Raw genomic sequence first — 231,162 nt, 5'->3', positions numbered from 1 at the left:
GTCATAGCTTTAATGTTTTCCTGATCCATGGTCTATTTACTCAAGAAATCTGAATGTTTTGGACGCTAAATTGAACACTCACTCACAGCCAGGAATATTAATTCGTCTATGTCATTAGAAAGCCATTTTACGTATGCTGTTAAGAGCATTAATTACGTTAACAGCATTTTGAATATTTTCTACGGCAGGCAAATGCATTAATAAAACTGTTAATTTCCATCCTGATGGCGAAGATAGAAAAAGCCATCTCCTTTTTCCTTATTTAATTAGCAGAATTCGAGTAAGATATTTGTAAAAAAAAAATAATTCAAACTACGTGAAAATGATGGCGCTTTACTTCTTGCCTTTTGACGGCTAGAAAAGAAATTACCGAAACAGGAATTGACTAATGAATGCCGCTTATCTAATTTGTGAATTGCATTTTTTGTGCGCATTTCTCTGGAAAAAGTTTGTCTTGAATTTTTCGACATAAGTTATTAGCGGAAAAATTCTTGAAATAAATCCATATTGTACTTATATTGTTCAAAATCATTTGTTGTTTTTATAGTACAAGAAAATAAGATGTAGTTACTGTACTCAAAGCGCAAATGAAAATCGTCAACTGTTTATATTAATGTTGAAATTAGAATTTTTTCCACGATTCAGAATGGAAAACTATAAATGGTGAAAAATAATTTCATAACTCAGCAATAAATTTTCATTCTCAGCATAAAATAATAATGACACAAAGAGATTCAAAGAATAGTAAATTATTAAGCATATATAATAAGTTGATGATATGAGAATATCCCCCTCACAAAATTTTAGATCCGGAGCACCCCTGCCTAAATATAATATGAAGTGAGCAAAGTAAAAGAATACATATTTTGAAATTACTTGAAGTTTTGGGAAGTAACGATTGTTTTTATTTTCATACGAGTAAACTATCTTGAAACGATACACATAACATAAAATCAGTGAAAATTATAATAGCAATGAAAAAATAGGATCGGAAAATGCAGATTTGTGGTAACTAAATATCTTCTAAAATTGTCTATCTAAATTTAAGCTGTATTTACATGAAAAAAATACATGTATTAGTTTCAAATGAAAGTAAGTCGTTTCATTTCGCTTTTTGTTTGTACGAAAAGGACGTAAATCGTATATATGCAATATACCGACAACCCCGTTATCATCCTTGTTATGAACTCATCAGTCTGGAAGAGGGAATAACCGAGATGGAGGAGGATGATATCTCATTGAAGCTGAGAGTGCCAACAAACTGGTAGATAAAGTAAATGTACCTCGCTAGCGACGAGAGTGCAATGACATAGTGCGGTTCAACTCGTAAATTGAAGTCAAAGCTTAGGCAAAGACTATCGTGTGAAATATCTTTGACTTAGGTATGAAGCTTAATACCGATGAAACTGCATTCTCTGGATGGGGAAAACCGAATTTTCAGTATCCTGCATCATTCTGCCTTATAGATGGTAACTTACTGCTTAGTAAGTCCCTTTATTTTTTCAAAAAACGGGTTAAGTCATTTTCCGTTTATTTATCTCTTATTAACTATACTGCCATGTTTTTTTTTAACCTTATAGTTTAGTGTTATTATCATCCACAGATTACAGGATAAAGTTATCATTTCTTTAATTGGGTCCGGGACACAAAAATTGTCAAATTTTGCTATTTTTTTTATCATTTAAAAAAGTTTCCGATTTTGTTTCTGCTTAGAAGGACGTTTCAATCTCGTTTCTATCTTAATTAGAACGAAAGGTATAATTATTTTCGTTGCACGCACATTAACTGATATTGTACTTGACTTTCAAACTTTAAACCCGATTTTCTCCATGATGCATTTTTTTCCCGATTTTTTGCATTCAAACTCTTATAAGGCAAGAGCTGATAAAGATAAAGTAATGAAATCTGGAGAGCATATCTTTTTCAAACAGTTTACTTTAATTTTTATTCGGCAAATTTGAAAAACGTTTTCTGCAAAAAATATGATTAAGAAAAGAAGTATTTTCGAATTTTTCGAAATTTTTCTTAAAAAAATTTCTGCTTTGTATTGAATAAATATTTTTTAAATCGCCGAATAAAAATTAAAGCTCAGATATATGTGCATAGTTTTTGAAAAAAAAAATGAAAATTGACCACGAAAACTTTGAGTTTTAGCAATTTAAAGCAATCCCATTTCAAAAAAAAAGTATAAAAAATATTTGAAAAATATTTTTGTCATGATTTTGCTTATTAAATAGATGGTGAATCAGTACAAAAAAATTCATAACTCTAAAACTGTTCAGTATATTTTTTTTTTCAAAATGTATCCCGGATTCCCTTAAATTCATAATAAATCTTGCCTAACAAAATCACGTTTTCTTAAGAAAGGGGAAAAAAGGACTTGACGATCTTCGGAAACTAGCTCTATATACAATATCCCCAGCCCTCCCCCCCCCCCCCGTCTAAAGCTACTATGTTTATATTTGTTCACATATTTTGGTACATCTAACACTCTATCTAGCAGAACATCAAGTTCTATTTTAATAAATAATTGTTCTTCTTTCATTTGCTCTTGCTCAAACTTAAAAATATATAATTTAACATAACCGGCATACAGAGATCTGAGACACAGGACAGGGATTATGACATACGCATTCAAAAATCGGTAGTTATGTATTTTTATCCGGAGAAGAAAGCACTGAAAACTGAACTGAATTTCAAGTTTAAACCGAATGGCTGTTAGAAGCATAACTAAAAATATCGTCTGCTTCTTGTTCTTTGAAATACATGTAATACATCATATTATGAGATACATGAAAGATGGGCTTCGTTTTTCTAAGATAAAGATAGATAACTTATTTCTGTCGCTGAAGTGAAACTATAATAAAACTGAACTGAATTTCAAGTTTAAACCGAAAGGCTGTTAGAAGCATAACTAAAAATATCGTCTGCTTCTTCTTCTTTGAAATACATGTAATACATCATATTATGAGATACATGAAAGATGGGTTTTGTTTTTCTAAGATAAAGATAGATAACTTATTTCTGTCGCTGAAGTGAAACTATAATAAAACTGAACTGAATTTCAAGTTTAAACCGAATGGCTGTTAGAAGCATAACTAAAAATATCGTCTGCTTCTTCTTCTTTGAAATACATGTAATACATCATAATATGAGATACATGAAAGATGGGTTTCGTTTTTTTAAGATAAAGATAGATAACTTATTTCTGTCGCTGAAGTGAAACTATAATTTTACCACAGAGACAAACATTAAAACATAATCAATTTGGTGAAATATATTCTCTTTATTCCAGGGATGCAAGTGAACGTAAGTAGCATTTTCTGAAAACAGTGGGAAATTTTCGGAAGGTTGACTCCCTCCTCCCCTGTGAAACCCTTTAAATATGCAAAAATCATTGAAATCATTGCAAAAACCATTTAAAAAAATTTTTCTATCTTATACATAATTTTTCAGTTTTGGAATGTTGTCACACCAAAGTTTTCGAAAACGGCAACCCAAAATTTTCGGAAATGTCGGAAATTTTGGATCATAAACACCTCTGCTTTATTCCTCCTTTCCTAAACTAATCTGTAAATTATTTTCACCTTAATTATTTGTTTCAGATACAGAAATATATATCCAAATTTATGACATGTGACATGGTTTCGAAACGATTGAATTCGTAAAACAACATGTTTGAATTTGCTTCATATTTGTATTTTATAAAGAAACTATCCGAAAAAAAAAATCACATGATATGGCTGTGACTATCTACACTAAATTCATTTCTGTGGCATTGAAAGAAAAAAAAAGTGGGAAAATTAATTTTTTTCTGAATGATCGGGGTGTTTTTTTCCCATATAAATTTTAAATCATAACATCCTTATTACATCTTTCTCGTAAAGAACTTTAGATTAACTATAGCAAAATTCAGTCGCTTTTCCTGATAAAATAAAAAAAAATTGAAAACATTAAAATCAAAATAGACTATTGTTATCGGAAAACTTAGCAGCATTCAACTCCTTGGAAAAAACGTCACAAAAATATTAGACGGATTTTCATTCTTACTGTCTTCAATGTTTTGGCTAGAAGAAAAAGAAAACTTCTTCAAAAGTAAATAAACTCACCTTGCTGCGGGGGGGGGGGGAGTGTTTTTATAGGTATTTTTCCCGTTATTAGAGGGGTCTTGTTTTGAGTGCTGTTTTGGTACAATCACTCCTAGGGGGAGGGCACTTCTGCCTCACTGTGTACAAATATGAATTTTTAACATTATCTCTCTTTCTCTGCCTACTTTGGCTTACGCTCTGACAATTAAAACAATCGTCACAAAACAAGTTTTATAGTTTTAAATGAAAATATCAACAAAATAAAACTTACAAATTGAAGTCAAATTCAGTTTCTCGAGATAAAAGAATATGTTTCAGAAAGTTTTTTAAATTATTAAAATTTTATATAGGAAACATTTGAAATCTAGGACACCATTTTTTTTCTTAGCAATCACACATGAGAAATAGGTAGAAAAACAAAATGTTGATGTGAATTACAGAAATTCTTTTCAGCACAAAATTCTTCAGCATTCTATGCTCAAAAATATACATTTGAAAGCGAGTTATTAAATTAACAGAGGCTCTTAATTTCAAGAATATTGTACTTGCAAAATCATTTATTTCATAACAAAAAAAAAAGAGAGAGAGAGATTGAAAATAGATAAGATATATATGAGGAAGTGAGAAGCAAAGGGGTGCAAGTGGACTAATTTAAGTTTCGTGTAAAACGCGTGTAAAGATCAGATCCTAGGCACACTGTTAAAAAAATGTATTCAAAAATGAAACTCTGAATGTATTCATTTTTTTTTTTGAATACAATTGATTCAAAAATGAGTAAATGTGGCATCAAATACAAACATACGAGAAATACGAGTCATGAAATGAGTACATGTGTTTCTCAAAATTGAACCTTATTGATTCGGAGCTATATTGAGTAATGAAAGTATTCAAAAATGAGTAAATTTTCATTATTTTTGAATACCCATTTTTAACAGAGCAGGCTTTCATTGAATATTTTTTTCTAATCTGGCAGCACCTACCTGAGCTATTAGTACAATCTCTTGCCCGAAGACAGAGAGACGTTCACCTACCATTTGTACTAGTTATCTCCAAAGTTTTAATTTTGCCACTTGCATCCTTTGCTTTTCACTACCTCAAAAAAAAAAAAAAAAAAAAATGTGTCTGTAATCATTTGCATCAGGAATAAAAATAGAAGCCTTTCAACTCGCGTGAAAAATAATGAGATTTAAATTTCTAAAATTGGCAAACTTAATCAGAGCATTAAATTAATCAATAACCTATATCAATGTTAATCCGTCGACGTTTTTTCTTTCGTTTTTACCTACAGCATTTTATTTTCTATTTCTTAGAACAAAAAGCAAAACACGTATTCATGTTACCTGTAGTTTCTCTGTGGTTTGATTTCTGGCATTATTAATTGTCGGTTACATGGATTGAAATTCTGCAGTAAACGTTAATGATCCAATTATTTTTACGTTATGCTAGTTTTATTTTATCAAATCAAAAGCCAGGTGGATTCAAACTAATTTCATTCTAAAAAGAATCCAAATTTTATATTAAAAACTTCATTTTTATTTAGTCTAACGTTAAGTACATTTTACCTTTTGAAAATTAAACGAAATAATATTGAAATAAAAAAGAAGCAAGGGAGTGAGGCTTCAACGGGAAAAATTTTCCTATTAAGACCACTATCTTCTAACAAATCTTATTGGGAGAGAATAGACTCAAAGGTTTCTAACGAGATAGCCCATACAACGGCGGGAGACGTCACTAGAATTTAGCAAAAAGTGATGCAGTATCATTACGTACAATGCTTTCTGTTTGCTAATTTTAGGCATTCATTCTATTTTTGCTACATCGACAAGACTCAAAAGCATCAGTGTTTATTTATGGCCTCTCGCAATTTGGCGACAACTGAAAAAAATGCCAAAAGTCTCAGTCTGAGTGCACTTTAGATCTCATATTTCTTGAGGTATATATAAAGGGACAGTATAATGAAAAAATAGTTGGTCATATAGTTCAGAGCGGAAATAGTCAATTTAAAATTCCAGCGCTTGTTTTTCTTCACAGGTCATGCATAATTTTGCATGTACTCTACAGAGCATTTTACACAAATCCAGTCTTTTTTTAAAGTTTCAAGCAGTATATGTCTATTTAAAGTTGACAAAATCACTCCACATTTTCCCAATTGCCTCTCGTGTGAACTAGAGGTGAGTAATGTCGTTCTTTTTAATGATCCGTTCCTCAGAGGATCCCATTCACTCTTTTGATCCGTTCATTGAACTCGTTCGGTTGAACGACTTCGTTCATTTAAAAATGTTACAGGGCGATTCTCGAAAAAATGTCCCGTGCGTAACGTTAAGTTTTTTATTTTATTCAAGTAACTAATTATTAAATATGGGATTAACTGTTATATTTTGATAGTATATTTAAGCATGTATTATTCTCCAACAGCATTATTTTTTAAAGGCTTTGGTTAGCTGGAAAAAATGAAAAACTTAGCGCTACGCACGGGACATTTTTTTGAGAATCGCCCGCAGGTGATCTCTCTGCATGACATACTCACGTACCTTCGAAATGTATCATTAGATCAGTAATATTCTTTAAAGGAAAAATCTCAAAAATTATCTAAAAGCAAGAAAATATATATGTCTATGAAAAAGTGATAAAAAAATATTTTTTTCGGGGTCAGGTGTAGAATGTTCAGATAAGCACAATTAAACTGCTTCTTCGTCAGTGGGTGGTAGCAGCATACCATAAAAAGTGCCTCACAGGTTTCGGAACACGTTGTCAGCAAGTAAACAAGGTTTCTTGGTATATTATAAAACAAATACTGTAGTACATTCAGAACTAATGTCCTTTGACGCAATTCAGAGTGTGATATGAAAAAAGACAGGATGATATTAATTTTTAAAGAATTAACGTAGTTACTGCTAATTTACTGTAAACTGGTTTAAAAACAAAGTTTTTTTTTTATTATTATTTAAAGTAAACATCTACTTTGTAAAACAAAACTGGTGTAAGTTGTCGAAACTGAACTTTTTTGACCCCGAATAAACATCTATCAACCCTGATATATACCCAAAAGCAAAAGGCACGTTCCTTGAAATATTTTTTCTAGCTACAGCTGTAAGTATTATCAATAGGCCATATTTAGCGAAAAAAGCAACAATAAATATATCGGTAGCTCAGATTGAGTCTCGAAATCTCAATTAAAAAAAAAAGATTCATCTGAATATTAGGGAGCTTCAAAATTATTCCGCGGTACGGATGGAAACAGTAATAAAAAGGAGGGGGGATGAATTAGACAGTAATAATCCTAATTAAAAATCTCTAGAGATTGAGTGTTAAATAAACAACTTGTAGGTTGCCAACCAAGTTAAAAATACAGCCAAATCTATACAGATGGTAGTTGATAGGGATATTATAGAAGACAAAAATATCGCCAGAAAATTTATAAAAGGGATTTTTAGAAATAATTTTGAACACAGAAAGTGTGAGAAGGATTTTAGCAGGTGCGTGGGATAGGAAGTGGAAAGCACAATCATTTTGTTAGTAGCACAAACAAGTTACACAAAACATTACTAATGGATACATTGGAAAATTACAAATGAACTGCAACGATTAAAGAAAAATGATTTTTAACCGTTGCAGATCATTTGTAATAAATAAAGCAGAAAGTAAAATGGTTCGAAATGAATATGTTGTACTGCACGGAGAAAAGTAAAATTTGAGATTGGATTGGAAGTTAAAAATTTGAAGATGAATGTAATGAGAAAAAAAAGTGCGGTTTTATGACAAGTGCATCAATATAACGTTCCAAACTGCTCACCGTTCAAAAGAACGCTCGTTCATTTTTTACATGAACGAACGGATCCGTTCATTTTAAGAATCGTTCTTTTTGACCCGTTTGTTCATAAACGACACATCCCTAGTGTGTACCCATTTTTCGTTTTCAAAAATTAAATGTGAACGTACGCAATGAAAATAATCCATAGACATTTTTAAAGGAATCCGTCTAATGAAGATGTACGATGAATAATTTGGCATTCAAAATCTATAAAATGCCATTAGATGTTGAAGAGCCTTCCTTACTATTATCTTTTTTTTTCTTTTGGACAAAGTGAACGACAACCTAAAAGTTGATCAAGCGTTCAATTTTCCTGAAAATTTTCTGGATATGCTAGTAGCATTGCGATGATAAAAAGTTCAGCTTCACCCCAAGGAAATCATTTAAACATGACTTCGAAGACTTTAAATGCGAGTTAAAGAAGAAGAGATCATCATGAAGAGATTAGAAAATCTAATTTTAGAAATGAGAGATTTTCAAGTATCTTAGAATGTTTCAACAAATTTAAGCCAAGAAGTACAATTGTTGCACTTAGACGTTAAAATGTTAACCTTTTTTATTACTTTATAATCTAGATAAAATGAAATCAAACTTCTGTCATTTGTTATAAAATACAATAGGACACTTTTTAATAGTCTGAAGTAAAATCTTTTTCTGAACTTCTTTTCAGGATAAGTCATCACACTGCAATTTCAACACATATTTAGTTTGAATGTTCTAATTTTGAAGAGTTAATTTAAAGCTCATTTTAGCATCTCTTTTTTGAATTTCCCAGTTTTTTTTAACTTTTTAATTTTTTTCGTACAAAGTGTTGTGTTTTAATAATCAAATATCATTATTTAGAAATATCTTAGGTGAATACAGCAAGACTTTTACCAACATTATCTCCGAAATTTTGTTAAATGATTCACCTAACTTGTTAAATGTATCTCGGAATACTAGCATTTGGTATATCTTAATGAAAGTCAACTGCCTTGCTAAACTAATCTTGATTCAAACATTTGCATTCGTCCTTTTGGTAATTTCTCTTGATTTCTCAATTTAAGTAATATTTTACCGTTTACATACCCATTAAACAAATCTTTTGATGCTGTCTTACTTTTAGCATTTGCATAAAAGGCTTTTCTGTTTGAACCATTTGCATTAAGATTACATGAATTATTTATATTAAGATATGAGATTTATAACGTCCCCAACATGCTATAATATTGGCACTTTATCCATTATTTTATTTCATTTTTCTTTTATTAGTATAAAAAGAGAAACAAAAAATTGCATTCCTCTTTTTTAAAAACCTGTAAAATGCATTCAAAGTAACAGTTCAAACATATGGAAATGACATTAAATATTTATAAGGTAAAATTCGTAAAATATACAAATGAATTCCACATATTTTAATATCACAATAACATTTAGCAATTCACGAATACGATAAATTTAAATTTTTTACATAAATATTCAAAGATCTTGAAGAGTTTTTCTCGCAAGCATAATGATTTTGTATTTGAACTAATGTTTAGTTATTGAGTGAGTTTTTTAAGTGGGGATTAGTTATGTTTGCGCAATGTTAAAATAAACGATTTTTTAATTTGATTGAATGCTGAAAAATTAAAATTGAAACTGCACACTTACTCAACACTTTTTTTGGATAAAATTGATTTGATGAGAGAAAGTGGTTTAAGAAAAGTAAAACGGGAGAAAAGGTTGGAAATCTAACAAGTTTTATACAAACCGCAGTGTCATGCAGAACGTTTAGAAATCACAGTTGCTAGTTAATGAGAAGATAGTTTCCCTTTATACAAATGTTATAATTTTTTAATGTGTTTTCAAAAGGATAAAATATTTTTCAATGTGTTGCTAAATATTTTTTGCTTTTGAATTTGTTGCATATGAATTGGATAGTGTTCGCGATACAGTCCAGTAATATTTTCTTTAAGAAAATTTGTTTTCTTTTTTTTTTGTGTCTGTTGGTTTGAGACTAAATGTTTGAAACTGTAAAATTTGTATCATGTGAATTGGATAATGTTTTGTCCAGAGTGCTTGAAAATTCGTTCTGTTCGCGCATCGATGTTACTTTTTCATGAAATGTGTAGCCATAAAACATTGGCTTTAAGAGTGTTTGTTTATTAGCTGTTTTTTAATTGAAAAAAACGTGATTAAATTATTTAATTTGACAAACATTCAGGATTTAAAAACAATATTCATTTGGTGTGATTCCCCATTAGTACTCTAAATTGAAACCCTTTTGATTTTTCTATCGAAACCAGTGCAGATTCGTAAATAATACGGACTTATTCATCCCCTACAGCCGATTATGAAAATAGTTGGGTCTATTTTCCGTGGAACATATCCATTTTAAATTATTGAATTCCCCTTTCAAATGTGTAGCTTTGTGTTGCCCATACCAATGGATTAGGGAAGAAGAATTATCATCTTTGATTGTTCTTTCAAAAGAAGTTGCCGCAACGTGAACAGTTGCAAACTTAATTTTCTGTTTCTGCCTGAGAAGATGAAAAGAATTCCCCCCTGAGCTATAATTTCTCCATTCTATGAGGCGTCATTTTTTCAGAACTTAGCTCAGTTTTCTGCTGGCTTGCTGTTGTTATTTGCATCGGGGTTGCGCATTGGCTCCTCATCGTTTATAGACTTAGTGCAATTATTTCTCCAAGACGGGCAACCATACTTTCATGTAGTACCACTATCGGTTTCACACCATTACCACGATACTTTTGAAGTCCAGTCACCCTTCAGATGGAGGCACAATCGAACTCGCTTGTTACGAGTGCAAAGGGACCGTGGTATTTGCTTGTAAAAAACGAGTTGGCGAAAACACTCACAAAAATTCACATATACTTGCCCTCTTTCTATACAGTAACAAAGAAGTTGGTCAACTTGCTAGGAACTGTTTTACTGTCTTGTGATCCTGTTATCGAGGAATACTCAGGGCCGAAGATTTCGACGTTGATTCGAGAAAAGACAGAAGCCATTGAGTATGTTGAGGGTGGCTCAGCTTCAAACTCTTCACATTTGTCGTTATAATCATCACTTTTGTTACTTTCTTCATCTGCATTAGCTCGAATCTGAGATACAACGTCCTCGGGAAAAACAACATTGGCATACACAAATATTTAGTTTTCAAATGCTTCTCTATCCTCCAAAATGAAAAAAAAAATGTGCCACTATCACTTGTTCTTAGGATTACTTTCGGTTGACTATTTTTTCTTAGAAGTGAGAGCTCAGTCGGAGGGCAATAAATTTTTTATAAATTACAAAAAGATTTCCTCGAAAAATTTATGTTCTCTTTAAATTAGGGCTCGTGATAAGAGAGTTTGACTTTACTGAGTTCTCAAGATCCGAAATTGCGCTAGGAGTTCAGTTGAGCTAAATGCCCAAGCCAAATAAGCACTCAAAAGATCTTTAATATACCGCATAAGAATGAGACACGAACACTGACGATTTTCCGCATCGGAAGAATTCACCCACTGGAATCGGGTTTGAGCCCCTGACATCTCACAGACAGGTTGCAAAGCAAGTGCATTTACGGCTTGGACGCAAAAGCCGGTTTTCGTTTCGCTAAATATCAGTTTATCTGCTCTGCACCAATCCTGATCTTTACGAATGCGCTTTGAATTCTACTGAAATCATAGTGCAAGGTTCCTCCAACAATTGGAGTTTTTGAAAATACTACACACTTCAGAATTCGTGTAACGTTACACCTGTTAATACGGGTAACCTTACACATTTGTTTTACAGTATACCACAAGTTTGACGGCTGGACTCTTCTTTAGATGCCAGTTTTTTAAATCAACGTTTTTCATTGTAATTATATCATCATATATTAGTATGTGTTTAGTTTTAAAACGTTTACGTGATAAGGTAACATTTAATTCAATTAGTTTTGATTCTAAAATTATGCATCAAAACATGGTACTACAAAACAATGTAACACATTTTTAATTATTATTCACACAATTAAGTTTGATAATAGCTTTCAATCTTTCCATATTTCTGAGCTCAGTGCTTCATTCTGCATGACGTTATAAATAACGGTCGAATGCAACTGATATTGCTTTCTTTTTTTTTTGCTTAATAAATCTGGAAATATACAATAAATATGACTTCATTTTTATCAAAACTATATGACATCCACTTTGCAATCCTATCGGAACCATATAACTGGTAAATGCAATTTATTGCAATGTGCATTTCTTTAAATTACTATAGTCAGTGCCGGCTGTATGGTAGCCCTCTTATAAGGTCACCGCCCTTATACGGTCAGTTTTTTTTAGATCCCATCTAACTTGATAATAAACATGTGCTGTTAAAGCACACCACTTACATAGTTACAGTTAACTCTCGACAGCTCGAAGTCCCAAGGGACCGGCTAAAACGTTCCGAGTTATCCGTAGTTCGAGAAGTTTCCACAACAATCTCAAGAGTTTGGGACCCAATAAAAATTTCGAAATAGAGGAATATTCGAGTTATAAGCTTCGAGTTATCGAGATTCGATTGTATTTTAATTTCTTGATTATCGGTTATATGGTCAATTATTTTAAAATTATTTGAAGGAGTTCATCCGCCTTTTTTATTTTCTTAAAACATTGTAATGTTGTAGTAGAATAAAGATCTCTCTACCAAAAGTAAAGCATCATTGCAAGATATTGTTTCCAAGGATACGAATCCAAAGGCAACGATGATGGGGATGACAGGGAATGTCAGAAGGAATTCGTATCAACCGCCAGATTTACTTAAAGCCATAGGTGACCAGAGATATTTTGTTTTTAACTTACTCCAAAGAAGTGTATAAACATGTAAAAGCTACTAGGGACTTCAAGAAAATAGAACTAACAACAAAGAAAAGAAAACAGTTTTGCATACTGACTCTTTTAAGTAAGTACTGGATGCACGTAAGTATATGTACTAGTGTGATGTAATCTAATAAATGTTACTAAAAGAATATTGCATATTTTGTGCTAGTTTTTACTTTTAGAATTTATTTTCGAAGTGTTCATGAAAGATTTGTTACATGTTTATGAGTACTAGGCTCTCACAGGTGAGTATCAAATCAATCCATAACTAAGTAGCGTCGGGTTATTCTGCATATATGACCACTAGGGTGTCCCAAAAAAATGAAAGTCGTTTTTTTAAAACGCATACCCTCTTATTTTTTTCCTTTTATATCAAAACCGTTGGAAAAAAAGTTCCATGCAATTTGGAGCACGGAAACCCGTGCCGACTTGCGCCTAAAGGCCTAAACGTGTAAATAGCACGTGTTTAGCGACGCAATACTTTGCGAAGCTCAAAGCAACTGTAAATAGTGCATAGAAAACAAATGAAAACGGAAAAACATTTGTTGGGGGGGGGGGGGGGGCTTATCCGTGGCAACTTGCAAACTGTCAAACGTGTCAGTACGAATTCACTCCGGTCAGCGAGTGCAGCATAGTTTTTACATAGTGAACGAAACATGGCAGTGGAATTGCAAAGTTCGAAAAAAGAGATATTTTTAATAGGAGTCGCGTAAAATACCAAATTACGGGCTTGAAACTTCCTTCTAACGGACAAGTTTTGTCTGTTTTGTTTTATGACATTCGAGAAGTAAATTTAACCATCAGTGAAAGTGCAAATCTCGCTATTCGGTAATGCATCCTCTTTTGGGAAAAGGCACGCATTCCCACTAAATCGTTGCCAAATTGTGTGAATAAACTTAAGAACTTGTATCAAATTTGGAGATACTTACAAAAAAATGGAAAGAAACTGCAAGAAGTATTCAGGCAGGACCAACAAGAATTTGAGAGAAATTTAAATAATTTATTCAATATTGCACATGCTGATGCACTTCGGTTAATCAAAATAGAGGCAGATGGGCTTTTCTTGCAACTCCAAAGAGAGCCCGGCCGACGTAGTCACTTTAGGTGGAGCGGATAAAAAACTGGCCGACAAAGAGGAAAGGGCTCGACTTTGAGTTGTCATAGAAGAAAACAGGCGCATCAAATACGATTCCGCTTCAACATCCTCGGCATTGTATGAACCTGTACAAGAAGATTCCTCTTCGAGCTTTAGTGAAAATATTAATTCGGAAGATTTCCCTGAAACATATAAATCAGTACCTGGAACAAGTTTATTAGAACCTGGAACAAGTATATCAGAACCTGGAACAAGTATTCCATAACCTGGAACAAGTATTATCAGAACCTGGAACAAGTATTATCAGAACCTGGAACAAGTAAATATGTAATGAGGAGCGATTTTATTACTCCAAAGTCAGTTGCTTCATTGGACAGGTGTCCAAAAGTACGAGATTATGTGCTTATTCTTGAAGCTACTATTGACGCACTTGGGTATAACATTGATTAATTTCCCATAGGTAAATCTTCAATTAAAAGAATTCGAACTGAAAAGCGGAAGGAGCACGGAGAAAGATTAAAAATAGGTTATCAGTCCGAGGTACCATATGTAGTGAATTTACCTTGGGATATGAAACCGTTGCCTGTTTTGGGTGCTCAAAAATCAAAAGAAGATCGCTTATCTATAGTTATTTCATATGGATGTGACGGAACAACTCATTGCTGAGTCTAAACTGGATAATTCTACAGGAAGAGAACAAACACAGGCTGTTTGAAAGGCAGTTTTAGATTGGAATCTCGAAGACAAAGTTAAAACTATTCATTGCATTTTGGCAAAGCACCCAAAAAAGATTTGTGCTTTTGAAACAAGTGTACGAAAATGTGGACTCAATTATCTCAAAAGCTGCTCTACAAAAATTCATCCAGCTTTTATGGTATGGTCAATAATATTTCATTCCTTGATGTGAAAAAGACTGTCTCAATGCTTAGAGCAGTAAACGATGCAGCTGAAAGAGCGTTAAAAATGATGCAGGACTTTCATGGTTTGCTAACAGCTGATGAGGAACAAAAACAATTTGTGTTACGTTGCATTCAGGAGCACCGGAAGCTCTATCCTGACTGCAAAAAGCAAACATTGAAATAAAAATATGTACAGTAATGTTTCTTGCAGTCTAATATTGTTGTAAATATCTGCTTTAAATAAATTGATGTTGCGTGTAGTAAGGAATTATACTGTTAGCAATCTTTCCACTATAGTCGCCGTACAGGATTTCAGGTCCAACTTTGACCTCAAGTCGGCACGGGTTCCCGTTATTTTATTGCAATAAAACTTTTTTTTCATGTTTCTGAGGTGGAATGGAAAAAATTTGGAGGGTATGCGTATTCGATTTCACAATTTTTTTTTTCGCCAGTATATCTTGGGACACCCTAATGACCACCCCGTTTATATGGTCCAACTTTTCTGGAACGTTGAACAGACCATATAGCCAACAATCACTGTACGTTAACAGATAAAGTACATTATTAATTAAATAAAAGATTTAGGAAACAGTTTTACTTTTTTACATTTTTATTTGTTAGAAAGAAATTCGTAGTGTTGAATTGCCTACAATAATCCCAACATACCTACAGTAATGTTATTATTCAATTTGAGCTCAATTCGAAATGTTTCCTTCTACGTAGAAAACAAAATCATATTTGGGCGCAATTCAAACCATGTATCTCTGCATTACAAATATATCTCTATCATTGATTTCGGCCCTCTTAACATTACTACAGGCATTGGCTTTTATCCTTGACTAAAGCTATTGTCTCAAAGTTACCGCACACACAATCCAACTCCTTCCTTTTCTTATAACCACAAGAGAATCATTTACTTTTATTCGATGTTTGTCTTGCAGTTTAATAGAGAACTGGATTACTTGTTTTTTCTTTACTTTCAGCTTTCCGCCAGTGATTCCTTAATTTTCTTTAAAGGTTTCTTATACGTTTACTCAATGAAAAATGTATTGAAAATTGTTTTATAGTATTCTATACAGTAGAACTGTTTTAAACATATGCAGTATTTCTTTTGATAATTTTGTTTTTTTTTTATATTAAAATATAATTTAAGTTTTTATTTTAAATAAAATTATATTTCATTCCTGTCAGCAAATATGGTTTGTTGGAAAAAATTAAAATAAGCAGTTCTCAGTAGGTTCTTGCCCTTCGTTTAGCACAGTACCTAATCACATAATTTCAAATGTTAAATAACACTTTGACTACAAATTACACACAGTTAAAATATAAATTTTAATTCCTGAAACTACCTGGAGAGAAATTAAGGGGTCTAAGGACCCTTAACCTTCAAAATGTTCGATTTTCTGGAAAAAATATATGTTATGGCTAATTTCATTCTGAACAATTTGATACCTTATTTATTACCATACGCAAAAAACTTTTCAAGTTATCGAAAAACTGCGTATACTTTCCCCATAGAGATTTATGTTAACAGCAGCTGTTTAAGCTTCTTTTTCTCGGGTTGCATTTTCTCAGGTTTCTCGTTTTGCGCGCATGATATATATATCTCAGAAAGTTTCTTATATATTTCTGTAAAACTTTTTGTGCATGCTTGTCTGGTTTAGTTTTATGATCTGAAGCTGAATTCGTTTATTTTTTTAAAATTATTTAATTTATTTTTGAAATTTTATAAGCTATCATCAAAATTTTCCAAAATTTTGGGGGAAAATATTTTTTTATTTTAATTTTAGCTTTTATTTTTAGTTAAAATTTAGGTTTAGATCATCAAAATAAACCAGACAAGCAGCCATGAAAAGTTTTGCGGAAATACACAAGAAACTTTCTAAGATATCATGCGCGCAAAACGAGAAACCGGCACTTGAGAAAAAGAGGCTTTAACTGATTCTGTTAACATAAATCTCTATGGGGAAAGTTTACACATTTTCACGGTAACTTGAAAAGTTTTTTACGTATGGTAATAAATAAGGTATCAAATTGTTCAGAATTAAATTATGCATAACATATATGTTTTCCATAAAATTGAAAATTTTGAAGGTTAAGGGTCCTTAGACCCCTTAAAGAATGGCACATAAGTAGTACTAAGTAAAGTGCGCAAGAAAGGACCCATCCTGTCTTACCTTCCTTAAGTCTGTGTACAGCTAAATGTTGACAACTTCTTATCCATTCCGGTGTCATGGGTATTTGCATTAGCATCTTTTACTGGAAATGTAGGTTCTCCTCAAATTATCTTTCGCGTTTGATGGGAACGAGTAGCCACCAATTGTTCTAAAGATTGAGCCTACTTTTATAGGCAATCCACTTGGTTTATTAAAGCTGTCGCAGATTTAGCAAATTGGAAGTTTTCTTGACATATTGGCAAATTTTTTAAACATTATTTTCAAAAAGCATCCTTTAAGATTCTTTACCGCGTCCTGGAATTTATTTCATTGATATCATCCCTTCTTGGTTGGGTTAGTCCGCCAATGTAGGACAAATTCATCATAGATTCTTTACTCTCTGTTTTTCCTGATTTTTTTCGTGGTTTTTATTTTTGTGATTCGCCGCTGAGGTTTTAATTGCAACGGAGATTTCGAAATTTGTCCTGTGTAATGCTTCGTTGAAATGATTAACGCGCCTTATTTTTTGTTAAGTTTCAGGCCTGTTCTGATTTAATTGCAATCCTCCTTTTTTCTACAATGAATGCCGCTGCTCAGGGAAGTGTGGTCATTTTTATGAATCCTTAGAGCTTTCCTTTTTTTCCTTATTGAAGCTGCAGATCGACATTTTTCAGGCATGTGTAAGACTGTCAATCATCGCAGGCCCACAAACATCACGATTGTTGACCTAATCCTAATCGGGATTTTAAGCAAAGTTTCCTTTTTTTCGGACGGTGAATTTTTTAGGACCATGGTCATTACTCAATTGCATTTTTTTTTTGGAAACTAATTTTTTTTCTCTCGTGGGAATTTTAGACAAACTATTGATATAATTTCGAAAAGTTTCGTTATTCTAAAGGACAGTTTTCCTTATCCTGGCGGGTATTTTAATGCAATTTTTTCAAGGACTTCTGGAGATTTCTCCTCTCTATAACTGGAATTTCTTAGTACTAATGTCGCTATTGTAATGTTCTTGGGGACTGTTGTCCTTATTCTAACGGAAATTTTAAAGATATTTTGCCTTCATTGTGAAGGGAATTTTTAGGGACTGCTGACCTTACAAAGTAACATCTGACTTCACTCTAACGATGAGTTATGGGGACTGTTGTCCTAACTTTAAATCTTTCCAGAAAAAATGTTGGTAAAGCTGGTAAAGTTGGAAAAGAAATTTTTTGCACGAGGGTCTGTGTTCGAATCCCGTTAAGCTAATGTATGTTATTGATAGGATACAGCAAATCCTACGATCATGCCCTAATTGTTCGGATCCCACTTGAAACTGGATATCTGCTAGTCATTCTTAGGTACACTTCGGGCTTGATCTGTGTAGCTAAAACAAAAAAAAAAAAAAAGCCCCATTTCATCGGTCTTTTAAGTAATAACCTCGATTCTAAAGTACCTTAGTTTAATAAGGATTTTTTAGGACTATTGTCCTTATTCGTATGGAGACTTTAAAGGAATTTTACTTTTGTTCCTATAAGAATTTTCAGAGAATGTTGACGTTATTCAAGAAAAGTTTTCCTCATTTTCAGATCAGTCTTAATTTTAGTGACGATTTTTAAGAGCTATTGTCTTTGTTATAATATGAACATTTTACTACATTTCACCTCTTCTATTTTGACCTAATAATTGAACATGTGTCGCACTACACCAGTTTTTGTTTCTGCACTCGTAAATGGCGCAGTATTCGAGACAGTCTACAACACTTCCTACAACACAGCCTATAATACAATATTTGTGTTCACGTGCAGTAATGCCACAATAATGTTGTAACAAGAAAACAAGTACAAATATCTCATTGACTTTACCCTTATTTATCTTTCTTCTTTGCCTTTTACAATTATTTTAGAATTTCATTTCTTAACGTTGGAATGAAGACGGTAGAAATGTACTTTTATTGTAGTTTATACGTAAAAAATTCAAATTCCATTAAATTTTACATGGATTATTTACATTTTATTTAGTTTAAAATTTTTAACATATTGCGATGCGTAACGAATATTAAATCATTATTTCTGCAATAATAAAATATTTATCATTTTTAAAGATTAAAAAAAAAGTTCTTTTAAGCTACAGTACTCTTTCTTTAGAAGTAATTAATCGACATTTTTACTCCGCTAGCATTTTTTGAAAGCATACGAGGGCAAGAAGTAATGAAACTTCACTTTAAATAAAAGGAACATCCTCGCATTCAACATGTAAATTCCGAGAACGTTTGTTTAACCAGTTCTTCATTATGAAATTTTTGAAACAAGAAAAAAATCTTTTTTTTTCCTTGGAAAAGAAGTCAGTCCTTTGGCATCTTTGCCAAGATTGTCAATTTGAATGTTTAAAAACTTCTTTTAAAACTTTAAAATTAATACACGGGAGAAAAGCAAACACTGTGATAATTTGTGGTAATAACTCTTATCTCTCTTGAACTAATTTAATTTAGGAAGAGGTTTCTTTTGAGCTTTTACCTTTAGGCATATACACTTACTTTAAAATACATAAATTGGCTTTTAAAACAAGTAGGGAAATTACACTCATTATTTTATACATTCTTTAATTACCAGGAGAGAATTCTTGCGTTTTGAGAGTTTTCTTTTCTTTCTATTTTGTCATACGTCATTTTTTGCGCATGCAATTTTAATAGACAAATCTTTATTTATGTGAAAGAAGTGTTTTTTTTTTTTTTTTTTTTTTTTTTTTTTTGTGGAGCATGAGCTTTCACCAAAATGAGTGACACCTGAGACATTCAATTAAAAATAGAATGCGTTCAATTTTTTTTTATAAAAAAAACTTCTAGTTATTAATTCTTCGTTACAAATTTCAGAATATTTTTTCTCCAGCTATCTGTTGTGTCTCATTTCTGGTACATTCATAGAGTTTATTCGTTTGTGAGGCATTTTTATTCATTTTTAAAATTTCTAAACATTCAACTTAAGCATAAAAATTAAAGTTAATTCTCATGAAACATTTTAAGTAAACTGAGAATCTTGATTTCTAGTGCAACTTTGGGTACATTTTGTATTGGAATGTATCGTATAGTGACATAGTTAAGATAAGTTACGTTTTTCAAGATGGACTCATTAGATTTTTTAAAAGCTATAGTGCATAAATAATAACGTATTTTATTACGGAGCTTGTTCTGAAATATTACTTTTTGTTATTTTTTTCCATGCTTGAGGTAAAGTGAAAAAGGAAAATATATTTCATTAAATGAATAACTTAAAGAATGAAATAAAAATTGAGTTTAAGAATGGATTAATGATTAAAAAATAAATAAATAATAAGCAAATACATGAATTCGAATAAACGAGTAAATACAAGAATATAAGAGGGGAAATGATGAAATATCTGTTTTTTCTAATGTTACTAACAAAAGAATGATGGGACTGTTTGCATGAACAAGCGAATGAATAAATAAAGGAATGAGTATTTAAATCAGAATGTTTGAATAAATGAGTTTATATAATAAAATAAGAAGTTAATGCATTTGTATGCGGCGCGTGTCCCGGGAAAATTATAGCCAAAACGAGAGAATTTAGTATACAGGTGTATCTTTTGCCAAATTTATTGATCTCGCTGCTGGATTTTTGTATCAAAAAGTTATTTTACATTTTAACCCACAGTCCTTGAACTAATTGCGTCAGAGAGATTTTATTTTAACCCGATTGTAGAAAACTAGGTATTAAACGTGATGAAAAAAAATGGAAATGGACAGATTTTATATTAGGATTTTTTAAAAGACCTTTCAAAACAAGAAGCTTATGAAATTCAATTTTAATTACCCATCTAGTGACAGTAAGTAAAAAGAAGCATATCTTGCATTACTTTCGTAACAAATAGATCGAAATATATATTTTATTTCTGCATCCCCCCCCCCCCACCAAAAATATCCAGTTTTTTTTGAGCAATCACGAATTGCTAATTGTACTCACTTGATTGAAGAATAATTTTCAAACACAGAAGAGGATTAAAATCTTGGTGTCTAACGGTCGGAAGAAGAAACCTGTTTCCATCTTGCTCAGATAGAAAAATGAAATCACACAAACTACCTTTACTTGTAACTTCTTAACAATACTTGGCATGGTAATTGCTACGATTCCGGTACTTTAGAGCAGCAGTAGCGGTTGGATTTTACTTAAAAAAAAAAAAAAAAATAGGTGGTCGATACTCGGGTGGTCAGAAGTAGTTCTGTTTTGTTTATGTTACAGTTATTTTAAACTATTTAAATCATTTTATAAGCGTTACAACGTCGTTGTTTTAACGTCGCTCTATTTTTGATAAATTAAGACAAAAATTGTATCTATGTTATTTTCAATAAATAGTTATTAAATCAATCTAATCTTAATTGCTCCATTAATTTTAAATTAAAAATGGTATAGTACTATTAATAATACTTGAGATAACTTACAAAATTATTTCTTCTGCTTAACCTCTCATTATTATTATTTATACGAACACATGTTTTTGTCGGTTTTAATAGCTCAATTATTTTTTTCATTGGAAATTACATTTTACTTTCAGTAAATCAGTAATTCAGTAAGACTTTGGTAAAAAATTTTAAGAAATCGCTGCATAAAAGCGGAATCACTTCCTAGTTTTATTAAGGAAACTGATCTGTTCTATAGAGATAGTTCGATATATAGAGATCGATAGGTACATTAGGTAACAAATAGATACGTAGACATTAGATGGCCAACACTTGCCTGTCGATTTAAACTTTTTGTTTGTTGCCTAAAGTGAACTATGTGATTTTAAGTAATTTATATGTGATAAATCCGAATTTGTTTTGGCGACATAGTTAATATATATTTACCTCAAAATTTCCTTCCTAAATTTTCAGATAAATATTTACAAAAGTAACATTTGAAGAATAATCTGTAAAATCTTTTTTAATTTTTATAAAGAAATAAGTCACTGACAGCAACTCTCCGTGGACGTCTCAAGACGAAAAAATTTTTAATAGCAGCGTCCCTCATAACTAATGATCATCATCTGATATTAGAAAATAGAAAACAAAATGTCTCTATTAGCTAATATGTTTCTGCAGGAAAAACCATATTTTTTAAAAAGAAATTTGAAGGCAATTTCAAAACAACCATGTTTTTAATTCTTGTGGTTACAAACCGGTATTTTCACTTCTTACGAGGGAACGGTACAGAGTTGTTTTTCCAGAAAACAATTTGAAACATGGTGCTTATTCACCGCGAGAGCGTTGAGATTTGTCCTTCTATGTATATGTGCAATTTTCTAGAAAACTGCAATTTCTTGTCCCAGGCTCATAGCAATCTTAGAAAAGTGTTTCCAATTTCTCCCTTTATTATTGTTTTTTTTACACCTTTTAACGAAGGTATTTTAAAGCTCCAAATATTACGTAGTTATGTAGAGGTTTAATATAAGTACCAAAATATCATTACATTCCACTGTCCCAAATCAGAATCTCTGTCCTTAATGGTCTGCCTAGAGAGCAAAAAAACTAAAATAGTTTTTTTACAATGCTTCAAGTACATGAAATACACCGCCAGCTCAGTCAATTCCAGCCGAGGACTGCAGTTTCGTGCTTATTAGCACCCATCAGCCCGGCATAGGATTGACTGAGCTGGAGGTAGGAAACCTGTTAAGGAAGCCAAGAGTGCCAACCAAACTGGTAGCTAATACCCGGCATAGGAATGACTGAGCTGGAGGTAGAAAACCTCTTAAGGAAGCCAAGAGTGCCAACCAAACTGGTAGCTAAAAAAGTATTAGCTACCAGTTCGGTTGGCACTCTTGGCTTCCTTAAGAGGTTTCCTACCTCCAGCTCAGTCAATACTATGCTGGGCGGATGAGTGCTAATAAGCACAAAACTGCAGTCCTCGGCTGGAACTGACTGAGCTCGTGGTGTTTTTCATGTATTTCTGCCTTAGCCCTGGCTATAGGTCAGTAACTTACTGAATAATGCTTCGCATATCCGAAGCATTTTGTAGGCTGGAATAATTTTACATGATTTTCATGAGCACTAGATGAATTGGCATTTCAAATAGCTTTCAGTTTTAGTAGCAGTCATCAGAAATTTGTTTATAAGATAAGAATTTTGAGTGTACAATTTGTATTCTTTCAGATTAAGTGCGAGTAGAATTTTTTTTCAGTAATCTGCGAAACAGATCAAAACCCTCAAAAGTCTTCAAGCTGAACAGACACAAAAATAAGATGCTAAACTTAAAAATTATAAGTTAATGCTTCCTGTGGATTATAATATGGAGCCCAGGAAATACAGTACAAATCTTCGTTCACCGAAATTTAAGATTATTTTTCTTGATAAATGTTAGTTCTTTTTTTCACCTCAACAAGAAATTGTCTGCAGTCGTTTTCAAGAACCGGGGACGCACGTCGCAGCGTCACCCTGTTTCTGTTGTATTAATCATCATAGTAAATTTTTAAAAAGGTACCGCTGTCATTACCTTTATTTCTCGCTTTGAGTTTCTTTTACCATTATAGGTCAGTTTTGCTCTTTTTTTGTTTATATTAAATGAACCTTTGTTCAAAACATGTAAAATTGTAACGAAGATAGAAATATGCTATGCCTTGTAAAGTAAAATACGTCAAAATGCCATTACCATCCAGCCCGAAAGTTACAAACATGTGCTTGGAAATGATAGCCTAAAGAAAAAATGAATGAGACTAAGTGCATCATTTCTAATATTTTAGACCTTCGATTTTTTTTAAAGTAAATTTTTTTAAGCATGGATGTTTTATCAGATAAGTTCAATTGAAACTCATTAGAAAAATTAGTTGACGATTATTAAAAAAACATTCAATACTTTTGCATTTTTAGTATTTTAATTCTGATTTTCGATCGTAAATGTAATGAAAAATTATATATATATAATAAATTAATTGATTAATTATTTAAAATTTAATTAAACTAAGACAAATGCTGCATAATAAAAACAAATGAAGATGTTTTGTGATTTTTTTGCAGTTAAAATAAATACATATCTTGCCTTTCTTTAAAAACGGAAATTACACCCCTTGTGAAAAGTTGAAAAACTGAAATGTTACAAGTGAAAAATAACACCTTTCAAAAGAACTTCCCATATATATATATATATATATATATATATATATATGTAGCTGAGTTTATAATAATAACGTGGAGCTTAGCTATTTATGTTTTACAAAAAAAAAAAAAAGATGCACAGCGGAAAAACATCGTAAAAAGACAGCTAGAAATCGATTTGGGGGAACTCCATACTTGGATAAATCGTTAGACTTGAAAAAGATTTAAGCACTTAGAACGAAAAAAAAAAAAGGGAAACGGAAAATGTCTGCTAACAAATTTCTCTGGCGTAGACCATTACAGAAATCTTGGGATGACATTTGGATGACTTTGGGAAGCCATGTCTGAACGTCTAGTCAATAAAAATAAATAAATAAAATTAGACCTAAGTTCAAAGAAGATTCAAGCAGCTGTCTGCGAAGTCATTAAATCTTTGAAAGCCGTAGATTGTAATCCTTTTCTTCGAGTCTAGTGGTGCTTGGGTAGTTACAAGAATGAACTTTGAAGTTAAATGAAGGTAATACTTAGCAACAAGAAAAAAATAATGAAATTGTATGTTCATGATAACTTTGGTGTTTTTATGTAAACAATGAATATGAACTATTTTCATAACAAAGTTAGTTCTCTAGCAAGGCACCATACTTATGAACATCGCCGTTTATAATTAATGCTGAAATGAGGTTAAAAAATTAGTACGAACAGATGTGTGCACTGCCGAGTGCAGGTAAATGCATCTTCAGCAATGAGTTTTCGAGATATTTGAAGAAATGTGTGTCGGATTCGATACTAACCGTAGGGAAATCTTGAAATCGGACTTTTATTTTCGCTCATTTTTTTAAGCAAAAACCAAATAAGCAAGCTTGTACAATAAAACTAACGTACAATAGATGACAAAAATGCAAATAAAAAATTATTAAATTAAAATAAAAAACCCGACTGCGTAAAAACCAAAAAAACTAAAAAGAAAAAATGTATAAATCCAGTAGTTTAGAATGTTATTAAGTACTACTGAATAACTACACCGTTGAAATAGTTTTATAACCGTACAAAGATAAGGCAAATCATAAATTCAAAAGCAGAATAGAAGGATCAACAGTCGGGGACCATTCCTTTCTGACTCAAAGAACCCCGTAAAATTTGAATGGTCCCCGACTGTTGATCTTTCTATTCTGCTTTTGAATTTATGATTTGCCTTATCTTTGTACGGTTATAAAACTATTTCAACGGTGTAGTTATTCAGTAGTACTTAATAACATTCTAAACTATTGGATTTATACATTTTTCTTTTTAGTTTTTTTCGTTTTTACGCAGTCGGGTTTTTTGTTTTTATTTAATATTTTTTTATTTTACATTTTTTAGTTAATTTTCCTTGACTTAGTTATAAGGATTATAAGACGGTACATTTCGCAAACTTGTCATTTCATTGGGAGAGTTGGTTTGTATCGTGAGGTTTATTAAGTAACTTGCGGTGGTCTAAACTACTGATAATTAGTCCCTCTAGGGACCTAACTCGAATTAAAGCTACATGGGCTTGACCTTCGGAAAAAATGCGCGAACTTAAGTCAACCACAACACAGCTATATAAACAGCCTGTATAACTCATGATGACGCGAAATCTGAAACGTCGTCAGTCAAGTCTTTCTCGCAAAACTAATAAAGCCTCTCAAGAAAGTACACGTCGCGAAACTCAGTCCCTTGAATCAAGGCAAAAACAAATGCAACATGTCAGAAATGAAAATCGAATTAGTAGACTCTCTTTCTTTTGCTGCTCATTGCACGGGTTTATTTTGATGAGGACTACAATCTGAGTGTCTTGCCTTCGTTACGCATAATATATTTTTTGTTACAGTACAGAATACATATAAAGAACACATGAAAGAATTTACATCAGAAAGAGGGGAAAGTACATCCGGAGCGAGGGTGTCCTGACCCGCCGCCTCAAGTGGGAGAAGCAATCGCTTAGACCACTCGGCCAATGAGACTCCAATTAGTAGATTTAGTAAACAAAAAATTTCCGGCAGCGAAAACTACCTGCGTGAGACACAGTTTGCAACAACCAACGTGCGCCGATACCAAACTGACAAAATATGGCAACTGGTTGTTGATATGGTGAATTTTGATTACTGTCAAGTGTTTAGTGACACTCCCAAGGTTAAGACAAATCAATTGACGTAAGAATTACCAAAATTTCCCAAGGCGTTTAGCCTGCAGAACGCCACATAGGAACAAACATACATACGTAGACTTATAAACACATTACCCTCCTTTGCTTCGCGCACGCACAGTCGGGTAAAAAATTCAGGCAGCGAAAACTACCTGCATTTGTAGCACGCATGTAGCGTGCGACACAGTGTGCGACACCCAGCGTGCGCCGATCCCAAACTGACAAAATGGCAACTGGTTTTTGAAATGGTACTTTTGATTACTGTCATGTGTTTAGCGACACTCCCAAGGTTGAGACAAATCGATTAACGTAAGAATTACGAAAATTGGCCAAGGCGTTTAGCCTGTAGAACACCACATAAAAACGGACATTCATACATAGACAGATAAACACATTACCCTCCTTTGCGTCGCGCACGCGCAGGCGTGTAAAAAATGAAAAATGAAAAATTTGTAGTTACTGCCCTTTACCTGCACACGGCAGTACAAACCATGAGTCGTGAGTTAAATTATTTTAACTGCATTTGTAGAACTATCGCTGCTTCAACGAGAAAGCTAGATTTTGTTGATTTATAATAGACGCACTATTTTAAAACAAGACTGTTTAAGAAATAACCCCCAATATGCAGCAAAACATTGTACTTTAATGTATCATAAGTTTTGATGCCGATTTGAAAATTTGCAATGAGGCAGCTAGAAACAGAGGTCACAATGTAAGTGACAAATTAAACGTTTTGATTGAAACATTAGCAAAGTTCATGTTATAGGTTGTCTTTCACCGGAAAGTTTTTTTAATTCATAACATATAGCAGCACCTACTGGTATCATCTTTAGTTATCCATTTGTTTTGGTTATCTCCAAATTTTATTTTTGGCACTTACACCCATTTACTTCTTAACTGCCTAGCATTACATACTAAAAAATGATAAAGTACTTACGGGGCGAATGTGAAAAGAGGGTGAAAACTTTTACTGGTGGCAGAACTTGACAAAACAAAGTACTTCCATCAGAACTTTTGGTGAAGGCGTCTATGGAGAAAATAGACAGGGCAAGTCGAATAACTGGACACTCATTTAAAAGTGTTTTATGGTAATATTTAAAAAAATCTTTACTATTTTTAAAAAGCATTTCACTTTTTTACATAGCTAAAATAAATACACTATCGATGCTAGCGATGCCCAAATTATCATGAAACAGCAAATGGCATTTTGGTTACTCTACAAAAGAGGGTACTTAATACATTAGAGAATCACAACCTTACAATTAAGCAATTGATATTTAGTAAAGCATTTTCAATTTATACACAGCTAAACATGTTTTTGTGCGGTGGACCACATAAAAAATGTCGGAGAAAAAAAAACACCCAAAATTTCACGAGTAGCTATAAAAAGTTGTTTTCGCAACGCAGCTAAGTGTTTTTTTTTTTTTTTTTAATGCGGTGGATAGGGACCGCATGAAAAAAGTTTCACATAGAAAATAACCCAAAAACTTAGGATATAATTAGGAATTGTTCTTTAAACGAAATCAAAATAAACCAAGTAATGATAATTTTGTGGAATAGTCGGACAGAATTTCCCGAATGAGGAAATATTTTGGAGGTCACAGTGACGTTACCATCGAAGTGCCCCTGTCGTAACTTGAAGATACTGCCTCGCATTCGTTTCATAAATGATTTCGTCAATTGAGTCCCAATCTAATTTTCATATACTGCACTAAAAGACCAAACAAATACAGGTTTGAGTGTATTTCAAATATTCAAGATTTTGTTCATCTCTCTCAGGTTTTAACTTTATTGCAGCATAATGAAAAATTCCTCCGTTTTTCTAATGTCAATTATATGCAAAAAAATTATAAAGCCTTTTACATAAAAGCTATATTTGTTGAAAGACATCTTACAGTTGGTTTAAAACCTAATGCAATGGGTGGAGTTTATCACGACATCAATTTACCACTTTACTTATATTCAGTAGATGGCCCTCTGGGACACAATGACGGAAGGAAAAAAAAATCTCTTTACCGAAAACTTGCACTCTGATTAATGTTTGTGAAGTCATTTTTATTGCTAGACTAACAAAACAGTAATTCTAAAAAATTTCTGATTAGCTCAATAATCATGAAATTTTATTTTTTTCATTTGGATGATCTAGCTTTCATTGATAATTTTTTACTCCATGATTAAAAGTTACGATTCAAATAATAGAATAAATCGGAATGCGCGCGGCATATTTGATGCAAAACTATTCATCACCGACAGTGATGATAACACAATATTGTCTTCATCCTTTGATTATTAAAACGTATTATCATTTCACCGCCTCATGAAGTTTAAAACTAGTCATGATGACTGACATCCCAGACGGCCATAGTTTAGGCTGAACGCGAGTTAAATTATTTGCTCGGCTCAACTTGAATATTTAGGAGAATTTTCGTGAAAATCTCATATTCTGAGTGGTAAAGGGAGACTTATAGTAATTCTACATTTTAGACAAAACGAAGTGTAGTACAGCAAAGCTTTAAAAGAACGTTTTACGTATCAATGTTGCTGTAAAGAAACATTTTCCCCAGCTTATTATAATCATAGCACAAATTATATTAACTATATCATTGGATTCAAAAAAAAAAAACTTTTCCAGAATTTGTAAAACGCGTCCTTATATTGACAGTGATTTAAATCGCCACTGTATTTCAACAGCAGAGTAGCAAAATCTTAAAACGTCAAACACATTTCTTCTTTGGGAATATGAACAAGTTTTAAGGGGTCTAAGGATCTTTAACCTTCAAAATTTTTGACTTTCTGGAAAAAAATATATGTTATGCATAATTTAATTCTGAACAATTTGGTACCTTATTTATTACCATACGCCAAAAACTTTTCAAGTAATCTTAAAAATGCGTAAACTTTCCCCATAGAGATTTATGTTAACAGCAGTCTTTAAGCCTCTTTTTCTCAGGTGCAGGTTTCTTGTTTTGCGCGCAATATAATTTCAGAAAGTTTCTTATATATATTTCCGTAAAACTTTTCCTGCATATTTGTCTGGTTTATTTTTATGATCTGAACCTAATTTTTAATTAAAAATAAAAGCTAATATTAAAAAAAAAATTTTGCCCAAATTTTTTTTAAAATTTTTATATTAACTTATAAAATTTCAAAAAAAAAATTAAAAATAAATAAATTTAGGTTCAGATCATAAAAATAAATCATAAAAACATGCATTAAAAGTTTTACAGAAACATATAAGAAACTTTCTGAGATATGCACGCAAAACGAGAAATCGGCGAAAAAGAGGCTTAAACAGCTGCTGTTAACATTAATCTCTATGGGAAAAGGTTACGCATTTTTACGATAACTTAAAAAGTTTTTTTGCGTATGGTAACAAATGAGGTATCAAATTTTTCAGAGTTAAATTATGCATAACATATATTTTTTCCAGAAAATCGTCAAATTTGAAGGTTAAAGGTCCTAAGACCCCTAAATTTTGCTTCATTTCAACAGTCGGACCCTCGTTTAACGTACCTCTCTTTAAGGAATGTTTTAACTTCTTCAACGAAATTGAAGGTAAAACCCACGTTTTAACCAAAAATTTAACATCGATGTAAAGAAATTTTTCGTGAAATCTTAAGCGGGGTTTTATTTTTTTCCCCTATAAAAGGAATTTGGCAACTGATTTTCCAGCAACGCATATTTTTTCAGGTTTCTGATTTTCTTTTCAGCTTGTTGCAGTATTAAAGGCCTAACGTTTTGACAAGCAGTTTTTGAATGAATTTTCTCAAAGAACAGCTCAAAATGGTTTGAGAAAGATAGATTTACCGTCGATTTTGAGAAATTGATGAAACTGAAGAAACTTCTGCTGAAAATGATTTAGAAGTCTTTTATGTATAAAATAGCTCCAGGGATAGAATTTTGACGATTATGTGAGGTGTGATAACCAGTTCCTTATCCACACTACAGATGTTGATGATGTAGGCTAGCAGACAGAATCAGTAGCTAGTGATCATGACACTGAAATCTAAACCTTTAATTTTTCCATCGCCTTATTTGACTTTGAAACAGTTATGAAATATTTAAGCAGCATGAGATAAATTATTCAGCATTTTTTCCCCTTGATAAAGTTTAAGTAACCGAATCAAGAATAAAAGAAAAGAGGAAGAGGGAAGGGGGGGGGGCAAACCTCAGTTCTCAAATATTTTATAATTTCCCTCATATAAGGAACGATTCTTTGTCTGAATTAAATGACATCATGATGAATAAAATTTTTCGTCCAAATCTTTAATGGATTATTACCCGTAGCACACGGGATTTGCCATTAAGATACATCAGCGGCTTACCTAATGGGTCTAGTGCGTCTGGAGGAATTTATGGACGATTTCCCCCTCCCCACACCATTTCGTATAAATTGAATAACAACAATAACATTAGCAGCTCATTATAAACATTAATAGTGTTCGTTCTTGAACCTAAGATAGGGCACATTTTTCAGTTCTATTTATAACAAAGTATGTTTTTCAAAAGGACATTAATTTTGACACGTTTGCTTATAAACACCAAAATGATTACAAGAAAACTAAATTTACACGTTTACTAAGAGGAAGAAAAAATAACTTTAGAAAATGCATAGTAAAATTTATAGCAGTAGAAATGTTCTAGTATGATTAGTTAGTTAAAACAAGTGTAAAAATTAAAGCTTTACTTCGGGCACTATTTCAAGTAGAGACGTCGGGAGGACAAAAAATAGCGTTTGTGTGTGTGGGAGCGGGCTGGGTGGTTATTTAGTTTTTTTCAAACGCATATATATGAAAAGAGAAGCAATGTTTTCACAGCTTTTGGTTTAGAAATTACATGCGAATCTTTGAGAGATTTAGATCAAAGTACTTGCAAAATGAAATTAATCTAAGTGAAATATTTACTCATAAATAGAGGGTCCGGGGTCTCTCCCTTAAAGGTTTTGGAGTTTTAGCTTCAAAAATGCAGTTTTAGACTCTCCCCTAGCAATTTTAAACTTTAACCACTCAATTGTTGTTTATCTTCAATGGTTCAAGGACGAATAGGATACGACAGATTTTCCGCAGAAAATTACTGAAATTATAGATCGAAAAACGAAGTCTTAGAAAACTTTAGATGGTGTAAGGAGGTGGAACAGTTCTCCTTAGACCTTCTCCAGAAACCCCGCGAAAATTTAATTTTAGTCAATCTTCGACGATGTTAGGAGGAATTTTAGGAGGCTCTCTCCTGAAAGATTTTCGAAATTGAAGTTAAAATTAGAAGGGGGTCGGGGGAGACGCTCCCCGGTAAAATTTTGAAGTTGTCACTTCAAAAACGCAGTTTTAGACGATCTTTGGTACTGTTGGTGGGAGGAGTTTTCTCCACTTTTAAATTGCAATAGATTTATTGTACACATTTATCTTACTTGAAACATGTTTGAAAATATTTCTTTTCCCAACGAGCGTTAAAATGCTTTGAAAAAAGGGGGATCATCGAGGCAGAAAGTCGGCCCTCACCCCTCTCAAATATCCCAATACTGTGTAGAAACATTGAGTTGACCCAGGGAATGGAAAATTCTTTTATTTTTCTTTGAACATTAGGAATTGTTTTTTTTCCTTCTAGCTCTATTCTTACCAATTCATTCATCGAAACAAATCATTAATGTGTTCCGCGTAAAAATTATAATATTTTTTGAAATAATCTTGGAAAATTGCCACCCCATTTACTGTTGCGTCCCTGACGAGAGCCACTCCTGCCAACCCCTAGGAATTCCACTCAGATACGATCGTGCATTCAAAAAATATCGTTTCGCTGTCCGCCCCGATTGTACGAAAAAACACGATTACACGAATTAATTCGTCGTTCCTGATAAATTTGTTGAGTTGAGATCCGACTGTATATGAGTTCTCTAAATCTTAAGTTTGAATCAAAGTTTTAACAAATTAACAACTACTAAGAATTTTCTGGCTGTTTTGCTTAGTTGTAAAAACATTTTCGCATACAATTACTGAGTGCATTTAAAGTGATACATCAAAGCTTAATTTTCCGTTTTTGAGTTATACTTTCCAAAGCCTTATTTTTCAAAACTTATTTCATCTAATAGAATATAAAGTCAGTTTTTTTTATTCCATGCATAGACATTTTATGCTTAAGATTTCTATTTATTTGTTTATTTTGAACGCAAAGTTGACAAATGACGATTTCAGTTACCTAAACTGCATTTCTAATGCATTCTAGCAGCAACTTTTCGGAGCATGTACGTTATCCACAACTTTTAGCGACAGTAAAATTTTCATCGAATTCCTTGAGTTAAACCTCAGAACAAACAGTAATAGCAAAGACTGTGCATTCCATCATTTAAAAGTCGAAACGAACTCTTAAAATGGAAGAAAATGTCGCAGTCGGCAAGGCATGTAGAAAGGAGTTTTGCATTTGGCGCCTTTATTGTTATAATGGTAAAGTTAAATTACTTCTGCACAACTAAATTTTAAGGAAACAATGTTCTAGAAAAACTGCTTGGGTGAGGGGTAGACCGTTCAATCGCCAAATGGTCACGTGATTGCGGTATGACATGTTTTCATGGTTATAGAATAAACGTAACTCTAGTGTGTAACCTAGTTGATATTTTTTTGGTGCTGGTTTAACTAGCGTACGTTTCTTGTCAGAAAACTTTCACACAAAGGGTTACATATTACAATAAAACTTTCAAAATAAAATGCCAAAGTATTTTCGGGAAAATCAATCATATATTTCTCAGTTTTTTTCTTTTTGTGAGTGCAGCATCATCAATATTTTATCAGGCTTCAAAAGTATAGTATTATTTTAAAGATTTCCCCCTAACCCTTGCTTTCGGCGAAAAGTCAACAAATAATTCAAATTTTGCCTATTAAAAAAAATTCCACTTAAAATTCTTTCAGCTAAATTGTAAACTTCGGATTGCAATGTTAAAAGGGAAAGCTGGATAGATCAGTCGTTAGAACGATAGGCTTCCATCCGAGTGGTTCAAGGATCGAGTCACGGTTTGAGTTGTCTGCCTTTGTAGAATTTTGAAAGAAAGCATTTTGCATCTAACACTGGAGTTACCTTAGTGCAGCGGGAATGCTGTTATTTCTTTTTCAATTCAAGAACTTTGGGTAATCTGATGCCGAGCTGAGCATAAAAGCCATAACTGTAGCTGAGTTCAAAATTAGCCACAGCTATTTAAAGTTTTACACCTCCATATATTTGATTATGATTCTTTTTTTTTTTTTTTCAAAAATAGTTTTAAATATTTCCCATCCAAAAATGATGACAAAATATTGTATATACGTAAAATATGTCATAAAGAACCACCTAGTGACAATAATCCAATTTCAATAAAAATTGTAAACACGACTTTCGTGCTTACCACGTCAATCAATATTATGAATTTTTAAGTCGATATTTCATTTCGTTCGTCAGTTATTAAGTCCGGTAATTTTTAACCTGGAGAATACGTTAGTTTTTACATGATATTCTTACAACAAAGCTACAAATTTCGAGCACGAATGCTTCGAACCGGTCAGTTAGTCGATTTTAATATAGATTTTTGCTCGACTAAAGGTATTTTTCCTTCTTTCAACACGTATATTCTCTCATTTTTCACGTATATTTTTGCCTTTTCAAACATAAACGAAGAAAAAGTTTTTTGCAATAGTCTGCAATGATTAAACTGCAACAGACACTATAATAGATGTGAAACAGAAGTTAGACCGAGAGACATTTAAAAGGTTTTTATTTTACGAATGTGTCATCACAAATGAGTAGTTTTCTCTATTGCATTTTACAAAATCTTCAACTAAAAGTGCTCATTATCTCAAAGAACGCGAAAGGGAAAAAATATCTTTTTTTTACGGAAAAGTAAGAAGACTTGAGCAAATATTTCAGTTATCTCAATATTCCAATGAAAAGAGAATTTATTCGACAGTTTTGTGACGCCATTTTTTCCGAGTGAAATATCTCTCTCAAAGTGTGTTTCCTTCAGTAAACAACTTTATCAAAAGTATTTTCTCAATTTTGCACTTGCTTTTTTCGCGTCTTCCTTGAAATTCCTCACAAATCATAATCTCTGCTATAAATGTGTGCAGCATACAGCCCTTTGAATCTTTTTCATTGATGCGGGGCTCGGAAGGTGGGTATTCATTTCGGACGTAATCTGCGGTAGTGTAGTTTTGCGTTTTTGGGAAACATTCCTCTTCATCACCAGTCCATCCCGATCCTTCAACCTTGACTTTTGCCTACGGTTGTGTTTCGCAGAAGACACTTTACCCAGATTTTATAGGCTGCCATAACCCTTGAAACAGTGGTTTTTGAAACACCCATAAGATTGGCTATTCTGGACACAGACGCTCCAGCGAGACGAGTTACAATTATCATGCCTCTTTTCACACCGGAATGTTTGGACATAATCATGCTTTGCTTAATACAGATTCTTTCCATGCAACCCTCACACTGCCAAATGCTTAATTGATACCTTCCATACCGCCGCCACTAGGTGGAAAACTATTGCATTGCGTGGCAGTTGCTTGTTGGACGGTCGAAGAAAAACTCAATTTTAACTTTATGTTCCTATTATTTTGTCTTATACCTGCATATTTATTAACACTATTTATAATTAGCTATCGATCACATAAACCGATCAGGAGACCGGTGTATGAACCTCAAAAGATTTGTACTTTCCTTCCAGTCACATTGGAATGAACTACTGCATTTTTAAAATCAGAGTAATAAAAGAGTCGAGTTTTTTTTTGTTACAGTGTTATTTTCTGTTATTATTACATTTATAAACCTTGACTGAAAATAATATATATGGTCTTTTAAAGTTCTAAATCTGGTAAATGTCGACATTAGCTGATGAGTATCATTTTTTCCATACCAAACACATCGGTGGAAGACCGAATATTTCCGATTAAGCACGGGTGAAAGTCGACACTTTCCAATTTCGGACTTTTATGGTAACATAAATAGGAGTGGAGGGGCGAGTTGACCATAATCCTTTTTTGGCTTGCTTCTGCCATGAATATTAACTCTTGTTTTTGACATAATTTCTACAGCATATCAGTGACTGATATTAGAAGATATATTTCCGAATACTAAGATTTGTTACTGAAATGAATATTGCATACAGCAATTCCAGTTAAATTTTCAGACGCGATTTTTATTTTTTGAACTCACTGTATTCTGTTTAAATTCAAGAACAATTCAAAATTCATTGAAACACACTTAAAAATATAAACGACAATTCATTTTTATCATGTCTGTGCCGAGAAAAGATTTTCCTTTCTATTAGTCAAATACACCAGAATTCTATACAAAAGCATTTAATTTCGATCAATATCGACTAAAACAAAAAATGAACTCAAGACTTGTCTTTACAATGGAAATTTAAAACGACTGAGTGGGATCGAAATGAAAACAAAAATGTGTAGAGAATCGGATGCTTAGTATTTCCGTATTCAAGTATTTCCTCAAATCGCCGGTTCTCGGAGTAATCCCGTTTCCATAGAAACATCTGATTTTGTCCATATCTAAAAATTGGAGGAGTCTTTTTGATGAAAAATACTGTTCCCTCAGTACTCAAAGCATTTCTTTCTATATTAAGTTACTTCAGCAGATTATAGGGCTTCATGAGTTCTTGCATGTGTTTATAGTATGAAATATTTATTTCTCGCGGGAAGTTGGGTATTATGTTATGCTTCGGTAGGAAATTACATTTGACAGAACGAAAGCTGAAATCTAAGCAGTTTAAACGAAATTAAGTATTATTGTTCTGAAGGAAAGTGAACTTTTATCGGTTTCGCAGATCTTTTCACAAGCAAGTAAATAAGTAACTTGAAAAAATAAATCTTTTCAGAAAGAAATTATGAAAAAGAAAGCATTTGTATTAACGTTTACATTATTTCCATAATTTTGAACGTTAAAATTATACAAAGCAATGCTTTTCAACCAGAAATGTTGCAACATAAGCAAATGTACTGTTGTAACAGCTGCAAACAACAAGACTTTCTTTCAATTGTTTTACAAAAGAATTTTATCGGGCCTTCTATTGTGGAAAAAAAAACAAGCAACTGTATGGAGAAAAATGTATAGTATCTTTGTTTTTATGCTCTAACTGTTGTCTTCAACTTTACTTTTCAAAACTACTTGTTTAATAGCTTGAAGTCAAGGGCGTCCATATAGGGGGGTAAGGGGGGCTCAAGCCCCCCCCCCCCCCTTTGAAATGAGAACTTCCTTCTTTCAGTACTTTTTTCTTTGCAAAAATGTAAAAACATTTCTTCTCTAGCAATTATTGAAATTTGACATTGTTAATAACCTATTCATTAACTCTAATCTGTACTAAAATCGGTTTCTATGGGGAAAATATCCTGCTAAACCACCGTGAAAATATCCGAGCCTCCCCCCCCCCTTAAAATTTTGCATACGGGCTTGAAGTATAAAAAAAAATCAATTGCAAAAAATTTAGTTGCCTGTATATTTGTTTGAGTTAAGGAACTGTTTTTTTTTATTAGTAATGAGAACAGCTATTTCTTGAGAGCTCAAATATCTCTTTTAAGAAAATTAAGTCTTGATTCCATACGTTATTTTGCTAAATTATAATGAAATTCTATTTTGAATCCGTTTTTATATTTCATCGATCATTAAATTATTTGTATTGATGTTCATCAAACATAATAAAACGCGCTACAGTGCTCAAATGGGGGGTTGTAGGGTTATAGAGGGTGTTCTAGTTTAATGTGCAAAACCTCTATTTTCGCAATCGTTAGTCCTAGATGCATACTTCCAATTGCAAAAATGTTCAAAATCAGATGCTGAGTAAAGATATTAAAAGTTTGAATTGGATACAAAAATGAGTCAAAAAATACAAAATTTAACTTTTTATACGGGCTATCTAACGATGGGATGTAGAAGCAATTTATAAATTGTTAACAGTTTATTCATAACAGCATCAAAAGTTTGGTCCCTGCATATATTTTTCGAAAATTAAACTTAACTTGTATACCTTGAGATGCGTTCAGTAAAATTATTTTTTAAAATTTGGTTCTTTATTTTTTTTAAGTTCGACTTAAATATTTTCAATCATTATTTCACAGAAAGTTGAAAATTCATTAAAAATATTTTTTGCATTACAAATTTTTCGGATAAGTTTTATTGGTGTGTGCTAGAATATTTTATCTGTATCCGTAGTTCTTAAGATGGAATACGAATCGAAAAAAATAAAAATGGTGTCAAAAATTGAATTTTCAAATACAGTCGAGCCCGCTTAATGGAATATCGGTTAAAAGAATATCCCGCCTAATTTAATACATATTCAATGTACCAAACCAATGTAATGTATTATTTTGATCCCACTTAATGGAATATCGGTTAAAAGAATATCCCGCCTAATGTAATACATATTCAATGTACCAAACCAATGTAATGTATTATTTTGATCCCACTTAATGGAATATCGGTTAAAAGAATATCCCGCCTAATGTAATACATATTCAATGTACCAAACCAATGTAATGTATTATTTTGATCCCGCTTAATGGAATATCCCGCTTATTAGAATATTGTTTCGTGACAAAATGGCTATTCCATTAAGCGGGTTCAACTGTCTTCTTTTTACTGAACTATAGGTCCATAGTTTCTAAATTGCGACTATCCCCCATGTTTTGGCCCTCGGAAACCAGAATTCGTCAAGAACTGTATGTCATTTCATAGAAAGTACCTTTTTTTGTGCTAAATGTTATAACTTAATTGATAGGTAGAACTTTTTTCATATTTTAAAGGTGTTTCTCGAACCAGGAAGTTAGGGCCTTTCGTACGTAAAAATACGATTAGTAGATAAAAAGCTATTCAGAGTAACATGTTTTCTTTTGGTTCCATTTGCACTGAGCAGTCATATATGCTGCAGAAATCTAATTAAATTAAAGGACTGTTTTCATGTCATGAATTTGAGTATTTTGTACTTAGTACGACTCTTAATTGCACTAAATTATTACTCTTTTTCTTACAATACTTAATTGGAACGGATTTTCCTGGTTGTATAACATGACATTTGCGTTATTTTTTTTCGCTTTAAGCAGTAAGAAATGTATCTTTTTCTTAAACAAGATTTTTTTTTTTAAATAAAATAAAGTTGGTAATATGTAAACTATAAGAAGTATGTAAATTCTTACACAAGATTTTCATCACAATTATGCTTCAGATTCATTAAATCTTTATCAATGCATTTTTTCAAAATTAATGCACGTCATTCCTGATTACATTTTTATATCTTTCTTTTTACTTGCAGAACTATATAATAAGTAAACTTACCACAAGAAAACGTAGGAATATATTTACTAATGTAGCGAAAATTAAAATACATTGTAGATTTGTATTCAAACTTACGTCTTACGCAGTTTAATAAGCAAATCTTATCATTAAATACACTATTTTATTTTCCAATTAATTTATTTTATTTTATTTATAAATATATACATCTTATAATCCCATAATTTGCATCACACTTCCCCTAGTTTTAAAAGTGGCAAAATATTGCGTTATAAATTTCAGTTTCGGATTTTAAAAAAAAAATGAAAAACTGGGTAGAATCTTCGAATCTTCTCCCCCCTTCCACAAGCGCCGACTAAGGTTGCCTGAAATCAGGTTTTTAATACTACAACTTCGAAATATGAAAGGAGGAAAGCCTGTGAACCCCTAGTTCTTAATTCACTCCAAGATACCCTATAACAACATCTCCAACTTCCAAATGTTTCCAATTCAGTCGCAGAGTTCTACAATCCCTGGTTCTACTATCAGGGTAACTACGACAGTAGAACTCTGCTGTCGGGTTGCCACCGCAAAGTCCTCGTTGTCAGTCATCCAGTCGATACAAGTTTCTGTCCCTTAAATCCCCCTCCCCAAAAGTCTCCAATAGAGACGTTTTTGTCAACATTTAATAAAAGCATATCAAAAATGTTTGCTAAAACTTTCATCGGGTTCTTATTTTTTTTTTCGATCATCGGTTTGCACGTGTTTTTATAAAAGTACCAATGTATTTTTTTCATAAAGTATTAAATTTTTAATCGACATTTTGAATAGAACATTACAGAAAAAAATGAAAATGTTCATTTTGATCGCGAACTGACTGATATTTTTAAAGCAAAACAGTACGTATTTTATAAGATTCAACGCAACATGGTACAAAAGATCTTTTCCCTTGGATTTATTGAATTTTTTAGGCTGAATTTAACGGCGTGAATGAATTCTCAAAATACATTTCAGGTGATTAAAAATAAATGTTAAAACATAGTATCTGACTGACATGCTACGTTTTAAATATCAGTCAGTTATCATGTGTTTAAAATTTATTTAAAAAACATCCTAAATGTATTTCAGAGATTCAATTAATACTATTAAATTAAACTTAAAATATTCAATAATACAGGAAAAAGATCGTTTGCTCAACGTTTATTCTGCGTTGGATGTTAAAAATACTAACTGATTTGCCTTTAAAATGTCAGTCAGTTATTTTGTCCTAAGAGGATTTTCAAAATAATAATAACAATGAATAAATAAATAAGTAATTAAAACTACTCAGCATTATCTTTTAAACCGAATCAATGACCTAACAATAGCATTAGATTTGGAACACGTTAACATTTATGTACTATCAGTGCTTTAATTGTAAAAAAAGATGATGATATACTGTATGTAAAATTAAAAATATGAGGGTATAAGCTGAAGCTTTAGAGGAAAGTTTATGTATAATACAGATTCAAATATGGAATCAAGCATTTATTTTTTTCTCAAATGCTTTTCATATAGCAGGGCCAGACGCATGTTCTGGCTATAGATTAGGACAAATTTTGAAAATGAAAAATAAACAGTGAGAAAACAATTAGAAAAATAAAGGTATTCCCATCAAATGTTGCTGGATGATATTTTTTGCGTTACTATTCGATCAAAAAAGCATTAAAATACCATAAAATATCAAATTCAATTAAAAGCAGAAAGTATACATTATTTCCTGAAACAAACCAGAACGTATTCGCTGTATAATACTGTCCTATACCCTTTAATACAGAATTGTATAGTACTTTATTTTAAACTAAGTTATTTAGATTCTTTCGCAACTTCAACAGTAACGTAAAATGGGGGAAATCGGAACACTTTTCAAAATCGAGCATAAACGAGTAATTTAGGATTTTTTACAATTGACTTTTTGTCTAGAAACTTTTGTCTTCTATTAATGTTGCAGTTTTAAGCAAAAACAAAACATTTTGAACAGTTTCTATTTATATATAAAAAATGTTCGCGGTGTTCCGATTCACCCCGCAAAAGGGAGTGAATCCGAATTCATATCAAATCTTTGTTTGAACGATTCAACCCTTAACAGAGTTAAAAAAATTAATTATGGGAAGGCGGAGAAAAGGAACAAGTAATTACCTTCAAATAAAATCTTTATTTTTAAGCAAGTAAATGTATGATTTGTCAAAAATTCGAAACCAAAAAAAAAATATTTATGTGTACAAATTGAGCTTCTAGAAGGACAAAACGTTTCTAATCTTTTTTACTGATTTTTTAACTCCTCATGGTATTATCTTCCTTCAAAGGAATTGGCAACGAAAAATACTCAACCGCACATTTATGGGGAATTTGTGTCTGATAGTCAATTTTTGTTCCGATTCACCTCATTTTACGGTAATATAAGTTTATCTCAAACAAATATGCTTAGCTCAGTAACATACAAGTGCAAAATTTCTCGCAAAGCGTGAAGAACATTATAAGAAGAATGTAACTTACCTTAAAAATGTTCCAAAACATGACGAAGATGATCACAGTTGACGCCATGAATAAACAATCACACGTGTAACCGTTGCCAAGTAGCTTAACAGAAATTAGTTAAAGCGTTTTCTATTCGACATGGCTGACGTGATAAAATAATCCGATTTCAAGTTTAATCGTGCATTCGCTCACTACGCGCTTTGCCCAGGTTCCCTTTAAAAACTAACGACTTTTTCTTCTGCGCATCATTCTTATTTGTATGCCGTTTGTCATCAGTCCCTTGATCCAGACAAAGGGGTGTGACGTACAAACCCCGTGTAAGACAGCCTCTTTCAATCATTTTTACGGAATTATTTATTTTTTAGATTTTTTTTATTCTTTGTTAAAAAATGAAAAAAAAAAAAAAAGAAGAAGATATCACAGCATAGAAAGTCTCCATGTCGATTTATATATCAGGACTTGCTGACAAAGTAGGATTATATATCAGGACTTATTTTCATTCGTTAAGTAATCTAAGATGCAAACAACTCTTATTTTCCGTTAAATTACTACTTCTGCAATAGATACCCTTAGTAAAGGAGTGTACGTCACAAAATCAAAAATTTGAAGACGTATAGTAAAAAAATAGGAAAAACTCTCGTAAGTTTTAGAGCAAGATATGGTGATAGAAGAATTAGAAGGAGCGGTTCTACAGTCGAGCCTGCTTGTTGGAATATCGATCCACTAATTCGAATACTTTTTCATGGCAAATTGGCTATTCCATTGAATGTGCTCGACTGTACAGTATGAATTAAGAACTTTTCATGCGAAAGCCTACTCGTTGTTCGAATTTTGAATGAGTTATACTCAAAACTTTAAAGAGAGCTAACCATTTGCTTCTCAGTGACTCACTTGAAACCGATTTATTTAAAGAACCTGTCTGTTGAAGAAGTTTTAAATTTGAGCTCAAGCAAGTTTGGAAAAAATTGTGGGCGTTGAAATAGGAAATGTCTCTTTTGGAACAAATGCGGTTCATTCTCCAATTATCAATGAAGAAAGATAAAACGTTTTTTGCTTATAATTGCTTTGGAAATTTTACTCCTTAGCGTAAAAGGGGACTCACAGGCTATAAATATCATATTTTGAAGTTTTAATGGAATACAAAAGGACAAAATTTTGAAATTGTTTTATTTTTTACTTTTCGCTAGTTATGATCGTTAACAATAGCAGAAAACGAGAATTTGATATTATTCATAACGTTAAAAAAATTGTAGTGTTTTCCATGATGTAAGATCACTCTTCCTTTATTTTTCTCTTCCATGTAGCTTCTAATGATGCATGAAGTGCCTTTGTAAAGCAGAATACTTCACAAAAACACTTTTTTTAAAAAGAAAATAGTGGTAAAGTCATATTCCTGGGCTCAATATTTTTTTTTTTTCGTTGATAATTTGAAAAAAAAAACATTGATATGAATTAATAAAATCTCCTAAAAAAATAAAAACTTCACATTTCTCTTGCATTTTGTTTAAAAAATAAAATGCACAAAAAAAAAGTTATGGCTATGCGTTGGGTTTTAAGTTGGGTGTGGTTAAGTTTAAAGATTTTTTTTTTTTCAAATTTTTACTCAATTTTTTTTTTTTTCTATATCTTGAAACAAAAAACAGAAAATGCATTTGGATCATATGCATTATTTTCGATTGTTAGATACTGAAAAAACTTCGGTGTTTGAAATTAAAATGTGTCAATTCATACAAACAAGTGTTTAAAGCCATTTGTGAATACACTTAATGTGATCAAATATGCGCTTTCTGAAGTGATTAAACACGACCGAAAGTTATGATTGAAAATATGTTTCAGCTCAGTAAAATGTTTATTTAAAAATAAAATAATTTTCAGGTTTATCCTTCAGGGGAAAAGTTTAAGCAGTTTGAATTTACTGAATTAATCAGCCACTTACCTTTGTCACTGTTAAGTGTACGGGGAAATGTATGAAATTTACACACACACACACACATATATATACATATATATATATATATATATATATATAACTTCGGTAAGTCGAACTTTGATGAGCCGAAAACTTCGACAAATCGAAGTGAATCTATAGTCCCGTCTAATGGAATGGAGAATTAATGTTATTTATTTTTAATAAACCGAATTTCGTTGATTCGAAGGTTTTGATAAACCGAATTTTATTTCATTCATAACCGTCGCCAGAGTTTTCTTGCTAACGCAACTCTGTAAGTAGAAATGGTCCCTTCCCCACCCTCAATAGTACGAACTATAAATTATTTTCAAACAAAAAAAGAACCAACATCAAAAAACAAAGATGAGCTAAAAAGTAAAAAATAATTGGTCATACTTACATACGATTTCCTACCCAAACGTATAAATTAAATTTATTTTACAATTCCAGTACAAAAATCAACTAAACTTAGCACCCGATTATAAAATAAACACTGATTTTAATTATTGTACGATGAATTATTTTAATACCTAACTAATTATATAGGATCTCTTAATTTTCAATAACCATTTGAAGTCGGGGCCTCCTATAAACTACTACCTAACGTAACTGAGTAGGCTTAGTTTTAAAGATTATCGCGTTTTTTAAAATTAATGTTTAACTCAGGATTTTGTGGGTTGTCAATTACGTTAGGTAGTAGTTTATAGGAGGCACCGATTTTAAATGGTTATTAAAAATTAAGAGATCGTATATAATTAGGTATTAAAATGATTCATCGAATAGTAATCAAAACCAGAGTTTATTTTATAATTGGGTGTTTAGTTTAGTTGATTTTTGTACTGGAACTGTAAACTAAATTTGATTTCTACGTTTGGGTAGGAAATCGTATGTAAGTATGACCAGTTATTTTTTACTTTTTAGCTCCTCTTTGTTTTTTGAAGTCGTTTCTTTTTTTTATTTGAAACTAATTTATTTTTTGCTTTTTAGTGGTGTAAAAGTTAAATAAGTACGCAGGGTAGAGTTATGTGGTACACTCCTTGCGTACATCTCGAGTGAGAAAGCGTCGCGCACAAGAGTCTGAAAACAGCTAAGACGAGCAAAAAAGAGAAAGAAATAGAGCACAGCGTCTCGGAGACTTCGGAAGACTGTAAAGAAAGGCTTTTTCAAATGCGCAATTATTTAAATTATTAATTAATTCAACTATTTTCGTAGCAAAATACATTTTATTTACTGATTTGCTACATGAGTAATAAATACATTAGTAAGACTACAATTAAAATTAACACTCGGTGCCGAGAAAATCAAACATCCCGTTGCGTGAGAACTAAATATTGTTCAAGACAAGATTCCTCCGTCGAAAAAATGCACCGTTCATGCCAAAACCACCCCTGACGTGTCGCGCAGCTGACGAAAGCTGGTCTATGTAGCCACAACGAATGAAATTTAAAGTTTCTTATATTTCTCCGAGATCCCTCATCAGATCCAGACAAAATTAACATGGGACCATCAGGAAACTATACTCTTTCAAACAAAAAAAGAATTTTTCAAATCGGTCCAGTATTCTTGGAGAAATACGAAAACATACATAAAAAACCGCAAAACGAAATCATAACCTCCTTTTTAAAGTCGGTTAAAAAAGAAGACACCGTCGCAATTGCATTAAAAGGTGTCTGGACGGAGTGAATCTAATTAGTGTCTGACATATATTTACAAGTTGAGTGAAGCTTTTTTACAAAAGAAAATGCACATTCAATCAAACACAGATTTTATGATTTTTTTTTTTTTTTTTTTGCAGTTGATGACAAACTTTACTTTATGATGAAGTGATTTTACCGAGCATATAGTAAAATAGCGGTAGCATTTCTTAACGAGGAGAAGAACATGAACAAGCGATAAAATCACAATAAGAAGAGCAGCAGATGTATTGCGCTTTTTCATATAATCTTGTCCGAATTTCACAACTCCTCGATTGATGCGTTAAAAGTATTTGAAGACTATTTACTGAAAGAAAATTTCTGCTCAGAAGCAATGTTTGGTTTTTATATTTAGTTCTGTGAGCAGGGTTATAGATTTTGGAAAAGCTATTTTCTTATCAGCACATAACTGAAAAAAATAATTTGACGCAGTAAAGGTGAAAAATCTTTCAATGCAATTGGTATATGTATAAATGCTTTACATTGTAGAACCTTTCTTTTAAATATGATGATTGTCCTTTTTTTTTCAATCTTGTTCATATGTGCAATAGGCTTATTCACGTGTGCCTCCTTCCTCCCCCCCCCCTACTGGAACATATGAGAACAGCTGAAGACATTTTTTTAAACAGCATAAAGTTGAAACCTCGAAAAACTCCGTAACACCTTGAAAAGGTGAAAACTATTCACATGTTCCTCCCTTTTCCCTGCACGAAAAAAGTTTAAACGCCTCTACAAGTGTATTTCACGTATAAAAAACCGCAAATATGAAATATAATTTTGGCAGGAGTATTTTCACACTGGGGCGTTTAAATAAATTTTAGCATTTTGTAAAATGAATAAAAAACAGAAAAAGCGAATTTTCCAAATTATTACATTTTAACGCTTTGTAATGCAAATTGTCGAATATTCTAAACGATAAAAATCAAAATGTGCAAATGTCTTCTTTCTCTCTCATCTTTTATTTCATCGTTCCTTCGGTATATGGAATTGATATCTATTATGCAGCCGTGGGAAAATAAAGGCAAATATCCCGGAAAGTTTTTTATTTTTTATTTTTTCATTTTTTTCATTTATCGTACTTTAGCTTTATTGCACAAACTTGCTTATTTGGTTTTGCAGAAACTGAAGCAAGAAGAAAGAATTCAACTACCCACATTTCCCTAGTGTTAGTATGGGATCCAGAACGAGTTTCTTCAAATATCCCGAAAGCTCACTTCTGCAGCTACAGCCCTTAACTTCCGCACGGCAGTATGGCGCTTCACTGCTTTTGTAAAATTTACTTAAAAATTTATTTCAAGTCTCTAAAATATATCAAGGAGTATTTTCACGCTTTGAAAAAAATCTTAGCAACATCTGTGTAAGTGAGTGCGCGTGTGTGTTATTAAAATCGAGTCTTCAATGATCAAAAATAAGTTAGCTGAGTATTTCCGGCTTTTAAAACTTAAGCAAGAGGTTATGTATATGAAGTATATGAATAAAATTATATTTAAAAGTATTTTTGGTCGAATTGTTAAATAACGAAAAATCTGATAAAACATTTACTGCATTATTAAATTGTTTTAAAGTTATTATTATCTGTTTAAAGCTTTTATCATGCAAGTTATAGTTGATATATCAAAATTAAGTCATTAGTTACAGCTTGCATTTCGCAAACGTTTTATTTTCTCTGGAAATATCTGCAACGAAATTCTATGTGCAAAATTCCTAGTACAGTAATCACCATTCCTAATTACAATCTAGTGCGTCAAATGCGTCAACAAAGAATCTCAAATCGAATTTCTTTTCTTGTTCCACGAACTGAAAATGTGAGGCGCTTCTAGATGGCCTGCTATTGGTGGATATCGATTGCGAAGGCGGAGCAAGACCATTTTAAAAGCGAGCGCCCGGAAGCCAAAACTTTCAGACGCGACGAAAATCCAAAAAGCCATGGCTGGAAGGAAGTTGATTCAACTGGTGGTCCTCATCTGTTTAGATGCCGCTTTTTCCATCAGCGAAAAGGTACCTTTTCATTTTTCAACTCAAAAGGTTTATTTGAAACTAAAAGCCTTTTGTTGAATAGTTTTTTAAAATTTATTAAGAATCTTATGATAATTTTATATGTATGTTTGGCGAAATTATTGATTTCCGTTCTATTTAACGATAACATTAAAAAATAAAAAAAAAACCACTCAACAATCGAAGTTGTCGAATTTTGAGTTGTGCGCAAAACATTCTTCTTGGAAAAATCCATCTTTTTAAGAGACTTGAAACATTACAAATCCTTCGAGTAGCTGGTGATGTTATGAATTTAAAATTTTTGTATTTAGTGGGTTCGTCTTTTCCCCCAATTTTATATATTTAAAAGGTTAAACCGTTGTCTTTTTTATCTTTCAACTGCTGGGGTAATTAAAGAGTCACTATTAAAAGTTTTAGAAAAAATCAATTATTTTTTCATAAAGAAAGACTTTTTATTTAAATTTATTTTTCTGTGTTTATCTTTATAAGATCAGTTTCATTTATTCTCTGAACTGTCGCACCGCATTCTAAGGAAAAGCAACGTAATAAAAGTTTACAGAAGTTGTTTTGAAAAATTTAAACTTTTTGACTAAATTCGAAAAATATTTTAGTGATAAAACATATGTTATTTTTTTCATTAAAAGAGTCACTTCTAAGTACCCTCATATAGTGTTAGTTAGGGAGTTAATAACTAGAAGGGTGGAAGTATATCAAATATTACGTGACAGCTTAGAATATGTTGTATTGGTTTCTTGAAATGTACTATTAACTTCACTCACCAAATAAAATTTGCTTTATATTAATAATATATATACTTTTCCTCCCAAAAACGTTCGGAAACCTATCATTTTTTGTGAAATAGGACTCGATCGATTAATTAAATTTGATTTTTCTGAATGGGTAAATAATAATCAGATCTACTAGCTATTTTTAACAAAACTGCATGAAATATTTAAATAAATAATAAAGTTTTATTTTTAACAAATCGGCAATCAAAAAGTACCAAACTTTATATCACAAAAGTGTTCGTACACTTTCAAAAAATGTCGACAACTTAATAAATGCTCGAATTTTTCGTTAATTGAATATTTTTTGGATGTTTTTTAGCATTCACAACAGCTTGTAAACGTCTCGAAATCGGTCTTTTTTGTCATTTTTAAGACAATGTTCAGTTACTCGACGACAGTATTACATTATGACATTAATGTTTTGGCTCTATTTTAATTTTAATGTCGAGTTTTCGTACTATAACAACCAGTTCTCTCCAAATATGTTCAAGTAGGTTTAAATTTTTTGACTGAAGTGGTATTATTAATGGAGAGGGGCAATGCTGTTATTTTAAATTGCTCCGCTTTTTAATTACTGCTTTTTTAATCACCCGTTCATTGGGCTCGTTCATTTGAACGACGTCGTTCACTTAAAAAAGGGGCGGGGAATCTCTCTGAGAGAGTTACTCACGTACATGGAAAATGTTTCATTCTATTGTTAGTACTCTTTTAAGTAAGCTCAACAGAAATGAGTGAAAAGTAAGGAAATATGTCGAAAAAATGTAATAAATATTTCATTTAGGTTTAAATCTGTAATGCAATGCAAGTATAGTACATTTTGTAAGATATTTAACGGTGCACGAGATATCTGATTTCCATTCCAAAAACCGCAGTTTGATTCTAGTTTACAAATTTAAATAAATACTATTTTATAAAAGAAAGTAAGCAAATAAAATGAAGTGGAGTTAGAATATCTTTAAATCGTTAGAAAAAAAAGGGAATACAGTCCACTGAAACATTTTCAATGCTACAAAAATTGTAATATTTTAGATTTTATTCTGTTTTAGACAATTCGATTCATTAAAGCGGTTGATTCAATTAACCACTGATTTAATTAACCGGCGTCTACTTCAATATCAAAAAGTAAATAAATAAGCTTATTAATTTTGAAATAAAATGAGAGAGAGAACACTAAAATAAATATATATATATATATCTTTCAAAAAAAAAAAAAAAAACGGTCGTCTTTTTTTAGAACATCGTATTGCACCGTTCATTTTCAGAAGTCGATCATTTAAACCCGTTTGTTCATAAAGAAAATAAAATATGAACTTACGTGAAGTTAATTCTACAACGTGCATTAGAATCTAAATCGAAATATCATACCTTCAAGTGTAGCATGGTCACAGGTGGAAAAAAAAAGTTTATTTTGAATGTGTAAAAAAACAGGTACAGTGGTCGCCGCTTATATGAATCACAGTTGTTCTAAGCAGCTTTAATTCCATAAAGCGGCTGATTCAATAAAGCTAGATTTTATTCTGTTTAAGACAATTTGATTCATTAAAGCGATTGATTCAATTAACCACTGATTTAATTAACCGGCGTCTACTTCAGCATCAAAAGCTAAATAAATAAGCTAATTAATTTTGAAATAAAATGAGAGAGAGAACACTAAAGTAAATATCTTTCAAAAAAAAAAAAGGTCGTCCTTGTTTTAGAACATCGTATTGCACCGTTCATTTTCAGAAGTCGATCATTTAAACCCGTTTGTTCATAAGCGAAATTAATTTTTCCTTAATTTTTAAACCTTGGGGACAATTACGGAGACGCCAGATGTGAATGTCGACTGTGTGCAATCGATCGTTATCTTGATAATAATAATAAAAAAAACAGGTTGCTTCCAATACCAAACTTTGAGCTGATAACTTTAAATTGCCGTTTAAAATATTTAAATAAACAACATGATTCGTTATTCCATTAATAAAAACCAAGCTTATAAGCCCTGATGTTGGCATGCACTCCCACACAATACAGTGGGGGTCAGATTTATAAGGACACCAAGAAAATTTCCCAGAAAAAAACATATGTCTGAAATAGTTTAGTAAAATTTAAGTACAAAAGGCCTTTTAAAGCTAGAAATCATTGTAGAATGCAGAACATTTGAAAATACAAAATATAAATGTTTTCCCGTGATTAATAAAAAAATGTCATAGTTAAAACTGGACAAAATTTTCAGACAACTAGCGTTATGTCCTGAAAAACCGTAGTAATCAATAATTACTCCCTTTTTTTTCAATCGCTTTTATCAGTCTTGATGTCATGGAAGTTGAAGAGCATTCTTGGAAATTTTTATCCTAGCTTTTTCGATTGACAAAATGAGTTCTTGCTTGTTTCGATATTGAATACCATTTTTTTCATACTTCTTGAGGCCAGAATGCTCCATGAAGCTTCCATTAAACTTAGATCGAGCCTTTTGTCCGACAGGTATAGTAATTTCACGAAAAAAGCATTAAGCAATGATTTTGAGATTTAGGAAACGTGTCATTAGGATTATCTTGCTGGAATAAAATGTTTAAACTCGTTATTAACGGTGTTTTGGGTTAAAAAAGACTGCTCAGTACATCAACATTACTCCCAGAATTCATTCTGCCCTGCCCAAAAAAATATTGGTATGGTTTCTGTCCGTTGTGAAACTTCCTCAGACCCATACTGAGCCGCCTCCAAACTTACGTTTTGAGATTTATTTTTCCGTTCACAGAGATCGTGCCAGAAGTAGCAAAAAACATCTTGTCCATCCTATTTAAACTTTTTCTCATAAGAAAAAAATGCATTATTCCACTTTTTACCGATAACAACGCATTTTTGGCAAGCTCAACTCTTGGTCTCTAATGAACTTTTTTAAGATTCGGTCATGACATTAGTTTCGCTTCATGAAACTTTTTCTCTTTGTCTAAAACATGTTGTATAGTTCGAGAACTGTATCGTAACTTGAATTCTCATCTAATATCACTTGATGAATTTTTTTTTTTTTTTTTTTTTTTTTTTTTTGGAGCAAAAGCTCGTCTTACAAACATTTGTTTCACACCTACAGAAACAGAAGAGATTTCCTTCCTGCTCGTCTTTGTGGTAATTAGTTGCCAGGATTTTTGAGAGATCGGTTATTTACTGCTCTCTATCTATTCAGATTTGTCGCTATTTGACGTTCAGTAAGTCGTGAAGTTTCTCAAGAACCACTTTCCGTTTGTTGAATTCTTTAAGTTTACTACCAAACGGTATGACTGTAAAAATTGAATATAACATCCCCAATCGCTTACTAAGCATTTATATCGTTATGTAGTGCAGTGTGCAGAACAAAAAACAAGCAAATTTTCTTTTTCAGAACACAAAAATCTAATTGTCCTCATAATTTTGTCCATGTAACACGAATGTTTAAATTCAAATTTTATTCTATGAATACGAAATTGCTATGTATTTCCAATATAAGTAATAAAAAACAGTTTGTTTTACCATTAAGTTCCAGCCAGAAATTTATATAACTTTCCGATCAAATGTAGAAAAGATTTGGAGATTTTTCCTTTGTCCTTATAAGTTTGACTACCACTGTAGCACCACATCCGAACCGCCGTCCTAACTTAATTCTTGGAATTAAGTCAATCAATTTTTTCTTCTTCTTTGCTCGTGCAACGGTACCAAAAATGTTAAATTTATTCCAATTTGCATATAAGACATTATTCCAGTATGTTTCAGGTTATTTTGCGATTGATTTTGTGAACTGAAGATGAAATTTTCTGTTTTTCCCATTAACAACAGAATTTCTGCTGGTAGAGCACCCATATCATCAAGCTGCTCCGAGAACTCTGCAAAACGTTTCAGGGTAAATTGAAATGGAAAAATTTTCATTTAACTATGCAGAAACTTTTACAAGAATGTAACGTGGATTTTTCACGAATTTACTAGTTTGAAATCTCTAATCACGCTTTGTTAACTTTGCCATTTCTCATTTCTTGTCTTGATTTCGAATCGATTATCTTCTTTAAACCGTTATATTAGGAACTGCAGTGTAGAATGTTATATATTAACTTATTTCGAGATGTTTCGAACTGGTTTACCGCTAATATGATGAAAAATAATCGTTTTCTGAATTCTGTTTGCTGTTTCTTTGCGGGAATACGAGTCACTTTTAAAAAATAAGTATACGAGTATTACTATTGCGGAGTAAACAAACAAATTAAAGCCAAACAAGTTCCTAAGAGTTCAATGCAAAGTTAAATAAATAAAAAAAAGAACAAATTTTAACTCTGAATTTATCTGAAAATATATCAGGGTACGATAACTTTTGAGGCTCATTCTTTCTGTCTCTTCGTTGTTTGTCCCATTTCAAAAAGGAACCCAGCTATTATCTTTACTACTAATAAAACTGAAAGTCTGGATGTCTAGATGTCTAAATCTCTGTGACGCGCATATCGCCTAGACCGTTCGCCCGATTTTCGTGAAATTTGGCACAAAACTAATTTGTAGCATAGGAGTGTGTACCTCGAAGCGATTTTTCGAAAATTCGATTTTGTTCTTTTTCTATTCCAATTTTAAGAACATTTTACAAGCAAATTATCATAACAAGGACGAGCAAATTACCATAACGTGGACGAGCAAACTACCATAACATGGGCTAGCAAATTGGCGATAAATTCATCATCCATCATTTGTAATTATACAGGCGAACCAAATGACCTTTCAATTTTCTACTACGGGCAAAGCCGTGCGGGTACCGCTAGTTTAAAAATAAAACTGTTGGGGTTTTACTTAAATTCACATAGAAATGACTTGAAAAAAATGGCCTTCATATTTGAATTCATTCCTGTGTGCCTTGTTTTTGCAACTCCATTTCGATATTGAAATCGCCTCCGGAAAAAAAGATCAAAAATGATTTGTACTGAAATATGATTAGCCTCTTGGAAGCATGAGCTTCTTTCGAAAATATTGGCAAGAAATGATCGATTTTTTTTTGAACACAAAAGGAATATATAGGTAAAGCGTAAGTTATTTTTTGCAATTTCAACTTGTGGGAGGAGGGGGTGATATAGGGAGTGTGAGTGAGATGCTCTACACCAAAGTACTACTTTACACAAGAAAATGTAGTTTACACAGGAAAAATTCTACATAATTGTGCCATTTATGGTAAATTCTTTCAATAATAGTTCAGGCTATCTGTTTTTACTGGAACGGAACTCAGACGTGCATTAGAAATAAAGAAACGCGAACTGGGAGAAAAAAAAAAACCGCCCGTGTCACCGTGTCTGACACGGGCATGCACAAATTTGACGATAACCTTAGTCCGTGTCATATACGGGAAAATACGTTAAGAGTATAAATGAAAAAGTAATGTGCATTTAGTGCATAACAAACTGTCAAGAAAGACAGAAAATAGTTATTTCTAGGCTACATTGGAGCCTCTTCATCAGTATAAAAGTGCTTACACACAACAGGTAATCACGTATGATCACCAATGACGTTCACTCATTGCCGTGTGTTGTGTGATGAGCACTTATGTACCGAAGTAACCTTTTCAAATCTCTATTTGCAACCTCTTCTTGCCAATTTGTACTTTATTCACTTTCTGTTTGGCATTTTGGTTTTATACACTAGATTATAGTTTAACTCAAAAAATAATTTTTTTTGGAGAAATTAACTCCATAACTATAGTTGCAAACGTTTAACATTGTGACCAATGTAACATGAAGAGCTAAACGTTATAAATACACCAATCTGCAATATGTGTTTCAGACACGTGTTTAGGCAATTAGAAGTTTTCGTATTGGAAAAGGAATTCTTTATAATCGCGCGAAACATGCGTCAGCAATCTGTTTTCAATTTTGTGTATCCTAACTAGTGCTGTATTGGATTGTATATGGCATATACCTTCAACTTCGTTTCGAAAAATAGTGTGTACCTCTTGCTTTTCAATCAATCTGCTGTTTAAATATAATTCCAATGATTTTTTTTTTAATGATAGCTTAAAAAAATCTCACAGAAATATCGGCGTAGATAGATATTTCTATAACGCTCGCTCAACCTTCAAAGACGAACAGAACCAACGATCGAACGATGACCGTGCGTGCTGACGTCACCAATGAAGATCGGTCGACTGTTGGGCGCCAACGGTCGACCTGGTTGTACCTGGTCGAGCGGTCGGCTGCAAACTGCTCTTCGAAATGGAACAATGATCAGGAAAACTAAACATACGAGTTAACACTACTACAAGAAAAATAAATTGACAGTAAAGAACCACCAATTGATCAAATTCATCCAAAAACAGTATAATATCAAGGTTAACAAATCCCTGTTCGGCAATGGATGCATAACAAAGAACAGAGTTAGAGCGAGCCGAACTTGAGTCTCTACAAGGGATGCATTTTCAGAAAAATTAAAAGTTGTTAGCACCAATTTTCTACATTTTAATCTAAGTCAACCACCATCTTCTCTATAAAGTTTCAGCGTATACCCTCTTATTATTTTATCTAAAAACATTACATCTTCTACTACTTTTACGACTACAGAACTGGTAATATTTCTTTTCTCTTTGACAAGAAACTAGTTAAAAAAAACATACCGCATTAATACAAGCAGAACAACTTAGATCAGTGAAACAATCTATGAGGATTTAAAACTTCGTTCATTATAATATTTTATCGTTATAAAATAGATATTTGTCACATTATTATTTTAACAGATATCATCCTAGTGCAAGGAATGGGGATATCGTGAATTTCTGCAGAAAAACTCGAATCTTATTCTATTAACCTAATTTTACTTTAAAGCTCCCGATAGATCAATATCTTTTAACAGAACTCAAAAAATGTCTACTCCGAAATATATTGTTCTTAGAAGCATTGATTTAAAATCAACAACTGAGTTTTCAGCACAAAACCGTCATAAATACGCAAATTAAAGCGGCTATCATAAGTTGACCCATGACCTTGACAATGTTCACTTCTTCTGTGGGTCATAGAAAAGGGTAATAGGAACCGAGTTGAGTTACTTTCGTAGTAAATTTGCAGAGGTGTTCCAACGGAAACCCATGTTAGCAACTCGTCCCTTTTTCACTGAACTCCTCAAAAAGAAGTGAACATTGTCAAGATCATAGCTCAACTTATCAGATCCACAATATACAACCGTTTCAAACCTCTATAAGAACGAGGTTTTCCTACATTCTGTATAGCATCGTAAATTAACAGTTTTGAGGCACCAATAAGATGGTGGATGTTAGTCCTTCAACCCATTTTGCAAACTAATATCGCTATATATTAGGAATAAAAAAAACACTACAATTTTTATGCAATATACAAATATACATACAACGTACAAAAGCATGACAAAATCAATCTGAACAGACATAGCTCCAAATACTTTGATGCCACTGCACAATAGTGCTAAAGTTTTACCACGGAAAGATGGCGAATGATCTTGAAGCGGAAACGTTATTCCCATCATTTGTAATAGTCTACCTATTATAAATGATGGGAATAACGTTTCCGCTTCAAGATCATTCGCCATCTTTCCGTGGTAAAACTTTAGCGCTATTGTGCAGTGGCATCAAAGTATTTGGAGCTATGTCTGTAGCGCCCAGTAGCAAGAGCCACGTTATCGCTGATCCCATTTATTAAAAAAAAAAAAAAAATACAAACAAAATATTTCAAATGATAGAAATGATTTTTCAGCTTCAAGGTCATCCACCATCTCTCAGTGATCAAACTTTATCAGAAATTTTCGAGAGTTATATTTAGAGGGTTATTTTATATCAGTTTTAAAATGGGTTTGACCCTATGAATCTTCCTTATTTACGCCCTGTTGCTTGAATAATAATTTTATTATCTGAGATCCAAACCTTCATCCACCACTACTTGCCATTTCGTTGATAGATTTTTTTTTAATCAGGGGCATAGAATTTAAAACATAGTTCAAAAACTCGTAGTTGTTTAAATTTTCTCGAAAGCATCACGATTTTAAATGTGAATCAAGAAAAAAGTTTAATGTAAATGGATATTGTGAAGTTGTATATTGTGTGCACAGCTTCGATTGCTTGTTGAAATTACATTCCTCTTTTAACAAAATCTTCATTCAAAAAAAAAAAAAAAAAATCATTAAAGAATTAGTTTAAGATGCATGATTTCTAACAGGTTTGCGTGATTTTACTCCCTTTATTAGGGTGGGCCGAAAAAAGGAAATTTTTGATAAGCAACTTGCAATGGCAAAAAAAAAAAGTTGTGTATTGCCATCCTAAACATGGGAAAAATAATTTAAAAAATTAATATTTATGTCTCCAGATCGCGCATTGGCAGCAAAATTTGAAAAAAAAAGGTAAAAAATGGTGAATTTTCAAATATTTTTCAAAAATCCAAATGTTCAAATTTTTTGCTGTAATCCCATTTAAATGCTTCTGTTTAATAATCTTTTAATATATCTTTGAAAATATTTACATTCCTTTACAGTTTTTAGTTCGCGCATAAGCCGCAAAGTTACGTAAAATCAACCCAAAATCGACTTTTTAAACTTATTTTGTACATTACAGTATTTCTTCTTTTAAATCCCAGTTGTATACATTTTTTACAGTAAATGTGCACGAAACAGCTCTTTGCTGGGACTGCAATTACATTATGTTGCATTAACAGCCCAGAACCCACCCCACTTTGGTGGTTGCACTTGCTGTTCCACTTGCAGTTCCCAAGTAGAATGGTCATTGACAGGACTCATACATTTGTAAAGTAACTTAAAATAATAATAACTATTTGGTATTAAACAAGTTCCTAAGTTTCGATAAAGGTTTGAAGTTGGACTTGTGTCTCAATTTTTGCATTGAGGATCGCGAGCATAAAGGTTTTCACATTAATCCATATCTTGTCTCATCCAAAAAAAAAAAAAAACACCCTACCTACCGACTCCATTAACCAGTTTAATAACCCATTCCACAGCCGGCGTGTAAAAAAGGAACATTTACTGATTTATGGGTAAAGCATCAACTATTTTTTTAAATTAAATATTATTAACTTAGAAAGTACTCGATCGGAAGAAACCGAAGTTTTGGAAACTGTCTTAAAAAGCAAGAAAAAGTATTTGATGGATATTGATATTGCAATACACAAAGGAAAATGTGACTCTGATCTCGCTTTCACAAAACTAAGACTTTTAGTCATTAGCTTTCGTTAATGTGTGCTAACGGAGTGCTGGAGCTGTATAACAAGGCGATAAAGGGCTTTCAGATGAGTAAAAATTGGTCAAACAAACGTTTTTTCATTCATTATATTTCTAAAAACTACACCTTTAGCTGAACCGTTTAAAAAAAAAAAAAAAAAACTGAATCGGTGGAAAACTGGCGAAGTTATGACACTTTTTGTGGGAGCCACGCCCCCTTTTTTTACTAAAAACTGCATACAAAAATGCATATAAGAAATGCATATAAAATGCATGAGTAAAAAAAAGCATATAATATTTAAATTTTTAATACTAATACCATTTCTAATGAATCATAAGACCTTATTTGTGGTGAATTAGTATTAAAAACTAAATTGTTTATTCAATTAAGTGATTCAATAAAATGCTTACTTAAAATATAAAGGAGTGGGATTATAGTACAGTATCTATATAACGCAAAAGACTACCAATCAAGAAATACTTCTATAGCTATAAGAAAAATTCTTCCATCAATATTAAGATTTCAAGCTTCGAACTACAGCAGTTAGTTTGACAGGTTAACGTGTTCACTTCAATGATGATGTTGAAAACAAGGATATTTTATCCTTTCTAGAAACTATGCATTTGTTTAAGTATGTAGTCTTAAAATTCCCATATCACACACGGGCAGTGGAATGCGTTGTGGAACTGTTCAGTGAATGTGCAGAAATTCATTTGAGGTATTAGACGGAAGAGATGGATTTATATGAAAACCTTTATATTTTTTAAACATCAGTGCCAAAACTGAGTCGTAAGTCCAACTTCAAACCTTTATCGAAACTTAGGAACTTGTTTAATACCAAATAGTTATTATTATTTTAAGTTACTTTACAAATGTATGAGTCCTGTCAATAACCATTCTACTTGGGAACTGCAAGTGGAACAGCAAGTGCAACCACCAAAGTGGGGTGGGTTCTGGGCTGTTAATGCAACATAATGTAATTGCAGTCCCAGCAAAGAGCTGTTTCGTGCACATTTACTGTAAAAATATATTTAACTGGGATCTAAAAGAAGAAATACTGCAATATGCAAAATAAGGTAAAAATGTCGATTTTGGGTTGATTTTGCGTAACTTTGCGGCTTATGCGCAAACTAAAAACTGTAAAGGAATTAAATATTTTAGAAGATAGATTCAAATACTATTAAAAGAAAGCATTAAACTGGATTAGAACAAACATCTTGAACATTTGGAGTTTTATAAAAAATATTTGAAAATTGGCATTTTTTTACCCTTTTTTCCAACTTTGCTGCCATTGCGCGATCTGAAGACATAAATATTAATTTTTTGAGCAATCACGATTGCTTATTGTTTTCACTTGACCATCCTTGGCGTTGTGGTTCCTTTTTCAGCTTGGTTCAGGAGCCGCTGCAGCACCACCGCCCACCGGACTCTGCAGGTGCGTCGGAATCCGCTTTTCCTGGTCGGAGACGTCCATGTCCTGTACACACACACACATACACGCCTACGTACATACACACAGGTCTACGCACACACACAAACCTACACATGCATGCAGGCGCGCCTACGCACACACACACAACTATACACACGTAATCGCCCAGGAGGAGGGGCAAGCTTTGGGGCTGGGAGGGGGACAGGAGGCGTTTCTAGAAATAATAACTCCAATGAGTAGGGTCCTGTTGAAACTCGTGATTGCGAAATACATAATTTGAATTCAAAGTGTCAGAATTCAAATTACTTTTTTTTGTTATTTTTCCCATGTTTAGGATGGTAATACACAACTTTTTCTTGCCGTTAGAAGTTGCTTCTCGAAAATATCCTTTTTTCAGTCCACCCTACCCTTTATCTCCTAAATAAATCAACTTTTAAAAATTTTAAATACTAAAATCTGCCGTACATCTTCGTTTTTCCGTCAACATCACGTTTTCAATAACCGGAACTTATCGCATATAATTCTGACATTTAGTTAATTCTGATTTTACACTCAGACTTGTTTTTAGGCTGCAGATAGGAACCGCATAAAAAAATCGTTCAAAACTTCACTAGTAGCTGTAAAAATTAATTTTCGCAACAAAAATTACAGCTAAATCGCACAAAAATAGGTTTTAGTGTACATCGATGTTTTATTTCCAAGCTCTAGTTACCACAAATCTTCAAATTGTTCAGACATACCCTAATGTTTCTTAACAACTGAGACACTTCCATAAAAATTGCGAAAATATGTGGAAAGGTTTACTATCGGATATCTAGTAAAGAATCAACGATGATTTTTGAATCAAATAGTGGACAAAAGAATGGTTTCTGGGAAGGTAGAAATACTTGCTATATTCCACTCTTGCTAAATGGTCATTGCGAGCTTGTGAGAGGACTCACAAAGAGAGTTAAGACTGCTGTTCTAAACTCTTTCTAGCTGTACTTTTGGATTCACTGTTAAAAATTTTCCTGAAAATTTACGGTAATTGTTACTGGCATCCATGTTGCCAGTAACTATTACCGTAAAAATAAAATGTTACTGTAAAATTTTACGGTTTCCTCGATAGACCACAGCAACCAATTGGAACTGAGATCGCTTATTTCTCCGGTATAAATTACCGTAAAAATCAGCGATGCTGTAAGTCCGCCATTTTACAGTAACAATTACCAGAAAATCATCCTGAATTTTTAACAGTGTTCAGAATGGATAGGTAACTTGAAGAATATATAAAGCTTATGCTACCTGAGTTTTAAGGATATTGCGTGTTTAGATAATACCTTAAAATAAATGATTAAACTTAACTGTTTAAGAATTTCATCAGAGTTATTAAAGAAAGACGTGGCTTTCGTCGGACTTTTAAAGATGCTATAGTTATTAAATGTGCCAGTGAAAATGTTTTGAAAAAGCAGGGGCTGTTTGATTTTTCGACGATGTTCCAGAGCCTCTTATTAATCTGAAGAATCAGAAGAAATTCCGCTTTTCTAGATGAATAAATAATAATACGTGCAACGTGGACTTTCAGTCTTCATGATATTTTCGAATAGCTTTGACTAACGGACGACATACATCTTAAAACAACAATTTTTCTTTTTCTTTTTTTTCAAACATACGGTTGTACTTCTTTTTTCTAGCCTACTACACACTATGATATTGTCTATATTTATGACATACTTAATTCCTGTTTTCTTCTAGTTTTAGTCTAAATTTTAAAGGTGTAATACATTCATGCCTCACTGTGTGTAATTATTATATTATTAATAGTTTCTTCTTGTCTTTAATTTACATATTAGTCTTTTTTAACGCTATAGGCCAGGACGTCAAATTTTAAATAAATAAGACTGTGGTTCAACGCTTTAAGACCTGCAATATCTATTGTTAGAAAATTTTAATTACCAAAAACACGGAATCATTCAAGCAAGAATAATTAAAGAAAGATCTGCTCACATACTTTGTATAGCGGGTTTACACTGAAAAAAAACTTGGATAAAACCTTAAGCCAATGAAAATGACATTGATGGTGCCTTTATATTCCTTTTAAAACTTTTTTTTTCCTTTAAGGTAAAGAGTTGTTTATATCTAATAAGAAAATATAATGAAACTTTTTTTTTAAAGAATATTTTATTTCTAAATGTCCATGTTAGAACTATTTGTAAAAAACTTCAAAATTTTAATTAATGTTTCTAAAAACAACGTGTGTGAACTAAAACCATCTCATTTTCAAACAAAGAGATTGTTTTCATTATTATTTTCTTTTTTCGCTTTTCTTGGCACAAGAGGATTCCACTCTCTAACTTTTATTATTATTATTCCTTCACTTGGTTTCAATTTTGGACAATTCCTATCGATTAACAAAATCGTTGAGAGACATCATTGTTCTTTTTTTTTAATTGTAATTTTTTTTTCTTAACATTCTCTAAACACATTTAGAACTGATATTACATATCACGTAATTTGATCATTTTGTTTAACATGAGGAACTATAATTAATATATATATATATATATATGTGTGTGTGTGTGTGTGTGTGTGTGTATACAGTCGAACCTGTCTATCTCTAATTTTACGGGAGCGAAGAAAAAATTCAAGATATGGAGGTTTCGAGGCACAGAGGTTTTGAAAAAAGTTCTAAAAATAAGAAATTGGAGCAATGACTCGAAAGTAAAACTTTGAAAGAAATTTTACTAATCAACAACGTCTCCTTCCTCTCAGTTTCCGAATGGATATAATAGCTGGAAAACTTGCTTCTTGTACATAAAGTTTTAATTCTGGAGCATTATGTGACTGCTAATATTAAGAAAAATGGTTTTTGTCTAAAAATTCCAGTTAATAAAGAGCGTTGGGGATCGAATTCAAGAAAGACACTTCAGTCGAAATTCGAGATATACAGTTTTTCAGAAAATTTCATTCGAGACAAACATTAGGGAAAACATTGAATTAATACTTTATGGTACAGGAAAAATGAAAAACTTTGACATAGAGAGGTTTGCGAGATAGGCAGGTTCGAGATAAACAGGTTCGACTGTATATATATATATATATATATATATATATATATATATATACAGAGAGAGAGAGAGAGATATAAAAGAGAGGAAATCAGTTGAATTCCACGCTGGAAGGTAATTCTGCGCGTAGAATAGGTCGCAAGTAACATGCAAGGTCCAGTAACAGACAGTCATATGTTTGGATTTAAATAATAAGCCTTTTAGGCGGGTAAAACTGATGTTGCTGTATCCCATGAATACCGTGCATACATCTAGTGTTATTAGATTGAATTTTATGAGCTAGTCGGTATTTACAAGGCAGTAGTGGGAGATTATGAACAGCTACCGCGAAGTCAACTGGTGTTTCATGTTCACTTGAAATTAAATAAGGCTTTAGTTCTAAAAGTAAAGAACTTTTGTACATTTTAAAGAGAAAATTAAATTTTGCATATTACTCATTCTTCGCTCATCCTATCTGTTGGTGGGTGTCATCAGATTTTTCGGTGTCTGTTACTGGGGGTCAGACCTTTTCTCGAAATTGGGCAAATAAAAATAGAATGAACTAATTCAAAGTATCCAGAAGCAGCTCAACGCTAGATGAGACGTTGTTGCATGAGAGAGAAATTGTTTTAAAAGTCTAAATACATTAAAAGGCTTAGAAAATTGAGTTAACCTGAGAGGGATGTTTCAAGCATGTCTGACTGGTGTCGTTATCTATGTATTTTTAACATCCCATAATACACTTGGACCTGCGTACGATACTACCGTTTTCAGAGAATCTTGAAGACTAACTGCAAAGAAGACGACGATATTATGCATGTTTATTTTACCTGGATGTCTGATATGTTTTTGCAGATTGTGTCTTATAACAATATACTTTTTAAAATTAAATATAACCGCTGAAACTCGATCGCTTTTTTTCTTTTTTTGCATTTAGTTCTTGACGTTTTGTGATTAGTTTTGCGTTTTCATAGCAAATATACTCGAATCGAAAACCTATTAAGCTGAATGGCAGCATATTAAAATGTCTGCCTTTGCAGATAATTCTGCGCAATATTTCTGGTGTAGTTCTGTGTAGTAAGAACTTGGCAAGATACACTCAGGGATATTGAAAATAGCGCCCGAAGAAAGAAGCATTGGATTGAAGTGAATTTTAATATACAGAATAATATGGGTGAGAGGTACACTTGATCCCCAAAATCAAGACAATTAAACAAATACAGGCTGAGAAATGAGATAAATACAGTGCTACTTCAATAGCGCGTTGGATCCCTTTTTACTGCAATACATGACGCAATACGGTCCGACATTGAACTAATTTACCGTCTGATGTTGTTCTAAGGCAGATGGGCCCCTAAATTTTGAACAGCCACTTCTAAATCTTACACAGAGTAGCACGGCGGCATCTGGCGTTTCAGCTGATCCCATACATGCTCCATAGGGGACAAGTCGATGGAGCGGTCTGGCGATGGAAGAGTACCAAAAGGACGTAAGTCTTATGCAACTCTAGCTGTATGTGAGCAAGCATTATCTTGCTGGAAATTTGCTCTGGGAGGGCCATTTAGGAACGGTCCTAGTTGTGGTTGCAGAATGCCATTAACATAACGCTGGTCCGTTAAGGTACCACGTACCACAACTAGAGTGGACCGGCTATCATAGACTATAGCCTCCCAAAGCAATTTGCCCGCTGTGCGGGTAGTGTGTCGTGCGATAGAATGGGTGGACTGGTATCTTTCTCTGGAGGGCTTCCACAGCCGTGCACGGATACCATCTGACCTTAAAACGAATCAGGAATCATTACTGAGCACCACCTTTTGCCAATCAGATCAGTGACATCCCACATCGCTCTGGCTTCGCACCATTGCAGACGCAGTTGCCATGTTTTCGTGTTAAAGGGAGTACACGAAAAGGGCCCTTGGACGGCAGATTTACTACCGCAAGACTTTTAGAAATGGTTGGATGAACAACTGCTACCCTTACGTCTGCTTGTATGGTGAAACGAGTCGCTATAGGATCCACGAGCGCTTGCCGCACGATCCTCCCATCCTCTCTCCTCCTGGTCTTCCCGGTCGCTCCAGACCCGTTTTTTTTTTTTTTTTTTTTTTTTTTTTTTTTTTTTTTTGCACGTGGGTACCATTTCCATTGTCCACTGCCTCCAATAGTTTTTAACGGAACACTCCGAACGATTCACCTAGGCAGCAACACGGCTCGTCGACCAGCCTGCAATTTTCATGCGATGATCAAATCTCTCTCAAACTCGCTTAACTGTGAGAAACGTGTTCTAACTCATCTACCTGGCATCCTTCACTCATTAAGGTTCTCCTACAATCCAGATGTAATCGTAACATTTACAAATCTTAAATTATGCACTGGTTTATATAGCACCTTTTTCCTGATGTCACCGATACTGTAGGGTAAACGGTAAGGCGCATTGACACTAAACTTGGATCATTTGCATATCAGATGTCACTCTTCTTATATGCAAAATTTCACAATTGTACCTTTCTTCTTTCTTGGGGCGCTATTTTCAATGTTCCTGAGTGTATTTAAACATTACCAAGACTAGTGTTTTTACTTTTGCGTTTTATGCTTTTTAGCCTACTTTCCCAGTAAAATTCAGTGACAAAAGGAAAACAAAGCATGAAAGAAGGCTTAATGCATCTTAAAAATATCGCGAAAAATAAAAAAAAGGCAAAAATAAATAAAATATTTTTAAAAAAAGTATAGAAAATTTAAAAATTTTAAACTAGGCTATTGAGATGGGGGGAAAATTTCTGTCGGTCTGTCTGTCTGTCCCCCACCTAATAACTTTTGAGTAAATAGTTCGATTCGAACAACTTTTTTTTTGTGTTCGAAAGATCTCGGCGAGGACACCTCATTCTGTATCTTTTTTTTTATTTGAACAATTAATTTTTCGTTCAATTTTGAACAGTTAAAAAACTTAACATTAGCACCTACGGGGAAATTCAAGACAAAAATAAAATTCTGAACTACAAACTTGTAGGAAAAAAACTTTTGATGAAGAACTTGTATGGAAAATATCTTTTTGATTTGAAGAACTTTCCAATCAATTTTGAACAGTTCAAATCCCTTAACATTAGCGCCTTCGAGGAAACTGAAAGGCAATATAGATTGAACTTAAAGGCGGATTTACTTGAAACAAATTTTGTTGGAAATAGCTCTTGACGACCAACTCTCTACTCCGACAATTTTGAGGTAGTTGACTCCGACTCTGACTTCTGTGCCCGAAAACTAGTCGGATTCCGTCTCTCTGACTTCGTAGCTTTGGCAAAAATTTATACACGGAGGAAAAATGACTGACTCATACTCTTGGAAATTCAACTCCGACTCCGAGCCCTTTGTCCCAAAATAAGTCCGACTCCGACTCTGCTAGCATTGGCAGAGTTGCTGACTTTGAGGGAAAATGACTGATTCCAACTCCGAGTCTTTGAATTAAAAACCATCGAGTCCCTAATCTGACTCTTTTATCCCAAAATGAGATTGACTCCAACTCTGACTCCGCCGCTGTGGTTTTTACTAAGAAATAATTATTTTTATTATAATTTGTTTTTATTTTCACTCTAAAATTTTAATTTATGCATTCTATTTTTGGCGGACATATTCGGAGTTCTTTATGTTTCTACATAAATATAAGCGCAGACTTGTTTTTCTTTTTTTTTTTCGACAATGAGGAATAAGATGTCAACTTAAAGAAATAATTATTTTATTTTTGAAAGTACATTTATTTATTTTTTAAATTATTTTTTGGAAAGAGGGGAAAAACAAACAAGTTTGTTTTTGATATGATGCGTTTATTTTAATGAGCCTATTAGTTTTAATTCTTTTTTTTTCTTCTTTTTGACAGTGGTTAAAGATTATTTTAGTGGAAAAAATGTATTCGCTTCTTCGTTTAAACGGTGCTGTCACTTTATTTGTTCATTTATTAATTGTTTACGCATTTAATTCTTTAGATGAGCGAGTCACATTTTATTTCTAGAAATCAGCTTAAAATATTAAAAAATTATGTTTGAAATAATTTGCGATTTTGGCTAATTTTGTGAATATTGATCAGATACTAGAAAGTCGGTATTGGTATACGGGAAAGTAGGTTCGTTTAGTTTTGGATGAAACCTCTTATACAATTTAATATCTAGTACAGTATACATTTTCAAAAATCGTTGATCACGTACATTTAACCCACAACTTATTTCTACAACAGTTTGTTCTTCTTAAGTTCATATTTCCAAGCGTGGGTATGTCTCCTTAGCGTCAATAAGAAGGTTCCTTTGGAACAGTTTATAACCATTTTAAGATTGTTTGGATACACGAGGTATACATTTTGATTGGCTACCTTTCCCTTTAAAACGAAGTTAGCTGCTTCAGATGAAGCAAATAGAATCACTCCATAGGATCGAGCCAAGCAATTTATAATGTGCAAAAATGCATTTTATGTGCATTAAAAAGAATACAGAGTTTTTAATAAATAATTGCAATTACATTCAAATTTCGCATCTTTCCTTCACATGCAAATTCGTTGCGCCGAATTATCCGATTAGGTAGAGTAGTTCTGCGCGCAGCACGTTTTCTATTTTAATATTTACTAAATTTATTTTAAAGAACTGAATAGCTATATATGATGCTTTTTGTAACAAATTTTGCATGTTGTTTCACTTGCATAAAAATTCAGAGGGGGTCGTGTTTATATTTAGGGTACAACAGCTTTAAAGTTAAGAGTGCAGAATTCGACAACTTTTCCCTATAAAGTACACAGCGAGTCCTTGTTTAACCTGCAAGACTTATTTTCGCAGCCAATGGTATAGATACAACCTTCCCATTGCAAAAAATCGTCATAATAAGATGTGGAGTTAAGTGTGGAGCCCCCAGTTTCCCTTTGTGTCTTTATTGAATGGTGGAACTGTTAAAAAAGAGATTCATATCGGAGAAAAAAAGTACGATGGCGGAGATCTATCAAACTAGTCTCAAAAGTTATGGGGCAGGGAATTAATAGCGGTATACCAACTGAAACATTTTATTCGTCTCAGAACTCTACTTTTTTTCTGCAAACGAAGAAAAAGATGCTTAGATAGCTGACTGCAATGCAATGCAATTTCGTATTCACGGCAAATTTGCCAAATGGATAACCAATTTTGCCCATATGGTAACTTCCATTGCATTGAAAGTATGGTTCTTCTTAATTCCCAAACACGGGTACATAATACTGCGCGACTTTAGTGCTTTATTAACGTTGTTTTCTATCAATTCACATTGCTCTATTTAGATTTTTGCAGTTATTTTTATTCCTTAGGGTTATTTTAATCGCTTTTTACTTCTTTATTATTTTTTTAAAATTTATTTGCTAGTTTTGTTTGTGTCCAGTATACAAGCTGGGCGCACGATTTCAACTCCACCAAATTTGAATCATGATGAAAAAAATAGTAGAATCATTATTTATCGCAATTTGCAAATATACTTCAGACGCGTGTTTTGCAGTTAACAGAGAATCTCTTTGTCGACGCAGAAAGTTGTGAGCGTTGGAGCATTCAGAAACCCAAGACAGATTTTTCTTCTAAAATTGTTTACTTCCTAAAATACGTATTTGTGTGCAATATGTTCGCTATTTGTACTTTCATTGTGTTGATTTTCTCATTTTTTACTTAACAACATTTGTAAATCAGAGTTCAGTTACACAGTGAAATCTCGTTACAACGAACTTCAGGGAATCACAAAATGTTGCGCGTTGTAACGGGAATTTCGCTGTAATGGAATTCAAGCAATTTAACAGAAATTAAATCGGGACTGAGAAATTATTTCACTGAAATGGATATTTCGTTGTATCGGTACTTGCTGTAACGGGTTTTTCTCTTGATATTTTGACTTTGTATGTACTATTTAGGATTTTGATTAAACCTCTTTTTTTTGTTGCAATTCTTATACCTTGTGATTGCAATTTTTGATCTTTTGTGTCTTGAGAGCTGAAAAAGGTATTATTGCAGTTGTCTATAAAAACAACGTCCCACACCAACCCGTTTCAAGTTTAGTGTGCTTAGTGTATGATGTTGTAGTCTCAACAGATCAAAAAGCAGATCCTCATAGGGTATTTTTTGATAATGTCTCGAATAAAATGCGTTGATAGTTTTGGAAAAAACTCAAAATCTAATATAGTGTTAATGAATTAAGGATGATCAAGAGAAGAAATGTCCCATCCATTTTTCTCCGTAACTCTTGACGATTGTAGTCTTGGCGGTAATTTTGATAATTAAACCAGAAAATTTGAGGAACATTAGAAATTTAAAAGTAAACAAACCTCATTCTTTTACTCGTTGATATTAGTTCTAAAATGTTAAAGGATTTTCTTCAGACGATATTCTTTCTAAAATTTCTTTTGTATGCACTAAGTAACAAGCTCTTGCTTAGCTGAAAAATAAAAAAAATCTGAAGATAAACTTGTAAAAAGAACAATTTGTTTTCATTAAACATTAGTGAAATTTGTAATTGATGCCCGGAGAAAGTATATATAATAAGTGCTTGCTCACATACTTTTGAAAATGTTGTTTTATTCTTCATCCCGGAGCACATTTTGTGTTTGGCAAGAGGCGAATTTAGGGCAACGTACTTATATTTCGCCATGTTTGATGTCTTCATAAAAACGTTTTTGGGTTATAGGATATCCCGCATCAACGTCTTTTACTCCAATCTTGATAAGGGACGAAAATAGGAAAACCATGTTTGCCACTATGGCTGCTTTCTGCTCTAAGTGAAACGGACTTAACATGGCAAAACGCTCAGATCATTCAGTTTGCTGCTTACCCTAATCAAATATGTCAAATACAGCTAAATGAACGCATTCTAATAAATAAAAAAGCATTTGCAATTAATATTATTGTAACTATAGTTTTCAAAAATTAGAATAAGTGCTCCCAAACGACAACGCAGCGGTCAAGACTCATCAAACTTCCACAAATAAACAGTGTTCTTTGCCGCAACCCGAAAAAAAAATATCACCGGTAGCGCCACCTAGTGTTAGAACAGAGAAACTTTCGGGGACGAAGTTGGACACGGGAACGAAATATGGCCTCTTTTGCATATTTATTTTTTTTTCTTCATTCCTAAATAGAAGATTTAAGGGTAAATACTTAGTGCTTTCATCTCAAATGCATAACAGAAAACTTTATTTTTTCGGATGAAATTTTGAAAATAAATTGTTCCGCAGCTATGAACTATTTTTAACATTTATTCACAAATCCGCTGTCGACATCGAAGGACGAATACTTTTGCAATGCTAGGGTTGCTATTGACGACAGAGCTGCCCCAGAAATGTAAAATATTTCAACCTGGAACTTTCAGCTAGTATATTTTAACTGTGCTAAAAGTGCTCAAATTTCAGAATTTTCAATGTCGTGGGTGCAAAAGATTTTAATTTATTTTTTAAAAGGAATTTAGCAAAATAGTGGTAACTTTTTGAGTATGTACAACACAGTTCAATCCTTTCCAATGTAGGCTAAAAAGAATTTTATAATCATAACCCTCATGTACCATCTCAAGGAAACGAAACATTATTCTATAGATTAAACGGGAACAAATTACTGTCCTTTTTCGAAAATTGATCTTATAGTTTATTTTCAATCCTCTTTTTGGTCATTCTTCGATTATTTCTACATACTAACTCACACGCTTTTTCTTTATTAAATTACTGATTATTTAGGTTACATGACGTAAACCTCTGTCACTCTTCATTTTTGCAAAACAAAGACTTTAATTAACTTCTTGTCTTGCATCGGGAATTAAGATCGTTAGAAAATAAGCTTTTCGCTTGTCTTTGTAAGACAAAAAAAATTTTTTTTAGATGTACAAAAATATTAAAAAGTTCATTGTTTTATGTGCAAAGCTAAAAAATGTGAAAACCTAAAGCCTTCATAAATTTAATTCATATTATCACTGAAATAATTTTGCCAGATTTTGTTTCAAAAGAAAGCTTTCGAAGATTTGCCCATTTGTTATATATTATTCGTAGTTTTTGCGTTAAGAAATAGCAATGTACGCGTATACGCCATCTGCTCTTTGATCATCAAATTTCAAGAAATAAATTGAGTGTTAAAATACAATAAGGTATTGGTTTTTTTCCAAAACTTGATCCGCGTCCCTAACTTAAAGCAATAATTTAAGAGTTGAATAGCTTCACGCAATCACTTTTGCGGGAAATGAAATCTTGTTGTGTTAATAAGTAAAAGATTAATTTATGTACGCAAAACAAACTACCGTAACATTGGGCGTTATGACAAAATACCTATTTACAAAGAGTTTTTGAAACAATTAGATATATGAGTTATCTCTTAAGGAAAAAACGCTGTCCGTACGTTTCCCGGTTTTCCACCACGATTCTTCAGTATCCGTGAAGAGCCTGATAGATCGCATGCAGAGCTTTTACAGTGTCATATAACATCACGATATTTCTTTCCACCTGCTTCCAAGAATATATATGGAACAATTCAATAATAATAATAATAATAATAATCCTAAATATTTTTACTGCAGTTTAAACTCGTTATCTCACTCCGATCAAGTATATTTATTTTCGTGCTGAAGATATGTTTTTGATTTTACTAATTGACAAAGTTGATTTTTTCAAGCAGCTTTTTAAAACTAATTTGCACTGATTATAGTTCCAGTCCTAGGAATATAATCAAAAAAAAAAGAGAAGTTTTGCTAACTAGTTGTGGTGTCGTGCGGCAAGTGCTGGTAAATTTTTCCTCTAAAAGGAAAATAAAACATTGATTTTTTGCCATCAAGGGAACACTCTTCTTCCTTTGCTTCTAATTAGTTCAAGGAACGTTCTTAAAATAATTTTCTGACATCGCACAGTATTTTCGAAAAAAAGGTTCGAAAAACAAACTTTGATTTTCGTAAAATATTTTAGGTCTTAAAATGTCAGCATATCTTTTGAATTTCTAAAGATGATTTTGATTGTTATATTACTATATTTTAACTACCGGAAGATGGTTTTGAATGATCTACAGATTTAAGTCATTATAAGTCGATAGAATTTCAGAGGATACTTTTCAGTTATTGATTAAGGCATGCATTCACTTTTGAACGTACTTTTTGTCTCTCATCGCTCGTGAAGACGACGAATTCAATTTTAATATGGTAATAAAAAATGAAGTATTTTTAAGAGGCAAACAAGTAGCAACAAAACAAGTCGTCATTTTGTCACTTTGCATCATTAACAATGGTTGTGAATGAATTAACTTTTCGCGGTATCCTCTGAGACCCATCTTTTTTAAAGTCTTTTAAAATTAATATGCCTCTCTTTTATTTTGAACATTCTTTCATCAGTAAGTGAAAAAAAACAATATAATGAGGGCAAAGTGAAATAGTTAAGATGACAGAGTTTTTCAAGAATAACAAATTGGAAATTTGTCTTGAAAATTATAGTACATACAGAAAGAACATTATATTTTACAACAAAACTTGCATTGAAGCATTTTTCTTTTTTTTTGGCAGAAAAATTGCGCCTTTAAAAGGAAATGGAAAATTTTCCATTTTTTTTCTTGCGGCAAAGTGAAAAATAAAATATTTTTTGAATGAAGTATTTTCTATTCGAGTGGGAAAATATTTTTTGAACAAGAAAATGAGTAAATAAAGGGACAATCAATAAATGAAAAGACAATGAAACAATAAACTAATTAATTTAATTATTTATTAATACATAAGGGAAAATAAATGAGTGAATAAAATAGTGAACGGTTAGAAAAGACGTGAAAGAAGGAATTAAAAAAAAAGAATAAAGGAATACGTAAGTGATTTAGTAAATGAATGAATGAGTAAACAAAATGAATTATTTCACTTTGCTACATCCACTTTTCCCCGCATGCACTTGCTAATTGTAAAACACATTAAAAACACAAATAAGCTAAATATTAGCTAAATAAATACTTGAACCGAAAATTAGAAGGTCCCAATCAATACTTAAAATATTAATAGGAATAATTTTATCTTTTGATAGTATAAATAATTTTGGAACTTACAACAAAGTATTACAATTTCAGTATCAATTTTTTTGAAAACTACTTGTGTTATCATATGTTTTGAATTTCAGAGGTAATTTTTTCTTGAGACCGGAAGAGACACTTATATTACTTCACGATTTAGGTAAGTGGTACATAAAGCGGAGTAAATGTTTTACCATTTCACGTTTTCCCGCTATTTCACCCCACATTCCCCTAGTTAAAGCAAAAATTATCAAAAAATGAACGACATACATTTCGGTCTTGCAAGAAAACCTTTTTTCATTGCATAAATTAGTGAGTTTTCTGTCTGGGACTCACATATTTGCAATATTCCTGCAATTTAACGTTAAAAACTTCTTCTTTCTCATTTATTGATTTTTCACTAAGGTACAAATTTGACATCTAACTTTCATCATCATTTTCATGTGCTTTAAATAGCTGAAAAATTTCTTCGACTGTTTTCCTGAAATATTAATATAAATGAAAACTAGAAACATAGTGCATATGAGCTTATACTCAAATTGGAATAAATATTTCCTAAGTGTTTCAAGTTTTTCCTCTGCTCAAAAGACTTTAAAAATGAATAAATACTACAAATGCAGATTTTTAAATTGTAAATTACGAAACATCGCTTTGGATCGCAATACAAATTCCCATTTATCTAACAAAATAAAAATTGTTTCTAAAATTGACTAAAAACATAAATATCATTGCCATGAGAATTGAGATAAATTCGGAATTTCTCAGAGATGGCAAAAGGAAAAACCATCAAAACAAATAAACGAGCCCGAGTGTGCAAAATATCAAAAGCAACGAGACTTAACTCTAATTTAATAATAGATTTCTACGCAATATGACGCATCTCAGGAAACAATATCTTCACTTTCAAAAATTTAATCTCAAACGTTATTATTTCAAGATATTAATCCCATTTTAATTATTTTCTCAACACATTATGTAGATAGCTTTGCTCTGAAAAATTTATAAAATAAACAATTAGAGCAGAATAATTAGAAAGCACTGAAATACAAACGCTGATTGGAGAAATTGAAGGTTTAGAGATTTTTTACTGAATTTTTATTGCAGTGTCAAGGATAATTAAAAATTATCATATATGAAATTTTAATGCAATTGACTAAGGTGGAATTCTAGATGGATTATTTCTTCAAATGCTGGAAGGTTTTCATTCGTTTCCAATTATTTTGTAAAGAATGGGAATGTGGGGCAAAGTGAAATGGCAAAATATTTACTCTGCTTTTTGCGCTACCCACCTAGAAATATATTGACTATGTAGTAATGAAATTTAGTCTATTGCAAAGAAGAAAAAATTATCTCTGAAAAATCAAAAAATATGATAATACAAGGTATTTTCAAAAATCGATATTCACATTGTAATATTTTGCTACAAGTAGAAATTTTTTTTTGTTAATATTAAATGATTAAAATCTTGTTATTAACATTTTAAAAAATAATTGTGACCGACTTATACTCTGTAAAGTATTTATTTGCTTAATATTAGGCTTACTGATACATTTGTAAGTATGTATGTATTATTTATATTAAATGCTTTTGCGCAGTTAGTCAAGTGCTTGCAGGGCAAAGTGAATATGGCACAGTGAAATAGTTATTTTATTTACTTACTCAATCCCTTAACAAATCACTTAGGTATTCAATCATTATTTAATTTACATTTCTTCATTTAGTAAGCCTCTTATTTATTCATTTACTTATTTTCTCATTCATTCACTATTTTATTCATTTGGTTGTTTTTTCTCGATATATTAACTTATTTATTTTTTTTTTTCTTTTCATTTATTCATTATTTTATTTACTAATTTTTTTGTTCAAAACTATCTTTACTAATTGAATAGAAAATACTTCCTTAGAAAACTATTTTACTTTTCCCCATGAGAAAAGAAGTGAAAAATTTCCACATTTTTTGAAGGTACAAATTTATTGCCAAACTTTAAAAATAATAATCCAATGCAAGTTTATTATAAAATATATTGTTCTTTCTTTATTTACCGTAATTTTCAGAATAAATTTCCAATTAGTTCCAAGTTGTCTTAACTATTTTATTATGCCGCACATTATTATTTAATGAAATAATACTATGGTGCCTGAAAGGTAAGTTGCGGTTTAAGAAGTTAGTTTTGAGGCTAAGAGGGCATAGATCTTTCGGGCTGAAAATTAACTAGTCGACACTGCACGTATAATTTTATATCACTTTTGAATTTTCACTCTGCTCTTTAATAAAAATGCATTCAAAATGTGCATTTTGGAAGTATAACTTTAATATCTGCTAAAAACGTTACAATGGGATCTCAAGCAATAGTAATTCATTTTACTGAGTTTTTTTTTTTTTTTTTGCTCGTGCACTATGTGTAAAAATGATTTTTTTCTTTCCAAAAGAGCTTCGTAAGAGGTCTACAGCCTTTTGCAAACCTAGTGCATTCCACTGCACAAATGATATGTATTGAAGCTATTGAAAAGAAAGTAAATAAAACATCAGGCAATGAAATATTGAAAGCAGAAGTTCCGCGACAGAATTTTTGCTGCCGCTGCTCCCGATCCGGAAACCTATTCAGTCATAATTTTATCATGATTAAAATCAAGACAGGCTCAAGACTCGAAGAAACAAAGCATTTTATTTTCAAATCTCAGTTTTGCTTTTTTTTTTTTTTTTTTTGACGCTGTTTGTTGAGCCGTTCGTTTTTACACACCTGATTCTTTCATATGCACACGTGTCTACTTTCGAGGATGTCAAATTAAGTTTAGATGTTACTCAATTCGTTTGGTAAAAAGTCCGATCATCAAAAGTGCAGTAATCACTTCGCAACACGTTAAGTGTTTGACCTTTTTCAGCATGTTTCAGATATATTGTTAATAATTGCATCACTTGAAGTGGCATAACTTTCTGCAGAACAGCTTAAAAACCACTTGAAATTTAATTCTGCCAAATTACTAGTCGCAAAAAAAAAAAAAAAAAAAAAAAAAAAAAAAAAAAAAAACCAGAGGAATCTTCTGGAAATCATTTACTTTGAGATTAATGTAAAGCTACATAGAATTAAAAACATAAAATCTACAGAGACTTTAAGAAAAGAGATTATGGAGAACTTAAAAGAAAAGAACAGATTTTTTGTGAAAAGACAGAATTACTTTGCAAAACTGCAATTTACCAACGAGATTCTTTAAACTAACCCAATACAAACACGTAAGGTTTCATAGCATTACAGGGATCCGTCCTCTAGCCGGAGCTTAGAAAGAACTACCAACAAGTAATAACCAGCTCCATTTTACAGAAATGCGAGGTCGGAATTTTCCGTATTAAGTTAGTATCAGTTTGGTCCAAGCCACAAAAATACTTACTTTCTTCCCTGTATTTTTGTATGAAGGATTTAAAATGCGGGAATAAAATTGTATTTATTGCATTTTTACAAGAAAAAAAATTGAATTTAAATCTTTTTTAAATGAGCTGATGTGTGCATCACATGACTTCCTTTTACTCAAATTTAATGTCATTTTCTCATTATTGGCAGTTTTAATGTGATTCAATAGTTTACTCTTTAAATATCACCAACAATGGCCAAATTGAAACAGATAAAAAAATCGCCAAATTTGTCGCCCAGTTGGCGACAAAACTTGGCGACCAAAAGACTGGCAATATAGCGCCAAGTGTCCGCCAAATTATAACACCACTTTATTACTTCCTTTTACAAAAAAGGAAGTATTGTATTCGCGAAAAAATTTTCACTCAAAAATCGCCCTTAATTTCCATTTTGCTCACCCCCAAATGAATGTTGAGTTTTTTTTTCGATTCGACCACATGCGGAAAAGTGCCTAAGAATGTATAGACACGCGAAATATCCATTTTGACCATCACCGAGGTAATTACAACGACTTTTCTCGTGACGTCTGTATGTATGTGCGTATGTGCGTATGTGCGTATGTATCTCGCATAACTCAAAAATGGTATGTCCTAGAAAGTTGAAATTTGGTACATAGACTCGTAGTGGGGTCTAGTTGTGCACCTCCCCTTTTGGTTGCTTTCGGATGTTCCTAAGGGGGTCTTTTGCACCTTTTTGGGGGGAAATCATTGTTAATTTCGATGTAAACTCAAGTGGCGTTATAATTTGTCGGACACTTGGCGATATATCGCCAGTCTTTTGGTCGCCAAGTTTTGTCGCCAACTTGGCGACAAATTTGGCGGAGTTTTTTTTTTTTTTTGGTTTCAATTTGGCCATTGTTGGTGATATTTAGAGAATAAATATTGAATCACATTAAAATAGCGAATAATGGGGAAATGACATTAAATTGGAGTAAAAGGAAGTCATGTGATGCACACATCAGCTCGTTTTACATTGAAACTAGCAATGATTTCCCCCCCAAAAAGGGGCAAAAGACCCCTTTGGAGCATCCGAATGCAACCAAAAAGGAAGGTGCACAACTAGACGACACTAGGAGTCTAAGTACCAAATTTCAACTTTCTAGGACATTCCGTTCTTGAGTTATGCGACATACACATACGCACATACATGCGTACATACAGAGTCACGAGAAAACTCGTTGTAATTAACTCGGGGATCGTCAAAATGGATATTTCGGGTGTCTGTACGTACCTAGGCATATATCCACGTGTGGTCGGGTTGAAAAATAAACTCAACATTCATTCGGGGGTGAGCAAAATGGAAATTAAGGCCGATTTTTGAGTGAAAATTTTTTCGCGAATACAATACTTCCTTTTTTGTAAAAGGAAGTAAAAATGAGGGAAAAGAACAAGTTTTCAGTAAAACCGTACCCACTTGAAACGCAGCGTTTGAAAGGTATCTTAACAGAGATTCTCGGCTTTCTTGCGTTATTTTTATAGAAATTATTCGCAGTTCAGCAAAGTTTCTTCTGTTTCCCTTCTACAATTTAAAGCCCAAGATGATGATTAGCATAATTAATTGAGTTTACTTTCTCCACTTCAGCATATTGATAAATCTATTCACAACGATATTAATCCGAACGCGTCAAATGACGGAACGTTCCACAAATTTCTCGGAAAAATAGTATTGTTTTAAAACATGAGACGTTATTTTAAATTCAATTATTCATTCACGCAATTTCGTTTAGTAGTTAGTGAATTAACTCAACCAATATTTCACTATTATGTCAAGATGCAATATCATGTGTCATCCCTTCCACCTGTTAAATTTTGATAGATTCAGTTATAAATGCATTAAGCGAAAACAATCGTGATTTTTTGGATATTAGGTAAGCGAATAGAGAAAAGAGGATAGCTGAATTGATAAAACCTGTACCTTAAAGCATATACAGTGGCTCCCAAAAGTGTTCGTACACCTTGAAATTTTGTAGTAAAACCAAAATAACGCGAAACTGAATTCGAATAGAGTCTAATATTTTTTCAAATAATTCCTATGCCATTCTAAATCAAACCCAGTAGTGTTTTCAAAATAGTGCCGGATTTTATTTTTGAAATTCGTCAAAAAACGAAGAGACAGAGAAATAATGAGCCACAAAAGGCATCGAACACGGAAATATTTTGGAATAAGTTAATGAATAAAGTTAGGGAAGGCTGGGGTAATGAGAGACAAAAGGTGTAATAATAGACAATTTTTTCTTAAATTTATAATAATATATCAAATAACTTGAAACAAATACCTCATATTAACTGAATTCAATTGAATCATCTTGATTTTTTAGGTGATTAACTTAAATATTTTGGTTAAAATAATGTTTAAAGTTTTCAATAAATTCTTGTCTCTAATAACCCCATGTGGGGTAATAAGAGACTAAGACTGCAACTCTCCATATATAGCAAGGTAAAATTATGTGGGGTATTGAGAGGTATCTGCAAACAATTCTGAATCCGTCAATATTTTTAAACTTTCGATATTTTCATCCGTTAAAAAAAATATTTTTTCTCAAAAATTAATGTTTACAAATGAGTTTGTGAAATTCATTTCTTATAATACTAGGTCCTAAATAATATTGTATTAGAGTTAATGATAGTTCTAAATAATGTACATAACCATCTTAATAATGTAAGGGATTGATCAAAAACATCAATACAATTTTTAAAGTTACCAAAAAAGTCAAAATTGTGTAAAAAAACTTGTCTTAGTAAAAGTGTTATTATGGATTTTTTCTAGTCCCTAAGTATAAATGAATTTAGGCTATTTATTATCTAATGAAGTATTAGTGACTTATTAGTAACTTACAGACATTATACGCATAAAATCATACATTTATAACATCTAAATATGGTCTACTCTGATGAGTATAACTGATTTTAAATTAAGGTTACGTTGAAAAAACGTTCTATGAATTTGCTAAGCTTAGACTAACCATTATACTCATTGTATTTTACCTAAAACAAACAAATTTGTTAGTATGGGGTAATAAGAGACACCTGTCTCTTATAACCCCCACAAAAAATGGGGTAATAAGAGACTGGCCCACAACCTGTAAATAAAGAAAGCTTTCAAGATTTCAGAAAATAGTGCATCAATAGTCGTAGTCTTGTTCAGAAGTTTACACATTAATAACTCTCAAACACCTCACACACAAACAGGCGCGGATCCAAAGGGGGGGCAATGGGGACAATTGCCCCTCCCTGGGAAAATCAAGGGCGCCAGTAGGAAGGGGGCGCCGAAGGCGTCCCAGGACGAATATTTAAATACCAAAAAGAAAGAACGAAAGATAGTTGGAAATTGTATTTGTCTCATTCACCAGTTCTTACCTGTATGACGTGGGGTGCTTCCGTGCCTCTCTAGGGGGGGGGGCAATATCCGCCAGTTATGAGCTTTCTTTCTGAATTTGGTAGGAAAATTTTGGATTTGGGTACAAAAGAAAGACATTTGGAAAATTTATTTGGTTCATTCACCAGTTCCCAATGTGTGGGGAGTAGGGCACGTCCCCTGGGGCGCAATATCCGCAAATAATGAGTTTTCCTTCTAAATATAGGGGTGGGGGAGTTTTGGAATTAGGACAAAAGAAAGAAATATACTTAGAAAATTTATTTGTCTCATTTACCGATTCTAAACCAATATCAAGTAGGGCGCTTCCACGCCCCTCTAGGGGTGCAATATTCGTAACTTAAAAAAATTCCCTCCAAATTTAGGGGGAAAGTTTTGAAATTGGGTACAGAAGAAAGACATCCAGAAAAGGTATTTGATTCATTCACCAGTTCTCAATCTGTGGGGAGCGGGGCGCGTCCCCCTAGAAGGCGCAATATCCGTAACTAACGAGTTCTTTGAAATTTGGAGAGGAAGTTTTGGAATTAAGTACAAAAGAAAGAAAGATACTTGGAAAATTTATGTGTCTCATTCATCGGTTCTCAACCTGCGGGAAACGGGCCGCTTCTGCGCGCCTCTAGGGGGCGCACTATTCGCAACTTATAAGTTTTGGCTCTACATTTAGGGGGAAAGTTTTGGAATTTGGTACAAAAGAAAGAAAGACATTTGGAAAATTTATTTGGTTCATCTACCGATTCTCAATTTGTGGGGCGCCCGCGCCCCCTAGGGGCGCAATATCTGCATTTTATGAGTGTCCCTCTAAATTTAGGGAAGTTTTGAAACTGGGTGCAAAAGAAAGACATTTTATTTATTTTTTTTTTTTTTAACTTCATTAACCGTTCCTCAGCCAGTGCGGAGAGGGGCGCAATATCATGAGAATTACCCGTTCTCAACAGCGGATACAGAAATTTTTCAAGTGAGGAGCGATTGATTTTAATCATTCAACCTTTACTACGTATCCTGGTTACATGTTAATAACACAGGTTTAGGTCTTCAATTCTGAAACATTTCCGCTTGAGATCTCTGACCCCCCACCCCCTTTCCCGATTATTATCGAAGATCATCTAAAATTGCGTTTTTTAACATTCAATAACAAAAAAAAAAAAAAAAAAAAAACTGCGGGGGAGCCTTTATCTTCCTAACATCAGGGAAGGGGCGAACCTCTCCCCTCTCTGCCATCACCGAAGATCCTCAAAAATTGCGTTTTTGAAACTTCAATTTCGAAAAATGTTCGGGAGTAAGTTCCAAATCCAAACAATTCCACTAACGCCTAACGTCATCAAAGAGATACTATGATTACGTCTTTAGAATTTTATTTTCGACAAAATTTCCAAAGGAGAGCCTCCTAACCTTTCTTTGCGAAGCATCATCGAAGATCGTCTGAAATTGAATTTCATAAAACTTTTTCAAAAAAATACACATAAATCTCATTCTTTCCTTCAACATTACAAAAGATAGTTTACAATTGCGTTTTTATGACTTAAGTTTTGAAAAATATCTAGAGGTAGGGTGTTTGGAGGTGAAAACACCCCTCAGAGCCATTGGTTTTAACATAAATGCCAATTCTAGTACAGTAGTTTATGCACATGAAAGAGCTGTTTTGAACAAAAAACCACCTTTAAAAGGTATTTTAGATCAAAAAATCCACTTCATCAAAAAAAAAACCCTCTCCTAAGGATATTTTTGATTAAAAAATAGTCCCTCCAGAAAATTTTTTTCATCGAAAAACCTCCTCCAGAAAGTATTTCTGGTTGCGCTAGTGCAGTCTTTACATTCTTCTTATGTGGTGCAACCAGAGGATGGGTCCACAGGACCCGTATCTACCCCAGAATGCCGAGTTGATTTTTTTTTCTTAAGAAGTATTCTTTCTTACTGAAAGGAAGAAAAGAACATGTCTCAGGGAAAAAAAAAGTTATTTTATCAAGGAAAAGAAATGTTAGGAAAAAACCTTAATTATTTTAAAAAGAAATCTTTAAATTAAAAACTTTTAACAGTTGCAGATTCTTGGTCAGCTAATTTGTTCCACCTCCCTTCTGAAAAGAAGAATACTGTGCGTGAAGCTCCCCCCCCCCCCCCCATCGAAAATTATTACAGGTAGTCTCAAATTTTGTTTCCTGGTCTTTAATTTTGTAGAGATTATTCAGGAGGAAGAGCTCCCGAACACCCCGTCATCTAACAACACCGAAGATCGTCCAAGTAGCGATTTTGAATCTTCAATTTCGAAAAATTACCAGGCTCTTAACCTTATCAAATATACCTACAAAAATGCCTACAACCGCATTTTTAAGAGTTCAATTTTGAAAAATTCCTGGGGAGTGACCCTTAAAATCCGTCCCTCTAATATCAATAAAGAATAACAAAAATTGTGTTTTAAAAGCTACAATTTTGCTAGTTTTAAGGGGTTGAATCTCTGAATTTTTCTCTCTAACATCATTGAAGAAAGTCTAAAAACCTTTGCTTTAAGGACATCAATTTCGAAAAACATCCAGATAAGAGTCCCCCCTGGAACTCCCCCTCTCCTTAATATCTTCAGATTGTCAAAAATTTCGTTTTTGGAGCTTCAATTTCGAAACATTGGCTAGAAGTGATAAATCGACTCAAAAAATCGGTATTCTAGTAGTTCAATAATTCTTGGCATTCTAGGACTTTTTTACCGTTTGATAATAACCTATTTGCATCGGTGACATTTCTTAAACCACAGTTCTTTCTTTAACATCTACAAGTGCAGTCTATAATCACGTTTTTAAGCCATAATTTTCAAAAAACTTCTGGAGAAGGCCCCGAACATTTGCTTCCTTTAACATTACCAAAGATCATCTCCTAGTCTTGACTTCCCAACGGTCCTGTTAGTTTTTGTATGTGTTTTATATATTACATATATACTATCTCTCTGGGGGAATTTTTTTAAGTGCTCCCCCCTTTTAAACGAAAAAGAAAAAACTCTTTTCAAGTTGTGCACCTGCTCTTCTTGGAACTTCAGATGGAATGCAATCGCGTTATTAAGACTACAATTTTGAATTATTTTTGAAGAATCCCCACCCTCCTTCCGCTAACTTCATCGAAGATCGACTGAAGTTGCGTTTATGGCAGGTGGACAATCCCTCAAATTATCACCCCCATCGCCTCTCCCTTGCATCCGTGCTTGCATTTTTGCATTTTGTTATTTAGGGCTATACTAAAACAATTGTTTCCACTGAAAACGTTATGCGTATCAATTACTTTTATTGCAATAACAAATCACAATACCTTGTTCTAAGTTTTTTTTTGTTGGGGCGAGTGAGGAGGGGAGGGGGGGGGGCACCACAAATTAACGTCCTAGGAGACATCCGTTCTGGGAACTCCACTATAAAACCCCATTATGTCCTACATTAGTTTATTTAAATTATTTTTCACTTCCAGTAGCAATGCATTTTTACATAATATTTTTTTTTCCTCTAGCGGGAGAATAGTTGAATGTTCAAAAGTAAAGACGATGTGGGTAACAAACAAAAATGTGATTTTTCCTCTTTATGAATTCATTTGGTGAGGGGGGCGCCAGGAGTGTGGGGGCGCCGAAATTGAAAATTAAAAAGTGCCCCCTCCTGAGCCGAATCCTGGATCCGCGCCTGCACACAAAATAAAAATAATAAAAACGTAAAAAAAGTCACGAACTTGTAAGGTAAGTACAACGTGAAGGTTTTTTTTATGTCATGAAAAAAACATTCAAAACATGTTATAAACTTTTAAATAAGTGTAGTGTAGTAATGTATACTTCTGGTACTTTATATTACATATTTTTAAAATTGTCTAAAAATATATTTTTTGGGATTTTTTGACTGCGTCTCTTATTATCCCAGTCTCTTATTACCCCGGCCTCCCCTATCACATGTTTTTTTTTTTTTTTTGCATTTTGTTGACACTGAATTCATTTCGCTTTAATTTTTTGTCTGCTTATTCCCAAATATTTCGCTTATTATTTTTAAATGGCTGGTATTCGTAAAAAACAACAAACACCATTCGAAATGGGATTCTTTTCCCTCACAGTAGCGATAAATTGGATTAGAATGTCTCTAAATTAGTTAATTTATACCATTCCACACTAAAGTGCGTAATAAAATGCGTTAAAGAAAAGGCAAAATCAAAAACAAGGTAAGAAAAGGTCAACTTGTAAAGTTAACAAAGCGTGATCGGAGATTTGCAGTTAAAATATTTATGAAAAATATACATTTGAGTGCTGTAAAAGTTTCTGCAGAATTTAATGAAAAATTTTACGTTTAATTTTCACCTAAGATTTTTCGCAAAGTTCTCTGAATAGCTGCATTAAATGGGACCTCTTCCCGCAGAAATTTTCTTGTTCTTGCGAAAAACAGAAAGCTTACGCTTTCCTTCGCAAATCAATGATAAATAAGCTCAAAACGTTTTGGAATAACGTCTTACTTAGCGATGAAAATAAATTCAACATTTTGGTTAAATTTTTGTATAATTGTAAATAGAAAAAAAAATGAGGAATTTAATCTTAAGAACTTAGTTGTATCATTTAATCAGGATGACGGTGAAGGTGTTCTTATGTGAGGGTACATATCAGCATCAGGACTTGGTAGTTTGGAATTTTTTGATGAAATAATGAATAATGATGTTCATTTAAATATTTTAGAATAATATTTTAAACTATTAGCCTAAAATTTGGTTATCGAAAACAACTTTGTTTTTTGACAAGATAACAATAAGAAGCACAAGGTTTTCAACGTTTGCGTCTGGGGCCTCAAAAATTGTCTATAAACTTAGAAATACCTCCTCAATTGCCAGATTTAAATTTAATGTAACATATTTAGGCACATCTGGAGACTAGATTACAAAAATGCAGCATTGAAACGAAAAGCGAACTGGGAACAGTTAGCGGTTCAACTCAAAGTGCGGTTGAACACTTACTCAGGAAAAGAAATAAAAAGCAATGAAATCTATTTCCAGACGTTTAAAACCTGTTGTTGATACTGTATGGTATTCTACTAAATAGTAACTTAATAAAAAGTTAGATTATTTACTATTTTTTGACATTTTTTTCAAAGGGTACGAATACTTTTGTGACAAAGTTTCTGGCACTTTTTGATCATTTATTTCTTAAAATTCAAGTTTTATAATGTTATTAAAAATTGTCATGTATTTTTGCTGAAAATAGATCATAGATCTTATAATTAAATACCTATTCCAAAATATTAATTTTAACCAATGGATAGGAGCGTATTTCATTGAAAATCATAAGTATATGAACACTTTTGGGAGCCACTGTATATGTTTTTAAAATTTGTATATGCTTGTTTCAGGGTTTAAGGAATATCATCTTTAAAGCAGGAAACATTTTTTCAAGTCAGCTTCTTGGTTAAGTCTGACATGCGCATTACATTAAAAAATAATTACATTCTATGTGCAAAAGGAAGAAAAATATCACATTAAAGAGCCTTAGTGTGAGTAGAGGAATTTAAGATCTCATACACTAAGAGGTAGTCAAAAAAATCAAAATTTAATATAGTCTTGATAGTAATGCGGAAAAGTTCGTAAAGATATTTTTTTCAAAAAGAACTTCATTAGCAAAAATTATCTCGAAGGTTCTCTCACGTCTTGAAATTAACTTTTTAACAAAACAGACAAATAAGACATTTTGTCACGCACGTGAGAGATCTATATTTAATTCCAAAACGTGCAAAGGGCATTTTTTTTTTTTTTTTGCCAAAAATGGGGGTGTCCCCCAGTCCTGCCCAAAATTTAATGAGACGTGTATGTGTGGTTTCTTAGGAGAAAAAATCTTGGTTTATTACATTTTTCAAAAATTCTTTTTGACATGAAATATAGAGTTGTCACGTGTGGGAAGAAATGTCGGATTTTCTTCGGAATGGCATACTATTTGTTTCTTTTTAAAACTAACAATAAAAAATAATTTGTAGGAAAACAATACATATATTTAACAAATTTGCATCAACAGATTCAAAAGGTTTATTGCCATAAATAACTCTAAAGCAGTTGCCAAAAGTGTGTCCCACACGTGACAGGTAAATTTCATTTAAAGAATAACAATTAAAAAAGAAATTAGAAAAATATCTTTTGTTTAACAAATCACGAGTCAAGTACTTGACCTTGGTCAACAAAGTTTTAACTTCCAGTCCATACGAATATGTAAGTGTATAGAACTAGAAGGAAAATTTTGTCCTGTCCCACCCGTGACCGTTGAATCGCCCAAAACCGAAAGGCGAAAAACGTTATAAGGATTTCGTCAACAGTCAGATTTTGATAAATGTGATGCAATAGTGCGTAAAAAATGACTTTTTGAGTAGATCACAAATAATGCAAAAGCATTTTAACGGAAAATTATATTTTAAATGTTCCACTTTTTGCGAGCCGAACTAGATTCGAGTCTTATAGAGATTGTTTGTTGAAATTAAGTCAGCGGTTTAACATCGGGGCTCTATCCATACTTCGCTAAATATTATCAATATTGTGGAGGTGAGACTAGTGTTGGCTTCACATTTTAGCTCAAAATTCAACAAAATACCGCCAAGTTGTCACCGTTGTAATTTTGTGACTTCCGCTTCATTATTTACGTTTTGTGATAAAATATTACCTTCTACGCGCCAAGCTAGCACGTAATATAAAAAATACCAATGCAAAAAAAGAATAAAAATACAATTTTTTCATTTTAATCATTATTTTTAAAAAAATCAATTTCTTTCGCTCTTTCATTTGCGGGAAAAGAAGAGCGCTTTCATTTCCATTCACTTTGTTTTCAATACTCAATCACTAAATTTCATTTATGATAAATCTAATTACATTGCGGCTTCTGATAATGACTTTTTCTATTTCTTTAGAAAAAAAACCTTAAATATGTTTTGCATGGTTCTCATACCTTTTAGTGTTGGTACTTTTTCAGTAAGAAGCCCTTAAATTCAACCGTAAATGCTAATGCAAATAATAATAATAAAAATAATAATAATAATCTTTTCAAATAATTAAGAAATACATTTATATACATGACCTATTTTAAAAGTTCTTTAATACTAAGTTTCAACAAAGAAGTTTCCAGCTTTTAGTAAAATTTTAACATTTTAAGGAACGAAAAAGTTCAACCCACAATAAATGAAACATTAGAATGAAGTATCCTGGCCGAGATTATTTCTACAAATACTGTTTTGTTCAAGCCAAGTTATTAATAAAGAAAAAAATATACAGACCGAAAGAAACACATTTTCCCTTGAATTATTAAAAAAGTTATAGATTTTATTTATTTGTTTCTATTTATTTGATATTTTAAATTTATTTATTTCAAAGTATTTACACTACATTAAGATTTCACCCTCACTTTATTAAAACAAAATACTGGAATGTAGGCACACAAGGACTAGGCTACATCTTCCGACTTAATCGCTATTCATAACATGATGAATACACAACTTTAAAATCTATTTTCTGTATATAGCTGTATGAGGAGTATGAAAATTAAAGAAATTGAAAGAATGCTGAAAGAAAACTCACTTTACGGCTTCAAAAAATTCTATTAACACTATATGTATTGGAAAACTGTTTCTAGCTTATGATGAAGTAATAAAGCATCTAAAAAGAGATTTAAAGGCCCAAATGTTTTGAGGAAAAAAACAGACTTGTTTGGAACGGAAAATGTTCAATCGATTATTTGAAGCCTCGTTTTGCAGAGGATAGTTTAGCCAAAATTCAATTATCTAAAGCAGAAACAAGCTAATGTGTATTAAGAATCGAATTATTAAATGAACTCCCGATAGTCAAAAATCAAGTTAGGTCTCATAGTTTTCAAAAAGCATTAATCCTATTAATTTCAAAACAAAATCCCATGCTTATTTTTATACATTTTATTTTCTTTTGTAAAGAACGTGTTTGAGAGAAGATCGAGATTAAAAATTAAATTTAATAGAGAACAGAATAGAAGTTCCAAAAATAAATAAATAAATTTGGAAAGGCTTTTAGTTTGTTCTTGTGTAATGTAGTTTTAAAATTTACTGTAAATTAGCCAAGAAAACTAGCATTTTTTTTCAGCTCCGATATTTTCAAACATACAGAATGATTCGGCCGTATTCAAATGCAGAGGGGAATTACATTCTTCAGCTTAATTAAATTTGGCTACCAATTACACAATAATAAAATGGTCTCTTTATATTATCGAAACATTCTTAGGGGTTTTTTGTTATGAAAAAGAGTAAACGAAGTAAAGATAATTGCAATAATGAGTAAAAATTTAAAAACTGGTCCTAATATATAACAACAAATGCTTTGTGTTTTGTACGAGAAGAATACTTATTTTTTATTGATACCCTTCAGATTACAACTAAAACGCATTTTAGCTCAAATAAAACACACAAATTTAGGAGTGTTGAAGCAGATTAATTAAAATAGTATGTGGAAAAACCTGTAATTAATTTATGATGTTCTTATGAAATCATGTTTTTTGCTTCTTACGGAAAAAAAACTACGGCAAAGGCAACATATTTCGTCTCCCTTAAGGCTTTTTGTGTCCTAAGTATCATATGTTTCAATTAACAAATCAAAAAAAAGTAAGTCCATTAGTTAAGTCTATACATAGTATCTTAGCTGAAGTACATAGAGAACAATTTGTTTTCCTTAAAAAAAATTAAAATACCTTTGCCAGAGTTGAAAATATAAGGTGCGTTCCATAAGTTTTACGACCAGATTGTTAAAACATCATTTATTGAATAAATTCGTACAAATAATCAAAATTCTTCAAAATAGCAACCTCTTGCGTCAATACATTTCTGGAGGCTGTGTTTACATGCCTAGAAGGTATTATGAAAGACATCTTCTGGAATGTCAGAAATATGGATGGATGACACCAACTGGATGTTTTCCATCGTGTCCCCATGTTTTTCTTTCATAGTTCCTATTAACTGAGGAAACAAAAAAAAGTTAGCGTGTGCCAGGTGAGGACTGTAGGAAGGCTGGGAAACCAATGGGGGTATGGGTCCTGGCCAGGAAGTCGTCGAGAATAAAGGTGCTATGACTCGGCGCATTGTCGTGATGAAGTTTCCACACGTCCTCCATGTCGCTTCGGCAGCGAACATCCCATATCCCAAGTTTAACCCAATATTTGATAACGAACCGTTGCTCCACAGAACGATCCATTGTGCTTTTGTAATTGGTTTTGGAATTTTGTTTAGAAACACTGTAATAGTCTTGAACAAAATTAATAAAATTCTTTGTTTTGTAATTGCACTGAAAATATTTTTGTCATCCTACTAGGTACACCCTACTACAAATACTAGAAGCACCCTTGCTTAAAATATATTTGCACGTTTGAGTTTTCTACAGTTTTAATGTCAGCATTGATTTGCTTAATGATAACGATTCTGTTGGATTACAATTTTTCTTCGAATGAAGACTATGAGTGTCAGTTATCATAATACAAGGAATGCAGCCATATTGAACAAAATCTACAATGAAAATTTTGCTCTGGAAATGAAACCGAAATAAAAAGAAAGTACTTTTATTGTTATTTATATCTGTTGTTATAAATATTATAAACTAATTATGCTTGCTATTGTCAATTATTCTCTTACGAAGGAGCTACCTCCCCCTGCTCGCTTACGCTCGACAACACCCGGAACAGCGTACGCAGTTCCTAAGGATCGCCTTGCGCTACGAGTTCACTAGGCTCGCGCACTGGTCACTAAAATATTACTCTAGATTTACTTGTATTATAAAGCATGTAGTGTTTTCCTTTTTTATGAATCTTTTAAGAATCATTTTTTATTTTCATACATTTAAAGGGGGATAACTACTTTTACATGCAACTAGTTCCTTTAATAGATCAGGGCGGTCATTCCAAGCTCGTCAGCTTGCGAGATCGAGATTTTCGCTCACGTGATCGGTTGTGATGTAGAAATGTCGTAAAGTAATATTCTAATCTACTCGAACTTAGCTTGCGGCTAGGTTCGAGTTGATTTGATTACTACTTTGCGACATTTCTACGTCACAACCGATCACGTGAGCGAAAATCTCGATCTCGCAAGCTGACGAGCTTGGAATGACCGCCCAGGAGTTTCCCCTAAGCGTGGTGAACGTACTTACCATCGTGACCGCATTTTTTGTATTTATTACTGGAGTTCAACTCATTTCTCCAGTAAAGTGCATGACAAAGATCAGAAAATTTCAGTCATCACTCCACTTGTTTCTATTTGAAAATTCACTCTATTTGCAATTTGTTGTTCGCCGCCTGCATTAGCGCGCCTAATCCTATCGGCAGCATTTCTAACCAATCTGCGTTCAGACCTTTCATCATCTTCGTAAATTATATTCAAGCGCTCTTAAAATACTCATTCTAAAATTAAAATCCTAATGAATATGTAAAAATCATGTGCTAGAAGCGAGTGAGCAAAGAACATAGACAACGGAATGGCCGAAGCCGAATGATCAGCGGAAAACCGAATGACGACGGTCGCCTAGATGTTTAATCGAAATTCGTAAATAAGCTAATCATTGTCGTCACAAAGAAACAAATACTCATTTTGTGATACGTTTAAGCGTTTTATATCGATAGATGTTAAATGTTTTAGAGGTTTAGACAACAAAAAAAAGAGGAGTAAATTTAATATATTTTGTACATGAACCTCTTTGAAATGTATTACACACGTTCATACGCTATTGTTAAATTTTACATTTTTTATACGCAGCCTTTTTGATATTTAATACAAATTTTTTTGCTCTAAAGAACTGTTTTAATCTTTCCTAACATGAATTTACTGTTAGGCAGAAAATTCACTATAATATTAAAATCTGTTCGCGTCCGTCTGTCTGTCTGAAGATCGATCTTCTCGAGAACCGCTGCGAATCGAGAGTCAAACGAGATACCGATCAATTCGAAATTTTCCAAAGAAAACAATAGGACCAATCTCGTAATTGTGCGACTTTAATTAGCGGATATATTAATTAAAACGTTAATTAACATAACGTTATTCAGGAATTTTTATTTCTTTCCTGTTGCCATTTTGCATATGGGTAAGCAAGTAAAATTCTAATAATTCTTTTAAAAGAGATTTAAATCTTAAAACAATGTTTCCATCTAGAATTTCATTTTAAATTAGTTTAAAATTGGTTGCACTATTCGGACATAGCCTTTATTTTATCGTCTGTCTTTTTTTCAATTTTTACATTCAACGTTCTTAACTCTTTTCAGCATAGGAAAGTTGTTTCTTTAGCTATGTTTATTGATTGTAGTGTAAGTTTATCGTTCACCGGTCTCATATTTTGGTACATTTAGGAAGTGTGACTAATTTTATGTTTATTTTGTTGGACCTTTTCCCGTCACATGGGTGAGTTTTCGAATTGTAATAACTTTCTTTTTCCTTCTTGTTTCTATTTTTGAAATACAGTTTGTATCGTTAAAAGAACATGTTAAATTAAGATTGTTTGGATTTCTTTAAATGAAACAGAGTTGAACAAAAAATATTGTTTAAAAGGATATTAACTAAAGCTAAATTGAATTCTGATGACTTTTAAATTAATGCTTATTGGTATTTATTTAGTCTTGATGCTTTAGTTTTACGTAATCAACCAAAAAGTGTGTGTCATTTTATGTAAAAAGCTGATTGTAAATGTACATAAATATTTCAGATATAGGCTATCAGATGTAATTCATTTTAACGTGAGCACAGATTATAGTTGATATTGCATATATTTTCATCTTTTGTGCTAATTGAAAATACTCATAACTTGTGTCATTGATAACTATGATTAACGTTAAAGAGATTTTTGCCAAAAATATGCTCTACTGGTGTTTTGCAAACCTTGCATTACGAGTATTTATTTACTCCTTAGCGCTTTAGAAACTGATGTCAGAGTAATACAAAAACATCAATTGGACATCTCTTTTATTTCTAAGTAGCCCGTGCAACGCCGGGCACGCAGCTAGTTTAATTAATAAAAATTGCATTGGGCACAAAATGCTAACCATCTTAATTACGTGTGTGTTTTTAAAATTTAACTGAAAATGTACAAGCGCTAAAACGTATGCATTATTAATCCTGAGCAGGACTTCTTTCGGAAATGTAATGCATCATAAAGAAAATTTAAAAAAAAAAATCTTCTCTTGAACTAAAAAAGCAAAAATTTTGAGATTTTCTTGAAATTAGCAATCATTGTTTCAAATAATCTTAAGCATCTTGCAAATGTTTTCCAGGAAAGAAAACAAAAGTTTAAGTAAGTGACATGGCGTAAAAGCATCCAGAAAGTGGTTGGAAAAAAAATGTTGATATTTGTTCTGCTATTATATTGAAGAATAAAAGAGAAGCTTCAAATTAATTAAAATCACAAATTTAATCAGAGTAGCAAGTGGTAAAAAAGCGAAAATTTAAACAAACAATTAACTGCTGTAAATTTAGGGCTATTGATTCTCTACTTTCAAGCAAAAGACTCAAAATCCTACTTAAATTCTTTTTGCTTCAATTGAAACACATAATTACCACTTATAATTGAGAACAAGACATTCTAATGAATGTTGCATTAAATCTTATGACAATAATTGCTTCTTTTGTTTATGAAACAAAGTTAAGTAGCATTTGAAATTTCCTAATTTCACGAACTGCAAAAATAGTGCACAGTAAGTTTCTACTTACGAAACAAGATTCCATATAATGTATTCCGCTTCAAAAACTATTTGAAGGAATCATGCTATTCATTCAGTCTCGGAAAATAGCTTTTCTTTGGAGGCAAACAAATTATGGACTTTTTCTGAGCTCGTAAGATGTGATGTGAATGCTGGTAGTAAAGTTAAGTAGAAAATTGTTAGAGAACTCGTCATGGTTTTTTTTTTTCATACCTCCCATTTTAAGGTACTGATGTTTATTTTTTCTGCCGATAGCAAAATATTTACTTTAGTTGAAAATTTGATTTATATTTAAAAAAAAAAGTTTTTTTCTATTGCTGTTCATATTGCTAAAGATTCTATATAATATACAAGCAAGTATCCAAATAAATCGTAAACCTATTTTCGGAGATATACTTTTCAAATTTAGTATATTTGATACTACTCTAACAGCCCTTACAAATTGATGCACTTATTCTGAAAGAAATGCTCAGTGACGTTCAGAAAAAAAAAGTCATATTGCAAAGCTGTTTATTACTACTACTCAAATGATGGCGTTAAAAGTAATGGAATTCTCAATTTATAGAAGTCTAAAGGCAATATTTTTTTTAATAAGTAAAAAATAATTTCGTATTTGGATTTATCATGAAAGAACAAACTACTAAGAAATAGACTTTCGAAATTTCAAGTAACTCTCAGACAAAATTAATTATAATAACGATTGGAAACAACATATTATTTACTGTCTGGTGCTTTTGATATTAAAAAATAAGAGATAATGTCAGAATTGTTCTTTAAGTTCAAATTATTGTTGAAATAGGTATTTTGTAATTGTACAGCATTGTAGAATGTCAACTGTTTTAATGTCAATTCACTCTTGATTAATGAGGATGTTTTATGTTATTTTGGAAAAATTTAATGCATTAGAAACAAGAGAGAAAAATAAAAAGACATTTTCTTTCATAATTCTGCATTTTTATTAGTTTTGAAATTTAAAAAACTTTTAATTTGAATTTTTGAAGTTTTTTACCAATCTGCTTTATCGAAAACATTTTCGTTCAGAACCATAAATGTACAAAATATTATTACTGTCTGAATGCAAAAATAATTATCTGAATCGTATTCACAGTATCGAAAAAAACTATTTCCTCTTTTTCAATTACTCGAAGATAGCGAACAAGAGTCTATCAAAAATGCAGAACACCCCCCTGGCTCACTGAATATTTCACAATTCGGTGCAATAATCACAATAAGATGCCACTAAAGCCTTTTATGAACTTTCACGGACGTGATACAGAATGATTGGTGTACCCTAGATGCAGTGTTTTTTTATTAGTTAAATCTAGGTATTATTGTGCACTTTTGCGTACACACAATAAATATGCAGTGCATCTATTTAACATTTGCTTATAGTTTGCAAAAAAACCTTTTTTACTTGTTTGCATTCTAGTGCGAACATATCACAGGAAGTGTCATGATTAGCATCCCTATTGCGAATTCTAAATCCAATAGGTGACGAAGGTATTTTTTAATTTTGTCTATCCGCTAGTTTCGAATTCCAATTTAGAGTAGTGAACGCTTCAATTCCTCAGACAATCTTCTCAGATTACGCATTTTAAATGTCATGACTTTGAGTAACGGCAACAGTAATAGACAGTCTTAAGTTTGGATTTAAATAATACACTGTAAAAAAATTCCGAAACGTTACTGGTTATTTCCGTGGAACGTCTCGGGATTTCACACGTTTTCATCTATTTTCCCGTAAAAACAAGTATCATCGCAAAAAAGTTTCCTGAATCGCTACAAGTTGCACGTGTGCCGACTTTTCACTGTTGTGGAAAATATTTTTAGCAACCAGTTCAAAGATTGAATGAGCGTGTTTATTAAGTGTATAGGCCTAAGGCTGCTTACGGCCTGTCCAGATTGACTAAGCTCCCAATGAGAGCGAAAATGTCAATGGATAGCTACAGCTTTGCAAGGCAGGAATTGCAGGCAAGAGATACGCTTGGCTCCTTCTTGCATAGCTTTGGCCGTGGTCGCTCTGATTTTTATGGAGCCTTCTTGGTTAAATTAGGAAAGTTCTAAATCAGTTACACTAAACCTACTTAATTTTTCTAGAAGGTTCTAGAAACATGACTGGCTTTAACAGGGCAGATTTCTTACGTCTTCATAAAGGTTACTGACTTTTAACGGAAAGCGTTCCTGGGTTTTCCAATATATGTTACTGGAAGAAATTGGGCACATCAGCTGCCCATTATTTTCCAGGAACGTTTCTGAATCGTTTTTACAGTGTAAGAATTTTAGGCGGGTAAAACTGATGTTGCAGCAACCCATGAATACGGTGCAACCATCTAGTGTTGTCAGATTGAATTTTATTAGCCAGTTGGTATTTACAAGGCAGTGGTGGAACGTTATTAACAGCCACCGAGTGGTCAGTCGGTGTTTCATGTCCATTTAAATTAATTAAGGTTTTAGGTCTAGAAATAAAGAACTTTTGCACATTTTGAAGAGAAAAGGGGAACTCTGTCCATTACTCATCATTTCCTCATCCTATGTGTTACTGGGTATCATTAGAACTGTCGGTGTGCTCTTTGATTCTCTGGGAATATCAAGACTTTTCCGGAGTGTCACTGGTGCTCTGCTGGAGAGGTTTCACCTGAGCACATTCTATCTTGTTTGGGTTTTACGAAGGACGAGGTCCTTAGTGACCCATTGCTGTTCTTGGATTTTTTGCAGATATTTGGATTCATGGGGGTTGTTTAGCATTGCTAAACATGCCCGAGATAAGTCAAAAAAAAAAAAAAAAAGAACTGTCGGTGTATGTTGCTGGGGGTGGGACCTATTTTCGAAATTGAGCAAATAAAAACAGAATTAGATAACTTAGTGGAGCCATAAGCAGCCAAACTTTAGACGAGATGTAGTTGCATGAGAGAAAAATAGTTTAAAAATTCTAAATACTTCAAAAGACTCAGAAAATTGAGCTAACCTGAGAGTTATTTCCTTAAGCATGTCTGTTACTGATGCCGTTATCCTATACCATTGAATAATATTGCATGGGAAAAATTATTACTTCAGTTTTTTGGCCAACTCCGAACGCTATTTCAAATATTTAACGCCACTATCATTCAATAAATTAGTTTGGTTTCTATTGCATATAAGTATACTTCGATCACTTTTAACAACACCTCTATTTCTTAGAAATTCATTGAGTTATCAGAAGTGATGTCGATAAGGCACCAGCGTGAACCCTGGTTAGATGTACTGATTTAAAAAACTCTTGTTAAACGAAATCTCGTGTTCCTTTTTACATCTAAGCGTTTTTTGTGCGTGCAAAATACAATTCATATAACTATAATTCATTCATAGGGCTGTTACGAATTCAACTCTTTTTTTTTCAGATCTAAGTATAAATCCAGTGCTTGAGCCCAGTTTTCTGCTTTGTGCATCTTCAATATTGACGATGTTTTGGAAATTCACATATGACAAGACTTAAATGCTAGTTTCTAATACATTATTTATCATCTTTTCTAAGTCAATCATTTCACCACAGATAATTCATCTGTAAAAGATCATTCGTAAACTTTACCATGTCTCTTAATGCCTCTTCGTATAACCATTAAAATTTTCAGGCACTTTATCTAGTGACAACGTGAATAAGTTTCATGATTACTTGCCCAACTTACATTTTCTCCTCAGAAAATGAATTTAAAGCACTACGAAGTCTTAAACTGGCGCTTGCTAGCACCCGCTTACGAGAATGACGCAATTTTTACGTCAATGGCCATGTTCAAATACAGTGACCAGTTAACTCGGGCGGTAAATTTTCCGTGACGTTTGATGACGTTAATGGTTAGTCCTGTGAGCGTCCATAGAATGTTTTCTTCAGCTAACCGGTAATATATTAGAACGTTTCTGCTTTGTCATCAATAAGCTAGAGTTAACCGGTCGCTGTATCCGAACACTGCCATTATAACGCCAATTTAACGAAAGTAAATGCAAAATCTCTTACATTGACTTTATCGATATAAATATAAATTATCAAAAACGTGAGCAAGAAAGCAAATCTGAGTTTAAAACGCTGCAAGTTTTTTACGAAAAAATGGTGCGTAACTTTTGATATTCCAGCAGTGCACACAATCGCAAAAAGGTGCTCATTATGTGTCACAACTCCTTTCGCATATTTTCCTTAAATCTTTGAAACACTATCTTTATATTTTCACAAACTAGATTCGCTTCGTTAAGATTTGAGGCACGTAAGAAATATTTTCATGCATTTCTGTAAATAGATTAGTATTTCCGAGTCCAATAGCCACTTGATTGAATAAATCAATAGAAGAAGTTTTCGTAGCCCTTTTTCGCTACACAAATTGTATATTCCGATATCTTTTTTCGAATTGCCACTTTATTTTATGCCAAAAGAGAGTCTTCAACACTTCTAGTAAAATGATTCGTTCGTTGAAATGTTTGAAATTGTAACAACATAGTTAATACCAAAACTCCAAGAATAATTGAGTTTTATTTGAGCGCTTCAATGTCCTTGAATAACATTTTTAATATTTAAAGCAATTCCAGAAATTTTTGTTAAAGCTGACATCTTAAATCATTTCAAAAGGAAAGCTTTGTATTTTCTCTGGGATCATTTCAATTATCAAAACACTTAGCAACAAAATTTTAACTTATATCAATGATGTTGAGTTAATCAGAGCATTGATTGTATTATTCAGAGGGGATTTGTAAATTTTTCTCCTCTAATTTACTGTCTCCATTTTTGTCACCGGGATCATTTTCTGGAATGTTTATTATGTTTTTGTAATTACATTAGAATTTGTAAAAATAATATTAAATTATGCGATTTTATATGACATCTTAGAAAAGTTCTTTGATTATTTTTCATGCAAATGTATTTTTCTTTTCGTAGGAAGTAAGTAATCTTTTGGGCCTCAATCGTCATTTGTCACTTATAAGATTATCAATTCTTACCAGAGGGAAGTTTATAATTCAATTCCCTGAGTAAGTTTACTTCCCATTTTTTTGCTTATAAATGGTATTACCAGACAGTAGATCAAGCTGTTAAGCTTTTTTTTTTATTATTTTACAGTATTATTTTGTAATGAACGACTTTTATTTTTACAGTTCGTCTAAAAATACTACTTTTTTTCTTTAATTTCTCGAAAAATATCTTACAAAGTTTCTTTATTTTTCTTTTATCAAATTAATAAATTGATGAATGTATAATAACTTTCAGCTGTACATTTAGTTGAGACCAGTTAAGTTTGAAACATCTACTTATAAGAATCAACGCCTTTATTTTAAAGTTTAATAAAAACAATATAAAAATGTTTAAGTTCATCTCTAGGAAAGAGAAAATGCCATCAATGAAATACAAACTAAATAAATGAATAAATAAGTCATCAAAGTTACAAGGACTACAAATTTTACATTCAAACGTTAACGGAATTACATAAAGTTCTTGAATGCTTATTATTTTCCAAAATGCTTTGAGAACACTAAAAGCAAATTTTCCTGATTATAATCTATGAAGCATTATGTAACTGCAAAAATCATGTGCTTTGAACGTTTTAAGTGATAATTTTGACAGTTTTCTCGCAGTAAAAGCTAACAGTCTTTCAAACGCTTCAAAATAATTTCGCAAAAAGTATTTTCCTTTTAGCTTGTATTGCATTATTTAATTGTAGATTTTTTTAAAATAATATTTTTCTCGTCTTAAAATTTTACTCTATTTAATTTTGTACCTGCATTTAATACTTATAAGAAGATACATTAAGAAGTGGGAATAATCTCTTTTTCAAGTCTTCCAAAATAGCTTCATTAAAACGTAAAAAATGACGTGTTTTCACGTCAGAAACATCAAGCTAAGCTATTGCCAAAAGTTTGATAAAAGAATAACTAATAAAAAAAAAAAGAAAGAAAATGTCACTGAAGTAATGAAAAATCGATTCTACGATGATTGCTGTGCTGTTCAACCTGAATTAAAAATTAGCAGAATGTTTTTTCCATACCACTTGCTGGCATAATTGAATTTAGTTTGGTAGATTTAACAAGTTTTTCCCTTCATTTGTCTATGGAGATAATTTTTTTCAAGTACCATTAGCACTAAACTTTGCGCTTAATATCTGTAACAAATTGAAAAAAGGAGAAACTTTTATTGAATAATTAGGCCTACGTTCAATGTGTACTTTGAATTGGTATGATTAAGGGCAATTGCGTTAACAAAACTTTGAATGGTAAAAAATGTGATAAAAGTATTTTCATCTTAAATTCGAATGTTCAATTATTATTTGCGTACCTTAATTTCATTTCCTTTTCGATACATACAAAAGTCACTATTTCGTGTTTAAATTTATTAATTTATTTATTCTTTTTTTAATTATGTTTATTTTGAATTGAAAATGTGAATGATTTTTAAAAACCTTTTGCTAATATTTCACGATTTCATTTGGAATGTAGGTGTTTAAATTCTTTCGCGATGTATTCATTCGATTCCACGCCCCATTTTCTCTATTTTTAGTTGCGTTACTCATATTTTAAAAGTGCTATTACATCCACTTACATAAAACTAGAGAAGAATTCCGAAAATATTGTACAGTCATCTAAAACTTCAAAAAATAATTTTTATAAAAACCATTAAAATTCCTAGTTAAAAATTATCCTGTCAATTAGGATAACTTTGAACCATGTGAGAAACGTGATTTGAATAAACTTTTATTTTAATGTAGGATAACTTTGAGCCGTGCGAGAAATGAGATAGGAATATATTTTTATTTTAATAAAAGTAGTGCAACTTCGAACCAAAAAAAATAAATAAATAAATAAAATTTCAAAATGTGTAAATTGTTTTTTTTTTAATTTTTACATCGTCACGAGATTTTTTTTAAATGTATGATTTTGCATAAAACAGTGGTGCTCACCCACTGGCGTTGGGTCACATATGGCCCGTTGTAATTTTCAATGTTACGAATCAAAAAGTATATTGTTTTGGCTAAATTTGGCGTTTATTCCATTAGTTTTCGTTTAAAATTAACTTAGTTCTTGAAACTTTACCTGTATGTTGCCATTGCTTGCTATGCAACATTTAACATTGCTTATGGGATTGGTGAGAAATTTAAGAGATACCGCCAAGTTGGCATCATTTTTTTCTGAAATAGCGTCAAATGTCGCCATGCTTGGTGATATTTAGAAACATTACGAACATTAACATGTAAATATTATTTTATTGCTAATAATGAATATACAATAGGGTGGGTCGGAAAAAAAAAGGATATTTTCGAAAAGCAACTTCTTATAGCAAAAAACAAGTTGGGTATTGCCATCCTAAACATAGGAAAAATAATTTTAAAAATTAATATTTATGTCTGCAAATCGTGCATCAGCAGCAAAATTTGAAAAAAGGGTAAAAAAATGGTCGATTTTCAAATATTGTTATAACACTCCCAATTTTCAAAATTCTTGTTAGAATACCGTTTAAATGCTTTCTTTTAATGCATTTTTCATAATTTTTGAAAATATTTACATTTCTTTGCAGTTTTCAGTTCGAGCATAAACCGCAAAGTTACGTGAAATTAACCAAAACTCGACGTTTTAAGCTTATTTTGTACATTGTAGTATTTCTACTTTTAAATTCCAGTTGTAAATTTTTCATACAATAAAAGTGCACTATACAACTCTTTGTTGGAAATGAAATTATATTTTATTGCATTAAAAACCCAGAACCCACCAAAATTATATATTTGCAAAACAATTTGCATTCACAAAAACTATACTGTTTTAAACGAGTTTCTACGTTTGGATCAAGTTTTAAAGTTAGATTTGTGACTCAGTATTCGCATTGATGATCGCGAGCATAAAGTTTTTCCCATTAATCTATGTATTGTCTCATCCCAACGTGTCCAACCTACCGACTCACTTGTCACTTTTAACAGCCGAAGTGTAAAAAAAGAACTGTTTTTGTAAAATTAAACATTATTAACTTAGAAAGAACTCGGTCGAAATAAGTCAAAGTTTTTAAAACTTACTCAAAAAGCGAAAAAAAGTACTAATTGATGGATATTATCTATGTAATACAGAAAGAAAAATGTGATACCGTCTCGCTCTCCCAAAACCAAGACCTTTCAGGCATTAGCATTTGTTAAGGCTTGCTAACGAAGTACTGGAGCTATATAGTTTTCAAACTAAACTAATAATGGAAAGAAGACACTCGTAAATTATATCTTTTAAAACTATGCTTCTACAGGTCGATAAAATTAAAATTTTAAGAAAAGAACAAATCCCCGTGAAACATGGACCTGTATTTTTATTTAAAGTTACAAAATTTACAAGTCAAGTGTCTGATGAATTTCTAAACATCGTGAATAAAATGATTCAAAGAAGTGCTTACTTTGCTGTTCTTGACTTAATAGGGAAGTTGCAACCTATTAAATGTTCACATTTTGGCTATTGGATATTGTTAATTGACCCTCAAAACTAAAAAATTCACCATCGCCGAATTTTAAAACACCGTGGTTGATTTTTAATGAATTTTTAAAAATCCACGCGCAAAAGTGCGCGCTTCTGAAACGTCACGAGCCTATGTCACAGGGCGCGAATGGGCAGCCTTCCGCCGAAGATCCCTTGTTTTCGCTAGGAACATTTTGAGCGCGCTGATATTTTTATTTTTTAGAAATTCAATAATCCTTTTGAACACACTATGGAGGCCGGATTCGTTAAAGCACAATCTAAATAATCTTCCTCAAGTAACACCAATGAGATATTCGAATATTTTCGAGAGGATGAGAGGTTTAATGTTCCAGAAACGCGAGGAGTTAAATGCGAGGAGAAAGCCTTTTACGTTTCGTCTTCGAAGTCGAATGCGTGACCTTCGCTTCTCCCTTATCGGAAGAGGGGATGACGTCACTTCCTATGCCATTTGACGTCACAAGAGCTTGAACTTTAAAAATCAATTTAAAAAAAAGTACTTATCGTATCGCAAATTTTTTTTCACCTATGATGTTCATACATGTTACTCTATCATATAAAAATAAAATTGAAAAATCGAAAACTTCCCTATTCTCTTAACGCATAGTGGCGCATGAGGCCGCTAGCGTGGCATTCCAACCCGACCGGTTTAATGCCGCCTCCCTGGCACACCCCCCAGCTTGGCCAACCAAAGGCATTTCTTTCTTGTATGGCCATCTGACGCCAGGTTAGTTTTGGACGCCCGCGCTTCCTCTTGCCATCAGGGGTCCACGAGAGATCAGTTCTTGTAGGGTCTATTGCCTGCATTCTGAGAACATGTCCTATCCATGACCATCTGTGCTTTTTTATCAGTGTTGTCATCGGCTTGCAATTTGTACAGGTCTGAATTCGATATTTTATTTGTCCAGTATATGTTTAATATTTTTCTCAGGCTTTTAGTTTGAAAGGCATCAAGCTCTTTTTCTTACTGTCTCATTAGCTTCCTTGTATTGCTGCCATAGAGTAGGACTGCTCTAACTGTTGAATTGAAAATTTGTATTGAGTTTCGTGTGTATGTTGTTAGATTTCCATATTTTATATAAATATTTAAAGGTGCATTGAGCGTTCTTAATTCTTATTAATATATCATTATTTGTACCTCCCTCAGATGAAACATATGTCCCGAGATAAATAAAATAGTCAACTGCATCTATTTCCTTTCCATTCATGCAAATTTTTTCATTTTTGTTACTTTTAATTTACGATGTCATCTGCATAATATAAATCTTCAAGATGATCATGCAAAGTCCATCTTATCCCAGTTTTACATTGTTTTAGGGTGTGTCTCATTGTCCAGTCAATTACTATGTTGAATAACAGTCAAGACAACACGCATCCCTGTCTTACTCCAGTTTTTATTTCAAAATTTTCTGAACTATTTCCATTAATTAAAACACTGCCCTTGCTTCCTTGGTATAAGTTTTCAATGATATTAACTATTTTCTTCGGCAGTCCGTACATCTTCAAAACTTTCCATAGACACTATTTATGCTGTCAAAAGCTTTAGCAAAATCAATAAAGATAAGATATAATGTTGAGTTGAACTCAATGCTTTGCTCTAATATATTTCGAAGTATGAAGATTTGATTCATTGTACTTCTACCGGCTCAAAATGCCTGCCTGTTTAATTCTTAACCTGCCTTCAATACTTTCCTTCATTCTGTTCATTATAATTCGAGAAAAGATCTTACAAGGAACCGATAGGAGACTAATTCCTCTCCAATTGCTACAGTTCGTAAGATCGCCTTTCTTAGGTATACACACAATCTGGGCATAGTTTCATTTTACCAGATGTAATTAAATAATTTGTGCAGCGTGTTTGCACTTGTATCGAGACCCACTTTAAAAACTTCTGCAGTTAAATTATCATTTCCGCTTGCTTTCCCATTCCTTTGCATTTTCATAGCTTTTTTGCTTTCTTCTTTTGTTATTTCATTTAAATCCAAGTCCAGTTCATCGATCTCCTCATCAAAAGACGAATCAATGTTCGAACCAGCCGAACCCTGATCCACATTCAAAAGTTCTTTGAAATGTTCTCTCCATCTGTCTTGTATTTCTTTGTCTTGTGTAAGAAGTTCACCGTTTTTTTTTTTTTTTTTTCACTCCACAGTCATTTTTTTAGAAAGCTTCCGCTTAACTGTTTAATAATTTTGTAAACCTCGCCAGTGTTACCAGCATCGTTAGCTCTCTGAGCCTCTTCCGCTAGTCTCTGGAAGTGGTTTCTCTACACTCTAAAAACAACTATTTCAAAAATGACGAAAAAGTACTCAAATTTGAACATATCGCGAGTCAAAATGGCTCCGACTACGTGCTATTCAAATTTGAAGCATTGAAATACTCATCAAATGCTCAAATCAACATGTGTGCTCATTTTTGAGTTATTTGTGCTCATTTTTGAATATGTAATAATTTCAAAACTGAGTATTATGTATTTATTTTTGAGTATGAAATAATTCAGCACACTATTTGAAAACATGGGTACTCATTTTTGAAACAAAAGGTTTCAAGAAAATTTGAAAGCATGAATGTACTTATTTTTGAAAACTTCATTTTTCTCAGTGTAGTCGCTTCTCGCAGAGTATTTTTCCTTACTGTGCATTTCCCAGTATTTCTTCTGATAGTCAACGCGCAACCTTTCCCAGATTTACAGTTATTAATCTTTCCCTTCAACTCTTCCTTCTTTCATCTATTAACTTCAAAGTATCTACAGTTATCCACTCCTTTTTAGCTGTTTTATCAGCTTTTCCAAGTATTTCCTTCGCAGTTGCATTATAGGTTTCACAGCAACTTTGCCACACTGATTCTATTTTGTTTTCTCTATCGGCCTCATCATTCAACTCTTCAAACACTGAAAACCTGATTTTTAGTTCAAGTACAAAATCCTTCCTATAATTACTTTCCTTCAGTTTTTGGATATTATATCCGATCTTCTCTTTTTTATTTTTTCTTACATTTCTTGCTAATTTGAGTTTGATCGGAGCTATTACAAGAAAATACTACATCAGCTCCTCTTTTAACTCTCACATCTTGTAAAGATCTTTTAAAAATTCCATTAATAGCAACATGGTCAATTTGATTCGTTGTTTTTCCATCTGGGATGGTCCACGTCACTTTATGTATTTCTTTGATATTAAAAAGCTACCTCCTATTATGAGGTTTTTCATCTCACAAAAAGATGCTAACAGCTCGCCGTTTTCATACTTTGCTATTCTTGGGAAATTGTAATTCGTCATGGCAGTGGTTTAGAGGCAAAATACAAAGAAATTAGCTTACAGTAGGGTATTATACAACGCAAAAGATTGCCCATCAAGAAACACTTCCATAGCTATCGGAGAATTTCTTCCACCAAAATTAAGATTTGAAGTTTCGAACTATAACAGTTGATTCATCAACGTGTTTACTTTCTTTCGCTTCAGTGATGATGCGAAAAACAAGGTTAATTTAACATTTCTAGAAACTATGCATTTGCATAAGTGTGTATTTTTAAAATTCTCATATCACACTCGGGCAGTTGAAAGGATTATGGAACTGGTCACTGAAATGGAGGAAATTCATTTGAAGTACTAGAAACACGAGATGGATTTACATGAAAAAACTTAATGCTCCCAAACATCAATGCCAAAACTGAGTCGTAAGTCCAACTTCAAAACGTAATCGAAACGCATAAACTTGTTTAAAATAACATAGTTATTTTGAATGCAAGCTATTTTACAGGCATTTAAGTCCTGCAAATAACTATTGTTCTTGGGAATTGCAGGGTGGAATACAGAGTGCAACAACCTACTTGTGGTGGATTCTGGGTTGTTAATGGAAATATATATATATATATATATATATATATATATATATATATATATATATATATATATATATATATATATATAATTGCATTTCGGACAAAGAGCTGTAGCGTATAGTGCACATTTATTGTAGTGTTTTTTTTTTTTTTTTTTTTTTTTTTTTTTTTTTTACTGGGATCTAAAATTAAGAATAACTGCAATGTGCAAAATAAGCTGAAAACGTCGAATTTCTGTTTCACGTAACTTTGCGGCTTACGCTCGGTCTAAAAACTGTAAAGGAATGTAAATATTTTCAAACATATAAAAAAAGGATTGAAAAAGAGCATGTAAACGATATTCAAACAAAAATTTTGAACATTGGGAGTGTTATTAAAATATTTGAAAATCGACCGTTTTTTGCCTTTTTTTTTTTTTTTTTTTCAAATTTTGCTGTCGATGCGCGATTCCGGAAGGCCAAATTATTATAATTTTTATTATTTTTGCTATGTTAAGGATGGCAATACACAATTTTTTTTCTATTAGAAGTTGGTTCTCGAAAATATCCTTTTTACGGTCCACCCTAATATATAACCCCCTATAACCACTTGAAAATACTAGAATATTTTATTACAAGAATATATCTGAATGAAAAATGCTAGAAGTTAATTCAATGCTTTATAAGAGAAGTCGCTCCAATTTAAGTCAGTCAGGTTTTTGTCTCAGAGAGCGTTCTTAGCTCTGTTATTGCAAAGCCTTTGCGCCGTGACTTTTATATTAGTGTTTTTGCGCATTTGGATGTAAATATGTGTTTTACCGTTTCGTTTACGGTGCTTGATGACATTTGCCGAATTGCTGCATATAATTCAGAAATTGTTTCCGATTTTGTACGTATTTATAAATAAATTTGATGCTCTTTCGCACTAACAGTGTCATCATTTAAAGAATTTCTTGAAGTGTGCCGAACAAGTAAAAATATACTGCGATTGTTTCTTTATATCAATTCGTGTTATACAAAACATTTTTGGATAAAAAACGATAGCTACTGTTTTAATATCATTGAACGTCAGACGCTACGGTATGCCATTTGAAAAACCAAAGACAAATCATCTTTCATGTCGGGAGCTGAGAACTCACCTTTGTCATTTCTATTGGAAGAAAAAGGGTTACTCGTGTGGATGGCAAGGTACTTTAAGGCTTCGCAGTAGAGCAGGAGGATAGGATAAAATGGTCCAGCTATATATTGAATTGACCAATGTGGTGTGTTCATTATTAAAAACTGCTCATCAGGGGCTTTTTTATGGTAACAAGAGCAAATGATGAGGCCTTCGAGGATCTGTGGTAGAAGCTTTGTTTCATATGCTAGAGGTCAAGGGGATTCTTATCAGTGCCCTGATTGTAATTTCCTGTCTTTGTGCTGCAAATCTTTCTCTTATAGTGTTACATGTAAATGAATAAAAAAGTCCAACCTTTCGAGGCAATGCACCTAATCTTTTCGTAAAGTTTATTAACTACAGACGTTAACAACAAGGAGACTACATGAGATCGATCATGTTTAGATCGAATAAAGGCATACATTTACTAATCCTTAGAAGCGATGAGATTTACTATTAAAACCTTTTGTGTATCATATTGACTTTAACATTACAGACATTCCAAAACCAGAAATTCTTAGATTTACTTTAGTTTTTGGAAGCATTTAAGTTCAGAATACACGAGTAACATGAAAATTAAAAGAGGGATACATTATGTATGTGCTTAAAGCAATTATTACACTATAATTACATTGTTTACCAAGATCTCGAAAACATGCAAAACACTTCAAAATCTCAAATGATTATTAAAGAAAAGTAATTCCTTTGGATTTTGATGAACAACTATCACCGTAAAGGGGCGACAGGGAATAGAATAATATGAAAAAATATAACTCACATCACCAAATCACAATTATATTGCACAGTGTAATAACGAAGCATAGTATAATGAGGTGCCGTACTCATCTACCTCATGGTTTTCGGTCACGTGAATTTCATGACGTAAGCATGTACGTCATAAGGCGCAAGAGCAAGATAAACTGTCTGTTGAAATGTAAGAAAATGTAACCAGTCTCACCCATTGTACAATTTTCACTTAAGTAATTGCTTTTTAGTGATTTTTGAAAGATCCGTTTGTTACGTATTTCTACATTTTTACAATTTATTATCTACAAAATTGGAGAATCATTTCAGTCGATCATATTTTTTAACAATGTTCATACAGGCTCAATATAAAAAAAGTTTAATAAGAGAGAAAACGTTAAAAACAGAATTTTTAAAATGGAGTTCGAATTAGTCTTAGCAATGCATTCTATACCAATGAGATTGAATGAAATTTATCTCTCATTTAAAATTATAAATGATTTGCGTGCTCAACTCTTCCTACTTACTTTAAGATACCTTGTTGGAATCTTGTGGATGAATATGATAAAAATTTTATTATTCAGAACAACTGATCAAAATACTTTCATTTTATCTTGATACGCAGGGATCACAAAATGCTTTATTCGAATGCTTTTGTTATTTCTGAGTGCCATTCTTTGCTAAATAAAACGCTGTAACTAATTGCCCACGTTGTAAATTTTCAAGATAAAATGACTCTTAATTTCTTTAATTCAAACTGTATACACGGTACCAGAATGGATGGACATTAAAAAGATATCTTTTTGTAAAGTTCTGAATCTAAAATTTGAAAAGGAAGAAAAGAATTTGCACTTGAAAAGTTTCAATTTACCGTTGATAAAGAAGCAAGATTATCCAAGCCCTCAGGGGAATAAATAGTGAATAAATGCAACCAACTCGGCGGAATGATTGGACGTATTCTTCCAAAGAGTTTATTTTCCTGTTAAAGCTCAACCATGAAAAGATTTAACTGAGAAGAATCGGGGAACTTAAGACTACACAATAAAAAATTAAATAACTGCATGTGTTGAATTTGCTAAGATGTACTTTTTGAGAACTTTTGCTTCGAAATGATTCAAATCCCACAGTTAGAGTTTAATTCAAAGTATAACAGTGTTAATGACGAAAAAAGAATATCTTTACTCTGTTTATTGTCAAAAATTGTTTTAAAAATTTAAGATGCAGTTTTCGTGCTGGAAAAATTATGACAGAGTTTAATACCGTATCGAAATAAGAAGTTCTTTTTGAGAAATAACTTTGGTATGCTTGCGAAATTATTATCTCTAGTAATTTTTTTCTTGTATTGTCATTGTTGTGCTACATTCTAAGAACAGATAGTGGAAATTGTAATACACGTATTGGTATGCATTATTTCGCTGTTGAACAATTTATGTATGCATGGAAAGTTCCAAGTACTCTGTTTTTAAAAGTTATAATATACGTTTTTCCAGTTTACTTTATTTCGCAGCTACGATGGATGCAATAGTAATCCATGATGTAATTAAAGATCTAAATTCACGCTAATAAACTTTTAAAGAATATAATCGAAAGTATTATTGAGGATCATTTCATGTAAGAAGGTTTTCAAGAACATTATGATGAAAAGGAATCAAGAAACATTACACTCTTCAGCTGCGAATGAATGATGCGAAAATAGTAAATCTACTTAATCTATGTTACATTTCAAAGAATAAATTTAAGTACAAATGTATTTCTTTAGTAAATCACGTGTATGGCTATTATGAACTCCCCAATCGCCATTATGGAAAAAAACATAATAGTACTATCGCGCTACATGCAATTCTGAGACCACAAGTTAAAATATGAAGATTCGTTGAGAAAAAAGATTTTGAAATTTTGTGCAACCAAAACGAAATATATACGAACAATTTAAACTGAAATATTTAAGATCATTACAAACTGTTGATGCAACTATTCTGCATATTTTTCAAGTACAGGTTAGAGCACTTAAATACATTTCTTCATGATTTTTTTTCCTCGATTCAATGCATAGACGTAGTCAAATTAATGAACCAACTATTTGTAAGATAACAGGAGAAACGATTGTTTTTAATCTTAGTAGACGATATTTTAAATCAGAGAAAAAGACTGTCTACGTGAGAGAAGTGGCAAAGTGGTCTTCTTAGAGAAGAACATTAAACTTTTATTTAAGTGGTACATCTACTGAAGAAGATGAATGAAGTGATTCTCTGATACTGATAATTAATTCGGAACACAGACACGCACACACATTATATATATATATATATGTATATATATATATATATATATATATATATATATATATATATATATATATATATATATATATATATATATATATATACAGTCGGATCCCGCTACAACGCGATCCGACTTACGCGAAGTGGCAATAACGCGAGTTCTTCATGAGCAATGATTTTTTTTTTTTTTTTTTTTTAGCAGACACAAATTGTTTTTCTGCGACAGGATTTTTTTTTTTTTTTTTGGAAAGAAGCGGTGGAGCGTTAGAATGGGTTACGTTGACACTAAATAATGGTTTTGTGAATGGACTTCCACTCCTTTAGCATCACTGAAAGCGGAAGTTCACACACTGTATTAGTCTAAACAACGCTTTGCTGTAGTTTATACAACTAATCGCTCCGATTCTGAACATTTTTTTCTTTTCATTTTACATATGAATGTTGATAAAATAGAATGACTCCCAAACGCGCTTTTTCATCTAAAGTTGGCGAAAATGGAAAGAGAAAGTTTCAGACTATTAAAGAAAAGGTCAAGATTCTCGATATGATTGAACAATTAAAAAGTGGATCGATGGTAGCACGACAGTTGGATATAAGTGAATCTTCGATACGTACAATTTAAAGTCATAAAAAGGAAATCCGTAAACTCCCAGAACTTAGTTTTAATGATGAAGCTTGTAAAATAGTGTGAGCAAAATGCAAACATCGTGAAAATGGAAGCTGCTCCTTCATTGTGGCTTAAAAAGGTCAGAAAGAGGGGTGTTCCTACACTGCCATAAACCATCATCTTCATCATTTTAAAAATTATAATTGATTTTACGATATATACTGTTCAGTGCTGTTATAATGACATTCATGTACTCAATGTAAGTACCGCTCTGCTTTAATTCATGCCTCTCATTGATCATTGATTTCGTACTTCACAACAATAATTAATGTTAAATAGTAACGCTTTTTCTAAAATACAGTAAAAAGTCAGTTCTTTATAAAAGATACGGTAATACAGGGTTTGTCCGGAAAGTAATAGGACTGATTTTTTTCCGCCGTGACTGTACTTCGGAGCGTGCACGTGCCGGCTGGATTCGGCAGAGGACGTTCCTAGCTAACGAACGAGCGGCTAGTCGATTGTCTCCGAGCACCTGGAGAGTCAGGGCAGGCATTTTCGCTCGACGTGTTTCTGTGAGTGGTGCAAGCCGAAAATGCAGCGTTCGTTAGAGCAGAGGTGCGCGATTAAATTCTGTCAAACTCGGTAAATCTGCGACAGAGACGTTTGATATGATCACGCAGGCTCACCTAGATGTTGCTTTAGCAAGAAGTGGTGTGTTTCGGTGGCACCAGGTCTTTTTGGCAGGCCGGGAAGAGGCCGCCGATGAAGATCGTGCTGGAAGACTCTCGACTTCGACAAACACCGACAATGTGACTCGTGTGCGCAAAGTTTTAAACTGAGACCGTCAACTAAGCATTCGTTTAATTGCCCAAACGTTAAATTTACCAAAATCTGAGGTTCATGGTTTTGTGACGGTGCATTTGAACATGCTCAAGGTGTGTGCGAAGTTGGTCCCAAAAGTGCTCACTGACGACGAACAGCTACCTGACCAAGGCCGGCATCGCAGCGCTTCCGTAGCCGCCCTACAACCCAGATGTGGTCCCCCGGACTTTTTTTTGTTCCCTCGCCTGAAAAGACCGATGAAAGGCAAGCATTTTGAGACGGCAGAGGGGATCCAAGCAGCATGCACCGCGGCTCTCAAGGCTATTCCGGAGAATGCCTACCGTAACGCCTTTAGTGCTCGGAAATCACGCTGACAGAGCTGCATCCGCGCAGAAGGAGCTTATTTTGAAAGTTTTTAAAGAATTGTAACAATTGCCTCAATAATTTGTTTTAATCGACTCAGTCCTATTACTTTCCGGACAAACCCTGTATATAGTTAAGAAATGGTTTGAAACAATTTGAGGGGTGTCAACACATGTCTGAAATAACTGGGTATGCTTATGAAAAAATTTTAAACATACGTTGTTCCACCACGTGATATTTCGACTTGCGCGAGGGGTCTTATAACGCATCCCTCGCGTAAGTCGGGATCTGACTGTACAATGAATAGAACCGCATAGTGGATTGTAATGATAAGTTACTACATATATAGTTACCACTGACTTTAATAATTATTAGTACTGTAGCCCAACAATAGTCTATCAAGATATAAACTTAAAACCATTTCCTAAAATTTGCTAATGCAATTCCAGGAACATCGATTTTCAAACCCGTTGAAAAGTCTCGAAAAACATCATTGCAATTATTTCAAGCATTTATTTCCACTTCGTTCAAAATTGCAAACACAACTCATGAGACAGGTCACGCAAATTGTCTTATTCGTACCCCTTCCTACGTTGCAAAATCATAAAGCTCCAAAAATCCATAAAAGCGTTAAAAAAGCAAAAACACGTTAGAAACAGCAGTAATTTCATTGTACCAAATTCCCGTAGTGGATATCTTTATGGGGCAGTATTCTTCTTTGTAGCAGTTAAATTTTCCCAAACTCGTCTCTAGTGGCTCTTTAATTTGTACTAGATATTTCTTATGACTCGTAGAAAACCCGGCACAGACAAAAAAACCCATTTAGTTTCATCATGTCCGGATACACTTTACGTAAATAGTTCACTCCGACAAAACGTGTAACTTTTATATATACTCGCTCTCTTAAAAGCGATGAAATGTTGCATACGATATACAGAAATGTTTATAGGATGAAGTCAAATTTCTTTAAATAATTTTGCATCGAAATGTTATTTGTTAGATGAATCAATATTTTTTCCGAATATGAATAAATATTTTGGCTATCAAAAATATACCTGAGAAATTCTTTCAGTAATGAAAGGTCAAACTGTGTAATGAAAGTATGTTTGTGATTTAGGAAGAATCTATGGCTTTGAAATTAAAGTTATTTTATTTTAACTGTTGTCAAAATGTACTTTTATTAATGACATTTATCTTCCCCCCTCCCATTGTATGCATAAAATGTTTCAATTATATATTTTTTATGAAATTAAATTGTATTGACTGCAAAAACGTAAGATCAAAGTTTCTGTACATAGGATGAAATCTTTTGCAGGATATATATATATATATATATATATAACATGAGATACATGAAATACACCGCCAGCTCAGTCAATTCCAGCCGAGGACTGGAGTTTCGTGCTTATTAGCACTCATCAGCCCGGCATAGGAGTGACCGAGCTGGAGGCGGAAAACCTCTTAAGGAAGCCTAGAGTGCCAAACAAACTGGTAGCTAATTCAGAATTAGCAATGTCCAGACGAGTGACCGAAACAATGGTTCGGTTCAACTCGAATATTGCAGGCAAGGCAAAGTATATTCAGTAAGTTAACGCCCTATAGCCAGGGCTAAGGCAGAAACACATGAAATACACCGCCAGCTCAGTCAATTCCAGCCGAGGACTGCAGTTTCGTGCTTATTAGCACTCATCAAATTATTACTACCAGTTTGTTTGGCACTCTAGGCTTCCTTAAGAGGTTTTCCGCCTCCAGCTCGGTCACTCCTATGCCGGGCTGATGAGTGCTAATAAGCACGAAACTGCAGTCCTCGGCTGGAATTGACTGAGCTGGCGGTGTATTTCATGTGTTTCTGCCTTAGCCCTGGCTATAGGGCTGTAACTTACTGAATATAACATGAGATGTTTTTGCTTCGTATTTTTAGTATGCCTTTTTACTTGATGCTCGGTAAATATTTACTCAAATTGAAAGGCGTGGCAGAGAGGAAGGTTCAGTTTTTGATATCGCTGTTCAGGTTGAACATTAACGTAACTGCAAAATTATTTGAAAATGAGTAATTGTCGTCCCTCGGGCGAAACGCGGTTACCCCATACGGAGGAACACTGACAGATTTTTTTTCTCAATGTTTACCCACCAGGGCAGTAACTCATCAATGTTTCATCGTAGGTTGTATGAGGTTGTTGCATGTACACTTGGTTCTACTGTAAAATTACACTTTTTGCAGTTGCATCAGTGTTAAACCGGAACACCGATATGCAAAAACAAGCATTCCTGAAAAGAAAGTACGTTGCACCTCCAAAATACGTGTATGCAATTGTAATTGATTACGTTTACAGTGTTTTCACTTCAATCTATAGAACATGTGTTCGAGTAGTCATTAAAGGAACAAAGAATCATTTTCCATTGGTATTTGATGTGACATACATTGCTACTCGAATTCAAAGCTTGCAGCTAAAGCTAACCGCAAAGCTAAACGGAAAGAGACGAACTGCTTAACTCTAATCAACTTTCTCATCGACGAACGTTCGAACGTATGCAATTCACAGCTTTTTTGCTTTGGTGGACCTTTTAATGTCAGCAAAGTAGTTTTGTCATTATAGATTTCTTGCTGTGTGGCAAATGCGGCAATAATGGTACCCACTAGTGATGACAATACTGGTATACCGAATACTGGTGTTTCGAGCAATTTTCGTAATACCGGTATTTGTTGAGGTAAAATATTGGTATTTTCGGTATTAACTGAAAACAATAGTTTTATTAAAAGAGTTTTCAATTTAAATTACTAAATAGCTACTTTTATTTAGAACTAGTGGTACCCGCACGGCTTTGCCCGTAGTTGAAAATTAAAAGGTCATTTGGTTCGTCTGTGTATTTACAAATAATGGATGACGAATTTCTGGCCAATTTGCTATGTTCATTTGCTCGCCAATGTTACGGTTCCACGTTATGATAATTTCGTAATTTACTCTTCCATGTTGTGATAATTTGCTAGGTAAAATTTTCTTAAAGCTGGAATAGAAAAAGAACAAAATCGAATTTCCGAAAAATCGCTTCAAGGTGCACACCCCCATGCTACAAACTAATTTTGTGCCAAACTTCATGAAAATCGGCTGAACGGTCTAGGCGCTGTACGCGTCACATACATCCAGACAGAGATCCAGACATCCAGACAGAGATTTTCAACTTTATTACTAGTAAAGATAATATAGACAGAACTACATGCAATACACCTATTATTATATTGCATGTCACTTTGCCTTAGCCCTGACTTAGGGGCGGTAACGTACTGCTAAATACCCAAGCTTTGCCTTCAATTCGCGACTTGAACCGCACCATGCTGCGGAAACTCGCTGACGAGATAAATTCACTTTATCTACCAGTTTGTTGGCATTGTCATCTTCAATGAGCTGACATCTGTCTCCAGCTCGGTTATTCACTATTCCTAACTGATGTGGTCCAATAACGAAACTGCAGTCTCAGGATGTGATAACCGGGCTGTCTGGTATATTGCATGTAGGTATAAATATGTTTCCTTATTTCCAAATTTAAACCAGTTCATTGCATTTCTTTTGTAAACGCGTTAAAAGGTCGCTTTTAGGTTGATCAAAAGCCGTGTCATACGCACCTCTAACGAACCCGTTTTTACTTAAGTAGGGAAGAATTATTATAGCCGAAACCGGTTCCGTAGAGCTAATCTGCTTTTAGTGTAGATACCTGCTTTTATTCGATACTTCAATTGCTTTTATAAACAACCTTTTCAATACAAAAATATGTCATGAGATCAGGAGAACTAAAACTAAACAGGCTACTACACATGAGGTCTTACAAAATATAAAGGCAGAAGAACCTTCTTAGATTTCTTTGAAATAGATCTATTGATAAACCCAAGCATTCTATTGGATTTGTTACTTGCAATGCTGCACTGTTGACTAAAGTTGAAGTCCTGATTTATTAATCCACCCATATCAATAACATTTGCTGCTTAAGTTACGACTGAACTCTATAAATAATAACTTCTACACTTATTTACATGGCTTAAGTGCAGCATTTGATATTTCTCAACATTAACTGCTGTACTTCATTTGCCCACTTAGTAATATGATCTAAATCCTCGTTCAGCTGTTTTACTTCTTCATTTTATGTAACCCCCATAACTTTGGTGTCATCAATTCATGTTTCTCATAGGCGGATTTAGGACTAAGTTCTTGGGGGGGGGGCAGTTTTTTTCTAAGCAGCATCTTTATCCCCCCCCCCCTCTCCTCTTCCATGTATTTTGTCTTTTTCTGGGATGCATAAGGCCATGTTTCTCATTTGTGTATATTGCTTGTTATTAATGTTTTACACGCTGTCCTTTTCGAATTGAAGTTTAAGAGGGGGATTGGTGTCAAGAGTGATATAAGGCTTCCTTTTAAGTGCGATATAGAATACTTCCAATTTTAAGGGGGTCCAGGGGTTTCTCTCCCAGTGGAAATTTTTCAAAAGGGGATATAAAATTCTGCATTTTGAAGCCTATTATAAGGTGTAGTTGAATAGACAAAAATCTAGGAAAAAATAGACAAATAAAATTTTTAAAAAGTTATATACTTTAAATGTGTTTTGTAATGTAAGTTAATGCTTTAAAAAAATGGTGGGAAGATTTAGAAAGTAGTTATCAAGAGAGTTAACATAGTTCCCATTTGAACAATTCATAATTTATATACTTGATAAGAAATAAAATTGAAGCACATTTTGCTTAGGAGTTTCAAGGACTTATTTAATTCTTTTCAAGGGAGTTTTTTTCCTTTGTTTTTAGTTTCTAATTTGTTTAAAAATTGTCGATTATTTTAGGTATTGCAGCTGAATGCATAGCTCGTTTAGCCTGCATTTTCATTTCTATGCTTCCTCAAACAGTTTTCAGTACAAAATAGTCATTTTAGACACATTTTCACTTCTAATAGTGTTTTTTTTTTCTCCTCCATCAGAAAAGGACGTTGGCTATTCTCTTAAATTTTCACTTCTCTGAACTATTCAAAAAAGATGATAAATAAAAAAATATGATTTTTATTTTAAGACTTTGGAAGTGTGTTGTTGATATGTATAAAGTCCTCCCAAAACTGGGGGGGGGGCATTGCCCCCCTTCGCCAAACCCCATAAATCCGCCCATGATGTTTCTAGAAATATGTTCACGAATACTTAATTTGACTTGAATTACTTGTTTTTGCAAAACAGTTAAGTGAATGATTAATTCTTAAGTGAATAATTAACAAATATTATACTCTAAATATATCCTCCGCGAAGTTGAATTTCTTAAATGTGAAAGACTATAAAGTTATTATTTTTTTAATTTTGCGAAGAAAATCTATTTAAATGAGCGGTAGCATGAAAGTTTTAATACTTTTTAACGATGCTCCATATGTATAGCTTTCTGAACCGCCCTAAACTCAGGGTAATGGTAAAGCTGATTCGACGCATGATTACAGTTTCTTTTTTAGTTTGCTCGTAGAAGAAACCACAATGATTAGCGGATTAATGATCTCGTTGGCTTTCGAAAGTATTATAAAAAGCACCCAATCATTTTCTGAAAAACCGTAACCCTCACTTACGCACGATATTCATTAATAACGGTTTATAATACGCTTTTGTTAGGTGCTTAGTTATAATTCCAGTTCTCACTTGTTGGAAAATTTATTGAAGAGCATAATGAAGCAAATATAGGGCTTTTATATAAAACATTGATTTTCTTTTGCCATTTATTTATCATATTCTCTTATATTCACCTTTAGCCTACTTTCCCGTAAATCTAAAAGAAAGTCGAAAAAGGCATGAAAATAGGCACTCATCTCAAAAAAAAAATAAATAAATAAATAAAATAAAATAAAATAATTAACTATAGGAAAATTTAAATTAGAAATCAGGGTATTGAGATGGGGAAAATGTGTGTCTGTTGGTCCGTCGTCAGTCTGTCTGTCTGTCCCGCTCCCACGTTTGGCGTTTGAATGAATAGTCTGATCCGAACAAACTTTTTTTATTCGAAAGATTTCGGCAAGAACTTCTCATTTCTACCGTTCCCTTTTTAATTTGAAAAACTTTTCGTTCAATTTTGAACAATTAAAAAATTTTAGCATTAGAGAAATTTAAGACAAATATAAATCTTGATCTTAAAAATGAATTTGCTTGAAACAAAAATTCGTTGGAAAAAGCTCTTGGTGAAAGAACATGCATAGAAAATATGTTTTCGATTTGAACAACTTTTCTTTCAGTTTTGAACAGTTCAAAAATCTTAACATTAGCGCCTACGGGGAAACTAAAAGTCAATCGAGATTCTGAACTTGAAAAGCGGATTAGCTTCAAACAAACATTGTAGGAAATAGCTCTGTATATGGCAGTTCTTTTATTATTATTATTTAGCTATTTTAAGGGTATTTTTTAGAACAATTCAAAATTTCTTAACATTAACTACAGTGTGAAAAAGTATTGATTGGCTCCAAAATATTGAAAATATTGTGTGTACTCTAACCATATTCTCAATTTTTGGTTTCAAGAAATAGAAAAAAAAATTAGCAATAAAAATCAAAATTCAATATTCCTTATTAGACTTAACATTGACGTGAATTAGAGATAAATATGACTGAATCAAAATAAAAGGAATTCACAGCGCAAATGTTTCTACCAGGGCTGTGGAGTCGATGAGAAAATAATGACCAAGTAACGACTCCTAGAGTTTAGGGAAAGTCGACTCCGACTCCTGTATTTCAAAGTTAGTGAGGTTCCGATTCCCCGACTCCAACTCCTAGAATTTTAGGACAGTCTCGACTCCGACTCCTGTATTACTAAATTAGTCGGGTTTCGATTCCCCGACTCTAATTCTGTCTCCGTTGCTTTGGCAGGAAATTAGACTCGGAGGGAAAATGACTGATTTAGACTCTCGGAATTTTCAAGTCTCCAACTCTCGACTCCGACTCCTTTATCCCAAAATCAGTCCGACTCCGACTCCACAGGCATTGGCAGAGTTGCGGATAGTGAGAGAAAATGACCGACTCCGACTCTTTTACCTCAAAATCATTGACTTCAACTCTACCGCCCTGGTTTTTACTGTGAAATATTTTTATTTTCACTGTAAAGTTTTAATTTATGTATTTTCTAAAATGAAGCGAAATTCAGGGTCCTATATGTTTTAACTTTAAGAGCTGCGCAGACGTTTTTTTTTTTTTTTTAATGCTGAAAATTAATCTTTAAGTGAACATTTTATTTATTTTTAAAGCATATTCATTTTTTAGCTATTTTCTACAACGGGGGAAAAATTTAATTTGAGCGCTTTATTTTTATCCGGATTCAAAAGCTTAACATATTTTTTATTTATTTATTTATTTATTTATTATATTTTTTGACATAATACATTTTATTTTAGTAAGCTTATTACAATTAATCCTTTTTTAATATTTAAAAGCGATTAAAGATTTTTTTAAAAGGAAAAAATGTATAAGCCGCTTGGTTTAAAGTGTTCTACTTTATTTGTTCGTTTATTTATTTATAACGTATCTATTTCATGAGATGACCGAGGCGTATTTTGTTTCAAGAAATCAGTAAAAAATGTTTAAAAGGTATTTTTGACATAAATTGCAGTCAAATAATTTAGAGAATATTGAATAGATAGTACTAGAAAGTCGATATTCGGGAAAGTAGGCTGATTTAGTTCTAAACGAAATTCCTTGTTTATGAATGAAGACAGCTAATGGATTATTTTTATCTCAAACAACACATTTTCCTTTTTTGAAGAAGGAAGAATACTTATTCTTGCAAGCTTGACAATCGGAGATAAGTCAGCATTCTAGATCTCAAACTAATAAACATCCTGATGTATCAGAAAAACCGCAAAGTTCTTTCATTTTTCGTCTTTTGATTACGCACAGTAGATGCAAATCCTCTTGTCTATAGTTCGCTCTTCCTGATTTCCCGGAACTACATTCCCATATTCCTAGTAAACTTGACTTCCGTAGGAAGAGAACTATTTTTAAACGTGCAACTTACTAAGATTATAAAGGCAAGATAGGTATTTCAATTGAATTTTTATCTTAGTCTTTTCTGAATAAGATTTTTCATTTTTTAGTATAAAGGAGAATAAATTCTAACACAAAACGATTCAGAATCGGAGGCTTTGTATTCTTACATTTAGCTTCGTTACTTGACTTGTAGCAACATTAAATTTGATGACACGAAATACCGACTTCGTCACATTTTTCCTCCCCAAATAAATGGCAATATTAAGGTGACCATACGTCCCGTTTTGAACGGGACAGTCCAGTTTTCTAGTGGCTTCCTATTCCTATTCAGAGTCACAACTGACTTCAACTGTATTTATGTCGAGGACTGCATACTAAGTGCCTTGCCTCCATTATTTTATATACCGATAGATGGCAGCACCATCACCGGATCGAACAGTTAATGAGAATTTAGAACTAGTCCAAGAGCTAATAGCTACCTGGTGCTAGCACCCCCAGAGGTATCGTTTCACTTGGAGGACATTGAAACCACGAGCATATTTAACGTCGCCCAGTCCCCTTTAATGACGACGGTGGGTCTTCTACCAGCGAGGATCGAACCCGAGGCCCTCCGGCCCCGAGTCCAATGCCTTACCGATCAGGCTACCACGGCCCTTTCTAGTGGCTTGTCGTGTTGTATCCATACATTGTATCAAGACACATAAAAGTCTCGTTTTTTGAAAGTTAGCAACCTACTCTAGCAAACTATTTTTTTTTTTTTTTTTTTTTTTTTTTTTGAATTTTAAGATCTTGAATTTGAATAATGTTTTTCAAAGTCACAAACTGCGATAGAACTCTACTCGTTGAGTTTCTTGTTTTTGCTAATGGCTTTTTTCGCAACCATAATTTGAATTAAAGACTTAAAAATTAAAATGAATGCCAGGGCCGGATGCTGGGCGTAATGTGCTGGATGTTGCGTGCTGGACTGTGTTTTTACGTAAAAAGGAATTGCGTAATTTCGAGAAGATCTTGCGTAAATAACTAGCAGTACCCGCACGGCGATGCCCGTGCTAAGAATTTAAAGGAAGTCAGTTGAATGAAAAAAATCCTCGCACCGCCCCCCCCCCCCTTCTTGCGTGAAAGGATCGTTTTTCTTCACCTAAAATGCGTGCACACCTTTTCAAATAAACCTATAAAAGTCTCTTTGAAATTTAAAACTATTCGCCAAAACACATAAAAAGATTAACAGTAGCTTTAAAACATAAAACAATCCTTCAACTGCATAGTTTATCGCTTAACGCGCCAAGCAACCATGCTTCCGTAAACCTGCCTTTAAGCGAGTGAAGTCAGTTTTTCTGAAGTTTAAAATGTTTCGCGAAATAAACAACACTAGAAAAAACGTTATAAAGAACATTCACAATTGTGTGAATAACACGACAAATCAAATTGTTTACTTAGAAAAGTAACTGTCTTCAACTATAGGAATTAACACAAATGTTGAAGAAATAAGAAAAACCAAACCCAATAGAAATATCCTACAAAATCAAATTATGTACCTGAGTATCGAAAAAAAAAAGCATTCAAAAATCAGTTCGCTGCCCACAACAGTCCCACAATAGGCGTAGCAGACCACTTTTCTGAGCCGCGCAGCATGGTTCCTGGCAGCTATGGACACTGTCGGCCAGTCCCCTCTCGGCGACCAAGCTATCTATTAGGAATTCAAACAGCTAAATAATTAATTAAACATTTAATTTGCAATATCAAATTTTTCGGTATATCTGATTCAAGACAAAAAAAAATCTTATATCCTTCCTCAATAAATGGACTATTCAGCACAAAAAGAATTTCAATTCGATTCAATAGTTACTGTTATTAGCACAACAACAAACTCTTCAGCTTTATATTATTAGTATAGATTTGATTCCGAGACACATGGGCGCCTGCATTATAAGCATAGAAAAATAAAATGAAAAGACGGACGTCGCGTCGTTCAGCGGTCAAGTGAAAACAATAAGCAATTTATAATTGCTCAATAAAAGTCTAAGAAACTTGAACACGGATAATAGTGTAACGGATTCGGTGCGACTTCCACTTTCTTGAAATGAAGACACAGTTCTTGATAAAAACACAGGAGCTTTATTTACACTATGTACAGGAGAAATCGTTAACAACTGCTAAGTTATTCATCAGCAGTTAAGCAATTATCACACAACACCGTAAACTCAACGTTTACACACGTATTTACTTCCAAATACGAAAACAACACAGCGAAATGCCTCGCAATAAACAGAGCAAATACGCTCTCAATTCGAAATCTCAATCGAAACTCCCCTCTTTATCCAGCGTAACGGTAATATTCCACACGCTTCTGGAAAATAGTAGACCGTTATCAAATTTTATCAATGAACAAAAAGGAAATAGGGGGGTCGTATACTTTAGCCATATGAAAAGGGGTTGTATATTCATTACGGGAAACTATTTACAGGTTACGTTACTACAATAATTACTATTTACAGGATTTGTAACAATAGAGTGGCAATCCAGGACAGTGGAAGGATATAAGATTTTTTTTCCTTGTATCAGATATACCGAAAAATTTGATATTGCAAATTAAATTTTTAATTAATTATTTAGCTGTATGAATTCGTAACAGATAGCTTGGTCGCCGAGAGGGGACTGGCCGACAGTGTCCATAGCTGCGAGGAACCATGCTGCGCGGCTCAGAAACGTGGTCTGCTACGCTATTGTGGGACTGTTGTGGTCAGCGAACTGATTGTTGAATGCTTTTTTTTTCGATACTCAGGTACATAATTTGATTTTGTAGGATATTTCTGTTGGGTTTGATTTTCCTTATTTCTTCAACATTTGTGTTAATTCCTATAGCTGAAGACAGTTACTTTTCTAAGTAAATAATTTGATTTGTCGTGTTATTCAATAAAGTTAGTTACACAAGTGAAAAAATAACAGTACCCAATGGAACTAAGTAAGCATAACCACGCGATTAGTACATCAGTTTGTCAAAAATAGTAACCATATTTGGAAAAATTTTGCCTATTCGGCTTTTTACACTCCGGAAACTAAAAGAATATCAAAGTAGCAATTTTTGTGTCACCTTAAAAAGTTTGAGGGTATAAGTACTTGGAATGCATTTAAAATATTCAAGTGTGGTTGCACAATTGAAACTTTTAAAATTATCGAAAGTTGGATTTCACAAAGTAAGTCAGCTAGTTCTGGCTAATTTTAAGTAGTGTTTTGGTTGTTTTCAAAACAACAGAAGGAAAAAGAAAACACCAAAGTGTTAAAGTTCTCAGATTGGGTTAATTATTAATAGTGATTGCCAAAGTGCATTATCATGACCGTTTTTGATGTGCGTATGTTTTTTTCAGATTATCATGACAAAGAGAATGAGTCTAAATAATTATAAAAACAACAAGTTAAAGAGACCAATTTTCGTCATCATTGTTACAAATGTTCTGCGTTCATTCAAGGCTTAACTCAAGCGGATTTTATATTAAAAAAAACGGTTTGGTTTGTGTAAATTCACGTTCATGTAATTAGAAACAGCGATATAGATAAACTAGCAAAACTTCACCTAAATATAAAATTTCCAGATTACTAGTTCACATCACTTAAGATTGATAAGAAATGAAAATAACATAACAGTATTCGCTGTAAAAATAATCTTTACGATAAGTGCGCAAGTGCAAATTAGCAATAATATCTATATCTCTATCACCACACCCTAATTACCATTTCTTTTTTATGGAAATGCCTCGCATTACCTTATCTAGAAAATCACGTCATAATATGACACGGTTGCGAATTTTTTCTCAATTCCCATTCCATTCTATTTGCAGAAACAAGAAACTCAACGGGTAGAATCTTACCGCAATTCGGAATTGCAAAAAACATTATTTGAGTGTAAGACAGGGGCCGTGGTAGCCTGATCGGTAAGGCATTGGACTCGGGGCCGGAGGGACTCGGGTTCGATCCTCGCTGGTCGAAGACCCACCGTCGTCCTTAAAGGGGACTGGGCGACGTTAAATATGCTCGTGGTCTCAATGTCCTCCAAGTGAAACGATACCTCTGGGGGTGCTAGCACCAGGTAGCTATTAGCTCTTTGACTAGTTCTAAATTCTCATTAACTGTTCGATCCGGTGATGGTGCTGCCATCTATCGGTATATAAAAATAATGGAGGCAAGGCACTTAGTATGCAGACCTCGACATAAGTACAGTTGAAGTCAGTTGTGACTCTTAAATAGAATAGAATAGAATAGAATAGAGTGTAAGACGTCAAAATTCAAAAGAATGGGGTGAATGAATGATGTACGTTTTTTTTTTAATACTATATTTTTACCTAAAATTCCAAAGCTTCCCGTTTTGAAGAAACACTTCTGGGCACCTTAGGAATTATAAGCTATGTTTTCGAAAACATAAATGGTTCGGGTTTTATAAGTTTATTTTGCATTTGGGGCTTTCGTAAAAGATCGGCGGGAAATTCAAACTCAGACAGCTGCCTGCGCACAATAAAGGAGGATGTTAGTTCGATTCCTACCTGCGCCTTAGATTTTACTTCCTTCTTTTTGTGATGTTAATTCCATTCTGATATCTGCTATCTGTGAAGTGTTGTAATTACTGCGGAGCACGGTAAGATGCCAAAATTTATTATTTAAAAAAAAAAATAATAATAAGATCATGAATTTTCCTTCATCAGATCATTTCTAAAAATCCAAACTTTAGATTCACTCCATAACACTTTTTTTTGTTCAAATGAACTGCCCTATACTAAGTTTTCAGAAACATAACATGTGCGTGTCATTTTATTTTAACTTTTGTTCTTTACTTTTTCTATAAAAAGAAGTCACAAGAAGTTCTGTTAGAAAGATTTTCAACTGAATAGCATTATATTATGTTTAATTGAGCATAAACTGTGCGGGTAATATTAGTTTGACTCTTCATTTTGCTTCTTCACTTCATTTCTATAAGCACGAATTTTCGTCACAAGAGTTACTCCCGTCGTCATTAATGGTGGCTGGGCGACGTTAAATATGCTCGTGGTCACAATGTCCTCCAAGTGAAACGATACCTCTGGGGGTGCCAGACTAGGAAGTTATTCGGCTCCTGGCCTGGTTCTAAATTGTCTCTCGAACTGTTCATAGATGGCACCACCATCTATTGTGTTGTCTGTGTGCTGTCCTGGAAAACAAAATTCTGGAAAATTTGTGTGGATTAATAGAGGTATAAGCTTCCCTAGTGGAATAGCAGAAACCTCAATATGTGTGTGTGAAAGAAATAAAGAAAGAGTTACTCTTTCCATCCCACACAAAATTTTTCAAACGAATGACACTATACTATGCAATCATAAGTATAGGTAATGTGCGTTTTGCTCATTCTCTACTTTAACTCACTTCTGCAAACACAATTTTAACAGTATGACCTGTTCAATTTCTAAGCCACAAAAAAACACTAGAAATGCTCATTCTATCAAATCTTTTTACCAATCGCGCATGAATGGTACTTGCATTATTGTTTTCAGTTGTATTGTATATGTGTCACACATTTTCTTAAGTACAATTGAAGCATTCAGAGCTAAAGTGATCCCGTTTCTTTTGACTCATTCCACTTTGGATCTGTACGCTTCATTTATGAACGTAGCATTTCGGTGCCAAAATCTTCTGCGTTCAGAATTGAAGTGGATTAAGACGAAATGGAGTCTAACCGCATTAGCTCTGAAAACTTCAGTAACAGTTTATCTCGGCGAACACAAATTTAGTTACACCAGATACGGCATCTATCGAAAATAGTTTTAAAGAAGAATTTTTGGCAAAATTAAATCACCTCTTTTCTCAAAGCAATACCACTTAAAGATAGTGCTTGGATTAAACTTCGCTTACTACTTAACACCTAAACTTATAATAATATCACATTTAATGTCGTTTGAATTACATGCCATTAGAAACCGGAGTCCTGGACTTTTATAATTGGAAGTAACAGTAGCTTTCAATATTTTCTTATTTCTCTGCATCCGTTCCGTTGACGAAAATTTACAGTGACATAAAGGCGACTTCGCTGCGCTAAAACTAAAATATAAGGAAAATATTTTGCGATATTTAGAAGAGGTAACCCGAAGAGACGTAATTGGTTTGAGATCGAAGTAATGCTGTCTTGATATATCTTTCATTTTAGTTATAGATTTCAAATAAGAGGGCATTTTGTCGTGTTATTTAACGTTGTGAGTGAGAAAAGATTGAGTCAAACTATGTGTATTAATCGTTTTTTTTTTTTCTAAGAATGACGGAATTTGACAAAATTTATATTTAATAACAATTTGATTAATTTATGATATTAAAAATGGCAGTAAAAATCAAATTCTAAAATTGCACTAAAGTTCTTCCTCTAATGAAAAATTCTGTGTTATAGAGAAATGGCAAAGTGCAAATATTGTAAGTTTCCTATGTTTAATTTTGACACTGTTTTAAAAGTTTTTTAGAGTTCAGATGTGACGAAAATTTTATATATATATATATATATATATATATATATATATATATATATATATATATATATATATATATATATATATATATATATATATATAAAATTGTAGGTCAGGTGGTTTTACAATTATTGATTCTTAACTTCTGATAACAATACAATATGTCAGAAGTTTTGGTTTAGTTTTAGGCCAGTAGATGCCAAAACACAACTGAAACATGAGTCGGTCAGTTTGGAATATAAACATTGAGAATAAAAGTTATCCTTGGGCAGTGGTGCCCAATCTATGGAACACGGGGCATATAAGACCATCCAAGCTAAGCAATGCGGTCCGTTATTATGTTCCATTTTTTCGAATCGAAAACCATATTTTCTAACCTTCCCAAACCACAGACTCTCTTCATTCTGCAGTTGCAATTCTGGATCCAAATGGTCAGAAATTAGTTTTTTAAAATCAGGTATAAACGTATGTGCTGTAATCATAACGATTCTTGGTTCGAAACTCTTTTGTTTTTCTCATTTCCCCATGCTTTATAGAAAATATAATTAAATACATTTAACTTTTATTTGTGTTCTGGCCCACGAGATTCACCTTAATATAAGATGCGCTCCTCCGGGTAAGAAAGATTTTTGATACTGATCAATTGGGTGTTTAGGACTTCGATTTCGAAAATTTTCCGGGGAGAGTCCAAAACCAGTCCCTTCCTATACCGTCATCAAAAATGATCTACAACTGCTCATTTAAGACTTCAATTTCAAAATTTTCCCTAGGAACCTCAAACTTCCCTCTGCAATATCATTCAAGATTATACAACATTGAGCTTTAGGAAGTTCCAGGAAAATTACTAGGGGCGAGCTCCTGAACCCTATTCCTTCCTCTTCAAGGATGGTTTACAATCGTGTTTTTAAGACTCGATCTTCGACCCCCCCCCCCCCGCCCCTCCCTTCAATCATTAAACATTGGCTAAAATTTGGTTTTTATGACTTCAACTTAAAAAAATTTCTGCCGGACAAACTGCGGCCGTATTCTGCTCGAATATTACGTATACAACCAGGATTATATTACTACTTTTCCTTACACCAATACAGTTTTTTGACCACACGAAAGTATTGGTTCTTGCGCATTCAACTTTTGTAATCACGAGTCGCCACTTGCGCCGAAGAAAGAGCTAAGAATAGAAAAACAATTAAAACAAGCTGATGTGCGCATCACATGACTTCCTTTTACTCCAATTTAATGTCATTTTCTCATTATTGGCAGTTTTAATTTTGATTCAATAGTTTACTCTCTAAAAATCACCAACAGTGGCCAAATTGGAACCAGGTTTTTTAAAAAAATCCACCTAATTTGTCGCCAAATTGGCGACAAAACTTGGCCATCAAAAGACTGGCGATATATCGCCAAGTGTCTGCCAAATTATTGCACCACTTGAGTTTACATCGAAATTAACAATCATTTCCCCCCAAAAAGGTGCAAAAGACCCCTTCAGAAACACCCGAATGCAACAAAAAGGAGAGATGCACATCCAGACCCCACTACGAGTCTACGTACAAAATTTCAACTTTCTAGGACATTCCGTTCTTGAGTTATGCGACATACATACGCATATCGTACATACGCACACACAGACGTCACGAGAAAACTCGTTGTAATTAACTCGGGAATCGTCAAAATTGTTATTTCGCGTGTCTATACGTACTTAAGCACTTATCCACGTGTGGTCGAGTCAAAATGAAACTTCAGCATTCATTCGTGGGTGAGCAAAATGGAAATTAAGGTCAATTTTTGAGTGAAATTTTTTTTCGCGAATACAATGCCTCCGTTTTGTAAAAGAAAGTAAAAAGGTTATCGGCTAAAATGTACTAACCAACAAAGTGTTTGAGATTTGCTTCAAACAGTTCGACATTTATCAGCAATAAGAAAAAAAAAGCATGAGAAATTTCTTACACACTGTTGTGGATAATAAAAAGTGCGGGAGATTGGGCAAGAGAGTAGGAGCTGTAGCAGTCATAATACACACCTAATTAAATACTAATCGCTATAGTGTCTCTAGGTATAATGTGATGCTCAAGTTCCATTACAGAACATAAAACTCATATTATCTCAATGAAGTGTATAAAACGTTAGAGCAAATGAGAAAAATGTGGAGAAAACATTTGGATACTCTGAAAAATGTCAAAGAAAGAGAAAATTATGAAACAGGTGAAGCACATATTACTCAGCTCTGGCTGTTCGTGAAAATAAAGGTTGAACTTCAACACTCTGATATGGCACAAAACTAATTACGGATTTTAATGAACGATTCTATAAACTACAAACTCCGATTTTTTTTTTCAAAATCCTACCAGGCAATTGTCATCATCATTATTATTTATCTATACTCAAACGGAAATTCTAGGTGTTATCCAGAAACTTTAATGACAAATGAATCTTCATCCGCTTTTCCGTTAAGCTTTTTTGGGGGGCAATTAAGATTTATTAAACTTTTTTTGCAAGAAAAATCAGGCAATCATTTCATTTATAACTCTAATATACGAATCTGTCATTCTCTTTTTATAACTGTGTTTTAGAGATTATATAAATATTACTTCGGTTAAATTGTGCAAATCAATAATTATGAATTTATTTTCCTGGATAAAATAATAATCAGATCAAAAAACTATCCAAAGTGTGCAAGATTCTCTTTTTTCCATTTCTTTTATTTTTATTATACTTTTTTCATCTTCACTCCTGTTTGTGAAAATTGCAACACCATGAAGCAAGCATCATAGTTGAATGAAATTTAATGCACAGTTGAGTGGTAATAGTACAAATAAATGATTACATTTTCAAACCAAGCAAACAATAAAAAGAGATAGACGTTAGTTTTTTTGTGTGGCCACCACGCGCCGCAATAAGATTTGCTACACGACTCGGAAAGGAGTGAAACAAAGTTTGAATATCTGCCTAGAAAAGAGTATTCCATATTGTTTGTATGCGCAAACAAAGTTCGTCGGTTGAAGCAACAGGATGAGGATTACGAGCGATATGCCGCCCAACGAAATCCCACACATGTTCAATTGGTGACATATCAGGGGAATATGCAGGCCAAGGAAGAAGCTGTACCTGCTACGAATCAAGGTAGGATTTGACAGTCCTGGCGACATGTTGACGGGCATTATCCTGCTGGAATACAGCCCCTGGCAATCCTTGCAGGAAATGAATAGCTTGGAGCTGTAAAACTTCGTTTATGTAACGGGTACTGTTCAAATTGCCCACAATTCTTAGCAATTATGATCGTCCATAATATGCTATGGCACCCCAGACCATTACTCTGGGTGTTCGTCCACTGTGGCGTTCAATAATGCATTCCGGAATGTGCCGTTCACCGGCATTCACCTGACAATAATTCGGCAATCATGGTTCCACAAATTGAAGCGGGATTCGTCAGAAAAGACGACCTGCAGCCAATTAGCACGCCAGCTCCTATGCACATTGGCCCATTGTAGCCGCAGGCGGCGATAGTTTTGCGTGAGCGGAATCCCGTATAAAGGAATCCTTTGCGCGCAGACGTCTCCGATTTGATGAAGCACACAATGAAACACATGTAGCTGTTGACCACTGTGCTGCCAATTGTCTAGAAGAAATGTGCGGTCCGTCAGCGCCATACGCACCAGGTGTCTGTCATCGCGAGCTTACATCACATTTCGGGGTCCACTCCCGGATTTCCGAGCTGTCCGACCCTCGTCCGTCCACTGCTTCCAAACACGCATGATTGTGGTGGTGTTACACTGCACACGAGCGGCTACTGCACGATAAGACAATCCAGCTTCACGAAGGCCGAATATTCTGCCCCGTTCAAACTCCGAAATTTGCACAAATTTCGCTTTCTTTCGTCGATGAGGCATAGTAAAGATTCAGTTAACGTTAACTCTAGCATATAACCACCGATAATTATACACGTCTCGCTACAGCCGTCTATTTATATTCGGTTCGATCCGCCGTTCAGAGGGCGCTGCTCAGCACATGCATGCGCTACCGGTCTGCAATTCTAATCATTTGCATATCATGCCCTACTTTACATTTCCTGCAATTTTCAGCTCATTCACGTAAGTTCTTCGTGGTGTAGCAATTTTCACAAACAGGAGTGTAATAATATCGCCTTCAGAAAAGTAAAGCCGATTTCATGGTGATTGTCTCGATTGTTAGACGGAACAAACGTCAAAATGAGACACAAATGCATTCAAAATTACATACACTTGCTTCATGTTTACAGCCTTCTTCCCAGCATTGAAACGGAGCCGTATAGTATATTGAGGTATTTTTATGCCATACAGCTCAATTCTTAATATTTTTGAAATAAAATTTGACTGATCATGATTTATTCCCTCTCTTTTTTTTATTTTTTAAGTATAAGAAGAAACCATTTTAACTTCGCATTACGTTTTTTTGGCTCAGCTATATTACATAAGATTTATGAATGTTAAAATTTTCTAAGTAAGTTTACTGAGTCTTAGAGTCAATTGCCGCATTATTATTTTTTTTCAAAACATTGAATTTGAGCTTTTTGGAAGCTGAGTCCCATGTATCTCGTAGAAAAAAAAAAAAAAAAAAAAAAAACAGGGTGTATCGCAAAGACACACAATAGAAGGGATTTTTTTTCCTATTGCAAGGAAAGATTTCAATTATTCATCAATCACTTTTGAATAGCATAGATTATGTTTTTCATTCATTTATTTACACAAAATTACATAGTTATTTGTCTTATTTGTTTTTAAGAAGAGAAACTATCGTTTTGTACGCACACTAATATTACCGCGCAGCGCAATTTGACTGACAGTTACAGTGACTCAATCGACAGAGTGCTAAGCTTCAAACCCATCGGACTCCGGATCAAAACCCAGAAAAGACGTTTTAGGCATATTCACAAAAAAATTGTATGTTTTAATGAAGAAAATAGACAAACAACGAGAACACTGAAAATTACTAAAATGCGTTGGTTATACACACGTGTTTCAACGAATTCTCTGTTGATAACCAACAACTTTACTAAACGCAGTACAGCGAGAAGTGTGAATTTTTGTCCCACAAAAAACAACTACGTCACTTCCATTACACAAAAGTTAGCCAATCAGAATTTCAAAGTTATCGCCTAAAACGTTTCCCTTTAATAGCCCAGCATTTTACAAAAATTCTTACTGTCGAAATTTTCCCAAAATAAACAAAGAGACTGTAGACTTTATGCTATAACGAGATGCACCAGAAAAACATTAAAAGAAAAATTCTAAAAAATAATTAATTAATAAATTATTTTCAATATATTTAACAGAACTTTTATTTTTTGAGCCACTTTTTGCTACACTTTAAAGTTGATTTGATGCCTTAAAAATGGTGAGAAAGTTAGTTTTAGGCTTTCAGGATACCAAATTTTCCCCCCAGTAAGATTTTTGGGTAAGGTGAGTTGGGGGAAGTGCAGCCCTTAAATTGTATAGTTCGACTTTATCAAGGTCTAGACATTACAAGACTTGATAAAAGAAATTTAATTTTTATTTCGTATGTTACCTGTTTTAGTGTGTTTTCCAAGACATGAACCTGTTAAAATCATTGCAGGTAAAAAAAGTTGAAAAAAATTGTTTTAAACTATTGTGCTCTAGAGCCGCACTTTCTCAATAAAAAGTGGGGCAAGAGCATCACCTATCTGATTTTTTTTTTAAAAACCGTTTGAGAAAATAAGGCGCAAATGCAATCAATAGAGTAGTTTTTCCTGATTAAAAACGATTTTTGTATTTTTATTTTCACCTATTCATTGGGAAGTTATTACATTTTTCCTGACGAAACCTGTCAATGTAAAATGAAGAACGTTCAAGGAACAATGGATTATTAAACACAATTATGAAGTTTTTACTTTAAATTAAATAAAGAACATGAAAGATAACTTTTATTATGTTAATGAGCTTAAAAAAACAAAACCAAAAGATGCATATCAAGGAATAATCTTTAAAACTTGAATATCAACGAACTTATAAAATATTAACTTAATAATACAAAAGGTAACTATACAACTGACAAAAGGTAACATGTCTTTGACGAACTTGAACATATTTTTTTTGCATAAGTATACCTAATATAGTAATTAACAATTTAATTTATATTATGGAGCAGTATATTTAAGCAGTTATATTGGAGCAATATAGACTAGTGACACTTATTATTAGTTAGACAAAGATGCAGGGATTAAAAATTAATTACATTGCTTCATTAAATCGTTGCAAGCAAATTATATCTGTCATATAAGAACATTGCCAGATTAATGGGAAAGTGCAGTCCCAAGAAATGCGAGGCTGCACTTGCCCCTTTTGTTTCGGGCCGCACTTTCCCAGTCGTATAATTTTCAGTGGCAAGTGCAGCCCTAAAACTAATTGATTTTAAAGTAAAAAATAATAAATCTCAGCTTCAAAAATACGAAAAGTAGACATGAAATAGTTGTACTTACGTTTTGGAAGCACGAAAAAGTGAGAACAACAACAGAAGAAACGATGATTTCTCGAACCATAACAACATGACACTGTAGTGGGAATGAGAAAATTTGGGAAACGAGGGAAGGAGTAGAGATACCATTCAAGTAGCGCGATCTAACGCACGCAGTGCAAAGTAATAACGTTTACCAAGCTACACTGTAAAAAAAATTCGAAAACGTTTCTGAGTATATCGTGCAGCTGCGGTTCATGAAATTTTCAAAAACGTTTCTGAGTATTTCGGAATTCTCTTTCTGTAATTTCCGGAAACGTGTCTGAGTATTTCGGAATCCTCTTTCTGTAATGTCCAGAAACGTGTCTGAGTATTTCGGAATCCTCTTTCTATAATTTCCAGAAATGTTTCCGAGTATTTTGGAATCCTCTTTCTGTAATTTTCAGAAACGTTTCTCAGTATTTCAGAATCTTCTTTCCGTAATTTCCAGAAATGTTTCTGAGTATTCTGTGCAGCTGTGGTTCATGAAAGTTTCGAAAACGTTTCCGAGTATTTCGGAATTCTCCAAACAATTTTCAAAAACGTTTCCGAGAATTTCGGAATCCTTTTTCCGTGATTTTTTCTAAAAAATAATTCTTTACTATAGTATTGCATGCCATATCAGTTTCAATTCTTTCATATCTAAGAGCAATGAAACAAGCAATTTTAGAATTATTCGTGGATTTTTTTTTTCTGAATTTCTAATGACAAATAGCATGGTTAACAGCATAACATATGCACAGTTATAAATTTTTGAAAATTTATGAAATAATATAGTAGTTTCATTCATAATCACAAAATCGTCGGGGGAGGGAAGGGGAGTACTTTCTCAAAAGTGGGATTGTTTGTTAAACAATATTAAACTTCAGTTTTTCTCTCAATATTTTCAAGACAAAATTATCAACATATTGTATTTTTAATGCAGAACTTAAAAACATATCTTGTATCAAACTTGATAGCTTTTATTTTCGGATAAAATTTGACAAAACTTACCTACACTTTGCGTTCCGAAATTCGCTCACGTCAAATCAATTTCTTTGACGAACAAAGGGTACCGAAAAGTACCAACAGAGAAATTGATGAATTTAAATATGACACCAAAGTCCCCCTGCTGGAACCATTCGGGTTTATTCTTCTGTTCTTGCCCTTTTCCAGTTTATCACAAATATAGATACTTAATCAAAATAGGTTACTGATTTTATTTTTAGAGTGTGCGCAAAATGCATTATATATTTTATTTATTAAAACATTGAACTCTATTACATGATTATTCCATTTCATATATACGAGAGTCCCCCCCCCACACCCCCACACCATAAGAGTGATGGTGCACCCATAAAATGATATAAAGCGGCCCCCCTCCCCCTTAAAAAAAGCAACCCCTTGAAAATGTCAATGGCACAGTCTGCGTGGTGAACGCCCCTCGTCTTCTCCCCATATGTGCATTGCATATTAATAACATAGTATTTAAAAAATGATCACTTTTAAAACGATGACATGAAATAATATTACTTTTTATTTCGGCATGTAAATGCAGCTGTTCCATTTTTGCCACTGACTCATTCCTCCTGACTGTCCTACATTTAACTAGTCTATCCACGAAGGAAATGTTATTTTCGGAACAACTAATGTCAAGGAATTTTTTTATTGTTAACCACATTTAACAAAATGAATAAGCAGATAAATTAATTGCATAACTATGTTCTTACTAATAGATAATATGGTCATTTTCTAATGGTATAAATATTTTTAAGCGAATGAATAAATTATAATAAAAAAAGATAATACTGGCAAATTTTTTTGAAGCATATTACAATACTAGAAAATATTTTCATTACCATATTTTTAATGAATTAAACAATTGGTTTTTTTTTTTCTTTTTGAACCAAAATGTATGTACATCTAAGTATTTCGAAAAACCTTTTCTGTGATTGCTTCTCAAATATAAATCTTATTTCTTTTGCGTAATTAATCAGTTTCAGTTGGTTACAACAAATAGTACACCGCGCACATGTAGGATAACTTGAAATTAATTCGATAAACCCAAAAACAGTTACAATTTTAGCCTCATCAAATGCAAATCAACAAAAATATAAATGTAAATAACATGTTTTAAAATATTCATTAATACTTACAAGTGAACATGAGCGGAAGAAAATCTAAGTACCTCCATTGCAACTGAATAAGTAATCCAAAGGGTTTCGTTTCATTAAGTATAAACACGGGTGTTAAAACTATTCACGCTTGAACACACAATATATATCTAATTATGGTCGCATTGGAAATTATAAAGAAGCAAATGGTTATTAACTAACTTAATAGCTGCGTACATCGTCTAAAAAATCAAGGGCAGTCCGAAATGCAAAGGCGTAAAATTAGTTTCGACACATTTACTACTCTCTAGACATGAAATAACAAGTAATCCAATGCCAAACATTTGCTGACTGCAGCAACCATAGATAAGAAAAAAATAAGTTCTCGTTATTTCCGACTCATTGGCGCCCGGGTTGGAAGGATGAAATAGGTTTCGAAGCGTTGCGTCATCACTTCCGCTTCTAGATATCTTGAAATAACAAAAAGCTTTCTGAATATTGAGGTATTCACTATTGGATGAAGGATTCCTACTATTTCGGAAACGTTTCCGATATATCTAGAAACGTTTCCGAAATTTGTTACAGTGTACCCAGATGGCAAGCAGCCTTGCAGATATTCCCGATTTCTGATTATTAACCTAAGCCGCACTTGCCCCAAGACCGCACTTTCCCCAACTGACCTTACATAAGTTAGATCATGTGCAATTTCAAAAATATATTCTGGGAGGTCAAAGTAGTTTATTTTGTTTCCACATTCTCAAAACTTTTTAGTGAAGATTTTTGCCTGAAAAATAGTATGGACTATGTTCAATACATTTTCATTTACAGCTTTTTCTATTTTCTTGTTAGAGTCATTAATTGTAAGTTACTAACTGTTAGGAAGTACTAATTATGCGCCAATAACACTTCCTTGATTAAACAGTGCATTCAACTCGAAATTTACAACACTTTAAAGTACTTAAATCTTACAGATAGTAACAAACGTAAGGTTGTTATACGATGCACTGAAATATAAGAAGAATGCTAAAAATCAGTAATTGAACGTCAACTTTTATTAAAAAATTAGTACCGCAAAAAATATTTAGAACTTACTAAAAGTAAAACTTAAGTTTTTTTTTTTGCATTTTATTACACTCAAAAATATAAAAATGTAAGTAAAAACCTTGTAAATGTTGTACTTAACTTCTTTAGTAAAAATCAGATTTTTTTTTTCTCTTGCATCATTGAGAGCATTTTATTTTTATGGTGTTTTTTTTCTTTTTTTTTTCAGAAAACGCTTCTGTTAAAATATAAAATTTTAAACAACTATTTCAGTATTATTTCGTAATACATTTATAATCAGGCTAAAATTTCTTAACCTTACCTGCAGAAAACAATATTGTATTGAATCTATTATAGATGGAAAATAGTAGTCCCAGAAAGCTGAGCAACTTTAAAATTTCAAGTATTATAGGATATAACATTAATATCCCAGTTAATCTTCTGTTGTAACTAAATTAGAGTTTAATGTGCATTTCAAGAATTACAACCTTTCAATCCTCCTATTTCATTGGTTGTAGTAATATAATGCATATTTAATTTAAGCATTTTCGTTTCACTTTCTAAAATGCACTTTGATTCGCTAAGAAAAATTCAGGTTTGTTTCACAGAAATTTGATCTCTGTTCTGAGTGTCTCCCGACTTAATAATTACGTCAACGGAGAATGGATTAATTTATTTGAATTAGTTTGCTGAAATTACATCATCTGTTTCCTCTTGTGATTTATAGCAAATTGATGAACGTGCCGAAGAAAGTTTTATCGAGTTCTGTTTCTTTCTCGCTCTGTTAAATGTTGGTTGTCTTTTAACTAGTTTTATGATCAGAAGGATTTTCCGTTTTAGTACAAAATCTTACTAGAACGTTTTATCATAGGTCCATTCTAGCTCGACGGTCCTAAAGAGTCTAAAAGTTGAATTTTCAAATATCTTTAATCTCCCTCTTAATAGTTTTAGATCGATCAGCATTTATTTATTTCATTAAGGTAAAACATTTTACCTTTTTTTTTTGTTAAAATCAATGCGATTTATCTTTTTAAATTATATCATATTTAGATAATTGCTCAGTTTTCGGTTGCTGTGATATTTTACGTAATATTTTGGTTGATAATTTACTTTCTTCTTTCCAAAAAATAAAAAAAAAATAAACGAATTTTAAAAAAATCCCTCCAAGGCTGCTTAAATGACGCGCTTGTCATATCATCTGTAAACGAGTTCTAGAAAAAACAAAACCCCTTTCTTAGATTATGAGAAGGTAACCTAAGTCAAGGATCCCTTCATGGATTTATTCAATCATACTAAACAAACAAACCGCTACGCAAACTTATATGTACATCTTTTCACTGAATCGTTAAAGAAAAGGGTTTTCAACTCTAAAACACACAAGATGAGAATATTTTTTTTAATTTTAAACCAAGAATTGCACAAAGTATTCTTTTTCAGACTGCTTTAAGGATGCATTTTATAAATTTCACATTAAACATTTTATAAAGAGAAGTCTGCGCCAGTATAAAATGATCTTAAAAGAAAATTACATTTTTGAGACTTAAAATGTTAAATTTTACATCTCTTATTTCTTTTATACAAAATGCGTTTTAAATCTTAACTCTTTCTTGATATGATCCATTGTTAGCTTTCATCCGAAGTCTTTTCTTTCATACAATATTAGTTTTTGTGGCTCACAATCCTCATATGTTTCCAAGTTAAAGCAAAACATTTTAATAAAATATAGATGAATGTAGCAATAGTCTTACGGAAGAAGGAGGGGGGGGGGAATTATCTTAATACATACTAAGATTGATGCACTTGGTAGTACATCTTAAACGTAGAAGTTTCCAAAAAATAAAATTAAAATACACAGTTAAAACCAATAATGTCATTTGCCACCTTTCACACATAAAAAGTTTGTAGCACCAGCGGCACCATATAGAAAATGGCCCCCTGAACTCGGGTGAAAATTGACACTCTCAAACCCAACGTGCACTGGGGTTAAAAAGACGGAACCCTTAGGAGAGAATAATGATAACCTTACTGTCACCTATTGCAGATCCCCCCCCCCTCCCAGCTAAAAAATATCGTCAACAATTCTGTAAAAAAAAAAAAAATTGTACATTTTTCGAAGTCATCAAAAGTCTGCCTTTTTTCTTCATTTACCTCTTTATTCTTTTTTTTAAATTTGTCATATTTTTCTATTCCCATAAAAGTTTGCAGAAGTTTTGAATACTTAAGATACAATTTTATGATGTCTGCATTTTTTTCTTTATTTCACTCTTTATGCTGTTTTAAATATTTTGCCTATTTTCTACTCCCTTAATAATTTACAGAAATTTTAAAGACGTGAAATTTAATTTTATGACGTATGTTTTTATTCTGCAAACATTAACATTTTAAAGACATCAAAATGTCTGCGTTTTATCTTCATTTCAGTCGTTACTTACCGGAGCACTTATGTATACCATCCCTTAATTTGACGACCAGCAATCGTTTACTTGTGTGCGTCATGCAATTGTGTACAGTTTTATTTATATTTTGCATTCATGAAGCACAAAGGCTTGGCACTTTTTTCAGATAAAATTTTTCTGAAAATGATTAAAACTTGTAAGTTAAGGGATTTGACCACATTTCACACTTTCCAGCATATTTTAGAAGTTTCATGACTTCAATTTGTCTAACCGTGATTTAACTTTCGAGCATTTACTTAGATTGTTCAGTTTTTTAATATGCTTTTGATATTAACTAACAGTATGATCCCTATGGAAAATTAAGAGTGTGGCTATATATAGCTCATTCACTGGAAAGATAAAAATATTCAGTTATATTACAATCACAGAAAAATAAAATCGTCTCTGAAACGTTTAAAATTTTAATCAAGAATATTATACTAATACGAAAATATAGACATTTGAATATCCTTGTAAAAGATAAGGAATTAAAAACTTTTTTTCAATGTCAAGTTTTTCGAAAGATCAAAAATCAAAACAAATTTTCAACGCTCTATTTATTCTTACTGATGTAACAAAAGAAAAGCACTGGCAATTCAGAAATCAGAAAAATTATATACAAAAGAATAGATACTACATTCCTTTCTTGAAATAACGCCAACGAAAGATATTAACGTAAACACGATTTGAAAGCCATGACATTTAAATATATACATATGCATATAATAAATAAGAAAAGGGAGAGACTGAGAGATACGATTTCTTTTTTAAACAGTATTTTCTTTGCCCTTTGTTAGATATGTCTATTAATTGCTTCGCATTGTTAGTAATAAATATTTTAGAGGGTAACCCGACAGATTCCTGACAATACAAGCTCGTGACACGATACTATATTTTAAAAAATGGATGCTAGAGTTTAAAAACTATTAATTTCTAAAAATTCCTAATTGCCAGTTAAATTAGTTTTTTATGTATCAACCAATTTAAACATGTTGGTTATTAAAGCTTGTTTGTCAAGTATTCAAGAAAATAATGTTAAATATTTTATGTAACGTTTATGCATGAGAGAAACAGCGAGACATTACAATGTTTATAACTGTACACCGAACAGTAAGCAGGAGTCAACTTACTTTGAAACATTTTTAAATATGCTAGAAAGCCCTACACAATAATTAAATGCCAGTACTAACTCGAGATTGTGAAGATTTATCCAACAAGTTGAATTATAATCCAATATTGAACTCCATTCAATATGAAAACATAATACCAACATTTTTGTCGCTGAAACTTTCTCTTCGTCCGCCAATGCAGTGGCTGAACGTATGTCGGAGCGCCAGCACAAGCGTGTCACCCTGCTGTTGTGTTGGCACCTTTATCATCGGAAGTTCATCCTTTGAGGAACCAAAAGGCATCGAAATCGAATTCCCTAGATTCTATCGCACCCTTATTTCAGTTTTTTCACCCTAGGGCGCAAAACTTCACCCTTCGGGCACCTTTTTTGGGTATAAGTAGTATAATCTACACAGAAAAATACAGCAAGTACACATTAGCCAAGACTGATTTTTTTTTTTTTTTTTTTTTTGTAATAGCTTATAAAATGTTATATCATTTAAATGCGTTTTATATCTTTAAAAAAAGGAAAAATATATTTTCTTTTTCTAACAAATCTAATTTCATTTACTGAATGTGGTACGGGAATCATTACCGCTACGGTATATATTATTTCTAGCTCTAAAATTTCATCCATAAAGTACCTTTTTTGTTTCCGTTATTTATGTGTAACAAAAGAGTAAATAAAACTTTTAGTTCAGTTTCCCATATGATCGTTCAAAGGTCCCAAGTAAAATGTCGCAGAAAATAAGGCAAGTTTCACATCTTTTTAAGTTACTAGATATTTAAGCCTGGTAAAATAAGGAAAAATCTCTGAAAAGTGGGCAGATTATGCAACCATTATAACCATGAAACAAGGTATCATTTCACATACTTTAATCACACAAAATATTATTCGTTATAAGATCCTTAAGAAATTGAAACACTTTAAAGTTTATACCAAAAGCATAACGTAATCATTAAAAAACAAATCATCTAAGCAGTAAGAAATATATGCAACTGTAAAATTAAATGAAACAAAAATTAAAAAATACAAAGTAGGTAAGTACGGAGAAAAATTGAATCATTGATGAGTAGTACTTAAATTTTGGGGAGGTGAAAATTTTCAATTAACTGGATGAAACTCCGGTTTCTACCGAATCACAAAATAAGAGCATGCACGCACAACCCATATGAAATGGGAAAGAGCATTAGACATCGTTAAAAAATATATAAAAAAAAGAAGAAGGAAAAAAAACAAATACTGCAATACTGTCTTCGAATTTGCTGAATCGCCAGACAAATTTTGCAGAATAAAGAAAATTTTGGGAATTCACAGTGATCTCCCGTGACCTTCCATCGGGGGTGCCCCTGATAGCGGGTTCTGCATTGTAGAAAAGGACGATGTAGGCTAAGGTGGGGCAATTGTGATTTGGGGCAAATGTGACCAGGGTTTATTACTCCTGTGATATCATTATTTACTGTATAAAATTACCTCAGTCTTATACCTTAAAATGTCTTATATAACACTCAAAAGTATTTGAGATGCATTTACATTATACTTTTTAATGGATGGAGCTTTCCTATTACATTACTTTTGAACATGGATTTCAGGTTTGTTGATAATCTACAAAGGTTTTCACTAAATTTTTAATTTTTGTTCTAAAAATATAATTTTTGTACTGCACTATTTTAAATGAAGGTTTACATTATAAATTTATAATAATATAAATTTTATAACACTTGTAACATCTATTTTAAGTGAAATCACTTATGCCCCTGTAAAAATGGGACGGGGGCAATAGTGATGAGAAGTGCGGGGCAAAAGTGATTCCAATATGGGTACCAGTTGGTGTTGATTTGAATCATGTTTTTAAACATCACTTAGATCTTTGGTTTGTAAGTTTCAAATGTATTGCTGTTATTATAAAGTATTATCTTTTATTTATTAAATTCATAAGACTTAGCCAAGATGCTCATTTGAAGATATATTACTTCAAACTGTTACCCAACAGCCTTTATTAACAGCTACTAAACGTCTTCGAATAGATTTGTCAACAACATTAACAAGTAAATCTTATTTAGAACAACGAATAGCGGAAGAGGAAAAAAAGAAAGCATTACCGAAAGAAAAACTGGAGAAAAAGAAAGCAAAAGAATCGGAGAGGCTAGAGAAAATAAAGCGAAAGAAGATGAAAGACTGCAAAAGAAAAGAGAGAGAGAGAGAGGCTGTAAGACAAATTAAAAAGGAAGAACGTGAACTTAAAGCTCTAAATCTATGTAAACAGAAAAAAAAAAGCTTAAAGTGTATCAAGTAGATTCTGATAGTGATGAAGTAGACGGAGATTTGGAAGAAGAACTTAACAGAGGGTTGAACAAGGACAGTGATGGTGATATATCTGTGAGTGACTTTATTATTGATGAACTAGAAGAATATGAAGAAATAGGGAAACTTGAAACTTACCCTGAGATAAAGAGTCAAAATGAAAATAGTTCTGTTGATAAAGATGATGGCAAAATTCATGGAACTCAACTAAATTTACTAGGTGATTTAAAAGAATGAACTTTAGATGGACTCAAACAACAATTGAATAAAGTTCAGTATCATGTCGAGTTAGAGAAATATTATGCTGTATATTTTGAAAAGTGTTATTATATTGGGAGAATTTTGACAGAGAATAAAACTTTAACTGGACATATGTTTATGTTTCTTCACAAGGTTGAAAACCAAACTTTCCAATGGTCAAGAAGAGATGATGTCTCAGAAATTAATAAGCCATTTATATTTGCTGGTCCACTAAATACTATAGGAATTGGACCATTCACGTTGGACTCAAAAACATATGCTATGATTTCTTTAATGTACAAAAAACTTAACAAATTCAAAAATGACATTTTTGCACTGTTTCCTTTATAAATTGTAGGTTATAACATCTTTTTCCATGTATCATTTTTAATTTTGAAAAATGTTCTAATTTGTGAGTCATAATAAAATTTAATTTCTCAAGAACCTATTGCCATATTAAAACTAAGAATGTAGCTACTTGCAGTTCAGAATGTAAATTTTTCATCACAATTACCCTGTATGATAAAGCACTAAAATAATCACCTACAATTGGCAGTCATCACAAATGCCCCTCAAAAAGTCATTAATGCCCCAGTCCCGGGGCAAATGTGACTTTTTAGATCCTTTTTAAAAAGTAACACATTTTTAACCATAATTCAAACGTGCATCCACAAATAGCATATTATGTGCATAAATATAAAGTACATGACCGGACAGTTTTTATTTTAATACTTTGTTGTGAATAGTTTTCCAGTTAAAAATAATCAAAGATCAACAACAGATTTTTCAGTCACAAATGCCTCACCTTACCCTATGTGCATTAACAGCTTGGAATTTCGTTTCTCCAAAAGCGTTACTTTAACTCAAAAAATCAATATTTTTATCGTTTAATATTTACTACTCAAATGATCACTTACATAGGCTCTTAGAATTTGAGCGTGTACTCTGATTCTTTGTCATAATCTTTCATAAACTGCAATGTGCTCGCTGAAACTTTCACCGCGAAATAGAGTTAATCCCTTCCAAGTAGAATTTTGTCCAACAACTTTACGTGAGAAAAGTTTGACAGTCTCTTTTAAGACAGTTTACGAGCTACTTTTCATTTGACAGGCCGACCTGTGCGACATTTTGGTTCCAAGACGATTCTTTTTCGAATTATTTATTACATTCGCTTGTTACATCTAATAAATAAGTAATAAAAAGTCGAGTAGAAAGTCATTTGAGAAAGTCTTCCAAGTTAGTTGAAGGTCTAATGCAATTACTATGATAGTGAAAATGTTAATGCCTTAGTTGCTATAGTTATGTTTGATACATTGATTACTATAAAGGTTTCACAAATCCGAGCCCCGGAGATCCGAACAACTTGTAAAGTCAAGGCATAAAGATTAGGATTTGCAAAAAGGAAAAGTCAATAACGAAGATTCAAAAGATAAGCTTTTCAATGGCAGCTATGTTTTTCAAACGCTTGAATATAATGTATAATTCAGCTTTGTACCTTATTATGCAGAACTGAATTCGGTAATATTTCGTTCACGTAACGGGCTGAATCGACTTGACGTAAAGTTGTACCAACGACGCATAAACTTTTCCATCAGCTGGAGTACTGTACTTATGATATTTCTGCAACTAAAACGTTGATGACGTATTAAACACAAATGGGTTGATCAGAGGTAAAACTGATTTATTACTAACTTAAAAGAAATACTTTCGTATCACTATTGAGCTAAAGTTAAATAAGTTTAAATACACGTCTCAGTAAATCCGAGCTCTTTCCGAAATCAGAACAATGCTCAACCTGGATTAATTCGGGTTTGTAAGGCTCTACACTATTATTATGAACTGAAAAAATGAAGCAAAATACCTGCATTATAGATGTTTCTTTCTTCGCAGTGCCTAGTATATGTCAACGCTAAATTTTTAGAAAGGATTACTTTTCTTTTATTCATTTCCCTCTTATTCTTCAAAATAATCTATCATTATATATTTTTTGTACAATTACATAATTTTATTATTAGATCTTTGTATTAACTTTACGAGTAAGTTTTGTTTCCTCTTTTAAGAAACGGGGGGGTAGCGGCCGATTTCAGGTCATTTTGTAGATAGTATGAACCTTCATTCGCCCTTATTCCAAAATTTTGGTACAGTCGTTCCATTCAGACTTCGGAGCTAAAATGTTCAGTGAGTCTGCTCCCCGACTACTGCAGCCATAACTTTTAACACGCCTGAAAGTTCACTCGCACTTATAAGTCCGTTAAGTCCATCTGCAGTCTGACGAAGCTAATGCCGACTGAAAATGATAAACGACTTTTGCACCCTTTTTAAGTGCAACCAGTTTTGGATGCAAATTTTCAAGTACGTGAAAACACACGATGTGCCTCCAAGCAATGGTCTTGCTCATGATTATCATGCATTGAAATGCGTTAGGTAATTTGGAACTGAAGGTATAAAAATAGTAAAAAAATCAAAGTAGATACATTTATAAATGTTATTAAAGTCAACACTAAAAGCGTAAGCTATCAACATTATTTTTTTCTCAAAGCACAATAATTTTTGCTTTTTTAACGAAAAAACTTTCCTTTTTTTCTTATAACCTATGACAACTAAAACTGCAGTTAGAGTTATAAATAAGAAAGTAAAACTATCTTATTACGTTTCCCATTAAAGTAATACCTGACGAAAGTATTTTTTAACATTTATATATTAACATTGAGTGACTATAATTATTCTTATGCAGATATTGTAGTTTTCGGGCTATTGTGAGGTTAAAAGAATCAGTTCATTAACCAGATTTGGGAGCTTTGCCTGCATTATAGGAGAGCAGTTTTCAGGTGGGTTTATGGGTAGTTGGAGTCTTCATTCGATCTTGTTTTAAAACTTTTTTGGTTCACACCCCAGTGGATCATAAAACCAAAATAATATATTTCTCAATATGAAATGACTTTCTAATGGAGTTAAACGTAGAAATTTCATAGGTTCTATTCAAACCACAAACAAATCTTTTTTACTGATTTAAACTGAAAGTCTAGATCTCTGTCTGGATGTCTAGATATCTGTGACGTGCATAGCACCTAGACCCCCTTTTTTTTACCACCTTTTTTTTTACTGATTAAACCTGAAAGTCTAGATCTCTGTCTGGATGTCTAGATATCTGTGACGTGCATAGCACCTAGACCGTTCAACCGATTTTCATGAAATTTGGCAAAAACTTAGTTTGTAGCATGGGGTGTGGACCTCGAAGTGATTTTTTGAAAATTCGACTTTGTTCTTTTCTACTCCAATTTAAAAAACATTTGAACATTTTACCGAGCAAATTATCATAACATGGACTAGCAAACTTCCATAACGTGTACGAGCAAATTACTATAACATGGGCGAGCAAATTGGCGAGAAAATCATCCATTATTTGTAAGTATACAGGCGAACCAAATGACCTTTTAATTTTCTGCTACGGGCAAAGCCATGCGGGTACCACTAGTTTTGAATATACTGAAAATATTCATACAATACTTAATCATCAATATCTCTCCGATTGCAAACAGAAAGACAAATAACTATACTTCTTGAGAAATATCAGTTTCGCATAAAAATAAGCCATTAAAAATATTTTTGGTGGAACATTAATTCACTCAACTCAATTCAGTTCAGTTCAATTACATGTCGACCAAGTGAGAGACAGACTATAAGGAATACAGGAAAAAATTATATAAAATTTAAATCATACGGTCATATTTTATATCCTTCTTTCGATACCTAACTGTATAAACTCCTTGATAGCGTATGTCAGAGTTAAGGCTGTAATTACAGCCTAAGAAGCTTCTTCCATTGTCAATAAAGCACAGATTATCAAAGGAGTGCAGATTACAGTATCTCATTAGTGAATAAGTTTAATGCCTAACCTACTGATAAAATCTCCATCTTGGTTCTAGAAGCAACTATTTTCCTCATTTATTTGATAGCTCTTGTCGGATTGACGCTGCTTATTAATTTTAAGCAAAAGCTTCATCAAAAACGTACTTTTAAGCTAAATACTGCATCTACTACAATCAGTTTAGCCTAAGAAAAAATCGCAAAATTAAAATATAAAGCATAAATCGTACTTAAAATCTAGATGCAATGATCTCTCAAACTATTTTTAATTAAATAAGTCGGAAAATAATTTATTTCACGCAGAAATCGGTTTATAAAAACTGAAGCATCGGAAAAGTTGTTACACATCTATGTCTTGGCGGAAAATGTTTCTCTGTATAGGAAAATAATCGATGAATATTTTACTGCCCATAAAAAAAAATCTAGGATGGATGTTTGTTCGCAATGTGAAATTTTGCCGTTAACTATTTATTACTTTTGTGTCCTTAATTTCCGTAAGTCTAAAATCTACTAGTTTGAAATGCTATAAATCAGCGTAGACTTCATAAGAGAGAAATTATTTCCAAAAGCGCATCGATTATTAATCTCATTTATTTTTACAAATAAATATAGTTTTTCCTTTCATGTTACATTATAATGTCATAGTTTACAGAACAATAATTGAGCGTTAAGTAAGACAATGAAAATTCGAAACATAGTCAGCTTATCATAATACTACATTTAACACTTTCACTCAACAATCGTTTATGGCTTTTCTTCAAACTGGTTTTAATCGTTTTATTTACTTTAACTTCCAACCACATACAAATCCTGCTAGAGAGAAAAATTTAAAGTCGCTATAATGTAAGAAACAACTTTGTTCAGTATCATCTTCAAGCAATGACTACGCCTATATAATTGTTTTTAAACACGCGGAGCTTTCAGAATGTCTTCTATATGTTATCCAGTCTTCACACACTAACAGGCTTAGTTTCAAAAACTACCACCAGTGTGATAGAGATTGTCTCTATTAACCTCATATTTCTTATTACTGACCCAACTATCCCTCCCAGAATTAGAGTAACGGCACCAGTAACAGACATGCTTAAGACATCGCTCTCTGGTGAACTCATTTTTCGGAGCCTTTAGACTTTTTAAACTATTTTTCTCTCACGCAATTACATCTCATCTAACGTTTGGCTGCTTCTGGATCCTCTGAGTTAATTCTATTTTTGTTTGCTCAATTCCAAAAATTGGTCCGGCACCCAGTAACAGACACCGATAATTCTGATGATACCCAGTAACAAATAGGATGAGGAAGGATGAATAATGGACAAAATTCGCCTTTTAAATTCAAAATTTCCGGCAGTATCGTACACAGGTCCAAGTGTATTATGGGATGTCTATGACACATAGATAACGACACCAGTCAGACATGCTTAAGACATCGCTCTCTCGTTAACTCAATTTTCTGAGCCTTTTAATGTATTTAGACTTTTAAAACTTTTTCTCTCATGCAACTACATCTCATCTAATGTTTGGCTGCTTCTGTATCCTCTGAATGAGTTAATTCTTCTTATTTGCTCAATTTCGAGAAACGTCCAACCTCCAGTAACAGACACCGACAATTCTGATGATACCCTGTAACAGGGTATCATGAGTAACGGAAATAACTACCCTTTATCTTCAAAATGTTCAAAAGTTCTTTATTTTTAGATCTAAAACCTTATTAAATTCAAATGAACATGAAATACCGGCACACCTCGTGGTAGCTGTTCATAACCTTCCACCACTGCCTTGAAAATACCAACTGGCTCATAAAACTCAGTCTGATAACACTAGATGGTTGCAACGTATTCATGGGTGGTAGCAACATCCGTTTTAACTGCCTAAAATTCTTATTATTTAAATCCAAACTCACAATTGTCTCTTACTGGACCCTTGTCTGTTACTGGTGCCGTTACCTAATTACTTTAATGACATTTATTGATTTTTAGAGCACCTAGTACGTGAAAAACGCCATCAGGTGGTTTTTAGGAAAAAAAAATTCCTTCAGAAATGTTTTGTTTAAACTTAATTTTGCAGCATTGCAAACTTATCTTCAAGATAAAAAAAGGGTATACTATATGCGTCTTAAATTTCCTTCATATATTACTACAAATAAAAAAGAACAGACCCGTCTTCCGATTTCGTCTCATTTTGTCTACACCGCAAAGCGTGTCACGAATATTTAAGCAAATCTGCTTTTATTTTCTGGAATTTTCTAGCTCACGTAAGGATGTGAAGAAAGAATTGCCCTGTGCAATGCTGCAACTGCTATTCATCGTTTCTTCTATCTAGTTTCAGTTTTAGCGTAAATGCAATTCGCTGGGTTAGCAATTGTTAATAGTCTATTCTGCCGTGGGAAGGCAAAGAGCAGTAACTGCAAAAAATGAGTTTTGAGAATTTGAAAGAAAGTTGTTTTAGATTCCATACTAACAGTAAGGAAAGGTTGGAAGTTGACTTTTTTTTCTTTTCTTGTTTTAAATTTCAGCGGAAACTACAAAAGATGACCAAAAAACCCCCACCCACTCCCCCAAAAAAAAAGAAAAAAAAATGAAAAAATACAGATACTGCGCAACCTTTCATGGCATTAGATCGCACCCCAGCAAGGAAAGTGACACAAATCAAAATTTGGGAAAAATTTACTAAATATTGATTTAAAAAAATCTATATTTATAAATTTAATACTCTATGTTGCCACAAGATTCATACAAAGTTAGCTTACATAACTGGGGCGTGGTAAGGTAATAACGATAGACTTAATAGTGACACATCATTAAACTTTTATATTATCGAAGAAATATTTTCGAACTTTAAGTATGAGTGTTAATTTAGACAGAAAAAAATAACCAGCATACATCACAGTATATATATATATATATTTGCGCCTATTGTAATATTTGAGACTAAATCACTTAAAACTACTATTGCGTAAAATCTCGATTATCTCCTATGTATTTTTTTTGAGTTGTGTTAACTTCCTTGCCGGGGTACGATGTAAATGTGATGCTAAACATGTTTATATAAGTTCATATGACTACGTAACAATATGTATATGAAATCAGGGTTGGCAAAAACTCGATTTTTCCACGAAAAACCAACCCACCCCCGGTTTCTGTAGTTTATTCTGGGTTTAAGTTTTATTTCTGTATGCAGGTATTGCTATATAATACATGTATTCTTGAATATAAAAATAAATTAGGTTAAATTTCTGAACCACATTTGATTAAATATCAATGTATTACTCGTACTAATTAATATTATTAATAATATCAATAATACCACCAACAATTATTAAAAAATAACACATAATTAACAATAATATCCTTATATATGTAATTAGCCAATGATCGAATAACGCTTCTGACGTCATCAACAATGAAAGTCGTGCCACGGCATGCAGGGAAATGCTTTATTATGACACGGCTAAACTGGATCCGGTAACTTAACAGTTTTTACTGGTAAGAGTGGGTCATTTCAGGGGAATGAAGAAACGAAAAAGTAGTCAACACTACCTAATGTAGTTTAGGATTAATGCACTGGAGTTAGGGTTAAAATTTCAACTATCAAAGTATCACCTAACAGGCAATTGCTTCGTTTAAATGTAGAAGCAATTTTCACCCGTCATATCTTGATGGAAGATTTTCTAGTTCTTTAATAATGTGAAGCAGCTTAGCAGATTTTCGCTCAACTGGATTACATGGGTTCCAACTAATCCGGTTAGTCGGGAGTCTACTGCATTATTATTTTACAAGGAAATCTTGATGAATAAAATGGAATTGAAAAGTAACTAGGTAAGATCCAAAGTTCTGCGTGAATGGTTGGAAATTAAAAATCTTAGAATGGTAATATAGCAAAGGTGAATTTTCAACATTTGCTGGATCTCAGTCTTTTAGTAATGAGAGTAAGAAAGACTTTCATATTCTGAAAAAAGGATTTCCATTGAGAAATTCGGTCCCAAAGTCAGGGGTGCTCACCCACCCCCTAAGAGCAAGGGCGACCCTCCCCCAAATCGGAAGCTCCCCCCCCCCAAAAAAAAAAAGCAAAATACCCTTAAAAGAAACTCCCCTAAAATTTTCAACGGCGCTGTCTGCGCCATACCCCCCCCCCCCCCTACCCCCTAGGTGGACCTTCCAGTCAAAGTTATTGTCAGGGAGTTTGCCAATGTGACGATCGAAGCAACACTATTATTAATGCAAAAAAATTCCACAGTTTATGTTAATGAATGCCTGCAAAAACGACTCTTGAAATTTCTAAAAAAGCACACAGGGTCCCAATCTTTTCTGGTCTGTTTTAGCCACTTTATGCTACTCAAAATAGGCAAGAGATTGGTTTTTCTAAAAAAAATTTAATTGGTTCATAAGAAATCAAATATTTTTGACAATCTTGAACTACGCCTATTGAATGTGGTTGAGTTATTTCTAAAGATATACTTCGTAAAAATGGGAAATGTGCTATGAATTTCATAATTATAAATTATGTTTCCAAGGGAGTAAACAAGTTCAAAACGTAAGAGTGCAAAACTTGGTGTGCACACCAAGCAAAAAGTGCTACTATTACTCGAAAATATTTAATAAAAACGTAATATTTATTTTTTACAAAAAAAGTGTCTAGTTCAGGTATGTAACAAATTGTCTTATTTTCTGCACATTTTCTGGGTTATTAACCATAAAAATGCATGTAAAACTTTTGAATTTTTCATTAAATTTCATTTCAACTCGTGTATATAACATTAAAATTTGTCGCATGAATTACTTAGGAAGCTGGTCATATTTTCTGAAAAAAAAGGGCTATTAAATCTAGCAAAGCTCTAATAAGGAATTACAGCGATTGATATATTGAATCGCGATATCTAGTATCATCTGACATACGAATTGAACATGGCCCTAATGATTCAATTATTTTAAAACAACATTATTCTACAGATCCATGATTAACCTTTAAACTAAGTCGCTTCACAGCTACGGATTATTTTGCAGGATTGGTACCCTCCAAGCATTTGCCTTTTATAATATGTATATATAGAGCAAACTGTTTCTCCGCGCGATTAAACTACTCATTTTGATTTGTGACTGCAGGGCACTAAAATTTAATCCCTAATTATAAATTTTCTTTAATCAATCATTCAAATACCTCAAGACAAGTTGAATTGGAGCCAATTCGAGAGAAAATTTATTCCAGAAATGCAGAGGAATACAGAACACGTAATTTCTGGTGTCGTTTAAGTCAAATACATTAAATTTCTCTTATTAGAAAGCTCTTACTTTTGCGCTGATGGATCTTTGAAAATAAAGAATTTGTGCATTAAAAAATAAATTTATCGATTTGAGCGCTGCAATAACGACGATGTTAGAAAACTTTTAAATGAAACTTTCGTAAATAAACAAAACTTAAGCTCTCAAGGGGATTTTGTTTAATGTTTTACATTTAATGGATCAATTTTTATCGCATGGTGTAAAGCTCCTTTACAAAATTAAACAGCATCGGCTACGAAAACATAGCGGTAAAAAAAATAAACGTTAAGTTAAACTTCTGTTTTGGGAGTGTCTGTAAATATCAACACTTTAATTGAATTTTATGGCAAGTTTTCAGGTCTTATTTCTTTTAAGCTCATAATAGAACATTTGCTTTTGAAGAATGAACTATATTTCGTGAAAAAACGCACGGTTATAAATAACTTCTTTTACTCCAACATTCTAAATATTTAGTACAAGTAATTATAATATTGTGTAGTGATAGTAGTTTTTATGCATATTTTTTTTTTTCAAAGCGGCATTATTATTCATCCATTATAATATTATTTATTGCTTGAAAAATTGCTGAAATATTGACTAAATGTTCCTTATTAACCCTAGAACACTAGCGTGTTTAAATAGGCTGTTATTACTAGAAATACGTAAAATTTAGTGTTTTTACAAAATGTATTTTATTTACTAATGTTTGTAAAAAAAAAAAAAGCTAACAATTATACAAACAGCTTATGACGTTGGATTCCTGATTTTTTGAATCTTCAACACAAAGGTATTTATTCGTTATTTAGTTGTCATCCTCTTTTTTTTTTTTATAGTTGCAAAAGCTGCAGTCAGGTTCTTCGTCCTTGCTGATTCTGTGCAATTTCTGTATTCTGTATATCTTGTTCTAAACCTTGATAGATTTTGGGTGCTCAGACGTTGATGTTGCTAATTTTCACATAGCTGCTGCTGAAGCTTTAGCATAAACTGCAATCTTGACGATGGAGATTGCTGATTCATACTGATACAAAAACGAAATGAAAATGCTGCGAATAATGTTGTTATAAAAGTTTTAATAACTATAAAATAGACGTTATCGCTAGCGATACGTTAAATATACGTGTAAAATACTGCACATGTATTACTAGAGACACGTAAAATTTACGTGTGACTTCTAGAACAACAAGCGTGTGGACTAAACAATAGACGATGAAGCTAAGCCACGTGGCAGGCAGCTAACTAAGTCATCACTCAAAGCACTTCTACTCGGACGAGTTCATTGATGAAAAAAAAGGGGAGAAAGCAGCCAATATAGAAGGCTTGTGCGTAAATTTTACGTATACTAGTGTTTAAGGGTTAATAGTTGCAAGGTAATTTTAGACTGTTTTAACGCTCATAGTTACACATATTCAATAAGTACAACTAAAAACTTTTTTAATGAAAAAAAAATTCGACATTTTTTTTCTAACATGTTAATGCACAGAAAATATCACCTTAGCTACATGTAAGCCAACGTGTAATTGGGATTACTGGCCTATATGAGGCTGAGTATATACGCTGGGTCAGCTTTGTTTTACTGAAGACTCACTCCTGGGAAAGCTTTTATCCATTTTCCGCTGCTTGGCTGTGAAATACATAAACAAGTGCAGAAAAATAACTATCCTGTCGCACAGAGAAACGCAATGCTTTCCCAGCAAAAATCTCTTTATGACAATGGTTTCTAATTAACCCATACTTAAAGTACTTGGTTGGAACAGAAAGTTCATTCAATGCCACAGATTAATGCTGGCCCACGCATTTAAGTCAACATGATTGATTGTTTATGTAAGTTAAATCAACAACCATTTTCGCGGCATTTAAGTTTGAAAGAAAGTCATGGCATTTTAAAATCAGAAGATATAGCATGTGTTCCAGCTCAAATGAAAGCAGCCGAAATAAAGTTGAAGTTTAAGTACGTGATACGTCAATACGTGGCAAAGTTTATTCTTGAAACACTGAAGGCTTGGTCCTATATCCAAAGCGTTGTAATACATTTGAGTACAAAACTGCCTCCTAATAATAGAGCAGTATTTCACTTATAGTATAGGGTCTGGTGGGGGAAAGTGGTCAATGGGGTAAAGTGGTCATTCGTCAAATAAATGGCTATAGCTTGGAAATAAATGTTGGAATATATGTAAAAATTTTATTATAGAGTAGGGCTTTTAGAAACTACATTTTGAGTACAAAGTTTTACAACTGGAAAAATTTTATTTGGTAAAAAAAAATATTTTGTGTCAATATGAAAAGTTTTTAAATCTAAACACCTCTTTTAACTTCCTTGGGAAATTTTGTTTGTTTGAATTATGAACAGATTGACTGCATAGGAAGCTTCCTACATGTCTCAAGAACTCTTACCCATTAGCAGTTAGCTGAATCTATTTTAGATAATTTTTTAGAACAATTTAAGTAAGATGGGGTAAAGTGGTCATGGTATTAGGCTTAATGAATAACGTTCTTCTAATGTCACTCAATCGTTAAGTATAAGGCAGATATAAATTAAATATTAATTTCACTTAATATGTATTGTTGTTACAGTAAACGGGGTTAAATATACGAGTATATGCGTATGCATACGCAAATACTCGTGTAGGCACGTATATAGACATATTCACATAAATGCACCAATAAATACGTATATGGGTATCTGCAAATATTTAAAATCTATACAGATAAACATTCGACTATACACGTATATATTCGCTTATACTCGTATATATATATAAACACTTATATGCTCAGGTGGACACATATATACGCATACGTACTCAAGTAGACACTTACATACAAGTATGCAGGGATGATATGATATACAAGTACACAGGGTGAGTTTAAACTTTTGGGCAAATTATTATAAGGTGTAAGAGGGGAGGATAAGAAGTAAGAATCACAAAAGGAACATATGGTCACAAACCCAATGCTGACGCGCTATATGCGCGCAAAGTCAGAAACTGATGGATGAAAAACAGGTCAAAAATTTCTTACGCAAAGACAATTTTACACAACATTTTAGGTCTCAAGAAAATTTTAAAACGATTGATGAAATTTGCGACCTGCAGCTGTGACACATGTGCGTCGCAATCACAAAGCACGCTCTGTTGCAATAACGAGACTTTTGGAAAACAGCCGCTGCGCCTTTGTTGCGATGCTTGTATTAGAGCTACTACAGGCCGTAACTTTTAACAACTGCTCCAAATATTTCTTAAAAACTAAAATGTTGAGTAAAATCATATTTGTGTAACAAATTTGTGATTTGTTTTGCATCCATCAGTTTCTGGCTTTGTGTGCATGTAGCGCGTCAGCAAACGTAAGTTCCTTATAATTCTTTGCTTCTTTTCCTCCCCTTCACACCCCTTAGATTTTTGACCAAGTGCTTGGATCCACTCTGTAGGCACACATATATATAAGCTTATATACTCGTGTATACATACATGTACTGGTGTATACACGTAAATGTATGTATATACGTCTATACAGGTATATAATCGTGTTTGCACGGATACATATGTATACTCGTGCTTCACAATGTGAGTAGACACGTACAAACACGCACTGGATGTATCCACGAATTAACTCGTGTATATCCGCATATGTGTGTATGTACACTTATATATGCGTGCATACATCTAATGTACACGTATATACTCATGTATGCACGTATATACTCGAGATACAAGTGCATACACTCATATGATGTTCGTTTACACGCGCATATACCCGTACATACACGTGACACGTATATACTCGTATAGACACGTATACACTCCTGTAGATAATCACGTATACATGCTTATATACTCGTGTATATACGTATATACTTGAGTAGGCACGTGCATGCATGTATCTGATGCATACATGTATCTACTCTTATATGAACGTGTTTATTAATGTTTACACGAGACGTATATACTCGTGTATACACACATATGCTTGTGCATATACTTGGAACTATAAAAATAACCGAAATATACAAATATTAGGGTTGTTTATAATGGTTTTGCATCTATTTTTAACTATGACCACTTTACCCCATGCTATGACCACTTTCCCCCACCGCATGGGGTAAAGTGGTCATAAATACAAAGGGAAAAGAAAGTGTTATAACACTACTTAAATCAATATTTATTTTCCTAAAACTCATTGTACCGTGTTCTTTAATAATGTAATGTAAAATAAAAACAAAAAAAGTTTAAGTTTTTAAAGGATTTATTGTATTTATTATTCACTTAAGTTGAAAACCTACGATTTTATGACCACTTTACCCCACCAGACCCTATTAAACTAAATTATGCACTACAGGCGAGATAATCCCAAAGCGTCTTTTTATGGTGAGTTCAGGGTATTCTCGGAAGTCTAAAATCATTAAGCAATATTGATTACTAATATTATTATTATGACTCTGCCTACAGGCAAAATTGCCTTAGGAAGAAAAGAAAAATGTTTCCACCAAATTGTACTATAGTTAGTTTTAGTATTTTTTTCCACACTTCAGGTTCTTTGTTGTAATCCCTTCTTCAATCAATCTGAAATGTTTCTTACATTTTGTTTAGTCAATATAGTAGGTAGGGCACAAGTTAATTTCCAAAAACTTATAATTTTTAGTTATGTAAGAAAAAAATTACCTTTACTTTTTCTTCAAATTGCGGTTCGATGCGGCAGCTAAAGATGTTCACCAATCAAGCTGAAACATGAAATAATTATCGTTGAAGGAGTTACGACAAAATATAGCACTTTGGTTAAGATAAACATTTTTGTTTTGATACCCCCCCCCCCCCAATGAGCACGTTAACTATTTCGTTTTTAGATGAAAATATAGTTTTTGTGCATACTCTGAACAGCATTTGGGTGAGCCAGCTCCATTGACTCAGTTTGAGCAGTGTTGAAGAGCTTGCTGGTATTATTTGTAAAAAATTTCATTTTTCAGATCAAGTTTGGTTTGTTTATTTGCTTTTATTTGCGTTGGTTTCTTTTTATATTAATATATTGGGACACAGATTTTGAAACTATTTTTGCAAATAATACTAGTATTAAAATGCTTGAAATTTGGAAATGCTAAAAAATGGACATCGACAAAAAAAAAAAAAATTACCGTAACCTTGACAACTGACACTGGAAAATTAAATATATCAATTTTGAAAGTATAAGAGCCTTAATAGAGTGCATTTATGAAAGTCCACCCAGCTCTACCTTATTTTGCTTTATTGTAATATTTATCGTTCATAGCTTATCACGTATGTGTAGAATAAACGTTTTTAGATTTGCTACTGCGTAAAAATAACATTTTCTGTTTTCGAGACGTAGTTTGTATATTCCGCCTTTTCACTTTGTAGCTGGAAAACAAAAGGAAAAACACTTAAGTGCTTTTTTGAAACTTAATTGCTTTAATTAAAGCTGATTTATACTGAGGGATTTCCTTCTTCTACGTAATTCTAAAACACATTAAAAAAAAATCCAAGTTTATTTTGGCGGGGTAGAAGATTTTAAAAGGGTAGACCTCTCCAAAAGGACGATTTACGTTCCTTTACAGCAGGGGTGCTCATTGCTCAACCTCCTTAAACATACGTATCATTTTTTTTAGCATTTAGCATAGCATTCTAATTTAATTAAATGTGTTACATTATTAACAAATACAAGTAATTAAAATTAAAAACATTTGTTAAATTTTAAGGGTCATTTTATTACAAAGTTTATTAATGAAACAAAAAATTTTAAGTGTCTGAAAATAACTAGTGGGAGCGCTCAACTTAAATTTGTTTACGAAGTTCGAATGCCGCCTAGCTTGGTCGATAACTTCAATTAAGTAAAACCTATAAACTGCTTCAGGTACTTCACAGCAATGCCTGCTAGTCCTTTGTCCTTTTTTTTTTTTTTTTTTTTTGAAAATAAAAGTCCAGAAGTTAACTAACGTAGTTCTGCAATACTTTTATTTGCATGTAGAATCACATGATATTTCTCAAAACTTCTGACGCAATTAAAAATTCTCGCATTTTCAATATAACTTTACATAGTTTTCGACAGTTAACTGCGTACCCCATACGCGTACCACCGGCTGAGAACCTGATTAAATACAGGGTGTTTCAAAAAGAATAACCCGATTTTAAATGCGTATTTTATGAAAACTATTTAAAATAGACACTTCAGATTAATTTTATATTACATGGATAACACAGGCCAAAAAAAAAAATTGGTGCCTAGGATTTTGTAACTAATTTAAGCTATATTTGGGCCGCTGAATCTAAATATGAAATCAGTTTTTCTCTATCAGCTCTAGTTTTTTAGATCAGTGTTTTTTTAACGTGCAGTTCTTCACGAAATGTGCAGTTCTAAATGACGTATACAAGGATTGTATATGTGATAGTTACAGATGATGGCATTGATTGATAAATCCACTAGATGGCATTGTCTGTCCATTATCTTAAGTGACCTTTAACCCTGCAATGCGAGTTGAGATTAGTTTCGGTTTGTGAGTTCTCGCCGTGACCTCTCGACCTCTCGTGATTTTTGTGTTTAGGAAAGAGTTTTTATAAAGTTTCTAAAACGTACTGAGCTGTAGATTGTTGTAATTGGGTTCTTTAAAAGAAAAAGAATGAGTTCAAGTAGAAGTTGTGTAAATCATCCGGATGTGTTTTGCTATATATGCGGGGAATACACGTTAAAAGAAAACAGAAATCCTGTTAGTGACTTTGTAAAGAGAGCTTATCTTGGATACTTTGGTGTTGGTATTGGTGATCAGGATAAATCCTGAGCACCGCATCAGGTATGTAAAACCTGTACAGAACATTTACGACAGTGGACTACCGGGAAAAGAAAAAGTCTGAAATTCGGCGTACTAATGGTTTGGAGAGAACCCAAAAACCACTTCGATGACTTATTTCTGCCTAGTAAATGTTACTGGAATCAGTCGAAACAACCGTAGCAAGTGGACTTATCCTGATTTATTCTCTGCAAGACGACCAGTCCTTCACTCAGAGGAAGTGCCGATTCCAATGTTACATCAGCTACCAGAGCTCCCCCCTCCCCAATGGGGACGAATATTGTGCCTCTGATCACCCTTCCTATACTAATGAAGGTGACAGTGATTATTAGGGCATGTTATCAATTTCTCAACGTTTCAACCAGGATCAGTTAAATGACCTCACCAGGGATCTCAACCTGTCAAAAGAAGCTGCAGAGTTACTGGCATCCAGGTTGAACGACAAACATTTGCTGGAACTAAGAACCAAAATCTCCTTTTACCGTACAAGAGAAAAGGGTTTGCTACCTTTCTTCTCTCAAGAAGACAATCTTGTATTTTGTAACGAAATTAAAGGGCTTCTGGGAAAAATGTCTTTTCCTGAATATTTTCCAGATGATTGGCGCCTATTTATTTACAGCTCAAAGCAAAGTTTGAAATGTGTCCTTCTACACAATGAGAACAAATATGGTTCCATTCCAATTGCTCACTCAACGAAAATGAAAGAAGAATATAACAGCATAGGTTTGGTCTTGGAGAAGATAAAGTATCATGAGCATCAATGGGTGATTTGTGAAAACTTGACTTGAAAATGGTAAACTTTCTCCTCGGACCGCAAAGTGGCCACACCAAATATCCTTGCTTCTTGTGCCTCCTGGGATAGCAAAGACAAAACACGCCACTGGGTCAGAAAGAGTGGTCTCAAAGAAAAAATATGGACGCTGGGGAAAAGAATATCATTAACAACCCCTTAGTTGCAAGAGAGAAAATCATCTTTCCTCCACTGCATATCAAACTGGGCCTTATGAAGCAATTTGTAAAGGCTCTTGATAAGAACGGATCGTGCTTTGCATATATAAGGAAAAAAATGCCTCAGTTGAGTACGGAAAAAAATTAAAGCAGGAATATTTGATGACCCACAAATAAGACAACTCATTAAGGATCCTGCCTTCGTAAATTCGATGAATGTCCAGGCGAAAAGCCTGGACTTCATTTGTTGCAGTTGTCATAAATTTTCTGGGCAAACGCAAAGCTGAAAACTATGTTGAGCTGGTAAACGAGATGCTTAACAGTTTCAAATCCCTGGGGTGTAACATGAGCAATAAGATGCACTATTTACACAGTCACCAATTCGAGCTCCAAGGCAAAAACTAATGCCATATTTGAATTTAGGGCATCAAATTCATATGAAATCAACTCCAAATACCCCGACACCTAAATGTGTGTAGGCCAGTGATAATAAAGGTTTTTTACATACAAAATTAAAGTTGCTAAATATGTCCAACTTTGGATGCAAGGCATATGCTACACTGTAGTCAAATTCGTCCTAAACTTTTGCAAGCATGTCTGCATTGACTGATTACATAAACAATCCGTGTCTTTGAATTGTTCATACCATCTTCTAATGCCCTTAGGGGCAGGAGGTTCAACACCAAGGTATTCTTGGCGAAAATCACGCTGAACAGTTGCTACGGACTCGCACTTCGCGAAGCACAGAACACAAAACACTACAAATGAATTTTGTCATGCTGTCGCCGTTTTCACAAACATTGAAATGGCGCGCGACGGAAGAGAGTTAGCGATATCTGTCGGCAACTCCGTGAAACTTGAGATTTTCCCCATTCTAACGATACATTTAAATATATATATACATATATATATAAATCTGAATAGTTATGATTTTTTAAAATCGGGTCATTCTTTTTGAAACAACCTCTACTATACAACTTATAAAGATAGTTGAGCTGAAATGTTTTACTTTGAAAAATGAGCATGATGTTTTGGCAGTGCAGGACATTTTGCCTGCACTCATTATCTAAGTTCTTAGACATTCCTTAGGCAACTCCAAGTGTCTCAAGGGTGCAATGTATTGCAATATTTGCATGTGATTCTTTTAAATAAGCAATTAAACTATAATATCTTGGTTATTCATTTAAAACGTTATTTTTACTGAAAAATAAGCAAATAATGAATAAAAATGTTTTCTGGATTGTTTGTTTGGGACTGTGTTTTCTTATCACTTTTCGGTGTTTGCTTGATGTTAACCTAAAACTATGTACGGAAGAAAAAAAACCTTAGTGGTTCTAGGGTAACGGCACCAATAACAGACAAAGGTCCAGTAACAGAGAGACGCAAGTTCGGATTTAAATGATAAAAATTTTAGGCGGGTAAAACCGATGTTGCTGCGACCCATAAATACGATGCAACCATATAATGTTATCAGAGTGAATTTTATGAACCAGTTGGTATTTGCAAGGCAATGGTGGAAAGTTATGAACAGCCACCACGAGGTCTGACGGTGTTTCATGTTCATTTGAATTTAATTAGGTTTTAGATCTAAAAATAAAGAACTTTTGCACATTTTGAAGAGAAATGGGAATTCTGTTCATTACTCATCCTTTCCTCATCCTATCTGTTACTGGGTATCATCAGAATTGTCGATGCTTGTTACTGGAGTTCGGACTTTTTTTCGAAATTGAGCAAATTAAAATGTAATTAAGTAATTCAGAGGATCCAGAAGCAGCCAAACGTTAGATGAGATATAGTTGCATGTGATAAAAATAGTTTTAGAAGTCTAAATGCATTAAAAGGCTCATAAAATTGAGTTAATCTGAGAGAGACGTTTTAAGCATGTCTGAAACTGGTGTGGTTACCCTATACCTTTTGGACCAAGAAAACTTTCACAAATGAGTTGCGAGAGAATGCTTATGTAATCGCCAAAAATATGTACAGTAAAACCTGTTAAGTTGACCATTCTTGTAAGTTGACCGCTATTTTCAGGCCCAGAATTAGATCTTGCCATGTAATTCAACCTCTATAAGTTGACCACAAAAGTAGTGCACCGCAAGTGGTCAACTTACACACGTTTCACTCTCTCTCTGTGTATCAGCATTATCCAAATAAACAATATTTTAAATTTACTAAAAATTATATCTAGTTTATGGGTTATTGTGCAGATTGCAAAAAATATTTCAAAAGCGTGTTTCGAGTGTATAAGCAACTCCTTTATCAGTGCATATGCAAGTACGTGCTTCAAGATTTGTGTAATCCGAATGGTATCTGGTAACCCTGAAACATGTGTCTGAATTTCGTTTTGCAATTTGAAATAAAATAATGCTGTTTTACTCATTAACTACTTCAGCAAGAAAGTAAATGCTGTCCTTATTATAAGTACTTCTTGTAATCGAGTTCTATAGCAAAATTAAATTTAATGAAGAATTGTATTTAATGGTAGCGCAAACGTATTAGTACCTATTTTTTCAGATTTCACCACCTTCCAGCAGACCCTCGAGTTTTTATCACATTATTATATATATATATATAGCTTGTCCTTATATTTAAAATCAATAACGATGCTCAAACTTAAGGTAAAACAACTTAAATATTTCTCCATTTCAGATTCCTGTAGAAGCAAAGAACTATGATACACCAAAGAATGCCCCCACGTTGCAGGACGATGTATCTATCAACTGGGAGAAAACTAAAAGATTTTCTAAAAGATCCGTACTTCCTCTTGACAAAATCGGTGGTGGAACAGTTCTTAGAGAACTTGAAGATGAATTGCCAAAAGAGCTCTCTAATGTTGCTTTTGAGAAACCAGAGGGCATTTATGAGATGCAAGAGCAAATGGGACTCGAAAGCAATCTTTTAAAGGAACATCAGGTTTCAGATAATAAAGAAGCAATTAGCAAGAATACGAAATCTAATCAATCAAAACCCCATAGTTTGATCAAAAGAAACTTCAATGAGGACGACAAAGGCAAGGATTTTTTAGAAGAGTTGCATCGAGCAGGAATCGTTTTTGTGGGCAAAAAGAAACCCGATGAAATTGATAGAGCTCAGTTGAGAAACATACTAAAAAAAATTTTTGATGAAATTGATCGAGCTGGTTTTAGAAACATGATGAAAAAAAATTTTGATGAGATTGATCGGGCAGGTTTTCGTGGAATGAACAAAAGAAACTTTGATGAGATTGATCGGGCAGGTTTTCGAAGCATGGGCAAAAAAAGTATTGGTGAAATTAATGAAGCTGAATTAGAAGCTTTAATAAAAAAGGGTATTGATGACATTGAAATGGACAAGAAAAATTTTGATGAAATTGATCGAGCAGGTTTTCGTGGAATGAACAAGAAAAATTTTGATGAAATAGATCGAGCAGGTTTTCGTGGAATGAACAAGAAAAATTTTGATGAAATAGATCGAGCAGGTTTTCGTGGAATGAACAAGAAAAATTTTGATGAAATAGATCGAGCAGGTTTTCGAGGAATGGACAAGAAAAATTTTGATGAAATTGATAGAGCAGGTTTTCGTGGAATGGACAAGAAAAACTTTGATGAAATTGATCGAGCAGGTTTTCGAGGAATGGACAAGAAAAATTTTGATGAAATTGATAGAGCTGGTTTTCGTGGAATGATTAAGAGAAACTTTGATGAGATTGATCGAGCTGGGTTTCGGAACATTAAGAAACGAAACTTTGACGAAATAGATCGTGCAGGTTTTCGCAGTATGGGCAAAAGGAATTTCGATGAAATTGATCGAGCTGGTTTTCGTGATATGGGAAAAAGGAACTTTGATGAAATAGATCGTGCTGGCTTTGGTAACATTGGAAAACGAGATTATGATGAACCAGATTTCTCAGAGATTTTCAAAAGAAATTTTGATGAAATAGATCGGTCTGGTTTCAGTAATATTGGTAAACGAACATTTGATGAGGGTGACAAATCTACTTTTCGAATTATTGGTAAGAGGAATGCAAGCCAAGAAGCTGGCAAAGTTGTTCCTGTTGCATCAAGTTCTAATGAGAAAACTGAGTCGAATGCTGAAATAGCTACGGCTAACGTAAATGGAAATATTGATACACAAAAAAGAAATAAAAGATCATTCCAACAGCTGAATGCTATTTCATATTAAGTTATGCATCATCGATACATTAATCATGGCACACAGTGTAAGTTTGCAATCATTTTTAGACTATCTTTATTGTGATTATGCATACATCATACATTCCGTTGAGTTGTAGGCTGAAATGTATATACATCATACATTATATTGAATGTTATATTCTTTTTGTTCTGAATTTACTAATTAGCAAATGATTCAGATTAATTACAGATTAATTTTGCCCAAATATAGTAAATGTTAAAATCATTATTGCATTAAAAAAATACATTTCTTAGTTTTTCCGAAATGGAAGCTTACTTATGATTCAGAGGTTTCAAATTTAGCCTGTTTTGAGGTGAAATTGCCACATAAAAATTTGTTTTTTATGGGTCATTCTTCAAAAAGTGTAACTTTTCTGTCACACGCCTTTTATAGTAAAAACTTTAAGGAACAATTCATTTAACAATAATTTTTAATTGCATCAAAAATATATCTATTTTAACCTGCCAACAATTTTTTAATAATAATTTTCATTTTAGTAAATTTTTGGTTCCCAACATGTGAATTCTCACCTCCGTGGCATGTCACACACCTTGTGTGACTGTTAACGTTGCTTAATAACTAAATATAGTTGTTTGAAGATTATTCCTTTCACAAGTGTCTCAAATAGTAATTGTTCAAGTATATTTAATTTTTAATATGGTGTCTTAGTTCGTTTTAGAAGGACAAGGAATCATGTCACACAAAAAATGCTCACCTCCGTTACCTAAGCTTAAAAATGCCATTCCTCATTAACACGTGGCAGTAATGACATCAAATTTTATTTTCCATGATACAAGGGAGCCCCCTTGTTTTTCTTCAGCCATAGTTAAAGTTGTGAGCTTTTTGTCGAAAAACAAGAAGATATATTTTGTTTTAAAAACTTAGTGTAGTTATTCTGACCTCTCACCTCCGTGAACTTGAATTTCAGGGATGAAAATTTATGTAAAAAAAGAAGTGAACATGTTTTCAAATGCTTAACATGTGCAGATTGTAGCAACGAAGAAAAAACCATTTTCCATTAAAATTGCATCTATTAAACCTATATTAATGGAAAGATCCTCACCTCCGTGACAGACCTAATCAATGTCATTATTTCTGAGGTGAAAATGACTGATGGAGGGGAAATACATTAATAATAGGCATTCTACCAAAATTATAAATTTCCAGTATATCCTCAAATTTACTAAATACTATTTTTAACATATATTTGAAACTATTAATTAACCCGTTCTTTAATTAGGAGAGCTTCATATTATTTTAACACTAATCATTAAAATAGCTGATTGTTTGCACCCCCAATTAACAAAATTACTACTTTGATATTAATTTGTCCTCTATTTTTAAATATTAAGAATTTTCTTTTTTTTATTTCAATGAACAAAGCATTTTTTATTTATTTATTTTTTCTTCTGGGTAAAATAATTAGAACTTAACTGGGCTATTGTTTATGGTTACTTCTAGTAGAATTTATGTAAGAATGAGAAAAAAAAAGAAAACAAAAGGTTTCGAAATTGAAAAATTTTTGCGTGCAAAAGTTACGTTTTCTGGAGAATGATCCTTATCATTATTATGTAGCATTTTGGTTTTTACCGCTAAACCCCCTTTTTTTTTACCAAGGCAAGACTTCTTAAACTCAACTTATTCCTTCAGCTCAAGTACTTTAAAATAAGATCATAAACTTTGAATGCTCTAAATAAAATGTGCTCAAAAAGTAAAATTACACCCACGGGCTCCTTGCAGCAAATTCTCCTTGCAACTTTGTCACGTGAACCTAAAGCATATGTGTGTATTAAGTTCGAGTTCAAGATGGTTCTCTTCTGCGCCGATTATAGGCATAAATAAATCCGGCTTCATTTGGTTGAAATTTACAACAAAATTGCTTACACGTATTTTTCCCCCTGCCCCCAAGTAACTAGGAACCCGCTCCATCCCAAAAGTGTAAAAATATAACTACGTGAATAAAATTATAAAAATATTGATATAATATTAATAAAAATAGTAATATTGTTACTTATGCGAAATTTTATCTGCTTCAAAAAACTTGTTCTGAAACATGTGTAAGCAATTCAAAGTGTTCATCTGAAATAAAGCTGGTTTGACTGTGTGTACACTAAATTTACTTTAACTTTTGATGATTTGTTAACTCTTGTTACTTTTGTTGTCGTGTAGTAGTTAACAATCACAATGCAGATAGCGGGTTCCATTGGCACGACAGAGGTTGGACTTCATCTTACTACTATTGTGAACGCGAAAGTTTGTATGTATTGTCGATGCTTGTTGCTCTTTCAAGCAAAAACTACTGAATGGATTTTAATGAAACTTTACAATAATACAGCTTATGCATCAGAATATATTGTGTGAATTGTCCAAAATATGTAACGATTAGTGTCAAGTAAGTAGAAAAACATTCTACCATCTGCAAGCTATTCTGGCGTACGCGATCCTTATATCAGAATAAATGCTTTTATCGCTTTTGGTTTTAATATATTGCGTCATTTTTCTACAGGGGAGCAGGATTTTCCTTTTGTATTTGAAATGTGGTATTTAATTTAAAACATTTTTTTTTCTTGATGGAGAGGAATGATCATTAGATATACACTGCGTTGCACGTTTGAATTCATTTTTTTCCTACCGGGGACTGGATTTTCCATTTGTTCCAGATATAATGTGTTCTTTAATTATGTTATTTTTATTCGAAGGAAAGGGGAGAGGGCGGGGTTTTTGTTACTTCAAATTCTTGGCACATGCATCGCCGTGCGAGTGCATCTAGTAAAAACATAAAATACAGCACAAGAAAGATTTAAAACCCAAAGTAGCACCCAAAGCTTCAGTGGGAATCGAACCCACAGCCTCCAGCATTCGAAACGTAGCTTCTTTGTTAACTCGTGAGAACATTTAAGTTCGTATCTGTGTGTGTTTGGGGAACAAAAAAGAGAGCATATATTGTCATTTATAATATTTTGAATCAAAAGACACTTAGAAGAAATTATAGGTTCCAGAATTGTTCCACAAATTACGTTACTGAATCGAACTAAGAAAGAGAGCGAGTGTTAGTATCCGTTGTTAGTAAGAAGTTTTTCTCTTTCAAAATTAACAAATAGGATTTATTTTTAGGACATCAACATTGATATTTGTATGAAAATTCATACATATGCTAGAAGCGTAAAAATGAATGCTATTGAAAACATCTTCGCCAAGAATCACATCTTCATTTAAGTACCGACTAACGAATTTTTCTTCTAAATTATGAAGTTTTAATGACATGTCATTAATCATTATATCGTTTTTACGCTAACTTTGTGCGAGTTTTATGGCAAGAAAGCATTAAATTTCGATTATTAATCAATAGTTAGTACGTTTTTCAAAAAATTTTGAATCGTGTCACTTTCCTTGCCGGGGTATGATATGTTTTTGTATGGGGGGAGGGTCGTTTTGTTTCAATAGTAATGTGTAACTTGATTAAAATACTTTTTTTCAGCGTGGGGGAGTTTTGTGTTTTTTCGAAAATTTTTATAAGGACTTTTTATGACTACACAGAATGCACTTGAAGTTTAGATTGAATTTCATTTGTGAGCGTTTAAGTTTAAGAAAACTATCCTTTTTTTTCGAGCGGAAGAAAAAGACTTCTACTTAATCAAAAGACTTCTAGTACGCAAGCACGGTCGAAAAAGGGGGGGGGGTCATTTGACCCACCGGGAATCTTATTGTAAACCGTAGTATAGCTCGTAAAAAAAGAGTTCAAGCACCACGCCGTACATTTTGGGTGGTACATGCGACTACACCGGTAGCAGGAAGTTACGCATCGGGAGAGGGTTTTTTAGGATGAAAAGATTTTGTACGGCATATACAGTCGGACCTCCATATATCGAAGTTGCAAATTGCCGGAAAAAAATTCGATATATAGAAATTTCGATACATAAAAACGATCTTATTTTATCATAAAAATCTCCTAAAACATTAAAATGAAAGCTAATTTTCGTGCGCGAAACCCAATTTCTAATTTATACGAGCATCGGATTAAACGAAAGTTAATAACTGAAAAATTAACAGAAATTACATTTTTATGCCGTCATACATCTTCATTCTTCGGTAGTTCAACTTGATTCGCAACATAGGGGAGTTTCGTTTTGACAATGTAATCGAGAGAAAAGTAAAAAATCAATCTACTTAACTTGAATGATTTTTACTGAAGCTAAAGACTAGGAATGATAATCAACAGACAAAAAAGATAACTTGAAACTGATTTACAGAGTTACTGGTCACAACTAAGATTTGAAATAAACTTGAGGGAATTTAAGAACTCCAGAACGGAACAACAATATCTACACACCCCTCAAACTCAGATTTCTTATGAGTTTCTTAGCAACCTTTAGTAAACATAATTTTCTCCCCTAACCTTCATTTTTTCATAAGACAAACATTCTAAAGTGAAAAAAAAAAATCTAAGAATGTCTCGAAATTTTTTTCGATATATAGAGATTTTTTCGATATATAGAAACAATTTTTCTATGCAATGAACATTGAAATTTGCTGGGATTTCGATACATAGAAAATTTTGATATGTGAAAGTTCGATATATGGAGGCTCGACTGTAGTTAATTTTAAAGGTAATCAATTCAAAGTCATTTTTAACTTATTTCCGTACAAAACAAAATGAGACTGGATAGGCCCAGATTTTTAGGTTTTTCAATTATTTTACGGACTTTTTCATTGATTTTACCATGTGCGGCATTAGCATATTTTATTTTCTTATACAGTGGCTCCCAAAGGTGTTCGTACACCTACGACTTTCAATGATATAGGACCCTATCCATTAATTAGAATTAATATTTCGGAATAGGTATTTAATTATAAAATCTATGATCAATTTTCAACAAAATTACATAAAATGTTTTTAAAAATATTAAAACTTAATTTTTTAAAAAACAAAATTCAAAAATTGCCGCAAATTTTATCTCACAAAAGTCTTTGTACACTTTAAAAATGTCTCTATATTATTGAATAATCTAACTTTTAAGTTATTATTTAGTAGAATATCATGCAGTATCAACAACACCTTTTATAAACGTCTGGGAAAAGATTTCATTCTTTTTTCTTTTTTTTTTTTTTTTGCGTAATTTCTGAGTAAGTGTTCAACCATACTTCGAGTCTTACGGTTCCTAGCTCTATTTTCGTTTCAAAGTCGTATTTTCGTAATCTAACCTCCAGATACCTCTAAATAAAGAACATTGAGTTCAAATCTGGAGATTGAAGGGTATTTTCTAAATTTTAGGACAATTTTTGAGGCACTAGACGCAAACGTTGAAAACAGTGTGCTTGTTACCGTGTGCATATCGTTATCGTGATAAAAAACAAAGTTGTTCCTGATAACCAAATTTTTGGCTGCGAGTTTGAAATTTGTTTTTAAAATATTTAACGAACAACATGATTCATTATTTCATCAAAAAACGCCAAACCAACAAGTCCTGATGCTGATATGCACATTCAAGCAAGAACACCTTCACCGTCCTGATTATCTGGTCCATAAGTTCTTAAGATTAAGTTCCTCGTTTTTTCTTCTATTTACAATTATGCAACAATTTAACCAAAAATGTTGGACTCATTTTTATCTGTAAGTAAGACGTAATTCCAAAACGTTTTGAGTTTATTTATCATTGATTTTGTGACGAAAAGCGTAAGCTTTCTGTTTTTCGCACGGACAAGGAAATTTGTGCGGGAAGAGGTCCCATTTAATTCAGCTAATCAGAGAACTTGGCGAACAATTTTGGGTGAATATTAAATATAAAATTTTTTATTTAACTCTGCAGAAACTTTTACAGCCCTCAAATGTGTATTTTTCATAAATTTTTTAACTGTAAATCGCCGATCACGCTTGGTCAACTTCGTTGACTTTTTCTTACCTTGTTTTCGGTCCGATTCTTCTCTTTAAAGCATTTCATCAAGCCCTTTACTATAGAATGGAATAAATTAACTAATTTAGAGACATTTCAAACCAATTTACCGGTACTGTGAGGAAAAAATTCAAATTTCGAATGGCGTTTGTGGTTTTTTTTTACAAATACCAGTTATTTTAAGGTAATAAGCACATTATTACGGAACACATAAACAAAAAATTAAAGCCAAATGACTTTTAAGGATCAACACAGTGCACCAATAATAAAAAAAACGACATATGATAATTTTAATCATGAATTTATTCGAAAATATTTGAGTGTACGATGACTTTTATGGCGTATTATTTCTCTGTCTCTTCGTTTCTTTGACCCATTTCAAAAAGAAGATCCGTCAATATTTTGAAAAAACTGTAGGGTTTTTTTTTTTTTTTTGGAATGACATAGGAATGATGTAAAAAATATTGGACTTCATATTCGAATTCAGTTTTGCGTTGTTTTTTTTTTTTTTTTTTTCACTAAAAAAATTAAAATGTACGAACACTTTTAGGAGCCACCTGTATATAATCTAATTTTTTTTCAATGCCGTACCAATTCATTTGTACGGGGAGAATATTTGGGTTTGCCAACCCCTCCTTTCAGAACGAGGGATGCAGGTCATTTGAAAATGTACAGCATTAGATGAGAAATATTCTTAAATATTCAAAATAAATTTAAAAAATAATGCCGTCTAAAAATTATGGTCCATGACTAACTAATTTCACTTTTGTTAATATAAGAAAAGGACAATTTAATTCAAAAACAGTTTCAGATCCTTCAACAAATTTTGAATAAAAATACTGATATAAGGCATTGTTCGCAATCTTGGCCCTGTAAATACTCATATATACGACATGACAAAAAAAATTAAAAATGCAAGCATTTGAATTGAATTTTGCAAACACCGCACTGTATAAACAAATCTGTGGTAATCGATTAAGCGACTGATTTATATGATTAATAAAAAAAGGTCGAAAATAATGTTTTTATCGAGTAGGTACTAATTTTTTCAGGCGGCATTAAATTTTAATTGAATTTTTTTATCCTCGCTAAAAATACAGTCGAACCTTCATATATTGAACTTCCACATATCAAAATTTTCTATATACCGAAATCCCAGCAAATTATTCTATGTTCATTATATAGAAAAAATGTTTCTATATATCAAAAAAATTTCTATGTGTCGATTTTTTTTTTTTTTTTTGAGAAATTCGTACATTTTTTTTCTCCACTTTAGACTGTTTGTCTCATGAAAAATGAAGATTAGAGGAAAAAATTACATTCACTAAAGGTTGCTACGGAACTCATAAGAAATGTGGGGTTGAAGGGTGTATAATTAAGTCGTTGTTCCTTTCTGAAGTTCTTAAATTCTCTCAAGTTTATTTCAAATCTTAGCTGTAACCAGTAAACCTGTAAAATCAGTTTCAAATTATCCCTTTTGTTTGTTGATTATCATTTCTAGTCTTCTTAGCATCAGTAAAAACCATTCAATTAAGTAGATTGATTTTTTACTTTTCTCTCGACCACATTGTTAAAACGAAAATCCCCTAATGTTGCGATCAAGTTAAATTGCCGAAGAATATGAAGATGTATGTTTGACGTAAAAATGTAATTTCTATTTGCATCGAAATTAACAATGATTTCCACCAAAAAGGGGCAAAAAACCCCTTTAGAAACACCAGAATGCAATCAAAAGGGGGTCTACGCACCTAGATATACATACGCACATACGCGCATACATACGTACTTACAGACGTCACGAAAAAACTCGTAATTAACTCGGTAATCGTCAAAATGGATATTTCGGGCGTCTATTCGTTCTTAGGTATGTATGCACGTTATAAATTGGGTTTCATACACGAAAATTAGCTTTTATTTTAATGTTTTAGGATACTTTTATGATAAAATAAGATCGTTTCCATATATCGAAATTTCTATAAATGGAATTTTTTTCCGGCAATTTACTACTTCGATATATGGAGGTCCGACTGTATATATGTGCCGTACAAAAATATTTGAGCTTATTTCCCCGTCCTCGAGAGTACTTTTTACTTCCTTTTACAAAAAAAGGAAGTTTTATATTCGCGAAAAAATTTTCACTCAAAAACCAACCTTAATTTCCGTTTTGCTCACCCCGAATGAATGACGAGTTGTCTTTTCGACCCGACCACACGTGCATACATACCCAAGAACGTATAGACGCCCGAAATATCCATTTTGACGCTTACCGAGTTAATTACCACGAGTTTTTTCGTGACGTCTGTAAGTACGTATGTATGCGCGTGTGTGCGTATGTATATCTAGGTGCGCAGATCCCCTTTTGGTTGCATTCGGGTGTTTCTAAAGGGGTCTTTTGCCCCTTTTTGGTGGAAATCATTGTTAATTTCCATGCAAACTCAAGTGGTATTATAATTTGGCGGACACTTGGCGATATATCGCCAATCTTTTAGTCGCCAAGTTTTGTCTCCAATTTGGCGACAGATTTGGCGATTTTTATTTATTTTTTATTTTTTAAATTGCCAATAATTGAGGAATAACATTAAATTGGTGTAAAAGGAAGTCATGTGGTGCACACATCAGCTTTTTTTTTTTTTTTTTTTTGGTGAAATGTTCCATGAAAAATGTACGGCATTATATCGAATCATATTTTAGAATCTTAAAAAAATACGATGGATCAAATGACCAGCAACCGTCGGCCTGAATGGAGGGATTGATACCCCCATATTTTCACCTCCGCACCAATAAATTGGTACGGCATTGAAAAAAAAAATGAAATTATATATGAAAAGAAAAGGAAAGGAAATATGCTAATTCCGTACATGGTAAAATCGCTGAAAAAATCCGTAAAATAATTAGAAATCCAAAAATTTTGGGCCTTTCCTGACCCGTTGTTTTTGTATGGCCAAAGGTCAAAAATGAATTTCAATTGATTATCTTTAAAATTAACTATATGCCGTACAAAATCTTTTTACCCTAAAATAATCTTTCCCGATGCGTCACTTCCCGCTTCCGGTGTTGTCGCATGTACCACCCAAAATGTAAGGCATTACATAATATTATATTGCTATTTAAAGACGTTTTAGAGTCTTAAAATATTATGATGGATCAAATGACCCTATGGGGGAATGGTTTAGCACCCCATATTTTCACCCTCGCACCAATAAATTAGTACGGCACTGAAAAAGAAAAGAAATTATATATAAAAAGAAAAAAAATATTATAATGCCGTATATGGTAAAATCACTGAAAAAGTCCCCCCCCCCCCCCGTGAAATAATTGGAAAACCAAAACTTTTTGGCCTTTCCTAACCCCCCCCCCCCCTTCTTTTTTTTTGTACGGCAAAAGTTAAAAATGACTTTTAATTGATCATCTTTAAAAAAAACTATGTGCCGTACAAAATCTTTTTATCCTAAAATACCCTTTCCCTATGTGTTTCTTCCTGCTACCGGGTATAGTCACATATACCACCGAAAATGTACGGCGTGGTGCTTGAGCTTTTTTTTTATGAGCTACACTACGGCTTACAATAATATTTTTGGTGGGTCAAATGACCCCCCCCCCCCCCCAAACTCTCGACCTGTCTTGTGTACTATTTTTTTCAAGTTCTTGCCACGGGCATCACCATATGGATGCAGCTAGTTATCTAGTTGGCATTAAATTTTATTTATTCTATTAATAAAAACACATTACAATTTCTGACTATTCGCGCTAGTTATGTGTAACAAAGAAGCATAAATTAAATGTTTGGTAACTGCCGCGGCTTATGTTTTCCAGGAGCGTTGAATTTGGCATTAAAATGTATCGTAATACTTTAATTATATTTCATTGAAATTAAAAATTATTATTTTTAGCTCGAAATAATTTTACTTTTTTTTTTTTGGTTATTTCATCAAAATTCTTTCGTAAGAAAGAAGAGTGTACTTTAATTAAATCACAACATTTCGCCCAACGTGCCACTTTCAGCTGTGACGGAAATGTTCATCGGACTTAAAAGTTACTTTTGACTAATACGTTAAAATTTCCTTCTTTGTAGCAACTTTAATAACTGATGTACTACATGTATTAAAAACTTAGTTTTAACCTTAACATATTCAGACTCACAACAGTTAACTTCATAAAAAAAAAAGATTTTTTTGAAGTTTGTAAATATACCTCGTAAAAGAGAAAATGTTTTAAGTGCCCTCAAGGGAAAATTACAAACGTTTCTTATTGAATTTAAACATTATGTTACTTCAATTAAGTAAAAATTTCAAAACACAATTTCTAACAGAGATAGTGTTTCAATATAAATAGTAACAGCATCCAAAAATTTACGTTTTTCAGACTTCGTTCAAAAAAGTTGAGAATATTAATAGCTTATTTCGATTCGCATAAGATAGTTCCAAACATATTAAAAAATTGAAACATACTAGAAATGTTTCATCATTTATACGTTAAACAACTTTAAACTTCGTTTTAATTTATTTGTTTCAAACGTTCACTTTTGAAATTCAGTTTCAATTTTGTGTAAAAGGTCTAAAATTGTCTCATTATTGAGATTTTATTCCTCCAAAAAGAAATATAAAACTAGCAGCAATGTACTTTTCAAAAACATTATAGCTATATCAGTGTAAAATTAAATGTTGATTTCATAGATATTGCCTAGGTTTCAGTTGCAAGAGGTATATAAAGTTTCAAGATGTTTGGCCCGATTTTAAATGCGTATATTATTATGAAAACTATTGAAAATAGAAGCTTCAGATTACTTTTATATTACATGGATAATAATAAAGTTTTTGTACATACAAAACTGAAGGTACTCAATATGTCCACCTTTGGGTGCGTGGCATATGTCTACATGGTAGTCAATTTCGTCCCAAACTTTTGCAAACATGTCTACATCAACTTCTTCCGCTGCTTACACAAACAACCTGTGTCTTTGAATTGTTTATACCATCTTTTAAAGCTCTTCGAGGCAAGAGGTTCAACACCAGGTTATTCTCGACGAAAAGCATGCTGAACAGTTGTTATGGACTCGCACTACGTGAAAAGTAGAACACATTACGATTTTTGTCGTGCAGTCGCCACTTTCACAAATACTGAAATGGCAGCCGAAGAAAGAGTTAGCGCTACCTGTCAGTAACTCCGTAAAACTCGAGATTTTCCCCATTCTAACGATACCTTTATTTCATGAAACGGATTTAAATGTGAATAGTTATGATTTTTTGAAATCGGATCTTTCTTTTTGAAATACCCTGTATAGATAACATGATTTAAACTTATGAAGGATACCTAATAACTTTATAAATTCATAGTCACAATTTTCAGCGCTGCCATGTAAGACAACTGTTACCACCAACTAAAAGCCACTCACATACAAACACATACCTACGTATATAGTATGTAATATTAACAGGTCAGACTAGCTCTGTAGGCCAGATTTCCTTACTGTAATTGCTATAGGGTTTTCTGGCTCCGTTTGCTATAAATGCTGGCGTCATTCTGACTGTTTTACGGTCCATTACGACTTGGTTTTGTTCATATTTCAGATATCAGTGCAAAGATTTTTTAAAACAGTTTTTACACAAATGTATGTATGTATCTATTATTTGAATTATTATACTCTTTTTCCTTTTAGCACTTAGAAATTCCATTATAGGCTTTATTTGTCTAAGTTTTTTATAATTTAATAATACTTTCCGTAACAAATTGAACTAACTTGATAAAAGATATGAACGTTTTAAAAATACGGATGAGCGAAAAAAACTATTTTTTCAGTCATGTGTTCCTATCGTTCTAATTTGCTTTATATGAAACTGTTACTGCATTCTTAATTAGTTAGATTTTCTAATATTTTTCTTCTCCAAAATATAACTTTTATACCCCTTTTCTTTAATTCAATCCCCTTATGTTTTTACCGAAGATCTTTTTATTGGGTCTGATTTTTGTGTTTTTGCTAATGCTGACGCTTTTGAAATTTGCGTATTTATCTGAAGCTGCTTAAACGATATTCTTTTTCTAACTACATAAGAGTTATTTACATTTTGTCTACCTTTATAAAAAAAAAATACTTTTGGGGAAAAATGCATATTTTTAAAAAGTATCAGTATTTTTCAGAGCCCCCTATTTTCAGCATGCTAGAAAATAAATATGCTTTGAAGCTCAAGCCAGAGAATTTCAGAAACTTAATATTGAGGGCAGTATTTCATTGACGCACAAAACTATTGCGATAATAACCTTACTTCATTATTTTCTGGATTTACAAATCGCTGCATTAGTAGTGAACTTTGTTGAGCATACTTTTTTGTACGACCAACCTTTTTTTTTCTTTTCTCACCTTTATGCTTTCATCTATGAAACAGCATGGCTTCTTTCAAAGAAGCAGAAAGCGCATATCACTGAGCACTCTAGTCGCAACCTAGTGGTTATGAAGGATTAGAATTAGGTATCAAAGTTCAACATCAGTTATAAGTGTTACCTGCGTGTACCATACGTTCTAAAAAATTCAACAATAACTGACCTGTCAGAGTTTGAAAGAGGCATGACTGTTAGAATGCAGTACTCTGGTTGGTAGATGGCAGAAACAGCCAATTATTCCGGACGCGCAAAGAGTACTATAGGTCAGCCATTACGGCATCTTCTACGAAATGCAGTAATGTGTCGTATGCGAAATACAACAGTGAACGAAAAAAGTTCCAAAATGTGGGCCAAAGTAGCCCGCGTTTACGGTACTCAGAAAAATCGATTACAATCCCTCAAGAAGCGATGTATCGGACACAACACACACAACTTCTTTAAAAAAAAATCTACAATAAGTTAAAGGCAATGCTCCTGATTGCAGCAACTGAGAAACATGTGTAAAATTTCTCAGGAAAATGTCTGTAGCAGAACAGAAAGCAGTTTTTACTTCCTTTTACAAAAAAAGAAGTATTGTATTCGCGAAAAAATTTTCACTCAAAAATCGATCCTAATTTCCATTTTTCTCACCCCCTAATGAATGTTGAGTTTTTTTTCGACATGATCACACGTGGATATATGCCTAGGAACGTACAGACACCCGAGATATCCGTTTTGACGACCCCCGAGTTAATTACAACGAATTTTCTCGTGACGTCCGTATGTATGTGCGTATGTATCTCGCATAACTCAAAAACGGTATGTCCTAGATAGTTGAAACTCGTTATGCAGACTCCTAGTGGGGTCTAGTTGTGCACCTTCCTTTTTGGTTGCGTTCGGTTGTTCCTAAGGGAGCCTTTTGCCCTTTTTTGGGGAGAAATCATTGTGAATTTCGATGTAAACTCAAGTTGTGTTATAATTTGTCGGACATTTGGCGATATATCGCCAGACTTTTGATCGCCAAGTTTTGTCGCCAACTTGGCGACAAATTTGGCGGATTTTTTTTTTAAATCTGGCTTTAATTTGTCCACTGTTGATGATATTTAGAGAGTAAACAATTGAATCACATTAAAATTAATAATAATGGGGAAATGACATTAAATTGGAATAAAAGGAAGTCATGTCATGCACACATCAGCTCGTTTTAATTGCCACATTTACATCACTAACTATCAAGTTGTCAAAAAATCATCTAAATTACCTAAAAAAGTTGCTTTACTTTGCACTGCAAAAACAGCACATAGAGGCAAACTCAAGTACTCAAAATGCTTTTAACTTTAACTGAAAGATCAACTTTCTTGACGTAGCAAAACTTTCGAACTATTCGTAGCTGTCAATTTAAATTTTAATTCAAACCCAAACTCGTAGTCCCGACCTAAAAGATAATTTTACTTATGCAATGTTAAATTGAAGCTAACAGGGCTAATTGTATACATTTTTGCCAAGACCTTGTGATTTTTAGCTAGTCTGAATTTTTTTAAAAAATAAAAGGGAATTGGTTGTGAATACATGCAGGTTTAATAAAAGTTTAACAAAAAGGTTTAATAAAAGTAAATAGAAGTTACGCAGAGACAATTTATAAAACAACATGTATCAAACGTGTTTGTTCAAGAAAGAAAGGCAAAATCTACCAAAAAGAATTACTGTAAAATAGATTATTAATTACTACCTATGTCTAATTACTTTATACATATTTTTTTTTAATGCTGTTAGCAAATCTCTTTAAACACTGATGTATTTGTAAAGACATATAGTCTGATAAAGTATCGTCAGCTATATCAATTCAAATTTTCACTAATAGGTCAATTGTTCCTAAAATATCTGCAGAAAATATTTCGGGTAATACTTCTAATTTATACATGCGTTGTAATTTAATATTTAGTTACATATTTTATACTATTGCTTTACTAGTGACTACTTTTAGCAATGATCAGTGTCCATGGCAGCTTTATTCATTTCAATTTTAATTGGAAATAAATTTGAATCATCTCGTTAAATTAAAAAAAAATGTACTACATGGATTCATAGCTGAAAACAATTAAGATGTATAATGAACTTGTAAATGCAAATGATTTATTTACCGCTTTGAAAGCACCCCATTCAGAAACAAACACGCCTGTGCGACTATCTTTGTTCCCATTAGAAAGACAAAACAGTTTTGACAACAGAAGTTAATGAATTCATTTTGAAGTCATTTTCCCCGCAAAAATGATTCCAAAACCAAAATGATGCCATTGAAAAATTCATCACATATCCTGGAATTTACTAGCTCATCTTAATTTCAATGAATGAATCTAATGACCGATGAGAAAAGTTTCAAAAATTCAATTTGTTTATTTGTTCACTTGAATGCATTTTAATTCAGATATCTAAAAAGTAAAGAACGCCATTTTCATCGCCAATGGAGTATTTTGAAGTGTCAGAAAACAATTTTCGCTTTAATAGCATTATAAATTTGCATAACAAAAGGCCTCCGATGCAAAAGTTTTCATTACTTAGTATTACAAAATAAATTGAATCCTATTCAGAAATTTGATTATTTATTTTATAAATATTTTTTTGCAACAAATATATTTGCAAACGTAAGAGCAAAACAAAGTGCACTGGTCTAATAAATAGTTGCAAATAAAAATATGTAAATTGATTGTTTTGCATTAAATAGTTGTAAGTAAGCAAATATGAGTTGATTTGTATACATTTTTGGTGTACATATTTCTGTACTTTTCCTTCTGTACATATTATGTACTTTTCCTTCAATGTGTATATTATATATATTTTTTTTTACATTTCAGGTACATGTTCATTAGAACTCTCATTTCCAAAGATGTGATTGGGAGCAGCGAATCTATTTCGAGATCATTTAGAAAAAAAAATGATAAAAATGATTTCCAGATTTACCACTATGAATTATAACATAGTCTGATGTATAATAAATAAATCGAACAAATAAAAAAAAACAGGAGTATATAACATGGATATTTTTTTATTTCTAGCAGTAACACTTGAAGCACATTTATTTAGGATAAGTTTTGAGTCATGATGGTTAACTTAGCACCACTTCAAAAATTTTAGTATATACTTGACTCTTAATAAAGCTAGAAGATTTAGTGCTGCTCTCTCCTGACAAGTTTGTCAAATACGTTTTTACCATTTGTTTTACACAAAACAGATGGAAATATTGTACAGAGCTCGTTGCATCATTTAATAATTAGAATATTTTGTTTGGAAGCTGCTTTTAAAGCTGTTGAAATTGCTTTACCAACAGTGTAGTATTCTATGCAATGTTATGAATGATAGAAAACGTGTGATGTTTTGATGACAAAGGGGGAGTTTTAAGCATTTAGAAATATTTTTCACCATTATGGTTGCGCTACTTTTCTTAAAATAATCTCATTTCTGACTTGGCTTAAAATTACCCTAAATGGCAGGATAATTTTAAACCATGTTAATAATTCATTTTACATTGATATTATAAATAATTGATATATATATATATATATATATATATATATATATATATATATATATATATATATATATATATATATATATATATATATATATATATATATATATATATATATATATATATGGCAGTTTCAGATACAGAAATTGTGACTCAAAGCTACTCTGAATGACGCTAGAATAGATATTGATCGTCAAAAACACTTAACACAAAACATCGGTAACAGAAATGAAAACAACTACAAACAATGAACAGATAAGCACTACATTAGCAAAAGTCAATTAGTCTTTAACGCTCAATGTTTTTATACCAATCATTAATAATTTGAAAATATCTGAGGTTTTGTTATAGAAATCACATCACTAGTACCGCTAACAGTAACATGCATTAAAGAGGTAACCACAATAAAATATTTCGCTGCAGAGAGGAAACAATTCATTGTTTATTTTACTTATGTACTTCAAAATATAAGTTGAAAATTTTTTGTGTGTATATGGAATGCTTACAGCATTCCTATATGAAAAATTTATCAAAGTTTAAAACGGAAGTACATAGCAAATACAGTAAAACTCCTCTAATGCGGAAACTAACGGGACAATTTTTTTTTTTTTTTTTGGCCTTAATAGAGGTGTGTCCGCAGAACAGGGGTTTAATAATGTAACTTGTCTTGGACTCGGGGAATTTAAAATTATCCGTATAAGACCGTATAAATTATCCGTAATCCGTATAAGACCGTATAAATTATCCGTATTATAAGAGGGGTGTCCGTTAGGAGCGGATTTACTGTATTGAAAACATGATGCGTGAAGGGGGAAAAGATTAAGGGATTAAAATTTTCATTTAGTATCAATATTGCTTCTTTTAAATAATTACTGGAATGAATCATCACTATTCTGCTTCCATGTGCCAAAAAAAAGCCCCATAAAAAAAACTCACCACCGCGTTTGAGAAAGGACACCACAGACTTACAAGTTTAAACTTGGGAATTGATTCATTATCGATTTTTTTAGCAATTGAACATACATTTTTGTTATAAAATTGATGAATGTTGTAACATTTCATTTAAAGGATTTTTATTTATAAATACACTACATTTTCATCACACAAGGAATTTCTGTTATCACTTAATGTTTTCAGTTCTTAGAAACTATTATGCATTACAATAAGTATGTTATACGCGTTTATGGGATCAATGTTTTGTTTAATATGTAATAATACCATCTGTGTTGAAACTCTGGTTCAATCAACTAAGATTCAGTCAATGAATAAAATGCTTCTTTTTTTACAGACGAACATTGTGAAAATAGGTCAGCTTGGCTTCGTGGGGTTCAATTTTTGATAGATATTAGAAGAAAAGGGTTCGGAATTTTTTAGAAGTTAAAGTCTTGAAAATAAGATAATAGATCAAATTTGGAAACATAAGGGGCCCGGTCGTGTTTCAAAGTTGAAGCTTCAAAAACGCAGTTTTAGATTATTGATGTTGGTTTAGGGGATATGTTCGAGAGGGTTCCTACTGAATTTTTTTACGAAATTAAAGCCATCAAAAGAATTTTTAGACTTCGTAATTATTTTTTGAGGGTTGTGGGGCTTCGGAGTCGTGGCATATTAACACTTTGTTATTTTCGGGCTCGAAAAGAGGAATGAAAGAAAATAAGGAAGGGAACGTAATTAGCTAACCAATAAATATTCAACTATTGGAAACATTTAAAGATTTTTTAAAAAATGCTTTAAGCTCATGCATACGCTATATTTCACAATGTTGTGAGTCACAACCTTGTTCTCTCAAACGTAAAGCTTCCTTTCATCGCAAAAGTAAATGATGACAACCCAGTTAACGCACTTCGTGTCACGAACGTTTTGAACGGTTGTCAACGTTGTGACTTCCATTTTAAAACGCTCGTGAAACGCTTAAACATTACGTGTGCTACCTGGATAGGGACTTTCAAATTTCTTACATTCACTAAAATACATTTTACCACTTTAAAACATTTTATCACCTGTGAGGAATGATATTTACACATAAAAGATGCATTTGTAAAAATCAATAAATACACTCACTCTCAGAAATACATCCTCAAATATCAAAATTTTCGTAGTATTTGAAGAAATAGCTTTATAAAAAAATACTCCGATTAAACTTTTCGTCATATTAAGTAAACGTTTCGCCAAATTCACGAACATTTCCTGAAATTTTGGCTCGAGTTTCTGAGCCAGCGATGCAGAAATATATCGCTCGAAAGTCAGCGATGCACTGAGAATCTGAAGAGTGCCCCCCGTACAAAATGAAATGATCTGTTGCTTCAGACATACCACAATTCCACTATAGCAAATAGCATTTTTGTGGCTGCTGTTACAAATGTCACATGAGAGACATCCCTTTTGTGAAGAGAAAATGAATAAATGTAGAAGGGAACAGTTTTTGAGAAAGTGAGACCCATCAAAAAGAGAGAAGTCTGACATTAGCCTCGACCGATGAATGGCAGTGTCATCTATTTCCCTCTCCATAATTTAGGCATAGCTCTGAAGGATAGGGAAAATCTTTTAGTACCTGAAAACATGGTAACAGAAAGCGATCGACCTCAGGATTTTCAGTCTCACGGTTTAACGAACATGTACTCGGTGGATGTTTGGTGGCTTCGGGCTCCAAACTCGAGATAATCTGATCTCAAATCCGATGCTTTATCCACTAGGCTAACCGTCGGCTCAAACAGTGTTATATGGCTGAACCATTATGGGGATGAGGTTGGTTTTAAAAGTATACGAATATCTAAGAACAAACGTATGACTTGGTTCATTGATGTTTCATTCAGCAAACAATTATACTGAAGGAGTTAAGTTTTTGAAGAAAATCTAAATCTCACGAGATCATTTATAGCTAATGGAGGAAGCATAAATGTATTTAGTCTCAAAATAATTGTCCCCAAGAAGGCATAAAATGGCATTTATATAATGCGTTTGTATTACATTATGGGAATTAGAAGTGTACTCGTGAATAAACTTTATTTTTGATTTATACACTGTAAGTTAAAGCAGAATTCAATTCAATTTATTTCAGTCAAGATATTAAGGTAAAGGCACCATAGTCCAGTCAATAGGTAGGAAAAAACGGGCTTGCTTTACAAAAAATGGGGTCAAAGATTTTATTTTTTAAATCTGTGTATACTAGTGCCAATATGAAAAAACCAAGTTATCCAACACGAAAGACCTCGGGAGAAGTTTTGGGGGCCGAAAACCCCCCAAAATGTGTGACTTTTTGTAGTATTTTCAAAATATCTCAAAAATGGTTAAAATTACAAGAAAACTTCCAATGCAAATGTTAAAGAGGATTAAATTTCCTTCAACTTTTGTCATTACAACTTTTTTGTAGCATGAAAAGCAAGCGAGTTACAGCTTCTTGAAAGTCACACTTTTTCAGAACCCCTCAGCAAAGTGCGTGAAAGCGCATCAGATAACGGAGGAAAAAAGGAGAAACGCCGTCAGTGGGACCTTGGAAATGATTTGTGAGCTGAGAGTAAATGACTCCGTTCCCTTTAACTTAAACAAAACACCCCCATTCTACCCCCCCTCCCCTTTTTCTCTCCAAATGAGATGAATCGACTCAATAGCTACTCATGTTGGTCACTTCAGAGTTCGAGCGAGAGTATGTTTTATCAATCTGTGTGATCTGTATTACAATTTTTTTTTTCTAGAAATGATTACGCCTGACCAAGTTTTTTTTTTTTTTTTTTTTTTTTTTTGCGAAATCAGTTTGAATAAATGCGAAATAAAGATTGTGAAGGAGAAGGGAATAGAAAATCTTCAAAGATACAGCGCAAAACGTCAAAATGAAGAACATCAGCGTTTTTGAAGGACTTAAAAGAAGTGACAATTCACACTGCCTGTCACAAATGCTATATCAATGAGCAATCAATCTCTTCCCTTGAAGTAATGGTTGAACCTAACATGTTGACTAAATTCCTCAAGAAAGATTTCTAGCAAATTATAACAAGAATCGTCTTATTCAACTTCTTGAGACATATTTCGAAGAGTGTGGCATTGAAGTCACGCAAACTCAAGAAGATGCCGACTTACTTACTGCTCTTTCAAAGGCGAAGGAAATTGAAAAGATTGTTATAGTGGGCGAGAGGATATAGATCTGTTGGTGCTGATGACAGCTTTAGGACAGCCTTTCAGCAACTTGTTCTTTTTAAAACCTGGAAGAGGGAATGCTTGTGATGTTTTTTTCCCCACTAAATCTTTAAAGTTTGACCCCACCAATATTCTTTTCATGCATGCGTTTAGTGGGTGTGATACGACTTCGGCAATCTTTGGCCAAGGCGAAATTAAATTGTACAAAATAGTCAAAAAAAAAAACTCCTGAAATTAAAGAAGCTATTGAAGTATTTATGGACCCAATCAGTCATCATGATGCCGTAGCTGCAGCTGGAGAAAACATTTTGAAAATATTATGCCCTGGTGACGTAAAGTATTTGAACCTATCTTTTTGGATACTTTGCGATTTCATCTTTTTATAAAACTAGTATACAGGGCTAAAATAAATCTTGCAGGGCTACCTCCAAAGTGCGGGGGGGGGGGGATGCTGGACGTTATCACTCATATTGGTGCTACCACCAAATTCAAAGTTGTTAGGGCAACATAATTGATCCAGAGAAATGGGGTTGGGAACGCAGAACGCAAGGTCTAATGCCTATTGACACGAAAAGAGATTCAGTTACTCAGAATCTTTTGAAAATTGTACCTTGTACCTGCAAAAAAAATTGTACTGGAGCCTGTTTTTGTCGCAAGGCAGGTTTAAAATGCTCCAACACGTGCAAACACTGCAGTGGCACAAATTGTGAAAATGTTGCAGAAATTTCATCTTTGGATGAGACTGCTGAAGATGATTTGTTCCAGGAACTTTTGGAATTACTGCAACAAGGAGATGAACAATTAAAGGACAACAGCTTCTTTCTACCTCCTACAGATTCTGAACCGGGAGAACCTGAGCCTTCAAAACGATTTCGAAGAGGATAAACAGCGTATTTTGTTGTCCTCTCTCTATTTGCTTTAAGGTCGAATGAATCTCCCTGTAATTTAGATGTATGTATTAAGCTTCTACAGTTGGATTTTCATTTTGGAAGGTAATTCTTTTGGGGGTTTTATGCCTCAAAAAGTCAGTTTCTGCAGAATTTTTTCAAAGTGTTCATTACGTATTACTATTGTACCTTCATTTATTCATTATTATGTCTATTGTTTGCTTATTATCACCCTAGTATTTATTCATTCACATTTATATTCAAATATCGCATTTTCGCTTGTAATAGAATAGATGGTACGAATTATGTGCTTTAAATGAATGATAGGATTATGTAATTCAATTACAAACTGCAATATAAATCATGTGTTATTAGGGTCTGATAAAGACTACCTCTGTCAGACCAAAAATATTAGTTCGTGAGCGGTGGGGGAGGGTTTATTATTATTATTGTATCAGAGCATAGGATGCATGATTGTGTTGATTGTGTTTGCTTATTAGCTGCCTAATATTCATTCCTTCACATTAATATTTAAAAATCGCATCTTTGTTTGCAATAATTAGACTAGAATGTACGAATTATGTGCCTCAAATGAATGTATATATTGTGTAATCCAGTTACAAACTGCAATATATCATCTGTTATTGGAGTCTGGTGAAGACTACCTCTGTCAGACCAAAAATATCAGTCCGTGAGCAACGGGAGACGGGTTTTCTTTTATTAATTCATCGTCGTATGTGCTTTAAATGAATGTATATATAGGTATTCAGTTTCATAATACATCGTCTGTTTTTGGAATCTAGTGGAAACTAATCTGTCAGCCAGAATTGCCACTCTGTGTTCAGCGGGGGGGGGGGGGGGAACTCAAATTACTCTAACGGTCGATAAACTCTCTGAAACTAAAGTTTGTATTCAAGTTCTAATAATTATAATGCCTTGCTTTCGATGTGAAAGATTTTTTTTTTCAGAGTGGAGGAAAACTGCCTATTTTCAAAGAGCTATAGCAAGCTTGCTATTTGTGCTACAAAAAAGTTGTAAATACAAAAGTTGTAGGAAATTTTATGTTCTTTAAACTTTATATTTAATACTTTTTTCTAAGTTGAACCATTTCGGAGATATTTTGGAAAAAAACAAAAAAAGTCATAAATTTTTGTGGTTTTTCGGCCCTCAAAAGTTCTCCCGAGGTCTTTCGTGTTGGATAACTTGGTTTTTCCATGTCGGCACCAATATGTACAAATTTAAAAAAAAAATCTTTGACCCCATTTTTTGTAAGGTAAAATGTATCTATTGACTGAACTAACCAGTAACAGACATGCTTATGATATCGCACTCACGTTAACGCAATTTTCTGACCCTTTTAATGTATTTAGACTTTTTCAACTACTTTTCCCTCATATTACTACATCTCATCTAACGTTTGACTACTTCTGGATCCTCTGAATTAGTTAATTCTACTTTTATTCGCTCAATTTCGAAAAAAAGGTCCGCCCCCCCCCCCCCCCCCCAGTAACAGACTCCGAAAAACCTGATGATACCCATTAACAGATAGGATCAGGAAAGGAGGAGTAATTGGGCAAAATTCCTTTTTTCTTTTCAAAATGTGCAAAAGTTCTTTATTTTTAGAACTAAAGCTTTATTTAGTTGAAATGAACATGAAACATCAGCTGACCTCGTGGTAGCTGTTCATAACCTTCTACCACTGCCTTGTAAATACCAACTGGCTCATAAAATTTACTCTGACAACACTAGCCGGTTGCATCGTATTCATGGGCCACAGTAACATCAGTTTTACCCGCCTACAATGCTTCATATATAAAGAGAACTAAAGCTTTATTTAGTTGAAATGAACATGAAACATCAGCTGACCTCGTGGTAGCTAGCTGTTCATAACCTTCTACCACTGCCTTGTAAATACCAACTGGCTCATAAAATTTACTCTGACAACACTAGCCGGTTGCATCGTATTCATGGGCCACAGTAACATCAGTTTTACCCACCTACAATGCTTCATATATAAAGAGAACTAAAGCTTTATTTAGTTGAAATAAACTTTTGAAACATCAGCTGACCTCGTGGTGGCTGTTCATAACCTTCTACCACTGCCTTGTAAATACCAACTGGCTCATAAAATTTACTCTGACAACACTAGCCGGTTGCATCGTATTCATGGGCCACGGTAACATCAGTTTTACCCGCCTACAATGCTTCATATATAAAGCCAAACTTAGGACTGTCTGATACTGGTGCTGTTACCCTGTGTTTTCCAAAAAATAGTCTCGCACGTAAAATAAAAGAATTTAAATTACGAACAACAGCATACTTTTCCGAGTCTATATGAAACTCCCTGATTGAGTAGATGGGAGTATAGGTTATAACAATAGCCTGGACTAGCTCCCACCACAGTTGAAGTACATAAATTCTCAAAGAGTGGAGTCGATCAATTTGGCTTGTGAGTTTCTCATAAAAATGAATATCAAGAGACTTGCATATTTCATTACGTTCTTGTACGCCTCCACTAGTGCCCTTTACAACAGTTAATTAGACAAGCTCTTCGCAGACAGAACAAGTAACTTTTACAATCAAACGCATTGAGCGTTTAATTTATTTTAAACCATGAACTACGCTTACAATACATTTTCATACATTTTCACTGAACATGAACAACATTTATAGGAAAAAGAGTAAAGAGTGAATTTAAATTGCAAGAATATCTGAAACAATTTATTTTTTCATCAAGTTGGCTGAAGTGTTACCTGTAATTGAATAAGATATATTGTGTTATTCAAATGTTGTGTACACTATGATGGTAATTAGGGAAAAAAATTAGAGCTTCAACGGAGATTTTTTTTTCCGAGGATGAAAACAAAGTGTACGAGAAAAAATAAAGAAAGAATGAATAATTAGAGAGCAGGGACTTTGTTTTCTTATTCAAAGATTTAAGCTTGATTAATGGTACGATGAGTACTTTAAAATCTTTTTCGAAGAATATTCCATTAAATAACTATCAGTAGTAGGAGAAAATAATTAAGAGATTCGACGGGTGCCGTTGCAAAAAAAAAAAAAAAAAATCTTAAAAAAAAAGAAAAATGAAGTTCAAGTAGAATCTCGCTTATCCGACATTCCGTGCTACCCGAAATCCGCAAAAATTGATAACTAAATAAAAATTAACGATAATTATGATGATAATAATTATCATATGTATTATTTCTCAAACATGTTTTTTTTTCACCACTTTCGGCAAAAAATAAGGAGACAACTCACATTTTGTTTTCTTAAATCAAAATACCGATTTTTTTTTTTTTTTAAATCACAAACTGTTTCAATGCATAGCATCTCGAAGTAAAGACTTAGCGTCGTATTTGTAATGCGAAAACCATGAAATCTAATCCCCATGGTCCGAAAATCATCGTTTTGATGACTTATTTTCTTCAGCAAAATTCTGTTTCAAAGTTCCATGAATATGCAATCTAAACTCTTTGCAGGATTCTGATCTGTAGTTTTGTTGTTGTTAAAATCACGAAAAGTGGCCATTAGTTTTTTTATGGAAAATCGAAGCTAACTTTTAATGTTTTAACAAAACAGAGGCTTCCAATCCGTTTAAATTTATTTTTGGCTTTTTTGTGCATTGTTGTAGATTATAGCATTCCGAAATGGAGACCCATTAACTTTGTTGGAAAGAGTGTCCTACTAATAACGTAAAGGTCATGGGGTCGATAGTCCTATCTGACAGAAAATGAAGTTTTTCAATGACTCGACAAATTTTCCTCAACTAAAATCCGATTCGCATTGCCATGACTATGCAGTTGTAACTAGGGAATGCAGTACCGGACCAAAAATGCAACACCGGTGTTCGGTATTTTTAAAACGTTATAACGGAATACCCGTATTGGAAATTTCTCCAAAAAGGATCAAAAGTGGATTGTTTCGTTGCTACGTTTCATAATTTTGTGCAAAATTGCCTTAATTATGAAAACTTATTGTGAACCAATTATTTTAAAATGCAGGAACGGCTATAATAATAAAATTTCAAAATTAGTGAGGAACAATGCACTTTTTTAAATTGTCACTAAGCATGAAACTCACTTAGAGTACAAATTTCCTGAAGTTCAAAATCTTCCTGAATTCAAGCTCGTCGGTGGTACTGTTATGAATGTGTGATACAGTCAAGTGCCCCTTCTTGGGACAGTACCTTAACTTGGGACATTTTGCCGAATTTAGTTTTGAGGGCTGGTACATCTCTTGGTAATTCAACAATGAGAAATAAGTAGTATTCTATGCATATAATAAAATAAGATGTTTGTGTGTGTGTGTGTGTGTGTGTGTGGCGCGCATCCCGGGAAAACGGTAAGGCCTAGAAAGATGAAATTTGGTATACAGGTGTAGTTTTTGCTGAGGTTGTGTACCTCATGCTTCGATTTTTGATATTTTAATTAGAAAAAAAGTTATTTAATGTTTTATGTGTTTTTTTTGCATTTTTAGTACTTTTTACCTTACAGTCCACGAACCAATCGCACCACACAAATATTTTTTGCACTATAGTGTAGGAAATTTAATTTTAAATATGATGAATTAAAAAAATTTGAAGATAGAGCAATCTTTGTATTTTTTTACGAATTTTTGAAAAAACCTTTAATTTGCATTTTTTTCCCGGGTTTTACTTTTTCTAATATCATCCTGCGAGAAGTATCAAAGCCCCATTTCTAAAATTTAACTTGGTAATAGTAAAAACATTTCGCCCTCTTCAAAAGAAAAAAGTTCTTAAAAATACGCAATAGTTTTTTTTTTTTACAATTTTTTTAATGCTGAACACATTATGTCTCTCCACGCATCAGTCGAAAAAAAGTATTCTTCAATCTTTTATGCCTCTGACGTCACTACTTGGATTTCGATTCGATATGAGGCATCAAACCTTAATCGCTAAATTGTAATTGGAGGAACGAATTTTCTTTGCATTATGTCAAGCTGTGCGTTTAAATTCCTGTGTTTTTTTATTAGCGATGTTCTGAAGTTGGCCATGCTGTGACTTCGTCATTGCTAAAGCTAAGATTTTGATCATAAATATCTTTGATTATTAATATTAAAAACTGAATGCATTTTTTGTTTCATTAATTATTTTTATTTGGTTTCAGTTGATACATTGTTGTGTAATATAATTCAGCTCTTTTTCTTTTAGCGGTTTGGTACATTAATTTGTTCTATAATGTGAATAAAAGTTTTTTTTTTTTTTTTTTTTTTTGAATTTCAATAAAAACAATGATTTTTATACTTTGGCAAACTCCGGGTACCACAAAGACATCAATTTTTTGTGCATTTTAATAAATAAGTAAGCGCGCTTTTTTTGCATGATTTTCTTTTTGTTAGGGAATAAGATTGGAGGTTAGATCAAAATAAACAGAGATAGATGAGAAAATTTAGAGATGGATCGAATAGGTAGATATACATTGAGTGTACTTTTTTTTTTTTTTTTTTTTTTTTTGTTCTCGAATTAATATTTTTTTTCTTTGAAGAAAGATTGTTAGTTACTATCAGAGGTAAATTTCCATGGATCTAGAGAAAGATAAATCTACAGGTCGATGTACAGTGAGAGATAGACAGACCCCATTATTTAAAGAACAACAACGGGGGTTGGAGGGGGGGCGCTGCTGCGATTTGAAAACATTGTTAATTACTGTGAGAGGTAGATACGCATAGATCGTATAGATAGATAGATAGATAGATAGATAAATGCTGAGGTCGATATAGTAGATGGAGAGCAAGAAAGAGACATGCCCGTTATTTAAAGAACTTCAACGGGGTGTCAATGCCCCCCCCACACACACCATGACTTTGAAAAAACAATGAATTAAAGTAAAAGTGGAAGTGTTTTTTGTTATTTTTCGACAAAATTTGCATGAAGTGCAAGCAGTTTGTGTCTCCCCTCCCCCTCCTTTAAAAATATTCCAAACGACGGAACTGGAGATAAATCTAGAAAATATTTTATTTAAATTAATAATGATATAGATCGATTGATACCGCCACGAAACTTATTTAAGCAGCCGCCGAAGGCGGCAACACTGGCGTAAAAAGGCAGATGATAATATTGATATATAGAGAAAAACAATGATTAATACCGTCGCTAAATTGTCTATGTAGCCGCCGAAGGCGGCAACCCTGGCGTAAAAAGGCGGACCAGCTGGTCGCCGAAGGCGGCTAGTACATAATAAATGAATAGGGGTTAATGAGGGTTTTGTGTAATGAATGAGGGTTTTGTGAGTTGAACTTTGATGTATCAGCTTTATGGGTTATTTTTATGATTTCGAAAATTTCGAAAAATTATGCGATTTTTATGTATGGAAATAACTTTGTTTACCTACGTTAACTGAGCAGTAATAGTTTGGAATTTGTTTCACAATTCATCTTGGCTATGTGCATGATTTGGATGAATTCATTTTCACCTAACTAATTCAGTTGAACTTATTTATTCATAAATTTGAGAAAGTGCAAATACGCTCCAAACTTGGGACACTGTTCTAAGTTAGGAAACTAAGGCATAAAAAGTGTCTATAAAGAATATTGCGGAAATAAAGTATGTAATTAACAAAAACGTTTAGATGCAACATTTTATAAATTGAGGGCTATTCTGATGACAATAAATGTGTCATACAATAACAGGACAGAACAGCTGTAATTGTTAAAAATAATTTTAATCTCTTGAAGAGAAAAATACGCTTTGCCAAAGTTAATATGTATTAGTTCTACTAATTAAGAAAAAAGAAACCGACTTCAAAAACCAAAGTAGAACTAAAAAAGTAAAAATAATTGGTCGTACTTACATACGATTTCCTACCCAAACAGACAAATTTATTTTACAATTCCAGTACAAAAGTCAACTAAACTAAAACACCCAACTATAAAATAAACACTATTTTAATAACTGCACGATGAATTATTTTAATACTTAACTAATTACATACGATCTCTTAATTTTTAATAACCATTTGAAGTCGGGGCCTCCTTTAAACTACTACCTAACGTAACTGACAACCCACCAAATCCTGAGCTAAAATTTAATTTCACAAAACACGAAAGTCTTTAAAACTAAACCTACTCAGTTACGTACAGTAAAAATTAAGAGATCGTATATAGTTTGTTGGGTATTAAAATAATTCATCGTACAGTAATTAAAATCAGTGTTTATTTTATAATTGGGTGTTTAGTTGATTTTTGCACTTGGGATTATAAAATAAATTTGATTTATACCTTTGGGTAGGAAATCTTATATAAGTATGACCAATTATTTTTTACTTTTTAGTTCCACTTTGTTTTTTGAAGTCGGTTTTTTTTATCTGAAAATAATTTATTTTTTGCTTTTTAGTGGTGTAAATAAAAAATAAGTACGTAGGGTAGAGTATGTGATACACTCCTTACGTACATCTCGAATGAGAAAGTGTCGAGCACAGGAGTCTGAAAACAGCTAAGATGAGTAAAATAGAGAAAGAAATAGAGTACAGCGTCTCAGACACTTCCGAAGACTGAAGAAAGACTTTTTCAAATGCGCAATTATTTACAAAGAAAATTATCTTCATCATCAGTTTGACTTTATCAAAGTGTGTTTTCCGAAAAAAATTCACGAGTCACTAAAAAACAACAGAAATTGCTTTAACTTTGCCCATAGAATTTGAAGAATTTCTTTATTTTTCAAATATCCAATCTTCAGATACAGACCTGATGACCATGGGATCAACCTGGGAAATATATACCTTCTTCAAACGAGAAAAAAAAATGAATTTTCCAAATTGGAGTGTTTGAGTTTACGGGGGACATACACAAAAAGTTTCCAACGAATTGAGAACGTCTTTTTTGAAGTCGGTTAAAAAAAGAAAAATTCTTAATGCGCGTAACATTTTTTACGATTGGCACTAAAAACTGATCATTGTTCCTCTCCAGGATTTATTTGTGCGCTAATTTAATTAGAACCATTTAAATGTCAATGGTTTTCCTAACGATTTTATATTTCACAATAATACACGTCGCGTAACTCGTGAAAAAAAGTCACATTTCTCTTCACTTGGCCCCGTTATAGATCAACACCACACTAGAAGCAGAGTATCTACTGTGATGTTGTAAATATATAAGGATCAAAATAGTACTAGAGCAATTATACTAAATGAATTTCCTGTTTGCTTCAGAGGAATTTTTATTCAAAATTTGCGATATGACAACTAATGATTAATACAGTGGAAATATTTAGGGGGGTACTCCCCCGAAGCAAGAGCCCTCCCTAGAAAGGAAAAATACCCCTTAAGGGGGCGCACCTGATTAATATTAATGTTTTATGGTTCTTTCTTTAACACTGAGTATAGAAAGTACTTTTGTTTTGTGGCACTTTCTTTAACAATGGATTCTGAAATTAAATGAAGTTTATTGTTTTTTGCCCATAACTTGTTTCTAAAGAACAAATATGGTGAATCAAAGGTTTGGGACCTAAGTTAGATCACTCATATCCATTAAACAAAAAAACCATAAAAATCGTTTCACTAAGTGAAACGCTATGAATTTACGAACAACAAAGCGCAAGTAAGAAATTTATTTGAAGAGTTCCCTCGATTTCTCCAGGATCCCTCACACCCGGATTTGAAGACCATTAGACGACTGAGAGAAGTATACCGTTTCAAACAGAAAAAGAATTTTTCCTAATCGGTCCAGGCGTATTCTAGTAATCGGCGAGTATAGTACATAAAACAATTCCAACAAAATATGTTAATTAGTATTGCCATAACTGTAAATTAAACAGACGGCGTCATGAAATATTAAATTTAGAATACTTGTCAAACTTCAGAAATCGGACACCAGTTACAATATATTTATTAAGGAATATAAATTCAATCGTCGGAGGGGGGGGGGGGATTTTTGTGTTCAATTCCCCTTGAATTGAACTCTAAATATATTTAAAAACAAAAATATTTAAAAAGAAACTTTAATGACTAAATGAAGTTATTTATTAGCAAAACTTTTTTTATATTAAATTAATTAGTTCAAATATTTTCGTAGCAAAATTCCTTTAGTTTACTGATTTGCTACATAAGTAATAAATAAATTAGTAAGACTGTAATTAAAATTAACAGACGGCGCCGTGAAAATAAAGCATCCCGATGCGTGAGAATTAAATATGGTTCAAGACAAGATTCCTCCGAAGAAAAAATGCACCGTTCACGCCGAAACCACGTGACCTGTGAAGTATATCGCAGCTGACGAAAGCTGGTGTACGTAACCACAACGTATGAAATTTCAAGTTTCTTAGATTTCTCCGAGACCCCTAATCAGATCCAGACAAAATTAACATGGGACCATCTGAAAAGTATACCCTTCCAAACAAAAAAAGAATTTTTCATATACGAAAACATACAGAAAAAACTGCAAGACGAAATCATAACCTCCTTTTTTGAATTCTGTTAAAAAACGAGTCTCAAGGTACAGATGAGGCTAATTTATTCGTAGGGTCTGGTGGGGGAAAGTGGTCAATGGGGTAAAGTGGTCAGTCGTAAAATAAATGGCTATAGCTTGGAAATAAATGTTCGAATGAATGTGAAAATTTAATTATAGAGTAGGGCAGTTAGAAACTACATTTTGAATACAAAATTTTACAACTGGAAAAATTTTATTTGGTAAAAAAAAATATTTTGCGTGAATATGAAAAGTTTTTAAATCTAAACACCTCTTTTAACTTCCTTGGGAAATTTTGCTTGTTAGAATTATGAACAGATTGACTGCATAGGAAGCTTCCTACATGTCTCAAGAACTCTTACTCATTAGCAGTTATCTGAATCTCTTTTAGATAATTTTTTAGAACAATTTAAGTAAGATGGGGTAAAGTGGTCATAATATTAGGCTTAACAAATATTGTTCTTCTAATGCCACTTAATCGTTAAGTATAAGGCAGATATAAATTAAATAGTAATTTCACTTAATATGTATTGTTTTTACAGAAAACGGGGTTAAATTTACGAGTATATGCATATGCATACACTCGTGTAGGGACGTATATAGAAGTATTCACATAAATGCACCAATAAATACGTATATGAGTATCTGCAAGTATTTTTAATCTATACAGATATACATTCGACTATAAACGTATATACTCGCTTATACTCGTATATGTATAAACACTTATATACTCAGGTAGACACGAATGGACGCATACGTACTCGAGTAAACACTTACATACAAGCATATGGTATACAAGTAAACAGGTTGAGTTTAAACTTTTGAGTAAATTATTAAAATGTGTTAGAGGGGAGGATAAGAAGCAAGAATCACATAAGGAACATGTGGTCACAAACACAATGCTACATGCACGCAAAGCCAGAAACTGATGGATGCAAAACAGGTCACAAATTTATATATTACACAAAGAAAATCTAACACAACATTTTAGGTCTTAAGAAAGTTTTAAAGCGATTGATGAAATTTGCGGTCTGCATACATGTGCGTCGCAATCACAAAGCACTCTCTGTTGCAATAACGAGACTTTTGAAAAAGTTTCATCTGTCGCTGCTCCTTTGTTGCGATAGTTGTATTAGAGCTACTACAGGCCGTAACTTTTAACAACTACTCTAAATATTTCTTAAAAACTAAAATGTTGGATAAAATCACCTTAGTGTAACAAAATTGCGATTTGTTTGCATCCATCAGTTGCATTGTTTGCATCCATGTGTGCATGTAGCGCGTCAGCGAACGTAAGTTCCTTATTATTCTTTGCTTCTTATCCTCCCTTGTCACACTCTTTAGATTTTTGCCCAAGAGCTTTTGCTCATTCTGCATGTACACATGTACATAAGCTTATATACTCGTGTATACATGCATGTACTGGTGTATACACGTACATACTCGTGCTTCCCAATATATATATATATATATATATATATATATATATATATATATATATATAAATATATATATATATATATATATATATATATATATATATATATATAAATATATATATATATATATATATATATATATATAAATATATATATAAATATATATATATATATATATATATATAAATATATATATAAATATATATATATATATATATATATATATATATATATATATATATATGAGTAAACACGCACTGGATGTATCCACGAATTAACTCGTGTATACCCGTATATGTGTGTATGTACACTTATATATGCGTGTATACGTCTTCTGTATACGTATATACTCAGGTATGCACGTATGTACTCGAGATACAAGTGCATACACGCATATGATATTCGTTTACACGCGTAAATACCCGTACGTAAACGTGACACGTATATACTCGTAAAGACACGCATACACTCCTATAGGACACCACGTATATTTGCTTATATACTCGTGTATACACGAATATACTTGAGTAGACACGTGCATGCATGTATCTGATACATACATGTATCTACTCATATATGAATATGTTTACTAATGTTTACACGACACGTATATACTCGTGTATGCACACATATGCTTGTGGATATACTTGTAACAATAAAAATAACCGAAGTATACAAATATTAGGGTTGTTTATAATGGTTTTGCATCTATTTTTAACTATGACCACTTTACCCCATGCTATGACCACTTTCCCCCACCCCATGGGGTAAAGTGGTCATAAATACAAAGGGGAAAGAAAGTGTTATAAAACTACTTAAATCAATATTTATTTTCCCAAAACTCAATGTACTGTGTTCTTTAATAATACAATGTAAAATAAAAACAAAAAAAAGTTTAAATGTTTCAAGAATTTATTGTATCTATTATTCACATATGTTGAAAACCTACGATTTTATGACCACTTTACCCCACCAGACCCTAGGGAATTTTACATATAAAAGAGTGAAAAAGAATGTGAAATAAGGAATATGGAGAGCTAAAAATAAGCTACGATAATAATTATTTCGGTTCACCAATTGCTTTCATTTTTCCAATTATAGAGGGGAAAGCAGAAATATTACATTCAAAAGAGTTAAAAAGGCTGGGGGGGCATTCAATGTTTTCAGGAGCAAGAGCATATTCTGAAATCATTAAAGGTTTACAAGATTATATAATTTCTATCTAAAGATTTTTTTTTCTTTATTGGGTTGTAAAGTAAACTTTTCTAAAATGATAGTTGGTGTCCCTAACTATTCTCTGTATCTGAATACATGATTCGGGAAACATTTTAGTAAAAATTCTGGTTTTTCACTGGAGACTGGTGTGAACCCACGAAATCCCGGAATATCGTTCGAAAATAATCAGTCGTTTCGGAAGTTTTTTGCAAAGTGTAAGAAACTGTAAGCTACAGAAAAAAAAATATATCCGCAAAACTTTATCCAGAAAGAATGAATCTTTATTTACTTAAAAAACAAGATACAGTTTTAAAACACTGCATTTGGCGTGTATTAAATCCCTTTCAATACTTTATGTGTGATGAATTTCTTGTTTTTAAGGGCGTTAGTTTAGTTTCTAGATTGCACTCGCATAAAAACGTAGGGTAGATTAGTGATACTTGATCCCTAGGGATACGTGATCCCATAGCTAAAAATGTACCAAAATCATTTAGTAGAGATTTGAAACCTGACAATTGTATTAAAGTTAAACTTGTACATAAAAAACTGGCAACATTTTGTTTTTTTCAGCCATTTTGTTTTAGCTCAAGAAATGATCGTCTGAATGTGACAATGGTAACTTTTTTTAGGAAAGCATTCCGAAGTTTACATTATCCGTTAAATACAACTTTAAAAAAATTCCGAAGTGTAATGATAAAGTATAGATAGTCTTTAATAATTGGGACATATTTTTAGTAAATTGCCACTGATTGTTAATAATAGAACAAGTATGTTTGTAAAAATCGCATATTATTGATACTTGATTTCTTCGTTTAGAGGGATACATGATCCCAGGGATCAAGTATCCATATGACAATATAAACACAATGAAAACAATATAAATGTTGTTTACTTAGTTGACATTAACTTTAAACATTCAAAACCATGTTAACATAGTAAAATTTACCATAGTTTGAGTGATAGATTTAAACAGTCACTACTGTAAATATGCTTTTTTTTTTTTTGTTTACAACTGTATTGGATAACAAGTAACTGATCAAAAACATCATAAGTTCATGAAAGTTGTGTGCATTTTTTTTACAAACGCCTAGTGAAATTTGAAACTATGTTATTTTGTGTTCAAATTATTATAATCTAATTCAAAAAAAAATTACAAATTGTGTTTTTTTTATGAACATTATGTAGAAAACTACTATCCATAAATAAATTACCCATCTAATGAAAAGTCTATCTATTTTCTCAGAGGGATCAAGTATCCCCCATTAAGGTATCATGTATCCCTTGATGTGGGGATACATAATCCCTTTATGAGATTTTTGAAAAAAAATATATTTTACTAAAACTATCTGTTTCATTTCAACTAAAAAAAATACTGTCAGATAGAGGGAAAAATTATCTTTGTTCACGTACTTTAAAAATAAATAAATAAATAAATAAACTGATAATTTGCAGCACAGAAAAAAATTGAAAACTAAAATGGGGATCAAGTATCCTTCAGTTCCTTTTATGTACAGTGGATGCAAAAAATATAAGGACAAAAGGAAAATCTCCAAATCTTGGCTGCATTTGGTAGGGAAGTCTTGTATGTTTTATGACTGGAAACTATTGGTAAAGGAAACTTTTTTTACTATTTTTATTGGAAATACATAGGAATTTCCTATTCACAGAATAACGTTTGAATTTAAATATCCTTGTTATTTGTACAAAATTTTAAGGATAATTAGATCTGAGAGTTCCAAAAAGTAAAATTAGATTGTTTTTTTCTCTGCACACTGCACTCCAAAACGATATGAATGCTTAGTAAGCGATTGGGAACGTCACATTCTATTTTGACAGGCATGCCGCTAGGTACTGAGAAAAGGATAGTGATTGCTTGTAAACCTTCACGACTTACTGTACGTATTGTTACAGAGGTTCCTATTTTTTAAACTATTAGTCAGTTGTACCGATCAGCTCCATGAATCTGTCTTTTGAAACAGACTCATTACTTTTGGATCGTACCATGTAGATTGTATAGGATAGATCGATAGATAAATATCGATGTCACTAAAGGTAGATGGTCAGTAAGAGATAGATAGGCTCATAATTAAGAGACTTCATCGGGTAACAATGCCCCCTCCCCCATCGCGTCCCCTGACATTGAAAAAACAAAGCATTCGCATAAAAGTGGACGTGCTTTTTGTTATTTACCAACAAAATGGGCATTGAGAGTACACCTCCCCTCCCCCTCTTTGGGGCTGCTTGCATAGAAAGGCGAACCAGCAGGTCGCCGCAGGCGGCTATCTTTTTGTGTTTTGGCGAATAGTTTGAACTTCCAAAGAGATTTAAATAGGTTCTTTGAAGAGGTGTGCACTCATTTTAGTTGAACAAAAATGATCATTTCACATCAGAATGGAGGGAGGGGGGGGGGGCAGATTTTTTTTAATCAACGGACTTCCTTGAAATTCTTAGGACGGGCATCGCCGTGCGGGTACTGCTAATGTACATAGTGGAAACTAGAGAGGTTCGGCTCATAGGGAGACTTGACCCAAGAGGGTTTTTTTTTTCACGAAAAGGATATTTAGGGGAAATTTTTAGTCATGTTATTGGTTGACCAGTCACACAACAATATTTTGCATGGATAAGCCATTTCAGGATTATCAGTGGTTTTCAAGAAATCCAGCGTTAAATGATACTGCACCTAAAAAGTTAATTTTAAAGATTTTTGAAATTTTATCCTCCAATTTTGAGCGAAATGAATTTTAAAAGTATACATTTTTTAGTCACTTTTCTAGCTTTCTATTGTTATGCAGAAGTTTTATATAACTTTAATCTAAGTTGCTAAAAATTTAAGGTAAACAAAAGAAATCGAACTAGGGAGCTTTGACCCCAAGACTAATTTGATGTTTTTGTTTAACTTGATGTTTTTCCAATGAATTTTTATTTTTGAACAGATAGCATAGTGATTTAGGCCTAATACTTTGATTTTATTGATCTAAGTTGCTAAACATTTAAGGTTTAACAAGAGAAAGCTCCTACACTGTTAAAACTACAGGTTGCGTTTGGCACCTTTCAGGGGGGAAACGCTTGTTCACCAGCGACACCCAATACGGAGCCGAAATCGCACCTTTTACAAGGGTGAAAAATGGGCACCTTTTAAAGACAGACAGCGGGGGTGAAAAGAAGGAACCTTCGGAGAGATAAATGGCACCCTTAACTGATTTCTACAGTAGATTCTCTTAGCCCCCTCCCCCCGTATTGTGTGCGTTTTTTGAATATTATTGTGTTTATTGTTTGGGTTTATAATATACAATGTCTTGGTACGTTTTTCACATTGAATTGATTTTGGATTAAAACTTGTCATTTAAGGCTTTTGATCACATTTCAGACTTTCCAACATAATTTAGAAGAGTTCATGACTTCAATTCCTCTATTCGAGTTGTAACCCATGGATTGTTCAGTAGTTTTAAATAATATTGACATTTACTACAGCATGGTACGAGTGGTAAGAGTGTAGGCATTTATGGTAAGAGTGTAGGCATTTATGGATAATTTATAGGCACAGCCAAAAATATTCAGTTATATTATAATCACGGAAAAAACAAATCGTTTCATAAATTGCAGGCGTTTCATAAAGGTTCAAAATATTTCAATCAAGAGTAACAGATAGATACGTATATATGGTTCGATATTTGAATATCATATTTCAATATAAGTAATCTAAAAAAGCACTTTTTTTCTTTTTTAAATAGGAAAACATAATTGACATTAAAAATAAAAACAAATTTTTAGCATCCTACATAATAAAAAGCATTGGAAACAGAAATTAGAAAGAAAAAAAATAATGAACGCGTCTAGACACTGCATTCTTTTTTTTGAAATAACACCAACGAAATATTTTCACGTAATGAGTCATGGCATAAAACACACAGAGATTTCTTTTCAAAGCATTTTTTTTTTTCTTCCTTTGCTACGTCTACACAGCTATTTTATTGAGAAGAAAAAGACATTTAGAGTATCAGCTGTAGCAGTTAGTTAAATCATTGCATTTTCATCCCGGTTACTTATTAATTATTTCGTATAGCTAACAATAAACATTTTTGGGGAAAATCCGCGACACCGCTGACGCGACAAACAAGTAACACCATATATTCTTACACATGATAGAAAAAGCCATACATCACTATGTTAAAACGGTTAACTATAAACAATAAGTAATACTCAGTTTACTTTGTTGAAACACAACTCTGAAAACACTAAAAGCCTGTTGGAAAGCCTTAAATGTTTCACCATGATTAAAAGCATGTACTTACGCAAGTTTTTGAAGTTTTGTCACAGAAATGTTGAATTTTAATCCAGTTTCGTTGTCTATTCAATGTGAAAATTTAATGTACGAACAGCTTTGTTGCAGCATCGTCGTCTGCCATTAAAGTGGCTAAACTGAACTTATACCGGAACGCACAGCGCATGTGCGAGCGGGGCACCTTTTCGAAGGAAAAAGATTCAGCTATTGGCTACTGCGTGGACTGATGGCCTTTCATTACCTTCTTTCATCCACTGAGGTGCTAAAAGATATAGGAACAATATTTCCTTTCCTCCATGGCTCCCTGTGGTTCCGTCTTTGCACCCTATAGCGGAAATTTTCTCCTATATGGCACCTCTGGTTATAACAGTGTAGGGAGCTTTGACCCAAGCTAACTAGGGTGACTTGACAGAAAGAATAGTTTGATGTTTTTTCAATGAATTTTTGTTTATGAATAGCTAAAATATTGTAATTTAGACCTTAATGATTTGCTTTTATTAAAGCAATAACATTAATATTGTGAATATGAAGGGGGATTTTTTTTTTAACTTAAAGAATAACTAAAATATTTTGGTCAAATAAATTGTTTTTATTTGACAAGTAACTAAACTATTAATGATCTTTAAGCCCAATGATTTTTTTTCTTAATAAAATAACTGAAATATTGTTTAGGTCTTAGCTGACAAAGTTTTGAATTAGACTTCTGATTTTCTGCTGATGTGCAATAAGATTAATTTTTAAAAAATCTAACATTTCACCTAAAGAGTGAACATTTGTTCCTTCACTTCAAGTATCACTTATTTAGGCAAAAAACTCCATCAAACCTGTGTTTTTAATTCCAATATCTATGAGTCTTCTTACATTCATGAGGGGGGTCATGTCTCCCTTGGTGTTGGGTCAAGTCCCCCTAACTCTAGGGACACGACCCATTTGCAGGCGTGATGAATATAATTCTTTTATACCATTTCTGCTTAGAATTATACTATTATTTTTAGAAATAATAATGCGCAGAATAGAAAACTATTGATGTATATTTTTTATTTCGTTTTAACTATTCTACCAAAAAAGGGAGGGGGGGGAATCAAAAACCAAATATTGGGTCAAGTGTCCCTAGTTTCCCCTATATTTCACATTCATTTCTCTTGGACAAACCTTTCGTCTTATGATCAAACAATTTTTCTGAAATCAGTATCTGTCTATGCATTTAATCCTCTGGAAAGTGCATGTAATTCGGTAGTTTTTCTTGTTCATGTTTTAAGTTACTATCCCGCTACATATTTTTTAGAACTCATTTATTTTCCTGTTGCTTGACTCTCCTTGCTCGACACAAATACTGAACGGAAACAAAGGTCTTAATAATGTGTGCTTATAAATGCGTTTAATCCCCATAAGATTAATTGCGTCGTAACTGCTTTTTCTTTTTAATAAACATTAAACATAAATCATACTTTCTCTTTATCTTTTGGACATTTTTTTTTTGTTTTTACTAAATATATTATTACATGATCAATTTTCAATAACAGTTAAGCTTTTAGGGGTCATAGAACATATTTTTAAAGCACAAAAATCTAATTTCTTGTATCACGTACTCTTTAGGTAAAACGATAATTACAGTGAAAGTTGTATTGTTTACAGATTTGTTTTTTAATGTTTATCATAATTATTGAAAACAAGTTAGTTTAAATTATTTAGCTTGTTTTTAAGTTTTCTTACTATCGTAACCCAGGTAGCGCCCGTAAGGTTTTAACACTTGTTAAACGGTTTAAAACTTTTGTCAGAACGATAACAATCATTTGAAAACGTTTGTAAAACGAAGTATGCTACCTGGGAATCTTATGTTTTTTCGAACAATAGTTAGCTATAGCATGAAACATTATAGATCGTTACTAGTTCAAGTATTTGGCACTCATGTGTGTTCGATATTATGTAAAGAAAATGGATTTATGATTAAACCTTTTATATGCAATTATTTTAACATTATAAAAACTACGTTAATAAAAGATACTGTGTATTTAAATAATTAAAAACACCAGGAAGCTAATTAGGTTAACTGAATGCGATACTAGAAATTAATAGATTTTCTTGTATTCATTAGTAAGCAGTGACGTGTATTATCAATGATTGTATCATCACTCATGATAGTGATCAATGAATATATATTTCAAATTTATAACTTTTTTAGAATAAAATTATCTATTTTAACTATCCCATGTCATAGTAAATTATTTTCTATATCCTTTAGATTACTGAAAAAGGTATTTTGAAAATGAAATGATCAATAAAGATTTGAAAAAAAAATTCGAAATAGTAATGCAGTAAAAAAAATTATCTTATTTTACTTGGAAATTCAAAAATAGAACTATAATAATAATTAATATAATAATAGTAATAACCTTGCTCAATACTTTTTTTAGTGCACTTTGCAGTTTCCATTTCAAAATTAAATAGATAAAAATATTTTTGTTTCTTCTTCTCTCAAAACCAATTTACAAAGATGTTCAATGCTGTACTGAGTTTTATTTACAGATCTAACTCAAGATGGTTTAGCTTTTGGTTTAAAAGAAAATATTTTTATGAGTAACTACTTATCTTTCAAAGAAAATAAAATAATCAGACCAATACACGTGCAGAGTATGAATATACGTACATATTGTATACAATATAAAAGCATATTTTCCAACTTGATTCTTAATTATAAGAATAAGAAAAGTATTCATTAAATACAATCGAGCAGGGGTTCTCAACAGTAGCGCACACAGGGATTTCTCAAAGGGGATCGAAGGTCCACCATTACCATATCATACTCCAACCTGCATGCAAACATATCTTGTTTTTTTTTTTTTTTTTCGATTATCGGGGACAAAAAAACATTAAAAAAAATGTTTGAGTAACTACTAAGTATTAGTTAATACAATAAATATATTTAAAAAATCTTAATTAAAATACCAAAAAGCACAAAAATGAATGAACTTATTTTTCTCATAATTAAAAGCAAAAACAGTGAAGCAAAATTATAATTATAGAATAATTTATGTTCATATACAGTTCCGTTTTGTAGGGGAAGAAAGAGAGAAAATAAATTGTATTTTTTAAATCTGAAATTATTGCTTGGAAATACTTTCTGTTTTACATACATAGGGATGTAGTCAATCAAGTTAACTCAAGGACGAAGGGAGGGGTCCGGATCAGGGTTGCCAGAATTAAGAACAGTAAATACGGGACTGGGGCCTCTAAGAGTGAAAGGGGGGGGGGTATTTGTAACACGTGTATTCGTGATAAATCTGAAAAATTCAACCGCAATAAAGCATTAAACTTCACAAAATGTCGCCAATCAAATTATAAAAATCGTTTTCTTGCGATTGACCATGCAGGCGCAGAGATATATTTCCAACATTAGTCAATGAGCAAAGAAGTAACCATTCGATTCCTCATGATCTGCTGCCAAAATAAAAACATACAAACAAAATCAAAAAGAAAATAATTTTTGTGTTTGTTGCCACATGATTTTCTTATTGCCCATTATTTTTTTTCCCTTAAAATAATGTCTCGTTCTGTAAAATATTGTTATCAGCAAGAATACAGGACATTAGCCGTCCCGTATGGAAGTTCCCCGGAACGCGGGACATTTTTTTTAAATACGGGACTGTCCCTTGAAATCCGGGACGTCTGGCAACATTGGTCCGGATCCCCCGGACCCTTCCCTTGTGTGTGCCACTGGTTCTCAACCTTTTTCACTCTGCCCCGTAAATTTTGAACATCTACATTAGAGAACTAAACACAAATCAATTTGAGATCATCTAGGATCTAGGTGATATTAGCATGTAATACCAGTTACTTTCGCAAAAATAGGAAAGCTAATACTGCTTTTCATTGATAAGTTTTTGAATATTAGGTTGCAAATCTGACAATGCGACCTCTGGTTACTTTTAGTGTCTTGCATTGCCTGATTACTGAATAAAGGGCTCCACTAATTAGAGGCCCCCAAATGGCGAAAACTGTTTCAATCAATAGCTAAAATTATTTATTCCAATGACTAAAATTGAAAAGTTTGAATACAGGGGTCCCCAAAAAATTAATTGTCCTTGGGCCCCCTCATATCTTAATCGGGCCCTGGTGTCTTGTTCGATCTTTTGTCTGCAAATGCTACAAGTTCAGATTCAGAGATGTGTGGATGAAAACTGCTCAAAAAATATTAATGTAAATAAAAAAAAAATAAGTAAAGTAAATGAATTTTTAAAAAACTAAAATTCGTCGCTAATGTCGAATATAGTTACATTTGGTGACGAAATTGAGGAATTTCTAGTTAGTTTCACAGTTTCACTTTTTCATTTTACTTTTTAAAAACATTCACACCTCTTCTGAAATTCTACGACTCCCTTGGGGGGGGGGGGGGAGGGTCATCATCTGAATTAATAATATTCAAAAAAGAGCTAGTAGTCATTCTGTAGTTAAATTAAACTATCACCTGTTTGCAGTATTATTACGCATTGTATCAAGGGATATTTACAATTAAGAGTAAGGAATAATAATTATACTTTAATTTAAATAAATGCGAAGAAATGTTTTGCAATTACAGTCAATGAACTTTTCAAAACTTTATTAGTTCTTTGCTTCGGCGATCTAAAAACAATGGAACAAAACTATACTGCTGTTATTATAATACATAGGACATCATGTGATTAAACATGAATATGATTAAAAGATAAATTAAAAAATGCTGCAATAGTGTAATTTTACAGGGTGGACCTGCATTGCTTTAATAAACTTAGAAGGATGACCCAACTAGACGACCACACAGGAACATGTGGTCTCAAACACAATGCTGATGCATTACATACACACGAAGCCAGAAACAGGTCACAAATTGAATACACAAGAATGATTTTACAAAAAAATTTTAGTTTTTGAAAAGGTTTGAAAGATGTTGTTAAAGTTCGCTCACTGCACCTGTAACACACGCGTCGAACTGCATCAATTGTCGCAATTACGATCCATTGTGACAAGCTTTCGTCGAGTTAGCGTAGTCGATGAGACGCGTGTATTAAAGTTACAGGTCGCAACTTTTAACAACCATTTGATACCTGTCTTAAAATTTAAAACGATACATAAAATCGTCTTTGTATAGTCAAATTTAAACCTGTTTCCATCCGAGCGTTTCTGGCTTCGTGTGCACGAAGTGCGCAAGCATTGTGTTTGCAACCATTTTCTCATAAATAGAAAAACAAAAATTTTCTACAATAAAATAAATACTTTTCTAAATTAGGGAGTAAGAACTATAAGCAATGAGACTAAATGCAAAAATTATTATGAGTTTGTAGGTTATGAGTTAAGTTCTACAATACTGCTAATTTTATTGGAGGATATTTAAGAATTCTAAAAAATATTTTGCTCTCAAAGACAGAAAATGGTTTTTAAGCTTTTATTTCTGTAGTCCTAAATAAAGGGAAACTAGCTTATTTTGAATATTTGAATTCCTAGAGTTGTAAGAAATTTGAAATTGTTTTAAAGAAATGAAGTCGAAAAATTCAAAGAAAACGAAAATGAGTTATTTCGCAGTATTTGGCTGTTAAATTGACCATTCGTAATGCTTGATCTCGAAATATTTATATTTGTTCACTGTAAAAATACAAATTAAAGTTAAAAATAATACAAAACTTCGTTGTCTGTACTTTAGCAGTGGAAAAAATAAATATTTTTAAATTTAGCGTTACAATACTTCAGAACCAAATATTTTGGGTTAAATATCTGGGGGGTTTTATTTTAGATATTTGACACTGTAGAACTTTGAGATAAGTATGAAAATGCTTTTTACAGAATTAAAATTCTAGAATTTCGCTCAAAATGGCTAGTTTTTGTAAATGTTTTGAACATGTAAATTAAGGAATTTAATTTATGATTTCAATTTTAGTATTTAATTTGTTTAAGAACTTCTTCTTAAAATGCGTCAATCATTGAAATTTCGTGTATCTTATCGCGATGCATTCACAAAATTTGTCGAAACGGTTCTGAATTCTTTACAGTCAAATATTGAAGATTTGGATTCTTATCAAGGTGTCAAATTGCTTACTGGGTCAGTTATCATGGCATCTCCTTCGGAGAAAACTTCAGAGCAGTCTTGCAGGCCACGTGAATTCAGAGAAATTGCAAGAAAATGGCATTACTACTAATACATTTACATTTCAGGCGATTAGAAAACGCGCAAGTTGTTCCAAGCCAACGTTTTTTAAAATTATTATTGAAAACAGGAAAAAGAAACAGCAACGCATAAATTATTCTTACCTCTTTTAAATTACCTTCGACATTTAAAATCTCAACAAAAACCCACGAACTTTATAATTCACTTGAAAATTTAGATGTGCAATACCACCAAAAACACTGCCAACGAAAGCTACTTCCGATTCCGAGTCACAACTGACTACAACTGTATTTATGTCGAGGACTGCATACTAAGTGCCTTGCCTCCACTATTTTTTTATACCGATAGATGGCAGCACCATCACCGGACCGAACAGTTAATGAGAATTTAGAACTAGCCCAGGAGCTAATAGCTACCTGGTGTTAGCACCCCCAGAGGTATCGTTTCACTTGGAGGACATTGAGACCACGAGCATATTTAACGTCGCCCAGTCCCTTTTAATGACGACGGTGGGTCTTCGACCATCGAGGTTCGAACCAGGACCCTCCGGCCCCGAATCCGACACTCTACCGATCGGGCTACCACGGCCCCATTTGCTTCACTTAGAAATGCGGCTTTTCCTCCAATAAATCCGTACGGCACCTACCTAGCAGTCGAACTGATCTCGACAGTAAATATCGGTTTTTGTTTAGTGACAACATACATTTCGAGTTTGTGTACTTGGTCATACAGGACCCGTTTATACACTCACGTCCAATATGACAGATATTACAATACTGGCACATTGTGTAGGACAGAATTAACGGTACAGAGAAGGAAGTTACAACCAGGACAAATGGCTGGAATCGAACCCACCACATCGGGATTATTGGAATGACGTGCTTCCCAACTGAGGTATCGAGGCTCCGTATCGGTTTCATTTTTATGGCGAAGTAAGAAAATAGCTCCTTTGAAACTTCGATAACAATTTTGTCACGAGACGCAGTGGAAATTGACATGGAAGTTTAACAAGAAAGTTATTGGCCAGAACCTAAAACTAAATACCAATATCTTTTGTTGCATTTACTGGACATACGGCCAGCTATATTGGTTATATGTTATGCTGTTATGCGGTACGTGAAGCATAGTAAGTCTCAAAAAAAATAGGTAGTTTGGATTAAAAGACAATTCAATCAGAGTGATAGGGCAGTTTAGTGTTATTGGTAATGGATCAGAGATGGGATAGTCGATCATCGTGGAGGATCGGGGCGTTCCAGGAACTCAAATGAACGTGCAAATTGTACAATCATATGAGCAGCCACTCCTGCACCAATAGTGTTTCTAGCATAGATTCGAAGCCATTTATCACCTTTGAGGCATCCAAAGACATCAAGTTAAAGCATTCAGAGATAATTGGCTGACGCTGGTATACAGAGTCGACGTCCATTCAGATGTCAACTCACTGACTCCGCATCATAAGTAGTGGCAATTGGATTTTTACCGAACTCGGGCTTCTTGAAGTGTGATAGACAGGAATCGAGTGATCTTCAGCAATGAATCCTGCTTCAATCTCAGTGCTGATGACCCACACACGCTTATAGATGTGGTTAAGCTTGCGGTCTAATTCGAAACGAGTTGTCGAGCGATATACGGAGATTACACAAGGTGTTACAGCATGAAGAGCGATTTGTTGGAGCATCCTATCACCTCTAGTCGTCCATCAAGACATTATGTCAGCTCGTATGTAGTTACGTGAACAGCATTTTTGCATTGATAGTACTGCCTATGCTATGAAGTAACCCAAGCGCCGTTTATCAGCAGAATAACACTCGTCTTTACACTGTGCGACTCTTCCAACAGTGTCCACGAGGACACGACGTACTCCTGTGGCCTTCCATGTCACCAGACCTCTTGCCAATACAACTCGTTTAGGACATGCTTGGAAGGCAACTACATCCGTCGCGGAAGACTGGGGAATCAACTGCCCAGTTGTGAAGATTATTGAATCTTTCGTATGGGTCATGGGTGACCTACTTGATTCAATGCCACGCCGTGTTTTTAGCTAATATAGCTGCTAAATGTGACTATACTATTTAATGATTTCTATCCATTGTCATGCCGTAACTTCTTAATGAAACGATCTTTTAATCTGACTTTGTGATCATATACTCATCTTTTCATAAACTACATGCATGTTGAATTTCGTGAGAGTAGTTCGTGTCCTTCTGTGTGTCCTTCTTATGTGATTGAGTGTATGTATGGAAACTAAGCTGTAAAAATACATATTCAAAGAAAATTTATCTTTCTTGGTTTAGTTATAAAATATTATTGTGTTTCAGAACTAAATGTACGATAAAGTTCCTTATGACTTCAATTCAGTTTAGAGCACTACATAGAACAAAGAACAAGCAATCTTCTGTTAATAGCTATTATTCCTTGTTTTTCCATCATGAAGAATGAAGCAGTTTAGCTTGTAGCTCGTGGGTTGTAAAAATAAGAGCATTTTTTTTCTCAAGAATTTAAGATTCAATATCTACTAATTTTTTTCTTTGTTTTGCTACGAATAATCATACCATTCTAATTTTAAGTTTCAATTTTGATAATGATATAAACATAACTAACTCATCAAATATATATATTTTTTTCTTTTTTCAATAATTTCTTTGTTTTTTATTTATGCAAAAGTATTAAGCTAGTGCAGTTAACTCAAAAGAACGATTTTTTTTTTCTCCATAAAAAGAATCGATAAGATTTTCGGGTCGCAAGCATCAACATATAAAATCAAACCTGTTTTTGTGCTTTGGATAGAGAATGCATAAAAAAAAATGTTCAAAACTTCACACGTACCTATAAAAAATAGTTTTCGCAACACAGTAAGAAAAATATTTTTTTAATGCGGCGGATAGGAACCGTATAAAAAAGTCTCACGCAGAAAATAACCCAAAAACTTATGAAACAACTAGGAATTGCTTCTTTAAATGGATTCAAGACACCGCAGCTACTTAGAATCTCGCCAAAACTTTTATAATCTGGTTCATAAAATACACATGCGAACATTTTAAAAAATGTTATTCGCATGTGTTCTTATTTTACACATACAAAACTTTTGAAAACGTATAACCATTATCCTTCGTGGTCTGACACCATGCGAACTTTCTTGTGGTCAACTGGTTCAAAATCACTTTCGCCACTCAGGGGCGTCCCCGAACTAACTAATTGAAAAGTTTTTAATGATAAAAGCAATTTTTATGGTTTAAATGTTCAAAAAAGTTTTTTGTCGGGATATTTTTCCTCATTTATTCCTAATACTATTTTAAACCCTATTTAATTCTCTAATTAGTACATTACATTGTTAAACATCAAGAATATTTGATTTAGTTTTTTAGCTTAAGCGTAGTTGTCTGTTTCTACTGCAAAATCAAGAGTTGCAACTGAAACTTTTGACCTCTCTTCCCCTCCCCTCATGCCGTCTATCTCATTATTAATTAAGCTTTTAAACTTGACGCACACGCAAATAAAAACTTTTAACTTCTTTCTTGTTTCAACGTTCATGCATGAGGCATTAAGTTTTCTAGACAATTTACCATTATAATATTTAAAAAATAGATGCATTATTTTTTTTAATTGGAACTGTAAAGCTAAAAAATAAACACATTCTGATTTTTTTTCACACAAAATTTAAAGATTTCATTTTCATGAAATTTTATTTTATTCGCGCGAAGTAATACACTCAGAATGCTTTCTTCGCACAAAGTTTTGTCCGTGCCAAATTTAGTACGCACGAAGTTTTGTCGAGGCGAAGTTTTGACCGCACGAAATTCAAGCGAAATTTTGACCGCACGAAGTTTTGTCCAAGCGAAGTTTTGGTCGCGATGTTTTGACCCATTACCATTTAATGACATGTATTGCAGATATTTTTTTCTCTTTCAATTTACTTTCAAATCAATGGGTAGTTGTTGTGCATCTGTCTTCATTTGTCTTTTGTTTATCTTGAAAATAAGAGTTAATAAAAACATCAATCACATATTCGTTTTTTTTTTTCGACCCAAAATTAGTAAGAATTGATTTTTTAGAAGCAAGCTGCAGATTTTTTTTTTTTTTTTGACCAGTATAGTTTACACTAAAATACTACTTTATCTATACATATTTGTTGTTCATTCTCTTTAAAGATGGGGAGTCCTTTCTAAGCAATGTCGTCTCCCCCATTTTTCAAAAAATAAAAAGTATTTCAAAGATTCATTTCCTTAAAAAAAAAAAAACTTTTTTTTTTCTTTTTTGAAATAATTCTTATATATTCTACTTGAATACAAAATTTCTACAAGCGAGACTTAGCTCAGCTGTACTTGAAACAAAGAAATCGATTTACGGCTCAAGGCTTTTTAAAATTTTTGAAAAATATCCTATTAGGTCAAGGAAACATTCTTCCTCTTCCTTAATTGAGTTTCCATTCCTTTCGCACTTTTTATTTCAAAAAGGGACATATACTTATTACTATAATGTCATTTTCTCTCTTACTTCTAAATGTTTGGTAGTCTGACATGACATGATTGAATTAAATTTTTTCTATCTTTCGCTTTTAATTACTCCAATGTAATATTGTTAAAACCTAGCAAACGCGATAGTTTTTACTCCAAACTATGTTGGATTCTGAGTGTCCAACAAAGTCAATATAACATTGACTCTTTACGTAATCTTTCAATGCAAAATGCAACTGTTGAGATAAATGTATAAGAATTACTCAACATTTTCTTTTAAAAAAAAGAAAAAAATGTAAAGAAAAATTTTGCTGTATACGTACTATATGTTTTTTACAATCATTTTTTGCTCAGTTCAAAAAAAGAAATCCAGCAAAATCTTTATCGTACACCTTGTACTTGTCTTGCTAACAGATCTTATAATAATAATAAAAAAAAATTATAATTAACTGAAAAAAAAGTATGCTTTGGTAAAATGGAATTTATCTGTAGATAGATAAGCATTAGGGTTGTACAAAAATAAATGTTTGTAAAACCGTAATCTCCACAAGACCTTGTTCCATGAAAATACCATGCCTTACTGTCTTCATTCTTCCAGTTGAACTGAACTATTGCTTCGGTCACTCGTCTGGTCAGTGCTAATTCTATATTAGCCACTAGTTTGTTTGGCACTCTTGGCTTCCTTAAGAAGTTTTCCACCTCCAGCTCAGTCACTTCCTATGCCGGGCTGATGAGTGCTAATAAGCACGAAACTGCAGTCCTCGGCTGGAATGACTGTGCTGGCGGTGTATTTCATGAATTATCTTCTTGTTTACTTTCCTTTGAGACATAAGTTTCATCTTTCACAATTAATTAAAACAAGTTTTTTTGCTTTATTCTTATAAATTTTCGTGAAGTTAGTAGCTGCATTCTATTAAAATTATTGAAATGATGACAAAAAATTTAGTATGCTGAATTTCTTTTATGCAAAAAGTAAAAAAATATCTAAAATGTTAAAGTTCTGGAAATATTTCTTTCATTGCAAAAATGCAATTTGCGAGAAAGAACGTGCCATTGATGGCTTGAAAGAGAAAACAAAATTTCTTACCTGTTTTTATGTTGTAAATTATATCCATTGTAGATTATTAAAATTCAAAAATTTTCAATTCCCCTTTTTCTTCATTACAGTGTAATATTACTAAAATGCTTTTATATTTGCATAATTAATTTAACTGTAAAAAGGAGTTTTGCTAAATCCAGAGTGAACTCTGCTGTACAGTAGCATTAGTGAAAAAAATGGCAAAGAATTCGAAACTTAATTTGAGATTGGCTCTAGCGTTGGCGGGTACTGAGAGCGCTAAACAGCCAAATAAGGATTTGACTCGGCCGTTTTCTAGTACGTCATCAATAATTTAAGGTAACCACTGATGACGCTTCCTTGTAGATAGTGATGATTCGGCACTAGAAAACAAAAAAACACAAATATCAACAATTCGTACAATATACACTATATGACCAAAAGTATTGGGACACTTTCAAAAATTCACATTTTTACTGATTTCTCGAGAAATAAAAGACCAATTGCTCTGTAATTTTTTTCACATAAAAGGTATACTCCAGCTGTCATTTTCCAATAAAAATTAAGTCTACTATTCATTTGGGGAACCAGAAACAAATTGAGGAAACAAAAGAAAAGGTTTCTGATCATTTTTTTATTGCAAATAGCTGGCAATAAGCTATGAATTTCAGAAAAAAGTTTAAAAACCATATAGAATATATTTTAATATTTTCGTGAAAGTATCTTTTATACCCACGGATTTAGCTGGAATATCAACTGAATTTAACATTGATTTCAGTTGATTATGCGGTTCAAATTTTCGTTGAGAATAAATTCAGACAAAAAAATGTAATTTATTCAGTTAAGTTACAGTGCTAATTCTGTATTAGCTACCAGTTTGTTTGGCACTCTTGGCTTCCTTAAGAGGTTTTCCACCTCCAGCTCAGTCACTCCTATGCCGAGCTGATGAGTGCTAATAAGCACGAAACTGCAGTCCTCGGCTGAAATTGACTGAGCTGGCGGTGTATTTCATGTAAAAAATGTAATGCTAAAGAAAATATAGGGGATTTATATTTATTTGAATAGCTTTACTGTCTGAATATATAATAAAAAATGGGTTTTACACTTTGAGCCGCTGAGAACAAAGATGGGTCGGTTGTCGGTTTGGTCACCGGTCCTCCACCCCTCATAAAACTTTAAAATTATGCTTCTCTAACTCAGATCCGGGCCCCTCAAAGGTCGGGCTAGTTTCCAACTAAGTTGACATGGCTTCTCGTCGTCCTGTTTACACTGTTAAACTGACGTTTTTATTGCTATTTATGTATCTCTTATGAAAGTTTACGCCACTTTTTACTTCTTATTTCATTTTCTTTTAGTTTTGTGAAAGTTATAACAAAGGCGGTGATTAAGTTCAATGTGTAGACGGCTCATCTGACAATCCAACTCTGCAGAAAACATTCTGCATTACACACTTTTGGTGTTGCAATTAAGACAGCTAAGGTTAATGTCAGTTTTTTCTCTATTCATTGAAAAATAAATAACTTTTACATTAATTTCTCATGATTTAATTTTCTCACAACTAAAACCTGTCTATCAAAATGCATAGCAGTAAAAAAAAAATCATTTAAACTTTCTTGCATCTTGTAGAAAAATCCATAAAGCACAAATTTATGATACCGTAAAGCTTCAATGGAAAAACTCTTGATAAATACAAATGCATAAAGTACGGATGCGTATATCTTTTCTGGAAAGTATTTGACTAAAACTGTTAGGAAATGAAAAGTCAATCAAAATTTCAGGCAATATCATTTTATTAAAAAAAAAAAAACTATTTTACAATTACGCAATAAGAATCTACAACAGCTTAATGTAAATGTCAGGTTTTACCTGACATACTGTGATAGAGAACGACACTTTGCGACAGCTACGAGTGTGAAAAATGAAAACTCTAACAAAGTATGCAGCAGCTAAAGAAAGGAAAAATGAGAATCATAATTCTTAAGAAACAGACATTTGCGTTGTCTAGGAAAAGGATTGCACTTCTCAGCAAGGAAATACTTCCACCACTTCAAAACTTCCGTAAAATTTATGCGAGATCTAGAATGTTTGTTTTGGTTATAAGTGCCTTCAATTTCTTCTTCCTGATCAACAGAACTGTCAGTTTTGTTTTTGGAGACAGATAGCAAAAATTTTGTGTTGAGATTCTGCCTCCTTTTCTGAATTAAAAAGTAGATGTTTTTATAGCAAAGTGTGAGTGTGTAATAAATGTAGGTATTGTTCTCTCATCAAAATGTCTATACACCGAGTGGCAAGGCTAATATCCTACACTGCATATAAAAAAATCTGTCTATGTATATATATATATATATATAATATATATATATATATACTTGCGGAACGTCCCGACCTCGTTCGAGTCAAAAAGCGATCTATCTTTGAAAAAATATTACGCAGGTTCTATTAAACTAGTATTTGATGGTAAGCAACATTTTTTGTTTGAGTTTTCATGAGGTTTGAAAAAATTGATTTACCTCATTTCCTGATCAAGAGAGACCAACACATAATTCCTACTGAGCAATATAATATTCCCATATGTAACGTTCATAAGAACTTTTCATTGGGAGTTGTAAATCACTTAAATTGGAAAAGGAAATATGCAAAGACCATAAGGTTGCAAGGAGTATGAGCCAACTGATCTGCTGCAGGTGATGTAAGAACAACACTCTAAGTCTAAATTATATTATTCCGTAGTGATTTTAACTAGGGTTGCACTCCCCATTGCATAGGTTAGACAAATTAAAGTTGCACGAAAAATTATTGGGATATTGTCATTAATTTTAAAAACACGAAGAGAAGTCCAGGGGACTTAAAGCTAATTAAAGAATTATTTTAGATGAAGCCACAGCGTTGGAGGCAAAAACTATAGCCCTCTCGCATATCCAATGTAATTTTTTTTACAGTCTTGGTTTCAGGATAAACATTGAGGATCAAATCATTCAGAGAGAATTTTACAACTCATCTATTTTGATAAGACACCCTTTTCCAGTTATTTTTACTTACTTGTCCTAAAAGACTCTAGTAATGCCTAACACCATCTCCTAAACATACTCTTATAGTTGTTCTTGAGATACAGAGATTTTAATGGGGATGACTTTAACCAGACTTGAAGTATATCTGCACGAGTTCCTCCAGGGTACCACAGGAAGAGTTTGGGGAAAGTCACCGTCAAATACGAAGGTACTTTCATAGTTTTGTCTGAACCTTTGTGAGGTTCTAACGCTTTCTATAGCCGAACAGTGGCTCATCGATCATTCGTCCAACAATATGAGACACCCTCTCAAAGAAATTCTCCCAACTAATCGTTTTTTCTTGTGGAACATATAGATCTTATTGAAGATGATTTTCAAAGTAATTAAATGTGGAACGGTCAGTTTTTCCACCAAAGTAAAGTCCTCGAAGTTCCGTGAAAGCTTATTGATCGAGCTTTGGCTAGCGTTGAATTTATTAAGTTTTTCCATTTCCACCGGGAATGCTGCCGATAAACATTAATTTGCGTTTCTGATTTTCATGTAACATTTTTTTTTTGAAAATTGTTTTCGTCGATTCCCTGCGGCGGCGGCAAACAAAAGTCTCCTATTGAGTTTGAGCTTCGTTGACACATTTTGTTTTTTATTTAAATTAGGCTTTGGTTTACAGTCGAGACTCGACTTACGCGAGGGATACGTTCCAAGACCCTTCGCGTAAGTTGAAACTTCACGTTGTGGAAAAGGGTATGTGTAATAACTTTTATAAACATACCTATACGATTAAAGACACTTGTAAACACCGCCTCAAACTGTTAAAAACCATTTCTTAACTATACATTACTGTTTCTTAAATAAAAAATTGAATTTTTATTTATTGTATTTAAAAAAAAAACTGCTACGATGCACAAAATCAATGGGAAAGAAGACGTAAAATAAAACACTACGGTGCGTATATTATGTAGTAAGAAAAACAAATGCACTATAGTTGTTGTAACTTTCTCTTTTTCCTTCTATCTTCACAATCTTTAAATGAAACAGCGCTCTTAGGTGTCATTATATTTCATTAACTTTCCCATATAGAATGAAAAAAAAAATGGAAAATGAGGAGCATCGAGTTATTTGTATAACCGATGTTCAGACTAGTACGGTGTGGGAACTTCCGCTCTCAGTGATGCCAAAGGTATAAAGGTCCATTCACGAAAAAACCGCGATTCCCTTCGGAAAATTTTCGTGTTGCGGATGCAGAATTCGCGTCAGAAATAAAATTCTTTACCGGGGGGAAAATCGCGTTATAGCCATTTCGCGTAAGTCGGATCGCGTTGTAGCGGGAGTCGACAGTATATCGTTTGGCACTAACCGATAATCATAATATTTCTGCTGACGCTCTCCTTGCAATATGTTGTTTTAGAGATATTTTTCAAAATGCTCGCTATATAAAGCAATATAATCTAAAAGTTGACATAAAAGTTTAAATAGTTATAAACAATTCTGTGTTTAGGAGCGGAGTTAGAAAGTTACATGCATCACATAAGGTTAGTCGTTCTCTATAAATCCGAGTTTTATACATGCTGCTTGATATGTTGACAGGACACTTAAATGTCAAAAGACTTTGGAAATATGAGAGACCAGGAAAATTTTCTAAATAAATTCTTAACTGACAAAATTCCAATTGGCTAGTTGGAAGAATATTGTATATTCTACTTGGAGGTCAGTCTTTCTTAATCCCGGGATGCCTAGCAATCTCTTGCACACGTTTTCTTCGGCCTCTACTTTTTTTCTTCGGCAATATATTTCTAATAGGATGTTTGTGACCTATATTATTTGACTTTCTCGTTTTAAATGCTTAAGTGCGGTCATCGTGAAGAAAATTTCTCCAAATAATTTTTATATATTGTTTCCTCTTGTTCAATTTCTTTCCTATCGAATGTTCTTTGTTCGATATTGTTTGAACTTATTTTTGAATTTACGGCAATTGTGTGCAATTATTATTATTACTTTAGTTGATAATTTTCTAAACTAAATGTACTTAAATGAATTAATTAGCAGATGTTTCTCATTTCGATTTTAGTACAAATAAGAACCTGGAAGAATGGGCGCAACCGCATGCAAAATTACATTACAAAATTTCTTATTCAAACATTTTAATTTTCTTTTTCGATCACATTTTTCCATCCCTCTGCATTTAGTTCAAAAGAGAACCTTCAACCACTCTTTCGTCGGGACAATCGGTTGTTGTTTTTACGTGTACAAGAATAAAGCAGTACAAAACATCAACTGGTAGTGAAGACAAACTATTGATTTAAAAAATTAGTGTAAATACATTTATGCATAATTTATAGTCTATGTCACTTAGCAAGAACGAACCTTTCATATAGCGAAAGAATTTTTCAAACAGGTGCAATGGTTCCGGACATTATCTCGAACATGTACAGTGTCTGTTCAATAAGCATTGGGACTGGTTCCAAAAATCAAAATTTATTGCAGGTATCATTACAATTACTTAATAATCTTCAAAATACATTCTTCCTGCATGGATGCACTTAGTTCGGTGCGTCTGTCACTCGTCCAAAGCCTGCTGGAAGTCGGGTCTCTGGAATACTGTTGAGAACTTTGTCGTCACCTATTGAACCACCTCGATGGAGTCGAAACGCAACTCGAAGAGCCCGCGTTGACTCCCTGCAGCCCTGGTGGTAAAAACAGACAGAAGATGAAAGGTGACAAACTTGAGCTACAGCGCTTTGAAACTACGCTATTTTTTCCCTTGAACGATTTTGATAGCCTTTTTGGATAACAATATCTTTTAGAAACTACACTCCTGTTTGTGAAAATTGCAATACCATGAAGGAAGCATCGTAGTTGAATGAAATTTAATACAAGTTGATTGTAATGGTACAAATAAATGATTACATTTTCAAATCAAACAAACAATAAAAAGAGATAGAAATTAGTATTTTGTGTGGCCACCACGCGCCACAATAAGAGCTGCTACACGACTCGGCATGGAGTGAAACAAAGTTTGAATATCTACTTGCAGAAGAGTATTCCATATTGTTTGTACGTGTAACCAAACTTCGTCAGTCGAAGCAACAGGACGAGGATCACGAGCGAGACGCCGCCCAACGAAATCCCACACATGTTCAATCGGTGACATGCCCAGGGAATATGCAGGCCAAGGAAGAAGCTCTACCTGCTGCGAATCAAGGTAGGATTTGACAGTCCTGGCGACATGTGAACGGCCATTATCCTGCTGGAATACAGCCCCTGGCAATCCTTGTAGGAAAGGTATAGCTTGGGGCTGTAAAGCTTCGTTTATGTATCGGGTACAGTTCAAATTGCCCACAATTCGTAGCAATTGTGATCGTCTATGATATGCTATGGCACCCCAGACCATAACTCCGGGTGTTCGTCCACTGTGGCGTTCGATAATGCACTCCGGAATGTGCCGTTCACTGGCATAGCGCCAGACACGAATTCGGCCATCATGGTGCCACAAATTGAAGCGGGATTCGTCAGAAAAGACGACCTGCTGCCAATCAGCACGCCAGCTCCTATGGACATTTGCCCATTGTAGTCGCAGGTGGCGATGGTTTTGCGTGAGAGGAATCCTGTATAAAGGAATTGTTGGCATAATTAAAGTTAAGTTTAAAATCCAAAAGTTAAGATATTTAAACTAAGCCAACATTAACTGGCCTTGTAATGTCAAGTTGGAGACAAGCAAAAAACATGTTTCAGAAAAATACATTTATTAAATATGACTAGAATAACATCCCCATAAAATAGACCCCCAAAATATCATAACAAAAGTGGTTCCAGTAAATAAAGGAAAAATGTCACCAAAATGTCGATGCAGTCGCTGGCCGCTTCGAAGGATCAACTTGAAGACACTCAGAAGGTCCGCCGGATCAAACTTCAGGAATGTCCGTAATGGAAAGGCAACATTAGACAATTCGTAGATCGGTGAACATCTCAGGTAGACACGTAGGAACTCACTTCCCCGGCATTTTAATTGGCCGGACACAACACAAGTGTTTCTTCACCTGGACTCACTAATTCCAGGACTTGGAAGATTTAATATCACATACCACAAAAAAAAACCCGCTAGCATCGCGGGGAACCCCCCCCCCCCCCCCCACACGTGAGCCGGACTAGGCTTCACGATCAAAAACAACAACTGGGGATCGTTGAGAGAAGAGAGAAGAGCTGCTGCATAGAGTGCTGCCACTCGCCACATTATATATGTTTCATCAACCAATGAGATTCCATGCCTCAATGACGTCACCACACTAACTTCTACTTTGACCATCACTCATTTGCATATTCCACTGCCGCGAATATTCGTACTCCTCTCCATAGCACGTGCGGTCAACAAGTGGAATTAATTCGAATCAATCAGGTGACAACTCAACTTTTCTGAATCGACACATCGGGACATGCAATCTTCGATGGTTTCAGTAAACAGTCGCCATTAATTATGGCGTGGGGGAATCGTCGATTGAAGTGTTAGCACCAACTAGTTGACAAGTTCTACTTTTACCAGACTGGGCTTAAAGTAGGTACACTTAACTTTAAATTATTTTCTTTAAATTATCGGCTGTGGACCGAGAATAAAAAATAAAATAAAATAATATTTTATGCCAACAAATTCCGCCCTTCTCGGTCACACAGCACGATACACTTCAAACGACATGAAAACTGACATATTTCAAACAACAATTTTAAAAAAATTTTAAACACTTTTGAGAAACATTGAAAAATTTACACATTTGAATATTAAACTTTTACATTTTCATAATTACTAAAAATGAGTTTGCACATTTTTTTCAATGTACCCCGAGTCAGAGGCTTGGTAAACGTATCCGCAGGATTTTCTGCGCTTTTCACATATTTTAATTCAAATGTATTCTCCTCTACTAAGTTTCTCAAAAAATGATATCTGACATCAATATGCTTTGTTCTGGAATTTTCTATAGGGGAATTTGAAAATTCTATTGCAGCTATATTGTCACAATTAATTACAGACCCGTTAAATTTATATCCAGCTATTTCAAAATGTGATGTTTCTTCTAAAATTCTTTTTAACCACACCACCTCTTTTGCGTCTTCTGTCAAAGAGATATACTCAGCTTCCATGGTGGACAATGAAACACACTTTTGTTTAAATGTTCGCCAGATAATAGGTACTTTGTCAATGTAAATAATAATTCCCCCATCGAAATCCTATCGTCCCTATTAGCAGCATAGTCGGAGTCAGAAAAACCATTGATTTTAATTTCATTTATTGCAGATAGACTTAATTTATAATAATTTGTATATTTTAAATAATCTAAAAGTCTTAATAAACACTGCCAATGTCTTTTACCCGGATTTGCTTGAAATTGAGATAATAGACTAACTGTATAGGCAATATCCGGTCTAGTTTTCCCTGCTATATAGGACAAACATCCCAATAAATTGCGATAAGGTACTTTCTCCATTTCTTTTATTTCTTGGTCCGTTTTTGGACAATCACCTAAAGACAAAATTGTACCTTTCGCTATTGGGAGGGTCGAGTATGGGTATTGATACTTTTCAAAATTTTCACAAACTGTCTTAATGTAAGAATTTTGGTGTATAAAAATTCCCCCATTGATTTCTTCAAATTCTACCCCCAATAATTTTTTAGTTCTCCCTAATTCTTTAATATCGTAATGTTTTGATAAATCCTGAATTGTTTCCTGAATTATGATTTCATTTTTTCCAAAAATTATTATATCATCTACATACATCAATAAAAATACATTTCTGTTTCTTGTATAAACACAGTTACTACATTTAAATTTCATAAAACTTAGACCTTGGAGAACCCTATCAATTTCCAGGTACCAATTTCTCCCCGATTGATGGAGACCATATAGCGATTTCTTTAGACGGCATACCCAGTCTTCTTTTCCCGGGATTACAAAACCCTGTGGTTGTCGCATATAGATTTCTTCATGCAAATCAGCATAAAGATATGCGTTTTTTACGTCTAATTGAAAATGGCTCCAACCCAGGAATATCACCAGAATTGAGAAAAACATTCTGATCAGGGAGAAATTGATAACTGGGGAGAAAACCTGAGAATACGATTCCCCTGCCACCTGTCTATTTCCCATCGCAACCAATCTGCTTTTAAACCTGGCAATTTCCCCTTTAGCATTCCTCTTCAAGTCATAGACCCACTTATTACCAAGTACTGGTTTACCAACTGGCTGGGGAACTAACTGCCACACCCCCCTTTCTTGAATCACTTTCATTTCTTCTGACATGGCTTCTTGCCAATGTTTTACTTCTGGGGTTTTCAAGCATTGATTATAGTTTTGGGGAATTAGCACTTCTGACAAATTTGCCTCTGACTCGGGTTCCATTTGTTCATTAGGGGAATTAAAAATATCAAACAAAGGATTATAAGGTACATTTTTACTTTTGAAATCAAATAGTTCAGGATTGTAAACAATGTTATTCTTCTTACAATATTTTTCTACATCATTGGGTGACCTTAACCTTGTTTCATTTCCCTTTTCATAGTAGTAGATATCAGTACGGTCCCCTGTTTTTCTTTTTACTGCATCCCTTACCCATTCAATTTCCTCACAAGGGATTGGAGCCTTTCTTTCATCTATCTCTTTATCTAAGAGAACTTCACTAATCGGTTTAATAAAAGAATAATCATCATCATTGTCTACATTCCCATTCAAGTTTGATTTCCCCCAAATTCAATTTTCCCTGAAGTCCACATTGATAGTTTCAAAAATTTTCTTTATCTCTGGGTCCCAAATTCTGTACCCTTTTGCTTGGGTTGCGTAGCCAACCATTATGCCCTTCTTACTCCTTGAGTCAAATTTCTTTAGATTTTGTTTTGGCATGCCTCTGTAGGCAATACATCCAAACCTCCGAAAATGCCTTACTGAAGGCTTGTTTCCCCAGAACAGCTCAAATGGGGTTTTCCCCCTTTCTTTTAGGACTGTTCTATTCCTGACATAATTAAAGCATAAGGCGGCTTCCGCCCAAAATTCTTTCTTTAGTCCAGAGTCTTTCAGCATCGCCCTAACCCCATTCATCAAAGTCAAATTGTATCTTTCTACTACCCCGTTCTGTTCGGGAGTATAAGGGTTGGTTCTTTCTATGCTGATGCCTTCTTTAATTAAGTGGGTCTCAAAATTAGAATTTGTAATTTCCCCCCCATTATCAGACCTTATGGCCAAAATTTTCTTGTTGAGGGCTCTCTCTACATGCCTCTGGTATCTAAGGAAATATGCAAAAGCTTCATCTTTTGACTTTAGAAAGTAAATAGTGGACTTCCTTGAGAAATCATCAATTATGGAAAAAATATATCTTTTCCCCCCTAGTGACTCAACCGGAAATGGCCCTGCTAGATCCATGAAAAGAAGCTCAAGTTGTCTTCTCGACCTTATCCCTGGAGTGGGCTTAAATGAACACCTTCTTTTCTTTGCAATAATACAAGGCTCACAATCTGGCCGGTTTCTACCTTTTATATTAAGCCCTTTGACACAGTTCTTCTTTTCAGTTTCCAAGATACTGTCATAATTAATATGGCAAAACCGTTCATGCCAAAACTCCAGGTCTAATCCTTTGACCACGGTTACATTTACATTTGGTGGTGAGTCACTACTTTGATTACTTAAAAATGAGGTGGGTTTTACAAAGTACAATTTATCAATTAAAAATGCAGAAAAAAGTTTGATACCATCATTGTTAAAAATACATATTTTACCAGGATACCACCTTAAAGAAAAACCAAGACTGTCTATCCTGGATCCGGAAAGCAAATTTCGTCTAAGTGTTGGAGCATAATAGACCTCATTCAATGTGATGGTTACTAGCTTACCATCTGTTTTAATTTCGAAAACAATTTTCCCTACCCCCTCGACTTGACTATTTACATTGCCCACAGCTACTTCCATTTTTGTATTTTTAACAGGCCTCAATTCACAAAATAGGTCCCTATCTTTACAGAAATGTGCCGTGGCACCTGTATCCAGTAAAAATACTGGTATTTCCTCCTTCACATTTGTGTTGTTGGCCTGTACTCCTGATACTTTACTGATGGTGCAAAACATTCCATCCTTAGGGGTATTACCTTGTTTGACAAAATTACGATTACCTTTATTTTGATTAGTTGGTTTTCTGCTCCAACACCGAGCCGAAATATGCCCCTTTTTGCCACATGTGAAGCAAACTCTCGTTTCAAATTTATTTACATTTTCAACTTTCCGCCCAGTCTGGTGTTTATTTTGAACAGAAAAAGCATTAACACCTGAACTACTATTTCCAAAATTTTCATTTCCTAAAAATTTTAATCTCCCCTCTTCTGCCAAAAGTTCATTCAAAACATTTGAAAAATTTAATTTATTTTCATCCCATCTATAGATATTTTGTACTATTCCCCTAAAATTTTGATCTAAACTACGTATTAGTTGAAATCCTTTTAATTTCTCATCCATTTTATAGCCATTCTCCTCCAACTGTCGGAGCAAACACTTCGAGCCGCGAACATTCCAATAGTTTCTTTTTCATTAATTCTACTAGAAAAAAACTCTTCCCACAATCCGGCAACACGGGCTAAAGACGGAGGTTCAAAATTCAATTTCAATGACGTCCATACAGCATATGGATCGTCTAAATCATCTATCAGTTGTTTTAACTCATCCTCTATGTTGAGGTAAATAATCGCCACTGCTTGGCCCCTCCGTTTCTTTATTTCCGCCGAAATACCTGCTTCTAATTTTGTTTGGGTTAATTCCCATAAATCTCTTTCTATCAGTACCATTTTCATATTTTTCGACCATGTTGCCCAATTGCAGGAGTTACGTTTCTTAATGTTTCGATAGTCCCGTTCCATTATTCTGAACACTTTTGCAAATTTGTCTCCAACTAAAAAGACATTCGACCGAGCTCTGCTACCACTCTGTTGGCATAATTAAAGTTAAGTTTAAAATCCAAAAGTTAAGATATTTAAACTAAGCCAACATTAACTGGCCTTGTAATGTCAAGTTGGAGACAAGCAAAAAACATGTTTCAGAAAAATACATTTATTAAATATGACTAGAATAACATCCCCATAAAATAGACCCCCAAAATATCATAACAAAAGTGGTTCCAGTAAATAAAGGAAAAATGTCACCAAAATGTCGATGCAGTCGCTGGCCGCTTCGAAGGATCAACTTGAAGACACTCAGAAGGTCCGCCGGATCAAACTTCAGGAATGTCCGTAATGGAAAGGCAACATTAGACAATTCGTAGATCGGTGAACATCTCAGGTAGACACGTAGGAACTCACTTCCCCGGCATTTTAATTGGCCGGACACAACACAAGTGTTTCTTCACCTGGACTCACTAATTCCAGGACTTGGAAGATTTAATATCACATACCACAAAAAAAAAACCCGCTAGCATCGCGGGGAACCCCCCCCCCCCCCCACACGTGAGCCGGACTAGGCTTCACGATCAAAAACAACAACTGGGGATCGTTGAGAGAAGAGAGAAGAGCTGCTGCATAGAGTGCTGCCACTCGCCACATTATATATGTTTCATCAACCAATGAGATTCCATGCCTCAATGACGTCACCACACTAACTTCTACTTCGACCATCACTCATTTGCATATTCCACTGCCGCGAATATTCGTACTCCTCTCCATAGCACGTGCGGTCAACAAGTGGAATTAATTCGAATCAATCAGGTGACAACTCAACTTTTCTGAATCGACACATCGGGACATGCAATCTTCGATGGTTTCAGTAAACAGTCGCCATTAATTATGGCGTGGGGGAATCGTCGATTGAAGTGTTAGCACCAACTAGTTGACAAGTTCTACTTTTACCAGACTGGGCTTAAAGTAGGTACACTTAACTTTAAATTATTTTCTTTAAATTATCGGCTGTGGACCGAGAATAAAAAATAAAATAAAATAATATTTTATGCCAACAAATTCCCCCCTTCTCGGTCACACAGCACGATACACTTCAAACGACATGAAAACTGACATATTTCAAACAACAATTTTAAAAAAATTTTAAACACTTTTGAGAAACATTGAAAAATTTACACATTTGAATATTAAACTTTTACATTTTCATAATTACTAAAAATGAGTTTGCACATTTTTTTCAATGTACCCCGAGTCAGAGGCTTGGTAAACGTATCCGCAGGATTTTCTGCGCTTTTCACATATTTTAATTCAAATGTATTCTCCTCTAAGTTTCTCAAAAAATGATATCTGACATCAATATGCTTTGTTCTGGAATTTTCTATAGGGGTATTTGAAAATTCTATTGCAGCTATATTGTCACAATTAATTACAGACCCGTTAAATTTATATCCAGCTATTTCAAAATGTGATGTTTCTTCTAAAATTCTTTTTAACCACACCACCTCTTTTGCGTCTTCTGTCAAAGAGATATACTCAGCTTCCATGGTGGACAATGAAACACACTTTTGTTTAAATGTTCGCCAGATAATAGGTACTTTGTCAATGTAAATAATAATTCCCCCATCGAAATCCTATCGTCCCTATTAGCAGCATAGTCGGAGTCAGAAAAACCATTGATTTTAATTTCATTTATTGCAGATAGACTTAATTTATAATAATTTGTATATTTTAAATAATCTAAAAGTCTTAATAAACACTGCCAATGTCTTTTACCCGGATTTGCTTGAAATTGAGATAATAGACTAACTGTATAGGCAATATCCGGTCTAGTTTTCCCTGCTATATAGGACAAACATCCCAATAAATTGCGATAAGGTACTTTCTCCATTTCTTTTATTTCTTGGTCCGTTTTTGGACAATCACCTAAAGACAAAATTGTACCTTTCGCTATTGGGAGGGTCGAGTATGGGTATTGATACTTTTCAAAATTTTCACAAACTGTCTTAATGTAAGAATTTTGGTGTATAAAAATTCCCCCATTGATTTCTTCAAATTCTACCCCCAATAATTTTTTAGTTCTCCCTAATTCTTTAATATCGTAATGTTTTGATAAATCCTGAATTGTTTCCTGAATTATGATTTCATTTTTTCCAAAAATTATTATATCATCTACATACATCAATAAAAATACATTTCTGTTTCTTGTATAAACACAGTTACTACATTTAAATTTCATAAAACTTAGACCTTGGAGAACCCTATCAATTTCCAGGTACCAATTTCTCCCCGATTGATGGAGACCATATAGCGATTTCTTTAGACGGCATACCCAGTCTTCTTTTCCCGGGATTACAAAACCCTGTGGTTGTCGCATATAGATTTCTTCATGCAAATCAGCATAAAGATATGCGTTTTTTACGTCTAATTGAAAATGGCTCCAACCCAGGAATATCACCAGAATTGAGAAAAACATTCTGATCAGGGAGAAATTGATAACTGGGGAGAAAACCTGAGAATACGATTCCCCTGCCACCTGTCTATTTCCCATCGCAACCAATCTGCTTTTAAACCTGGCAATTTCCCCTTTAGCATTCCTCTTCAAGTCATAGACCCACTTATTACCAAGTACTGGTTTACCAACTGGCTGGGGAACTAACTGCCACACCCCCCTTTCTTGAATCACTTTCATTTCTTCTGACATGGCTTCTTGCCAATGTTTTACTTCTGGGGTTTTCAAGCATTGATTATAGTTTTGGGGAATTAGCACTTCTGACAAATTTGCCTCTGACTCGGGTTCCATTTGTTCATTAGGGGAATTAAAAATATCAAACAAAGGATTATAAGGTACATTTTTACTTTTGAAATCAAATAGTTCAGGATTGTAAACAATGTTATTCTTCTTACAATATTTTTCTACATCATTGGGTGACCTTAACCTTGTTTCATTTCCCTTTTCATAGTAGTAGATATCAGTACGGTCCCCTGTTTTTCTTTTTACTGCATCCCTTACCCATTCAATTTCCTCACAAGGGGTTGGAGCCTTTCTTTCATCTATCTCTTTATCTAAGAGAACTTCACTAATCGGTTTAATAAAAGAATAATCATCATCATTGTCTACATTCCCATTCAAGTTTGATTTCCCCCAAATTCAATTTTCCCTGAAGTCCACATTGATAGTTTCAAAAATTTTCTTTATCTCTGGGTCCCAAATTCTGTACCCTTTTGCTTGGGTTGCGTAGCCAACCATTATGCCCTTCTTACTCCTTGAGTCAAATTTCTTTAGATTTTGTTTTGGCATGCCTCTGTAGGCAATACATCCAAACCTCCGAAAATGCCTTACTGAAGGCTTGTTTCCCCAGAACAGCTCAAATGGGGTTTTCCCCCTTTCTTTTAGGACTGTTCTATTCCTGACATAATTAAAGCATAAGGCGGCTTCCGCCCAAAATTCTTTCTTTAGTCCAGAGTCTTTCAGCATCGCCCTAACCCCATTCATCAAAGTCAAATTGTATCTTTCTACTACCCCGTTCTGTTCGGGAGTATAAGGGTTGGTTCTTTCTATGCTGATGCCTTCTTTAATTAAGTGGGTCTCAAAATTAGAATTTGTAATTTCCCCCCCATTATCAGACCTTATGGCCAAAATTTTCTTGTTGAGGGCTCTCTCTACATGCCTCTGGTATCTAAGGAAATATGCAAAAGCTTCATCTTTTGACTTTAGAAAGTAAATAGTGGACTTCCTTGAGAAATCATCAATTATGGAAAAAATATATCTTTTCCCCCCTAGTGACTCAACCGGAAATGGCCCTGCTAGATCCATGAAAAGAAGCTCAAGTTGTCTTCTCGACCTTATCCCTGGAGTGGGCTTAAATGAACACCTTCTTTTCTTTGCAATAATACAAGGCTCACAATCTGGCCGGTTTCTACCTTTTATATTAAGCCCTTTGACACAGTTCTTCTTTTCAGTTTCCAAGATACTGTCATAATTAATATGGCAAAACCGTTCATGCCAAAACTCCAGGTCTAATCCTTTGACCACGGTTACATTTACATTTGGTGCTGAGTCACTACTTTGATTACTTAAAAATGAGGTGGGTTTTACAAAGTACAATTTATCAATTAAAAATGCAGAAAAAAGTTTGATACCATCATTGTTAAAAATACATATTTTACCAGGATACCACCTTAAAGAAAAACCAAGACTGTCTATCCTGGATCCGGAAAGCAAATTTCGTCTAAGTGTTGGAGCATAATAGACCTCATTCAATGTGATGGTTACTAGCTTACCATCTGTTTTAATTTCGAAAACAATTTTCCCTACCCCCTCGACTTGACTATTTACATTGCCCACAGCTACTTCCATTTTTGTATTTTTAACAGGCCTCAATTCACAAAATAGGTCCCTATCTTTACAGAAATGTGCCGTGGCACCTGTATCCAGTAAAAATACTGGTATTTCCTCCTTCACATTTGTGTTGTTGGCCTGTACTCCTGATACTTTACTGATGGTGCAAAACATTCCATCCTTAGGGGTATTACCTTGTTTGACAAAATTACGATTACCTTTATTTTGATTAGTTGGTTTTCTGCTCCAACACCGAGCCGAAATATGCCCCTTTTTGCCACATGTGAAGCAAACTCTCGTTTCAAATTTATTTACATTTTCAACTTTCCGCCCAGTCTGGTGTTTATTTTGAACAGAAAAAGCATTAACACCTGAACTACTATTTCCAAAATTTTCATTTCCTAAAAATTTTAATCTCCCCTCTTCTGCCAAAAGTTCATTCAAAACATTTGAAAAATTTAATTTATTTTCATCCCATCTATAGATATTTTGTACTATTCCCCTAAAATTTTGATCTAAACTACGTATTAGTTGAAATCCTTTTAATTTCTCATCCATTTTATAGCCATTCTCCTCCAACTGTCGGAGCAAACACTTCGAGCCGCGAACATTCCAATAGTTTCTTTTTCATTAATTCTACTAGAAAAAAACTCTTCCCACAATCCGGCAACACGGGCTAAAGACGGAGGTTCAAAATTCAATTTCAATGACGTCCATACAGCATATGGATCGTCTAAATCATCTATCAGTTGTTTTAACTCATCCTCTATGTTGAGGTAAATAATCGCCACTGCTTGGCCCCTCCGTTTCTTTATTTCCGCCGAAATACCTGCTTCTAATTTTGTTTGGGTTAATTCCCATAAATCTCTTTCTATCAGTACCATTTTCATATTTTTCGACCATGTTGCCCAATTGCAGGAGTTACGTTTCTTAATGTTTCGATAGTCCCGTTCCATTATTCTGAACACTTTTGCAAATTTGTCTCCAACTAAAAAGACATTCGACCGAGCTCTGCTACCACTCTGTTGGCATAATTAAAGTTAAGTTTAAAATCCAAAAGTTAAGATATTTAAACTAAGCCAACATTAACTGGCCGTGTAATGTCAAGTTGGAGACAAGCAAAAAACATGTTTCAGAAAAATACATTTATTAAATATGACTAGAATAACATCCCCATAAAATACACCCCCAAAATATCATAACAAAAGTGGTTCCAGTAAATAAAGGAAAAATGTCACCAAAATGTCGATGCAGTCGCTGGCCGCTTCGAAGGATCAACTTGAAGACACTCAAAAGGTCCGCCGGATCAAACTTCAGGAATGTCCGTAATGGAAAGGCAACATTAGACAATTCGTAGATCGGTGAACATCTCAGGTAGACACGTAGGAACTCACTTCCCCGGCATTTTAATTGGCCGGACACAACACAAGTGTTTCTTCACCTGGACTCACTAATTCCAGGACTTGGAAGATTTAATATCACATACCACAAAAAAAACCCCGCTAGCATCGCGGGGAAAAACCCCCCCACACGTGAGCCGGACTAGGCTTCACGATCAAAAACAACAACTAGGGATCGTTGAGAGAAGAGAGAAGAGCTGCTGCATAGAGTGCTGCCACTCGCCACATTATATATGTTTCATCAACCAATGAGATTCCATGCCTCGATGACGTCACCACACTAACTTCTACTTCGACCATCACTCATTTGCATATTCCACTGCCGCGAATATTCGTACTCCTCTCCATAGCACATGCGGTCAACAAGTGGAATTAATTCGAATCAATCAGGTGACAACTCAACTTTTCTGAATCGACCCATCGGGACATGCAATCTTCGATGGTTTCAGTAAACAGTCGCCATTAATTATGGCGTGGGGGAATCGTCGATTGAAGTGTTAGCACCAACTAGTTGACAAGTTCTACTTTTACCAGACTGGGCTTAAAGTAGGTACACTTAACTTTAAATTATTTTCTTTAAATTATCGGCTGTGGACCGAGAATAAAAAATAAAATAAAATAATATTTTATGCCAACAGGAATCCTTGCGCGCAGCCCACGCTGCAGCAGACTTCTCCGAGTTGATGAACACAGCCATCTTAACACAAGGCCTGCGCGCTGATTCAACATGGCCGCCCGTGGAGGCGGACTCTGTTTACATCTCGTAATAGCTTTACCGTGAATGAAAACTTAAAAATTTCTTAATTCTCTGGGAAAGCATTTGATTTTTACGTGAAATACTCTAATACATCACTCACTTAAAAAATTTATATAATTCCAGTTTTCACATCGATACAAACAGTTTTTTAATAATAAACTAAATTAAAATTCATGCATATGACACGTTAAATATTATAGTCGCAATAATTGTAGACAAAGAAAAAGACATTATACATAAGAAAGCAAAAAGGAGAATTTATTTGTATGGGTGTCAAGCAAATATTCTTGAAATTTAAATCATAAAGCACGAAATATTTTTTGCTTTCTGTAAAATGAATTAAGATGAACGGGAAATGTACATTTCTTAATTATAAATAGTTTGCATTTTTCACCCGAATGATTAGTGATTTCTTTTGATAAAAATGTGAAAAATTGAAACAACAATACAAACTGAAATAAATAACAAATATTGAGACATATTTGTAACTGTTAGAAACAAAATAAATAACATACATTTTTGACAAATAAATACCCAATAATGATTAAAAAAACATCTGAACAAATGCAGAGTAAAAATTATACCTACATTATCATGGAATTTTTTATTTATTGCGACTTAGTTTCTTTATTTTTCTTTTATTTGCTTTTTCATTAATATACTTCTAATTAATTTTTTTTTTTTAAAGTTATTTAAGAGAATTTTGTAAATTGTTTGCACTATGTTTAACAAAATCGGGAAAATGTCATGAGAGCAAAGCTGATGATTTTCATTTACAACATTTCTGATGAATGGCTCTCTAATATTGATTAAGAACTGCAATTGATTGTTATTTGACATAAATTCCTCGTAAAAACTTTCTACAATATTTTGAAATATATTAATGCAAATGGAAGTTGCTTTGAACGTTAAAATAGTTGGTTTTTTTAAAGATCCGCGATCTAAGGCATCTATAAAGCTGCATTCTTCAGACAATTCATATTCGAAAAAATCATCCGAGTACGCAGCGTAACCTGCAATAAAAATGGCAATGGGTATAATTTTTTTACCAATTGGTTGTAGAGGGTCTATTTCAAGATCCACAAATGGATCTGAATCTGCCAAGTGTTCTTTTCTTACATCGTCAAATGTAGTTTTAATATTTTCTTTATAAAAGACTAAATTGTAAAGTCTAATTTTTTTCTCACTTTCAATTAGTTGTTGCAAGGAAATGTAATAGTTGCTACCTGATAATTGCCAGTAGGTACTAAATCGTTCTTCCAATGTATCAGTTTGAAATTTTCCAAATAGTATGAAATTTATTTTTAAATTACTTAATGAAAAATTAGCTAGGCCATACAATCCGTTGCAAGTTTATTGAAAAGCCTCAAAGGTCGTACCAGTTAACCCACTGAATAGTTTACCCTTCGATAAAATTTCCCATCTTTTTAACCAAGCACCAATGTCAAATAAAAACTTTAATTGGGACTGATCACTAGAAAGGATAGCTTCATAATCATCATTTCGTAATCTTCTATCTTTATTTAATGTTTTTACATTTAAGATATTCCACCATTTTAAAATTATTGACAAAAATGTTGATGTTCCTTCAGTTTCAACAATCTTAAGTTCTTTTAGTGCTTGAATATTTTCATAATTAAATATCTTGCACACAAGATTAACTTTTTGACGTTCCTAGTAAAGAAAGTTGATAAAGTTTTTTTTGAGCTGTATATTCTTGCAGCTTCGTAGCATGATACGTGCTTTACAAAAACTATCAAAGTCACATTTCCAGTATGATTTTCCGTTTTTTCTGTGCGATATAAATATTCTTGGAACAAAGCTAGTTTCCCTCCTCGTTGAGATCTGTTGGGCTAAATGCCTTTATTTTTGTTTCTTGAAGGATTTCACCAATATTGTTTAAAAAAAAAAAACATTTTGTAACTTACCTTTTGCTATTCCGGGAAAAACCTTGCACGGGAAATCCCATCCACCTGCCACCGACACTCAAATGTCCGAGTTTGAATCGGAAGTGTTCGGAAAAACATGTGGCACGCTATGATTGGTTGCCGTCATTCGGCAGATGTCGGTAAATTTCCGACAGAGCACATGTCGATCACATGAGAAAACCATGTTGAGGTGTTGAGTGCTGAATGTCAAATTAAATAAGAATTGTGCAACCTGCAAGCTGCGTTTTTCCGAGTTGAGTTGTTCTTGCAATATGCAAATAAGGTAACGTCACATTGTTACGAGCAAGGTCGGATCTGGCTATAAATACTTTGACCGGCCGTAGCTCGATGGCTACTTTTCTTTCACTTGTCTCCTCGTCTTGTGTTGTTTGTGTTTGTAAATGTGTTCGTCCATGTCATCATAAGTTTTTTTTGCTACTGGCCTCTCAGGTGAGGTCTGATCTTTTCTGAATGATTCACTGCTGATGTCTTTAGTTTCGGAAGCGCGTGCTGCAATGACGTCTATAAAAGTGAAAAGTTATAATTAAATCTTAGTGGGTCGTTTGGTCTCCGAGGAAAAAGGATCGTGTCCATCTTCGATATTTTCTCCCTGATATGGTGAACTTGGCTCATAAGGTGTGAACTGACCAGCTTGCAATTCTGGTGGAGATTGCGATGCCGTCCATCTACCTGTGAGGATTCACTATGGAACATCGACAGGACTTTTTGATACCTGCATGGACTTATTGTAAGATCTTTTTAACATAATTTAATTTTTCTTCGGAGGACCAAATTATTGTATTGTAATCATTTTTAATATATGTTAAATAAATGTTTTCAGTGTAAATAATGATTCATGTTTTATTTTCTTCGGGCAGACCACTCCCTCAAATTTTCAGTTGGAAATGAGTTGCCTAATTTTCAGCTTAGCTGTAGGCTATTAGCTCTATAACCTCAAATTATATCCAACAAGACCGTACGAAATTGACCGCCATTTTTCTAATGCGTACCTATCTTCAATCCACGTGCAAATGAACACCCACGAGGTGATAAGGGGCTAGGGAGGGGTCAAGGGATCTTAAAACTTTTAGGAATATTTTCTCTCTTTAAGCTCAGTGATAGGGATAAATAATCCCTACGACTACAATTTTCCCAACCTACTTTGTAGGGAAATCACTGAACCTCACCTGATTTCACCTGTCAATCATTTTGATGGCGAAACGCTGGAGAGGGCGAATTGCTGGAATACGCTAGACCCCACTAGGAGTCTAAGTACCAAATATCAACTTTCTAGGACATTCCGTTCTTGGGTAATGCGACATACATACTTACATACAGACGTCACGAGAAAACTCGTTGTAATTAACTGGGGGATCGTCAAAATGGATATTTCGGGTGTCTGTACGTTCCTAGGCATACATCCACGTGTAGTCAGGTTGAAAAATAAACTCAACATTCATTCGGGGGTGAGTAAAATGGAAATTAAGGCAGATTTTTGAGTGAAAATTTTTTCGCGAATACACTACTTCCTTTTTACTTCCTTTTATAAACGAGCTGATGTGTGCATCACATGACTTCCTTTTACTCCAATTTAATGTCATTTCCCCATTATTGGCAATTTTAATGTGATTCAATTGTTTACTTTCTAAATATTACCAACAGTGGACAAATTGAAACCAAATTTTAAAAACAAAACTTGGCGACCAAAAGACTGGATTAAATAATTTTTCAGAGAATACAATACTTCCTTTTTTGTAAAAGGAAGTAAAAAAGGGCTAAAATCGCTAAATGTGATGCAGTGCTGATTTTTTAATATGTTGTTTGGGTCAGTTAGGGTAGAATAAATCTAAATTTGCAGTTTTCAAAAACCAATGCTCGCTGCGTAATTCGCGAAAAACTGCGAAATTTTTGGAGTTTCTTTAGTTTTTCATTTATAACATTTAAGCCATCCAGCTTTTGATGCTAAATGTGGACACCCGTTTTAAAGCACAATAGATTTTGAACAATTTAAGCTCAAATGACGTTCTGTACAACCAATAGTTTAGGAGATATCGTACTTCAAAAATTGGCCATTTTTGACGAAAAATGAAAAAAATTATGCTTCAATCACATTCTACGCCAAATATGAACATGAACCCCCTCTTTAATTGAAAAAAAAAAACTGGATATACTGTTACAGAACATTTAATAGGCTTTCATTTAAGCCAAAAACGAAGTCTGTAGATTCAATAGCTCTTTTACAATCGCAAAACAAACAAATAATCGGAAAATTTGTTTTTTGTAGAAATGAAC

The 231,162-nt window shown here is 33.1% G+C and overlaps 1 protein-coding gene across 1 annotated transcript; it reads left to right on the top strand.

Annotated features, from left to right (window-relative positions):
• The first annotated feature begins 46,385 nt into the window (after positions 1-46,385).
• On the top strand, positions 46,386-174,997 carry LOC129231305 (uncharacterized). Its single transcript, XM_054865593.1, has 3 exons — positions 46,386-46,476; positions 158,212-159,760; positions 174,833-174,997. Exons 1-2 carry the CDS (start codon positions 46,405-46,407, stop codon positions 159,721-159,723), a joined length of 1,584 nt encoding a protein of 527 aa, XP_054721568.1. The 5' UTR covers positions 46,386-46,404; the 3' UTR covers positions 159,724-159,760; positions 174,833-174,997.
• The last annotated feature ends 56,165 nt before the right edge of the window (positions 174,998-231,162 follow it).

Source organism: Uloborus diversus, chromosome 10 (genome assembly GCF_026930045.1).
Source record: "Uloborus diversus isolate 005 chromosome 10, Udiv.v.3.1, whole genome shotgun sequence".
Classification (NCBI taxonomy): domain Eukaryota; kingdom Metazoa; phylum Arthropoda; class Arachnida; order Araneae; family Uloboridae; genus Uloborus; species Uloborus diversus.
The sequence above is the reverse complement of the archived record's forward strand: the minus strand, read 5'-3'. Positions and strand labels throughout refer to the sequence as shown.

Coding starts and splice junctions, on each gene's coding strand:
- LOC129231305 (XM_054865593.1), top strand. CDS start 46,405: ATGGCTGGAAGGAAGTTGATTCAACTGGTGGTCCTCATCTGTTTAGAT. Junction 46,477..158,211: donor CTTTTTCCATCAGCGAAAAG/GTACCTTTTCAT, acceptor TCTCCATTTCAG/ATTCCTGTAGAAGCAAAGAA.